This window comes from Oncorhynchus mykiss, chromosome 12, assembly GCF_057628025.1.
Source record: "Oncorhynchus mykiss isolate SJ-2025 chromosome 12, ASM5762802v1, whole genome shotgun sequence".
Classification (NCBI taxonomy): Eukaryota; Metazoa; Chordata; class Actinopteri; order Salmoniformes; family Salmonidae; genus Oncorhynchus; species Oncorhynchus mykiss.
In genome coordinates, this window is record NC_143033.1 from 54,352,413 (window position 1) to 54,640,770 (window position 288,358).

General features: G+C 42.1%; 7 protein-coding genes and 1 pseudogene across 15 annotated transcripts; 3 read left to right on the plus strand and 5 right to left on the minus strand.

Annotated features, from left to right (window-relative positions):
• Positions 1-55,694: 55,694 nt before the first annotated feature.
• On the minus strand, positions 55,695-66,891 carry LOC149979211 (glutaredoxin domain-containing cysteine-rich protein 2-like; annotated as a pseudogene).
• Positions 66,892-95,807: 28,916 nt separating this feature from the next.
• LOC110537772 (cornifelin homolog A) lies at positions 95,808-104,426 on the minus strand. Of its 2 annotated transcripts, none has more exons than XM_021624147.3 (5): positions 104,162-104,426; positions 103,757-103,803; positions 103,314-103,555; positions 102,807-102,943; positions 95,808-96,479 (listed from the first exon to the last, which is right to left on the minus strand). In XM_021624147.3, the coding sequence occupies exons 1-5, from the start codon at positions 104,168-104,170 to the stop codon at positions 96,348-96,350; spliced, it is 567 nt and encodes a 188-aa protein (XP_021479822.2). In that variant the 5' UTR covers positions 104,171-104,426; the 3' UTR covers positions 95,808-96,347. The 2 variants fall into 2 exon arrangements, with proteins under 2 accessions (XP_021479822.2, XP_021479823.2); XM_021624148.3 differs by having other exon boundaries at positions 95,808-97,595; positions 104,162-104,366.
• A 445-nt stretch (positions 104,427-104,871) lies between these two features.
• lars1b (leucyl-tRNA synthetase 1b) lies at positions 104,872-128,732 on the minus strand. Its single transcript, XM_036937784.2, has 32 exons — positions 128,525-128,732; positions 128,120-128,241; positions 127,928-128,015; positions 127,747-127,827; positions 127,521-127,658; positions 127,245-127,406; positions 123,210-123,322; positions 123,054-123,117; positions 122,410-122,477; positions 121,991-122,216; positions 121,738-121,825; positions 118,422-118,498; positions 118,251-118,304; positions 117,995-118,135; positions 117,718-117,795; positions 117,442-117,527; positions 117,173-117,238; positions 116,942-117,024; positions 113,504-113,642; positions 112,987-113,199; positions 111,991-112,048; positions 111,754-111,817; positions 110,902-111,085; positions 110,682-110,772; positions 110,448-110,588; positions 110,012-110,152; positions 108,224-108,334; positions 107,648-107,758; positions 107,119-107,223; positions 106,322-106,417; positions 105,900-106,032; positions 104,872-105,547 (listed from the first exon to the last, which is right to left on the minus strand). Exons 1-32 carry the CDS (start codon positions 128,528-128,530, stop codon positions 105,342-105,344), a joined length of 3,534 nt encoding a protein of 1,177 aa, XP_036793679.2. The 5' UTR covers positions 128,531-128,732; the 3' UTR covers positions 104,872-105,341.
• A 1,289-nt stretch (positions 128,733-130,021) lies between these two features.
• On the plus strand, positions 130,022-148,772 carry LOC110537774 (RNA-binding protein 27). Of its 8 annotated transcripts, none has more exons than XM_021624150.3 (21): positions 130,052-130,429; positions 131,164-131,282; positions 131,437-131,564; positions 131,674-131,756; positions 132,014-132,210; positions 132,979-133,281; positions 134,149-134,379; positions 136,207-136,368; positions 138,045-138,191; positions 138,445-138,589; positions 138,805-138,988; positions 139,218-139,445; positions 139,612-139,743; positions 139,890-140,018; positions 140,133-140,207; positions 143,662-143,823; positions 143,974-144,078; positions 145,206-145,427; positions 145,640-145,723; positions 145,841-145,960; positions 146,217-148,772. In XM_021624150.3, the coding sequence occupies exons 1-21, from the start codon at positions 130,371-130,373 to the stop codon at positions 146,295-146,297; spliced, it is 3,096 nt and encodes a 1,031-aa protein (XP_021479825.2). In that variant the 5' UTR covers positions 130,052-130,370; the 3' UTR covers positions 146,298-148,772. The 8 variants fall into 8 exon arrangements, with proteins under 8 accessions (XP_090048893.1, XP_090048894.1, XP_021479825.2 ...); XM_090192765.1 differs by having other exon boundaries at positions 139,615-139,743; XM_021624152.3 differs by having other exon boundaries at positions 138,448-138,589.
• Positions 148,773-158,077: 9,305 nt separating this feature from the next.
• Positions 158,078-159,975, plus strand: LOC110537776 (POU domain, class 4, transcription factor 3). Its single transcript, XM_021624154.3, has 2 exons — positions 158,078-158,328; positions 158,619-159,975. Exons 1-2 carry the CDS (start codon positions 158,209-158,211, stop codon positions 159,513-159,515), a joined length of 1,017 nt encoding a protein of 338 aa, XP_021479829.1. The 5' UTR covers positions 158,078-158,208; the 3' UTR covers positions 159,516-159,975.
• A 7,219-nt stretch (positions 159,976-167,194) lies between these two features.
• Positions 167,195-168,344, minus strand: il4/13a (interleukin 4/13A). Its single transcript, NM_001246341.1, is given in 4 exon segments — positions 167,195-167,549; positions 167,693-167,794; positions 167,949-168,011; positions 168,169-168,344. Coding segments are annotated over 4 exon segments (438 nt in total). The 5' UTR covers positions 168,328-168,344; the 3' UTR covers positions 167,195-167,435.
• A 126-nt stretch (positions 168,345-168,470) lies between these two features.
• rad50 (RAD50 homolog, double strand break repair protein) lies at positions 168,471-211,481 on the minus strand. The gene is made up of 26 exons (XM_036937789.2): positions 211,381-211,481; positions 208,494-208,645; positions 208,134-208,217; positions 207,750-207,901; positions 201,045-201,230; positions 200,415-200,619; positions 200,054-200,182; positions 199,507-199,672; positions 197,367-197,560; positions 196,995-197,201; positions 196,570-196,752; positions 196,094-196,251; positions 195,814-195,989; positions 195,174-195,411; positions 194,577-194,766; positions 189,794-189,920; positions 186,985-187,178; positions 186,667-186,777; positions 186,018-186,110; positions 185,814-185,927; positions 185,517-185,644; positions 183,178-183,402; positions 172,154-172,239; positions 171,598-171,743; positions 171,326-171,459; positions 168,471-169,102 (listed from the first exon to the last, which is right to left on the minus strand). Exons 2-26 carry the CDS (start codon positions 208,620-208,622, stop codon positions 168,916-168,918), a joined length of 3,942 nt encoding a protein of 1,313 aa, XP_036793684.2. The 5' UTR covers positions 208,623-208,645; positions 211,381-211,481; the 3' UTR covers positions 168,471-168,915.
• A 49,460-nt stretch (positions 211,482-260,941) lies between these two features.
• drd1b (dopamine receptor D1b) lies at positions 260,942-264,624 on the plus strand. The gene has a single exon (XM_021624157.3). The coding sequence runs from the start codon at positions 262,444-262,446 to the stop codon at positions 263,761-263,763; it is 1,320 nt and encodes a 439-aa protein (XP_021479832.3). The 5' UTR covers positions 260,942-262,443; the 3' UTR covers positions 263,764-264,624.
• The last annotated feature ends 23,734 nt before the right edge of the window (positions 264,625-288,358 follow it).

Here is a 288,358-nt window from a genome sequence, read left to right on the forward strand (position 1 = left end):
CAGACTAAGGTTTGCAACTGCAAATGGGGACAAAGATTGTACTTTTTGGAGAAATGTCCTCTGGTCTGATGAAACAAAAATAGAACTGTTTGGTCATAATGATCATCGTTATGTTTGGAGGAAAAAGGGGGAGGCTTGCAAGCCGAAGAACACCATCCCAACCGTGAAGCATGGGGGTGGCAGCATCATGTTGTGGGGGGGCTTTGCTGCAGGAGGGACTGGTGCACTTTACAAAATAGATGGCATCATGAGGCAGGAAAATGATGTGGATATATTGAAGCAACATCTCAAGACATCAGTCAGGAAGCAAAGCTTGGTCGCAAATGGGTCTTCCAAATGGACAAGGACCACAAGAATACTTCCAAAGTTGTGGCAAAATGCCCAAAGGACAACAAAGTCAGGGTATTGGAGTGACCATCACAAAGCCTGACCTCAATCCTATAGAAAATGTGTGGGCAGAACTGAAAAAGTGTGTACGAGGAAGGAGGCCTACAAACCTGACTCAGTTACACCAGCTCTGTCAGGAGGAACTGGCCAAAATTCACCCAACTTTTTGTGGGAAGCTTGTGGAAGGCTACCCGAAACGTTTGACCCAAGTTAAACAATTTAAGGGCAATGCTACCAAATACTAATTGAGTGTATGTAAACTTCTGACCCAGTGGGAATGTGATGAAAGAAATAAAAGCTGAAATAAATCATTTTCTACTATTACTCTGACATTTCACATTCTTAAAACAAAACGGTGATCCTAACTGACCTAAGACAGGGAATGTTTACTAGGATTAAATGTCAGGAATTGTGAAAAACTGAGTTTAAATGTATTTGGCTAAGGTGTAGGTAAACTTCCGACTTCAACTGTCGGTCTATGTAAACTAAATCCAAAGCACAAAAAGCAGACAACTTATGAAAAATGAAATACATATAGTAAATTAGCTATATAAAGTAATGAAAATAATTTACTTACAGATCTAAAAGTGAATCCAATCCTTCTAGAAATCTTTGTCGCCCGAATCGAAATCCTCGTTGACCAAATTGCTCCCCTGATCCGAGTCCGACTCCAGTATTGTTTTCAAAGCTATGTCAGTATATTTATTCATAGCTACCTTCTTTCTAGGATCCTTTTCGATATTCTTAGTTTTTACCTTTTTTCCCCCTTGAGAAGACATCTTTTATGCTAAAGTAATGAAATGAAAGCGATGAAATCTGTTTACAATGTAATCTACAGTAGCGTGCTCGGTGCGTCTTGTCTCTGAACCAGGTAGCAATAGTTCACATTTTGCATAAAAGGTTCTAGGCCTTGCTTTGTGCCACCTAGGTCAACTGCATATCCCTGGAAAGCTTATCTCATTGGCTAGAAGACTCTCAAGGTGCCATAGTAACCAATCTCCTGTATAATGGATGCGTACAGCACGTAAGCAGGCAACATATTTTTGATGCGCAAAGATATAGTCACTCGGTTGACATTCAAAGTTGCCATTAAGTAATACATCATCAGATTACATTGGCAATAGGCTAGTTGTGTTCCTACCAAGCAAATTACTAATTTGATACCCCCATCTAGCAGTAGCTCAAACACAGACCAAGTCGAATCTTACCTTGTAAGATGTTTTCTGTTTGATGAAAACTCTTGGGGCTGGTGATCAATAACAATCGGTCACAGGCAGACAAATAAGATAGCCGCATGATCTGTGGAGTCCCGGCTTTCGATGTGTATCAATGTATTCCGTGTTTATTTTATTTATGCTTCACAACGCAAACCGGTATGTAGGTAGCAGCCATCTTGAAATGAGATTATCGGCTCGGCCTGCCCTTATACATTCGTATGCTCATATATGGTAATAAGTCACACCAAAGATTTGAAGGTACCGATCAATGGCCAAGACACTCAGCTTTCCACAGACACCCTGCTTTTGCAGATGGGGCTACCATTCTCATACCATACTGAATTGAATAAAATAAATAAAAAGTGTCCCAAAATATGGGGACTTTACATTTAAGAGGTTAAAGGTCTTACTCACATCGGTTACGGAGAGCAAGATCATACTGTCATCCGTAACAGCTGGTGCTCTCATGCATGGTTCAGTGTTGCTTGCCTCGAAGTGAGCATAGAAGTACTTTAGCTTGTCTGGTAGGCTCGCATTACTGGGCACCTCGGCTGGGTTTCTCTTTAGAACCAGTGATGGTTTGCAAGCCCAGAGCCGGTGTTGTAGTATTTGATCATCCTGTATTGACTCTTTGCCTTTTTGATGGTTCGTCGGAGGGCGTAGCGGGATTCCTTATAAGCGCCCGGGTTTGTGTCTTGCTCCTTGAAAGAGGCAGCACTAGCATTTAGTTCAGTGCGGATGTTGCCTGTAATCCATGGCTTCTGGTTGGGTTATGCAAGTATGGTCACTGTGGGGATAACGTTGTCAATGCACTTATCAATGAAGCCGGTGACTGATGTGATAAACTCCTCCATGCCATTGGAGGAATCCCGGAACTCAATCTAGTCTGTCGTAGCGAAGGGGTCCTGTAGCCTTGCATCCGCTTCATTGGATCACTTCCGCATTGAATGCGTAACTTGTACTTCTTGTTTGAGTTTTTCCTTTTAAGCAGGAATCAGAATGATAGACTTATGGTCCGATTTGCCAAATTGAGGTCAGGGGAGAGCTTTGTATGTGTCTCTGTGATCTAGAGTTTAATGGCGCCAACGGATAGGGCTGCTGTGCTTCTAGATCTTAGGAAACTGTTATTACTTACATCATTAGCCCAGGAAATGTTTTGTGTTATTACATACAGCCGGGGAAAACTTTTGGATATCTTCAACCTGTCTCTGTCACAGACTGTAGTCCCCACCTGCTTTAACCTTTCTGATCTCCCCATCCCGGATCCGGGATCGTGAATACAGACTCAAGCTCATTACCATAACGCAACGTTAACTATTCATGAAAATCGCAAATGAAATGAAATAAATATGCTAGCTCTCAAGCTTAGCCTTTTGTTAACAACACTGTCATCTCAGATTTTCAAAATATGCTTCTCAACCATTGCAAAACAAGCATTTGTGTAACAGTATTGATGGCTAACGTAGCATTTAGCATTAGCATTCAGCTGGCAACATTTACACAAAAAAACAGAAAAGCATTCAAATAAAATCATTTACCTTTGAAGAATTTCAGATGTTTTCAATGAGAAGACTCTCAGATAGCAAATGTTCAGTTTTTCCTGAAAGATTATTTGTTTAGGACAAATCGCTCCGTTTTCTGCGTCACGTTTAGCTATGAAAAAAACCCTGTATCCAGGATTGTGTAAATCTATCAGCAAGCTCATTAGCATAACACAACGTTAACTATTCATGAAAATCGCAAATGAAATGAAATAAATATGCCATCTCTCAAGCTTAGCCTTTTGTAAACAACACTGTCATCTCAGATTTTCAAAATATGCTTCTCAACCATAGGAAAACAATCATTTGTGTAAAAGTAGCTAGCTAGCGTTAGCATTTAGCGTTAGCATTTAGCGTTAGCATTAGCGTTAGCATCCAGCACGCAACATTTCAACAAAAACATAAAGGCCTTCAAATAAAATCATTTACCTTTGAAGAACTTCTGATGTTTTCAATGAGGATACTCTCAGTTAGATAGCAGATGCTCAGTTTTTCCAAAAAGATTCTTTGTGTATTAGAAATAGCTCCGTTTTATACATCACATTTGGCTACCAAAAAAAATCTGAAAATTCAGTCCTCAAAACGCTAACTTTTTTCCAAATTAACTCCATAATATCGACTGAAAACATGGCAAACGTTGTTTAGAATCAATCATCAAGGTGTTTTTCACATATCTCTTCATTGATACATCGTTCTTGGACACATGGTTTCTCCCCTATATCAAATGGAAAAGTACGAGCAGCTGGCAATTGCGCACCGAATTCCACGCAGGACACCAGGCGGACACTTGGAAAATGTAGTCTCTTATGGTCAATCTTCCAATGATATGCCTACAAATACGTCACAATGCTGCTAAGACCTTGGGCGAACGACAGAAAGTGTAGGCTCATTCCTTGCGCAATCACAGCCATATAAGGAGACAATGGAAAACAGAGCTTCAGAAATTCTGCTAATTCCTGGTTGATGCATCATCTTGGTTTCGCCTGTAGAATGAGTTCTGGGGCACTTACAGACAAAATCTTTGCAGATTCTGAAACTTCAGAGTGTTTTATTTCCAAAACTGTCAAGAATATGCATAGTCAAGCATCTTTTCGTGACAAAATATCGCGCTTAAAACGGGAACGTTTTTTATCCAAAAATGAAATAGCGCCCCTAGAGATCTAACAGGTTAAGGAGACCACCATCATTCCAGTGCCCACAAAAAAACAAGGTGACATGCCCAAATGACTATCGCCCCGTTGCGCTCACCTCAGTCATCATGAAGCGTTTCGAGAGGCAGACCATTTCCCACATCTAGGCCAACATACCAGGCACACTGGACCCACTCCAATTTGACTACCACTCCAACAGAGCCACGGAAGATGCCATTTCCATTGATATTCAAACGGCCGTAACACCAGTGGTGTAAAGTACTTAGGTAAAAACGTATGTAGTTTTTTGAGGTATCTGTACTTTACTTGACTATTTATATTTTTGACAACTTTTACTTTTACTTCACTACATTCCAAAAGAAAACTATGTACTTTGTACTCCATACATTTTCCCTGACACCCAAAAGTAGTAGTTACATTTTGAATGCTTAGCAGGACAGGAAAATTGTCTAATTCACACACTTATCAAGAGAACATCCTTGGTCATTCCTACTGCTTCTGATCTGGCAGACTCACTAAACACATGCTACGTTTGTAAATTATGTTTGTAAACTATGTTTGTAAATTATGTCTGAGTGTTGGAGCATGCCCCTGGCTATCCGTAAATTTAAAAAATAAAGACAATTATGATGCCTTCTGGTTTGCTTTATATAAGGAATTTGAAATTATTTATACTTCCACTTTTGATACTTAAGTATATTTAAAACCAAATACTTTTAAGCTTTTACTCAAGTAATATTTTACTGGGTGACTTTCACTTTTACTTGAGTCATTTTCTATTAAGGTATATTTACTTTTACTCAAGTATGACAACTGAACACTTTTTCCAAGGATCTCTGAATGATCCAATGTTGACCTAAATGACTAATGATGATAAATACAATCCACCTGTGTGTAATCAAGTCTCCGTATAAATGCACCAGCACTGTGATAGTTTCATGGGTCCGTCAAAAGTGCAGAGAGCATCATGAAGAACAAGGAACACACCAGGCAGGTCCGAGATACTGTTGTGAAGAAGTTTAAAGCCAGATTTGGATACAAAAAGATTTCCCAAGCTTTAAACATCCCAAGGAGCACTGTGCAAGCGATAATATTGAAATGGAAGGAGTATCAGACTACTGCAAATCTACCAAGACCTGGCCGTCCCTCTAAACTTTCAGCTCATACAAGGAGAAGACTGATCAGAGATGCAGCCAAGAGGCCCATGATCACTCTGGATGAACTGCAGAGATCTACAGCTGAGGTGGGAGACTCTGTCCATAGGACAACAATCAGTCGTATATTGCACAAATCTGGCCTTTATGTAAGAGTGGCAAGAAGAAAGCCATTTCTTAAAGATATCCATAAAAAGTGTTGGTTAAAGTTTGCCACAAGCCACCTGGGAGACACACCAAACATGTGGAAGAAGGTGCTCTGGTCAGATGAAACCAAAATTGAACTTTTTGGCAACAATGCAAAACATTATGTTTGGCGTAAAAGCAACACAGCTGAACACACCATCCCCACTGTCAAACATGGTGGTGGCAGCATCATGGTTTGGGCCTGCTTTTCTTCAGCAGGGACAGGGAAGATGGTTAAAATTGATGGGAAGATGGATGGAGCCAAATACAGGACCATTCTGGAAGAACCTGATGGAGTCTGCAAAAGACCTGAGACTGGGACGCAGATTTGTCTTCCAACAAGACAATGATCCAAAACATAAAGCAAAATCTACAATGGAATGGTTCAAAAATAAACATATCCAGGTGTTAGAATGGCCAAGTCAAAGTCCAGACCTGAATCCAATCGAGAATCTGTGGAAAGAACTGAAAACTGCTGTTCACAAATGCTCTCCATCCAACCTCACTGAGCTCGAGCTGTTTTGCAAGGAGGAATGGGAAAAAATTTCAGTCTCTCGATGTGCAAAACTGATAGAGACATACCCCAGGCGACTTACAGCTGTAATCGCAGCAAAAGGTGGCGCTACAAAGTATTAACTTAAGGGGGCTGAATAATTTTGCACCCCCAATTTTTCAGTTTTTGATTTGTTAAAAAAGTTTGAAATATCCAATGATTCTTAACTAAAAAATACAGTTTTATATCTTTATGTTTGAAGCCTGAAATGTGGCAAAAGGTCGCAAAGTTCAAGGGGGCCGAATACTTTCGCAAGGCACTGTATATTTTAAAGGCACTACAGGATAGTAGTAGTGGGTCAAGTTTCCACGCGTGTTGTAATGCGGTACTGTCTGTAAAGTGGATATCTTGCTGGACAGGGCTATTGTCTGAGATAACGATTCTGTGATAATGCCTATTAGTTACAAAAGGAAGTATTCCATTGTCCAGCAGGAAAGAGTCAATCCTAAAGTAGCCTGGAGAAACAAAGGAGTACTGTTTAACAAAGGACTGCTCCTCTTCCATGGATCAGCCAAATTATAGGATTCTAGAAATTAGTAGATTACTGCGCCTGACTTTGAAATTAAGTTGTTGGGCATCGGTCTGGATCTGTCTAGACTTGGATGTCCATTCTCCTCCTCACCCCACCCCCTGTGACCAACCCCATCCATATGTGATGACTTAAAAATAGATTTTAAACATACTCACAATATACTGGTAGGGTATCCTATTAAGGCATGGAAATAGAGAGCTCAGTGGTTAGTCGTATGTAGCGACCTGGCTAATTAGTACCGAGCCACCTAGTACCGAAGCAGTCCAGCCGCAGCTGGTTGGTAAAAGATAAGTGTGCCATGTACTGTAAATAAAATACTATTCAAACTATAATATCATTGTTCATAATATTGAGTTACTGGAAGAATAATTGTTATTTTTGGCAGGGTGGAGGCATGTTTCTAATCAAGACATGAGTTCACTAGATAGTTGGTTCTTAGTTGCATTATCATGGGTAGTGTATTAAGGCCAGGGGCTGAGTATGGGCCTACAATGACTAACTTGTCCTCCTGTGGATGGATGTAGGTTGACAACGATGTATTCTTTGTCCTAGGTTGGGTCCACAAATGTCTTGTGCTCGCCAGAGGGAGTAGTGACCTTCAGCACTGCTGGGTAGAGAATGCCGAAATTGGTGTCCCGGCAGTGATGTAGGAGCCCCCTCACTTCTTTGAAGGCTGATCTTGTCTTCATGACTGCCGCTGGTGCAGTCCAGGTAAATGCAAATCTTCTGACTGTCGTGGGTGATGGGAGCCGCTTGTGATGCCTTAAGGAGGACATCCTCCTTCTCATGAAAGTAGTGGAATTTGACTAAGATGGGTCCGGGCGGCTCCCCATTCTTCGGTGCAGACTGTAAGCTTCTGAGTACACGGTCAAGGATGGGAGTGTAATGGAAGCCTAGGATTTCTTCTAGCAGTTTAGTTATGAACAGGTTAGGCCGCAATCTGCCTACTGTCTCGAGAGTGGCTATTTGTGCGCATAGGTCAGTGGATAGTGACTCCACCTTAATGATAGCCACCATTACCTTGGCTAGGTCAGTGGGGTCAGAGTCCGTGTCAGTGTCCTCGAAGCCCGAGGCTTTAGCTTGTGGCCATTGTTGTTTAAACATTTTATGATGAAAAGGCCAAAAATGTCAGGAAAAATGGCCAAATTAGTGAATTGGATTTGATTCCTAATGAAATGTTACAAAATGAATGTGGTAGGAGAGGTGTTGGTGAAGTATTAATAGTAAATTGTTTGCCATAGACAGGAGCAGAGAAAACACATCTTCGCATGTTGATGCTCACCAGCGCCACTGGCAAAAGTGTTTCTAACATGTATTGACTCAGAAGTTAAAAACGTATCGAATACCTTGATTAGATAAGTGTTTGAATTTTCATAAATCCTTCAAAAAATATAAAAAATGTCTTGCAGAGTATTTTGTGTAGATTGTTCACAAAAATTACAATTAAATACATTTTTTATCCGACATTGTAACACAATAAAAGGTGAAGAAATCCAAGTGATGTGAAAACTTATGATAGGCACTGTATAGGCAGGAGTAAAGTGTAGCCAGGTCACCCATGATACAAGTCAGTATTCGACGTCCATCCATGTCTGAGGACATCGGGAGGTGAGTTGGAAACCGGCCATAACCTCTTAGAACTACCCCTCCCGGATCCGGTAGAATTGTCATCAACTGACACTAATTAGCATAACGCAACGGACAAAATATATTACTAGAAAATATTCATATTCATGAAATCACAAGTGAAATATAGTGAAACACAGCTTAGCCTTTTGTTAATCACCCTGTCATCTCAGATTTTGAAATTATGCTTTACAGCCAAAGCAAGACAAGCATTTGTGTAAGTTTATCGATAGCCTTGCATAGCATTATGTCCAGCTAGCAGTAGGCAACTTGGTCACGAAAATCAGAAAAGCAATCAAATTAAATCGTTTACCTTTGATGAGCTTCGGATGTTTTCACTCACAAGACTCCCAGTTAGACAGCAAATGTTCATTTTGTCCCATAAAGATAATTTTTATAGCCGAAATACCTCCGTTTGTACTTCACGTTTGGTTGAGAAATCCACCGGAAACTGCGGTCACGACAACGCCGAAAAATATTCCAAATTAGATCCATAATATCGACAGAAACATGGCAAACGTTTTTTATAATCAATCCTCAAGGTATTTTTCAAATATCTATTCGTTAATATATCAACCGGGACAGTTGGCTTCCCAGTAGGAGCGAGAGGCACAATGGCCGCCTTTGTCTATTACAAATCACTCTGAGAGCCACCAGCTGACCAATGACGCAATGTTGTCCTTCACGCTCATTTTTCAAAATAAAAGCCTGAAACTATGTCTTGTGACACTAGACACATTAGCGAAGCCATAGAAAAAGGAATCTGGTTGATATCCCATTCACTGCTCAATAGGGACGCATAGGAACGCAGAGGTTTCTAAATAAATAAGAGTCCCTTCCTGATTGGATTTTTCTCAGGCTTTCGCCTGCAATATCAGTTCTGTTATACTCACAGACAATATTTTTACAGTTTTGGAAACTTTAGAGTGTTTTCTATCCTAAGCTGTCAATTATATGCATATTCTAGCATCTTGTCCTGACAAAATAGCCCGTTTACTTTGGAAACGTTATTTTTCCAAAAATGAAAATAGTGCCCCCTAGTTTCAAGAGGGACAACAGCAGTGAGCGCTGTTACTTTGAAGTAGGTTTCAGTTTTGCTCGGGCGTTGTGGACGTGGATGGGGATGGTGGATTGGTGTAACCATCTGCGTTTGAATCCAGTGATAGAAAGTTGTTTTTTATATTTTTGTTTTAAGCCTATCCTAAACCTTAACTCTTACCTTAACCATTCAGAGTTAATGCCTCACCTTACAAATTTGGAGTTAATACCTAAACTTAACCACTTTGAAATGTGACATTTGAGAAACATTGTTGAATGTCTAATTCTGTCATGAGGCTGTGAGAGCTGGTAGGTGAAGTGACTACACATCAGGATAGATAAGAATAAAATAAAGCATATGATGTGTGTGTGTGTTGGTGTGCGTGTGTGTGTGCTTTTGTGTGAGAGTGTCAGTGTAGTGTGAGTGAGTGAGTGGGTGAGTGAGTCTTGTGAGTTTTTAAGAATAGGTGCAAGATAGGGAAAATGCAGATACTCTGAGTAACCATTTGATTAACTATTAACTAGCAATCTTCTGTCTTGGAGGTAAAAGCTGTGTTGGTTGGTCTGAGACGATTCTCTGTTATTGTTGTCTGGATGGTAGCTGAGTGAACAGTCTATGGCTTGGGTGGCTGAAGTCTTTAGCAATTCTTTGGGCCTTCCTCTGGCACATCCAGAAGTCCTGGATGGCTGTGAGTTTAGCCCCAGTGAGGTACTAAGCCGTCCGTACTAACCTCTGTAGCGCTTTGCGGTCGAGGACAGTGCAGTTGCCATAGCAAGCTGTGATCAGCCAGTAAAAATGCTCTCAATGGTGCATCTGTAAAGTTTTTGGAGGATCTGAGGGCCCATGCTAAATATTTTCAGCCTCCTGAAGGGGAAGAGGTGCTGTAGTGCCCCCTTCACGACTGTGATTGTGTGTGTATGGATCATGTTAAGTCCTTATTGATATGGATACCATGGAACTTGAAGCTCTCGACCGGCTACGCTATGGCCCCCTCGATGTGGATGGGTGTGTGCTCTCCCCCCTGTTTGCTGGAGTCTTCGATCAGCTCCTTGGTCTTACTGACATATTGAGGGAGAGGTTGTTGTCCTGGCATCACACTGCCATTTCTCTTTAGGCTGTCTCATCGCCTTCAGTGATCAGGCCTGTCGTGATGCCAGCAAACTTGATGATGGTGTTGGGGTCGTGCGTGGCCATGCAGTCATGGGTGAACATGGAGTACAGGAGAGGACTAAGTACACACCCCTGAGGGGTCCCTGTGTTGAGGGTCAGCATGGTGGAGGTGTTCTTGCCTACCCTTAATACCAGAGGCTGGCCCGTCAGGGAATCCATGATCCATTTGCAGAGGGAGGTGTTCAGTCCCACATTCCCGAGCTTGGCGGGACTATGGTGTTGAACGCTGAGCTGTAGTCTATGCATCCTCACAGTGTGAAGTGAAATTGAGATTGCGTCATCTGTTGACCTATTGGGGCGGTATACAAATTGGAGGGGTCCAGGGTATCTGGGATGATAGTGTTGAGGTGTGTCATGACCAGCCTTTCAATGCACTTCATGATTACAGATATGAGCGCTACGGGACAAAAGTCATTCAGGCAGATTACCTTGGAGTTCTTGGGAACAGGGACAATAGTGGTTAGCATGTAACATAATGGGATTACAGACTGGGACAAGGAGAGATTAAACATGTCAGTGATGACACTTGCCAGCTGGTCTGCGCATGCTCTGAGAACACACCCTGGTATTGCGTCTGGCCTGGCAGGCGCATGTTTGATTGCTCGTTGGAGGTCGTAGCGTTATTTCTTAAATGTGTCCATGTCCATGTCCCGTTCCTTGTAAGCGGTAGCTCTAGCCTTTATCCCAGCGCAGATACTGTCTGTAATCCATGGTTTTGGTTTGGACTGTCACTGGGAACTTAAAAGTAAGATGGCGCCGACAGCTAGGGCAGCTCTGCTTCTAGCTCCTATACAAGCATTTTGCTACACCTGCAATTAACATCTGCTAAATATGTGTATGTGAACAAGAAAATGTGATTTGATTTGATATAGGCCGTGACTGATGTGGTAAACTCCTCAATGTTATCGGATGAATCCCAGAACATATCCCAGTCTGTACGAGTAAAACTGTCTTTTAGCCTCATGTCTGCTCCATTGGACCCCTTCCGTACTGAGCCTGTCTCCTACCACAGCAAACATTGCCTCTGGGTGTGCGGTTTTGTGTTTATTTATGGTGCCATACAGTTCGTTGAGAGCCAAAGTGGTGTTGGCTTGTGGTTGGATGTAGACAGCAGTGATAATTATGGATGAGACCTCTCTTGGTACATAAAAAGGTCTGTAGCTTACCATGAGGTATTTAAGTTGTTAGGTGAGCAAATGCTCGAGATTTCATTCACACTGGAAGCAGCGCACCAGTGTCTGGTGAGCAAATGCTTGTGATTTCCTTCACCCTCAAAGCAGTGTATATCCATAGATCCAGTCAGCCAAGTCTCTGTAAAGCATAGAATATAGCACATTTTCAAGTCTCTTTGAAAGGAGACTTTCGAATGAAGCTCATCCATCTGATTCTCAAGTGACTGGACATTTGCCAATAAAACGGAGGGGGATGCCCGTCGATTTTCTCTTCATCTCAGTCTCACCAGGAATCCAGCCCGTCTTCCATGTTAACTCCTATGGCGTTTAGGTATCCCAAACAATGGGGTAGTTGAAGTTAGATTTCATGTGGAAATCAAGGTTAGTAACTGTCGATCTGATGTCCAAAAGTGCTTGAAAAAGTAAAGATAAACTCAAAAGAAGTCCAAATAGCAAAGTCGGGTTGGAGCTTGTAAGATGGTGACCTTTTCCGTCGGCGCCATCTTGTACATTCCATGAGCAGAATGTGGTCCGAGCAGAAACTTCGGGATCTTTAGTCCGGAGAAGAAAATGTCAGAGAAAAGTCAGATCTGCAGCCATTCCAAAGATAGTTTATGGAATTGCTCAGGCTCTGTTTGAGCTCTCTGAGTGAAGCCATAATCGATCAGTCAGCCAACCTCTCTTTTCTTCACCACCCCCTCTCTATTTTTCTCTCTCTCTTTTCCATCTCCTTCCCTCCCTGCCTTCAATAACTGTTTTAATGCATCATTTATTTGTCCTATTAAGGAGCTAAACTATGGAGTGCAGTTGTTGATTGTAGAGAGGTGCTTTGAAAATAGCAAATAATTGGTATGAGTTTAAACAATGTATGCTCCCAATATACAAGATTCTGAGCACAAATACAACCTATTTTTTATGTTTAGCTTTTAGTTTTGCATTTGATTTACAATAAGCGTACACCGAGTGCTGTGATGGGAGATAAACCCAAGCAAATGCAGGTAAAAATATTTTTTGCACTTTTTATTTTAGATTCCTTCTTTTACCATTTTAACAACATATATCACAAAAGCAAAATTCAACGACCAATCTGTCTTTGCATGAATGATATGCAGAAATGCAATTTTAATTATCCAAATGCACTAAATTTAGTACGCTTACTTGGCATTGTGAAAGTAATAATAAACAGGGTGTATTACGCAGTTCATTTCTTCTATATATGTGAGCTTTACAAAAAGGTTGATAAATTAAGATTGGCAAGAGCAGGGACTTAGAGAATTGTATAATATATTGCTTTAGGTGGATCAATCCAACATGGCCAGACAATCTGATTACTTTCTCCCAGGCCAGTAAGATAAGGCTAAGGAATCTATAATACATTTTAAAAGACTGATGTGAATAAATCAATATATATACACAGTTGAAGTCGGAAGTTTACATACACTTAGGTTGGAGTCATTAAAACTTGTTTTTCAACCACTCCACAAATTTCTTGTTAACAAACTATAGTTTTGGCAAGTCGGTTAGGACATCTACTTTGTGCATGACACAAGTAATTTTTCAAATAATGTGTTTACAGACAGATTATTTCACTTTCCAGTGGGGCAGAAGTTCACATACACTAAGTTGACCGTGCCTTTAAACAGCTTGGAAAATTCCAGAAAATGATGTCATGGCTTTAGAAGCTTCTGAAAGGCTAAGCGATATCATTTGAGTCAATTGGAGGTGTACCTGTGGATGTATTTCAAGGCCTATCTTCAAACTCAGTGCCTCTTTGCTTGTCTTCATGGGAAAATCAAAAGACATCAGCCAAGACCTCAGAAAAAAAATTGTAGACCCCCACAAGTCTGGTTCATCCTTGGTAGCAATTTCCAAACACCTGAAGGTACCACAGTCATCTGTACAAAGAATAGTACACAAGTAACACCATGGGACCACGCAGCCGTCATACCGCTCAGGAAGGAGACTTGTTCTATCTCCTAGAGATGAACGTACTTTGGTGCGAAAAGTGCAAATCTATCCCAGAACAACACCAAAAGACCTTGTGAAGATTCTGGAAGAAACCGGTACAAAAGTATCTATATCCACAGTAAAACGAGTCCTATATCGACATAACCTGAAAGGCCGCTCAACACGGAAGAAGCCACAGCTCCAAAACCGCCATAAAAAAGCCAGACTACGGTTTGCCACTGCACACGGGGACAAAGATCGTACTTTTTTGAGAAATATCCTCTGGTCTGATGAAACTTAAATAGAACTGTTTGGCCATAATGACATAATGGCCATAATGATGTTTGGAGGAAAAAGGGGGAGTCTAGCAAGCCAAAGAACACCATCCCAACCATGAAGCCCGGGATGGCCGCATCATGTTGTGGCGGTGCTTTGCTGCAGGAGGGACTGGTGCACTTAACATAATAGATGGCATCATGAGGCAGGAAAATTCTGTGGATATATTGAAGCAACATCTCAAGACATCAGTCAGGAAGTTAAAGCTTGGTTGCAAATAGGTCTTCCAAATGGACAATGACCCCAAGCATTCTTCCAAAGTTGTGGTAAAATGGCGTAAGGACAATAAAGGCAGGGTATTGGAGTGGCCATCACAAATACCCTGACCTCATTCCCATAGAAAATGTGTGGGCAGAACTGATAAAGTGTGTGCGAGCAAGGAGGCCTACAAACCTGTCAAGAGAATTATGTTCTCAGTGTTCATAAACCCAATTGAATTAATTACTCAGCCTGAAATTTGAAATTTGAATTTGTAGGAAACTGGTTGGAATGAATCAGACGGAGAACAAGTTACAATAGTCAGATAATTTATTTCAGAGAGCGCGCTGCCTATCATTTCCTGTACATTGGTCTATATACCTCACATTTCGTCATAAATGTCCCTCCTCCTCTCAGAAACAATAACAATATGGTTCACAAGTATTCTCCTACTCATACATTGTCTGCCACCTGTTACGCAATCTACTACAAGCCCAAGGTCTCTCCCCTCCCTGGGTGGGGACAGAATGTCCTGTAAGGAACACAGTAGTCCAGCTTGTCTGACGATAACTCCCTTTCACACTTGCACCCTGCTTACATACTAAAAAAGGAACAGAAAGTCCTTGTTCTATTTCTTGACTAAAACTACACACATTAGAGGGGGGCTGAGCACGCACCCCTGAGGGGCCCCTGTGTTGAGGATCAGTGCGGCGGATTTGTTATTACCTACCCTTACCACCTGGGGGCGGCCCGTCAGGAAGTCCAGGATCCAGTTGCAGAGGGAGGTGTTTTTTCCTAGCCACCGTGCTTCTTCACCTGCATTGCTTGCTGTTTGGGGTTTTAGGCTGGGTTTCTGTACAGCACTTTGAGATATCAGCTGATGTACGAAGGGCTATATAAAATAAATTTGATTGATTAGATTTAGTTTTATGGTTCTAATAAGTTTCATACAATCATACAGTGACAGGGTAGTATTCTGTTAGTTATAGTTCTACGTTAAATGTATTCATCATTTAGTCATTATTCATACATTTCATAACAAAACCTGACTCGGTTACACCAGCTGGTATCAGTCTGTATCAGTCAAAAGTTTGGACACACCTACTCATTCAAGGGTTTTTCTTTCTTTTTACTATTTTCTACATTGTAGAATAATAGTAAAGACATCAAAACTATGACATAACACATATTGAATCATGTAGTAACCAAAAAATATTATTTTACATTTTAAATTCTTCAAAGTAGCCGCCCTTTGCTGTGATGACCGCTTTGCAGACTCTTGGCATTCTCTCAACCAGCTTGACCTGGAATGCTTTTCCAACAGTATTGAAGGAGTTCACACATATGCTGAGCACATGTTGGCTGCTTTCACTTCACTCTGAGGTCCAACTCATCCCAAACCCTCTCAATTGGGTTGAAGTCGGGTGATTAAGGAGGCCAGGTTGTTGTCTTGGCACCACACGGCCAGGTCTCTGACCTCCTCCCTATAGGCTGTCTCGTTGTTTGCCATTTTATGATGGTGTTGGAGTCGTGCCTGGCCGTGCAGTCATGAGGGAACAGGGAGTACAGGAGGGGGGCTGAGCACGCACCCCTGAGGGGCCCCTGTGTTGAGGATCAGTGCGGCGGATTTGTTATTACCTACCCTTACCACCTGGGGGCGGCCCGTCAGGAAGTCCAGGATCCAGTTGCAGAGGGAGGTGTTTAGTCCCAGGGTCCTTAGCTGATTGATGAGCTTTGAGGGCACTATGGTGTTGAACGCTGAGCTGTAGTCAATGAATAGCATTCTCACATAGGTGTTCCTTTTGTCCATGTGGGAAAGGGCGGTGTGGAGTGCAATAGAGAGTGCATCATCTGTGGATCTGTTGGGGCGGTACGCAAATTGGAGAGGGTCTAGGGTTTCTGGGATGATGGTGTTGATGTGAGCCATGACCAGCCTTTCTAAGCCCTTCATGGCTACAGACGTGAGTGCTACGGGTCGGTAGACATTTAGGCAGGTTACCTTAGTGTTCTTGGGCACAGGCACTATGGTGGTCTGCTTAAAATATGTTGGTATTACAGACTCAGACAGGGAGAGGTTGAAAATGTCAGTGAAGACACTTTCTAGTTGGTCAGCGCGAGCTCGCAGTACACGTCCTGGTAATCCGTATGGCCCTGCGGCCTTGTGAATGTTGACCTGTCTAAAGGTCTTGCTCACATCGGTTGCAGAGAACATGATCACACAGTCTTCCGGTACAGCTGGTGCTCTTATGCATGTCTCAGTGTAATTTGTCCTGTAGTGTAGCATCTGCTTCATCTGACCACTTTTTTATTGATCTAATCGTTGGTGCTTCCTGCTTTATTTTTTGCTTGTAAGCAGGAATCAGGAGGATGAAATTATGGTTCAGATTTGCCAAATGGAGGGCGAGGGGGAGCTTTGTATGCGTCTCTGTGTGTGGAGTATAAGTGGTCCAGGGTTATTTTCCCTCTGGTTGCACTTTTAACATGCTGATAGAAATTTGGTAAAACTGATTTAAGTTTCCCTGCATTAAAGTCCCCGGCTACTAGGAGCGCTGCCTCTGGGTGAGCGTTTTCTCGTTTGCTTATGGCGGAATAAAGATCATTCAATGCTGTTTTAGTGCCAGCCTCTGACTGTGGTGGTATGTAAACAGATACAAAGAATATAGATGAAAACTCTCTCGGTAGGTAGTGTGGTCTAGAAACTCTACCTCAGGTGGGCAATAACTCTAGACTTCCTTAGATATCGTTCACCAGCTGTTGTTTACAAAAATACATAGACCGCCGCCCCTTGACTTACCAGACGCCGCTGTTCTATCCTGCCTGTACATCGCATTACATTGTATGTTGTCGTCGTTCAGCCACGACTCCGTGAATCATAAGATGTTACAGTTTTTAATGTTCTGTTGGTAGTTTAATCTTCCACATACCTCATCCATTTTATTGTCCAAAGATTGCACATTTGCTAGCAGAATTGAAGGAAGTGGGGGTTTATTCGATCGGCCCTTGAATTCTCAGCAGGCAGCTCGTTCTCCGGCCTCTCTTTCTCTGCCTCCTCTTCACACAGATCATGGGCTCAGAGCCTGTTCCCGAGGGAGCCGTATATCCTCCACCTTGGGCTCATCAGAGTCGTGAAAGAAGAAAAAGGATTCTGCTAGTCCGTGGTGAGTAATCGCAGTCCTGATGTCTAAAAGTTATTTTCGGTCATAAGAGACGGTAGCGGCAACATTATGTACAAAATGAGTAAAAAAATAAGTTACAAACAACGCAGATAATCTAACAAAAAAACATAATCCGTTGGGGGCATATGAATAGTCTAGTTTAACGGCCCACTGTGGTTTTTATGTCAAATGCGGCCTGTCAATCTGGAGAAAAAAAATTGCTGTTAAGGCCGTTTTCTCCGTAGTGATGGTGAAAATATAACAGTCACGAATCTGCAGGATTATAAGAGTACATGGCCATTAAGACCAGATCACAGGGTCAAATAATAATCACAGTGGTTATAGAGTGTGCAACAGGTCAACACCTCAGTAGTAAATGTCAGTTGGCTTTTATAGCCAAGCATTCAGAGGTCGAGACAGCAGGTGCGGCGGGGGGAGGGGACAGAGAGAGAGGAGAATTAGAGGGAGCATATATGAGATCACACAGGACACCAGATAGACAGGAGAATTACACCAAATATGACAGACATACCCTAGCCCCGTGGCACATAGACTTTTGCAGCATAGATACTGGAGACTGAGACAGGGGTGGTCGAGGGACACTGTGGCCCTGACCAAGGTTACCCCGGGACAACAGACCACTAACTTAATGCCCTGAGACAAGGCCCAGTATAGCCCACGAAGATCTCTCACATCGCACGATCTCGAGGACAGGAATGATAAGAGAGCGTGAGAAAGCCATTGACTCGGCCCCCGTAATAGAGTCAGAGGCAGAGAATCCCAATTGAGAGAGACTACACTCAATCATAGGACCTACTGAAGAGATGAGCCTTCAGTAAAGACTTTAAGGTTGAGATGGAGTCTCCGTTCCGTCTCTCGCATAGATCGGAAGACTATTCCTTAAAAATGTAGCTCTATAGGATTTAGCCCTGCCGCCCTCTGTTTGCTTAGAAATTCTAGGAACAATAAGAAGGGCTGCATCTTGTGACCGTAGTACGTGTAGGCAGGGTTGGGTAGGTTACTTTCTAAATGTAATACGTTAGTTACAAGTTACCTGTCCAAAATTGTAATCAGTAACGTAACTTTGGGATTACCTGATTACATTCTGTTACTTTTAGATGACTTTCTTCTTAAGAGGCATTAGAAGAAGACAAAAATGTATGTTACCAATTGAACAACTTCTATTGTAGATGTTAAATTTTACTTTATGGTTTGGTTATGTAGGCTTCTTCTAACCAATCACTTTGTACTACAAATAATAATAATACGATTAAATTATATATTTACATTAAAAACCAAAGTCTATCAGAATTCCAGTCATTCCAATAAATGTTATACCCCTTGATCTTCAAGAACAGGATTTGGAAATATGGAAGTATAGATTAGTCTAATTGTTTAACCTGAGCATAATCCCAAAACTAAGGATTTATTAGCCAGCTCTACTCTGTTGTTTATGATTTTTTTGTCATGGAGGACTGATTGGGTTCATTGATTCGAGTTGAAAAATAAATGCTGGCTCATGGAATGGCATGCTTTGAGCACTACTGAAAAGGGCTATTTACATGTGAAAAATGAATGCTGTATGCTGAATTTGCTATAAACCTATTGTTTACCTTTTCGTTGGTGACACTTTGAAATCTTGATAATATGCAGCTGTTTAAATGGTAAATCCGCAGATGAAACAACAACAAAATGGCCACCCCGCCTCTGTTTTGGTAAAAAGCTGAGGAGTAGGCCTTGAGAAATGATTAATGATGATTAATGATTAATAGACAGAGCTATGGCTGCAAGGACAGACCATCCATTTGCAGACCATACAAAATGATTGTTTTAACCATGTTCTGAGGCTAAACCGTGTTCGTTAACATTTCCAATGTTTACCAACATTGGAGAAAAACAAGCTGATATTTTGGGTTCCCATGGAGTGTGACAGTTGAACTAAGCTCATGAGGCATTTATAAGTTATATTATTCAAGAATAAATGGATATACATTACCGGTCAAAAGTTTTAGAACACCTACTCATTCAAAGGTTTTCCTGTATTAATTTTTTTTTTAGCTGCCTGTGTGAGGCTGATACTATTTGAGGAAGCTCTATCACTGGAAGGGTCCAGTACCAAGTTAAAATCCCCTGTCATTATTATCTCTGATGATGGGCACGTTAACTTCAAATAGATGTCTTGGTAAAATGTAGGATCCTCATGGTTAGGTCCATACACATTCACAATGGTAATGGGCTCAGTGTTAATGAAACCTTGAATGATCACAAACCTTCCCCCCTTTGTCTTTAATCTGAGATTATATCTGAAAGGGGCAATGCCTATTAATGAGTATGGCCACTCCTCTTGCCCGAGAGGTGAAAGATGAATAGTACAGTTGATCCACCCACTCTCTCTACAGTTTTTCATGCTCAGAGTCAGTCAGGTGTGTCTCCTGAAGAAGAGCTATATCAACTGGGCAAGACTGGGCATTTAGTACCCCTAATGTTAAATGTCATAAATGTATAGTTATTAGGTGCCGACATCTTTAAAGAAAATAAGAAACAGGGAAAAGGAAAGAAACAAAATTGCGTTGAGTGTATACAACGTGTACAAAATGAAATTATGAAAGTATAAAGTAGTAAACATCTTGTGAGCTAATACCCTGACCCTACCACAAACCCACCCAACCCCCTCCCCAACTGAGGGAGTTAAAGAACACATATCCTTAGGCCCTAGTCTTTAAGCTAGATGTACCTGCTATGCATAGCATCCCTCGAATTAGGTTAATTCTAAATTATATGTATATGGAATTTGAAGAACATTGACTGTTCTTTGTAGCATGAAAATATTATTAGTCAAGTAACAAAATACAATTTGATTACAACAAGAATGACCAGACTATTTAGCCCCACTGGAGCATGTCTCTCGTACATAGTCACCAACAGAGCCTACCCGCACACCCACTTGTCAACCAATCGGCATTCCACAAAGCGCCCTGAAACCTGTGCCGCGCGGAGACAAAAGAGATGACCACAAACGCACCCCAGCAGGTCAGGAAAAAAGACCTCAAGCTATGCTGTATAAATGTAAACCTTTACCAGACGATAACTATCATCTCTCAAATATAAAATAGGGACAAGTAGTTAAATAATCACCATCCTCCTGAGTTCACCCTCCCCGCAAAGATATTATATACACACACACAAGTTTAAAGCTATCAGCTAGCTGGCAATTAGGCGGCCAGCCAGTGAGTAGCTTATCGACTGGACCTCTCTGCGTAAAATAAAAAATATACAGCAAAAATACCAAGCCAGTCTGACGCAGAAGTCTCTTCAGTGGGGAGAAAGCCATCCTCCTCTTGTGTAGTGTGGGAGAAAGATACGGAAAGATCATGATTCTGGCATCTCCGTACTTGAGCTCTCCCTTTGCTCGGGCAGCAGAGAGGATGCAAACAGTGTCCTTGTACCGTAGAATATTTAATGACAAATGCCCTGGGTGCAACCGGCCAGGCAGCCGCCTCCGTCGGTGCACGGGAGTGGGAGATTCAGAATTTTGGGAATCCATTCCTGTAGAAAGGAGATCGCGTCTCTTCCCTCCACGGCCTCCGGGAAACCTTGAAGTCTCAAATTTGAGCGCCTTTGGAAATTTTTATAATAATCAAATTTATTTTCGAGTTTAGAGATGGCATCTTCCAACTCCTTGTATTTTTGGTCCACTTCCTCGCGGACGTCCAGGATGCCAGCCTGGTGGTCAGCATGGTCTTTTTCTAACACTCGTCCCTTTGTGACTTTCTGGTCTTCGTGGAGTTTATCGACCAACACATCAATTTTGCTGATGCGTTCAGAAAGTGTCTCTTGGATTTTTGTTATGCCCTTGTCCATCTCCATTCTGAACCATGCTGGTGCTCCTTCCGAGCTAGCATCAGCCGAGGCCGAAGAAGGGCTGTCAGAGAGGGGCATTTTTCCATGCCTCGTCTGAGGCTTTGACGATACAATAGATGTTTTAACTTCCAACTCACTATTAATGAACAGGTAAACCCTGTCAAAATGCCTTAAAATTGTTAGAAGGTTCGAGGACACTATGCAGACGCGTCTTGTTAGAGCTTTACCATTGCCGGAAGTCCCGTTTTCCTGTATTTTTACTATTTTCTACATTGTAGAATAATAGTGGACATCAAAACTATGAAATAACACATATGGAAACATGTAGTAACCGAAAAGTGTTAAACAAATCTAAATGTATTTTATCTCTGAGATTCTTCAAATAGCCACTGTTTGCCTTGATGACAGCTTTGCACACTCTTGGCATTCTCTCAACCAGCTTCATGAGATAGTCACCTGGAATGTATTTCAATTAACAGGTGTGTCTTTTTAAAAGTTAATTTGTGGAATTTCTTTCCTTCTTAATGCATTTGAGCCAATCAGTTGTGTTGTGACAAGGTAGGGAGGGTATACAGAAGACAGCACTATTTGGTAACAGACCAAGTCCATATCATGGCTTGAACAGCTAAAATAAGCAAAGAGAAATGACAGTCCATCATTAAGTAAGCTGGAGCTGGAGCAGAAGGCAGACATTTTATGTGCCCCCTACCGATTGTGCTTTTTTGTTTGTTTATCTGCATTGTACATAATGTTGTCGCTACCGTCTCTTATGACCGTAAATAACTTCTAGACATCAGGACTGCGATTACTCACCACGGGCTAGCAGAATCCTTTTTCTTCTTTCACGACTCTGACGAGCCCGAGGCAGAGGATATACGGCTACCTCAGGAACAGGCCCTGACCACAGTGATCTGCGTGAAGAGGATGTGGAGAAAAAGAGGAAGAAGAGAGCGGACTGCCTTCTGAGAAGATGGAGGCGATCGAATAAACCCCCACTTCCCTAAATTCTGCTAGCGAACATGCAATCTTTGGACAATAAAATAGACGAGTTACTGGGAAGATTAAACTGCCAACGGGACATTAAAAACTGTAACATCTTATGCTTCACAGAATCGTGGCTGAACGACGACAATATCAACATACAGCTGGCAGGTTATACAATGTACCAGCCTTTTCTGGGTGTAGATTGTGACTTCCCTCACTCTCTCCTACACCCAGGTTATGTTATCTCAGGTTATAAATCCCTGGCGGAGACTCTCTCCCCCTTTTCATGCAGAGAGAGAGACCACAGAGTGAACAAAGGATTTAGCGTGGCCAAACTCCTAAATCCCCAAAATGGGAGAATGAAACTATATGTCTACTTGTGAGAATGTGAGAAGGGTTTGTGGACACTTAAAGGGACAGATATCTCGAGTGTGTTTAATTTGGTGACCTCACGAAGGACAGGAAACACACATACAGTAACTATATCTCTGAATGTGTACATTTCTCAATTATGGTGTTTGCATCTAATTCTTGTATAAAAATAATGAGTAAAGATTAAACTATTTGTGAAATGATGTAAAGTTTAACTAAGTCATTGGCCTGCCCCCGTGAGCACAGACATGATCTGGCGTCATGGAACAGCCCTTTCCTATTGTTACGAATAAAACCCCCTCCTGAGGAAATCCTCTTCAGACCACACATACCTCGGTGTAAGCTGAGATGGCACCGGTTTGAGTACCAAGACTAAGCAAACCCACAGTGTGAGCTGTGATTGCGAATAGTTATTGAATTCCTAACCATACCACGTGGAGCATTGGCTACACGGCTGGAAATGGTTCAACGCTGAGACTATCGATCCATTCAGAAAAAGACGTTCAGATGAGACTGACTTGAGGTAAATAATAATTCATTAATAGAAGACTAATTGATCAGATATTAAAATATCTGAAGAGTTATATTCAGAAAATAATAACTTTGTAATCTGAAGATTTTCTGTGGTGCACCGACTTCCTAGTTAATTAAATTTACATGATTAGTTTAATCACCTAATACTAATTAGAGAGAATTGATTTGATAAAGTAACAGTCTTCACCTTTAAAGATGCCAAAGACACGACAACCGGCAGGATAGAACAGCGGTGTCTGGTAAGACAAGGAGTTGCGGTCTATGTATTTTTGTAAACAACAGCTGGTGCATGATATCTAAATAAGTCTCAAGCTATTGCTTGCCTGAGGTAGAGTTTCTCATAATAAGCTGTAGACCACACTACCTACCTATTCTTTGTAGCTGTTTACATACCACCACAGTCAGAGGCTGGCATTGAATGAGCTGTATTCCGCCATAAGCAAACAAGAATAACTCTGGCCCACCTATACTCCACACACAGAGATGCATACAAAGCTCTCCCTCGCCCTCCATTTGGCAAATCTGACCATAATTCCATCATTCTGATTCCTGCTTACAACCAAAAATTAAAGCAGGAAGCACAAGTGACTAGATCAATAAAAAAGTGGTCAGATGAAGCAGATGCTAAGCTACAGGACTGTTTTTCTCGCACAGACTAGAATCTGGAAATCTTCCAATGGCATTGAGGAGTACACCACATCTGTCATTGGCTTCAGACCCCGTAACAGGTGGAGGAGAGACCCGAGAATGTTCGGCATCTGACTCCGACTCATTGCTCAGTGGGGTAACCAGTTGAAAGTTTACAATTACAGTTAATAACAGTAATTATCAGCATTTTACCCATAAAGCAGCGCAATCTACAGCATTAATGTTGTGAAACAGATTTACGGTATTTTACTGTGCATTCTTGTTTTTAACTGTAGAAATTACAGAAAAGTCTTACAGTGTACCCTCCTTTGAACCCAAAACATGATTCAGCAATACAGTCTCACTTGAGCTAAACATTTGTGTCATGTCGTTTGTGCACTAAACAGGAAATTAATTTGATTGCTTTGATTCAGGAAGCACACTCAAGGTCTATAAATTGGAACGTGGGAGTCGAGTTTGGCAAGAATATTGACAATTATAGATTGATTTTTTTTTCAGGGGCGCAACAGTAGCCTACCTCACAGAGATTCAGACCTAGGGGGGTCATGCAGAAATCTGAGGGGACACAAAGTACGTGAGGATGGCTAGGGGGTGGTCCAGAACGGGGCGAGGTGATAAATTGTAACATTTAGCATTATTCAAACACATGAAACAGCTTTTTCCTGCAGTCTAGAGCCATATTCATTATAATTAATTCTGTGTAAAAGAAAATGCAAATTTTTCTGCATATCTAAGCATACCTCTTGAGCTGTCTGTATCCTCCTGAAAGGTGGTTCTTTTTTAAAAGAAACTGAATTTGATTCTTTGCTAAAAATCTGGATAAATTATTGAAAGGAATGTTAGTTTTATTAATTACATGTTTTCTTTTTTGTATTGGTCGTTGGCACTTCGGGCGGGTAGGTGTTTGGTTGGGTGGTGGCGATGGTGGCTCGGAAGGGGTGGAGATGGTGGGGTTTGGGGAGGGGAAGGTGTTCGGGGGGGGGGGGGGACTGTGGACAGTTGAGCGGTTTTAATGCAGGTGGATGGTGTTTTAAAACATTTAGTTTAAAAAAAACAGTTAGACAAGCTAGCTACTCTAACTTGATGGATAGCCTGAAATGGCTTCTTAGTAGCTAGTTATGAGGTTGGGAACATATCTGGGCTAACTAAAGCCAACTTTGTGTAAATTACTAGGTGGCTAGTAATATTAGAGAATAAGAAGAAGAAGAATGTAAACAGGACTAATCTGAGGGGGCACGTGCCAAGTGCCAAGACACAAGAGGTGAGCCGCATAAGAATAAGCGAAGTGTTGATCTAACTTCTTATAGATCCTTGTATTGTTTACCCAATTAGGGAGCGGTGGTGGTTTAAAGTGACTCTCTCTTTGATTTTGAAAGTCCCATTATGTGAGAAGGGATTGAACTGATTTAGTCTATAAATTATTCATAATAAGATAGACCCTGAATTATTTAGTTTCCTCAACTTTGCAACCATGGTTGAGAATGTAATGATATAATATATCATGATGGCTTGGCTGCTTGGAAGCATTGGACTGAGCATTGTTATGAGGAGAGTAGAACGGAAGGGAAGTTGTTGTGGAAAACTTTTAATTGTATGACATTTATTACCCCAAGGCTGTGATGAATTGCGATAACATGAAAAAGCTGCAAATACTTTATAAATAAGATTCATGAAAAATATTGAAGTATTACCATTTCTAGCTCAAAAATGAGCAACATATCAAATATATACACTACATGACCAAAAGTATGTGGACACCTGCTTGTCTATCATCTCATTCCAAAATCATGGGCATTAAAATGGAGATGGTCCCCCATTTGCTGCTGTAACAGCCTCCACTCTTCTGAGAAGGCTTTCCACCAGATGCTGGAACATTGCTGTGGAGACTTGCTTCCATTCAGCCGCAAGAGCATTAGTGAGGTTGGACACTGATGTGGACCGATTAGGCCTGGCTCGCAGTCGGTGTTCCAATTCATCCCAAAGGTGTTCGATGGTGTTGAGGTCAGGGCTCTGTGCAGGCCAGTCAAGTTCTTACACACTGATCTCGACAAACCATTTCTGTATGAACCACGCTTTGTGCACGGGGCATTGTCATGCTGAAACAGGAAATGGCCTTTCCCAAACTGTTGCCACAAAGTTGGAAGCACAGAATCGTCTAGAATGTCATTGTATGTTGTTGCGTTAAGATTTCCCTTCACTGGAACTAAGGGGTCTAGCCGAACCATTAAAAACAGCCCCAGACCATTATTCTTCCTCCATCAAACTTTACAGTTGGGGCAGGTAGTGTTCTCATGGCATCCGCCAAACCCAGATTTGTCCGTCGGACTGCCAGATGGTGAAGCGTGATTCATCTCTCCAGAGTCCAATGGAGGCTAGCTTTACATCACCAGCCGACGCTTGACATTGAGCAAGGTGATCTTAGGCTTGTGTGCGGCCATAGAAGCCCATTTCATGAAGCTCCCAACAAACAATTATTGTGCTGACGTTGCTTCCAGAGGCAGTTTGGAACTTGGTAGGGTGTTGCGCACTTCAGCCCTCGGCAGTCCTGTTCCGTGAGCTTGTGTGGCATACCACTTCGCGGCTGTGCCGTTGTTGCTCCTAGACATTTACACTTCACAATAATAGCACTTACAGTTGACCGGGGCAGCTCTAGCAGAGCAGACATTTTACAAACTGACATGTTGGAAGATGACATCCTATGACGGTGCCATGTTGAAAGTCACTGAGCTCTTCAGTAAGGCCACTCAACTGCCAATGTTTGTCTATGGAGATTGCATGCCTGTGTGCTCAATTGTATACACCTGTCAGCAACTGGTGTGATTGAAATAGCCAAATCCACTACTTTGAATGTGTGTTCAAATACTTTTGAGTATATATAGTGTATGTCAATATATCAAAACCACAAAGTGTAGAAATACATTCTAAATCAGCTAGTGATCAAAGTAATAGAATATTTTGTACATTACTGTTGTCAGAGAGAGGGAAAGAGACAGAGACAGATGTAGAGGGAGATTGAAGAGATGAGAGAAAGATCTCAACTGAATTCATTTCACTTTTGTAGGGTTTTCATTTCCCACACTAGACAGAAGTACAAATAAAGGGTGAACACGAAGTCAGCATGGAGTGCCCTTGCCTGGTAGGCTTCCCAGCAAACCCTGCCATCAGTCACAAACTACAGGTGATTACTCACATTCTGAAGCTGCCATCTTACATTTTGTAAATAAATAGCAATATCGTCTACTGACACAATGTCCGGTGAGAGAACCATTGAATTCCCATTTAATTACTAAAGCCTGCTCGAAAGTGTGAGACACACAGTGTGGTATTGTCCCCAGTCTGGGGTAATTTAGAGCAGATGTGTCTAGTATCCTCTGTGTCAACATGAAGCTAATCGTTAGTGTTTGTTAGCTTTTTTTCACGGGTATGAATATCCCTCGAATACTGTTGCCTGTGCGAAGCCTCCTCATTATCCTGCCTAATGAGAAAGAAATTAGAGGCCAGATGACTCTATCAGACTGCACTATTGGAGGTAGAACATAGGGGGCAGCATGTGGTGTCACATAGCTGACTCTAATTTTAGCTTATTTTTATTCTTCCCAGAAACCATTATGCTTGGATGAAATTGCAGAATTCATCAACATCAAATGCTCAATCACATGCAGCTACCACGTTTCTCAAAAACTCTGTTAAATATCTGCGCCGAATTAGGATTTAGAAAATGTCTGCAGAAAGAATGAGGTGTCAGCTATAACATGACACTTTGAGTTTGAAAAGTGGTATTTTGGTTATTGAACTACAGTAGGTGAAGCAGATAACGGAATTACAGTAATGGATTTCATCATGGGTCCCTGATCTGTATTATACGGAAATGCATAATTATGGATGTGAATAGATTTTTTTTTTTGCATATTTGGGTATTATTCTACACACTGGTTATTATTGTAATGAGCTCCTTAATAAGACCTAATTTGGTTAGTCCGAACCGCACCAAATCTAAAGCAATCAGAGAAGTCTATGTTCCACAAGTTTGGACATCAGCGCACAGTAGACTACAGTACAGCATATTAGAGTTCAGTACAGTAGTAAAGTAGATATGTTCAGTACAGTACAATACAGTACATTATACTGTACTCTACTATAGTATTCTCTACTGTACTGTACTGATTTACTGCACTGTTCTCTACTGTGCTGTGCTTTGCTGTACTGTACTGTCCAAACTTGTGAAACATAGACGTTTATGATTGGTTCAGATTCTGTCCGGCCAGGGCAGACTGACCCAATTTCAACTACTTTTCAAAGTCCATTGACGTCTAGTGTCAGTCGGTGCTCAGTGGGTGGGGATGTTTGTTACAGTAAATGGAAAGTGGGTAGGTGGTAGGTGTCAGGAAGAGCTGGGAGAGGTGTCATTAACTAAAGAGAGTGAGAAGAGAGAGAGAGACAGTGATAGGGAGGAGTTGTCCAGACCATTTTTTACAGTCTTACTTTGACCACCAAATAACAGAAAGAGGGTGAAAAAAAGAGTTATGAGTTGAACATAACAGTATGCCAGTGGAAGGGAGGACAGTAGCAGGTGACCCAACTATGTTTTGTGACTATGAACTCCAAGTCAATTTCCGTCTTTTAATCCCTTAATAAATCATAAACCTTTATAAATAATTGAAAAATGTATAAATCAATTACCTTTACTTGTTACTTCTGTGAACTGTCATTATCCTCCCTCCTCGTTTTTTGGCAGAAAAGCCTTCTGGTACATGTGAACTTTCATGTGCCTTAATAACAAACTTGTATGTCATCTGTAAATAAGAATAAAATTGTTAAATTATGAGCCTAGTTGGTTTAGCCACAGAATAAGACAGCAATCTTTACACTAACCATGGTTGGCTGAGATAATGAGTGGGCTGGATATGCCGAGAGATGAGTTCGGATTAGTATATAGCACGCTTCTGTCTATTTGAGCTGGTCAGTGTGCGTAGGTAATCCTGTCAAACGCAGCTTTTTTTAAGTGCATTGTGTAGTAGAACTGCATAAGTGTTGCTCTCCACTTTCTGGAGGACCGAGTTTTGAAATCAGTGGAATTAGAGTATGATAGCTAAGGAAATGGAGAAAACACCTGCCTCCGGATTACATCTTCAAACTAAGGGCAACCATGGCATCCGTGACAGGAAGAAGCATCCATCCCTGATGTATATGGGTAAGATAGTCTAGCTAGCTACATTTTCAGATATTACAAGTTTCTAATTTGATTAAAGTGTCCTGTTAGCTAGGCAGCTAACATTAGCTGGCTGGCTTGCTAGCTAACATTACATGTATGACCTTATTATTCGTATCTCAGAGCCGTTTGCTTTGCTTTGCTAGTTATAGCCTAATGTTAGCTAGCTAACATTGAACCTGGTTGGTTAGCTACCTGCAGATTCATGCAGGGTAGTAATGTCATGAGTTGATATTATGGTTCATTGTTTACCTATCTAGCTAGCTAGCTACATCTCGTAACGTCATGCGTTGGGATTATGGTTAATTGTTTACCTAGCTACATCTCCACTAAAGACTCCACTACACAAGTAACCATTTCAATAGAATGTCACTGCGACAACTGTTGCTAGATATGGCTGGTAAATTTGCTCTGGCTGTCTACTCAGAGCACTCTGAGTGTGCCAGACCACATAATAACTGCCGAATTTATGAACGCTCAACACCCATTGAATATGACCGGTGTGCGTAAACGTTGACAAAAAAATGTAAATTGTTGCTAGCAGCACAGTTGCAGTCACCAACGCTCTGGATAACATAAAACAGCCTAACCAGCTCTGTTAGGGTGAGTTAAATGGTCAGTGAGCTGTTCTCTCATTTGTGTCTGGAAGTAGCAAACAAGATAGCCAACGTTAGCCAGTTAGCTTGGGTGCTTGACTATTGTTGTTAGGACAGAACGCTCGGATAAACCCTTAAAGAGATGGGTGGGGCCAAAGCTTAAGAGGGTGTGAATAATACTGAATGGGTGTAGACAAAGAAGAGCTCTCCAGTAGGTACCAAAACATTCAAAGGCGATTACAAGTTTGTGGACTTTCAAATCAGAATTTCTTTCCTGTTGTTCCTCAAATGCAGTGTACGATATACAGTTGAAGTCGGAAGTTTACATACACCTTAGCCAAATACATTTCAAATCAATTCCTGACATTTAATCCTAGTAAAAGTTCCCGGTCTTAGGTCAGTTAGGATCACCACTTTATTTTAAGAATGTGAAATGTCAGAATAATAGTAGAGAGAATGATTTATTTCAGCTTTTATTTATTTCATCACATTCCCAGTGGGTCAGAAGTTTACATACACTCAATTAGTATTTGATAGCATTGCCTTTAAATTGTTTAACTTGGGTCAAATGTTTTGGGTAGCCTTCCACAAGCTTCCCACAATAAGTTGGGTGAATTTTGGCCCATTCCTCCTGACAGAGCTGGTGTAACTGAGTCAGGTTTGTAAGGCCTCCTTGCTCGCACACACTTTTTCAGTTCTGCCCACACATTTTCTATAGGATTGAGGTCAGGGCTTTGTGATGGCCACTTCAATACCTTGACTTTGTTGTCCTTAAGCCATTGTGCCTCAACTTTGGAAGTATGATTGGGGTCATTGTCCATTTGGAAGACCCATTTGCGACCAAGCTTTAACTTCCTGAATAATGTCTTGAGATGTTGCTTCAATATATCCACATAATTTTCCTGCCTCATGATGCCATCTATTTTGTGAATTGCTCCAGTCCCTCGTGCAGCAAAGCACCCCCACAACATGATGCTGCCCTCCCCGTGCTTCACAGTTGGGATGGTGTTCTTCAGCTTGCAAGCTTCCCCCTTTTTCCTCCAAACATAACAATTGTCATTATGGCCAAACAGTAAACATTTTGTTTCATCAGACCAGAGGACATTTCTCCAAAAAGTACAATCTTTGTCCTCATGTGCAGTTGAAAACCGTAGTCTGGCTTTTTTATGGCAGTTTTGGAGCAATGACTTCTTCCTTGCTGAGCGGCTGTTCAGGTTGTGTCGATATAGGACTCGTTTTACTATGGATATAGATACTTTTGTACCTGTTTCCTCCAGCATCTTCACAAGGTTCTTTGCTGTTGTTCTGGGATTGATTTGCACTTTTCGCACCAAAGTACATTCATCTCTAGGAGACTGAACGCGTCTCCTTCCTGAGCGGTATGACGGCTGCGTGGTCCAGTGGTGTTTATACCTTCGTACTATTGTTTGTACAGATGACCGTGGTACCTTCAGCTATTTGGAAATTGCTCCCAAGGATGAACCAGACATGTGGAGGTCTACAATTTTGTTCTGAGGTCTTGGCTGATTTCTTTTGATTTTCCCATGATGTCAAGCAAAGAGGCACTCAGTTTGAAAGTTGGCCTTGAATTACATCCACAGGTACACCTCCAATTGACTCAAATGATGTCAATTAGCATATCAGAAGCTTCTAAAGACATTACATAATTGTCTGGAATTTTCCAAGCTGTTTAAAGGCACAGTCAACTAAGTGTTTGTAAACGTCTGACCCACTGGAATTGTGATACAGTGAATTATAAGTGAAATAATCTGTCTGTAAACAATTGTTGGAAAAATTACTTCTGTCATGCAGAAAGTAGATGTCTCAACCGACTTGTCAAAACTATAGTTTGTTAACAAGAAATTTGTGGAGTGGTTGAAAAACTAGTTTTAATTACTCCAACCTAAGTGCATGTAAACTTCCGACTTCGACTCTACCATTGTGTAGCTCTATGTCTGCTTTTATCCGATATTTAAAAAACAAAATGTTGCTCCATAAGACCGAATCAACATGGTCGGTCACATATGTTTGTCAAATAAACCCTTCTTCCACACCCTGTTGCCTGGTGAATATATCTGGAATGGTGTCTCAGAGCATGGTATTGTAGCCTCTATACATGTCCAAATACATTCATTGCTAGTTCATATCATAACTGACAGGAGAGGTAGAGCTGAGGAAGATGCGCGGCCACTCAGCCTGTCCCCTAGTGATACTTCAGAAAGTTATACATCTCGCTTTATCAATTTGCCAACATGATTACCAGCAGATGTTGTCACGTTCTGACCTTAGTTCCTTTATTTATGTCTTTGTGTTAGTTTGGTCAGGGCGTGAGTTGGGGTGGGTAGTCTATGGTCTTTTTTCTATGTTGTGTTTATGTGTTTGGCCTGGTATGGTTCTCAATCAGAGGCAGGTGTCGTTCGTTGTCTCTGATTGATAATCATACTTAGGTAGCCTGTTTTCCCCATTTTAGTTGTGGGTGATTGTTTCTGTCTCTGTGTAATTACCAGACAGAACTGTTTCGTTTTCGTTCGTTCTACTTGTTATTTTGTTTTTGATGTTCAATGTTAATAAATTATCAACTTGGACACGTACCACGCTGCATATTGGTCCGATCCTTCATACTCCTCGTCAGAGGAAGATGAATTTCGTTACAGATGTGTCCAGTGTGTGGCCTCATACCACATCAGCAAGTCGTGCGTGGATAAGCTTTTTAAACATACAGCAATAAACATATAGTGAGAAAAATAACTTTCTCTAGTCTGGAAGTCATTTACAGTTGAAGTCGGAAGTTTACATACACTTAGGTTGGAGTCATTAAAACTTGTTTTTCAACCACCACAAATTTCTTGTTAACAAACTATAGTTTTGGTAGGTTAGGACATCTACTTTCTGCATGACAGAAGTAATATTTCCAACAATTGTTTATAAATACAAGTTCAATCTGTACTTCAATGCACATATGGTGTGCATTATAAAACAAGGAAGAAAGACAAGGTGGGGAGAGAGGTGTAGAATACAGAAAGGGAAATAGGTAAGAACAGCGGCAGACAGCATATGATTCATTGAATTACAGTGCTACCCTAATAATCTCTCAGTTCATCACAATTGCGGTGTCTCCTAACCAGCCTTGGGCCCCCAGTTGGCCATAAGGTTATCTTAAGAGTGGGTAAGGTGGCAATGACGGGACTGGCTTCCTCTATCACATCAAAACATACCTGCAGACGAGTGACAGATGGAAAGAGAGAGAGAATGATTAAACCTTGTTTTTTTTATTCTAACATGGTCAGGAGGTGAAATGCAAAACTGACCTTGGATCATTAACTCTGGGACTACTACATCTCTGTCTGTATTTCAATGTAAAGCATCTCTTTAATAATACTTCCTGTTGACCCGACCAAGTGACATCTCACCTATGATCATGCTGTGCCCTATGTGTCAGCAAGTTCAGATGCGGGAGGGGTTCACCAAAACAGCTGATATAACCTAGAGGAATTAGGGAGAAGGGGGAGAGGGATGAAGTGAAGAAGTGAGACTGTTATTGTGTGTGTGTGGTCTCACCTAGTGTCTAAAAGTGGCTACAGACTACTTTATGCTGAAAAACAGACACATGAGGACAAACAATAATAGATATGTCAATAGAAGATGTGACGCAGACACCTATCGGAGTGTATCTGAAACATTTTAATATAGAGGGCTGTGTGTCTCACCACTTGGATATTGCAAGGCTAACCCCCAGGGAAATCATGACTTGGCAGCACAGATAGCAACAGATAGTCCAGTGAAAATGGCTGTGTTTATTTGGTGTAGATCTGAAAATTAGCAGCTGACATCTGAAGGGTTTTTAAATGAATGCATGTAAGACAGGTTCCATGTACAACAAGACAAGCATGGATGTTATTATTATGAAGTTATTTTTATAGATATGAAAACAATAACTGAGATATGACCGTTCAATCTAAAGCAGCAGATGTCATTTTTAGGATACGTCAATACAGCCCAGTGCTGCTTATCTGAGATGCCATCTTCGTAGGTGTCAGCTTTGACTTCCTTTGTGTCGAAAAAAAGTTGCTTTCAGAACATTTATTTTTGATTGAAAACAAAAAAGGTTTTGCTCTTGACAAAAAGACACAAATGTACCTGCATAGCATATAATAATTTGCCTGTGAATAACCACACTTTCCTACAAACGTGCTACTGTATGCAGAATTCTTAACGCATAACCGAAGATGCTGCCATATCCTACCACCACTTCCACAAGCCACTCAGGAGCAGAATGATGACGCGTGGAAGAGGGACAGGAATGAGATGGGAACAACAATTTGTTGCAAGTAGGGGAACAATAGACTATTCAACCTATTATTCAACCACTAAAGAATAGTCTAATAGCCGAGCTAGGTGTGGAAAAAAAAATCTCCTATCAGACCAGATTTTCCCGAATGACCAAGGGGTCAAATAAGTTACCTTACACGTTATGTTGGCTGACAATTTGTTAGCTCTGCTGTCATTACGAACCACATAGCATATCATTACAGCAGTATGAACCGGTATGTCAGCTAGCTAACTAACGTTAGTAGTTATACATCAAACTTGCCAGTATATTATTATAGGCTATCTAACTACCCAAGGTTTATTGACTATATTATTCTTGTCATTCTTAGCTCAGCTAAATGGTATAGTCGTTGTGCTTTCTCAATGTACATTCGGGTACATTCGTAAATTCGCTATGGCTATCTATAGGCTTGAATGAGTCAAAATTCACCCAAGGCTGAAAAACGGCTTAAAGAACGTTGGCTAAACTGGAACACTACCGCAAGCCCATAGCAAATTAATGGAACCGAACGTTCACAGAGCCTGTTTTGACTGGAGTGATAACATTAAAACTGTATGTCTTTTAATTTTACCACTACAATCTGTTCATCGGACGAAACTGTAAAAAAACAACTTGTGTAGAAAGTAAACATCCGCACCTCGATGGTGTCAACTGTGCAATGAAAAAATAGGGGAAAAATCAAACGTATATTTCTGGTCTAGCGATCGATGACAAGCGAGCTCGCTGCCCAGACTTACAAAGAGGACTAAAATGGTGTCTGTGTAACAGTTTTGCTTCCGTCCCTCTCCTCGCCCCTACCTGGGCTCAAACCAGGGACCCTCTGCACACATAGACAACAGCCACCTTCAAAGCATAGTTACCCATTGCTCCACAAAAGCCACGGACCTTACAGAGCAAAGGGAACAACTACTTCAAGGTCTCAGACCGAGTGACACGCTATTAGCGCGCACCCCGCTAACTAGCTAGCCAAAAAAATCTAAATATACACATTGCGAGATATTTGGCGAAATAGACAGACATGCCTATATTTCCCCAATAGGACACAATGGGAAGACCGCAGAGTTCCAATATTATTGGAACTGGCCTTCTGTAGACTAGTTGAGTATCTGGAGCATCAGCATTTGTGGGTTCGATTACAGGCTCTAAATGGCCAGAAACAAAGAAATTTATTCTGAAACTCGTCAGTCTATTCTTGTTCTGAGATATGAAGGCTATTCCACGCGAGAAATGGCCAAGAAACTGAAGATCTCGTACAACGCTGTGTACTACTCCCTTAACAGAACAGCGCAAACTGTCTCTAACCGGAATAGAAAGAGGAGTGGGAGGCCCGGTGCACAACTGAGCAAGAGGACAAGTACATTAGAGTGTCTAGTTTAAGAAACAGACGCCTCACAGGTCCTCAACTGGCAGCTTCAGCAAACAGTACCCGCAAAACACCAGGCTCAACGTCAACAGTGAAGATGCAACTCTGGGATGCTGGCCTAGGCAGAGTTCCTCTGTCAAGTGTCTGTGTTCTTTTGCCCATCTTAATCTTTTATTTTTATTGGCCAGACTGAGATATGGCTTTTTCTTTGCAACTCTGCCTAGAAGGCCAGCATCCCGGAGTCGCCTCTTCAATGTTGACGTTGAGACTGGTGTTTTGCTGGTACTATTTAATGAAGCTGCCTACTGTATGTAGATATTGCATAAAAAATCTGCCGTTTCCAGCTACAATAGTCATTTACAACATTAACAATGTCTACACTGTATTTGGGGTGGCAGGTAGCCTACTGGCAATGGGCCAGTAACCAAAAGGTTGCTAGATCTGATCTGACAAGGTAAAAATAGTTATACACCTGAATAAGGCAGTTAACCCACTGTAAAAAAGAATTTGTTCTTAACTGACTTGCCTATTTAAATTCAAATTAAAAAGTCTGATCAATTTGATGTTATTTTAATGGAAGTGCTTATTTTCAAAAACAAGGACATTTCAAAGTGACCCCAAACTTTTGAACGGTAGTGTATATATTATTTTTATTCCGGACTCACAGTGTCACAGTGTGCTCCCTCTCCGGCCTCCAGGTCACCAGGCTGCTCGTTGTGGCGCACACCTGTCACCATCGTTACGTGCACCTACGCGTCATCAGACTCACCTGGACTCCATCACTTCCATGATAACCGTCCCTATATATGTCACTCCCTTTGGTTCCTACCCCAGGCATGATTGTTTCTGTTCCAGGGTCATGTCTGTGTGTTGTTTGTGTTTCTTGTTTTGTGTTATGTTGTGTTTCTTTATTAAAACACTCACTCCTTGAACTCGCTACCTGACTCTCAGAGCACATCTTTACACTCAGGTCCAGAAGCTAATTTCCTGCAGTTCTATCAATTTCGCTATGTGGTTTTGTACCGTGTATTTATATACCGTATTCTCGACATGGCTCATTCTAATATTTCTACTACTGTACATTACATTTTAGTTACACTGTTTATACATACCACATATGAATTTATATATTGGATTCTTGACTCTGTCTCCTGTTCTACATATCATTCATAGTATATCTTGTGTATTTACAGTTACAGTGCTATTTGACATTTCTTGATTTCTTGTTGTTCTTTCAGTTTTTTTGTTTTTTTCATTGAGTGTTTGATATTTTACTGCATTGATAGACGCTAGTAACGTAAGCACTTCGTTGCACCCTCTGTAACATCTGTTAAACTGTGTACGATACCAATAAACTTTGATTCAATTTTTTTATTCAAATTTTCTCAAACCATGGACATAATCCTAATTCAAGATGGCAACTGTGGGTCGGACACGCCTCCGACCACGCCCATACCATGCAGCCTTAAAGAACGACTGAATGCTCATTAAGAAAAATGAGATTGCAGTCTGACCGCAATCACCACAGCTGTGTATCCTGTGTTAGTGGGCAAGTGAGCATTGTCGAAATCAAAACCCAACCCCTAAGGAAGTCATGATGAATTAATTTACAAAACTTAGTTTTGGACGAGACTGACTTTACGAACGAAATTATCCTATTTACACGTGTTCAAATTTGACACTAGAATAAATATTTCTGACTAATATCGATGCAGTTTTCTATCAGATTAGTTTGTTTATTTCCTTTCTGTTGTGCTTTTAAGGTCTACTGCCTAATAGGCTATTATCATCACAATACAGTGTGTTTACATGCCAAGTGCATACATAACACATTATTTTCATGGTTTTTAGGGCAATGTTTCATTTCATTTTCACATTATGCCCCATAGGGCAGCGCACAATTGGCCAAGCGCCATCCAGGTAGGCCGGGGTAGGCCGTCATTGTAAATAAAAATGTGTTCTTAACTGACCTACCTAGTTAAATAAAAGTTAAATAAATAAAACATGCTTTCATAGTACTGCATGTTAAAATGTGACCAGACCAGGAAAAACACTGGGACTTATTAGTACCAGGTCAAGTGGTCAGAAAAAACTCCCCAAACCCATGTGAACAGCGCATGTATAAAGGACGTCATGCTGCTAGCTTAGCGAGTACCACTTCCTCCTCAGCTCATACCTTGATTCAAACCCAGGACATCTGCCTTGCTAGCACATGTGACCACCCTCCTGAAGCATCTTACATGTGCCACACATACCTAGCTAAGATGGACTCTACAGAATTGGTAACCTATTATCTAAGCATTCCGAGTACGTGTGTTGATGTTTACACCACTGCTTGCCTGAGGGAACAAAGTTAATAGCATTGTTGTAATTATCCTCATCTGAAATCCAATCCTCCATCATTTCTGAGCCTATATTAGAGAAACAACTGCCAGTAATAAAATGGAAATTTGATTGACAAAATGTTGCCTTCGCAGACATAGCCATCTCATGGTCGACTGTGCCAGGTGTGTAATGAATGACTCTAATTGCAAAGTTGTTTACCAAACTGCAAATTTGCTCTCCTCTGTCTGGCACCACTGGACATAGTGCTGTAATCTACTGAGTAAATGCAAGCCTTCTGCGTGGTATAAAACACAAATTTTAATTTTATAGATGGCTCTGAGACTGTTTTATTCAACATCACCAGTGTGTTCCTTTACCCATGAAAACGGAGGTAGAGTCCCATGGGAAAATAACTCAAAATAAAATGTGAACCATTCAGAACTCCGAGATTTCCAGTAGTCTGCTAATCTGCTCTAATGAAGAGGTGTAAATTGGGTGTGACTATGACAGTGGAGCAATTGGCTAAAATGAAATAGTGTGCATCTAGAGCTAGGTTCAACAACCCTACATCTCTTACTAATTCAAGAGGAACCGAACAAAGCCTGCACAGGTTTTCATCTTTCAAGAGGCGGGAGGTAGCATGAAATGGCTCAGCTACAGTGTAGCTGTGAAGAGTTCTGGTCGAGTTGCTCTGGAAACTTCATGGTTGACCACACACGGGCGTTGGATGACAGGAGGAGACTACAGTACATATTTAGTCTCAGCTCAGTGAGTCTGCGCCCTCCATGGCAGAACTAGTACTCCTTGGTTGGGACTAATACAGAGACTTTGCCCATTTATCTGCACTCCTGCTGCATGAATATGCTAATGAATGTCCCTGTAAAATGATATGTTGTTATGTCTTTGGAAGACTAAATAACGGAATCACTTTCCCTCTGCTGATTTGTGAGCTGGTGTGTTTGTGAATGTTTATTAGCTATCGGGTCAAATGTATACATTTTTCCTCCTCATAACAGGGCAATGGAGCATTCATTTTAGAATATGAATATTTGAGCTGAGGTGGAAAGAGAGTTGGGCCCTGACAGAGAGAAGCTGAATTGCACTGGATGGTGGAAAGAGAAAATGAGCTGTTAATTTCTCTCATGATTGATATTGGGTCATGGGATAGGTTTAGAACTCTGAAGTAATAATGCAATAAGACGTCTGTTAGACTGACATGTCTTTTAGCAATAAGCGTGTCTACCTCATAACTGAACTTGTTGTTTTTGAGCAATATTGTCATTATCTAGCTAATAACGGGGGCCTCAAGTGAAATAAAAATGGGCAGGTGTTTTAGAAATGCCAGAGACGATTTCTTGTCCAAGTCCGCACCTGACTGAATGCAGTATCTTACCTCCCAAACCCGCAGCCTAACAGTAACAACTCTGTACCACCACCAAACTTGAGATAACAATGCTTGAACCCAAGTAGGCTGGACTCAATGCAGTGGCAATTTTAGCATGTAAATCTTGGTGTGGGGGAAAAAGTAAGTGGAATGCATGTCAGCAAAGCCACTACACTACACAGCACTAAACAATACATCAATTGTACAATAACTGTGACAAACGGTGCCCACAAACTGTTAGGGCCTACAGAAAGCTGCCCCAACAGCAGTCCCAACATCTTACCACTGCTACACCTGGCTATCAGCGGCGCCTTGTCTGGCAGTGAAATGTTTTTTTCAGGCTCATTTATTGCCTTTAAAAAAAACGTAGCTGATATGGCTGACTTGCTTAAACAAATGTGGTTTCTACTGACAATTGAGATGTACAAACTATGGCATAAGGGGACGACAAGTGGAAAAGAGGTCATCCGTAATTTCGATTAAGACAATGAGGACGGCCGTAACGTTAGGACGGCCGTAACGTTAGGACGGCCGTAACGTTAGTCAATATGACTATTTGTTTAGCACTTTTAAAATGTACAGTGTCATGACGTTGGCCTGGAGGTAGGTTTATGACAGTCATAAATACCTCTTCCCCCATTTTTCCTCTCTCTACTCACCCTACTCACCCTACTGATGTTACATTTGCAAACCCCTTTGGTTAAAATAGAGATTCTGGGAAAATCAGAAGGTGGGGGAAATTAACTATATTCTGGTAATCTGACCAATTGAACATATGCGGTGGTACTTAATGAATATGATGTCAGTTCGGTTGTCATCTGAGACATTCTCATCAATGATAAGATGACATAAACTCTACAGTGGAAAGTCTACACATCAGAGTTATCGGATTTATATGGAATTTTTGTTCAATTTAAATGTTTGAATATGAAATTATTCGTGATGGGATGAAATGTGATTTTAGCTTCTAAAATGTGAGATTTGGGTTTTCATAAGGTTAGGGCTATGCCCCTGTGAAGGGACATGGGCTATAAAACTTTTCAAACACGCCCTCCTCTCCCTTCCTATATAAAGCCTTGACGACAATGTAACCTCATGTTCCGAGGATGTGAGGATGACGGTCCGAAGTCAGAATGGTACAGATAATAACTACAGAATGAAGCCAACATCAGCGTGAGCTTTGGTTGCGAGTGGTATGAACTTTTAACTCTTATTCACTACAGAAGTGATACCTCCTAGCCATTGAGTTAGCAACAGCAGCTGCAAATGCAGGTTAGGAAGGAATAGACAGAGTATCCCATCTGCCACACAACGACATTACTACAACATATCCAATTTACCAGCAGAGACATTCTTCAAAGCACAAAGTACTCGGTTGGGCAATACGGCATTCCATCTACCACCAGCCTACCGAAGCGCAGCTCAGAGTAAATATTTAATGGATTTTCCTTTTCCAAATGGGTGGTAATTTAGAATGCATAAGATTCTGTATTTACGATAGCACAGCTTCGCCCTTTGTTCCTCAGTCTTCCCGCTCTTTCACTCAAACCCAGCCCTTTTCTTTTGTGTAACCATCTGTCATATCTGTTCCGCCCACTAGGGACGTTTTCCTTTATGACGTAATTTGTAATCAAGTTATGATTTATGTGTATGTGTAATTCTGTGTGATTAGTTGGGTATTTATTAAATAAATAATTAAACCCAATTTTGTATTGCTGATTCAACTTGTTCGCCAGGGTTCGTGCAGATAACCAAGAATTTACAACTTTCAGATGAGACTGAATTAAGATGACGATTAATATTGACTGCTATTGATGTAAAATATTACTACGTCTTTAAGAGTTTATTCGGAAGATAACAGCTCTATAAATATTCTTTCATGGTGCCCCGACTCTTTAGTTAATTACATTTACATGATTAGCTCAATCAGGTAATATTAATTACGGAGAAATTATTTTATAGAATAGCATGTCATATCACTTAATCCGATATAGCCAAAGACACGACAACAGCGGCAGAATTCAGAACATGGGCCATTCTTACAGTGCTCTCCCTGTAGGGTAAATAAAGGGGGCATATAAGCAGACAATGAAAGCTCTTACAATATTTGATTATTGCATTTCTCTAAAACAGGTTATAGGCTACAGTAGAACAGTCAGAACATTAGGTGAAATTAAGAGGGTTAAATAGACCAAATTATTAGTGAGAGGCAAATGGGCTACTTCAATGATGTTGTTACATAGTGGATTGAAGAGTCATGTGGAACAAGTTTTTGTCAGTATAATGCATAGAGATACAGTTATGGGATGGTGACTGTGCAAAAACAATTTATCGATATGTGAGAACTTGACAATTTGTATATGTCTATGGGTCACATGTCTCAACACTACTGTTATTGATTAGATTAATCAATTGAGTTAATGTGGCCTGAAGAGAATGATAATGAATGTGAATGCCATGCAGTGTGCTCATTTGAGTCCAATAATGGATCGTATAGCCTAATTAGTTTAGGAATAAACACATTTTCATAATTTTCTGCTGTAATTAATCTTATGGGCACGAAGGCCTGAACCACAGAAATAACCTCTCCAGGGCTGGAACATCAGCTACCTCTGCATGCAACACAATGCCTGGAAAATAGACATCGGAATGACTTGCAGTGGATGCAGGCACATTATGTTATGTTAAATGTGTTCCGTGACATCATGGAGAACCCCATAGTTCCCATCCTAAGCTGTGACGGGATCCCTTTTGAGTCACTAAACAGATAAGGGTTTTACAGTGCCACTGGCACTCACAGTGGTTTATCAGGACCATAGGGAAACCGTATCCCCTGGGTCTTACCTATCACACACTATCATAGTGATCTGATCTTACTTATAGGACACGTCAACGTTGACACCTTTTACGCAATGACTTTCACCAGTGAACAGATTAATTAAAAGCTTTTTGCACAGAGACAGCAAAAGAAACAGCCTCTACAATAAACATTTAGACATCTTCATGCTATTCGTAGTGTGAGCAGTCCACCATATCGTTTCCTGTTGCTTGCAAAATCATTACTGATGTCACTTTTATGGATACACTTTTTATGGAGCCATGCACCCTCCAAGTGGTTTAATTGTTACGGATAATTTAATGGACAACAAAAGAAGAACAGAAAGCTGCACATCCATCTGACTATAAGGTGAGGAGACGAGAGCTCCAGAGCTAACAAACTCCTGGAAGACCAGAGAGCCAGCCACCCTGGGGCTCCGGATCGCTCAACAATATCAACACAGCTGATTGGCCAGTGCCTGGCTTTGATCTGCCTCCTGACCATCTTGTTTTATTTCACACAACAGATAAAAGGCAGGCTAAAGTTGGTGTCAGGTCAATGGTTCATTTACCAAAGGGTGTATAGAAATGTTAAGACTTGTCCTACTAGGTTAGAGTTGGAGCAGGGTGTTGACGTGAGGAGGATGTGCATGGTTGATGTGCTTCCAATGATCACCAAAGGTATCCCACAAATCCTGCACTTACAAAATATAGTCTACTGTATTTATTATGTATAACACAGTGAAATACACTCAGTGGCCCGTTCGCGAAAATGGTTAGCTCCTGCAGATAGTGAGTCACTGTACAGTAAAGCAGGGAGACGGGCATCAAGGTCATTCAGTTACTGTTCGATTGAACGTTAGAATGGGCAACTTTGAGTGAGGTATGATTGTCAGTGACAGGAGGGCCAGTTCCAGTATCTCAGAAACGGCAGGCCTCCTGGGCTTTTCACGCACGACAGTGCTTAGCGTTTACAGAGAATGGTGCGACAAAAAAAAAACATCTAGTCAGCAGCAGTCCTGTGGGCGAAAACAGCTCGATGACGAGAGGTCGAAGGAGAATGGAACGCACAACTCGTCGGCCCTTGTCACAGATGGGCTATTGCAGCAGACGACCACAACGGGTTCCACTCCTATCAGCTAAAAACAAGAAGTAGCGACTCCAGTGGGCACTCGATCACCAACACTGGACAATTTAGGAGTGGAAAAACATTGCCTGGTCCGACGAATGCTGGTTCCTGTTGCGTTATGCTGATGGCAGAGTCAGGATTTGGTGTAAGCAGCATGGGTCCATGGCCTCATCCTGCCTGGTGTCAATGTTCCAGGCTGGCGGAGATGGTGTAATGGTGTGGGGAATGTTTTCCTGGCACACGTTAGGTCCCTTGATACCAATTGAGCAACATTCAAGTCCGACCCAGTACTAGATAGGTGTACCTAATAAACTAAGTGCCACTGAGTATATATTTCTTATTTTCTGCAATATTCCCAGTTATGAACACAGCCTTCACTTACCAGTCATCAAAGGCCTTTAACAGTTGACAAACAGCCTCATGAAATAGATTTCATTTATCTAATTGATTTAATTGGATGGTAAATTATATAACGTAGATGTACATGTGGATATTTCTATACACAAAGCAAATCTAAAGCTTTACAACCTTATTTTCTCTAAATCTCATGTGTACGCGGTCTAAGACAGGATTTCAGCAGACCCTTAACATCTACACGAGTTGAAAGATGTAAGAATTACCAGAACCAAGCTGCCGATGTTGTTTTTCAAACTGCTCTGGTGCCTCATTTGTAGAGAAGCTCTAAGCGATTGGTGAACTGAGTCTGTGGGGCGTGGCTCCTTTTTGAAGGCCAGGCATCACTTTGAAGGACACATTTCCCGAGACCGCACGGTCCCTTACCTATAGATAGAGGAGGAAATCAAATCTAGTGACCATAATGGTCTGCAACGTATCACTCAATGGCCCGAGTTCATTGAATGCTGACACAGGACACAGAGGTAACGGGTGGCGGTGGCACCGCTATGATGGCCTCACCTGAGAGAAGCAGCAGGCAGGAGGACTGTATGCTCATGAGGTCCTTGCCAAGGTCCTTCATGGAGGTAACAATGACTGCACTCCACTGTTCTCACTTGTCTATCAACTCTAAGTGAGTTTCCATTATCCTTGACTGTACAGTGGAGTGGTTTCAAAAGCTGATCCAATCAGTACTCTTGGCTGGCTTATCCCCTGTATTTGTTGTGGCGAGTACTCTTACAAAATGTTCGGAGCTGTGCATGGTGCTGATCCTGTCGCAGTACCATTAACAACATATAAATGGTATTTTTTTAAATTATGTTTCTCACGGGAATGTACACTCTCCTCATATGTCATACTGTAATAGAGAAAAGCAATATAGCAGGGGGGAAAAAAACCTGAACATATATTATTGACGAAGCCAACAGTTGTGAGTAAGCACTTCAATCAAGGTTGGACATTTAGCCATATAATTGTTTTAACAGCACAGACGGACTTGCCTGGAGTCATTCCAAAAAAAAATAAAAAAATAAAAGAAGCCTTCAGTAACTTCTACACTGCAGTATCCCCTGAATACCTGTTATAGTCCTTCTGATCCAGGCAGGTATCAAATAAGGCCATTTAAACTGCCACTGCTTGGTGCATATCTTCCCCTGGCAGTCCTAACACACAGATAATATTAATAAAGATTCATCTCAATTCAGTTTCGGTGGAGAGATGATAAGTGGCTGTGAAATGATTGGCTTTGAGGGCTGATGGTCATTTACAATGTATACGTTCTGTCAAAAGGGTTGTCTGTGGCCTTGATCTCAGAAAGAAAGGGGTATTTGGACGGATTGAGGAGAGAAGCAGTAAATGGCAAATCTGATATCAGTTCCTTCAAAGCACAATAATATGGTTTGTTTTATTCATCCCATTCTTTCTATCCAGTATCCCTCAAAACATATAATGTATGTTGTATAAGCTCAGTGTGTACTGTGTACAACAAGGAAACAAAGGACACATCAGTAATGCACAACTGAAGGCTTTCATTTTAACACATTCAAACACACATTGTTATTATGTCCAGACATTTATAGTAAATGCACAATAAGAATAAACATTGTAGATGCTACTTCTGTAATTCTATTTTTCATTAAATATTATTTGCTCAGTAGGATTTCCATTTGCAGTATGATATACAGTCCCCTCAGAAAGTATTCATACCTCTTGACCTATTCCACTTTTTATTGTGTTACAGCCCGAATTAAAAATGTATTCAATTTATGTTTTTCTCTCACCCATCTACACACAATACCACATAATGACAAAGGGAAATATGTTTTTAGACATATTTAATGAAATACAGAAATATATCAATTACAAAAGTATTCACACCGGAGTCAATACTTTGTAGAAACACATTTGGCGGCGATTACAGCTTTGAGTCATCTTGGTATGTCTGTATCAACATTGCACATCTGGATTTGGGAATTTTCTCCCATTATTACATGCAGATTTTCTCTAGCTCTGTTAAATTATATGGGGAGCGGCAGTGTACAGCAATCTTCAAGTCATTCCACAGATCTGGGCTTTGGCTGGGCGACTCAATGACTTTCACATTCTTGTTCTGAAGCCATTCTAGCATTTCTTTGGCCGTATGCCTGGGGTCATTGTCCTGCAGCTGAAAAGTATCCCTATAGCATGATGTTGTCACCACCATTCTTCAGGGTAGGGATGGTGTTAGTCGGGTGATGAGCTGTGCCTAGTTTTCTCCAGACATAGTGCTTTGCATTCAGGCCAAAGAGTACATGTTTTGTCTCATCAGACCACAGAATCATTTGCCTTATGCTCTCAGAGTCTTTCACATGCCTTTTTGGAAACTCCAGGCGTGTTGTCATGTGCCTTTTTCTCAGGAGTGGCTTCTGTCTGGCCGCTCTCCTATAAAGCCCAGATTTGTAAAGCACTATAGAGACTATTGACCTTCTGGCAGGTTCTCCCATCTCAGCCAAGGAACTCTGTACTTCTGTCAGTGGTCATCGGGTTCTTGGTCACCTACCTGACCAAGGTCCTTCTTGCCCGGTCTGGGTAGTTCCACATTTTCAATTTTCCAATGATGAGACCACTGTGCTCTTAGAAACTTTCAACACTCTAGAAATTGTTTTATACCCTTACTCGTATATATGTCTCATCACAATTCTATCTCAGAGATCTACAGACATGGACTTCATTGTATAGTTTCTGCTCTGACATGCACTGTCAACAGTGGGACCTTATGTAGACAGGTGTGTTTCTTTATAAATCATGTCCAAACAAATGAATTAGCAACAGGTGCACTCCAATAAAGTTGTAGGGAAATCTCAAGGAAGGTCAAAGGAAATTGGATGCCTCTGAGCTCAATTTGGAGTGTCACAGCAAATGGTTGTGAATACATACGTAAATGAGATATGTCTGTATTTCATTTCCAATACATTAGCTAAAATATCTAAAAACATGTTTTCACTTTGTCATTATAGGGTATTGTGTGTAGATGGGGGAGGAACAAAAATGTTATACATTTTTAATTCAGGCTGTAACACAACAACAACATGTGGAATAAGTCAAGAGGTATAAATACTTTCTGTAGCCATATGGAATAGACCAGGTATTTGGAATAGGCCTACCTTAAATATCTAGCTACTGATCTGAACAGTAATTTACTCTCAATGATAAATATTACATATTGATGATGGTCCTGACATAATCAGGTGACTTGTTGTCATTTACATATCAAATACTTTGCAATGTCCCAAACCAGTTTAAAGTGGCTTGACCAAACTACTTTACCTGGCCAGGAGTCTTTTTCTCTCAAATTTGCATTCATGGAAATTTGTTTTTCTGCCAATAGAATATTGCATTGCCAGCAGTGAAGAGGTTCAACAATAGAAAAGTAGTCTCTAGAAGTAACCACGTTTCCATCCACAGTTTTTATGTGAGTAAAGTCATATCAAATAAATAAAAATCACGACAGCTATGATGAAAATAAGACGTTTCGGTAAAATTGTATAAATGCCTTTTCCATAACCAAAATATTGTATTTTTAGCTGTTTGAAGCTGGTGCACAAAACTGAAAGTAAAGACACAAAAATGAAACTTAAGAACAGGAAGCATAGAAATAGCGCACATAGAACAGCTTCTTAGACTTGCTTTCAATGAGAATGACAGATCTATAATACGTCAGGTAGCCTAGTGGTTAGAGCATTGGGCCAGTAACCAGAAGGTTGCTGACAATCACTGAGCTGACAAGGTTCAAATCTGTCGTTTTCCCCTGAGCAAGGCCCCGGGTGGCGAAGATGTGGCTGTTGATTATGGCAGCCCCCCACAACTCTCTGATTCAGAGGGATTGGGTTAAATGCAGTAGATGCGTTCAGTTGTACCCATTCAGTTGTACAACTGACTAGGTATCCCCTTATTTCAATGTGAATTTGGTCGGGTAGCCCAAAAAGTTACATATTGCAATCACCAGAATCAGAGGTTATGCTACAGGACTGCTTTGCTAGCGCTGATTGGAATATGTTTTCAGACTCCGCTGATAACATTGATGAGGTAACCACCTCCATCATTGGCTTCATTAGAAAATGCATCGGCCAACATTGTCCCCATGGTGAGGGCACACTGCTTCCCCAATCAAAAGCCATGGATTAACACCAAGGTTGTCACTAAACTAAAGGACAGGGCTACCGCACACAGAGCTATCGTAGAGGACCCTGAGGCTAAGTCTGAGGACAGCAACAAGTACAAGAATTCCCTCTATGACCTCTGCAGGGTCAAAATATCCACATCAACAGGGTTGCAGTAGAGCAGGACAAGAGCTTCAAGATCCTCTGTGTCCAAATCACTAAAGACTTAAAAGGATCCAAATACACAAGCATAGTCTTGAAGAATGCGCGACAGCACCTCTACCCCCTCAGGAGGTTGAAAAGGTTTGGCATGGTCCCTCAAATACTCAAAGTTATACAGCTGTACCACTGAGAGCATCTTGACTGGCTGCATCACTGCATGGTATGGCAATAGCAAAACCCCCGAACGCATGGCGCTACAGAGGGTTGTGTGGACACCCCAGTACTTCACTGGGGCCGAGCTGCCTTCCAGGACATCTGTATCAGGCGGTGTGGAAGGAAGGCCCGGAGAATCGTTAAAGACTCCACCCACCCAAGCCAAAGACTATTCTCTCTGATTATGCATGACAAGCTGTATCGGTGCATCAAGTCTGACAACAACAGACTCTTGAACAGCTTCTATCCCCAAGCAATAAGAATTATAAATAGCTAACAAAATAGATACACAGACTATCTGAGTTAACCTTGTATCCTTGACATTTTATTTTTGCCCTGTCTCTATGCACACTCACAGGGCCCTTCACACTCACACACACACACACACACACACACACACACTCACTCCATTATCTGCTCACAAACACACATGCACATACATTTATACTGACTCTACACACACGCACACCTACTCACATACACACTGCTGCTACTCTGTTTATTATATATCCCCTTGCCTAGTCACCTTAACCCTATACATATCTACCTCCATCACCAGTATCCCTGCACATTGTAAATATGGTATTGAAACTGACCCTGTATATAGTATGCTTGCTTACTTATTGTGTTCTTCATATTTCTTCTTATTTTTTGTGTATTTCAATTAACAGGTGTGCCTTAAAAGTGAATTTGTGAAATGTCTTTCCTTCTTGCGTTTGAACCAATCAGTTGTATTGTTACAAGGTAGGGTGGTATACAGAAGATAGGCATATTTGGTAAAAGACCAAGTCAATATTATGGCAGGGACAGCACAAATAAGAAAGAGAAACGACAGTCCATCATTACTTTAAGACAGTTAATACGGAACATTTCAAGAACTTTGAACATTTCTTCAAGTGCAGTCACAAAAACCATCAAGTGCTATGATGAAACTGGCTCTCATGAGGACCACCACAGGAATGGCAGACCCAGAGTTACCTCTGCTGCAGAGAATAAGTTAATTAGAGTTACCAGCCTCAGAAATTGCAGCCCAAATAAATTCTTCACAGAGTTCAAGTAACATACACATTTCAACATCAACTGTTCAGGGGAGACTATGTGAATCAGACATTCATGGTCGACTTGCTGCAAAGAAACCACTACTAAAGGACACTAATATTAAGAAGATACTTGCTTGGGCCAAGAAACACGAGCAATGGACATTAGACCGGTGGAAATTTGTCTTTGTGAGACGCAGTGTGGGTGATCAGATGATCTCCGTATGTGTATTTCCCACCGTGAAGCATGGAGGTGGAGGTATATATATATAAAAAATATTTTTTTTAAATAATCTAAATCTGGGCGAAAATCTTTTAAAAAATTCAGAATGGCACAAATTCCCCGATATCAGGGTGCTCATGTCAACATGTTTGCTTTCAGAACATATTTGATCCCAAATTATAAGGGGGGGTGCTTTGCCAGTGACACTGTCAGTGATTTATTTCGAATTCAAGGCACACTTAACCAGCATGGCTACCACAGCATTCTGCAGCGATATGCCATCCCATCTGGTTTTCACTTAGTGGGACTACAGTATAATTTGTTTATCATCAGGACAATGTCTTCACTATTATTAAACAATGTGGAAAATAGTACAAATAAATAAAAACCCTTGAATGAGTAGGTGTTCTAAAACTTTTGATCGGTCCTGTACTTGTTGGTTGTTTTGCTCTAGGACGCCCACAGACCTCACAAAACTCATCTGAAGGTCCTCCGCTATCAGCTTAAAAAAAGACTGGAAGTATATATGGAGACTGTTTAATGCCAAAACTATGGTGTTAAATACATGTAAAAAATATATATATATATAATAATAATGGTTCCTGATCTTTCTTATATCTCTCAGATATAGGAGAAACACTTCAGAACAAACGTCCTTTTGATATTTCTTTGGGACTGTCTGTTGTTCCATGTAGTGAACCTGTTATTCAATGGTCTAATAGAAGTAAGGCCAAAAATATATTTTTTAATCAAATACACGTTTTATACGTATACTGTATATTTTTTTTACTTCAAGGTTCAAGGGGTCTTAAAATTCCAAATCAAATAGCTAAATGATCCTTGGTATGATCTTTTTAAAACAATTCCATATAAATGGTATGTGTACAGCAAACAAAAAGCATGGTCTGCTCTGAACATTGTTAGCCTAGGGGCACTACCAATGGCCAGGTTCCAGCACAAAGACAACAATGTCTTCAGTAGGGAAGAGTGGGGTAAATCGAACCAAAGGGGTAAGTTAAGCCATCCTTGTTTCTAGGAAATCATACACAAAATGAATAATTTGACCAAAACTTAGGTCATCATTTCATGGAGTCTATGAAGGAAGAAACCACATGGAAAAAGTTGTAAACAAGTTAGGTCCATAAAACAGATTTTTACCAAGTCAAATTAATTTGGTACATTTCTATAGCAACAAATTCTTCAGATCTAACCTGCTCCGGGGCAGGCTAACTCAAAGATATCTCCACTCACCCTAAATGAAATGACTGAGCTGAGTTGAGGCCCAATGAAATTAAGATCCCCTTGCATCATCCTCTTCATTTGAGGAAGACGACTGATTAAACATTTTATTAATCAATTTTTTTTTTGTGGATTAAAAAACAGTCTTGCATTTTACACTTCACGCACATTAACACTTGTATGACTTAGCTAAATAAATTATTTTATTGATAGGAGCGGGAAATAAGGTGCTTGTGGTTGTGCACACAAAAGCACACTAAAGTCAGCAAAATACTTCATTTTATTTCAGCACAAATGAAAATGTGCCACTGACTCGCCCATGGATTGATGTTTCAGCATTGTCTCAATGAAGAGTTCAGCGTTTGACGAGCCATGTGTGACATGCACATGCAGTTAAAAGCCTGCTAGAGTTAGCGGCAGCCGGACAACCAATATCCACCGTCTCAGGACAGATGAAGCCTGAGCTGGAACGTGATGCTAACTGAAGCTGGTTAGCTTTAGAAAACCCTGAGTAGATCGAGCTTGCTTCGTAGGATACCCCTCTGGTTGGCCCAAGAACACGATAAATAAAACATGCGAATGTTAAACATACCAAATAACTCAACTAGTGATGTTATGTTCGATTCTGGAGCGCCGGGGGATGCGTTCAAGATCAAAGCAGTGTATCACTATCCGATGCACGTCATCAATGATGTCCCAAGCTTATTTTGATCACATGCTTTTTCACACTGTGTGCTGCAAAATGCGAGATCCCACTGTTTTCGCCGTGGTTCCGGTGCTTTCTTAGATTCCAAGCCGCTTTCAAACACCGACTGTACAGTACTTACAAATATAGTTAGGATTTTTTACTGCTAGTTTCTTCTGACTGGTAGCTTAGCAGGTATAGTAGGGAACTGTGGAATATTCAGGGATGTGAGGGTATGGGGTCGGATCCTGGCCAAGGTACACTATTTTGAAAATTGTTTTATGTGAAACCCAACTTTCTGCACATTGTTGTTCAAATAATCATTATTTCATATAGAATGAGCTTATGTCTTAATCATCCTAAATTCTACCATAGATTCAGTTTATGAAAATTAGTAAACATGAAGGCAAAAAATTAAAGCATGATGTAAGATGCAAACCTGGTATTCCAACTCTGTGCCACAGAGTTTTGATGAATACAGTTGAAAAAACATCTTACAATCAAATGCTGCTATTTATTGCGGACCAGCAGATGTCACTAATGTGCATTGTGACCAACCATTTTACGGCACAATTTGGTGAATGCTCCAAGGCCTTCAGAAAGCCTCAGTTTCCTATCACTAAACACAATTACTTCCGGCGCCGACAGAGATGGCCGCCTCGATTTGCGTTCCCAGGAAACTATGCAGTATTTTGTTTTTTTTACGTGTTATTACTTAAATTGGTACCTCAGGTAATCTTAGGTTTCATTACATACAGTCGGGAGGAACTACTGGATATAAGAGCAACGTCAACTCACCATCATTACGACCAGGAATACCGCTTTCCCGAAGCGGATCCTGTGTTTTGCCCACCACCCAGGACAATGGATTGGATCCCAGCCGGCGAACCAAAACAACGGGGGGGGGGGTATGCCTTATGATTGACGAGACGTGGTGAGATCATAACAACATACAGGAACTCAAGTCCTTCTGTTCACCTGACTTAGAATTCCTCACAATCAAATGTCGACCACATTGTCTACCAAAATAATTCTCTTCGATTATAATCACAGCCACATATATAACGCTGGTCCGACCAATCTGATTCCACACTTCAAGATTGCTTCGATCATGTGGATTGGGATATGTTCCGCATTGCGTCAAACAACAACATTGATGAATACGCTGATTCGGTGAGTGAGGTTTTTAGCAAGTGCATCGGCGATGTCGTACCCACAGCAACTATTAAAACATTCCCAAACCAGAAACCGTGGATTGATGGCAGCATTCGCACGAAACTGAAGGAGCGAACCACAGTTTTTAAACAGGGCAAGGTGACCGTAAACATGACCGAATACCAACAATGTAGCTATTCCCTCTGCAAGGCTATCAAACATGCTAAGCATCAGTATAGAGACAAAGTAGAATCACAATTCAACGGCTCAGACACAAGAGGTATGTGGCAGGATCTACAGTCAATCACGGATTACAAAAAGAAAACCAGCCCCGTCGCGGACCAGGATGTCTTGCTCCCAGACAGACAACTTCTTTGCTCGCTTTGAGGACAATACAGTGCCACTGACACGGCCCGCTACCAAAACCTGCAGACTCTCCTTCACTGCAGCCGAAGTGAGTAAAACATTTAACCGTGTTATCCCTCGCAAGGCTGCAGGCCCAGACGGCATCCCCACTAGCGTCCTCAGAGCATGCGCAGACCAGCTGGCTGGTGTATTTACGGACATATTCAATCAATCCTTATCCCATTCTGCTGTTCCCACATGCTTCAAGAGGGCCACCATTGTTCCTGTTCCCAAGAAAGCTAAGGTAACTGAGCTAAACGACTACCGCCCCATAGCACTCACTTCCGTCATCATGAAGTGCTTTGAGAGACTAGTCAGGACCATATCACCTCCACCCTACCTGAAACCCTAGACCAACTCCAATTTGCTTACCGCCACAAAAGGTCAACAGACGACGCAATCACAACCACACTGCACACTGCCCTAACCCATTTGGACAAGAGGAATACCTATGTGAGAATGCTGTTCGTCGACTATAGCTCAGCATTTAACACCATAGTACCCTCCAAACTCGTCATCAAGCTCGAGACCCTGGGTCTCGACCCCGCCCTGTGCAACTGGGTACTGGACTTCCTGACGGGCCGCCCCCAGGTGGTGAGGGTAGGTAACAACATCTCCACCCTGCTGATCCTCAACACTGGGGCCCCACAAGGGTGCGTTCTGAGCCCTCTCCTGTACTCCCTGTTCACCCACGACTGCGTGGCCATGCACACCTCCAACTCAATCATCAAGTTTGCAGACGACACTACAATGGTAGGCTTGATTACCAACAACGACGAGACGGCCTACAGGGAGGAGGTGAGGGCACTCGGAGTGTGGTGTCAGGAAAATAACCTCACACTCAACGTCAACAAAACAAAGGAGATGATCGTGGACTTCAGGAAACAGCAGAGGGAGCACCCCCCTATCCACATCGACAGGACAGTAGTGGAGAGGGTAATAAGTTTTAAGTTCCTCTGCGTACACATCACGGACAAACTGAATTGGTCCACCCACACAGACAGCGTGGTGAAGAAGGCGCAGCAGCGCCTCTTCAACCTCAGGAGGCTGAAGAAATTTGGCTTGTCACCAAAAGCACTCACAAACTTTTACAGATGCACAATCGAGAGCATCCTGTCGGGCTGTATCACCGCCTGGTACGGCAAATGCTCCACCCACAACCATAAGGCTCTCCAGAGGGTAGTGAGGTCTGCACAATGCATCACCGGGAGCAAACTACCTGCCCTCCAGGACACCTACACCACCCGATGTCACAGGAAGGCCATAAAGATCATCAAGGACAACAATCACCCGAGCCACTGCCTGTTCACCCCGCTATCATCCAGAAGGCGAGGTCAGTACAGGTGCATCAAAGCAGGGACCGAGAGACTGAAAAATAGCTTCTATCAGACTGTTAAACAGCCACCACTAACATTGGGTGGCTGCTGCCAACATACTGACTCAACTCCAGCCACTTTAATATTGGAAAAGTTGGTGTAAAAAATGTATCACTAGCCACTTTAAACAATGCCACGTAATATAGTGTTTACATAAACCTACATTACTCATCTAATATGTATATACTGTACTCTATACCATCTACTGCATCTTGCCATCTTTTTGTAATACATGTTTCACTAGCCACTTTAAACAATGCCACTTTTATATGTTTACATACCCTACATTACTCATCTCATATGTATATACTGTACTCGATACCATCTTCTGCATCTTGCCTATGCTGTTCTGTACCATTACTCATTCAGATATCTTTATGTACATATTCTTCATCCCTTTACACTTGTGTATGTATATAAGTTAGTTGTTGTGAAATTGTTAGGTTAGATTACTCGTTGGTTATTACTGCATTGTCGGAACTAGAGGCATAAGCATTTCGCTACACTCGCATTAACATCTGCTAACCATGTGTATGTGACAAATAAAATTTGATTTGATTTGAACAGAAACAAAAGGGGGTAGGAGTCCATCTTCTTTCCCATAACTTCCAACGTTTCAGACTCCATTACCCCCATGCTCCTTGAAACAACCATACCTCTGGCCTGTATTCCCTCCTGTGGGCAGCCGTCCCTCAAACAAAAAGAAACAAGGCTTAAATACAATACAGGTGAACACAATTGATCAATACAATTTCTTGGGGAGCTAACGAGGTAATTAGTCACACCTCTGAGGCTTTGACAGAACCTCACATAATTATTGCAGCTACAGTAGCTCTTCATGCTGCAGGATTCCCTGTAAGAGCAGCAGCTCAATGCTCTGATGCAGCAATTTCCCCACACAGAGGAGAGGCAACGAATAAGACCAGCTCTTTGACTTTTTGGCACTACAGTTATGTGTGTGTTCAGCTGAGATAAAGCCATTAAGAAACCTCCAGCAACAACTGTAATATCAACAAACTTCTTTCATGGATATTTGCTGTACAACCCGTGTATCTCCATTTCTACTAGTAAAGACAGGAGCCTATAAACTTAAATTGATTATTTAATTGACTAATATGAGCCAATTAAAATAAGGCACGAGTCCATTCTATACATTTTCACCCAAGACAACTCTGGAAGCAATTACCTCAGAATTAGGACGACAATAAACAAATTCATTTCTTTCTACCTCCAGAGCTGACCAAAAGCCTCTCCATCACCATTTATTACCTTCAGTTTCTCCAGCTCTCTCTCATTATTAAGCTTAGTGAAAATGAAAGCATCAATTACCTTTGTACAGTATATAACATGGGAGATAAAAGCAGTTTTCTCTCAATGTGGGGACGATAGGACAGCTTGCCTTGTGGATAAAATAAAATGCAATGGTTTTACAATATTTTTCTTAAAATGACATATTGTCATGAAGAAACCAGTTGGAGGTACATGTTATTTTTGTAGGGACTCAGATGCACCAGCTACCACCAAAAGAGTGAATATGTTGTCTTATCATATGCAATATTCACTGCACACACTAATTGTTCTCTATAATTCAGCCGGCTGCATGTATGGTAGGATCCTTCCTTTCCAAAAATTGAATTCTGATTCCTTACAAAAACATACACAGTGCTCCCATACCCATTATAAGCATTTTGTATTACAGTGATATTACCTCAGGCAGCAGTACCATTGGCACACACAGCCAGTGGTTGGTGTCATTTGGTACAGGACTGGCACCTCTCCAGTCCATCAGAGTAGCAGGACTGGCATCACAGCACACTGATAGACTCGTTGAAGCGGTTGGCCAGTATGGACAGCTGCCATGGCACAAAGAGCAGGGGACAGCCCGAACCTCCACAATGCTGGCAGCTGGATGCAGCATCTTGGTGGAGGCACACAAATAAACACACAGTGTCACAAACAACACAGAGGGACACTGCCACCTATGTAAACTCATATAAGATACTGTATCATAACTAATGTACTGAACAAATGGTGTGGCAAAATTGGGGTTGCAAAGGGAAGGTATATTACTGAAAACTTTCTAAGTTTACCAGTAAACTACCAGAATGTTGGCATCTTTCAAGGATTTGATTAAATATATCACAAGACATCTAGTCTTGTACCCTTTGGGTACTTCAGATTATCACAGGCGTCTGTAATTATCTCTAGCCCTCTGTGTGGCCTTATTCTATCTCAAATATATGAAATAATTAAATAAGATGATTTAAAAAAAGAAAAATAGAATGACCAAGCTGTAAAACATTATCCTAAATATAAACCACCAACTTAGTCAATACCATTCACGTTTAATTTGAGGGTTTCAGCAAGAAATATTTTATTTTTACACACTCATTTATTTTATAATGTAAATATGTATTTGTTAATGTTTTGGGGTCAAACGGGTGGAAGTTGTGAAGAAAGTTGATTGTTGGACGGGTTTCAGAGGTCAAAAATGGTCAGCAGGTAGTCTAGCAGTTAAGAGTGTTGGGCCAGTAACCTATAGGTTGCTAGTTCAAATATCTGAGCCAACTCGGTGAAAAATCTGTCGATGTGCCCTTGAGCTAGGCACTTAATCCTAATTTCTCCCCTAAGTCGCTCTAGGGGAGACCCCTTGACATTTTCCACATTCTGTTACGTTACAGCCTTATTCTACAATTGATTAAATAAAAATGTTCTCTAATAAATCTAAACACAATAACCAATAATGACAAAGCAAACTGTTTTTTTGTGTGAAAATGTAAAAAAAAAAAAAAAAAAATGAAATATCACATTTACATAAGTATTCAGACCCTTTACTCAGTACTACGTTGAAGCACCTTTTGCAGCAATTACAGCCTCAAGTCTTCTTGGGTATGACGCAACAAGCTTGGCACACCTGTATTTGGGGAGTTTCTCACTTTCTTCTCTGCAGATCCTCTCAAGCTCTGTCAGGTTGGATGGGGAGTGTCACTGCACAGCTATTTTCAGGGCTCTCCAGAGATGTTCGATCGGGTTCAAGTCTGGGCTCTGGCTGGCCACTCAAGGACATTCAGAGACTTGTCCCGAAGCCACTCCTGCCTTGTCTTGGCTGTGTGCTTAGGGTCGTTGTCCTGTTGGAAGGTGAACCTTCACCTCAGTCTGAGGTCCTGGGTGCCCTGGAGCAGGTTTTCATCTCTTTGTATTTTGCTCCGTTCACCTTTCCCTTGATTCTGACTAGACTCCCAGTGCCTGCCGCTGAAAAACATTCCAACAACATGATGCTGCCACTACCATGCTTCAGGATGGTGCCAGGTTACCTCCAGACATGACGCTTGGCATTCAGGCCAAAGAGTTCAATCTTGGTTTCATCAGACCAGAGAATCTTGTGTCTCATAGTCTGAGAGTCTTTAGGTGCCTTTTGGCAAACTTCAAGTGCTGTCATGTGCCTTTTACTGACGAGTGGCTTTAGTCTGGCCACTCTACCATAAAGGCCTGGTTGGTGGAGTGCTGCAGAGATTGTTGTCCTTCTGGAAGGTTCTCCCATCTCCACAGTGGAGCTCTGGAGCTCGATCAGAGTGAGCATTGGGTTCTTGGTCACCTCCCTGACCAAGGCCCTTCTCCCCCCGATTGCTCAGTTTGGCTGGGCGGCCAGCTGTAGGAAGGGCCTTGGTGGTCCCAAATGTCTTCCATTTATGAATGATGGAGGTCACTGTGTTCTTGGGGACCTTCAATGCTGCAGACAGTTGTTTGGTACCCTTCCCCAGATCTGTGCCTCGACACAATCCTGTCTCTGAGCTCTATTTAATTCATTTTAGAATAAGGCTGTAACGTAACAAAATGTGGAAAAAGTCAAGAGGTCTGAATAGTTTCCAAATGCACTGTATAGGCTATTTTCTTGTGAACCATACAGTCTATCTATTTGAAACTCATGGACAATATGGACACAGACATAACTAATTAAAACTTTAAATTAATACATTTTCTAAAAGATATTCAAGTGCAAATTACCAAAGCTACGATAGATTACCAGAGATTTTCTGTTGATTAACAAAATTACTGAAGATTACGGTAACTTTGGTAAATTACCGGTAGTTTTGTAACCCTAGCCGCAATATTACAAGTAAAATAAACATGACCTGGGTCCAAACAGAGAATACGAAAAAGGCAACAAAAAAACAAGAGAAAAAGAGACAAATTAGAGAAAAACCAGTGAGAGAAAGAGAATTGAGTTAGGAATGGAAAGCAGGAGACAGAGAGGGAGAAAGAGAGAGGAGAGAGCGAGAGAGAAAGAAACCTGCAATCAGTAAAAGTGACCATGGGGAATTACTGAGAGTATCCCAGCTCATAAGGATCTGAGAACCTGAGTAGTCATCACTATCTGTGCACAGTCAGCAGGCAGAGAGATGAGACAATGTGGTTAGAGAGAGGCACAAGATGGTCTGGTCAGGCACCATTACCTTGTCCGGTCGATCGGTGCTCTGCCCCTCCCTGTGAGCACAGAGGGCTTTGGGCCTCCCTGTGAGTACTCGCCCATTCCCCCAGGGAGCTGAGGATGTCTCCATGTCCTTCCTTCTCTCTGATAGGCCCGGATGATCCGCAGATTGCTGGCGTAGATTATTATCTTTCCAAAGTCCAATACTGAAGACTGGAGGACACAAAACAAAAAGCCTGGTCAATGATGTGCATTACTCAGTATAAAGATATTGATAAAGACAGACTCGAATATGAATTGATGTTTTAGTGGTTATGGCCTGTGTCTTTATTTGCTTCAGCAGACACAACTTTCTGAGGGGCTTTGTAAGTGTACTATCATAAATTGTTTATGGGACTGTGTGATACATGCCTTGTGATTTCTTCAAAGGCATTTTTATTAAGTCATTTGGAGAAATTTGAGAGAGTGATGAAAGTAAACATCTTTTTCCTTTCGTATATTGTCTAGTCTGAACACCAGAGGATAGACTACAGTAGAGACATGTCTCCTGACTCGCTCCAGTAAATAAAATACTGAAGATGTGACTCTAATCTGATCAGCTGACTCTTAATTGCTGTATTGATAAAATATTGCAAACACATTGAGGTTGGCAAATGACAGCATAAAACAAAAACTTGCAATTCGTTTGTATCTGCTCTCCTCGGATTTCGGCTGCATATTTCCCGACATTTTCTTCAAATCTGAAAACGTTGTAAAGCCACGCCCGTTTCCTGAAGAATTGGATTATGGGCCCTTAAAGCACGGAAATAGTGTCCACTGCTTGTATACTTCATATTTTGGCTAATGTAGTATGACATCCGGGAACTTTTGGCATACTAACTATGTCCATACTATGACCAATAAGCACACTACATACTCAATGTATGCCACAAATAGTACTGTTGGTGCAGTTAGTATGAGTATTCGAACACAGCTAAATGAAAAGATTGACAAAACTCGTAATGGTTATAAAATAAACCAAAACTCGTTTCTCACAAGTGTAGCAGGTTGAAACAATGTTTCCACTCTGAGAATGAGAATGGTAAATGAATGTACTTAATACATGCAGTAACAGAAATGTATGTAACCAAATTACAGGGATTAACGGTACATGTATTAGGTCTATTGGTTACATATGGAAAACAGAAAGGAAAATGCAGCACACTGCCGCTCATGCTACCATGTGATATTTATTAGCAACTTTTCAACCCTTAGGTCTTCATCAGGCATCCATATCCCAGGTCCTATATATAGGGGCAGTACTCAGTGACATTACTTCCTGAAACAGGAGGTACCCCCACCTGGGAAATGAAACAATGAATGGGCCAGAATTGGTGGGAGACAGCTGAGCGCATTCTGGAGAGCTGAGTGCATGCATTATGGAGAGAGATGTGCCATATCTTCACCACACACCCCTCCCCTTCTTCTTGTTGCAACATTTTAAGTTGTATTCAAGACACATTATCTTCTCACATATTTTAGATGCTTTTCACTGACAGCCACAACTGAGTCAGCTAGAAATTTTGCAACACCTGCTGCCCAGAAGGGCATAGGCCTAACCACAGCAATTTATTTTTTAAAGAAGCTAATGATTCTCTGTGGCTAAGTCATGCTCTCTGGTGAAGTATTTTGAATGTTTTTATTTTGAGAGGAGTAATTAGATAATTTAGGCAAAACATCAATTTACTTCAGGGGAAGCCAGCATCATGATAGTGCACTGTGCACCTGCCAACTCTCCTTTCCAATTCGCATGCTGAAACCAGAGTTCTGTGTATAATGTCTAGATGCTCATGTCTTCGCCCTAACAATGGGAGTGGTTGTCTCAAAGGCAGGAAGGCAGTCGACAAGCTTACAGTAGGTCTGCATATTATGCCCATAGAAATGCTGTGGGCTGATTCTCTCTTGCTTTGCCTCTTCCTCTCTGCTGATACTCTCTCACCGGATGCTCCAAATGAGTGAAACAGCACCCCTCTGTCTCAATATATGTAGCCCATGTATCTGATGCTGTCTAACCAGAAACAGTATGATATGCCATACTCTTTTGGTCCAGACAGCATCAGATACATGCTTTACACATACTGAGACAGAGGGGCGCTGCTTCACTTGCTTGGATGCTTTATCTGAGATTGATGTGTCTTTCTGTCGGTGTGCGTCTCGGTCAAATAAATTATCAACATTTTATTTGGATGGGCAAGAACGTACGGTAGGTCTGGCCAGGCCGCCTAAGGCCCGCTCATAACGCTGGCCCTGTTTTCCTCTGTTAAAGTTCTTCACTTTGTTTAAAGCTGAATGAGTGTAACTCACTTGGTTCATTCACCTCTGAGGCATTTAGAGAATCTCATAGACAAGCATCCATCCGTCAGAAGAGAATGAATTACTAATCGAAAACCATGAAGCATGCACTACAAAAGGTAAAGAAACTAAATAGGAGTGGGGTGAAGGGGAATCTTGAGGTTGTGCATTAAGCTACAAATCAACAGTTTTCATAGCATAGTTTTTCAACAACACCACTACTACTTACTTTGGAGTCTCTCCTTGGCGCATCGCTGCGGTCAGGGGGTCTATCGTTAGCCCTTCTCTGTAGATGTTGATCCTCTGGGTCATCAGTCCGGTAGGTGGGCCCTGGTCCTGCATGTCCTGGAAGCTACAAAGCTGCACCATCTCCAGGTGTCGGGGCATGTTGTGGTTGTGGAAGCTGTGGGGGTACTTCTCCTCTGGGCTGTCAAGTTCCTGGCCATCCTCGTACACATGCTTCAGCATCCTGCCACTGACCGACGAGGCCAGTTTGAACCTCACCTTCCAGGACTTGCTGTGGTGCCTGTGGTTGCTGTCATACTTCTTGTCCAGGTTCCTCTGGAGCTCCTCAATTGTTCTGCTGGTGGGAAATGTGACTGTGACAATCTGTCTGAGACCCTACCTGAACAATGAGCTTGGAAGATATGGAGTCCACGGACTGCTTGAGATCTGCCTACCTCTACCTGCTGTCTGTCTCTATCTACCACAGCTGAATTATTCAATAAATTATTCACTGGGGACACTGAGACCATATCATCAAATAACAATGTTTGTGGGAGTAGTGGCGTGTTGGTCAAAAGAAGATTTGTGGGCGTGATGTTTTACCATTGGCATGAAGGCTTGGAAAGGACACATGAAAATGTAGGTGTACTGATGTTGCACTCCAGTCCAGTACTATGCAATCAGCAGCCATTTAGCTCTGACAACATGTGTTTCATCCCATGGCACATACATGTTCAGACTATATAATATACTATCATGCTCCCATGTAGTGTGTAGGTACAGTTGAAGTCGAAAGTTTACATACACCTTAGCCAAATACATTTAATCTCCGTTTTTAACAATTCCTGACATTTAATCCTCATAAAAATCCACTGTCTTAGGTCAGTTAGGACCACTACTTTATTTTAAGAATGTGAAATGTCAGAATAATAGTAGAGAGAATTATGTATTTAATCTTTTATTTCTTTCATCACATTCCCAGTGGGTAAGAAGTTTACATACACTCAATTAGTATTTGGTATATTGCCTTTAAATTGTTTAACTTGGGTCAAACGTTTTGGGTAGCCTTCCACAAGTTTCCCACAATAAGTTGGGTGAATTTTGGCCCATTCCTCCTGACAGAGATGTTGTGACTGAGTCAGGTTTGTACGCTTTTTCAGTTCTGCCCACACATTTTCTATAGGATTGAGGTCAGGGCTTTGTGATGGCCACTCGAATACCTTAACTTTGTTGTCCTTAAGCCATTTTGTCACAACTTTGGAAGTATGCTTGGGGTCTATGTCCATTTGAAGACCCATTTGCGACCAAGCTTTAACTTCCTGACTGATATCTTGAGATGTTTCTTCAATATATCCACATAATTTTCCATCCTCATGATGCCATCTATTTTGTGAAGTGCACCAGTCCCTCCTGCAGCAAAGCACCCCCACAACATGATGCTGCCACCCCTGTGCTTCACAGTAGGGATGGGGTTCTTCGGCTTGCAAGCCTCCCCCTTTTTCCTCCAAACATAACGATGGTCATTATGGCCAAACAGTTCTATTTTTGTTTCATCAGACCAGAGGACATTTCTCCAAAAAGTGTCCCCATGTGCAGTTGCAAACCATAGTCTTTTGTATGGCGGTATTGGACAGTGGCTTCTTCCTTGCTCAGCGGCCTTTCAGGTTAGGTCGATATAGGACTCATTTTACTGTGGATAAAGATACTTCTGTACCTATTTCCTCCAGCATCTTCTTAAGGTCCTTTGCTGTTGTTCTGGGATTGATTTGCACTTTTCGCACCATAGTACGTTCATCTCTAGGAGACTGAACGTGTCTCCTTCCTGAGTGGTATGACTGCTGCTTGGTCCCATAGTGTTTATACTTGCATACTATTGTTTGTACAGATGAAAGTGGTACCTTCAGGCATTTGGAAATTGCTCCCAAGGATGAACCAGACTTGTGGAGGTCTACAATTTTTTTTCTGAGGTCTTGGCTGATTTATTTTGATTTTCCTATCATGTCAAGCAAAGAGTCACTGAGTTTGAAGGTTGGCCCTGAAATACATCCACAGGTACACCTCCAATTGACTCAAATTATGTCAATTAGCCTATCAGAAGCTTCTAAAGCCATGACATAATTTTCTGGAATTTTCCACGCTGTTTAAAGTCACAGTCAACTTAGTGTATGTAAACTTCTGACCCACTAGAATTGTGATACAGTGAATTATAAGTGAAATAATCTGTCTGTAAATAATTGTTGTCATGCACAAAGTAGATGTCCTAACCGACTTGCCAAAACTATAGTTTGTTAACAAGAAATTTGTGGAGTGGTTGAAAAACGAGTTTCAATGACTCCAACCTAAGTGTATGTAAACTTCCGACTTCAACTGTATCTCTGTTTAGAAATCACAAATATCAGTATTAGCTTTTAGGGTTGGGGCATATGTCTGTGAGCAGCCATGTTAGATAGGCCGACTAATCTAACAAATTCCTGCCATTAACCCCCATGCATGTTTAAATCAATCTGGCAATTATCTCCACAGATAACTGTTGTTATATTGTAAGTCAATGCAAGGCTTAGATGGATCCCCCTTTTGTTTCCTTTTACCCAGTCCAAGTCTGTGTAATCTGGTTGCACTAGAACCATGGGCTCGTTCATGAGATAAATCGTTTCGGTTGCATCTCAGTAAAGGAATCATTTAATGTCCAAGGAATCCTGCTGGTTTGGTTGAAATTATTGCCACTGTGATCTCAATGTAGCTCTGATGTGTTTTATGATTTCTTTTTAACACTGCACTGATGCATTTCAAATGTGTTCAATAGTCATAATAAATCATCGCTTTCAGTGACCTTCCGCAAGGCATCACTCTGCCTGGCCTCAGCATGCGTTTGCAGATACAACAAACACATGCTATGTCTGGGCTAAATAATAATTAGTATATGTCTTAAAACACAAACACTGTTTTTTTTGTTTTGTCATGACTATCTAAAAAGTAATTCAAAACAGTTTTGAAGACAGCTACAAGGTTTTACACTGAATACATGAATTGCACATAATTTGGAAATAGGATGGAACACAATTTCAAGTACACCCATGTGTCAAGTCATAAAATCCTAATAGAACATGTCTCTGAAAATATCTGTAAATATGAATTCACTGACAGTGGCAAAGTTACTGAGAGATCCCTAGCAGAGTTACTGATGAATAACTCCTCTTTGTAAAACTGACTTCGTTGGCTTATGTGGGTCTAGTCCCAGAAAAGACAATATAGCAGCCAATATAGTCTCTGTTCCCTTTCAGAATCTCATCCATAATGCATTGCAAGTGATTTGTTCTAGGCAGACATTACGGGTCTATTACTGTCTTGCACATGGAATTGAAGTTGTACTTTGACTTTGTCATCACACTCCATCCTCTGACAAGATGGGAAGCTACAGATGAGCATGAAATATTCATGTCCGTCTTAAATTATTGCTGAACTGATTCAATACATAATTATTTTGGACTGAGATTGACACCCGGTTTATTTCAGCACAATGGAACAAGTTTATTTTGCAAGTAGACAAAGAGAGGATTCAGGAGTTTCCAATGTGTTGAAGGAGTTTGTTGAGCAGGGGGAAAAAAATCACAAATATTAGATTTTTACAGAGTAGGTGATCTATTAGGCTTTTATTAAAAAATGTTTTAAAAAAAAATGTAGTAAACGTTATATTAATTACAGTATCTATCAAATTACAAAATGTGGTTAGTCCTTCTCATATTAATATTTAATCTTCACACAAAGTTTAGCTATTAATTCGCTATGGTCGTCTATGGTCATGTGTATGCAATTAGAACTCAGGATAAGACCCAGATAAAGACAGTTCGAATCACAGAAGTGATTACAAAACAGTGGGGCAGGCAGACTCAGGGTAAGGGCAGGCAGATGTCAGTAATCCAGGGCAGTATCAAAAGGTACAAAACATAGTGTTCCTTGGGCTGATATCCCAAGGAACACTCAAAGGGTGAGAGACCAGTGGCCGAGCAGGGAAGGGTGTTACGGGCATATTTCACCCACACGAGTTGCTGGCTCCAGATGGTGGGGTTGGCGGGGACGAGGCAACGAAGTTCCGTCTCCAGGTCCCGATTGGCTCTCTGTGACTGCCCATTAGATTAGGGGTGAAAACCAGAAGACTGGCTGTCCGACGACCCAATTCGGGTGCAGAACTTCTTCCAGAACCGGGACGAGATCTGAGCACCACGATTGGAGACCATGTTAACCGGAAGTCAAAGGATCCAGAAGTTGTGCAGCACCATGAGCTGGGCCTTCTCCTTGATGTACATTTCCATAGACTTGTTCTCCGGACCTGACAGTGAATACAGCCATCCCCATGGGGGAGTAGTGCCCGGGAGAACGTCAATCACCCAGTCATAGGGTTGATGCGGATGAAGCGAAGTGGCCGAGGCTTTGCTGAAAACCTCCCGGAGGTCCTGGTACTCCGCAAGAACGGTGGAGAAGTCTGAGGCTTCTTCCGAGCCCACAGGAAGATGTCCCAGGGCAGGCTATGCCGACTTCAGGCAATGAGCATGGCAGAACGGGCTCCAGCCCATAATAACACCAGCAGTCCAGTCGATGAGGGGATTGTGACGCTGGAGCCACGAAAACCCTAATACCACGGGTACCTGAGGAGACTTGATGAGCATGAACTACATAGTCTCATTGTTGTTCCCTGACACTCGCAGGTTGATAGCTCTGCCTATAGAGCGCCCATCCAGCGCTCTAACGTCCATGTGATTGGAGAGGGGCTGAGTGGGGATGCCCAGCTCTGACACCAGGGTAGTGTCCATGAAACTCTCATCTGCCCCAGAGTCAATGAGTACACGGAGAGATTTCGACTGATGGCCCCACCGCAGGATGGCAAGGAGAGGGTTACGAGTAAGGGGAGAAGGACAATAATCTGTATGGCCCACCAGAGTACTCGTACCTACTGATGAGCCTGGTCTTTTAATGGACAGGTAGATACATAATGACCAGTAGTCCCGCAATACAGACAACTTTTGGTGTTACGTCTGCGTAAACATTCGGCTGGAGACAACCTAGCTCTGCCGAGTTGTATCGGCAAACCTCGGAGACTCTTAGGGGAACTCGGGTAACCACGAATTCACTCGGAAACGTAGACTCCGTGGACTTCCGGGATTCCTCGGAGGTGAGGTGGGATCCTTGGGCGATCGAGTGGGACCGGAATCAGACCACCTCTCCATCCTACGTTCCTGTGGTCAACGTGATGAGCGAGTTGAGATCCATAGGCAGTTCCCGGACTGTGAGCCCATCTTTCACCTCCTCCGATAATCCGTGGAGGAATGTGTCAAACAGGGATTCCGGTTCCAGGCACTCTTGGCAGCCAATGTGCGGAAATCACACCGCGGGAGTCTTGACAAAGCTGGAGTAACTTCCGGGCAGCCACTCTCCCAGACAATGGAGAATCAAAAACCTTTTTCACCTCAGCCACGAACTCCTCCAGACTGAAGCACACGGCAGATTGTTGTTCCCACACAGTCATAGCCAGGCGAGGGCCCTCCCGGACATCAGCATTATGAGGTATGCTATCTTCGAGCGGTCAGAGGGAAACAACAAGAGAGCTGCAGCTCGAAGATGAGGGAAAACTGGGAGAAAAACACCCGACAAGTTCCTGACTCTACAGTGAAGCGTTCTGGGGGAGGTAAGTGGAGTTCTGGAGACGCTAGGGTGACCTGGAGATACGTGCTGCTGACTGCGGGGTTACTAAGGGGCTGAGAGGTTACCGTTGTGGCTGGATGCCTAACAGACAATCCGCGGAATTGCTCCAGCAATGTATTCAAGGAACATTCATGGCATTCTGCCAAGGTCTAGAATGGTTCCAAAAGACCTTGAAGTAACTCCTCCTCCTCCTCGTGTCTCCCAATGGTGGCTCCGTGGGAGGAGACGGTGTTGCGGAGCTGGTCCATGTCTGCTGTGTCAGTCATGGCCAGTTCGTACTATCAGAACTCAGGATAAGACCCAGATGCAGACAGTTCGAATCACAGAAGTGTATTTACAAAACGGGGCATGCAAACGACAGGTCAAGGGCAGACAGAGGTCAGTAATCCAGGGCAGAGTCCGTAAGGTACAGAATGGCAGGCCTGATGCCATGGGCAGAGAAGACACCCAGAGGCTGCTGTTTGGACAACCCAGCCAGGCTGCCACTGATAAGACCGCAGCCTATAGGCAGAGGCCTATTGTGTCAGAATTCTGTATTATATGTACTTGCTCAAGCGAGGTGTAGGAAAAAATCAAGGTTATCCAATGGACAACATAATCGAGTCTATAGGGGATATTGGTTCTCACTGTGGTGATTAGAACTTATCCAAATGGAAACCGTGGATATATGGCAGCATTCACACAAAACTGAAAGCACAAACCACCACATTTAAACCACGGCAAGGTGACTGAGAACCTGGACTTGTACAAACAGACCAGCTATGCCCTCCGTAAGGCAATCAAACAGGCAAAACAGCAGTACAGGGACAAAGTAGAGTCGCAATTCAACAGCTCAAACACGAGACGTATGTGGCAGGGACTCCAGACAATCACGGATTACAAAGGGAAAGCCTGCCACGTCGCGGACACTGATGCCTTGCTCCTGGACCAGCTAAACACATTCTTCTCCTGCTTTGAGGAATACACAGTGCCACCGCCGACACGGGCCACCACCGCTCACAAGAACTGTGAGCTCTCGTTGTCTGTGGCAGACATGAGTAAGATATTTAAGCGTTTTAATCCTCACAAGGCTGCCGACCCAGACTGCATTCCAAGCCACGTCCTCAGAGCTTATGCAGACCATCTGGCTAGAGTGTTTACAGACATATTCAATCTCTCCCTATCCCAGTCTGTTGTCCCTACTTGCTTCAAGATGTACACCATTGTTCCTGTACCCAAGAAAGCGAAGGTAACTAAATGACTATTGTCCCGTAGCACTCACTTCTGTCATCATGAAGTGCTTTGAGAGGCTAGCAAAGGATCATCCGACACCCTAGACCCATTACAATTTGTATAATGCCCCAACAGATCCACGGATAATGCAATCACTATCACACTGCACACTGCCCTATCACATCTGGACAAGAGGAATACCTATGTAAGAATATTGCTCATCGACACACAACAGTGCCCTCCAAGCTCATCACTAAGCTCGGGCCCTGGGTCTGAACCTTACCCTATGCAACTGGATCCTGGACTTCCGTACAATGATCGTCAACACGGTGGCCCCACAAGGGTCTGTGCTCAGCCCCTTCCTGTACTCCGTGTTCACCTATGACTGCGTGGCCACACACATTTCCAACTCAATCATCAAGTTTGCAGACTGCACAACAGTTGTAGGCCTGATTACCAACAAGGATGGGACAGCCTATAGGGAGGAGGTGAGGGCCCTGGAAGAGTGATGCCAGGAAGATAACCTCTCCCTCAACGTCAATAAAACAAATATGCTGATAGTGGACTTCATGAGACAGCAGAGAGCGCACACTCCCATCCACATCGATGAGGCCGCAGTGGAGAAGGTGAAAAGCTTCAAGTTCCTGGGCGTGCACATCACTGCCAACCTGAAATGGTCCATCCACACAGACAGTGTGGTGAAGAAGGTGCAACACCTCAGGAGGCTGAAGAAATTCATCTTGGCCCCTAAGACCCTCATGAATGTCTACAGATGCTAAATTAAGAGCATCCTGTTGGGCTGTCTTACTGCCTGGTACGCAATTGCATTGTCCGCAACCGCAAGGCTCTCCAGACGGTGATGAGGTCAGCCATACGCATCACTGGGGGCACACCGCCTGCCCTCCAGGACATCTACAGCACCCAGTGTCACAGAAGATCAAGGACCTCAGCCACCCGTGCCATGGCCTATTCCCCCCGCTACCATCTAGAATGCAGAGACAGTATAGGTGAATCAAAGCTGGGACCTGAGACTGAGAAAAAGCTTCTATCTCCAGGCTATCAGATTGTTAAATAGTCACCACTAGCCAGTCTCCGCCCAGTACGCTGCCGGGCTACCACCCGGTACTCTAACTTGCTCCTTAGCGACTGCTGCCCTATGTTATGTACATAATCATTGGACACTGGTCACTTTAATGTTTACATTATTGTTTTACCTACTTCATATGTACACACTGTATTATAGTCAATGCTCATCTAATATAACTACAGCTGTACACACCTTTTTTTATTCATATACTGTCCATACACACCATCATATGCATATATATTTATATTCCGGAGTCGGACATTGCTCGTTCTGATATTTCTTAACTTCTTAATTTGTATATTTTTAATGTGTGTTTTGCTTTGTATTGTTCAGTATTACTGCACCATAGAAAACATACGATTTTTGCATTACCTACTATAACATCTGCAAAATATGGGTACATATTTATTTAAAAAAATAATGTCACAGCCCAGGTGGAGAAACAGGGAATTATGAATGTTGAATGTGACTCCATGTAATACCCTCATGGAGCTTTCACTGGCTCAACATTTTACACTTTTGCTTGAATGTCATCACAAGGTAACCTGCTAGGACTAAAGACGATAAATTTAGCAGTATGGATTATTACCGCATATTCCCAGAAGTGAGTTAGTCAGTTAGGAATGTGTCTTTGTTTTCTTCCTCATTTTAATTGCTTTAATGATATGGCTGGGAGCCCAATAGTAGCACTCATATAGTGTACTCAGTACAATCGAAGTGCTTTAAACTATCATACATTTTCCATTATTCATCAAGGAGCTCTCAGTGCAATCCCAACAGAGCTTAATTTGAAATACTGAGCAGAGTCACCATTTTACATTTTCTGTTTACATTTTTCATTTCAACGCAAGAGAAAAAAAATGTAAGAAATACTGGGAGCGTTTTATAGTCCAGCTCGGGTAATAACAACGTATTTACTAAGTAATTAGCTAGTAATTACCATTCGTTACCAGTGGTAGTTCTCAATGACGTTTCCTCCCAATCCTTTCCTAACTAGCCATGGTTTGTTACCTGGAAACTGAGATAGTAGTTTCTATGTAATAACATGGAATCAGGGTTGGAAAATGCAACAGTGCATGTTTCTCTTCAGTTATACCATTATATCCCTTTCCCATAACAATGAGAAGTGACATATTTCCTATGTCACAGCAATGTCTTGAAGTGCTCAAGTGACAAACTAAGCCCAGTTCATAATCAGAGGTTTCTTTATTGACAAAAAATATGCAAGAGGCATTCGGTGACATGCTGTAACTAAAAGGGAAAAGACAGCGTAAAAGGAAAAGTTATTGACTTCTGGCGGGAGAATGGGGTAAAATTACCCAGTGAGAGTTCAGTAACCTCTATTTTCTTTATAAAGAAACACAATGAGAGTTAAAGGACCCCCCAGAGTACGTTGCCGCTACTATTTAGACATCATTTCATGTCCTAGAGATGAAATGCACGTTTAGGTTCCACATCTGAAGAATGACTAAGGTTACGTATACTGTACATATTCACAAATTGGGTGTGGGAATTTCCACATGGAGCTGATAAAGATCAACAAATAGGACACTGATAGCTGTCGGTGTAGCTAGCTTGCATGCTAACCTTATCTAGCTATCTTGCTAACCTTATCTAATGTTATTGCTGTTTGTTTTTTTACTACACCAGATTCAAAAGATTAGCCAGCTGGCTCTATGGCTGGTTCTGGAGCTGGATTTGTCATAAGCATAGATCAAGTGAAAACTTCGCCACAGATGAAAACCAATAGCCTATCTTTGGCTTTGCCATCTATTGTTGTCTCCAAAGTTTTGTCATCTTCCATAAATTGCGGCCGTGAATCTGCCATAGAAATAGTTTGAAATGTTAGATTAAGCTATGGATAACTATTGAAAGACAGCTAATATGTTTTTCTACATTGGAATGGACACAGTGCAACCTTTGGTAGGCTGCTGGCAAGCTTCGGCTGCGATACAGAAAAGCCGTGTCAGCCCGTGTTCATGATTCTTACAGGGGAAGTACAATGATAGGTCACAATGACTTTGCTCATAATCATGCACACTGCAAATGACTTGAAACTATATGTTCTTTGAATTTTCTTTTCATTATCTTGATAGACACTTGTGATTTCTAGTTAACTTTAGACCAATAGTGTGAAGCAAAACTTTAGAGGTCAAAACCACTCATCTTGGGGCAACAAGAGGACCGGGTTGGCAAAATGCTATCATATCACGCAATTATATAATTTATAAAATGTTCATACAGTTGAAGTTGGAAGTTTACATACACTTAGGTTGGAGTCATTAAAACCCATTTTTCAAACAATTTTGGCATGTCAGTTAGGACAACTACTTTGTGCATAACACAAGTATGTTTTCCAACAATTGTTTACAGACAGATTATTTCACTTACAATTCACTGTATCACAATTCCAGTGGGTCAGAAGTCTACATACACTAAGTTGACTGTGCCTTTAAACAGCTTGGAAAATTCCATAAAATGATGTCATGGTTTTAGAAGCTTCTGATAGGCTAATTGACATCATTTGAGTCAATTGGAGGTGTATTTCAAGGCCTACCTTCAAACTCAGTGCGTCTTTGCTTGACATGATGGGAAAATCAAAAGAAATCAGCCAAGACCTCAGAAAAGAAATCTGGTTCATCATTGGGAGCAATTTCCAAACGCCTGAAGGTACCACATTCATCTGTATAAACAATAGTACACAAGTATCAACACCATGGGACCACGCAGCCGTCATACCGCTCAGGAAGGAGACGCGTTCTGTCTCTTAGAGATGAACGTACTTTGGTGCGAAAAGTGCAAATCAATCCCAGAACAACAGCAAATGACCTTGTGAAGATGCTGGAGGAAATAGGTATGTATGTAAACTTCTGACTTCAACTGTATACAGTGCATTCGGAAAGTATGCGGTCCCTTGACTTTTTTCACATTTTGTTATGTTACAGCCTTATTCTAAAAAATTTTTTTTTTTAAATAAGTAAATAAATAACAGAAATATCACATTGTTATTTTTTTTTTTTAAGTTACCCCTTTTTTATCCCCAATTTCATGATATCCAATTGGCAGTAACAGGTGTGACCCATCACTGCAACTTCCATACGGACTCGGGAGAGGCAAAGGTCGCTTGACCCTTAAATAAGCCACAACAATGTGTCGGAGGAATCACCGTCCAGCTGGCGAAAGTAGTCAGCTTGCAGGCGCACGGTCCACCATAAGGAGTTGCTAGAGCGTGATGGGAAAAGGAAATTACGGCCAGCCAAACCCTCCCCTAACCCGGACAATGCTGGGCCAATTGTGTACTGCCTCATGGGTCTCCCGGATCATGGTACTACTCAAACGTTTAGACATACTGTACCTACCCATTCCAGGGTTTTTCTTTATTTTGACAAATATTTACATTATAGAATAATCGTGAAGATATCAACATCATGAAACAACACATATGGAATCATGTCATAAGCAAAAAAGTGTTAAACAAATCAAAATATATTTTATATTTGCGATTCTAGCCACCCTTTGCCTTGATGACAGCTTTGCACACTCTTGGCATTCTCTCAAAAAGCTTGGAATCCATTTCAATTAACAGGTGTGCCTTAAAAGTTCATTTGTGGAATGTCTTTCCTTTTTAATGCATTTGAGCCAATCAGTTGTGTTGTGACAAGGTAACGGTGGTATTCAGAAGATAGGCCTATTTGGTAAAAGACCAAGTGCATATTATGGCAAGAACAGCTCAAATAAGCAAAGGGAAACGATAGTCTATCATTACTTTAAGACATGAAGATCCGTCAACACAGAATATTTCAAGAACTTTGAAAGTTTCTTCAAGTGCAGTCGCCAAAACCACCAAGCGCTATGATGGAACTGGCTCTCTCGAGGACCGCCACAGGAATGGAAGACCCAGAGTTGCCTCTACTGCATGGATAAGTTCATTAGAGTTAATTGGACCTCAGATTGCAGCCCAAATAAATGCTTCACAGAGTTCAAGTAACAGACATATCTCACCATCAGCTGTTCAGAGGAGATTGCGTGAATCAGGCCTTCATGGTTGAATAGCTGCAAAGAAACCACTACTAAAGAACACCAATAGGAAGAAGAGACTTGCTTGGGCCAAGAAACACGAGCAATGGACATTAGACCAGTGGAAATATGTCCTTTGGTCTGATGAGTGCAAATCTGAGATTTATGGTTCCAACCTCTGTGTCTTTGTGAGACGCAGAGTATGTGAACGGATGATCTCAGCATTTGTGGTTCCCACCGTGAAGCATGGAGGAGGAGGTTTATTTAGAATTCAAGGCACACTTAACCAGCATGGCTACCACAGCATTCTGCAGCGAAACTCCATCACATCTGGTTTGCGCTTAGTCGGACTATGATTTGTTTTTCAACAGGACCCAACACGCATCCAGGCTGTGTAAAAGCTATTTCACCAAGGAGAGTGAATGAGTGCTGCATCAGATGACCTGGCCTCTGCAATCACCCGACCTCAACCCAAACAATAGGCTTATAGCAAATGCAGCACACGGCATTCATTTTTCACTTGCATATAGCACTTTTCAGTAGTGCTCAAAGCATGCCATTCCATGAGCGCAGCATTTATTTTTCAACTCGGAACCAATGAGCCCAATCAGTCCTCCATGACAAGAAAATATATATAATATATAATATAATATATAATATGTCCTTAGTTTTGGGGTCATGCTTAGGTAAAATAATTTGGCTAATCTATACTTCCATATCTCCAAGTCCTATTCTTGAAGATCAAGGGGTATAACATTTTTTGGGGAATGACTGGAATTCTGATAGACTTTGGTTTTTAATGTAAAGATATAATGTAATCATATTATTTTATTTAGTAGAAAGCGATGGGTTAGAAAAAGCCTGCGTAACCAACCAATAAATTAAATGTTACGTCCATATATGGCCAGCTTTGTAAACTAACATTGATTTATCCTGCAATAGATGTCGTTCAATTGGTAACATATTTTCGTCTTCTTTTAATGGCTCTTAAGGGGAAGTAATCTAAAATTAATGGAATGTAATCACATTGTTAGAGTTTGGGTAATCCAAAAGTTACGTTACTGATTACAATTTTGGACAGGCAACTAGTAACTGTAACGGATTACATTTAGAAAATAACCTACCCAACCCTGCTTGGAGGGCATGGGCCCACCCACTTGGCAGCCAGTCCCAACCAATAGGGAGCCAGGCATGGCAAATCAGAATTGCTTTTTCCTCACTAAATGGCTTTATTACAGACAGAAATACTCCGCCACCTCCCCTCAGACGATCCTGGCGTTTAAGAAGCTGGATGTGGAGGTTACACATGGTCTGCGGTTGTGAGGCCAGTTGGACGCACTGCCAAGTTCTCTAAAACTACGTTGGAAGCAGCTTATGGTAGAGAAATGAACATAAAATTCTCTGGCAACAGCTCTGGTGGACATTCCTGCAGTCAGCATGCCAGTTGTATTCTCCCTCAAAACTTGAGATATCTGTAGCACAAGGTGCACCTGTGTAATGATCATGCTGTTTAATCAGATTCTTGACATGCCACACCTTTCAGATGGATGGGTTATCTTGGCAAATGAGAAATGCTAACTAACATTGATGTAAACAAATGTGTGCACAAAATTTGAGAGAAATACACCTGTGCATATGGAAAATTTCTGGGATTTTTGTTTTCCAGTTCATGAAATATGGGACCAACACTTTACATATTGCATTTATATTTTTGATCAGTGTAGATCACTGAAAATTACTGTCCATAATGTATTGTATTAGTCATTTCTGGGATCCTACTTGAAAATGTCTCAGAGAAACAGTTTCTGTTTTTTATTTAAGTCAATAAACATGAAATCATACAATTACACTAAAAATGTGTAAGACATCACTGAATACTTCATAAAAATAACCCAAATGTTAAAAGTGGCAGAGTTGTCCTTTAAAACTATACATTGACTGTTGGATATTAACTTCAAGGCATTTTGGGGGGATGACACGGTTTAGCCTGTGGGAGGTAAAACCAGACATTCATTTTCTTGGTGCTAAAGCTCCTGTAGACTCTTAAAAGAAGCTATGCCTGGTTGTTTGAATGGTTAATGAATTGAATGCCGGATGCCAATATTAGATATGTCTGGCTCCCAAATGGCACCCTATTACTAAATAGCGCACTACTTTTGACCAGAGCACAATGTGCCCTGGTCTAAAATAGTTCACTATGTAGGGAATAAAGTGCCATTTAGGAAGCATCCTATGTGTGAGTAAATCACATGCTGCTTCTGGTGGTGGTGAGCCTCACTGAGCCTATGACGCTTGACTGGTGCAGACTAACAGAATGTCCATGCACTGAAATGCTGTCTAACACATTACTGGGATGCATGGCAAAGTTGTGTCCATTCTTGTGCTTCCTGCACCTAACCACAACAGTCTCCCTGCTTCCTGCTTGCTGTCAGATAAAGGGATAGAACCCAGGATATCTACATAGAAACAGAGTGAGGAACTGAACCCCTATCTGCCACATGAAGCAACCAAGAAAAAGGGAAGTAGAGCATGAGAATTGTCTTCTAGGCCTCCCGGGTGGCGCAGTGGTTAAGGGCGCTGTACTGCAGCGCCAGCCGTGCCACCAGAGACTGGGTTAGCGCCCAGGCTCTGTCGCAACTGGCCGCGACTGGGAGGTCCGTGGGGCGACGCACAATTGGCCCAGCGTCATCTGGGTTAGGGAGGGCTTGGCCGGTAGGGATGTCCTTGACTCATCGCGCACCAGCGACTCCTGTGGCGGGCCGGGCGCAGTGCACGCTAACCAAGGTTGCCAGGTGCACGGTGTTTCCTCCGACATATTGGTGCGGCTGGCTTCCAGGTTGGATGCGCGCTGTGTTAAGAAGCAGTGCGGCTTGGTTGGGTTGTGTATCGGAGGACGCATGACTTTCAACCTTCGTCTCTCCCGAGCCCGTACGGGAGTTGTAGCGATGAGACAAGATAGTAGCTACTAAACAATTGGATACCACGAAATTGGGGAGAAAATGGGGTAAAATTCAAAAAAAAAAAAAAAAAAATGTCTTCTAGACTCCTGTCTTTCATATCACTTAGCCATACACCTGACTGCGGTCAAGAGTTCAAACTAAAACAAGAACTGAACTACTGAAATAATATATTCCAAGTTTGAGGAAGTTGATGGAAGAACCTGTGCAAGTCTATGTATAGACTTCAGTAAGCATACAACACCTACAGTACCTCTGCAACATCTATCAGAGGTCAGAACATAGAGATTGTAGGGGGATACAAATATCTGGGTGTCCTCTTGGACAATATACTTCAGTAAATGTACAGACCTGATCTACAAAAAGAGTCAACAGAGACTGTACTTTCTCAAAAAGCTGGGATCTTTTAATGTTGACTGTACTATACTGACTCTGTTTCACAAATCTTTCATTGAGAGTATTTAAACTTTTTGCATTGTTTATTTGTTTGGCAATGCCACTGTCAGCCAGAGAAATATGCTGAGAAGGATTATCACCACAGCAAGCAAGGTACTTGGAGTCAAACAGGCAGGCCTGGATGAGATCTTTAAGGTCAGGGCCTTCCGCAAGGCTCACAAAATAATTTTAGACCCAAGCCACCCCCTGTACCCGGACTTTGAACTGCTCCCCTCCGGGTGCAGGTAAACGGCACCCCTCTGCAGGAAAAAACAGAACTAGACATAATTTGTGCCAGATGTGATATCCCTCCTAAATAGCTCGGGCTAATGTTCCTTCCGACCCAGTAAGGCCAGCAGGCTCGTCTCTTTTTATTGGTATGTAACTGTTATGAAAGTTGTACGGTCATTGTAAATGTGTACATGACACTGCAACAACATTTCCCCATGGGGACAGTAAAGTCAATAAAATTAAAGTACTATCTGTCTGTGGAGGTTGAGCTGGGTCAGCAATTTGTAAGCTACTGCGCACACCTGCCTTCAGGACTCACATGAGTTTGTCTCAACTTTCCCCATGCATTACTGTAAATGACTGACTTCCATGGCTGTTTGGTTAAGTAGTACAGGGGACAGGCGCTCCATCATTAATCACACTTACAGTTCACTGATAAACGTTGACAGCATTAAATAGAATCACTGAGTTTCTCATGCATTCCTAACGAGCTCCACCTGTCTTGAGGGATGGCGTCCTGTGGCTCAAAGTGAACCTTCACATAACACCTGGTGGGAGATGGTGAGGTGTGTGTGTGCGCACGTGTGTCAAGTCCACACTGCTGCTGACCTCTCAGATGTTGCTCTCCGGGCTCACGCCAGCCCAGACCACTGTGTCACAATGTGCCAGCCTTATTACAGGAAACAGAGACAGAGTCACGCTGTGAGCTCATTGGGTTTTAACAGTGTTACTGAGACCTCCTGCAGGCGATGGCTTTTGAGAAACAGTAGCGATGCAGGGCGGGATATAGATAAGCCATTTGTGCCCTGCCTAGAACTGATGCCTCAACCTCTGAATAATTCAGCAGTCCCATCCCCACACAGGTTTTCCCCTTCTTGCTCTGGCACACCAACAGGAGAGAGGCTAAAAGTGTTGCTATTTGTTGTTCACAGGCTGATGGATGACACTTTAACACGCAAATGACCCACAGCAGGCCCAGTGGAGTGCGCAGGAGAGAACGTGTAAGGTCTTTAGAATCCATGCTCTCATAGTTCCTTATCTACCTTGATAAATATTCATGTAAATAAAATAGGTATTAAATTGAAGCGGCATCCTCAGAGCATGTGCAGACCAGCTGGCTGGAATGTTTATGGACATACTCAATCGCTCCCTTTCCCAGTCTGTTGTTCCCACTTGCTTCAAAATGTCCACATTTGTTCCGGGAACCTAAAAAAGCGAAGGTAACTGAACTAAATTACTATTGCCACATAGCACTCACTTCTGTCATCATGAAGTGCTTTGAGAGGCTGGTTAAGGATCCTATCACCTCCACCTTACCCGGTAGCCTAGACCCACTACAATTTGCATACAGCACCAACAGAGCCACAGGCGACGCAATCGCCATTGCACTGCACAATCTCACCTGGACGAGGAATTTAACAATGCTGTATATCGACTACAGTTGAGCCTTTAACACCGTAGTGTCCTCCAAGCTCATCACTAAGCTCAGGGCCCTGGGTCTGAAACCTGCGTTGTGCAACCAGGTCCTAGACTTCCTGACGAGAAGGTGAAGGTAGGCAACAACACCTCTGCAACTCAGAGGTGTGTGCTCAGCCCAGCCAGGTCATCGACTACAGCTCAGCCTTCAACACCATAGTAACGCCAGTATTCGACATCCATCCATGTCTGAGGACGTCAGAAGATGATATGGAAACCAGGCACTAGGGGCAACAGTGAACGCTGTTACCTTCAAGTAGTAAGATTCAGTTTTGTGTTTGGGGATGGGTGTAAGTATCTGCCTCTGGTGTCAAAGGTTGCATGTTTGAATCCAGCGAAAGAAAGTTGTTTTTGAGATTTTTGTTTTAAGCCAGCCCAGATCTTGAACCTTACCTTAACCATAAACACTTCGAAATTTGACGTTTGTAAACACATTTTAAACATACGGAAAATACTTATTTTCACCTTTCATTCAGCACCTAAATTAAACCTAAATATGTATTTTATACGTCTTTTCAATTAAGTGATTTGACAATCAGATGAAAACATCACACAACACCCATAATGTGAAACTGCGCCTGCGCAGACTGAAAAAAACAAAAGTAAACGGGATAAGATGTTAAACATGCCACAATATGTGGTAACTCCTTCAAGACTGTTGAAGACTGTATTCTATCAACCAGGTGAAGCTGGTTGAGAGAATACCAAGAGTGAGCAAAGCTGTCATCAAGGCAAAGGGTGGCTACTTTATAAGGTGGCTACTATATATTTTGATTTGTATAACACTTTAGGTTACTACATGATTCCATGTGTTATTTTATAGTTTTGATGTCCAAACTTTTGACTGGTACTGTATGTAGTACGCTAGTATGGGTATTCGGACACGACCAGTGTCTGAAGGTAAAGTATGTTCTAAAGAGGCTGTGAGACATCCTTGGGGTTTCTTCACTTATTTTCTTTATAATGATGACGTCAAAGAAAACGGCGATCAATTGCTACTAACTTTTATTAAAAAAAATATTATATGAATATTCTGTTTTTGGTGGAAGATTTGATTGCGGGTCATTTAAGTTTAAGTTCCAGTCTAGTCCACCCAGGTCATTATTGTCCCCCAATTTAACTTAATGTTTTTTCCAGCTTTTTGTATTTATTTATTTCCTAAGATCTCAAAGTCCTCTACCCACCAATACAACTCTTCCCCAATTCCTCCCCTCCTTCTTTGGGTCGCTGAAAGGATGAATGATGCACACTTTGGCTCACACACAAAAAATGTGTCTGTCCTCTTTTATTTTCCAGCAAGCATGCATCTAGCTCTACCTGAAGTATAGATGAGGCCCACATTACTTTGGTCCAAGTCAAGGTTCTGCCCCCCTTGGACCGACTTGCACGCAAACATGTCTATGTTGAAGTGTCATCAAGTGCAATGTGAGAGCAGTGATGTAAAGTACTTAAGTAAAACTACTTTCAAGTACTACTTAAGTCGTTTTTGGGGTATCTGTACTTTACTATTGACATTTTTGACAACTTTTACTTTTACTTCACCACATTCCTAAAGAAAATAATGTACTTTCTACTCCATACATTTTCCCCGACACCCAAAAGTAATCGTTACATTTCGAATGCTTAGCAGGACAGGAAAATTGTCCAATTCACACACTTCTCAAGAGAACATCCCTGGTCATCCCTACTGCCTCTGATCTGACGGACTCACTAAACACAAATGCTTCAATTGTAAACTATGTTTGGGTGTTGGAGTGTGCCCCTGGCTATCCTTACAAAAAAATAATACAATTATCCTATCTGGTTTGCTTAGTATAGGAATGTGAAGTGATTTAAAATGTTACTTTAGACACTTAAGTATATTTAAAACCAAATGCTTTTAGACTTTTACTCAAGTAGTAATTTACTGGGTGACTTTTTCACTTTTACCACCACTGTGTGAGAGGTCCTCATGTACCCCTCTGCTCTCGCCGCCGACAGGCTGTCGTCTGCTAACGTACGCCAGAGTGGACACCAGCACAAATATGGTATAATTGAATCCCAGATGCCACTCTTTCTCATCACTCTCTACAGTCTCCTTTTCTAGAAGTATTCACGTCAGCTCGCCTGCCTGCGCTCTCTCTGTCTGTGTGTGAGAATAAACAGCCAGACAGGGGTTTGTGTGCTGAGTGAAGCCTGAGCTATTGCAACTCAAACAGTCATGATGCTTCATCACCCTCCATTGTAGTCTGTTCACTTGAGTGACATGTCATCCACAAAAGATGTTTAGATCGCTCACAAGCCTAAATTGGACATGCTTCTAGGATCTTGTTGTCTATTCGAATATAGACAGTGCTAGTGTATTTTTAGCGCTTCATACTTTTGGAGTTCTGTGAAAGTATTACTCTCTGATGGGGGAATGGTATGATCAGTTGACAAGAGCTATGGATCTTTAAATAAGCTACTCTAGTGGAACGATAAGGCTTGTACTCTTGTTGGCACTCATTTCTGGACAAATAAAATTCCCATTTTGATCCAGACAAGACCTGCCCGTAACATTTAATCGCTCTGATTTGCCTATACAGTGCATTCGGAAAGTTTTCAGACCCCTTGACTTTTTACACATTCTGTTACGTTACAGCCTTATTTAAAAAATCATTAAATAAAAAATTCACATCAATCTACACACAATACCCCATAATGACCAAACGAAAACAGGTTTTTTATAAAATTGTGCACATTTATTAAAGCTAAAATACAGAAATACATTATTTACATAAGTATTCAGCTCAAGTGAATCTTGTTTCCATTGATGATCCTTGAAATGTTTATACAACTTGATTGGAGTCCACCTGTGGTAAATTCAATTGATAGGACATGACTTGAAAATGCGTTACACCTGTCTATATAAGGTCCCACTGTTGGCAGTGCATGTCAGAGCAAAAACCAAGCCGTGAGGTCAAATTAATTGTCCGTAGAGCTCCGAGACAGGATTGTGTTAAAGCACAGATCTGAAGAAGGGTACAAAAACAAATTCTGAAGCATTGAAGGTCCCCAAGAACACAGTGGCCTCCTTCATTCTTAAATGGAAGTAGTTTGGAACCTCCAAGATTCTTTCTAGAGCTAGCCGCCCAGCCCAACTGAGCAATCGGGAGAGAAGGGCCTTGGTCAGGGAGGTGACCAAGAATCGGTTGGTCACTCTGACAGAGCTCCAGAGTTCCTCTGTGGAGATGGAAGAACCTTCCAGAAGGACAACCATCTCTGCAGCACTCAACTAAATCAGACATTTATGGTAGAGTGGCCAGATGGAAGCCACTACTCAGTAAAAGGCACATGAAAGCCCTGTTGGAGTTTGTGAACAAGCACCTAAAGGACTCAGACCATGAGAAACAAGATTCTCTTGTCTGATAAAACCAAGCTGGCCTGAATGCCAAGCATCACGCCTGGAGGAACCCTGGCACCATCCCTACGGTGAAGCATGATGGCTGCAGCATCATGCTGTGGGGATGTTTTTCAGCGGCAGGGACTGGGAGACTAGTCAGGATCAAGGGAAAGATGGACGGAGCAAAGTACAGAAAGATCCTTGATGAAAACCTGCTTCAGAGTGCTATGGACCTCAGACTGGGGTGAATGTTTACCTTCCAACATGACAACGACCCTAAGCACACAGCCAAGACAACGCAGGAATGGCTTGGGGATAAGTCTCGGAATGTTCTTGAGTGGCCCAGCCAGAACCCAGACTTAAAGCCGGTCGAACATTGCTTGAAAGACCTTAAAATAGCTGTGCAGCAACGCTCCCCATCCAACCTGATAGAGCTTTAGAGGATCTGCAGACAAGAATGGGAGAAACTCTCCAGATACATGTGTGCCAAGCTTGTGGCGTCATACCCAAGAAAACTCTAGACTGTAGTCGCTCTCAAAGGTACATCAACAAAGCACTGAGTAAAGGGTCTGAATACTTATGTAAAGGTGATATTTCTGTTTTTCCACTGGTGTATTTTGACAGTGGCAGTGGCTGGCATTCCATTGAAGGGAATATGAGAAGGTGTTTCCAGAGTGGAAGCTTGAAGAGGACCCCCAGCCTATGAGGAGAATCCCGCAGTCACGGGATCATACATGCAGCTCAGTGATAAGCTAAGCCATTTACTGCATTAGGTATAAAAATGCACTGAGTATGGAATCCAGCTGTTCTTCTCCTACAACTTAGAGGAGATATCAACCCAGAATATTACTTTACTTCAAGTCTTCATTGTTTGAAAACAGATTTCCCTCCACTCTTTTTTTTCACATGGCTTTAAATCAGCTGCTGATGAAAGTGTCAGTGTGAAATAAATTGACTTGATGAACCATCTAGTTCTGTGTTAGAAAACTACAGAGATTCTTGGATAAAAGGTGATCTGACTTACCTCCCCACAATCCCTAGTCCGCTACAGACAAAGACAGCGATGAAAATACTTGCCTGAGATACAATCTGTCTTAATAATAAAGAGAAAATAATGACGTGATATGGGTAATGGAGTTTGGTGAGAAACGCTGAGAGTAGAGCGACAACAGGTATGGCGCCGGAGGGGATGGCTGCCGCTTTACAGGCTCCTAACCAACTGTGATATTTTGTTTGTTTTTACGCATTGTTTGTAACTCATTTTGTACATAATGTTACTGTTACCATCTCTTATGACCGAAAATATCTTCTGGTCATCAGAACAGCGATTACTCACCTCGAACTGGGTGAAGATTTTTTCTTTAATGAGTCCAACGCAAAGGTGCCTTTTAAGAATTTGCCGACAAGTAGGTGAATCCCCACTTCCCTTCATATTATTGGCCATGTTTTCTTGGGAAAACGATCTACGACTAAGACTATCCTACCCATGGGACATAAAAATGGTAATATCTTATGTTTCACCGAGACTTGGCTGAAAGGATATAAGTTAGTGAGGGAGATGTCTCCAACTTCAGTTATTTTTGCAATTCGTTCCAGTCATTGGCGGCAGATAACTGGAAAGAAAGGCAACCAAAGGAAGTGTTGGCTTTGGGGATGACCAGTGAAATATACCTGCTGGAGCACATGCTACGGGTGGGTGTTGCTATGGTGACCAGTGAGCTGAGATAAGGTGGAGCTTTACCAAGCAAAGACTTATAGATGACCTGTAGCCAGTGGGTTTGGCAACGAATATGTAGCAAGGACCAGCCAATGAGAGCATACAGGTCGCAGTGGTGGGTAGTATGAGAGGCTTTGGTGACAAAACGGATGGTACTGTGATAGACTACATCCAATTTGCTGTTTAGAGTGTTGGAGGCTATTTTGTAAATTACATCGTCGAGGTCAAGGATCAGTATGATAGTCAGTTTTACGAGGGTATGTTTGGCAGCATGGAGGCTTTGTTGCCAAATAGGAAACCGATTCTAGATTTATTTTTGTATTGGAGATGCTTAATGTGAGTCTGGAAGGAGAGTTTACAGTCTAGCCAGATGCCTAGGTATTTACAGTGGAGAGAACAAGTATTTGATACACTGTCGATTTTGCAAGTTTTCCTACTTACAAAGCATGTAGAGGTCTGTCATTTTTATCATAGGTACACTTCAATTGTGAGAGACGGAATCTAAAACAAAAATCCAGAAAATCACATTGTATGATTTTTAAGTAATTAATTTGCATTTTATTGCATGACATAAGTATTTGATACATCAGAAAAGTAGAACTTAATATTTGGTACAGAAACCTTTGTTTGCAATTACAGAGATGATACGTTTCCTGTAGTTCGTGACCAGGTTTGCACACACTGAAGCAGGGATTTTGGCCCACTCCTCCATACAGACCTTCTCCAGATCCTTCAGGTTTCGGGGCTGTCTCTGGGCAATACGGACTTTCAGCTCCCTCCAAAGATTTTCTATTGGGTTCAGGTCTGGAGACTGGCTAGGCCACTCCAGGACCTTGAGATGCTTCTTACAGAGCCACTCCTCAGTTGCCCTGGCTGTGTGTTTCGGGTCATTGTCATGCTGGAAGACCCAGCCACGACCCATCTTCAATGCTCTTACTGAGGAATGGAGGTTGTTGGCCAAGATCTCGCGATACATGGACCCATCCATCATCCCCTCAATACGGTGCAGTCGTCCTGTCCCCTTTGCAGAAAAGCATCCCCAAAGAATTATTTATTTATTTATTTATTTACCTTTATTTAACCAGGTAGGCAAGTTGAGAACAAGTTCTCATTTACAATTGCGACCTGGCCAAGATAAAGCAAAGCAGTTCGACAGATACAATGACACAGAGTTACACATGGAGTAAAACAAACATACAGTCAATAATACAGTATAAACAAGTCTATATACAATGTGAGCAAATGAGGTGAGAAGGGAGGTAAAGGCAAAAAAGGCCATGGTGGCAAGGTAAATACAATATAGCAAGTAAAACACTGGAATGGTAGTTTTGCAATGGAAGAATGTGCAAAGTAGAAATAAAAATAATGGGGTGCAAAGGAGCAAAATAAATAAATAAATGAAATACAGTTGGGAAAGAGGTAGTTGTTTGGGCTAAATTATAGGTGGGCTATGTACAGGTGCAGTAATCTGTGAGCTGCTCTGACAGTTGGTGCTTAAAGCTAGTGAGGGAGATAAGTGTTTCCAGTTTCAGAGATTTTTGTAGCTCGTTCCAGTCATTGGCAGCAGAGAACTGGAAAGAGAGGCGGCCAAAGAAAGAATTGGTTTTGGGGGTGACTAGAGAGATATACCTGCTGGAGCGTGTGCTAGAGGTGGGAGATTCTATGGTGACCAGCGAGCTGAGATAAGGGGGGACTTTACCTAGCAGGGTCTTGTAGATGACATGGAGCCAGTGAGTTTGGCGACGAGTATGAAGTGAGGGCCAGCCAACGAGAGCGTACAGGTCGCAATGGTGGGTAGTGTATGGGGCTTTGGTGACAAAACAGATTGCACTGTGATAGACTGCATCCAATTTGTTGAGTAGGGTATTGGAGGCTATTTTGTAAATGACATCGCCAAAGTCGAGGATTGGTAGGATGGTCAGTTTTACAAGGGTATGTTTGGCAGCATGAGTGAAGGATGCTTTGTTGCGAAATAGGAAGCATGCATTTAGTTTTACTTGCATTTAAGAGCAATTGGAGGCCACGGAAGGAGAGTTGTATGGCATTGAAGCTTGCCTGGAGGGTTTTTAACACAGTGTCCAATGAAGGGCCGGAAGTATACAGAATGGTGTCGTCTGCGTAGAGGTGGATCAGAGACTCACCAGCAGCAAGAGTGACCTCATTGATGTATACAGAGAAGAGAGTCGGTCCAAGAATTGAACCCTGTGGCACCCCCATAGAGACTGCCAGAGGTCCGGACAACAGACCCTCCGATTTGACACACTGAACTCTATCAGAGAAGTAGTTGGTGAACCAGGCGAGGCAATCATTTGAGAAACCAAGGCTGTTGAGTCTGCCGATGAGGATGTGGTGATTGACAGAGTCGAAAGCCTTGGCCAGATCAATGAATACGGCTGCACAGTAATGTTTCTTATCGATGGCGGTTAAGATATCGTTTAGTGTCCTTGAGCGTGGCTGAGGTGCACCCATGACCAGCTCTGAAACCAGATTGCATAGCAGAGAAGGTATGGTGAGATTCGAAATGGTCGGTAATCTGTTTGTTGACTTGGCTTTCGAAGACCTTAGAAAGGCATGGTAGGATAGATATAGGTCTGTAGCAGTTTGGGTCAAGAGTGTCCCCCCCTTTGAAGAGGGGGATGACCGCAGCTGCTTTCCAATCTTTGGGAATCTCAGACGACACGAAAGAGAGGTTGAACAGGCTAGTAATAGGGGTGGCAACAATTTCGGCAGATAATTTTAGAAAGAAAGCAGCTCTTTCAGAACATCAGCTGAATGGATTTGGGAGAAGGAGAAATGGGGAAGGCTTGGGCGAGTTGCTGTTGGGGGTGCAGTGCTGTTGACAGGGGTAGGAGTAGCCAGGTGGAAAGCATGGCCAGCAGTAGAAAAATGCTTATTGAAATTTTCAATTATGGTGGATTTATCAGTGGTGACAGTGTTTCCTATCTTCAGTGCAGTGGGCAGCTGGGAGGAGGTGTTCTTATTCTCCATGGACTTTACAGTGTCCCAGAACTTTTTTGAGTTAGTGTTGCAAGAAGCAAATTTCTGCTTGAAAAAGCTAGCCTTGGCTAGCCTTGGCTAATTTCTTGAATGGGGCATGTTTATTTAAGATGGTTAGGAAGGCATTTTTAAAAAATATCCAGGCATCCTCTACTGACGGGATGAGGTCAATATCCTTCCAGGATACCCCGGCCAGGTCGATTAGAAAGGCCTGCTCGCTGAAGTGTTTCAGGGAGCGTTTTACAGTGATGAGAGGAGGTCGTTTGACCGCTGACCCATTACGGATGCAGGCAATGAGGCAGTGATCGCTGAGATCTTGGTTGAAGACAGCAGAGGTGTATTTAGAGGGGAAGTTGGTTAGGATGATATCTATGAGGGTGCCCGTGTTTAAGGCTTTGGGGAGGTACCTGGTAGGTTCATTGATAATTTGTGTGAGATTGAGGGCATCAAGTTTAGATTGTAGGATGGCTGGGGTGTTAAGCATGTCCAGTTTAGGTCACCTAGCAGCACGAGCTCTGAAGATAGATGGGGGGCAATCAGTTCACATATGGTGTCCAGAGCACAGCTGGGGGCAGAGGGTGGTCTATAGCAGGCGGCAACGGTGAGAGACTTGTTTTTAGAGAGGTGGATTTTTAAAAGTAGAAGTTCAAATTGTTTGGGTACAGACCTGGATAGTAGGACAGAACTCTGCAGGCTATCTTTGCAGTAGATTGCAACACCGCCCCCTTTGGCAGTTCTATCTTGTCTGAAAATGTTGTAGTTTGGAATTAAAATGTCTGAATTTTTGGTGGTCTTCCTAAGCCAGGATTCAGACACAGCTAGAACATCCGGGTTGGCAGAGTGTGCTAAAGCAGTGAATAGAACAAACTTAGGGAGGAGGCTTCTAATGTTAACATGCATGAAACCAAGGCTATTACGGTTACAGAAGTCGTCAAAAGAGAGCGCCTGGGGAATAGGAGTGGAGCTAGGCACTGCAGGGCCTGGATTCACCTCTACATCACCAGAGGAACATAGGAGGAGTAGAATAAGGATGCGGCTAAAAGCAATAAGAATTGGTCGTCTAGAACGTCTGGAACAGAGAGTAAAAGGAGGTTTCTGGGGGCGATAAAATAGCATCAAGGTATAATGTACAGACAAAGGTAAGGTAGGATGTGAATACAGTGGAGGTAAACCTAGGTATTGAGTGATGAAGAGAGAGATATTGTCTCTAGAAACATCATTGAAACCAGGAGATGTCATTGCATGTGTGGGTGGTGGAACTAATAGGTTGGATAAGGTATAGTGAGCAGGACTAGAGGCTCTACAGTGAAATAAGCCAATAAACACTAACCAGAACAGCAATGGACAAGACATATTGACATTAAGGAGAGGCATGCTTAGTCGAGTGATCAAAAGGGTCCAGTGAGTGGAGAGGTTGGTTGAGGGTCACGGCGATTTAGACAGCTAGCCAGGCCATCGGTAGCAAGCTAGCATAGGATGGAGGTCTGTTGTTAGCCACCTCTTGCGTTCGGTCAGTAGATTAGTGGGGTTCCGTGTGGTAGAGGGGATTAATCCAAATCACAAAAAAAAATGTAAAAAATAAAAATAAAAATAAGAACAATAGATATAGTTATAGAGGCCCGAGAAGAAAACATAATAATAATACAAATAAATAAAATGTCCGATTGCCTATTCAGATAGCAGCCGGTAAGACAGCTAACGGTTAGCGGGCCGCAGATAGGCGTTCAGGTAACGTCGCGACGGAGGAGCCAGCCGGATCTCCTTCAGGTAGATAAAGTCGGCAGTCCAGTTGTGAAGGCCCGGTGGGGCTCCGCGTAGGCAGTAAAACGGGTCCGGATAGGTGACTGCAGCCCAGGAGTGAATGATTGAACTCAGGAGTGATTGAAGGAGCTGGCTAGTACCGGAACAATCGATGTTTGCTCCGGAATCGACGAAAGCCGACTGTCACACGGATAGCAGCTAGCTAGCTGTGAGATCCGGGTATGAATGTCCAGAGAGCAGTTGAAATCCAGGGACATGGAGAGAAAAATTGGTCCGGTATGTTCCGTTCCGAGCCGCGCTGCGCCGTACAAAACTGGCGATAGATTTTCGATAGATTTTCGAGCTAAAGGATAGCTGATGACCACAAACCGTGGTTAGCTGAATACTAACGATTTGCCAGTAAAGAAGCTAACTAGCTTCTGATTAGCTTCTGGATTAGCTTCTGGGCTAGCTCCTGGCTAGCTTCTGGCTAGTTTCTGACTAGCTTCTTGGAGTTTCTGGCTAGCTTCTTGGAGGATTACAGATCTGAGGTAAATAATACTTTTTTATAAATATAAATTGGTGAGGCTGGTTGCAGGAGAGTGTTTTGAAGATGAGTTGATGGAAAATAAAAATAAAATGTATGTGAAAAAAGTTGTAAATATATATATATATATATATATATATATATATATACATACATACATATATATATATATACATACATATACAGGACACGACAAGACGAGGACAAAAGACGTCTGAACTGCTATGCGATCTTGGAGTATTGCAGCAAAGTGTTTGTTTCCAAGTTCCTCTGTCTGCCTCTGCTGCTGCCGCTCGAATGATGTTTCCACCTCCATGCTTCATGGTTGGGATGGTGTTCTTGGGGTTGTACTCATCCTTCTTCTTCCTCCAAACACGGCGAGTGGAGTTTAGACCAAAAAGCTCTATTTTTGTCTCATCAGACCAGGGGACCTTGCGTGCGCTGCAGGATTTTAATCCATGACGGCGTAGTGCATAATGGTTCTCTTTGAGACTGTGGTCCCAGCTCTCTTCAGGTCATTGACCAGGTCCTGCCGTGTAGTTCTGGGCTGATCCCTCACCTTCCTCATGATCATTAATGCCCCACGAGGTGAGATCTTGCATGGAGCCCCAGACCGAGGGTGATTGACCGTCATCTTCTTCCATTTTCTAATAATTGCGCCAACAGTTGTTGCCTATTTTCCTGTAGCCCATCCCAGCTTTTGCAGGTCTACAATTTTATCCCTGATGTCCTTACACAACTCTCTGGTCTTGGCCATTGTGGAGAGGTTGGAGTCTGTTTGATTGAGTGTATGGACAGGTGTCTTTTATACAGGTAATGATTTCAAACAGGTGCAGTTAATAGAGGTAATGAGTGGAGAACAGGTGGACTTCTTAAAGAAAAACTAACAGGTCTGTGAGAGCCGTAATTCTTACTGGTTGGTAGGTGATCAAATACTTATGTCATGCAAATTAATTACTTAAAAATCATGATTTTCTGGATTTTGTTTTAGATTCCGTCTCTCACAGTTGAAGTGTACCTATGATAAAAATTACAGACCTCTACATGTTTTGTAAGTAAGAAAACCTTCAAAATCGGCAGTGTATCAAATACTTGTTCTCCCCACTGTATAGTTGTCCACATATTATATCCACATATAAGTCAGAACCGTCCAGAGTAGTGATGCTAGTCGGGCAGGCGGGTGCGGGCAGCGATCGGTTGAAGAGCATGCATTTAGTTGTACTAGCATTTTAGAGCAGTTGGAGGACACGGAAGGAGTGTTGTGTGGCATTGAAGGTGTAAAGCATGGCCAGCCGTAGAGAAATGCTTATTGAAATTCTTGAGTATCATGGATTTATTGGCTCTTATTCTCCAGGAACTTTACCGTGTCCCAAAACTTGTGCAGAGTTCACCCAGAGTTACCTCTGCTGCAGAGGATAAGTTTGTCAGAGTTACCAACCTCAGATCCTAGCCCAAATAAATGCTTCAGAGGTCAATGAACAGACATCTCAACATCAACTGTTCAGAGGAGACTGCATGAAATCAGACCTTCATGATCACATTTCTGTAAAGAAACCACTACCAAAGGACATCAATAAGAAGAAGAGACTTGTTTGGGCCAAGAAACATGAGCAATGGACATTAGACAGGTGGAAATCTGTCCTTTGGTTCCAACCACTGTGTCTTTGTGAGACGCAGGGTAGGTGAACGGATGATCTCCCCATGTGGGGTGCCCACCGTGAAGCATGGAGAAGGAGGTGTGATGGTGTGTGGATGCTTTGCTGGTGACACCGTCAGTGATTTATTTAGAATTCAAGGCGCACTTAACCAGCATGGCTACCACAGAATTCTGCAGCGATACGCCATCCCATCTGGTTTGCGCTTAGTGAGACTATCATTTGTTTTTCCACAGGACAATGACCCAAAACACACCTCCAGGCTGTGTAAGGGATATTTGATCAAGTGAGTGATGGAGTGCTGCGTCAGATTACCTGGCCTCCACAATCACCCGACCTCAAACCAATTGAGATGTTTTTGGATGAGTTGGACATCAGAGCCAAAAGCAGCCAACAAATGCTCAGCATATGTGGGAACTCCTTCAAGACTGTTGGAAAAGCATTCCTCATGAAGCTGGTTGGGAGAATGCCAAGAGTGTGCGAAGCTGTCATCAAGGCAAAAGGTGGCTACTTTGTAGAATATAAAATCTAAAATATATTTAGATTTGTTTAACACTTTTCTGGTTACTACATGATTCCATATGTGTTATTTCATAGTTTTGATGTCTGACTATTTTCTGCGTTGTAGAATAATAGTAAAGAAAAACTCTTGAATGAGTAGGTGTGTCCAAACTTGACTGATACTGTATATACTAAGAAGGAAGGCCCAAGAAAATGTCAAAGACTCCAGACATCCAAGTCATACTGTTCTCTCTGTTACCGCACAGCAGACACTGCCAAGTCTATGACCAAAAGACTCCTCAACAGCTTCTACCCCCAAGCCGTAAGACTGCTGAACAATTAATCAAAATGGCCACCCGGCCTATTTACATTGACCCCCCCCTGTTTTTACACTGTTGCTACTCCCTGTGTATAATCTATGCATAGTAACTTTACAAAGTACCTCCACTAACCTGTACCCCCACACATAGATTTGGTACCGGTACTCCCTGTATATAGCCTCGTTATTGTAATGTAATTGTATTTTTATTTTTTTTACTTTTGTTTATTTAGTCAATATTTTCTTAACTATTTATTTTACTGCATTGTTGGTTAAGGGCTTGTAAGTAGGCATTTCATGGTAAGTGTATTTGATTTGACAACATATGTACGCAGCCAGCTAGGCTTCTGCATGAAATGGCTGTTCAGTGCTGTGACCATTGAGTTAATTCCCTGCTGGAGTTAAAATCTGGATGCCTTCCCTGTCGAGGGAGCAGTTCTACTTTAATTCCTTTGTTGAAAGGATGTCAATGATGCCGAGGTGTGGTAGTCCATCTGTTATAAAAATGTTGATTTAGGGATCCTACTGTGACACAGTAGGACAGTTACACTATCACAATAAGGGTGAGTGTGTGTGCGTTTCATAATTTGATTAATATGGTTTATTTTAGGGATCTGAATGTGTTTTATTGAGCTCCACATAGCTGTTTATTTTGATGTTCTGCATAAATCTGGTGCATCTGCATGTGTGCGTCATTGCAAGCATACCTTATGCTGTGCTGTCGTCAGGTTCTTTACCCTCATGCTATGGCAGTCATTATCTTATCAAACTATGTCACCAACAGAGCAGTACACTGAGTGTGAGGGGTTATGCGGTGTGGCTGTTATGATTAAATGAGAGCTGGGTGATATGCTGATTGTATGAGTCGTTTAGAGAGTGATGGGTTGGACAAGATCCGATCACAATATTCCCTAAGAACACAATGAATAATTCCAGTCAGGGATCTAGAATCGTAAAATTAATTCTACCTGTCTGGTAGTCTGATCACTTTTCTGTAGTTGTCCTCATCTGTTTACAGTCAAGGTAACAAACCTCTTTGGACCATATCCAAAGCCAGGGAGGGGAGGAGCAACCATTAAGAAAGAGAGGAGCAATGAGAGAGGTGTTATGATCTATCCTCTGCATCAGTGCCACACACACACACACACACACACACACACACACAGCATCAATTCCACTCGTCACAAGTCGCCACAGTGAAAGCCTTTAACAACACCCAACATGAGACACCAGTCATGGCAGATGAAAGAGCAACAACATCAATGGAGCCACAACCTTAAGAAGCCTGTATGTAGAGCAAGATAAGACACATTATTCAACAACAGGTCCCAGAACAACAAACCACCCCATCCACAACATGTGATGATGTCACTTTAGCTTAGAGGTGTGAGCCAAGACGAGGAAGAGAGACAGATGGGGTCCTGCTAACCAACTAGGCATGCCTGTTCTTCCATCCCTTCATAAGGCCGGAGGGGGTAAAACAAGATGAAATGGATTCCAGAGGGAAGCAGCAAAGACATGCCCCTAGCCAAGACAGATGCAGTGGACCATGGCACTATCAGGGAAACACAGAGCAGACTCGCCCTCCAAAATCATGACAGTGGTAAATAGGCTGAATAATGACTGTCAACCTCTAACCGCCTTGGGGAACAGTCTGACTGACAATGCATAAAACATGCGTAACACAAAATACACCTCCCGTTTCAACTTGGTTTCCCAGCCGGGAATAAACTGAAATATTTCACAGATTGAAATCCCCCTCCTTTGGCAAAGGCAATCTATACCGTGTAGAGCTGTCTACTTAGCTGCAGAACTTGCTGACTGCCAGGCTCCGAATATCAGAACAGCCCTCCTCCTGCGTGTGCTGCTGCTGCCCGGGAAGTGGATTCTTACGTAAGCCCCAGGTGACTGTTGTTACCCTGGATAGAGTCACCAAGGGGACTCACTGTGCCAACTTCCCAGATCCCCCTGCACCACACCTCCTTTCCTTCCTTTGTCTTACTCATACCATAACGTTGTGCTACTAGAAGCTGATTGACAGACATGCTCTGTAGGAGGGATGGTATGGCAGCTAAGAGGAATGTAAGAAAAACCTTCTTGGATTGCAGAAATGTCAATAAACCCAGTGGCGTATTCCACTTAAAGCAATCCTTTCAACGGAATTTGAATACCAACAAGCAGGAGCAGTTATAACATCACTGCATGGAACGTGAAAGCGTCGAGACAGTGTGTGTAAAATATAAAACATTTAACCTACCACGCTGTGAAATGTATGAGAAGACTACAAAGGGAGGCTGTGCATGCATCTACAGTATCACTGCTGTTGTTGTTTTTCCCCTTCCCCTCCCTCCCATCATCTCATGGGCTCTGCAGTAGTTTGGATCCAGCAGTCCCGCACCCCAGGGGTCTCACCACAGACCAACAGCATCACCTGCACACCTGGTGCACCAAGCGGGACACACACACACACACCCTTCCGTTTCCATGCAAAGCCAAGGGGGCAGCAGAGCAGCAGCAGTAGTTCTGCAGCTCTGAGGCAACATTGCCATCTGCTGGTAGGTATATGTAAAGGGGGTTGGATGCAACTGCTGTTGACACGGGTCACTAAAATGCGCTCACTTGCATGGTCAATCCGACGTCTATATTGGTAGTGCAGCCATTGCTGGTCTAAATGCCTCTGCATTCATACCTTGTTGTCAAGTAAGTGAGTTTGTGTTTAAACAGGACCTCCCGCCCACCAAACATGTCAACGCGGAGCAATACGGAGCTCTCCGCATTGTTACAACATTTGGGAGGTACATGGCGATGCAGTATGGAGCTCATTTTGTCCTCTGCATGCCTATGGAGCCTCGAATCAAGCATGAACACAATCAATCATTGTCTTTACAGGTGCCCGCATGCATAGGTTCGGTTTGTGGATATAGTTTAACTCGGCAAGGCGAGGCAAACATCTGTGCTCGCATACTCCCTAAAGACGAAGAGGCGTAGACTTCGGCTACTGAACTTAGACTTGCCTTCGGAACAAATTTTGTGTGCACGAACACCAAAATGAACAAAAACGTCACATTTTGTCATAACATATGCCTGAACAGTTTCGACCCGGGTGCATGCGTCAAGCATTGGGCGATACATCAGGTTTTCCTGTCCATCTGGCTCAAACCAGATTGTTATTTGACTAAGAAACCTTTTCAATAATGAGGGTATGAATGCTAAATCACCATTGGAGTCTTATGAAATCATGATACTGTAATACCTAGGTTTGCAAATGAAGTATATTACTGGACACTTTGTTTACCAGTAACTACCAGAAGTTTTGTAACTTTAATGTTTTTTGGAGAATTTTACCATAAAAAAAAAAGTTGTCACATTCACTGAATAGGTGCAGTGAAAAGTGTTGTTTTACACGGTCAGCCCTGGTGCATATTAGGGTCAAGTGCCTCGTTCAAGGGCACAGACAGATTGTTCACCTTGTCTGCTGGGGGTATTCGAACCAGGGACCTTTCGGTTACTGCCCCAACGCTTTTGGAGACTTCAGATTAACCCAGGTGTCTTATTATCTATGGCCCTCTGTGTGGCCTTATGTCAAATATATAAAATAATAAGAGAGAAAATAGAATGAGAAATCTAACATTATCCTTAAATATAAACCATTAACTGAGTGAAAACCATTGGTGTGTATATATATTTTGTTTCCTTTTTATATTTGTTTATTTTATCATGTCTTTGTTGTAAATATTTTGACACCAAACTGGTGGCAGTTGTGAAAAAATGCAATAGTTGGAAGAGTTGCAGTGTTAATTGGCGATGCCATTTTTTATTGGATGCTTTTTTCATTAATTAGGCTATTTTCTATTGAAGCATATGATCTCTCCACAAGAAACTCATGGACAACATGGACACATAAAAAGTAATCCTATATATGAACACATAGTTGTTCAAGTATACAGTACCAGTCAAAAGTTCGGACACACCTACCCATTCCAAGGTTTTTCTTATTTTTACTATTTTCTACATTGTACAATAATCGTGAAGACATCAAAATGTGGTATTTTACCAAATATTCTGTATACCACCCCTACCTTGTCACAACACATGATTGGCTGAAATGCATTAAGAAAAGAAATGCCACAAGACATTTTAACAAGGCACACCTGTTCATTGCAATGCATTCCAGGGGACTACCTCAAGAAGCTGGTTGAGAGAATGCCAAGCGTGTGCAAAACTGTCATCAAGGCAAAGGGTGGCTCCATGGAAGAATCTCATATAATTCACTTTTTTGGTTAATACATGATTTCATATGTGTTATTTCATAGTTTTGATGTCTTCATTATTATTCTACATTTTTTTTTTTACCTTGAATGAGTAGGTGTCCCCAAACTTTTGACTGGTATTGTATATTACCAACATTACCATAGATGGTAACTTTGGTAAAATACCAGTAGCTCTGCAACCCTAGCGTTCCCAGCTAGCCATCCTCTTCACAGGCTGTCATATAGACTGCTGTTCTAATCCAAGGAGATTAAATGGCAAGGATTATTTTGATACTTACACTTCCTTTTATGAAATCATTGTAGCAGACTTTTAAAATGAGTTCCGTATTCAACATATAATGCTGTATGAAGCAATAAACAGTCGATGTACATCAGACCAAAGGAACTTGGGTTTGGCTGGTGTAGGTCATCATTGTAAATAAGAATTTGTTTTTAACTGACTTATCTAGTTAAATAAAAGGTCAAATAAAAAAATACATCAATAACCTTTCACAAATTGCATACTCAGCCTTTAGATAAATCCCAGCTTTGTAAATTAATAACATTTTCATATCCTGGTGCTGACTAGCAAGAGGTTTAGAGAGGAACGTACAAAATTAGATTAACGTGATTGTCAGCCGCAGGGTATTGTCATAGATAAAATGAGAAAATAAAACAAATACGCAAATAGGTTTTTATTATTTCATGGCGTGCATGGATTGCTTCATAAACTTGGCTGTGAACTTAATTTACAAACATTTATAACCCTTGTCTGGTAAAGTAGCTCTGATGTTACAGATACTAAATGGGCTAAAACACTAAACCTACTGCAAGTCCCCACTCCCAAATAAAATAAAATTATCCCTAACCAAATGGATCTTGACTCAACCAACTCACCATCCATTTAACATATACAGACTCGTCTTTAACAGGAAAGTCTTCAGAAACCTTGGATAATGAGAGCTCATAAGAAACCAAATGGGCACCTGTAGTATGATGACCCTCAGACATCTGCAATAATCAACATAAACATCTGTGACATAGTAATATGCAGACACATGTGATGTACAAAGGAAGTGACATGAGCCTATGAAGGTTCTATACACAGCCAAGGTTGTTAGATACCAAGGTTAGGTCATGAATATTCTAATATCACATAACATACATGCATGCGATGTTGTCCTAACCTGGATTAATGAACCTAGTGCACAGCCATGTTGTCAGGAGCACTCCAGTGCAGTGGACACCTGGTAGGTCTGGCTCTTCATCCTCCTCTTCATCTCTCGGATCATCTGACAGATGGCCAGGGGGTAGCAGCAGTACACCGTGGTCCAGTCCTCACAGACACTGCCCTACACACACACACACACACAGGGCCTGGTCACATTTGGTCTCTGGTGAAAGGGTGCTTAGCTATCTTAAGCCTGGCTGCAGAACAAATGTGGTGGCATGGTCTTTTTCTGAGTCTTTTCAAAACAAATCATAAACAAATTGCCAACCGCATGCCATACAAAATAAATAAAGTGATCAACTGTTAGTAGAGAGAGCGAAAGTAAATGTGAGTGAAACATTTCATTGTACACAAGCAAAGTCCAACCTAAATATCTTGAGTGAACACTGCTTTTGTGCCCATGACACCACCCACTGGGCACACACTGATTGAATCGTCGTTTCCACATAATTTCAATGATATTACAGTACCAGTCAAATGTTTGAACACACCTACTCATTCAAGGGTTTTTCTTTATTTTTATTATTTTCAACATTGTAAAATAATAGCGAAGACATCAAAACTATGGAATCATGTAGTAACCAAAAAAGTGTTAAACATCTAAAAAAATATATTTTATATTTGAGATTCTTCATACTAGCCACCCTTTGCCTTGTTGACATCTTTGCACACTCTTGGCATTCTTTCAACCAGCTTCATGAGGTTGTCACCTGGAATGCATTTCAATTGGGGCCAAGTGGTTAGAGCGTTGGACTAGTAACCGGAAGGTTGCAAGTTCAAACCCCCGAGCTGACAAGGTACAAATCTGTCGTTCTGCCCCTGAACAGGCAGTTAACCCACTGTTCCTAGGCCGTCATTGAAAATAAGAATTTGTTCTTAACTGACTTGCCTGGTTAAATAAAGGTAAAATAAATAAAATCAACAGGTGTGCCTTGTCAAAAGTTAAGTTGTGGAATTTATTTCCTTCTTAATGTGTTTGAGCCAATCAGTTGTGTTGTGACAAGGTAGGGATGGTATAGAGAAGATAGCCCTATTTGGTAAAAGAACAAGTCCATATTATGGCAAGAACAGCTCAAATAAGCAAAGAGAAACGTTAGTTCATCATTACTTAAAAACATGAAGGTCAGGCAATCCGAAACATTTCAAGAACTTTGAAAGTTTTTTCAAATGCAGTTGCAAAAACCATCAAGCGTTATGATGACTGGCTCTCATAAGGACCGCCACAGGAAAGGACGACCTAGAAAATACGGAAGATACGTTCATTAGAATTAACTGCACATCAGATTGCAGCCCAAATAAATGCTTCAGAGTTTGAGTAGACACATCAACAGATCAGAGGAGACTGTAAATCAAACCTTCATGGTCGAATTGCTGCAAAGAAACCACTACTAAAGGACACCAATAAGAAGAAGAGACTTGCTTGGGCCAAGAAAAACGAACAATGGACATTAAACTGGTGAAAATCTGTCCTTTGGTCTGATTGAGTCCAAATCTGAGATTTTTGGTTCCAACCGCTGTGTCTTTGTGAGACACAGAGTAGGTGAACGGATGATCTCCCCATGTGTGATTCCCACCATGAAGCATGGAGGTGTGATGGCGTGGGTGTGCTTTGCTGGTGACACTGTCTGTGATTTATTTAGAATTCAAGGCACACTTAACCAGCATGGCTACCACAGCATTCTGCAGCAATACGCCATCACATCTGGTTTGCGCTTAGTGGGACTATCATTTGTTTTTCAAAAGGACAATGACCCAACACACCTCCAGGCTGTGTAAGGGCTATTTGACCAAGAAGGAGAGTGCTGTATCAGATGACCTGGCCTCCACAATCACCCAACAGGCTAATTGAGATGTTATGGAATGAGTTGGACCGCAGAGTGAAGGAAAAGCAGCCAACAAGTGCTCAGCATATGTGGGAACTCCTTCAATACTGCTGGAAAACCATTCCAGGTGAAGCTAGTTGAGAGAAAGAGTATGCAAAGCTGTCATCAAGGCAAAGGGTGGCTACTTTGAAGAATCTCAAATATAAATTACATTTTGATTTGTTTAATGCTTTTTTGGTTACTACATGATTCCATATGTGTTATTTCATAGTTTTGATGTCTTCACTATTATTCTACAATATAGAAAATAGTAAAAATACAGAAAAACCCTTGAATGAGTAGGAGTGCCCAGTAAGGTCATCTCTTGGGTCTCTAAGCCTTTAGGGGCAATATCTACTAAGCTAACATTTGCAATTGTTTTAAGACTGTCATACCGTGGATCATTTAGCTATTTGATCTTACATTTTAGGACCTCTGTAGGTATGAAAACAAATATTACAAAATTATTTGATGAAACATTGGATTTGGCCTTACTGTTGTAGCCATAGAAACGCATTGAATAACACATTCATACATGACAAAACTGATAGTAAAAAAACACATCAAAAGGAACTGTTTTTTTCAAGTGTCTGTCCTATATCTGAGAGATAAGAAAGCTCAGGAACATCTATACAAAGTGGCAAGAAAAACTATTTTAACCCTTTGGAATTACCTGGACTTCTGCATAAGTTGGTAATAAAATTTGATCTGATCTTCATCTAAGTCACAACAATAGACAAACACAGTCTGCTTCAACTGATCACACACACAAACAATTACAAGTTTTCATGTCTTTATTGAACACACCGTGTAAACATTCACAGTGCAGGGTGGGAAAAGTATGTGAACCCTTGGATTTAATAACTGGTTGAACCTACTTTGGCAGCAATAACCTCAACCAAGCGTTTTCTGTAGTCGTGGTTCAGACCTGCACAATGGTCGGGAGGAATTTTGGACCATTCCTCTTTACAAAACTGTTTCAGTTCAGCAATATTCTTGGGATGTCTGGTGTGAACAGCTCTCGAGGTCATGCCACGCATCTCAAATCGGGTTGAGGTCAGGACTCTGCCTGGGCCACTCCAGAAGGCATATTTTCTTCTGTTGATTTACTTCTGTTTTGTGTCGTCGTTCTGTTGCGTCACCCAATTTCTGTTGAGCTTCAATTGGCAGACCGATAGCCTTACATTCTCCTGCAAAATGTATTGATGAACTTGAGAATTCATTTTTCCGGCAGTTATTGCAAGCTGTCCAGGCCCTTCGGCAGCAAAGCAGCCCCAAACCATGATGCTCTCTTCACCATACTTTACAGTTGGGATGAGGTTTTGATGTGGTGTGCAGTGCCTTCTTTTCTCCACAGTGTTGTGTGTTCCTTCCATACAACTCAACTGTATTTTCATCTGTCCATAGAATATTTTGCCTAGTAGCGCTGTGGAAGATCCAGATGCTCTTTTGCGAACTTCAGACGTGCAGCAATGTTTTTTTTGGACAGCAGTGGCTTCTTCCGTGGTGTCCTCCCATGAACACCATGCTTGTTTAGTGTTTTACATATCGTAGACTCATCAACAGAGATGTAAGCATGTTCCAGATATTTATTTAAGTCTTTAGCTGACACTCTAGGATTCTTCTTAACCTCATTGAGCATTCTGCGCTGTGCTCTTGTAGTCATCTTTGCAGAATGGCCACTCCTAGGGAGAGTAGCAACAGCGCTGAACTTTCAATTTATAGACAATTCGTCTTACCATGGACTGATTGATGAACATCGAGGCTTTCAGTGATACTTTTGTAACCCTTTCCAGCTTTTTGCAAGTCAACAATTCATATTCTTGGGTCTTCTGAGATATTTTTTGTTCGAGGCATGGTTCACATCAGGCAATGCTTCTTGTGAATAGAAAGCTCAAATTTTGTGAATATTTTTTATGGGGAATGGCACCTCTAAAAAATATCTCCAATCTCATCTCAACGATTGTACTCCAGGTCAGCTGACTCCTGACTCCAATTAGCTTTTCGAGAAGTCATTTGTGTAGGGGTTCATATACTTTGTCAAACATACACTGTGAATGTTTAAATTATGTATTCAACATGGACAAGAAAAATACAATAATTTGTGTGTTATTAGTTTAATTTAAGCAGACTGTGTCTGTTGTTGTGACTTAGATGAGTTGTTATGACTTAGATCAGATCAAATTTTATGACCAATTCATGCAGAAATGTAGATAATTCCAAAGGGTTCACATACTTTTTCTTGCCACTGTACTCAAATTTGACCCCTTTAGTTTTGGCACATTCTACAGTATCTCCTATTCATTTTCACTGTCCGGTACTGGGTTACAGTCAGAAGAGTTTTACGAAACAGCCGCCATATCCGTGTTCCTGAGAGTCTTAGTTTGATGGTGGGGTCCAAATCGTTTCTGGCTCAAACCGTTCGGACTTCAGATGTTTTTGTGAAAAGTAACCTTTCTGCATCCTCTCATGTCTGACAAACACCGATTTTGGGAAAGGCCTGTCTACCGCATAGGCGATTGGCCAACACCAGCGGATTCAGTGGATTGAGACGGAGCCCATGCAAAGAAACAGGAAGTCTCTAGCGTCAACACACTCAAGGTCATACTCAAACTTTTGCTTACACCCAGGGTCCATACTTGCGAACATTACAAAAAGTTTACGTTTAAATAAACATTCTGCCAATTAAAGTAGAATGTGTTAAAACGCTGCATGTTATCTGTTCCCATTAGATTACATGGCACATTTAGACCTATGCTAACCTGACCTCCTGGCAGTGATTATGTACAATTCTGCATCAGCCTATCAAAGACAGACTTTAAATCCACCAACCAATGGTATTTGAGAGTTTGGGACAATAAGGTTCTATCTGCAAAAAGATGATTGAGTTAATTGGCTTTAAAGTTCCGAACCCTTATTGGTTTAAATGCTGCAATTTTTATCTTGTATTATTTTGAACTTAACATGAATTTGGGTATTTAGAGTACTATATAGGTAGAGAACATTGGACAGAACAAGGCTGTCAATAACAACACTTTGACAAAGATGCAGATACAACTATCCAAGCTATCCATTTCTGAAAATAGGTCAACTTGGCCATAAGAGGGATATTTTAAGGTATTCTTTTGTTCCACTTGGCCAATCACAATTGTAGTGTGACAATATCTCATGGTGCATCCTTGACTAGGCTACGAGCTACTAATGTTCAAGAGGCAGGTTTTTGCACATATGACAAAATCCCACGTTTTTACTTATCCGTTTCAAAACACATCCATGTGCTTTTTTGGGAAAAATATAAAATGAGATCTATACAACAGTTAAGTGTATCCTACATTGTAAAAAAGGTGGAAGAGCCTTATGGTCTTGGCAAATAGCTGTCATGTAGCTCCATTACAACCACTGCCAGGTGGCATACAGTACACCACTAAACAGGTAAATTGTTAATCAATTGGATACATTAACTGTGGGTTTGAGGTCCTCAACGCTCGATTCAAATTACGCATATGTGACGAAGTGGATGATTCTAATAATGTATATAAAACATTGTACACGTAAGTGCAGCGTGCACATCTATGTAATATACACAGTGTAAACAATATTAGGTACACCTGCTCTTTCCATGACAGGCTGGCCAGGTGGGATCGAGGTGAACGCTATGATCCCTTATTGAGGTCACTTGGTAAATCCACTTCAATCAGTGTAGATGAAGGGGTGGAGACATGGACAGGATTTTAAACCTTGAGACATGGATTGTGTATGTGTGCCATTCAGTGGGTGAATAGGCAAGACAAAAGATGTAAGTGTCTTTGAACGGGGTATGGTAGTACAGTAGGTGTCAGGCTCACCGGTGTGAGTGTGTCAAGAACGGCAAGGCTGCTGGGTTGTTCACACTCAACAGTTTCCCATGTGTGCATCAAGAATGATCCACCACCCAAAGGACATTCAGCCAACTGAGGGTCAAAAGGGTTGCAACTCAATATTACTAAGGTGTTCCTAATGTTTTGTACACTCAGTGTTTGTAGGCCTAATAAACTTGATTATTAGCAGTGCTTGTCTATAAGGCTATAGAAAGATGCAGTTCCTCATTAAATGTATTCTTAATCTTCATTTTCAATGTGTTGGCTGCACTTCCCTTCACTACACACTAAATGTAATTCTACATTTCAAAGGGAAAAAAACAATACCTCACCTGGGAGTCAAACTTGTAGCAAACTGCAAAAACTACCAGGAGCCAGGCTCACTACACTGTCATTCCTCCAGTTGAAATTTAGTACGTGTTTTAGTACCTTCGATTAGCAGATGGTGTCGTTTGATATCTGTCAAGGACGCTCTCATGGAAATGTTCGATCACATCCAACTACATCAACATTTGTAATTGGCTGATGCTTAACTTTCTACAGGAAATAATGACTGCCGGCTGGTGAAGTTTTTAAATTTTAAACTTAAAACTTTTTCGAAACGCTTGCAAGTTTGGACCCACAGTGTTATATTTAATCAAACGTGACGACGTCGCCAATTTCCACACGGACATCGACCTCAATAACACCCAATAAACCTCCTCTTCACTATTGCGTAACAATCCTCACCCGTATCTTGTATCTCTCCCTGATGCCCACCCGCATGGCAAACGTGGAGCCAGGAAGCAGGGGCAAACACAGACACTCCCCATAGTGGTGGGCCAGACTCAGGTCCAGGCAGCAGGGCACAAAGGCCCCTAAGAGACCTGCATGGGCAGAAAGAGAGAAACACAGGGCTAAGTTTAGTTCTCCGCAATTCTCCACAAGACAGTAGTAGTCGGTTAGACAACTTTAACTTAAAATACATGTTTAGCAACCCTACAGAGTGTTGATAGATTTGATGTGGTATCATACAAGAGAATCGTCATCTCCATGATAAATCCTCCATAAAAAACACGGAATTTCCTTAATTAACAAAAGGTAGAGCATAACAGGGAGTAGGCCCATGTAAGACAGCAGTATAGCCATCCACCATTTGACCCGTTCAGTTACCCAAACTGGTAACTTTGACTTTCACACTTAGCCCGAGTGTGTGTGCAATGCAGTGAGATAAGCCCAGGGCTATGTCTGCCTCACATGTAGTCTTGTCTCCACACACGTTGAACAGGCTGCTGTTCCAGTCCCCTCCAGTCTGAGTGATCGTGGTCACTGTCGTCTTGGTTACCCCCAAGCCAGGCTGCGTGAGAACGGGAAGTTCCATTGCAGCAGCAGCACTCTGTGGGTTCCAACCTGCACTTCCTGTTCCTATGTCCCAGCCCCCGGCTTCCTCCTCATAACCTGGGGCCTGCTGCAATGCTGCTTTGGTGACTGGTGCACAACTGAGATAAACAAAGACAAACAGAAACGGCAGTGGCATTTAAAGTATAGAAAGTAATGTAGGATTAGCAGTACTGCAATGTGGCTCGAATAGGGGTTAAAAATAAATAAACATAACACCTCAAAAAGGGCTTAAGAACATGTTGGAATGACGTATCACACCCAACAATGGTAATCTCTACTGATAAGGGCCAAACACTTACTGGTCTGTGGTGGCTGTGACTATGGCATCCTCCATGCTGACTGCTCCCTGTCAGGGAAGGAGGGGGGGGGGGGAGAGACTGGGTGAGCGTCCCACTAAGATGGGGTATGCTCTTCCAGATAGGGCTGGAGCGCAGCAGCCCTGCCAGTGGCTGCTCTGGGAAGATAACACATTTTGGTCCTCCTTTTTTAGGGGCTCGTAACGCCCTCTTCATACAGTGCAAATGGCACACCACCAGTGTAAGGGCCAAGGCCAGGCCAGAGCTAGCCAGCCAGCTAGAGAGCCTGCGGATGAGAAGGTTCATACCCCCAACAGAGACAGCTCTTCCCAAGATAAAGAATACTCACCCAGGCATTGACAGCAGTGCCAAAAAGAAAATCATTGTAAAAGAAAACACACTACTTACCTTAATCATAGACACCAGCTACGTGCTACCAGAGAGCTGTAGTAACAGCAAATGATTCGCTCACAACCAAAGACACACACTAAGCGAGCGTCTGCATGTACTCTTGTGGTTGCTGCCTTAAAGCATTTCCTCTTAATGAGCGCACATCGACCTGATCACATCTGCTTTTTTTGGTGCCGTCTTTGACAGTAAATAACAGTATGACAGTAATGGGCTAGGGAGGCTCAGTCAAATAAGAAACATCTCACCATGATTCTCTGAACAGTTGAGAACATTTCCTGTTGAAAGCAAAAAAGCATTATGTTTCTATAAACACACACTACAAAGTAGAGACAGAGGTAGACCATTTCAACTACATGACTGATTTCCAAAGGGGATTTAATTAGCTGTGCTCACACTGCCAGTGGACTTCAGTCCATTAGATGTTTTTCCATTTATTCATTGTTGTGTTTTCTAGGTTGGTCATGTGAGCATCCCACCCAACTGGCAACCTAGAGCAGGGTTTCCCAAACTCGTTGCAGTTTTTGGAATTGGATATTTGAATCAGCTGTGTAGTGCTAGGGCAAAAAACAAAAGCGTGCACCTGGGGGAGTGGGGGCAGGACCAAGTTTGGGAAACCCTGACCTAGAGGACCACTGCAGAGGGAATGTGACCATAATACAGGACATATATCCCAACATGGATGAAAATAAAGAAATGCACCACCCAAATACGTTAAAGATGTATTTATTTTAGGAAAATTCACGTCACCTTGTACAATTACTCTTTCGTCCATTCTTTAAAACATCATGACAGACACTGAATTGCTGAAACAACATAATATACGATGGGAGGACAAGACACGAGTACATTCTATTTTTTTTTAACCACTTGAATAGAAACGGTAAAGGCAAGACTACTTCCTGGCTGTACTCCACAGAGCTGTGTATGTCAGAGCACATAGTAACATCTACAGCAGAAAAATGCTGTCTTGTCATTCTGTTACAGCCTCCTGCTGTTCAGTCCCACACCCCTACACAGAGAGCAGGGCCCTGTTCAAATGCTTTTAACATGCATCCTTCCTACCTTCCTTGAGGTAATTACTGATATCTTTGAGACTAGATTAGCCCTTGTAAGACCAGTGGTTTCCTCAAGGATGGAAGCATTGTAAAAGTATTGAAACAGACCCAAGACCTGTGCTCTATTGTACCAGGTACACCAGGGTGTCTCCTATGTCTACGCTGAGGCCATTGTCTGTCATAAGGACCTTCCTGTCAGCCAGGCTGATGCTGAAGGACGACTTGTCAGAGATAGGCAGCTTGCCCTGCTCCTCCCTCCCCAGGATGGGCACCCGGCGAGGCCCCAGGACAGGGTCCTCAAAGCGCATCAGCTTCACTTTGGACAGGTCTGCAAGGGGACAGGAAGACAATGTAAATGCTTCACTTCAGTCAGGTCTACAGGACATAAGGGACGTGTTGAACAGCAACCTAAAATAACAAAATTCTGCTAATTGTATGATCAGGAGTTACTGTACAGAAACCAAGAGCACGGTACTCATCTAATTACTACTAGACTTAAACAATTACAACATCTAAAAGAACAATGTATACTCTGTAAAGTTTACTTTAAAAGTGAACTCAAGGAAACAGCAATAGCCCAGGGCAGGCTATTAACAAACCTTGATAAAATATGGTTCAATTACACGGTATCAATAGGAAAGCAGTGAAGTCGCAAGGTCTTTAGGGGTTTAATAACATGCCTTTAATGAATCTGTTGACTTTGGATAGTCTCCGGATGATGCTGTCTCTGCTGTCGCCCTGTCGGATGTCAATAGTGGTGGTGAAGAGACCGTTGGATGGCTGGGGGTTGAGCAGGGACACTGCCACACCGGGCTAGGGGACACAAACACACAGCTCACTGGTCTGAACTAAATGCATCATTCACGAAGTGTTCAAATCATTATACAGACATACAAATGCATGTTGTCATAAATCACATGTTTTAGTGTCAAGGAATTATTTACCATGGCTGTCAAAAATGTTGAAGTGCACATTGTGGTTTAAGAAAAAATGATGAAAGTTCTAAAAATAAAAAGATGTCTCAACACTATAATGATGCAACTACAATGATGCAAAAATCTGTGTGGAGGGCTAATCAAGCAGAAATAGTGGTAGGATTTACTTCGGATCTGAAGACACTGAACGGTTTCCCTGGGCAACAGTCCTCCTTTATTTTGTCCTCTGCCTCTGATGCGAATACCACATCTATCTGATCAAGCTGGGGATGAAAAGAGGAGAGCGAGAGAGCAAGAGAGAAAATGAGAAAGATTGAGGGAGAAACGATTAGCACAGTAGCCAGTGTGACATGCAGAGTGTGTTTGAGGCATTGTGAATTCATACTGTGGTGAACAGGTGGAGTGCAAATAAAAGAGCGTTGGCATTGGCCTGAAATCCTGATGAGATTGGCGCTGCAGCAAAGTTACCCTGATTGCACATTCAAGGCAACTGTTGTCGTTTCAGTATAATTGAGACTGGCTACAGAGGGGATTACAAACTAGATCTTTGTGTGTCAATAGCCTCTAAATAAAGGGGGCTGGCTGAATCACTCTGGTCAATACAGTACTAATAAAGTACACTTCTCTAGTGGGGAATTAGCTTGGATAATGAATGAGGTGGGAAATAGGTTAGATTGATAAAACACATAGGGCTGTATGGACAGCAGTGCTCGTAAACAGATACAAAATAGCTGCATTCCACCCTCGAGGTGAGGGATAAATGAACAGGCAAACTAAAAAAGAGAAGTCAACAGGAACGAGGGATGTTTAAAAACAACAGCTTGATGGATGTATACACTTGTTTCGGCGATGACCAGGGGGCTAAGAGTTAGAGAACGAACATCAGGTTGTGGAGTCTGTCCTCCACAACATATTCCATGAAACGTGCAGTGCTGGGAGAAAGTGAGGGAAGTGTTTGGTGTACCTCCAAAGAGTTAGTCAGATAAACTAGGTTCTCCAGCAGCACGGCTCGCTCGTCAAACTCTAGTTCCAGGTCCAGAACCCTGGCGCCATTCTTCTCCAGGTTTTCCTGAGGAACACAACACACAGCAGTTAGCCTTAAAGCGCTTGTGTTCACATCCGTTTATTTGACACACAGCACGGTTTTACAGTTAACACAGGCAATCATCTGGCTTGGAAGACTTTGTTTGTTTGATCACTTTGGCACAGCCATACCTCTAGCAATACACCATGCTGAGCTCTGAACCACTGAGTAAGGCTAGCAAATCACTGTTGTGCTGCTCCTGTATGAATACAATTGATTTAATGAAGGGAATCTTGTCCTCAATGTGCTTAACTGTACAGAGAGATGTTAATTTTTATTAGTCTCCTTGTGAGAATGCAGAGCCTGGCAGAGGTCAGCCGAGAACCCTGTTATAGTGATACCCCACCCCACCACAGATCAGGGCCCTGGGGGAGCAGAAAAGGGCCAACCCTCCTGTCCTCAGCCTCACCTTGATCATGGCCACGAATGGCATCATTCTCTTCATGTACTTTTTGAGCTCCGGCAGGGCGCCAAGCTCCATGGCAATGACCTTGTTATCAGGCAGAGCGCCCTTGTTGCTCTGAACACACACACAGGGAAGAACACACACACACGTACAGGGGGGGGAAGAGTGTCAGAGTCTATCATCAAGGGGATTCCAGGTTGTCAGCAGAATGACATTCTCTACCTCTGGGCAGATCACAGCTCACAGTAGGGTCTCTCCATTCTGTTGCAACTCCACCCCAAAACAACAGGAGGGAACAGCTTGAACTCACATTTTATAACTATTTCTAAACAGACTTAGGATGTCTCACAAATGACACCCTATTCCCTATATAGTGCACTAATTTTGACCATAAACCTATAGGACCCAGCCTATGAGCCCTGGTAAAAAGTAGTGCACTACATAGGAAATAGGGTGTCCTTTGGGACTCAGGTTAAAAACCTAGTTGAGTCAGGTTCATAGTGGATTCTTTCCCCCAGAATCTCTCGGTCTGCCTTGTATGATTCCCCATGAGGCAGATTCCTGGGGGTTGGTACTTGCCTTGTAGTGTTTTCCCAGCAGCGAGAGGGCGCTGTGCTGCCAAGAGGGGTACGTCTTGGCAACGTAGATAGTGCAGTGGGAGGGCTTGGCCGTGGGCTTCACGTCACCCTTCTGTTGAGGGGAGGGACACAGAAAACGGAGAGCTCAGTCAATCTGCTAGTACTGTTCTAGTCTTATTAAACAACAGCAGTAGCATTACCGTGGCTGCGATGCGCATCAGAGCAGGCAGTCCTGATCCAGCCTGACATCCATTATCACACCGCCTGGGTTAACATGACATGACTGAGAAAAGTCACTCTAGTTAATGCTGCCAGGCCTACTCTACTCCGTTATACAAGATCACCCTCTGCTGAAACCTATCGGCAGTAGTCATTATCCCGCTCTAAAAGCTACTGTGTGAACTAGTCTCTGTGCCAAGTGGAGCCGGGCATCCGTGAACTCATTTTACATGACAGCTGTCGTCTCTTCCAGTCACCACGCTAGACACTTTGCCTTCACGGTCACCCCCCCCCCTCTCTCTTCTTAGATGAGTAGTGGCGGGTGTGTGTGAGCCACACATTAAATGTGTCTAGTCCCCATGGCAGGATGCTACAGCTACTCTAATGGTCTCTGAAGTAGAGCTGTTCTCACTGATGGTCACGATTCAATCCATGTCGCAGAAGTTCAGCTATATAGTGCGATTGAAACATACATTTTTTAAAGAAAGGACAACATGAATAAAATGTATGAAAGCGAGAGCTTCAAGTTGTTAATAATATTCTCCTTTGCCAAAGAATTAGATATAGCTAGAACTATATATGAATTATAGGATCTGTGCTCCCTGCTGCCTCCAGGCACTTACTAATGGAATGTCAAAATGTAGACAAGGTTGAAAAATAAACATACATGCTAGAAGCTATGAATATATAGCGCTCCGCCATACACGCATGTCACTAAAACGGAAAACTACACAGGATAACCTGATGATGGAACCTGACATTTTAACATCTGTCTAGGACTGTATCCATTTGAGAGTGAGAGCTAATTGGTCTCTGCAGTGCTGTGAGAACATTACTAAAACAATGAGATCTAACATGTCACTATTGGGGAATGGCTGCACAACTTAGTGGGATTTGCCTGTAGCCAAGGCTGGTATTGTCATGGTTTAATTAAGTGACTTGTTTTCTGGCTCAATGTGCTCTGTGAAAGGGAGAAGATTCTGCAGGACTAGTGTGTCTCATTTAACAATTAGGCTATGCATCAAACATGCAAAAGAGTGCATTTCAAAACTTAGTTCAGCTCCATAAAGCACACAATATTCACTCACTGTATTACTGTGGTACTGGTACAAATGTATTGTCATTGCAATAAAATGGCTAGTTCCCTGTTGGCTGTGTGCCCAGATCTCTCTGCACCTTGGCAGAGCGTTAATGTGACCTTGCTCTTAGCGGGGTGCCAGGTAGCTAGCTATAGGTCTTACCTTGATCTTAGTGGGGTGCCAGGTGGCTATAGGTCTTACCTTGCTCTTAGTGGGGTGCCAGGTAGCTAGCTATAGGTCTTACCTTGCTCTTAGTTGGGTGCCAGGTAGCTTAGCTATAGGTCTTACCTTGATCTTAGTGGGGTGCCAGGTGGCTATAGGTCTTACCTTGATCTTAGTGGGGTGCCAGGTAGCTAGCTATAGGTCTTACCTTGCTCTTAGTGGGGTGCCAGGTGGCTATAGGTCTTACCTTGCTCTTAGTGGGGTGCCAGGTAGCTAGCTATAGGTCTTACCTTGATCTTAGTGGGGTGCCAGGTGGCTATAGGTCTTACCTTGCTCTTGGGGGGTGCCAGGTAGGCCTTGAGACGTATTCTTAGGTCATGTGCTGTCTCCATGACGTACTGAGAAGAGCGCATCAGCACCTCGTCTACTGGACCTGCCACTGGCCACAATGCTTTCATCAGAGAGCCAGTCTGGGGAGAGAGGAGGGGGTATTATGGCAATATTTATGACCACAACCTTTTTTGGGGGAGGGGGTTGCGGTTCCAACTTCAGTAGGGAAAGCTCATCCTACATCCTTTTTTTAAAGCCAAACGTAACTGGACTGCGAAAGGGGAAATTGTATAGAAAATAGTTACAGTGCGGACATGCGTAACCTATTAAAAATGTGTTATTCTGAAACAAAGTATAGCCTTTCATCCTGACAAGGTTCTGATATGGATGCATGGCCTTTAGAGGTTGTCATATTGTGAGCCCTGTCCCCCTTACCTTGCCCATGAGACCCCAGGTGTGTTCACAGAGGTGTGGGCAGATGGGGGCCAGCAGCAGGGTCTGCTTCTCAATGAACTGGAACACCAGGTCCCGGTGCATCCCCTCGATGGCCAGCTCCCTGTACTTATCCTTGGCTGCCTGCCAGGACACACACACACAGTTTAGGGTCTCGTCACTGGTGATTGGGAATGCTGCACACAGCCCAAACACTGACAGATGTCAGCTTGTTACCTGGAACTCAAAGAAGCCGCTCTTCAACGCCTCCTTGTACATCATCCTCTGATAGTGCTGCTCGGTCTTCATGATGCCTGCATTCATGTCACTGAACAGGGGGAAATAAGTCAACAAGTCTTAGAACTATGCTAAGGTAAGACATTTATCCTCGCTAAAGATCAATTAGTTGGAGTTTGGATGACGAATGCACACAAATTTGTGTCTCATTGGACTGTACCTGCCGAACACGCGGTCGTTGAAGGTGTCGGCTGGCCCGGTCCTCAGGTTGTTCTGATTGGCTATCATCTCCTTGACCCACTCCACCCAGGTGTAGAGGCGCAGGATGCCAGCGTCGGCCATGGCCTCCACAAAGTTAGCGTCTTCCACTGTGTCTCCCGCGTCCGCCAGGGCCATGCGCATCCCTGGGCAAAGGCGCACACACACACAACATGGTAAGACTGTTTAACACTCAGGGCGCACACACACAACACTCAGGGCGCACACACACACAACACTCAGGGCACACAACAAAGTAAGACTGTGTGCGTTCTCTGAGTGTTAAACACACACTATTACAGCGGCACTGCTAGAAACAAGCACTTTGGCACTAAAAAAAGTCCGATCAATTTGTTAAATGATGCATAATAACAATCAGAGCTTCAAAACAATTCCCCTCCATCCTCTCTTGTCTACTACAAAAGTATGTGAAGAGTGCAGTGTATTTAGGCAGTCCAACTTCTACATAAATAACCAGAACGAAGCACTCCGCCACAGGCATGGCATCATCTCAAAATTATTCATCTCCCATCACCACTCTGGGACAGATGGCATTGATTTCTATTCTCCAAGTAGGAAGAGGAGATCAAAAGGAAGGCAGGAGAAGCTTATCCCACTGCTCTGCTCCCCCTTCCTCTTCTGTTCCTCAAATAAAGCTAGCCACCCTCCCATCAGAGGAGAAACAGAAGGAAACATTGAGAAGTAAAGAATAACTAATTGATTATGCTAACGACTTCCGGAAATAAATGACTACTCCTCTCATCAAGCTTCCTAGCAATTAGGAAGCATTGTGGTAAGAGGCTGGAATGCTTACCGTCAGCAGAGAACTTGGCGATGGCTTCACTCAGAGTGAGGAAATTGCCCGTGGATTTAGACATCTGATGAATACAAACACAGATCGTTAGGAGGATCACACACAAACACACGCTTTTTGTGTAAGACACTGACGTCTTAAGACAAACACACCGCTCCCATCATGCCAGAGCGGGAGACAGAAAAAGGAGAGTTCATTGCAGTTAACAAAATCAATTTGAGAAGGAAATAAACGCACCTTTTCAGAGTTCAATAACAGGTGACCATTGGCTCGGACTGCCTTCGGCCATTTTCCGCTGTGTACACAAAGATAATCTCCTTGAAAATCATGGGGCTCTCTGGAGGGATTGTCTTACATTCCATACAATCGGCAAGGCGTCAAACCCATAACTGATTAGACCCTGCAGTGAATTGCCATTAGGCTTAAAGCTGGGCGATATGGGCAAGAATCCATATCATGATAAATGTACTGAATTATCACGATAACGATAAGTTTATAACAATGTGCAGTTACTTTTTTTTATATTACCCTTAAAACTACTTTTTTGGGCCTCCCGGGCGGCGCAGTGGTTAAGGGCGCTGTACTGCAGCGACAGCTGTGCCATCAGAGACTCTGGGTTCGCGCCCAGGCTCTGTCGTAACCGGCCGCGACCGGGAGATCCGTGGGGCGACGCACAATTGGCCCAGCGTCGTCCGGGTTATGGAGGGCTTGGTCGGTAGGGATATCCTTGTCTCATCGCGCACCAGCGACTCCTGTGGCGGGCCGGGCGCAGTGCGCGCTAACCAAGGTTGCCAGGTGCACGGTGTTTCCTCCGACACATTGGTGCGGTTGGCTTCCGGGTTGGATGCGCGCTGTGTTAAGAAGCAGTGCGGCTTGGTTGGGTTGTGTATCGGAGGACGCATGACTTTCAACCTTCGTCTCTCCCGAGCCCATACGGGAGTTGTAGCGATGAGACAAGATAGTAGCTACTAAACAATTGGATAACACGAAGTTGGGGAGAAAAATGTTTTAAAATAAAAAATAAAAAAACACTTTTTTGAATAGTTGTGGCTACCATTGTCTCGTTTCATTTCAAACTCCTCTACGTAAGGCTACGTTATTCTAGCAAAGCATGTAAACGTTTAAATCTAAACTATTATATTAATTAGGAGGAATAACAGACTTGTACCCCTGCAGCAGCCCTAGAACCAGAGAGAGGCAGGCAGGCAGTGACAGGAAGGTGGTACATCTCACCTGTCATTGGGCCACATGGCCACGTGGTTGTACAGGTAGTAGGATAGGTGGTTGGGCACCAGGTCCTTCCCAGACACACGGGCATCCACGGGGTACCAGTACTCAAACTCCCTTCTCAGCCTCTGCAGGTGCTCCTTGGGGATGTCCGTCTTGGGGAAGGGAGAGCTCTTGAAGAAGATGAAGTCCCACACCTCCCTGGTCATCTGCTCTGGCCTTACAGAGAGAGAGAGTGCAGGCACAGACTCAGATTATGTAGTGGCTCCAATAGTACTGTATCCATAACCAAATAGGGATTTAAAAATCTGGCACAGCGCATTTGTCCTCTTCTTCAAAAAGGAATACATGTGCAAAACAGTACATGATGACCATATACATCTCCAACTACTAAAATACAAACTTTCTCCATTGCAATATGTTTAAAAGGACATCTGAACATGCTGCAATATCTTCCGTCTGCATCTACAGATGCCTATCGCCGCTAAATAAGACAACCGCGTGAGAGTCGAGTGGCGCATACTTGATCCCTAGAGGAGAGGGTCCCTGTCCGTTGAGCACTCCCCCCTGGAGGAAGTGAGCCACGGTGTAGTAGGCCATGTAAATGGTGGAGTCAGATAGGGACTCGATCAGCCACTGCTGGTCCCATGGCAACCTTGTACCTATGGCAACAAGCACACCGTACAAAAAACAACAACAATCAAACACTTAATGTGAACAGTAAGGGATATGATTATCATATGAATACTATGGCTTAGCATGCTGGGTCCACCAATGAAATGGATCACAGATCATTAAGCATGTGAAACGTGTCCTTCCTGCAGTATGGCACATGACCTACTAAAACATGCTTCCTTATTGTGGGTATTTTGTCTCCATCTTAAGTCCTTGCAAATTCCAAAAAGGCTCTGAACGGTTACTGGTGGTCTCAAAAGATCCTCTGGACGTGAGAGGTCCCAGAATGTTTTCTGACAATGTGACTCTATGGGGTCTAGTTATAAACTGTATTTTATAGCTATAGCTAGGCCCAGAGTTGTAAGGTCACATGGTCAGTAAAACCTCCTGGTTCTGCACAGAATCTGCTGTGTTGTGACAAACTGTGACAAACCACCAAGAGAATTCTCTTCGATTATAATCACAGCCGTATATATCCCCCCCCAAGCAGACACATCGATGGCTCTGAACGAACTTTATTTAACTCTCTGCAAACTGGAAACAATTTATCCGGAGGCTGCATTCATTGTAGCTGGGGATTTTAACAAGGCTAATCTGAAAACAAGACTCCCCAAATTTTATCAGCATATCGATTGCGCAACCAGGGGAGGAAAGACCTTGGACCATTGTTACTCTAACTTCCGCGACGCATATAAGGCCCTGCCCCGCCCCCCTTTCGGAAAAGCTGACCACGACTCCATTTTGTTGATCCCTGCCTACAGACAGAAACTAAAACAAGAGGCTCCCACGCTGAGGTCTGTCCAACGCTGGTCCGACCAAGCTGACTCCACACTCCAAGACTGCTTCCATCACGTGGACTGGGAGATGTTTCGTATTGCGTCAGATAACAACATTGACGAATACGCTGATTCGGTGTGCGAGTTCATTAGAACGTGCGTTGAAGATGTCGTTCCCATAGCAACGATTAAAACATTCCCTAACCAGAAACCGTGGATTGATGGCAGCATTCGTGTGAAACTGAAAGCGCGAACCACTGCTTTTAATCAGGGCAAGGTGTCTGGTAACATGACCGAATACAAACAGTGCAGCTATTCCCTCCGCAAGGCTATCAAACAAGCTAAGCGCCAGTACAGAGACAAAGTAGAATCTCAATTCAACGGCTCAGACACAAGAGGCATGTGGCAGGGTCTACAGTCAATCACGGACTACAGGAAGAAACCCAGCCCAGTCACGGACCAGGATGTCTTGCTCCCAGGCAGACTAAATAACTTTTTTGCCCGCTTTGAGGACAATACAGTGCCACTGACACGGCCTGCAACGAAAACATGCGGTCTCTCCTTCACTGCAGCCGAGGTGAGTAAGACATTTAAACGTGTTAACCCTCGCAAGGCTGCAGGCCCAGATGGCATCCCCAGCCGCGTCCTCAGAGCATACGCAGACCAGCTGGCCGGTGTGTTTACGGACATATTCAATCAATCCCTATACCAGTCTGCTGTTCCCACATGCTTCAAGAGGGCCACCATTGTTCCTGTTCCCAAGAAAGCTAAGGTAACTGAGCTAAATGACTACCGCCCCGTAGCACTCACATCCGTCATCATGAAGTGCTTTGAGAGACTAGTCAAGGACCATATCACCTCCACCCTACCTGACACCCTAGACCCACTCCAATTTGCTTACCGCCCAAATAGGTCCACAGACGATGCAATCTCAACCACACTGCACACTGCCCTAACCCATCTGGACAAGAGGAATACCTATGTGAGAATGCTGTTCATCGACTACAGCTCGGCATTCAACACCATAGTACCCTCCAAGCTCGTCATCAAGCTCGAGACCCTGGGTCTCGACCCCGCCCTGTGCAACTGGGTACTGGACTTCCTGACGGGCCGCCCCCAGGTGGTGAGGGTAGGCAACAACATCTCCTCCCCGCTGATCCTCAACACTGGGGCCCCACAAGGTTGCGTTCTGAGCCCTCTCCTGTACTCCCTGTTCACCCACGACTGCGTGGCCACGCACGCCTCCAACTCAATCATCAAGTTTGCGGACGACACAACAGTGGTAGGCTTGATTACCAACAACGATGAGACGGCCTACAGGGAGGAGGTGAGGGCCCTCGGAGTGTGGTGTCAGGAAAACAACCTCACACTCAACGTCAACAAAACTAAGGAGATGATTGTGGACTTCAGGAAACAGCAGAGGGAACACCCCCCTATCCACATCGATGGAACAGTAGTGGAGAGGGTAGCAAGTTTTAAGTTCCTCGGCATACACATCACAGACAAACTGAATTGGTCCACTCACACAGACAGCATCGTGAAGAAGGCGCAGCAGCGCCTCTTCAACCTCAGGAGGCTGAAGAAATTCGGCTTGTCACCAAAAGCACTCACAAACTTCTACAGATGCACAATCGAGAGCATCCTGGCGGGCTGTATCACCGCCTGGTATGGCAACTGCACCGCCCTCAACCGTAAGGCTCTCCAGAGGGTAGTGAGGTCTGCACAACGCATCACCGGGGGCAAACTACCTGCCCTCCAGGACACCTACACCACCCGATGTCACAGGAAGGCCATAAAGATCATCAAGGACATCAACCACCCGAGCCACTGCCTGTTCACCCCGCTATCATCCAGAAGGCGAGGTCAGTACAGGTGCATCAAAGCTGGGACCGAGAGACTGAAAAACAGCTTCTATCTCAAGGCCATCAGACTGTTAAACAGCCACCACTAACACTGAGTGGCTGCTGCCAACACACTGACACTGACTCAACTCCAGCCACTTTAATAATGGGAATTGATGGGAAATGATGTAAATATATCACTAGCCACTTTAAACAATGCTACCTTATATAAATGTTACTTACCCTACATTATTCATCTCATATGCATACGTATATACTGTACTCTATATCATCGACGGTATCCTTATGTAATACATGTATCACTAGCCACTTTATACTATACTATGCCACTTTGTTTACATACTCATCTCATTTGTACATACTGTACCCGATACCATCTACTGTATCTTGCCTATACTGCTCTGTACCATCACTCATTCATATATCCTTATGTACATATTCTTTATCCCCTTACACTGTGTACAAGACAGTAGTTTTGGAATTGTTAGTTAGATTACTTGTTATTACTGCATTGTCGGAACTAGAAGCACAAGCATTTCGCTACACTCGCATTAACATCTGCTAACCATGTGTATGTGACAAATAAAATTTGATTTGATTTGATTTGATTTGATTTGAACTAACTCCAACTCCCGTCACCCTCCTCACCCAGTCCGTAGGTACGAGAGCAGGCGTGCTCCTGGAGCCAGTCCAGAGTGGCCTCAAAGTTCTTCCTTGTCTCGTCACAGAACCTAAAGAGTCAAACATATACAGGAAGCAGTTTGATCAACAAAATCGTCAACACACTGACACATTGCTTTGACAAGGAGCTTGTTAGCAGTGGTATAGTCACTGGAGGGAGCTGGGGCAGTTGAGCGACAGAACAGCGGAATGACTCACGTCTCCAGTGGCTTCAGGCATTCCATGGCCTGCTGTTTCCACTCTTTGTCTCCATAATCCAGATACCTGTCAGACGGACACCACATACTTTAGAAATTCAGCTCAGAAATGTTCAGTTTAGAGTTTCCCTAATAATTACCCTTAGATACTTGTCTATGCTGTCAGGTAGCCTTGGATCCACACTGAACATCACGCCATTGCTATCAGTGAAAAGACACAACAGGAAAAACTACCATAAATCAGGGAGTATTTTCAGGCTCCATACTCACCACTGGTCGCATAGTGCCACCACACACTCGTCTGAAGAGCGTGACATCACCTGCTTCTCTGGCTCCATGTAGATCAAAGCTTGGCCCTGGGAACATTGGTAGAGATCCCAGTTAGAAAACAGAGACACATAATAAAGAACCGTATCAAACACATCATACAGGTCAGAGAAAGAACCAACAGTAGCATACAGCACCACATTGTAAACATAGTTGCAGAAAATAAACAGAAATGCAATAAATAGATTGGTATCAAATAATTGATTTCAACCAGGGTACCTTCTCCACCATCATCTTCTGGATGGGTTTCTTGACATCCTGCACCTTTTGGCCCTTGTAGCCTTCAACCAGCATGATCTGAGAAAAGAAGACCATTCATTAGAAAATCAGAGAACATGTGGATGTTGATTTTTCATATACCATTGTATGTTGTTGAACACCTCTGATGCACATCTATAGCCCCAAGTATCCTGAACTGTTCTATGGGGATAAATAAAGCTGCATTGTATTATACGTATGCATAGTCGAGATGTTCTGTGTAGCCATTAGGACTCACCCCTTCATAGAAGCCCTTGAGGTAAACCTTCTCCTTGGCCTCTGCCAGCTTCTCACGGTCATTCTGGCTCTGGATCTTCAACTCGTCACACACCAGAGGAGCAGACAGGTTCCCATAGCCAGGGATCTCAATGATGGGCACCTGGAGGAGTAGGGCAGCAGTGAATATTAGGCACACACTGCACTGTCTGATCATTTAGGGACCGGATAAAGGACGTGAGAGGCAAGGCGAGGGTGTCAGTGTGACTTAAGCTTACCGGCTCAAAAGGTAGGACCATCTTGTCTTCGATACCATATTTCTCTCTCAGGGCCTATAATCCAAGTGACCTCCAATTACATCAATAACAAAAACACATTTTGCAATGCATAGGTTAACTAAAATAGACCAGTAGCCACAAACGGGCACAGTTTTGTACAGTTAGTGTCACCTGTTTCTTTTTGATATCCCTGAGGGCAGCGATGTCATCAGGTGCATCGGACGGTACGCTGGTGACAATGCCAGTGCCTGGGGGGGGGGGGGGGGGGGGGGGGGGGGGTCACAAAACAAGTGGACCAGGATCACATGACAAACAAAACCAACATCTACAAAACACAAGACATGCCCCTGCTGTGTCCTCTGAGGTAGTCATTGCCTTTTCTATCAAACACAGGATGATGCGCATTAGAGCGAACAAAGCCATAGATATCTGCTTTCTGATATTTCAATTCAACCACACCATTTTGATGCAGATGTAAACGCCTGGAGCACAGCGGACCAAAATTATTAATTGTAATGACCAATAGTGCAGCATCCCATCAGGTGTACATCAGTAAGTCACAACTTGTCTGTCGGCCCTGCATTCAAGACCAAAATTGGTTAAAGAAATGTTTGATAAACAAAAAAGTAGACCAGTTTAAAAATGACAAAAAATGTCACCGCTGTGCCATATAGCGATGAACTGATACACAAAACGACACCGGATTCAAAATTTAGCATTTTTCAATTTACCAAAATATGTAGATTTTCTTTGTTCGCAGGTTCAGTAATGGCTGAAAAATTGCAACATTACGCTGCAAATCGCACTGTTGGTTGACTTTAAAAGTCCTAGTCAATCGATCAATAATATAATACTCTTAGCAAATAAAATCAATGATAACAATGATAATAGAAAGGTTCAGAACTTGTGTGAAACATCACAGCAGAGTAAAAAAATATAATCTAAAAATAAAATGGATGGTGTTCAAAGATTGATGGGAGGGGGTTGAGGGGAGCTGAATAATGGGACTAAAAACAAAAAGATACCTATTGTAAAATATACTGTGTCCGTAAAATGCATATTACTGTGCAGTCGGAAAATATTCAGACCCCTTGACTTCTTCCACATTTGGTTACGTTACAGCCTTATTCCAAAATGGATCAACAACAAAAAAGTCCCCTAAATCTACACACAACACCCATAATTACAACTAGAAAAAAGGTTGAGAATTTTTTTGCAAATGTATTAAAAAAATAAAACATTAACACAAGTATTCAGACTAAATTGAGCTCAGGTGCATGTTGTTTCCATTGATCATCCTTGAGATGTTTCTACAACTAGATTGGAGTCCACCTCTGGTAAATTCAAATGATTGGTCATGATTTGGGAAGGTACACAACTGTCTATACAAGTTCCCACAGTTGACAGTGCATGTCAGAGCAAAAACGAAGCCATGAGGTCGAAGGAATTGTCAGTAGAGCTCCGAGACAGGATTGTGTCGAGGCACAGATCTAGGGAACGGTCCCAAAAAATGTCTGCAGCATTGAAGGTCCCCCAAGAATACAGTGGCTTCCATCATTCTTAAATGGAAGAAGTTTAGAACCTCCAAGACTCTTCCTATAGCTGGCCGCCCGACCAAACGGAGCAATTGGGGGAGAAGGGCCATGGTCAGGGAGGTGACCAAGAACCCAGAGCTCCTCTGTGGTGATGGTAGAACCTTCCAGAAGGACAACCATCACTGCAGCAGTCCATCAATCAGGCATTTATGGTAGAGTGACCAGATGGAAGCCACTCCTCAGTAAAACGCACATGACAGCCTGCTTGGAGTTTGCCAAAAGGAGCCGAAAGTGCTCTCAGGCCATGAGAAACAAGATTCTCTGGTCTGATGAAACCAAGATTGAACTCTTTGGCCTGAAAGTCAAGCGTCACATCTGGAGGACACCTGGCACCATCCCTACGGTGAAGCATGGTGGTGGCAGCATCATGCTATGGGGATGTATTTCAGCGGCAGGGACTGGGAAACTAGTCAGGATCGAAGGAAAAGATGAACGGAGCAAAGTACAGAGAAATCCTTGATGAAAACCTGCTCCAGAGCGCTCAGGACCTCAGACTTGAGCAAAGGTTCAACTTCCAAAGGGGCAACAACCCTAAGCACACAGCCAAGACAACACCAGATTGGCTTCAGGACAAGTCTCTCAATGTCCTTGAGTGGCCTAGCCAGAGTCTGGACTTGAACCTGATCTCCGGAGATCTGAAAATAGCTGTGCAGCGACGCTTCCCGTCCAACTTGACAGAGCTTGAGAAGACCTGCAGAGAAGAATGGGAGAAACTCCCCAAATACAGGTGTGCCAAGCTTGTACCGTCATACCCAAGAAGACTCGCTGCCAAAGGTGCAAACTACCTCCCCTCCAGGACACCTTCAGCACCCGATGTCACAGTTAGGCCAAAAAGATAATCAAGGACAATAATCACCTGAGCCACTGCCTGTTCACACCACCTAGAAGGTGAGGTCAGTACAGGTGCATCAAAGCTGGGACGGAGAGACTGAAAAACAGCTTCTATCTAGCTCAAGACCATAAGACTTAAATAGCCATCACTAGCACATAGACGCTGCTGCCTACATACATAGACTTAATCACTGGCCACTTTAATAAAATGGAACACTAGTCATTTTAATCATGTTTACATATCTTGCATTACTCATCTCATATGTATACTGTATTCTATACTATCTACTGTATCTTAATCTATGCCACTCTGACATTGCTCATCCATATATATTCTAAATTCCATTTACTTAGATTTGTGTGCATGTTGTGAAATGGTTAGATATTACTGCACTGTTGGAGCTAGAAACAAGCATTTAGCTACTCCCGCAATAACATCTGCTATACACGTGTTTTTGACCAATAAAATATGATTTGATTTTAACAAAGTACTGAGTAAAGGGTCTGAATACTTACATGTGATATGATTTATTTGTTATAATTTATCAAAAATGTCTAAACCACTTTTTGCTTTGTCGTTATGAGGTATTGTGTGTAGATTGAGGGGGAGGACAATTTAATCCATTTTAGAATAAGGCTGTAACAAAATGTGGAAAAAGTAATGGGGTCTGAATACTTCCCGAATGCACTCAGAAGCGTAAGTGTTGTTCTCTATTAGTTTACTTCAATTAAGGGAGGGGTGGTAGTGTTGGGGGAATATAATAAAGACACATAAAAAATATTTATCAATAAAATATGGGGGATTGGAAATGATGCAGGCAATTACATTGATGGAAGCCACAATCCATCTGTAATATTAAAGCTGATCTACCCCCTAATAAAAAGTAATCTCTTGTCCATTTCAGCAATGTTCACTGTGCTCTACAATGACTTATGTCTCCTTCACTTTAGCTCTTCAAAAGGAGGACTGCCTCAAGCCGTCTCAATGTGCTCTAGCAGAGACAGGATGGATGCAGTTACAAAGTGGTATTTGGAGCATTCTCAATACTTTATTCCAATACCTTTGTCCTCCTTGATGGTAAGCATGGGCAGGGCATAGATGGTCCGGTAAGACGACAGCGGGGCACTAAGAGCACATCCAAGAATATCCTACAGAGAAGGTAAAAATACATTTACCACTATGTGAGTGTATGTGGTCAAACTCATAAGGTGCGTGCGTGTGTGTCAGAGGGAACTCAGGCTATTTAAAGTACATTATTGCGTAAATGTGTGTGCAGACACTTAAACATAAGGATGTCATTTAAATGTGCACACCTTTCCCAGAACATCCATGACCACTGTAACCTTGCCGTTCTCCTTGGTGAAGCCTTGGTAAGACATGTTCCTAGCTGACCTCCTCGTGCTAATGAACACGTCTCCACAGGCCATCTCAAAGGCTATGTACTTGATGTCAGGATGGACCCAGCAGTTAGTCTGGCCAAACATGGTCTCTGGTCTGAGAGTAGCTGCCACCAAGAAGATGTTCTTCCCTTTAAGGCCACTGAGGGTAACAGTTTTCAGAAGAGTATTTGCAGAAGGTGGATGGTAGTCTTTCCCCAACCAGCAACAAATGTTACCTGCTATCAGGCAAAACTGCTAGGTCTAAAATGTGACAAAGTTGATTGTATATCATATCAATGACAATGTAGGTCATGCTAAAAAAAACACTATGTCTAGTCTGCTACATACAGTACCTTAGTTTTGCAGGGTAGGGCTCTACAACCTTCATCTTGATGAGGGTATACTCCTGTGGTCCAACTCCCTAGAATGTAAAAGCGTGATTATAGAGCTGCAGCTACACAACAGAGGGACAAAACCTCATTGAGATTATGTTCCTGCCATCCATCTATACCATGCAGTGTCAGAGGAAGAACCTAAAAATTGTCAAACTCCAGCGACCCAAGTCATAACCTGTTCCCTCTGCTACAGCAAGTCTAGAACCAACATGACCCTGAAAATCTTCTACCCCCTAGCCATAAGTCTACTAAATAGTTGATTAAATAATTAACCAAATAGCTACCTGGACCATCTGCACTGACACTTTTTCCACTAACTTTGACTCATCAGATACACTGCTGCTACTGTTTATTATATGTCACTTTATTCCAAGTTATATGTACTTATCTAAATCAATTACTTCATACTCCTGCATATCGACTCAGTACAGGTACCCCGTGTATCTAGCCAAGTTATCACTACTCATTGCACATTTATTATTTCTCCATTTTCTTTCTCTCTGCATTGTTGGAAAGGGCCCGTAAGTAAGCATTTCATTGTTACCTGTTTTTTCCAAAGCATTTGATGAATAAAATGTAATGTAGTGGCAAGAAAATCTCACCTCTCCAGTCTGCCTGTCATGGTCCATACATGGCTGTCCATCTTTTGGAGAGTAGATGGTATACCTGCAAAAAGTTAGAATGTAAATCAATGTAATAATGCTACAAGGTTTACACATTGCAAGGTTATAATAAACCTTTCCAAGTCCTAAACATACCTTTTACCAAACTTGATTTTCTTCCTCTCTTTCAGGGTGATGAACTGCCACCTCACGAAGGAGTCGTAGAAAGGGTTGACATCGGTTGTGATGAAGGAGCGTCGCCAGTCCACCTGTGATATAATTATGCTTAAGAACCAGGACAGCACCTGAAATACTTTCAAAGTGAAGTAATGGTTGTTGATCTGTACATTTAGGTCTGAATCTTAACTTGAGAACCACACATTTAACTTTCAAATAGTCATACATGGATGTCATTGCTACAGTACTGTTTTTAATTGGTTAACTTTGCATAGGCTTACATTTAAGTCATGTTTAAAAACCCACTTTCAATGCAACATACCAAAATGAACAATGCAAGAGATTTTGTTGTAGGCAGAAAGCATCGAAGTAGGATTCTATTGCATTGACACGCACGACTCAGCCCGGACTCGACACAGACCGGTGCGGCATAAACAATCAGAGATGCAGTAGGCCTAGATACAAATAGACCATTGTCAGATATGGATCTGTGCCGTTTATTTTGAACTGGACTGTGTTGACAGCATTAGCGGTCGTGAGTAGATGCGCTTGTTGTGATATCAAAGCGAGAGCTGCATGTAGTCGCGTGTGCACATTTTGTACATATTCTATCCAGTTATTGAGGTATTAGCCCAGTTATAGATCATTTGTAGTCAGCAATAGGGGAGTGATTGCGTCCTTCCAGAGCATCAAATGTGTGCATGCATTTTATTCTTGTATCCCCTTTTTCCTCCCCAATTTCGTGGTATCCAATTGTCCCATCATTGCAGCTCCCGCACGGACTCTGGAGAGGCGAAGGTCAAGTGCCATGCGTCCTCTGAAACACGACCCCGCCAAGCCGCACTGCCTCTTGACACAATGCTCACTTAACCTGGAAGCCAGCCACACCAATGTGTTGGAGGAAACACCTGGTGACCGTGTCAAGAGTGCATGCGCTTGGCCCGCCAGTGGAGACGGTAGAGCGCGATGGGACAAGGACATCCCGGCCGGTCAAACCCTTCACTAACCCGGACGACGCTGCGCCAATTTTGCGTCGCCTCATGGATCTCCCGTTCGCAGCCGGCTGCAACACTGCCCGGTATCAAACCAGGATCTGTAAGTGACTTAGACTGCTGCGCCACTCGGGAGGCCAAAATGTGTACATTTCTAAACATCTTTGAAAAGCGAGTCAGGTAAAGAGCTGTTTCTTTTGTCTTAAAGGGGCAGTGTTGTATTTTGAGACTGGCTACTTAGCTTATTGAAGCCTATAGACAGAGTGTAGCATAATTTGAGTTTCTGATAATGATCCATCATATGGAGAATCTACTCTGCGTTAGCTAACTTGAGCTGGCTAACGTTAACCATTAGCCATACAGACCGAGTATTGGTAGTGGTGAGCTACAATTCACCAATCACAATTTGACTTAAACAGCCAGATTCCCCACGTGGGGGACGGACGGATGATCCTGCTCTGATTTTCTAGTCTGGGTTGCTCTGACTTCTCCTGTACCAGCAACAGGCTTGCCTCTGGCAAATCATTCCTGCCTGATTGAACTGTTTAGTACCTTGTCTGGACTTCTTTTTCATCCCCCAATTTGTTTGGCCAATTTTTCAACCCGTTCTTCCTATGTATTATTGCCCCTGGAATCTATCTACTTAGATTTACCACACTATATCGCTATTGGATTAGTTGACTCTCCCTCGACCAGTGAAGCAGTCTCTTGCTCTGAAGCGCCTCGCTCCTAACTCCGCCGTCAATCGGTAAGTCTCTACTTTATATCGGCTGGCTTTTGTGTGTTCTGTGGGATCCTGCCTCTGCTAGACTAGTTGGTGTTGATTTCTGGCTTATTACGTAGCTATATCGACCATGGTGGTTGGCTAGCTAGGCTAGTTAGCTGGCTAGGCTAGCAAACAGGCAAAAATATCTAACTTTAACTGGCTGGCTAAGGCAACTGTATACAAGTTATCACTTGATAACTGGTTAGATGGCGTTATGCATTTCCCAAACTTTGGTTTACTTTATTGAATCTGTAAGCTAGGTGTTGATAGCAACTGACTGGCTCAACTGGCTGGTAGGGCTAACGTTAGCAGGCAAGTTGGCTCGCAACCTTGCAAGCTGATTTGTAACAAATTCATAAAGTATTTGCTTGTAAGTTGCCTGAACATTTTATTGAAACCAGTAGTAATCAGTGCAAACGATTGTTTAATTTGAAGTTACACATTTGAAGTTATTTATGTTAAGAGTTCACAGTATGGGGAATAGGCTGGCTTGCAAGGCAGTCCATATTACTCACTCCACGGAAAAACATTTTCCGGCATGACATCGGCATTCTGATCGGTTTTATGTAATTACTCGAAAAATAAAAAAATTGTTATAACTTGAATTCAGACTTAAATGCATATACTAGAAATCCATATGTTACGTTTTTGCTCCCTACCCTTTAACATCAGGATTCATGGTACTGCATACAAGAATCAAGCTCAGTTTACTGTTTTCTTGTCATTAAATCAAATAGTATTGGTCACATACACATGATTTTCAGAATTTATTGCGGGTGTGGTCGAAATGCTTGTGCTTCTAGCTCTGACAGTGCAGTAATATCTAACAAATGACTCAACATATACCCAAATCTGACTAACATAGTCCACAATACAGTAAATACATATGAGATGAGTAATGCCAGATATGTAAACATTAAAGTGTTCCATTCCTTAGTGGCCAGAGATTTCAAGTCTATGCCTATAGGCAACATCCTGTAATGTGCTAATGATGGCTGTTTAACAGTCTGACAGCCTTGAGATAGAAGCTGTTTTTCAGTCTTTCGGTCCCATCTTTGATGCACCTGTACTGACCTGGCCTTCTGGGTGATAGCGAGATGAACAGGAAGTGGCTCGGGTGGTTGATGTCCTTGATGATCTTTTTGGCCTTCCTGTGACATTGGGTGCTGAAAGTGTCCTGGAGGGCGGGTAGTTTGCCCCCGGTAATATGTTAGGCAGACCACACCACCCTCTGGAGAGCCTTGCGGTTGCCTGTCCGGAAGCAAGACGTCGGTCTGGTTTTCCTTTTGTAGTCCATGATTGTCTGTAGTCCCTGCCACATACGTCTCGTGTCTGAGCCGTTGAATTGCGACTCCACTTTGTCTCTATACTGACGTTTAGCTTGTTTGATTGCCTGGCGGAGTGAATAACTACACTGGTAATATGGCAGAATATAAACAGTCACCTTGCCATGGTTAAATGCGTTAAATCCTGAAGCGTGGATTCCGATTGGTCAGACAAGCGTTGAATAGTTCGAAGCACTGTTTGAGTTTTTGCATATAGGACGGGAGGAGCAAGATGGAGTCGTGGTCAGATTTTCCCAAAAGGAGGATGGTTGAGGGCCGTCTTATCATTCCGGAAGTTTGAAAAGCAATGGTAGAGAGTCTTAGCAGCGCGAGTAGTACAGTCGATATGTTGATAGAACTTCGGCAGCCTAGTCCTTAGATTTGCTTTATTAAAATCCCCAGCTATAATAAATGCAGCCTCAGGATATGTGGTTTCCAGTTTACATAAAGTCAGTCCAGTGAAGTTCCTTAAGGGCCGTCGAGGTATTGGCTTGAGTTGGGATGTAAACGGCCGTGGCAATGACAGAGAACTCTCTTGGGAGATAATAAGGTGGATATTTAATTGATGTATTCTACGTTGAGTGAACAAAAGGACTTGAGATCCTGTATGTTCCTAAAATTACACCATGAGTTGTTAATCATGAAATACACCCCTCCGTATCCCGGAGAGATATTTATTCCTTTCTGCGCGATGTATTGAGAATACTGCTGGCTTCACCGACTCCGACAGAATATCCAGAGACAGCCATGTTTTCATTTAACAAAGTATGTTACAGGCCCGATGTCTTTCTGGAAAGAAATCCTTGCTCTAAGCTCATCAACTTTGTTATCCAATGACTGAACATTAGCAAGTAATATACTCGGAAGCGGTTGGAGGTGTGCGCGCCTCCTAAGTCGAACCAGCAGGCAGCCTCGAGACATTATTACTCACCTTCACACCCATCATCTTCAGGTCTTTCACGGTCATGGGTGGGAAGTACTCCAGCCAGTGCGCCGCGTTTGCAAACGGTACTATCTCCATGTCACTCAACCCCAGAGACTTCATTATGTCCCACTGGAATTTTGACCCTCCAGCCTTTGCCACTGCTTTGCTCTGATGATCACACAAGAGATCACAATGAGATTACATGGTGTATGAATGGGAACAATTTCCCCCAAGAATATGAGTAGCGCAGAGGATCAATTGAAATGTTCATCTAAAGTTCACCTTTTTGCCCTTAGCTTTGTCCTTGATGATGAACTCATCTGCAAACTTGGGCTTCTCCTCTTCTTCCTCCTCCTCTTCAGGAAACTGTGGTGGGTTGCCGTAAACCTCCATCTCTCTCTTCAGCTTGTCTGCACAGGCCTGTGGATTAAAATACATTTTAATGTTTAACTTCCAACCATGACATTGTATAATGTACACAGCAAACAAGGGATTAAATTTAACTCACTTTGATTGGCATTCCTGTACAATGCAACCCAAATGGAAATAGGCATTGCTTCCCTTTCAAGCGTTGGAAACCAACAGCAAACTACAAAGAAAAAGACAGATATGTCAGCAAATTGTAAAATGAATCTTTCACAGAGGATATTTAACATAAGACCTGTAAGTCAAATCTATATAAATCTTACCTCGCACTTCGAAAGGCAGAAAGTATGACCAAGATGCAGCCTTCCATTCATGTAAGGGTAGGGGAAGGTGACAAAGTATTTGTTTTTGCTACAAAGGAGAGGGTGGTGCATTAGAAATTGGTTGGGAAAAGTGGACATGAAAACTAAAATAGAGCGTTGATGATCATAAAATAACAGTCCCAGTAGACTTACTTGGTGCTTTCCCCAATAGTGGTGGGTGCATCACAATCAAACGTTCTTTCCTTCTCCCATTTCTGCTGCATGTCCTCTTCTATCTTTCTGAGGAAGTCCAACTTAGCTGTTCCCTTCCGCTCCTAAAATTAATGTAATGTATAATTTAAAATATATATTTGTTATTATTAAACATCAAATATGCGTCTTAACTAGATAGCCAGACGTAGGTCTCTTCCCGGTGTCTAGTTTTGTCTTTTCTAAGTAACGTGTTAGTTGCTAGCTAGCAAGCTAGTTCAAGTTAGCTAATGCTAATGCAGCTAAGTGCTAGCTAACAAAGTAGTTGGCTAGTTATGCATAACATGACTAGCATTAAACCTGAAAAGCATCATACATGCACAAGTAGAGTAAGTAGCCACGACGTACCGTCATTTTGATATAGAAATATACAGAAAACGGTAAAAACTGATAATCTGTCAAGAAAACCCACGCCAACAGCTTCGGCACTTGGCTGATGACATCTACACTACAGCAAGGGACAGCCTTTGCAGACTTCTGGGAAATGTAGTATAAGCGAGTGGCTCTTTTACAGCATATGGACACAGACTACGTTCTCTGAGTACAAAAACACAATAAGACTATTTCACACATATATCAACGCATATAAATGCATATAAACTATATATATATATATATATATGTGTTTTTTTTAAACAGGGTGAAATGATTTTGATACGATTTTAGGCAAGGTCTTATTTTCCTACCAACTGAGTGAAGAGTCAACCCTGGCCTGGCTCCAGTATTATTGAAACTTTGAAATTGAATTTTTAAATACATTTGCAAAACCTAGAGCGAAATCCTACAAAAGTGTTTTTATTAATATTTTTTTTATTGAGAACAAATCAATACAGAGAAAACATGAGGGAACACAAGTATATATAGATTATATACAATGGACAATTGAGCTAGGGGGTACAATATCACATTACACAAAGACCTTAAGGGACATACATACACTTATAATTCTAACAGCTTTTTTATTAGTAAAGTATTTAATTGTCTTAAAACACAGTTCAATTTCTTTTTGTAGGGTAAGAAAATGTGTTTTTTTGCTAGTAAATGTACATTTGTGAATATGAAATTTGGCCAAAAGAATAATGAAATGAATTACATAAAAATGTTTCAGCTTATTCCTATCGTAGGTAAAGAATCCAAGCAGTACATCTCCCCACAATAGTGTAAGACCTTCATAAAAGTGTTCAATTATACATCTACTTATGTCTTGCCACAGTTTTCTTACATGAATACAATGCCAAAAAAAGATGCAACACTGTTTCTGGGTGGTCATTACAAAAGGAGCAATTTCAGTTGATATTTTCCTTAAACTTCTTCATATAGTGGTTGGCAGGATGATATTTATGAATCATTTTAAAGGAAACTTCTTCAATTTTGTTAACAAGTAAGGATGTGTGTGGCAACATCCAAACTTTTTTCCAACAGATATTATCAATACATCCATTCCAATAAGGCATGACATAAGGTATAGATAGATACAACATCCTGCTGAAACAAGGTTCGTATCGCTCTGTTGTTGAATGGACCAAAAGAGAAACAAATATTTCCTACTACAAAAGTTGAATGATGGTTACCCCTTGGTTTAGTCGTCACTAGTTACCACATCCACAAATAGATAAACCCCGCCTATTTATACAACTTGTCTTCTTAAAATCTGATTTTAAACCTAACCTTGAACCTAACATTGACAAAACTACTAAACGTATGCTTAACCCTAACCTTAAATTAAGACCAAAAAGCTAATTTTAGTTTTCATTAATGTTTACGATTTTCTGTAGACCTTGTGGCTGTGATAACTAGTGACAACCCCTTGGTTTGGCCAGCAGATTGGCTTACGACATGCCCGTTATGTCGCGGTTAGCGCTATCTGGTATCCTTGGGACGTCCGTACCCTTAACCCTAACCCTAACCTGAACCTTAATCACTACCCTAAATCTTACCTTAACCCTTATCAAACCCTAACCGTAACATTTTCAATTTCAATGGGGGTAACGTCAGAGTTGGGACGTCCCAATGATCCAAAATAGCAATGAACCTTATGTTGCCATGCCTGTGTTTGAACGTAAAGCAACTCGTCCGACCTGCAAGTGAAGTGATTAGTAAAGGCCTAAGCTTAATATACATTTATAGACGATGAAAGTAGGAATATCACAACACACCTTGAACTTATAGTCAGTATTATTAAGCCGTTTTCACGATGATCATAGAAAATGTGGAAGCTTTGAAGTCGTGGCTCGCAAAACTCCTGGAGCCAATGTGAGTGGTGAATTGAAATTACACTTAGCTAGCTAGCTTGCACGAGTTAGCACGCTAACTAGCTACGCCACCGCTAGCTTGCTATGTGGCAGTGCAAATACCAATTGAACGTTTGTGTAAATTATACGGCGTTAAACATTCTGCATATCTGGTATGTTGGGCAAATTGTAGACACTAATCACATGAAGGCATTCTAGATAACGTTATGTGTTTTGGTGTCGCTGCCGCAATACATTAACTAACTAGCCAGCTGGAAAGCTACCTAACTAGTTAACTTTGTCTGACTACCAGCTAACTAAAGTTGGCTAGTTAAACTCAATCAACATCGTCCCAATCAACGATAATCATTGATATTACTATTGCACAGCAAGTGTGGCTTGTGACGTATGGGTAACTTAGGATATTAAATGAACTAGACTGGCGTAGTTATAAATGTAGTGACTAAGGTAACTTAGCTACCCCTAGACACTGCTAGTAGTGACGTCTAGCATTTATAGCCAACCAGCTAGCTAGCCAGTTAGAAAGCCTGACATCCCAGTTTATATAAGTGTGTGTTGTCATTGCTAACATATATGTTAGGTAGAACTAGATTAGTGTCTAACCTGCTGCCTCAATTCAAAATCTCAAACTTTCTTGTCATTGCAACTTTCTTAGCTTGGCTACACATGATTATTGACAGATATTGTCTGATACAAACCCTGTTCTGAGCAATATGGGTAATGTTGCTTTTGCAGATGTGATGCTGACCCCTCTGCTTTAGCCAATTATGTTGTGGCTTTGGTAAAGAAGGACAAAACGGAGAAAGAGCTAAAAGCACTTTGTGCAGATCAACTGGATGTCTTCTTACAAAAAGGTAGGACACACAACTCATTAATGTCTGTGTTGTTTTTCATCACATAAACTAGTAGTTCCATTGTGGAAACATTTAGGTGACTGAATGATAGTCTGAAATAATTCAAGATAAATGTTTATAAAAGTCTTATGCCTTGATACTTCACCTATTACAGAAACCACTGGATTTGTTGATAAGCTCTTTGAATGTTTGACCACCAAAAACTACTTGGGTAATCCACTTGCTAAGGAAGTTCCCAAAGAGGACACCAAACTCCCTGTACTAAAACAGGAGGCTGTGGAGGTAAGGGCATTTGTTAAACTGGCTTCATGCAGAATCCTTTCCGTTGTATTATGTTGCAGTCTTTGATGGTTGGGATATAGCTCATTATTGTTATTTTCTTAATCTTAAGGTTGAAAATGTAGAAGAGGATAGGGGGGATAACAGGAGGAGAAGAAGTCCACTGAGAAACCGCTCTGACTTCAACGAGTCAAGGTAAGGCTGATATCTATGTTTGTGTTATTTTCCTGGTTCTCTCCAGTGAGTTCACCTCTTGACAGTGATGATGCTCTCTGGAGGTCAAGATGTTGGTTTGATTAGGCCCTTATGTCTAATGATCTTTGACACAATGTAGGTCTTGTTGTTGAAATGCTAGTCACATCAGTAGTACAAATTACCATGAAAAGTTTGGTACTGTATAAAAAGTGCTGCTAAATAACTAACCAACATGCCTTGATCGCCTGACCACACAGGGGCCGTGATGACCGCAGACGAGACGACCGCAAGCGGCGTGACATGGACCGTCACGGTAAAAGCACAGATTCCCACCGCGATAGACATGACCGGCGCGGAGGCAACTCTCGTGGGCGCAGCTACAGCCGCAGCAGGAGCCGCAGCCGAAGTGGGAGCCGAGACATGAGCAGGGACAAGGAGCACAGCAGAGGAAGAGGTGAGACTCACAGGGGCGCGGACATGGATAAATCTGCTTCACTTCAAATGTTAATCTAAAAGGTTGAAAACAACAAGAGGCAAGATTCAAGAAATTAGCCTATTGATTGGACTTGTACTGGGGAGATCCTCTGTGGTGTGGATGTCTCATAATAAAGATTATGATAAATTCTGGGCAGTGGTGGGAAAAGTACTCAATTGTCATACTTGAGTAAAAGTGAAGATACATTAATAAAAAATGACTCCAGTGAAAGTCACCCAGTAAAATACTACTTGAGTAAATCTAAAAGTATCTGGTTTTAAATGTACTGAAGTACAGTGGTGGAAAGAGTACTAAATTGTCATACTTGAGTAAAAGTAAATGCTACACATCAAATTCTTCATATTAAGCAAAACAGACGACACAATTTTTTTTTTTTTGTACAGACAGGCACACTACAGTTGGGATTACAACAAGTTATATTGATAGGTGTGTGAATTGGACCATATTGCTGTTCTGCATGAACGTTCGAAATGTAACGAGTATTTTTGGGTGTCGGGGGAAATGTTTGGGAGTAAAAAGTAAATATTTTCTTTAGGTATGTGGTGTAGTTAAAAGTTGTAAAAATATATAATTATAGGAGTCAAGTATGGCTAGCCCAAAAAATTACTTAAGTAGTACTTCAACGTTTTTTAAACTAAACCTTGAACCAGTGGTGTAAAGTAATGTTAAGTTCGCATTGTGACTTTTGGGTTAAAGCTTTTCTCTGTGTCTCTGTATGTTCAACAGATTACAGGTCAAAGTTTGAAGTGGAGAGGAAGGAGCCTGAGAGTTTCAACTCCACCTCTGGGTCCCTGGGTACCCAACAACAGCAGCAACACCAGCATCCGCCACCTCTCCTGCCAACCCCCCAGCAGCACCCGTTCCCCTCCTCTGCTGGCCAAGCTGTCCCCAGCTCTGTTACCGTGGTAGCGCCCGCTCACCTGCCCGACAGCACCACAGAGAGCTGGTCTAATTACTACTCCAATCACAGGGAGGGCAAGTTGTTCAACAAGAGCACTTCAGTCAAGCACCGCTGTCGCGACTACGACGGTAAGGGCTCACCTCTGGGTTATTCTGGAGAAAGACTTTTCAACTGAAATAGTCTCATTTCACTCTGATCTTAGACATATTATGAAATTAGATGTTACCTATGTCTCTTAGCCCTACAGTTAATCTAGCAACAATATCTGGCTTTTACTTGTGCCTTGATTTAACCAGGTAAGTCATTGAGAACCCATTCTCTTTTACAATAATGACCTGTTGTTTATGTAGCTGAACATCTCTTATCGGTTTTAGTGACTGAACGACAAGACTAACTCATCCATATCCAACATAGTTTCTAATGTACATGCAAAAACTTGTGAAAGGATGTTCAATATTGAAGCAGGTGGCCTTGGATGGCCTTCTAGTCATTGTATATGCTAGGAGCCTTAGCTGTAGAGTGTTAAGTTCATGTGTCTACAGTAGTCAAATTGTACAAATATTTATTTACAGTCAAATATCAGCCAATTGTTTGTTTATGAATTAAATGCGGTAGGTTGGTTGCATTCTAAACCTCAGTAAGTGTGAGCCTGGTTTAAAGCACCACTAATGACCCAGGTTCAACATCCTTCCCCTGAGAGTGCAGATCAGGCTTAGAGCCGCTTCTCCAATGGGACACTGTTTATATTTATCCAACGGTCTCAACAGCGCAGTGATATTTCTCACTCTGCCCCACCATTGAGGGTTCAGAGAATTGCCTGGATGTTATCAGGAGCTCTAAACAAAACGGTTGCAAAGTAGATGCATCTAATTTATGGCTGATGTCATTTTTTATATGACTGGGGGGAAAGCAATTCTGAGCGCAATTCTGGTAAGAATGTAATTGATCATTTTTAAGCAATTTTCATCGATTTTTTTCCTTTCTGTCTTCCGCAGAGAAAGGTTTCTGTGTGCGTGGTGACCTCTGTCCCTTTGACCACGGCAATGATCCTCTGATTGTGGACGACGTCACGCTGCCCGCTATGATCCCGTTTCCCCCACCTGGAATGCCACCGCCGGCCCGGATGGCCATGCCACCCATGACCGAGCCGCCCCCTGCCATCAGGATGCCCATGCCCCCACACGGCCAGCCGCCCCCACACGGCATCTTCCCTATGCCTCCTCCTGGTGAGTAAGTTTACCATGTCTCTGCTATGATGCCGTCTCCAATTCGACCATCACTCCTGATCCCTGAATGCTTACCAGTCTGTGTTTGACATAGGTTAAGGCCAAGTGTTTTTCCTGGTCAGGTCACATGATTAGGAAAAACCCAGGGCCCTAACTTTAGATCCTAATGTGGTGAGAGTCATTTTAGGATGCATGGATGTTTGTTTACATCAGTGGTCAACAACCGGTCGATCACCAAACATTTCTGTAAAAAACCCAACGATAAAGCCTGGCAATTAAGTTTCTTTCTTTTTTTATTCGCTTCATGCTGTTGGCGGTAGGTGCACTTGATTCAGCAGCCCTAGCGCTGGGAAGTCAAAGTGTGACCATTTTGAACCGTTTCATGTGTCTGAAGGTAGAATTCTGCCTACCCGGCAGGCCCAGAGTGCAAATCAAGTGCACCTACAGGCCAACTGCTGGCCAATCCGATAGCTCAGATCACCGTGTCTGCACAGTTTCTTAGACTGTAAAAATAAGTCTTGAGCGCACAGCAAAGTTGATACTCTGAGATTTTAAAACTTTTAAAACGATGACTAGATAGAGATTCAACGAATACAGCAGAGCACTGCTGTTTTTATTAGTAACTTCACGTTTAACTTGTTATTCAGCACTGTCAACAGCATTTTATGGCTTATAAAAGTGTTGAACGTTCTCCCTAATTCGACTTGAGTTTCGCCATCAGCTGGAAGACTGTCCCCTTTTCTCAGCGGAGGGAGGGACGGTGAATCAGGTGAGAGGCTGATACGCTCTCCCTCCCCTCAGGTTGACCATCAGATGTAGGCCATCAGTCCAGTAAAATAAAAAAATATTATGCTCAGCAAATTATCTATTGCCAGTGTGATCATATACCTAAAATATCATTTCAAAATGGTTTGAGAAGAACATTGGCAGGGCAATTCAAGCATAGCCAATATGCAGAGGGATAATGTATTCTGCATATAGCCTAATACAAACCTCATTGCTACAGAATTGTTTTAATAGGTTGTTGCGTAGGCTTACGTCTTTTTAAGTCATGTTTAAAAAAAAAAAAAAGTATATATTTTTTTTAATCGACCTGCATTTTGACTCAAGGTGATCTAGACTCAGAAAAGGTTGGTAACCACTGGTTTACGTCATTGAGTAGGAAGCCGTTAGCATTTGTTTAAGGTAGAGGGCTTCATTCCCGCCGGAAGCTGATTTAGCAGCATGATCATTACACAAGTGCACCTTTTGCTGGGGACAATATAAGGCCGTTTTAAAATGTACAGTTGTCACACAACACAATGCCACAGATGTCTCAAGTTTTAAGGGAGCATGCAATTGGCATGCTGACTGCAGGAATGTCCACCGGAGCTGTTGTAAGAGAATGTAATATTTATTTCTCCACCATAAGCTACCTACAATGTCATTGCTGAGGACTATTTCTGTCTGTAATAGGGCACTTTAGTGGAGAAAAACTTATTCTGATTGGCTGGGCCTGGCTGCCAAGTGGGTAAGCCTATGCCCTCAAAGTCCCACCCATGGCTACACCACTGCCCAGCCATGTGAAATCCATAGATTAGGGCCTAATGAATTTAATTAAATTGACTGATTTCTTATATGAACTGTAACTCAGTAAAATCTTTGAAATTGTTCAGTGCAGATACGCACCTCAGAGAAACAGCTGTCTTTGTTGTTGTCTTACCCTCACTAGTGCTCACCCTATACTGCATGTCTGTGCTTTACCTAGCCTTTTCTGTTCAGGAGTTTTAAGTAAATGGCTTTTGTCTAGTATTAACTGGGTTCAGCTTGGATTTGTATCTCCCATAGGGCCCCCATTAATACCAGCAAGTGGGATAGATACTCCCAACAACTCAGGAGCGAGTTCTGCCTCCTCTCTGGGACCGCCTGGAGTGGGACCTCCACCTCCTCTTCCTCCACCACCTCCATCTTCTTCAGTCTCTCTACACCCCCAATATTCTCAGTCAGAATGTAAGCAGCTATGATTATCTAAATTGGCATGGAAAAGTGGTACTTTTAAGCATAGCTCCCATATTATTTTACTTTTTGTCCGTTTGTTTTCTTTGAAATACAGCATCTTTCAAATCAATGTGAACCAAATGGCATTGTTCAGTTTGACTGTAGTAAGTGAGGAAAGACAGAGAAATTATATTGGTTTAAAATGTTTATGGTTCATTCACGTTTTGCAAATTATTTCCTTTTTGGGTGGTGGTGTTAGTTTTGTTTTTGTGTCCTACTGCCTTGCCTGCATGATCAAGTCATTTATTTAGGGTGCAATAACATATGTTGACCAGAGGGTCACACTGTTTCTGAACTGGAAATCTACTGTTGGTGCTGTAAGGTGCACATTAGATAGGTGCAAACTTTATTTTACTAATCCTGCCCACATACGTGAGAAAATGAATTCATTGAAATGCAGTCCATCTCTCTACTCTTAATACAAAACTATAATTCTATATATATATAACACAGACACACACACACTACCGTTCAAAAGTATGGGGTCACTTAGAAATGTCCTTGTTTTTGAAAGAAAAGCACATTTTTGTCCATTAAAAATAACATAAAATTGTTCGTAAATGACTGTTGTAGCTGGAAACAGCAGATTTAAAAAAAAAAAAAAAAATATATATATATATATATATATATATATATATATATATATATATATATATATATATATATATATATATATATGTTTAAAAAATGGAATATCTACATAGGCGTACAGAGGCCAATTATCAGCAACCATCACTCCTGTGTTCCAATGGCACATTGTGTTAGCTAATCCAAGTTTATCATTTTAAAAGGCTAATTGATCATTAGAAAACCCTTTTGCAATTATGTTAGCTTAGCTGAAAACTGTTGTGGTGATTTAAAGAAGCAATAAAACTGGCTTTCTTTAGACTAGTTGAGTATCTGGAGCATCAGCATTTGTGGGTTCGATTACAGGCTCAAAATGGCCAGAAACTCGTCGGTCTATTCTTGTTCTGAGAAATTAAGGCTATTCCATGTGAGAAATGGCCAAGAAACTGGAGATCTCGTACAACGCAGTGTACTACTCCCTTCACAGAACAGCGCGAACTGGCTCTAACCCGAATAGAAAGAGTGGGAGGCCCCGGTGCACAACTGAGCAAGAGGACAAGTACATTAGTGTCTAGTTTGAGAAACAGACGCCTCACAAGTTCTCAACTGGCAGCTTCATTAAATAGTACCCGCAAAACACCAGTCTCAACGTCAACAGTGAAGAGGCGACTCCGGGATGCTGGCCTTCTAGGCAAAGAAAAAGCCATATCTCAGACTGGCCAATGAAAAGATTAAGATGGGCAAAAGAACACAGACACTTGACAGAGTAACTCTGCGTGTGTGTGTGTGTATTTATTTTACTTGCTCTGGGTGTCTCCATGTTTTAGTTTAGTGCATGCATTCTTGACAGTCCCAAGCCATAGCCTATTATATAGAAAAATCTGGCTTTATAATATTGAGCTCAATAGTATGGTTATACTTAGGTTTTCCTTGTAAGCATGCATGCATACAGTTAAAGTAGGTGTTATTACAGATATGCCTGTTTGGGAATTGTCACTCTCCACAGTGTAAAATGCTGTTTTAGTTCTTCTAATGATGTGTCCCATCCCTTGTGTTGCCAGATAATTATGACCCAGAGGCCTACAACCCAGAGTCTCCAGGCATCACTGCAGCCAGCCGACCCCAGTACAGGCAGTTCATCCCCCGCATCCAGACCCAGAGACCCAACCTGATTGGCCTCACTTCTGGAGATGGCCAGGGATCCAGAGGTATCACATGTGGGTCTATCCTGTCCCACTTTAATTAATCGATCCCTTTTACTTAACACAGTCACTTTAGTTATTTAGATTGGGCCTTTCCTCTGCTCCTAACCAATACGAAACACGAGACGAGTTCCATATGTTAATTTATTTGGAGAACATGATCAAACAACTCGAACAGCTAGAATCACTTTACGTATCCTTATTGTCGTCCAGATTCTAGCTGTGTCATTACGACCGACTGCTTTTCTCCTTTTCCCAGCAGCTAACATAGTGATCCAGACAGAGCCGGCAGTGGCCAGTGTTCCCAGCAGTGTGTCCCGCTACAGCAGCACCGAGCAGGAGAGCAGGAAGAGGCCCCTGGGGCCCACAGAGGGCCAGCTGCCCAAAAAGCCCTGGATGGACAAGTAAGAACACACACACACAAGGGCCACCCTGAACACTCACAGTACCCACCCTCCACCACTGCAGCGTTGTGAGCGATTCCAGTTCAATGGCAGTTTTAATTGAGCTCTGTAAGAGCCTGGATTTAGATGACTCGTTACTTGACCCGAACTCTGCTTCACAGATCACTGTCATTGGCTCCTCTGCCCTGTCACTCACTTCTGTCATTCTCTTCCAGGTCAAACTACCAGGCCAACAACCAACTCAACTTCCCCAACAACAAGCCCCAACACGGGGGCTTCCCCAAGAAGAATCACTATGTCAACACTAAGCTGGAAGTTCGCAAAATCCCCCGAGATCTCAACAACATCACCAAATTGAATGAACACTTCAGCAAGTTTGGTACCATTGTGAATATTCAGGTAAGAGTAACATGACTGTAGTTGACTGTTTCATTCGCTTTTTTTTAATTATTTTTTATCTCGACAGCACTTTACTCACAATTTCTTGATATCATTTGTACCACTAAACACAGGAACTTTTTAGATCATTATTGGGGCATCTACATACTTTCGATGGTAATCAAGGACACACCTGCTTGCCTATATCACTACTTCCTGTATCTTCTTTGACCTGTCCCGTCTCCAATAGGTGGTGTTTGGTGGTGACCCAGAGGCAGCTCTGATCCAGTACACAGCCAACGAAGAGGCACGGCGGGCCATCTCCAGCATTGAGGCGGTGCTCAACAACCGCTTCATCCGTGTGTACTGGCACCGAGAGGCCAACACCCAGCAGCAGGGACAGAGCATGGGTCAGGGTCAGGGGGACGGACCGAGCCAGAGCTCTGCCATGGGGCAACAGCAACCCAACGTCCACAAGGTGAACAGCGCACTTGTGACTACTGCAAAAAAAAAAAAAAATCTTAGCTGGTCAAACCATTCATTCATTCAACCAGCAGTTTTGGTTTTGAACAGAGAAGTTCTAAATTCCAGGTCAGCAGTGATCATCATCTATGCATTACTTTCTATCTTTCTGTATAAACCAGCAGGTGATAAAGCAGCACAGTCCCGGGGCCTATGTGCTGAATAATAAGACGGTGCCCAAACATTGCCACGGTGTTGGGGCTGTGGCCGTGGGCAAACTGGACTCCCTGCACCCCAGCACGGACACTGCAGCAGTAAGCAGTAATTCCCTATGCTCTGTGGGTCTGAGTGTGACCCTGTACATGTCTGCAGCACAGTGTTGTAATTATGGCAAAGAGAGTGGATTGACACAGGGCGTAAGGTGGTAATCAAAGGGTCTGTTTGTCTCTTTCTATCCTAGGCACCCCTCGCCTCCTCTGGGGCCCTTCAGAAGGGACCCTACATGTCCACAGTCCTCAAGGCAACATCCAAGTCACTTGGTAAAACTGCCAAAGCACTTGAAGAACTGGAGGTCTTGAAAAAGAAGCAGGCAAGTCAGTTTTGCTGTTAGCATTTTGAATAAGCTTCAGTGTATCATCACCTTTCATGCAAAAATCTAAATTCCACTCTAATCAATTGTTTGGTTTGTTCTTTGTTCATTCAGGAGACATTGAAGTTGCAACAGGACATGAGGAGAAAAAAACAGGAGATGCTTGAGAAACAGATTGAATGCCAGAAGGTATGGTTGCTTATATTACATATATACTGAACAAAAATATAAACGCAACATGTGAAGTGTTGGTCCCATGTTTCATGAGCTGAAATAAAATATTTCATTAATGTTCCATATGAACAAAAAGCATATTTTACATCCCTGTTATTGAGCATTTCTCATTTACCAAGATAATCCATCCACCTCACAGGTGTGGCATATCAATAATCTGATTAAACGGCATGCTCATTACACAGGTGCACCTTGTGCTGGGGACAAAAGGTCACTCTAAAATGTGCAGTTTTGTCACACAACACAATGCCACGTGTCTCAAGTTGAGGGAGTGTGCAATTGGCATGCTGACTGCAGGAATGTCCACCAGAGCTGTTGCCAGAGAATTTAATTTAATTTCTCTACCATAAGCCGCCTTCAATGTCGTTTTAGAGAGTTTGACAGTACTTCCAACACGCCTCACAACCGCAGACCACGTGTAACCACGCCAGCCTAGGACCTCCACATCTGAATTCACCTGCGGGATCATCTGAGACCAGCCACCCGGACAGCTGATGAAACTGGGGTTTCCACAACCAAAGAATTTCCAAAGAACTGTCAGAAACCGTCTCAGGGAAGCTCATCTTTGTGCTTCACCGGGGTCTTGACCTGATTGAAGTTCAGCGTTGTAGCCGACTTCAGTGGGCAAATGCTCACCTTCAATGGCCACTGGCAGAAGTGTGCTCTCACACAGATGAATTCCGACTTCAACTGTACCACGCAGATGGCAGACAATGTGTATGGCATCGTGTGGTCGTGCTATTTGTTAATGCCAACGTTGTGAACAGAGTGCCCCATGGTGGGGTTATGGTATGGGCAGGCATAAGCTACGGACAACGAACACAATTGCATTCTATGGATGGCAATTTCAATGCACAGAGACCGTAATCAAATCCTGAGGCCCATTGTGCCATTCATCCTACGCCATCACCTCATGTTTCAGCATGATATTGCACAGCCCCATGTCGCAAGGACCTGTACACCCATTCAGCATGTTTGGGATGCTCTGGATCGACATGTACGACAGCGTGTTCCAGTTCCTGACAATATCCAGCAACTTCGCACAGCCATTGAAGACGAATGGGACAACATTCCACAGGCCACAGTCAACATTCTGATTCAACTCTATGCAAAGGAGATGTATCGCGCTGCATGAGGGAAACTGACTGGTTTTCTGGTCCACACCCCTACTTTTTTTTTCAAGGTATCTCTGACCAGCAGATGCATAGAGTGCATTTTTCCACATTTTGTTACGTTACAGCCGTATTCTAAAATTGATTAAATAGTTCCCCCCCCCTCAATCTACACACAATACCCCATAATGACAAAGCAAAAACAGGTTTTTAGAATTTATTGCTAATGTATAACATTTTGGGGGAAATATCACTTATCACTTTTAAGTATTCAGACCCTTTACTCAGTACCTTTGGCAGCAATTACAGCCTTGAGTCTTCTTCGATATGACGCTACAAGCGTGGCACACCTGTATTTGGGGACTTTCTCCCCTTCTTCTCTGCAGATCCTCTCAAGCTCTGTCAGGTTGGATAGGGAGCGTCGCTGCACAGCTATTTTCAAGCCTATCCAGAGATGTTTGATTGGGTTCAAGTCCGGGCTCTGACTGGGCTCCCCTCAAGGACATTCACAGCCACTCCTGCATTGTCTTGGCTGTGTGCTTAGGGTCGTTGTCCTTTTTAAAGGTGAACTATCTAGAGCAGGTTTTCATCAAGGATCTCTCTGTACTTTGCTCCGTTCATCTTTCCCTCGATCCTGACCCGTCTCCCAGTCAATACAGCTGAAAAACATCCTCCACAAAATGCTGCCACAACCATGCTTCACCGTAGGGGTGTTGTCAGGTTTCCTCCATGCTTGACATTCAGGCCAAAGAGTTCGATCTTGGTTTCATAAGACCAGAGAATTGTATTTATCATGGTCCGAGAGTAATTTAGGTGCCTTTTGGCAAACTCCAAGCGGGCTGTCATGTGCCTTTTACTGAGGAGTGGCTTTAGTCTGGCCACTACCATAAAGGCCTGATCGGTGGAGAGGCTGCAGAGATTCTGGAAGGTTCTCCCATCTCCACAGAGGACCTCTGGTGCTCTGTCAGAGTGACCATTGGGCCCTTCTCACCCGATTGCTCAGTTTGGCTGAGCGGCCAGCTCTAGGAAGAGTCTTGGTAGAGTCTTGGTGGTTCCAAACTTCTTCCATTTAAGAATGATGGAGGCCACTGTTTTTGGGGTCCTTCAATTCTGCATAAATGTTTTGGTACCCTTCCCCAGATCTGTGCCTCAACACAATCCTGTCTCTGACCTTGGTGTTTGCTCTGACATGCACTGTCAACAGTGGAACCTTTTATATAGACAGGTATTTTATTTTATTTTTTTATTTCACCTTTATTTAACCAGGTAGGCTAGTTGAGAACAAGTTCTCATTTGCAACTGCGACCTGGCCAAGATAAAGCATAGCAGTGTGAACAGACAACAGAGTTCACATGGAGTAAACAATTAACAAGTCAATAACACAGTAGGAAAAAAAGAGTCTATATACATTGTGTGCAAAAGGCATGAGGAGGTAGGCGAATAATTACAATTTTGCAGATTAACACTGGAGTGATAAATGATCAGATGGTCATGTACAAGTAGAGATATTGGTGTGCAAAAGAGCAGAAAAGTAAATAAATATAAACAGTATGGGGATGAGGTAGGTAAAATTGGGTAGGCTATTTACCGATAGACTATGTACAGCTGCAGCGATCGGTTAGCTGCTCAGATGTATGTGCCTTTCCAAATCATGTCCAATCAATTGAATTGACCACAGGTGGACTCCAAGTTGTAGAAGCATCTCAAGGATGATCAATGGAAGCCGGATACACCTGAGCTTGATTTTGAGTCTCATAGCAAAGGGTCTGAATATTTATCTAAATAAGGTATTTCTGTTTATTTTTAATAAATTTGCTACAATTTCAAATCGCCTGTTTTCACTTTGACATTGTGGGGTATTGTGTGTAGATTGATGAGGGGCAAAACATGATTTAATTAATTTTAGAATAAGGCTGTCACGTAACAAAATGTGGAAAAGGGAAAGGGGTCTGAATACTTTCCAAATGGATTGTATCTGTATTCCCAGTCATGTGAATCTATAGATTAGGGCCTAATTCATTTATTTCAATTGACTGATTCCCTTATAAACGGTTCAGATCTTTGAAATTGTTGCATGTTGCGTTGATATTTCTGTTCAGTGTAGTTAATAATTTAAAGGATACCGCCATCACCACCTTCCATTTTACAGTTGCACATAAGCCACATGCAGTGATCATCATCACATTGTCCATTCACTATCAAAACCAAGGACACCAGTAAGACCAAAAGAGCCTGTGTGTTGTCCTGGAAAACTCTGCTAGCACTGATTAGTCAATCTCATGTCCTTCCTCCTATAGGCTCTAATAAACAGACTTGAAAAGAACCGGGCCACATTGAAGCCAGAGGAGAGGGCCAACCTTATGAAGACTCTGAAGGATCTGACCGACAAGATCTCCCAGCTCCAGAATGAGATGAACCCAGCCTCCCACTCCACGGCCCAGTCCAAGACCAAGATAGATGTGAGTCTACCTACCATATCATATAGGGCTGTAATTACTTAATTGCGCCATCACCGCCATTTACAGTATTTGCTTATACTATGTAGTTCATGCATTGGGGAAATCCAAATGTAATATCAATGGCTCTGTTTGATTTGTGCTTTCCCTCAGAAACAAAAGGAGCTTCTGGATGCAGAGCTTGATTTCCACAAGAAGATGAGTTCTGGAGAGGACACGACAGACCTGAAGCAGAAACTGGGTCAGCTACAGGTTGAGGTGGGTAGACGGAGTATCCATACTTTCGGAAGTCCTCTCTCTAGAACTAATGACCATGTCTGGAATGTGGCAGTGTTCTGGCATACTGAAAGAGTAGTGGCAGACAAGACAACTCCAACAAATGTGCAACCTTTTAGAAGAATGGTCTGAAGCTAGCAGCAGGACATCACCTTGGATGTGAACGTAGGCCTTGCCACACAGCTTCTCTCGTCTGCTGCTAGTCACATATGTTGCCCAGTGTTTCCTCTGCAGTCATTTAGCTGGGGTGCTGCACCAGGGCAAAATCATTGCCGGCACACCCCAAAAATCAAAATTCTACAATCAATTCCAGAGGAAAAACACGTCCTCGGTGTCAGAGGATCAGGTTCTAAACAACAAACTCGTTGTTTTTCTTCTTCTCATGGCAACACCTCTGCATGGCTTTCCCAGCCTGGTGTGCTTAAATTAGCTTCCATGAAATATGCATTGCTTTATCCCTCTTCTGCACATTAAACTGCAGGCACTTACCAAGCCCAGAGGACACCCACTAACGAAACACATATCCTACATTGATGCATCTGATTTCATTAAAGTTTGAGCTCGTGTTCCTTGTAAGAAAATAGAGGGATGACATTTAGTAGGAGGGGTGGGGAAGGACGAGTGTTGGCGTTCACCATTTTGACATTTGAGTTATTTAGCAGACTCTCTTATCCAGAGCGACTTACAGGAGCATTTAGGGTTAAGTACCTTGCTCAAGGATACAGACAGATTTTTCACCAAGTCAGCTTGGGGATTCGAACCAGCCATCTTTTGTTTTCTGGCCCTACGCCCTTAACCAGTAGGCTACCTGCCGCTCCAAGACATCAGGCCCATCACAATCAGCCTGCTGGTCCATATTCCCTTGGACTCATTAAAGATGGATACCAGACCTGTGGGGACACTTGTTCTGAGTGGCATTACATTTTCTTCCTAGATACTGACGCTGCATGGCACTGTTTGCTGAGGACATGCCAGGTGGCACAACTGTCTTTCTTGCTTCCACATCTGTCTCTGTGGTACTCTCCTAATAGTGCCAGGTGGCACCTCATTTTGTGTGATGTTGAGGAGTAGCTGTGGATCTGATGACTTTGTTGGCTGTGTTCCCCTAGGCCACGTGGTTGGGCTTGATACCGACCGGGCGGGGAAAGGTGGACGATCCAATAGGCGTCAGGGGCAGGGGCCGAGGCCGAGGAAGGGGCAGGGGACGGGGACACAGAGGAGGAGGAGGAAGAGGAGGGGGCAATCACATGGTGGTGGACCACAGGCCCCGGGCCATCGCCATCATGGGAGTCACACAGGAAGAGAAGGAGGAGCTGCTGCCTCACTTTGTGGTAAGGAAATACAACAATCACATCTTATCCTATCCAGCTAGTTGTATGGTTCCCCCAAAATGGCTTATTTTAACATTGGAAAGTCAGAGCTAGAACTCATCCTGTGGCACAAAGCATGAATATTTATAGTAGTAAAAACAATGCCTGAGAATATGTGTAAAGGAGTTTCCACTGGCACTTACGGCTGTTTGGTATTCTTGTCTTTGTCACAGAAATTTGGTGAGATACAGGAGCTTCATGATCAGGATGCCACCAGCGTTGTCATAACGTTCAAGACCCGGAGTGAAGCAGAGAATGTATGTCCTGCAGATGTGACACACAGTAGCTCGTAACATTTGGATGCCTTTATAACAGACAGTTAACACAAGTTTGAATTGAATTTCACCCTTCATGATAATTTTCACATTTTATAGGCTGCAAACCAAGGAGCAAAGTTCAAAGGTCGCGTTCTACAGATTTCATGGCACAAGCCGAAGACTCCATCCATGTCCACAGAGCCTGAAGAGGAGTCGTTGAAGGATGAGGCCAATAAGGTACATTACTATACCTCTCTCCCCATACATTTCCTGTTTTTTTACCATTTAGGCATTTTGGAAAAGCGTGTCATGTTAATAAATCAGAATTAAATTATATAAATAAGAGTGCAGCATAGCTGTGTCCTAATACGAATTATCGATTGCAAAATGGTTGATTTAGTGAGTTTTGTATTTATTTTGCGGAATTATAGATCGTTTTTAGTCAATGTTTTAATGACATCAAAATGCATGTTCTTTGATTTCATTCCTCCAGGAGGAAGTCAGCCCCTACCTGCTTATGGAGGAAGACGACGATGAGGATGATGAGTACGAGAGTCGTTCGTGGAGGCGATGAATGCAATATGAACGTATCACTTTTTAGTGGGAATTACTTTATTTTTTAAAAACAAATTCAAGCCGATTTGACGAAATCACTTGTTTTTTTGTTGTTGCAATTTCCAGTATTTTGAGACTGAAGAATGAAACACATGAGAGAAAGCAGTTCCTTTAATGATACGTTTGAAGCTTGAAAAGGCAGACTGTTTTGTCTCTTCAAACATCTGAATAATTATTCAAATCTCACTTTTTCTGAGAAAAAAATCTAAACCATTATAAATAGATGTATGTTTCGATGTGGTTACTAGATAATCGGTAACACACAACATTTGTGACTACTGTGAATAGCTAGTTATTTTTATATATATTTAAGCTATGGTTTCCTTCGCTCCCTTGTTTGGCTAATGTTGTCTATAATTTCGAGGCTCAAAGGTCCTCAGTCCAGGGACGGCCACACCCTCACAGATCTCACCGTCTCGGTCTACAGCAGAGGTCACTAAGTTTACAGTCCCCTGTTGAAATGCCCTTGCAAATTAGATACAACCTCCGTCTTGAATTTCGAGATACAATTGATATTCCCCTGAGTATTTTGTTGTCGACTAAATGTGTGGTGCCACTTTATGTACATATGAACACCAAGACTGTTACGCACTTTTGAGATGGTGTGTAACAACTGTTTTCCCAAGTCATCTTCCCTTAGTCATCTGAAAGCCAAAGACATATTTGGATGAGGAGCTAGTCATTTATTGTCAAACGTGTTGGATTTCTGTAGACAATGTTGTTTGAATGTATACTGAACGTTTGATTTGTATCTCTAATTTTGCCTTACGTAATCAGCAGAAGGCTGACTTTTTATGAGATGAGTGATTTTCTTCTGTAAATGTTGTAAATGTTTGCAATAGGATTTACTTTGATACTTTTTCCCCCCATTTTTAGTCATTTGAATGAATGTGGAAATGGTCAGGAAAAGAGGTCCCACTTTACTCTGCTTATTTAACCTAGGTTTGTGTTTAAACCAACCCTTGTGGCGTCACTTCACATAACATCAAAGACACATTCATACCAACTCATCTCGGCCAGTATTCATCTTCAAGGGAAAATGTATGGTTTTGACAGAGTTGTCAAATAACCAGTCATTTGTTACAGATTGGTAATGTTTCCATGCACAGTTTCGGATCTTAATTGACATACATCAGCAGTAAATCCATTTCCACATAAGCGAGGCACCTAATGTTAATGAGTGAGGACCCCCCCCCCCCCCCCATACCGCCCTGCAAGTGGAGAAATGTTGGTGGCTCTGAATGTGTTAACTAACATCAACTCTTGTATAATTGATGAAAAACAAAAGCTATATTTCCATACTGTATTTACATTTATTCAAGAGAGGGAGAGCTGAAATTCTTTAGAGATGCCCCTGAAGTATAGATATTGAACCCTGTAGCGTGTTATGCTTTCATATTTGGCCAGGACCAACCACCCTGTTGTAACTCAAGACTAAACCATTGGATTCAATGTAAGCGCTGAAAACGGTTATGTTGCCGTAGCCCCTATAAGATTTTGACCCTTGTTCATTTTGCAGTCTTCTTGGGAAAGTTAGGAGATTAGAGTAACAGGAAAGGAAGACTCCTCTCTAGACTTTGACTTGTCCTATCAGTGTGAGGCTTGGCGATAACTTTATCAGCATGACAATTTTATATCAGTTAGGTCACAACATGTTTCTTTTTGGAGATCAATAAAAAGCCCATTGGAATGTGAGAAAGGGATGCCAGTCAGACTCCAGAACAGGGCTCTCCAACCCTGTTCGTGAAGAGTGACCCTCCTGTAGGATTTCACTCCAATCCCAGCTGTAACACCTGATTCCGCTTATCAACCAGCTGATTATTAGATTTGGGTTTGATTAAGGTAGGAGTGAGAACCTACAGGACGGTAGCTCTCCAGGAAAAGGGTTGGAGAACCCTGCTCTAGAAGGACAATGCAGAGAATAAGAAATTGTAGTTTTTCACTGCACAGTACCCTTCTTGTTTGCTATGTGCTTTTCCTGTTTGGATTGCATATTTCACAGCAACATATGAACAGCCTTTGCTTGATAACTTCAGTAGGAGAAATCTAATGGCAGGACTATTACTTCAGTGAGATTTCAGAATTTGCTTTGAGGATTTTCTCCCAATGTTTGTACTACCTTGTGGACGCTACTATGACATGGTAGTGTAAAATGTAAAACACTTATTGGAAGAATATTTTTTGGGATTTGTTATTGTTTATATTTTCAGGAAGTGTATGTATTTTTGATTTATTCTGTTTGTAAAATGGATTTCTAACTCACTAGCATGTTTGCTTTTACCAATAAACATGGAGGAATGGTGTTAGGAACAAAATACATTTAAATAAACAACTTGAATTAGACAAGTTAAAAAAATATATATATACCGTTAAAATTTCGACATTGCGAAGATGCGAGAGAAACCATTCCCAAAAAATATTACCTTTAAAACCTGTGTTGTGTCCTTTCTTTAGTATAGATCTGAATGATATATAGTTGAAGTCGGGAGTTTACATACACTTAGGTTGGAGTCATTAAAACTCGTTTTTCAACCACTCCACAAATTTCTTGTTAACAAATTATAGTTTTGGCAAGTCGGTTAGGACATCTACTTTGTGTATGACACAAGTCATTTTTCCAACAATTGATAACAGACAGATTATTTCACTTATAATTCACTGTATCACAATTCCAGTGGGTCAGAAGTTTAGAAACACTAAGTTGACTGTGCCTTGATACAGATTGGAAAATTACAGAAAATTATGTCATGGCTTTAGAAGCTTCTGATGTGCTAATTGACATCATTTGAGTCAATTGGAGGTGTACCTGTGGATGTATTTCAGGGCCAACCTTCAAACTCAGTGACTGCTTGACATGATGGGAAAATCAAAAGAAATCAGCTGAAACCTCCAAAATGTAGACCTCCACAAGTCTGGTTCATCCTTGGGAGCAATTTCCAAATTGAAGGTATCACATTCATCTGTATAAACAATAGTATGCAAGTATAAACACCATGGGACCTGTCATACCGCTCAGGAAGGAGACGCGTTCAGTCTCCTAGAGATGAACATACTTTGGTGCGAAAAGTATCAATTAATCCCAGAACAACAGCAAAGGACCTTGAGAAGATGCTGGAGGAAATACGTACAGAAGTATCTATATCCACAGTAAAACGAGTCCTATATCGACATAACCTGAAAGACCGCTCAGCAAGGATGAAGCCACTGTCCAATACCGCCCTAAGAAAGACTATGGTTTGCACTTGCACATGGGGACACTTTTTGGAGAAATGTCCTCTGGTCTGATGAAAGAAAAATAGAACTGTTTGGCTATAATGACCATCGTTATGTTTGGAGGGAAAAAGGGGGAGGATGAAGGCGAAGAACACCACCCCAACCATGAAGAACGGGGGTGGCAGCATCATGTTGTGGGGGTGCTTTTCTGCAGGAGGGACTGGTGCACTTCACAAAATAGATGGCATCATGAGGCAGGGAAATTATGTTGATATATTGAAGCAACATCTCAAGACATCAGTCAGGAAGTTAAAGCTTGGTCGCAAATGGGTCTTCCAAATGGATAATGACCCCAAGCATACTTCCAAAGTTGTGGCAAAATGGCTTAAGGACAACAAAGTCAAGGTATTGGAGTGGCCATCACAAAGGCCTGATCTCAATCCTATAGATAATTTGTGGGCAGAACTGAAAAATTGTGTGCGAGCAAGGCCTACAAACCTGACTCAGTTACACCAGCTTTGTCAGGAGGAATGGGCCAAAATTTATCCAACTTATTGTGGGAAGCTTGTGGAAGGGTACCCGAAACGTTTGACCCAAGTTAAACAATTTAAAGGCAATGCTACCAAATACTAATTGAGTGTATGTAAACTTCTGACCCACTGGGAATATGATGAACGAAACAAAAGCTTAAATAAATCCCTCTCTCTACTATTATTCTGACAGTTCACATTCATAAAATACAAGTGCTGATCCTAACTGACCTAAAACAGGGAATTTCTACTAGGATTAAATGTCAGGAATTGTGAAAAATGGAGTTAAAATGTATTTGGCTAAGACGCATGTAAACTTCCGACTTCAACCGTGTCACTGATAATCAGTGGTTCTACATGTCACTAAACTACTACAATAATTTCCATACTGGTACAGCAATTATGTCTGTTTAGACTGGCATCTAACACTGTCAGGTCCCTAATGCCTTAGTCCTACTTGTCTTACACTGGCACAATATTACTTATTTACTTACTCTTAACACCTCTAAGCAACAAGGAGGGACTTCTTTTGTCAGAAAAAACTGGCACCTAGTGACAGCTAGATTTGACACATTTGTGTTATCACATGGATTTCATGCTATTTTCTGTTGAGCAATGTTGCACATCTTTCTGTATATGACAGCCTACTGACTCCTGATTGTTATAGCTCTGTTATAGTCATGTTTTGGTACTGAATAAGCAGGTTTGAGATTACTGGGCACCATATCCACACTAAGTATACAAAATAAACACTTTCCATGACAGACTGACCAGGTGAAAACTATTGATTTCACCTGTTAAATCCCTTTTCAATCAGTGTAGATGAAGGGGATTTCTAAGCCTTGAGTCAATTGAGATTGAATGGCACGCATACACAATCCGAGGGTGAATGGGCAAGACAAATGTTTAAGTGCCTTTGAACGGGGTATGGTAGTAGGTGCCAGGCGCACTGGTTTGAGTGTGTCAAGAACTGAAACGCTGCTGGGTTTCTCACACTCAACAGTTTCCCGTGTGTATCAAGAATGGTCCACCACCAAAAGGACATCCAGCCAACTTGACACTCCTGTGGGAAGCAATGGAGTCAACATGGGCCAGCATTCCTGTGGAACACTTTCGACACCTTGTACACGGTGTATATAACCACATTATAAACTGGGTGGTTCGAGCCCTGAATGCTGATTGGCTGACAGCCATGATATATCAGACCGTATCCCACTGGTATGACAAAACATTACTTTTTACTGTTCTAATTACATTGGTAACCAGTTTATAATAGCAATAAGGCACCTCGGGTATGTTATATGGCCAAATTACTATGGATAAGGGCTGTATCCAGGCACTCCGCGTTGCGTCATGCATAAGGACTGCCCATAGCCATGGTATATTGACAATATACCACACCCCCTCGGGCCTTATTGCTTAATTATAGATGTATTTGTATGAAAATGGGAGAACAGGTTATTCCATGACACCCACCCAAACAGAAGTCCAACACAGGGAAAACTTAACTTTGCTTCAATGACTTTGACATATTCAAATGTTAATGAATAATGAATGAACATTCCTTACTTTAGGAAGTCAAGTGAAAACACTCAGAGTCTATTTGATTTAATGCAAGCACTGTTGGGTTCCCCGTGGGACGGAACGTCAACCACCAACCTCAGCCACTCGTCATCCTCACATCCCCTGTCGCCCGGGCGATGAGCACTCTACACGCACGTGCCAAAGAGTCCAAAGTGGAGACAGACTAGGAGAGCGGAGAGGCAGACAACAATTGGAGGGTCATTTGGAGGAGGAAATCTTTAGAGCTTTACAGGGAGAGGAATGCTGCTTTCACATCTCACCACAAACAAATCCATAAAACATGTCAGATACAATTTTCAGAATGGGAATGCACACAGATGACAAGCCAACAATACACCACAATGACTACTGAATTATGCATACTGTTATTAAGAAGTCAAAGAATAAGAGTTCATGTGATGTGAGAGAAGGACATTATACTTAATTCAGGGTAACATCTTGAATAATACGGCATGCACAAGACGTCGGCTGGGAAAGCCTCAAGATAACATCAAGTGGGCCAGAATGAAGATAAAAACCATGCAAGTCAATAAGCATCTCCGTCACCAAAGGTAAACTACCTGACAAAAGATTATTCATCGATGATGAACCAATACCAACAGTGTCTGAGCAGCCCATCAAAATCTTTGGAAGATGGTATGATGCAAGCCTCAAGGACACAGACCAAGCCCAGGTGCTAAGGCAGGAGACCATCAGAGGCCTCGAGAGCATTGATGGATCCATGCTTCCTGGTAAGCTGAAGCTTCGGTGCCTGCAGTTTGGACTGTTACCCCGTCTGATGTGGCTGCTAACTGTGTACGACATTGCCCTCACAAAGGTTGAGAAGATGGGGAGGATGAATTGCTCCTACACGAGGAAATAGTTAGGAGCTCCACAATGCCTCAGCAACAGTGGCCTCTATGGAAAAGGAGTCCTTGAGCTGCTTCTCTCTGGTCTGGCAGAGTTCAAATGCGCTAAAGTAAGACTAGAGATGACACTGACCATCTCGGGAAACAGCATCGAGAGATACTTCACCAACCTTGTCAACGGGACAGAAGTAGATTCCAAGGGAAGCAGTTCAACAAGCAAAAGCAGCCCTCTGACACGGGGACATCGTAGGGCAAGTGCAACAGAGAAGTGGAGGCTTCGGTCTCAGAGAAAGTCGGCCCTAATGGCACAAGGCAACACCTCCAGAGAGGCGGAAGCTAGTTAAGGATCAAGTGCGCCGTCAGGAATAAGCAGCAAGGTGTGCCAATGCTTTCTCACAAGCAGGGGCAGTGGATGAGGTGGGAGAACATGGAGGGCATAATCCTTGTCAGATCCACATAATGTGCTTCCGTCACCCCAAAATCCCAACCAGTGATTGCGTGAAGATCCATCATGCCTGTGTTCAACACCAGCAACCCTCAGACACATCCTGACTGGAAGCAAAGTGAGCCTCTCCCAAGAAAGGTACACCTGGAGGCACAAATCACTGAAGTGCCTGGCAGCATTTTTTTATTTGACCTTTATTTAACTAGGCAAGTCAGTTAAGAACCAATTCTTATTTTACAATGGCGGCCTACCTCAGCCAAACCCTCCCCTAACCTGGATGACGCTGGGCCAATTGTGCTCCCCATATGACCCTGTACATTGAAAAGCATTAGTCCATAGAGGGCAAAAACAAAGGAAGCTCTCTCCAAAGACAAAGGCTGGACAGCTGAATACGGCCCGAGACTGGAAAATCTGTCAGATTCATCAGGCATACAGTGGCAAGAAAAAGTATGTGAAACCTTCGGAATTACCTGGATTTCTGCATAAATTGGTTATAAATTGTGATTTTCTCTTCATCTAAGTCACAACAATAGACACCATTTAAACATTCACAGTGTAGGTTGGAAAAAAGTATGTGAACCCCTAGGCGAATGACTTCTCCAAAAGCTAATTGGAGTCAGGAGTCAGCTAACGTGGAGTCCGATCAATGAGACGAGATTGGAGATGTTGGTTAGAGCTGCCCTGCGTATAAAAAAACACTCACAAAATTTGAGTTTGCTATTCACAAGAAGCATTTTCTGATGTGAACCATGCCTCGAACAAAAGAGATCTCAGAAGACCTAATATGAAGAATTGTAGACTTGTATAAAGCTGGAAAGGGTTACAAAATGATCTCTAAAAGTCCGTGCACATGAAGACAAATTGTCTATAAATGGAGAAAGTTCAGCACTGTTGCTATTCTCCCTAGGAGTGGCTGTCCTGCAAAGATGAGTGCAAGAGCACAGTGTAGAAGGCTCAATGAGGTTTAGAAGAATCCTGGAGTGTCAGCTAAAGACTTACAGAAATCTCTGGAACATGCTAGCATCTCTGTTGACAAGTCTACGATATGTAAAACACTAAACAAGAATTGCGTTCATGGGAGGACACCACGGAAGAAGCAACTGCTGTCCAAAATAAGATATTGATGCACGTCTGAAGTTCACAAAAGAGCACCCGGATGTTTCACAGCGCTACTGGTAAAATATTCTATGGACAGATGAAACTAAAGTTGAATGGTTTGGAAGGAACACACAACACTATGTGTGGAGAAAAAAAGACACTGCACAACAACATCAAAACCTCATCCCAACTGTAAAGTATGATGGAGGGAGCATCATGGTTTGGGGCTGCTTTGCTGCCTCAGGGCCTGGACAGCTTAGTTTCATCGACAGAAAAATGAATTCTCAAGTTCATCAAGACATTTTGCAGGAGAATGTTGGGCTATCTGTCCACCTATTGAAGCTCAACAGAAGTTGGGTGATGCAACAGGACAATGACCCAAAACACATAAGTCAAATCAACAACAGAATGGCTTCAACAGAGGAAAATATGCCTTCTGGAGGGGCCCAGTCAGAGTCCTGACCTCAACCTGATTGAGATGCTGTGACATGATCTCAAGAGAGCGGTTCACACCAGACATCCCAAAAATATTGAAACAGTGTTGTAATGAGGAATCCTTCAAAATTCCTCCTGACTGTTGTGCAGGTCTGTTCCACAACTACAGAAAATGTTTGGTTGAGGTTATTGCTGCCAAAGGTCAACCAGTTATTAAATCCAAGGGTTTGCATACTTTTTCCACCCTGCACTGTGATTGTTTACACGGTGTTAAATAAAGACATGAAAATGTATAATTGTTTGTGTGTTATTAGTTTAAGCACATTGTGTTTGTCTATTGTAGTGACTTGGATGAAGATCAGATCAAATTTTAAGACAAATTTATGCAGAAATCCAGGTAATTCCAAAGGGTTCACATACTTTTTCCTGCCACTGTAACTGCTACCCACATAAGACCAGACCTGATACTATGGTCCAACTCTCTGCATGCTGTCTACTTAGTGGAGTTAACAGTGCCTTGGGAGGATAATATGGACGAGGTATACGAGAGGAAGAGGCTGCAGTATGCTAAGCTTGCAGCAGATGCAGAACAGGGAGACTAGACGGGAAAGTAAGGCTTTGCCCAGTGGAGGTTGTCTGTTGTGGATTTGTGGCAACATCTACCACCAGGTTGCTGAAGGACCTTGGTTTCCACGGCCAAGCCTTATGCCAAGCCATCAAGTCAACGTCAGAGGCTGCTGAAAGGGATAGCTAGTGGCTCTGGCTGAAGAGAAAATACCCCAGCTGGGTCCCAAAGTAAGCGGGAAGGAGACTGGGTGGGTAAGCACACTGTTGAACCCCAATGAAATATCTTCCCTATCCCCATCCCCGTCTCTACAACATCAAGCAAGTTTTAGGATAGTGCTCTTTTGACACAATGGATTTATAACACAATGTCCTGTGTATTCAGAACTAATCTCTGAACATCTTTGCACCTCAGCTTGACAATGATACAATGATGATTTGATTTGACAATGATACAAGTATAAAGTGGAGTTCGAGGAGTCTGACTTCCCTTAAAGTAGGCCTACTGTATACAAAAAGACTATGTACCCTGCCAAGGTGCTCTCTCTCTCTCTCTCTCGCAACAGGTCCTTGTGAGAAAAGACCTTGCCTGTTTTAATCTCTATAATGAATAAGAACATGCCAATGTGGTAATGGATGCCTGCCACTGTGCTGCTGAATTATTCACTGTCTGGGGAACCGGAGGAAAGGTGGCTCGGATCAGATGGAAGCACTGTGTCACTGGCCTGCCTGGCTCTTCTTTCTACTGCTGGGAGAGACAGTCAGCCTGCCACATGAGATATAATGCACTAAGAACATGTGTTCACCTGGATGGGGGATAGAGAGCAGAGCAAGGTACTGCCCAGCCAACATTGCTGTTGTGTGTAGGAGCCTTATGTATCTACAAGATCCAGTAATCAGATTTAGCCAATCTAGATAATCATGAACTGACACTATCCCAATGCAATGAAGAGGATTAAGACCAGACATATCTGTAAATAACAAGTGTGTGTCCTATTGGATGATCAGCATAAAAGTTATCACTATTTGGGTCAGTCCTGATTAAACTACAATACTTTTGGCTTTAGCCTGTTGGCTATCTGGGAAATAAAGGTAGCTGCCAAAATAAAGGCAACATCAGTAAATTAGGTATACAAGTATACTGAAAGCAGGTGCTTCCACACAGGTGTGGTTCCTGAGTTAATTAAAGGGATACTTCAGGATTTTGGCAATGTCCTTATCTACATCCCAGAGTCAGATGAACTTGTGGATATCAATTGTATGTCTCTATGTCGAGTATGAATGAAGTTAGGTGTAGTTTCGCAATCCAAAGCTAAGTAGCTTTAGCACAATGACTGGAAGTCCATGGGTATCTGCTTGCATGCAGATAACCATAGACTTCCACTCATTGCGCTAACGCTAGTTAGCACTGCACTAGCACTAGTTAGCAACTTCCTTCAAACCCCACACAGAGACATACAAATGGTATCCACGAGTTCATCTGACTGCAGGGAAGTACATAAAGAGCCTCTTTGCCAAAATCCAAAAGTATCCCTTTAATTAACTCAGGAACCACACCTGTGTGGAAGCACCTGCTTTCAGTATACTTGTATACCTAATTTACTGGTGTTGCCTTTATTTTGGCAGCTACCTGTATTTCCCAGATAGCCAACAGGCTAAAGCCAAAATTATTGTAGTAGCAATTAACATTAACAATTAACAGCCTAATTCTGATATTTTTTTCACTCATTGGTTTTTTGACCAATCAGATCAGCTCTGAAAAAGCGCTGAGGTAAAAAGATCTAACGTGTCAAAAGATCAATTAGTGGAAAAAAATATTAGAATTGGCCCTTTGCCTTTGGAAACTCAGCCAAATGAGCATAAGGGGTTTAAAGTGTGTGTGTGTCTCACCAGATCTCAACCTAATTGAAGACATATGGGAGATTATTTTTCACCAACAAACACCAAAATGATGGTATTTCTCATGGAAGAATGATGTTACATCCCTCTAATAGAGTTCCAGACACTTGTAAAAGCTTCGCAAAGGCACACTGAAGCTGTTCTGGTGGGTCGTGGTGGCCCAACGCTCTATTAACACACTTTATGTTCGTGTTTCTTTTACTTTTGGCAGTTACCTGTATGAGCAAATAGGAGAGGGCTGTAGTTTCAGAATAATTGTTAAAGTAACTGGCCAGTGAAAATCAAACTTTAAACTTTATATTCTGTTAACTCATATCCAAATAATGTCGTTAACATCAATTTACCAGCTGTTGCTTGAGAGATAGCCATGGGATTTATACATAAACCAAATCATATTTCCAAGCGAAATAGATTGCTCTTTCGTTTTTGAAAAAGTATGTAGTGTGAAGTACAATTGTTCTTCATCTATAATTAGAAAGTTTGATCAACGAAGAAAAGTTTGACAATGTTTTGATGTATTTCTGTTTCTTTTAATGTTTTGAAAAAGGTTTAGTACATAAATTGCATTTTGCACAGTTTCAGATTCTCAGCATAAATTGATTGGGTAAGGGAATTGTTAGTATATTTGTGTTGGTTATTGTGTCAACAATTGTTGAGCCCTGTCCATGACCTCACTCTCAATGGAAGGGGGATATGCAACAACAACAAAAACGAATTTACAATGTAAGCGTGTGGAATATGTGAACGCCCATGTTCCCTCATTTAACTGTGGGAATCACGAGACGCCAAGACTGGTGCTGAAGCTAACCACTCTCCTGTTTTATCCTTGATGCAAAGAGAGAAGAAACATGACAAAATTAAGAAAAATAGACTGCCTACATTCTCTGTGTTCATTACATTAAGCCTGGAACCACAAGTTAATGTAGACATACAGAGGCCTAGATACAGTAAGGTATTGAGATTATTGAAATTACGTCTGCGCCCAGTGGGACATTCCTAATAGGCCCAAACGTTTTGTTTCATGGGCCATTTAATTGCGTTCACTTCCAAGCGCGCATCACGCTTGCGCACAGTACCTAGGCCATTCCCATGATTTGTAACTTGTAAGTTGAGTAAAGGGGCAGGTGGGGGGAGAGAGAGAGAGAGACAAACCGGGAGGTTCTGCCAATTGAAATAGCTCAGTAACAGCAGCGAGCCAGAGAACCGAGCCTGCCTCTATGTCAGGGCCACTTACCTGCAAGGTGCGCAACGAAGATGATGACCATGAACGGCAAGCAGCATTTCTCTATGCACCCGGTGCTGCAGGAGCCCAAATACTCTGGCCTGCACGCGAGTTCGGAAGGCATGCGCAGGGTGTGTCTGCCTGCCCCGCAGGTATGTTAGTCATTTATTTGAGGCACAAATGTATAATAAAAAATAGACATTTAAAAGGTTTTAAGTGGATCAGAAGGACTTTATTATCCACTACCGTCCTTGTTCTTTCTCTCTCCCTCACAACCCCTCCCTCTCTCTCATCCACATGTCTATTTAAGCAAAGCTGCTACTTCCATATTAATTTTTATGACCTGTGCTTTGAAGAGGGTTCTCCCTGTTCCTGAAATGTTTTTTAATCCTGAGTTGACAGAATTCCCCACTGACTTCAATATGCGCACTCTTGCTTGCAGCTTCAGGGCAATATATTCGGTTGCTTTGATGAGAGTCCACTGGCACGCGCGGAAGCTCTGGCGGCTGCTGACATTGTCTCTCACGGCAAGAGTCACCCTTTCAAGCCTGACGTGACTTACCATACCATGAGTAGTGTCCCCTGCACCCCCAACTCCTCTACGGTGCCCATCACCCACTCCACCACCCTGACCCCTCACCACCACCACCACCACCTCAACCAGAGTTTGGAGGGGGATCTCCTGGATCACATCTCGTCCAGTCTCTCTGTGAGCGGGATGGGGGCTCCGGATTCCTCTATGATGGCCACTCAAGCCCACCAGCACCACCTCCAGACCATGGGTCACCTTCACCAAGCTATGGGCATTGGTCATCCGCACTCATTGTCTGTGCACAACGGAATGTCGTGTGTCAACGACGTGGAGTCGGATCCTAGAGAGCTGGAAGCCTTCGCTGAGCGGTTCAAACAACGGAGGATAAAGCTCGGGGTGACCCAGGCGGACGTTGGCTCAGCTCTCGCCAACCTGAAGATACCTGGGGTGGGCTCTCTCAGCCAGAGCACTATCTGCAGGTTCGAGTCCCTCACCCTCTCTCACAATAATATGATTGCGCTAAAACCTGTCCTCCAAGCCTGGCTCGAGGAGGCTGAGGCTGCTTACCGGGAGAAAAACAGCAAGCCAGACCTTTTCAATGGCAACGAACGCAAACGAAAACGCACGTCGATAGCCGCACCTGAGAAACGATCTTTGGAGGCATATTTTGCTATCCAGCCCCGTCCCTCTTCGGAAAAAATTGCTGCAATTGCTGAAAAACTGGACCTTAAAAAGAACGTAGTTCGTGTGTGGTTTTGCAACCAACGGCAAAAACAGAAAAGGATGAAATATTCTGCTGTGCATTAGTTCAAATAATGCCTAAAATACGACATTTTGAAGAGATAACGGGGATCTATCAACATCTCATGCCTGACTGGAATTTACTACTGAGACTCTATAGGATTTATTTAAATTTCAATTATTTCGTTCACTTTTTTTGTCCTGTTGTTTAGTTTGGAATTAAACGTATCGTGCTAAAGGTCTCTTGGAGGAAATTTTCGTTGTTGATTTTATGACTGCCTATGACACCTCTTCAATCACAGAGCTAAACTATAGGGCCTAACAAATAGAGGGAGAAAATGACTTCTCTCTCGTGTGATATGTCCTGTTGAATGCTCACCTGTTAGTTGTTTGGACAATTTAATCAATTACACTAACCATTTTGACGTTTAGGATTCATATTTAAGATGGAATGAATGTGTGTTCACTGCATAGGGGTAACACAACCACCCAAAAATGCTAATAAATGTGCTCTCTTTGTGACCTAGCTGAACTTTATTTACCGTTGTGTGTAAACGAGGCAAATACTATTCACATTATTTATGACGCAACACGAGTTGATTTTTTTTAATAGGCTAATTTTAAATAAGGCATGTCAAACCGGCATATTTTGTCATGGACTATTTTGATGTGAAAAATGTAAAACAGTTTGGAGTATCACTGAAATACTATGAGTATTTTTCTTCACTCTTGGATTTCACTTGACAAAATGAGTGAAGTTCAAACTTCATTAATAAATCATTGAATATTTTCTCAAATTCCATTGAATCAGCAATTTATTATTTCGATAAAATGTTGCATGATTATTTTGTGTTTTAGTCAACTGTAGAGAATTAGACATTTGCAGGCTATTACCACTATTACAACAGGCTATTACCAATTTAAAAACATTTAGGTTGAGCTTAAAGTAATTTTGCCATTTGTGTGAGGTTATGATAGTATTGTATTTAACTATCTATTTTGTTTCTCGGGTTGGACTAAGGGAGTATTAACTCAGGGTTTGTTCCTGGTCTGAATAAATCCTGCCTCAAGATACAGGCGATACAATCATTGTAAAACCATGAGTTTCACAGAGAACATGACTTGTTTCATTTATGAATTCCCAATTCTCTGCTGCGATTAAAAACGAATCATATAGCACATAAATATGATTGAAAAAAGTACATATTTCATTGCTGAATGATAAACCAAAGTCAAACACAATGCAACAATTATTTGCACATATAATTTATGTTTTCCTTTCATTGACGCACTGTTACCAGGACATTGGTCCTAATTAGATTGGTTAATAATTAATGCCCTTGTGTCACTGGGTTATATCGTGGGGTTTGAAATTATTAAGTAATGATGATGCAATATTAATTATATATTGGTATAAAACGACGCTTGGAGCTGTGTGGAGGGCTGACAGTGTATGGGAGCTCGTGACTCGAGGGATAGAGGGGACTCTCACAATGCCAGGTAAGGATTTGAAGATTTCAATGTATCTTTTAAACCATTACGAAAGTCAAGAGAATTTTCCACGGTTTTTACCTGTGTGTCGTTCCCCCAACCCCTTTATATTCTGAGTTTTTGTACTCAAGTTAAATATATTATTATACTAATAACAATACAATAGGAGTTTGAAATAGTATGTGAAACTACTATTATTGTTTGAACTTGTAATAATACCAACTCACTTCATTATATTTGTCTTTATTCTCTTCCTGATGAATAAGTGCAGTTGTATGAGTCATTTAGTATTGGATACTTTTTTCTGTAAAAGTGGAACAGCAGGTCGAGACTTTAAATAAAATCATTAATTGATTACATTTGTGTAAATTCGATGTATATATTAATTTGAAGTAAAAACAAAAATAACATATTGTTAAATATACTGTAAGTTATTCACTATAACCTGAAGTTATAGGCCACACACGGTATTCTCCCAAGTGTAATAGGCTCTCTGGGTATTTTAGCCAGAGGATCAATATTTTGCATTTGAAAATAAAATCAGTGGATTTGTAATGTTCTCTTTGATCTTAAAATGTGATTAATTGCTTAGGCAATGCGTCATTTATTTTAATAAAGGATCATTTGAAGGAGGGGCAAAAGCAACATCATAGATCGTCTACTTGATCATGAGGATAACCTAATGGACATTTTCTCTCTTGTTCTGTGTCTTGGGAACATGTGATATGTGGCTGCAGCTTATTTATTTATCCTGGTTTTAAATTAGGATAAATAAGCTTCACCAAAAAGTGAAATGCTTATATTGTTCAATCTAACTGTTTTGTTATAATTGTTTTCATGTGTTTCTGTTTTTTTTTTTTTTACAAACTTTAAAGAATTTCAGAATATATTTCATCTTCCAATGTCTGAAGATTTGCCATATTAATGTTAAAGAAATGACTTGGAGAGGAAGGTTAAATATTTTTTGGGCTAGGAAGCGTGTGTAAATTATTGATCGCTGTAATACCCCTATTGATATCATAAACCTCTTGCTATGAGGTAAGTTGAGCTGAAGGTTTGCAAAGACAGGGAGCATGTGGCGAGTGAGGCCCGTTCTATTATTCATTCCCAGTTGGAAAGTATTGCAATTTCTCATGCAATAATTGAGCTGCATTACCCCCGCATATTTATTTATTAAACATTCCTATGTGCATTTTCACTTCAGTTCAATTGCAAATTTGCTGCGAAATATAACTTAAATAAGACTCTGAAATCTTAAGAGTATTTTTACAAAGTCAAGGAACAATATTTTTTTATGAAAAATGTAAGGTATTGCATAATTAACTTAGATAACTTTAGAACTTCATAAGTTGACTTATAAATATATATTTGGACCACATCAATTGAATCATCAAATATTACATGTTGATGTGGTGGGTGGTGGGCTTGTTATGTCTGCATTTGTGGGTGTGAGTGAGTGAGTGTTTGAGAGAAAGAGAGACGGGGGAGAGAGAGAGTTAAGGTTGCTTGGGATGTTTTCATGGACTGGTCAGAGAGACGGTGCTCGACAGAATGGGGATGAGAGCACTGTTTAATTGCGGCAGACTGACTCCCGGACGGTGTTCTGCACTGCGCACCCCTCCTCTCCCTCTTAGCCTATCCTGGTTGGTTAAGTCTTCGGCAGTCCCTGTGAGGAGAGCGAGTGGGGTAGGTAGGGGCGATGGCAGAACCAAGACACCGCCATCTCAATTATTCATAAAGTGCCAGTAGCAACAAATGAGAATGTGACTAATTTGCAGGCAGACAGCTACCTCTGTGCATTTTATTAGCCTTCTCCTACTTTTATCACATGCCAAGCCATTCCAGGAATCAGCCCACAGCTCTTCCCAAGCATGTCATCGAGTCATCCAGAGGGATTCTGTTACTAGGAAACACGAGGCTGCCCTTCAAATGTGAACTTCGTGCGTCCTCTATTCCTTCCATGTCCTCCCTCTCTCTACCCCCCACTTTTCTTTGACTTTCCTTTTCCCTCAGCCTGGGTTTTTCATGAACCTTTCTCTCTGGTGAATGCATTTAATTGAGATGTTTCAACAAAGGTGACAAAGGTGTGTATGTATGACCGTGGATGCTTGCCATAGCCACTGTATAAATTACCGACATTATCAAAAACAATCTTTCCCACCTTGGCTACCATCATATCCGTGTACATTCCTACATATTGTACAGTACTAACCAGTTGCATAGAGTACATATGACACCCAGGTGGGGATTGTTTTTGTCACTTTTAGACTCTCTACATGTGAGGAACCTTGTTACATAACTATTTCAAAGGTTGTTCTACTGGGAAAGAAATTGTAAAAAATTCCATTCAATCTATATTTGGGTATTTGTTTCATTAGTCCACTGTTGATACAGTCCCAAACTGTTTTGCATGCCAGCAATCAAGTTTTCAAGATATAGAACTTTCAAAACACAGAAAGTGTCACAGTATGATGCATTTTGCATCATATGATATCTTTTTTTTTTTTAAGCACACTGAAATATTAACTGGGCTACATGGAACCTCTTCCTCTCTCTTAATACTAAACAATACAGCTAGCTGCCCAGAATTGTCTCTCTCCATAGGCTCTTGAATGGCCTCTACATTATGCATGGTGCAGTGGTTATATCAGGCAATTTGTCCCCTGACCTCCCACACGGATACTCTGTTCTTCATTTCAGCACCAGCACAGCAGAGACTCACAACAGTCCAGACTAAAATCTATGGTTACCCTTGGACCGAACACCTAAATGCTACAATTTGACCGTATGCAAATGTGTGCTGCTGCATGTGTGCAGTTCGCTATCTGTAGTTACCATCACCGTTTGGATACAATTTGTTACTAGGGAAAACACAGTACTGAAGATACACATTTAAATCTGTTCTTATAGCTCACATGAAACGATACATATGTGCAAAGCCAAGAGCATAAGTATATTTTCTTTCTCTATTTTGTAGTTTTGTTTTACAGTCAAGCGTATGAAACAATGCTCGAATGTCTTCTTTCACCGTGCCACCCAATTTAAACAGTCAGAGGAGAGGGGGCTTCTGGGAGGACATATAGCCTGGGATGCCACCTGCTTAATTCACCGCCCCCAATAACAGTATTATACACCGCATGCATAATTTAACAGCGCTCCATTATAAAAGTGCCCTGAGAAATGAGATTAACCCACTCAGAAATAACTCACACTGGCGTGATTTCCTCAGAAAAGCACTTGAAAGAGCTCATGAAAGCAGAAACCAGATGAACACATCTCTTCACAGTCTTTAGAAATCTTATCCAAAAAGTGAACCGAGAGAGGGAGAAAGGTAAGAAGCTTTCAAAATAGCACGGCCATCTTGTCACGCCTCTACTTCTCCAAGTCGATCACATCAGATGGGTTCACTTTGTGACCTGTGGAGTTTGACAGTAAGGTCTTGTGACAACAGGAGCCCATAGAAAGCGTCCAAACCAAAGCACTAGAGTGGGCTGCAGGCACATTATTGTCACGAGTTCATGCTGTCACTCTCCATGGACTGACTTTTGAAGAGACATGAAAACAGTGCGAGTCCATAGAGGGGCCCCGGGTTATCCTACAGCAGATGCAGTCATTGGTCCCCTGCTCCCCAGGCCTGAAGGCTGCCCTGGGGCTAAACTCCCCAAAGCACAAGATGAAAAACCCTGCCAATGAATCAGGGTGAGGCGTACAAATAGCTAGTATTCCTGAGCTCAATTATGTGGGGCTTTTATATGTGGTTCTACCTGCACAGATCAGATTCGATCTGGGAAGCCTGTGTGATCAAATTGAACCGAAGGGCAGATTCCATAGCCTCTGGGCACCAGCTCATTACTGTTTTATTAGGGATTCCCTGTGGGATTGTGATCCTAACTGTACTATAGAAAGATAGATAGGGAGAGGGAAACCTTCCTTCATATTCGGTTAACACCTTATTTGGATAGTTCATCTGTAGTTGTTGTAAAGCTACAACTACATTCAGCTGCGGGCCAATTCTTTCTTGAGCGGATGGTCAGGGGGCCGGAACACAATTACAGATCATTTCTAGACTGCAAATTGACCGCAAGAAGCCCAAACAGATAACATTGGACTAAAACATAATTTTAAACCTTGCTTAAATTTGTATTAGATCACATCTCTATTATGTGTGGGAATACTTTGTAACAGATTTCCAAAATTAAAATGTATTGGAGTGGATTTTCTGGTCTTTTATGTCCAAAAATAAATATATTTTAAAATAATCTTTGTTTTCTTGCTCAATTTTTTTTTGGGGGCCAAATAAAATCACCTGCGGGTAAATTGGCCGGCAGTTGGGGAACACTGCTCTACAGACTATCAGTAACATTTCAACTATCTACTAACCATAACCTTAACGCTTACCCTTATTCTAAACCTAACCCTAGCAAGCAGTTGCTTGTCAACACAGTTTGTTGATAGTGTGACCATCTGTAGAGCATTTACAGACAGACTATCCAGACTATCCAAATAAAGTGTGAGCTCTGTAGCTAAGCCAAAGAGGTTTCCTTGAGACATACAAATAAGGGCAGCAAGGATGCGCAACACTCCAGAATATATCAAACTAAATGTAGCTCACCCATGTTTACCTTTAACAAATTATGAAATATTAAGCAAAGCTGAATAATTCAGTATCGCCATGAATAGTCATATTCTCTCCGCCTCAATGAGTTCATAGGTCAGTGAGAAGCACCACCAGCAGGCCGCAGTGTTGCACTGTAAAAAGTGGCAGTGACAACATATAACAATTTCAAAGATTTCACTGAGTTACAGCTCATATGAGGAAATCAGTCAATTTAAATTCATTAGGCCCTAATCTATGGATTTCACATGACTGGGAATACAGATATGCATCTGTTGGTCACAAATACCTTCAAAAAATGTAGGAGCGGAGCAGAAAACCAGTTAGTATCTAGTGTGACCACCATTTGCCTCATGCAGCACGACACATAAGTTGATCAGGCTGTTGATTGTGGTCTGTGGAATGTTGTCCCACTCCTCTTCAATGGCCGTGCGAAGTTGCTGGATATAGGCGGAAACTGGAACACGCTGTCATACATGACGATCCAGAGCATCCCACACATGCTCAACGGGTGACATGTCTGGTGAGTATGTAGGCCATGGACGAACTGGGACATTTTCAGCTTCCAATAATTGTGTACAGATCATGCTGAAACATGAGGTGATGGCAGAGGATGAAAGGCACGACAATGGGTCTCAGGATCTGTCACTGTATCTCTGTGCTTTCAAAGTGCCATTGATAAAGTGCAATTGTGTTCGTTGTCTGTAGCTTATGCCTGCCCATACCATAACCCCACCGCCACTATTGGGCATGCTGTTCACAACGTTGACATCAGCAATCCGTTCGCACACGCAGTCCACGGTTGTGAGGCCGGTTGGATGCACTGCCAAATTCTCTAAAACGAGGTTGGAGGCAGCTTACGGTAGAGAAATGAACATTAAATTCCCTGGCAACAACTTTGGTGGACATTTCTGCCAATTGCATGCGCCCTCAAAACTTGAGACATCTGTGGCATTTTGTTTGTGTGACAAAACAGCACATTTGAGTGGCATTTTATTGTACACAGCACAAGGTGCACCTGTGTAATGAGGTGTAATCAGTTTCTTGATCGTCCATCCACCTGACAGGTGTGGCATATCTTGGCAAAGGAGAAATGCTCACTAACAGGGAAGAAAACAAATTTGTTCACATTTGCGAGAACTTTTGAGCGTATGGAACATTTCTGGGATATTTTATTTCAGCTCATGAAACCAACACTTTTACATGTGGCATTTATATTTTTTGTTCAGTGTAGTAATGAGATAACACATGAATGATTGCATGCCAGTAGTGAAGCTCCTGCTGTCTCTACTGTATGGCCTCCCTTCAGAGCTCACTTTGCATCAATTCAGTGATCATTGTCCAGGGAAGGAAGGGAGTGGCAAAGTGCATTCACTTCAAAAGCTCTTCATTCCCAGCATTTACATTATGTCCCACCAGATAGATGTAGAGCATCTCACATCAAATCATGGCTAGCAAACACAAAGTAATGGCGATTTCAAGGGCCATGAGAATACAGTTGAGTAAAATGTTAGTAAATTTAGCTACTGTTTCACACCAGCCCTGCCATTTCAGTGGAAATTAATGACCAGTCTAACCTGACCATTGACAATTCATGGAAATCCTGGAAAATGTGTAAGTTAAAAACAAGACTTTGAACTTTAGTCATGAAAAACCTTTATTTCAGTACAAATATTGTAATATAAAATTATGCATATTATTTAACAGGTGTGCATTAGATTATCAATATGCTACTCAGGTAAAAGAAAAATAAAAAAGATTAACATTATATAATTAAAATACTTCCCTTGGTAAAGTCATTTAACGCCACTTTAACTTAAATAAAACGGTCAACAAACAATAAATAAGCAGATTAGCATTGTGTTGAGATGTTGTAGATCTCATGGTTTGGAGTTGATTTTTTGGCCACATTCTTTTAGGTCGAGGAGAAGTCTCCTCAGCTCTACCTGGTTGCCCTCCACCTGGTCTTGGCTCTTCACAACGGTGCACTTCTGCTGTAATAAGAGAGCATCAGACATCAACACCAAAGACTCACTCACCCAGCGCATGTGCCTTCATTTGGTCACGTCTTCTTAAGAGGGAGAAACCACTGCAGGTCAATGAGCTGCTTTATTAATAGAACACTTTAGTAACTTACAAGTTTGTTGTAAACCCTCAGATGTCGGACAATCTTTCCCTCCTCACCAAACGCGTCATTTTTCACGGAGGCCAAGATTGTCTCAGCTTCGCAGAAGAACTCCTGTAAAATAACATTGGTTTCGTTAACGAAAGTTTCCACATATTCAAGCGCCATACATAATATTTTTTTTTTTACATCAACTGTAAATATTTGTCAATTATACATCTTATTAACACCAAAATGTCGAAGGGGGCAGAACATTTAATCACATCACCTTGCACTTTGTGGTGGTCGCAGTCAAATGTGTTACATCTATGAGTAATGTTTCCAGAAGTTCCTGGAGTAAAAGACAACTGTGAGAGGTTTGTTGCACACTTTTAAAATGTCAAAACAATAAGGCAGAGGAATCTTATAGAATATAAGAACAGCGTGGCTCTTTGCCATTGTCAACAAGCTAACCCAAAGTTTGTTGCAGCTGTTTGATCAGCTCTTACCTCTGACAGAGTGTGTGTGTATTGTCCTGCCATGCTAATAATTGCCTCTAAATTGGAATTGTGACTTCTATGCTGCCGGTGCGCTGCAGCGTTGGCAGGCAGAGTTCCAGAGTCAAATAGCACCATCGCAACAGAGAGGAGAAGGATCGCCGTCTTCATCTTTGGTTGGGTTGATTTGCCAAAGCTAAGTAGTACTAAAGAAGTCCTTGTACTTCAGAGAAGTTGAGGTGCAGCAGGTAATAATTTAATGCCAAATGTGAGGACTACTCAGTGAACAGATTATTTATACACAGGACCCAGGATATTTTCCCCCCACACATTTTATTGCAGTGTCAGCTGATAGACTCAAATATACAGTTTGAGACACATTATGAATATCTTGATTGAGATGTGGTTGATTAGCAAGCGTCACCAAGACCAGAGGCGTTTCGCCGAATACCGGATAAAAGTGGTAATCAACGACGGGGCCTCAAGGTCTTATCTACCAATTAACTTCATCCTGCCAAAGAACAGAAATCCCTCCTAAATCAAAGGACGTGAACAGAAACTACTATGGTCTTCTTTAGGCACAGATCCCAACGCCAACTGGAATACAGTACTGTAGTGCAGCTTTTTATTCGCTCTCGAGTCAACTAAGGCATTTTATATATATTTTTTAAAATAACATTTGTAGTGCCATGTGCCTATTATAACAATCATGGCCTTGATAGACTAGTATCAATCAAGTCTTTGGATGGTGTCTGACACTCAGTGCAGGTAGGAGGTGAGGGAGGAGACACTGCATTTGGTGATCTCAGAGCACTGGTCCATGTTCTTCCTGATACGGTAGAAGTGTTCCACGTAGCTGGAGCGTCCCATGAGCTCCACAAAGTCCTCGTCATGGGTGATGATGAGCAGCTGGAAGTTGCGCTGGCGTGAGCGGCTCTTGATGATTCTGAGCAGAGAAAAGTAGTGTCAAAATATTTGTACAATAGTATTCCTATACTATTAATGTACTTTTCTTCAATGACAACACCCACTGCACGAATCAACACCCACTGTACAAGGGGGATGAGCGCTAGAATGAAACTACTCTGGTCTTTAGGAGGGCCAAGTCATTGAGAGGTGTAGAAGAGTCATTATATAAGGGCTGGTAGAGCCCCAAAGACTAGACTGGATTTGAAATGATGAAAAGACAGTAAGCTAACTGCAGAGAGGGGGAGGGAATAGATATTAGATACATCAATAGATATGACTTTTGTGGTCAGAGAGCCCAATGTCTGAACCAGTCAGGTTGTCTATGGTAATACCGATGGGCTATACCAGGTCTAGCGTGTGACCACGATTATGTGTGCAAAGTCAATAAGCTGGGTCAAGCCAAAGGAGTCAAACAGGACAAGGAATTCAGTGCAAAACTGTCATTGCCAGAGTCAACATGTATGTTGAAGTCTCCCAACAGCACCAAGGAGGAGCACAGAGTGGTGATGAGTTCAGTTAGAAACCATGGGTTAGGTTTGAATCAGACAGCTCAGTCAAACCCTGGATTAAGTTTGGGACAGACAGTTCAGTTAGAAACTCTGGGTTAGGTTTGAATCCGACAGTTCAGTCAAACTCTGGGTTAGGTTTGGGACAGCGGTAGATGAGATAATAAAAAAATTGCTGGGGTGATACGTTTCCAGATTGCAAAGGACTTGGCCCAGCAAAATTAGATGACAACTAGAATTAATGTGCGTGTCCTATGCTGAACTATACAGCTGAAATCTGGAATTGTGAAAGAATCCCATAATGTTTCTACATGAAGATACAGTGAGCTCCAAAAGTATTGGGACAGTGACAAATATTTTGTTTTGAAATTATATAATGACTGAGGTTAAAGTACAGACTGTCAGCTTTAATTTGAGGTTTTTTTTCATCCTTATCGGGTGAACCATTTAGAAATGACAGCACTTTTTGTACATAGTCCTGCCATTTTAGGGGACCAAAAGTATTGGGCCACATTTACTTACATGTGTATTAAAGTAGTCAAAAGTTAAGCATTTGGTCCCATATTCATAGCGCGCAATGACTACATAATGCTTGGATGCATTTTCTGCTCGTTTTGGTTGTGTTTGAGACTATTTCGTGCCCAATAGAAATGAATGGTAAATAATGTGTCATTTGAGTCAACTTTAATTGTAAATAAGAGAATATGTTTCTAAATGCTTCTACATTCAAGTGGATGCTACTACCATGATTACAGACAATCCTGAATGAACAGTGAATAATGAGGAGTGAGAAAGTTGGAGGCATAAATATCATACCCCCCCCCCCAAAAAAAATGCAAACCTCCCCCTTATTGTAATGGTAAGAGGTCAGCATGTCCTGGGCATATGATTTTTGTGAATCTAACTTTCTCATTCATCACTCATTCTGGACTATCAATAATCATGGTAGCATCCACATTAAAAGTTTTTAGTAACATATTCTATTCTTATTCACAATAAGGCTACCTGGGGCGGCAGGTAGCCTAGTGTTTAGAGCGTTAGACTAGTAACTGAAAGGTTGCAAGTTCGAATCCCCGAGCTGATAAGGTGAAAATCTGTCGTTCTGCCCCTGAACAAGGCAGTTAACCCACTTAACTGCCTAGGTTTAAAAATATTTAAAAAAGTGACTCCAAAACAACTTTTTTTTTACCATTCATTTCTATTGGGTGCAAAATAATCTGAAACACAAACAGCAAATGCATCCAACAAGTTTGTAGAGTCACATTGTGTGCTTGGAATATGGAAGTGAATTTGTCCTAATACCTTCATTCCCTAAAATGGGGGAGAGGACTATGTACAAAAAGTTGCTGTAATTTCTAATCCGTTCACCCGATATGAATGAAAGTACCCTCAAACTAAAGCTGAAAGTACCCTCAAACTAAAGCTGAAAGTACCCTCAAACTAAAGCTGAAGGTACCCTCAAACTAAAGCTGAAGGTACCCTCAAACTAAAGCTGACAGTCCGCACTGTAACCTCAGTCATTATATAATTTCAAATCCAAAGTGCTGGAGTACAGAGCCAAATCAAAAAAAGTGTCACTGTCCCAATACTTTGAGCTCACTGTAGTTGAGCTTTCCTTGGCGTGCATACGTTTGCTCAAAGCAAGGGAAATGTTGCCATTCAGATGTAGCAGGCTATTGGACAAATGGACTCACTCCACAAGGGCGTGTGCGAGGGACTCGATGTTCTCCCTGTCTAGGTTGGTTGTGGGCTCGTCCAGGGCCAGGATGCCACAGTTCAGACAGAAGGTCTCAGCCAGAGCCAGACGGATGATGAGGGAGGCCAGGACCTAAACATACATGCACACGGACACGTCATCATCAAATTTACCAACACACTGCCACCCCTATATCCATAAGGGGATAATGCCCTCTCTTATAGCTATCTGATGAGCAACAGGAAGTAGGTAAAGCATCCAGCACTGCACCTTCTGGCCGGCACTGCAGCGACCCCTCATGTCCAGCGCCGTGTCTCCCTTCACCATCACCACACGGTAGTTATAGGTCCTCCTCTTCACTCCCGCCCCGGAAGAATTCTCATCCACATCAGAGCGGATCTCCACATACTCAATGTCTGGAGAAGAGCAAGGGAGCAAGAACATTTAGACTTAAAAATCGATAATCACATGACAAATTGATACAGTATGGGGTGACAACACAGCCGCAAAGCGTGGTCATTATGCAGCAGGGCTGCCCAACCCTGTTCCCGGAGAGCTACCGCTCTTTAGGTTCTCACTCCTAATCTAGCACACCTGATTATAAAAACGAGTTGGTTGACAAACTGAATCAGGTTAGTTACAATTTCTATTGGGCAGTCCTGTTAAACAGCATACTGCTACACCCTGCTAAAGTGATACAAGATGGATGGGGGTTGGAGATAAATTGGATACTTTTATTGAAGTTATAACATTATGAAATATATATTCCACGCAGGCACATGATTTCAGTTGAGCACTTAAACTAAAACCACACTCGCTCAGAGACCTTGTCCTCGGTATGTGCTGCGCCAGAGGTCCCGGATGATTTTGTTGATCTCCTCCATCTTCATACTGTGAAACTTCATTATGGTTCTGTAGAAGAGGACAGTGGGTACAACTGAAAATGGGCAAAAACTCTGGATAAGATGACATTGGCATTGATGCCTTTCAACAGGATTAGGATTAGAAATTTCAAAGTGGTAGTAGTAGATTTAAGGGTATTATAAAATAGTAACTGTTGTGGATATTAATGTTAAACGTATCGTTTCATTTCTAGTTTGTGACAGTTCAGTCAATTTATCAAGATATGGATTATTGTCCGTATCACCCAGTTCTAGGTGGGTGCAAATAAAAAAAGATTACCAGGCGTTACGGTTTCTCTTGAAATCCCGGCGACATTTGGTATGGCCAGAAAGACACCATTATTCTGCTTACTAAATTAAATCTACAGGATGTGACCATATCTGTACGTTTCTTAGAAAGCTGTGATTACCATCACCATGAGAAGCTCATTGGGCTTGGTTTAGGTAACACAATGGGACAAGAGCTCCTTCGTATCAATCTATTACTTTTCATGTTCAATTGGCCAAACAAGAAAATGGCTCATTAAGGTTAGTCAATTGGAACACAGAGTGATAGTTGCTGATAATGGGCCTCTGTAGATATTCCATAAAAATATAGTCATTTGTATTTCTGATCAATTTGATGTTATTTTTAAATGGACAAAAATTAGATTTCTTTCAAAAACAATGAAATATCAAAGTGACCCCAAACCTTTGAACGGTAGCGTATATATATATATTTAAATAGTATCATGGACAAAAGACAATGGCATGCATTCACTTCCAACTAAATGCAAACTCACAGGGTTGACTCACACTGATTTCATGGGCTCTACTGTATGCTCTGCATGGGATATATGATAAGAACCAGAGAGCTGATCCTCCCTACCACCGCTGTGCTGCTGGCTTGCCTGCTGATGGCACTAAACCAACGAAGATGATATCTCAGTGAGAGAGTTGAGCTGTCACTTCCTCTCAAGACCTGCATTTATGCAGGCTACTCATTCAGTCTACCATCGATAGGGCAATAGAATGTTGATATATGCACTGTACTTGCACTGTGTATTCGGAAAGTATTCAGTTGCCATCCCCTTTTCCAAATGTTGTTACGTTACAACCTTATTCGAAAATGTATTAAATACACCCCCCCCTCATCCACACACACACAATACCCCACAATGACAAAGCAAAAACAGGTTTTTGCAAATTTACAAAAAAACAAAACAGAAATACCTTATTTACATAAGTATTCAGACCTTTTGTTATGAGACTCGAAATTGAGCTCAGGTGCATCCTGTTTCCACTGACCATCCTTGAAATGATTGAACAAGGTAACCAAGAAGCCGATGGTCACTGTGACAGAGCTCCAGAGTTCCTCTGCAGAGATGTGAAAACCTTCCAAAAGGACAACCATCTCTGCAGCACTCTACCAATCAGGCCTTTATGGTAGCATGGTGGTGGCAGCATCATGCTTTGGGGATGTTTTTCAGTGGCAGGGACTGGGAGACTAGTCAGGATCGAGGGAAAGATGAACGAAGCAAAGTAGAGAGCGATCCTTGATGAAAACCTGCTCCAGAGCACTCAGCACCTCAGACTGGGGCGAAGGTTCACCTCCAATAGGACCCTAAGCACACAGCCAAGACAACACAGTGGTGGCTTCGGGACAAGTCTCTGAATGTTCTTGAGTGACCCAGCCAGAGCTTGGACTTAAACCCGATCGAACATCTCCAGAGACCTGAAAATAGCTGTGCAGCGACTCTCCCCATCCAACCTGACAGAGCTTGAGCGGATCTGCAGAGAATGGTAGAAACTCCCCAAATACAGATTTGCCAAGCTTGTAGCGTCATACCCCCCCAAAAAACTTGAGCACCAAATGGTGCTTCAACAAAGTACTGAGTAAAGGGTCTGAACACTTGTGTAAATGCGATATCCTTTTTATTTAAATGTGCAACAATTCCTAAAAAACTATTTTTGCTATGTCAGTCTGGGGTATTGTGTGTAGATTGATTATGGGGGGAAAAAACACAACTAAATCGATTTTAGTAGGCTGTAACGTAACAAAATGTGGATAAAGTCAAGGGGTCTGAATACTTTCCAAATGCACTGTATTACTGTCATTGTGCAGATATGTATTTGGTATTTTATTAAGATCCCCATTAGCTGTTGCAAAAGCAGCAGCTACTCTCCCTGGGGTCACAAAACATAATGACATAATACAGAACATCATTAGACAAGAACAGCTCAAGGACAAAACTACATACATTTTTAAAAAGGCACACAGCCTACAAATCAATGCATTTACGAACTATCTAGGTCAAATAGGGGAGAGGCGTTGCTTTATCCGTTTTCTGAAACCAGGTTTGCTGTTTATTTGAGCAATGAGATGGAAGTTCCATGCATTCCCCTCGGGGAACGCCTTGCCATAACAGGTTTTAACTGTGGTTGCTGATGCGTATTTGGTTGAATCATCAGCATACATGGACACACATGCTTTGTTTAATGCCAGTGGCAGGTCATTGGTAAAAATAGAAAAGAGTATAGGGCCTAGAGCGCTGCCCTGCAGTACACCACACTTTACATGTTTGACATTAGAGCCACTTCTATTAAAGAAAACCCTTTGAGTTCTATTAGATAGATTGCCATATTGTGGATTCAGAGCTGAGGTTGAAAAGCCATAGCACTTAAGTTCTCAACAACAGGTTATGGTCAAAAACATCAAAGGCCGCACTGAAATCTAACAGTACAGCTCCCACAATCTTATTAACAATTTCTTTCAACCAATCATCAGTCACTTGTGTCAGTGCAGTCAGTACATGTTGAGTGCCCTTGTCTGTAAGCATGCTGAAAATCTGTTAATTTGTTTACAGAGAAATATCATTGTATTTGGTGAAACTATTTTTTCAAACAGCTTGCTAAGAGCTGGCGGCAAGCTCATAGGTCTGATGTTAGAACCAGTAAAGACCTCTTTACCACCATTGGGTAGCGGAATTACTTTGGCTTCCCTCCAGGCCTGAGGACAAAGACTTTGATCTAGGCTAATTACCCGTTGCACAATCCCCGTTGCACAATCCAAGAGTGAAAACTTGTAAACTCAATTCTTATCTTGAAGGGCAGAGAAACAGTTTCATGTAATGACTCACTTAATGTCAAAAGATCTTCTGTACATTTTGTGGTAGGATAATTCACCCACATAAGCATGACTAGTGAGTCCTGATTAGTGTCACATATCCTGGCATCAACACCTAAACTATTGAAAACAGGAGCATTACGCACAGCAGTTCACCTTTTCCTTTATCAGATTTTAAGAGTGGTTACCAAGGGGGGACAAAATGGCGCCGTAGAGAGAACACTGTTTCAGCGAGCTCCCGTGGCATTCGTAAATTTATATTTTTACATTAATCTCCTAGCTTGAAAAAGTGGTAGAATTGGCTAAATAAATTATCCTATAATGAGTCTTGACGGCTATTTCGCAAAAATCTCAAAACTCGAGAACTCGAGCAAAACCACCACCCCTGTAGATGTGCATGAGGAGCTAGCTAACGTTAGTGAAGCTAAAACCATTGCGGATCCAGGCACAATGGACCTGGTGATTCAAAAGATGACTGATAACTAAAGTGATGAATGTTAAGATAAGAACGGTCTTGGAATCAATAGCAGGCCATTAAGCTGAACTACAGAGGGTTGTGAAAAATGTTGAGGCGGAAGGAAGAATTGCTGCAGTGGAAACTTAAACTACATTTATGGACGCTAAGATAAAAGCACTTGAGAAACAGGTGTGCGAAATGGCGGAGCACATTGACGACTTGGATAATCGAGGACGCAGATGCAATATTCGTGTTATGGGACTCCCGGAAAATTCTGAAGGGACACGTTCAGTAAAATTCTTTGAGGAATGGATCCCTGGCTACCTACAAATGGACACCAAGGCTGGTCGTGTGAAGCTGGACAGAGCCCATCGCTTCTCAAGCACCGATACCCGGTCCCAACCAGCGCCCACGGCCGGTGTTATAAAGTTCCACAACTTCACCGACAAGCAGCGTGTCATGGACGCGGCTAGAAACATCGGCTCTGATGGTAGTCAACGTAAAAGTTCAAAGGTCTCATTCTTCAAGGATTATTCCACTGCGGTTGTACGAAGACGCAAAGCGTTTGATGAGGCGAAGGCTCGACTCAGGAGAATGAAGATGGACTACGCACTGTTGTACCCGGCCACATTGAAGATTATGGTCAACGGATCGCCTAAAAAGCTCTACACACCTGAAGAGGCTGCTGCATTTACTGACTCTCTCGGGTAAATAACTTTAAACTGCACCTCCGCAGCATTGGATAACTTTGTTTATTTTTGGTTGAATCTGATCATGAAACAGTGGTGAGTCCTCATGTACTCCGTGAGTCCTCACGTACTCTTTCCATATATATAAAGGATGAGGCTATTGAGAGGCAATGCAGACTTAAGAGTCTACATTGGAGAGTTGAAATCCCCTGCATGTTAGCTAGTGGGAAAACCCCCTTTTGGATCTTTACATGTTTAATTTTTGGGTTTAGTATAGTTCGAGTTCAGGGTTCATATCGTTTGTTTATGCTCAGTGAGATAGAGGAGAGTTCAACACATGGAAAAAGGTACCACCCCACTTTTACAGTAGGATCCAGTCTGGATACTGAATGGTCAAGACACAATGGCAGGTAACAGACTGCTTGTATGTACATGGAACATTAGAGGAAGCCATAACCCCATTAAAAGGAAGAAGGTACTGTCTTTTTTGAAAAAAGAAAATATTGATATTGCCCTGTTGCAAGAAACTCATTTGGAGGATAAGGAGCACCTGAAATTACAACAAGTGGTCAAGTGTTTCTCATCATTTACATCCAGAAGTAGAGGTGTAGCAATTCTGGTGAAAAATAACTTACCACTTAAGGTCTTGAATTGTGTGAAAGATTAATTATAACAAAGCGATCAAATGTATGGTAATTTACAAGGGCAGAACATCCTCATAATTAATATTTACTTCCCCCCCTGCTCACCCCCCTGATTTCCTCAATAAGGTATTTCGAGACTTTTCAGAATTAAACTCAGACACTGAAGTGGTTGGAAGAGATTTGAACTGCTTGTTGAACCCCCTTATTGATAAGTTTCCCAGCGGTATAGCTTCACTCTCTCCTCAAGCTAAGTCACTTAAAGCTATCTGTGATGATCTGGGGTATGCGGATGTCTGGAGAGCTTTTCATCCCTCCAACAGAGAGTTCACTTTTTTCTCTGCACCTCATGGATGTCAGACTAGAATAGATTACTTTTTATGCCCAGGACGTCTTTGCAGTCTGTTATATCCGCTAGGATAGGAAGCATAGTCATATCTGATCATGCTGAGGTGATCCTGGACACAAAAATCAACGGGGCATTCAATCGGTCAAGACATTGGAGGTTGAATACAACCATTCTTAAAGACCATACATTCACATCATATTTTATTACAGAGTTTAAAGCATTTTTCTCTATTAACTCTCAATCAACAGATAACCACTCGCTCCTTTGGGAGACCTGTAAAGCGTATGCCAGGGGTCTGATTATGTCATACACAGCTACTAAGAGACGGAAAAAGCGTGAAAAGCAAAACATGTTAGAGGGTGAATTAGGAACTAAAGAGAAGGACTACATTAAAACTCCCAGTCCTGCCCTATTAAAGCAAATATCAGTCATTAGATCAACGTTAGACTCTCTCCTAACACAGGACACTGAAAAGAAAATGAGATTTGTCAGGCAAAAGCTATATGAATATGGCGATAAGCCAATTGCTACTATTACTGATTCTAATGGTATTCATTTATATGAAAATAAATTGATAAGTGACTCATTTAAGAAATGTTATACAAACATTTCTGCCTCAGAACTGCCAAAGGATGCACCCAAATTAATGGAGAACTTATTTTGTAAGATTGAGCTCCCTACTATCTGCGAAGAACAGAGGTCTCTCCTTAATGCCCCTATTACCGAGGAAGAGATAATGTTCGCAATTAAGAATCTGCAAAATGGTAAGGCCCTAGGACCAGACGGGTTTTGTAGTGAGTTCTATAAAGAGTTCCATGGCCTGATCCTTGAGCCATTGCGTGATATGTTTAACCACTCATTTTCAAATGACCAGCTCCGTCAAACGCTGAGAGAAGCCAACATTTCACTTATTCTCAAAAAGGGAAAATGTCCAGAGTCTTGTTCCTCGTACAGACCAATTTCCCTTCTGAATGTGGATAGAAAATTGCTTTCTAAAATTCTAGCCACAAGATTAGAGGACTCACTGCCACTAATTGTGAAAGGAGACCAAACTGGCTTCATTAAGGGTCGTAAGTCATGCAACAATGTCAGGCGGCTTCTTAATGTAATTCAAGCCTACTAACAAAGTGCTATGGATGGTCTTGTGCTCTCCCTAGATGCTGAGAAAGCTTTTGATCGTGTGGAGTGGTCTTACCTATTATTTGCTCTAAATAAATTTGGTCTAGGGGACAACTTTATAAAATGGGTGAAAGTTTTATATGATGATCCTCAGGCTGCTGTCCTTACTAATGGGCTACGGTCAAATAGCTTCTCTATACACAGAGGTACCAGACAGGGCTGTCCTTTATCCCCCCTCCTCTTTGCACTCATTATGGAACCACTGGCCGAGGCCATCAGGGTAACGCCGGCTATACAGGGGCTGCTCATTGGTGATGTTCACCATAAAATAAGCTTGTATGCTGATGATGTCCTGATATTCATCTCTAGTCCCGAGACTTTAATTACATCTCTTATTAATATTATTCAGCGAATTCTCAGGCTACAATAACCTAACTAAGTCAGAGGCTATGCCACTTGGTAGCCTACAATCTGTACCTAATACTTCTCCCCCCTTCCCTTTTAAATGGTCTCCCTCAGGTTTCACGTATCTGGGTATATTTCTAACTCCTAAATTCCAGCAAATGTACAAAGCCAATTTTGTTTCCTTGTTTGATACGATAAGACAGGATCTGGAGCGCTGGAACTCTCTCCCGATTTCTTGGTTGGGTAGAATATCCCTCTTGAAAATGAACATTTTACCTAGACTACTTTACCCAATCCAAATTATCCCAGTATTACTCTCCAATAAGGTAATAAAGGATGTAAATGGATGGCTAAGTTCCTTTATATGGAGTAAACGCAAGCCAAGACTTAAGATGGCAATATTGCAGCTGCCAAGTTCTATGGGCGGCTTGGACCTGCCCAATATCAGGTTCTATCAATGGTGTGCCCACCTTTGTTATATTTCTGACTGGATCACAAATGATGACTCCTCTATTTGGTTAGACATTGTGACTTCTCTTTCAAAATACCCCTTACAGCATATTTTATTTTTCAGAAGTTTCAAGTCTGTAGAAGATCACTGCAATAATCCCGTTACACTTAACACACTCAAAGGAGGTCAGTTCCATGCTTCCTGGGAAGGTCCAAACTAACCTCTGCTCTTACCCCAATTCTTAACAACCCAGATTTCAGTCCAGGATTGCTGGATGCTGGCTTTAATTTTTGGCTTAATAAGGGCATACGCAGGCTAAATTACTTATTTGCTGATAAGATTTTATTGTCATTTGAGCAGATGGTCGAGAAATATCGACTCCCAAAGCAGGACTTTTTCCGCTTCCTACAAGTAAGACATTATATTCTGAAGAGCACCACCTTAATTGGTAACCCTGATGTGTCTGTCATTGAAAGAATGCTTTTTTTCCCACAAAGGAAAATGTCTGTAAGTCTGTTTTATGATACTTTAAGGTCCTTTTCTGCTGTCAACACACAGTGGGTGAAACAAGTGTGGGAGAAAGAATTGTCTGTTACTATTGACGAAGAGATGTGGGAGGACATTTGGATATGCAAAAACAATATCTATATGTAATCGTACTAGAGCAATCCAATTAAGAATAATACACAGATTGCATATATCCCCAAATCGCAGACATGCTTTTAGCCCCACTTCCTCCTCCCCTCAGTGTCTTAAATGCAAAACTGATACAGGCACCCTAACACATTGTTTATGGTCATGTACCAAAATACAAAGATACTGGTCTGGTGTTCTGTAAGAAATTGAAAAGATCCTAGGGGTTGATCTAGAATTGGACCTAGTTTCTTTACTGTTAGGTCTCCCTAGTAGGCATGTTACTTCTGTGGGTTAAAGGAGGCTTTACAACATCCTTACCTTCGCAGCGAGGAAAAACATCCTTTTACAGTGGATTAGTGATGAGGTTCCTTCTATTAAAGATTGGCATAAGATACTATTTGAATGGGTGCCTCTGGAATATCTGACATGTACATTGCATTCTAAAACAGACCATTCTACAAAGTATGGGAACCTTATCTAAATGACCTAGAACCTGAGGTATCAGCTATTATGCTGCAAGGATTCTCTTAGAATGGCGGGGATCTATGTATTTCAGAACTACACTGTACGTTTTGTGTGGAACCTAACCTCTTGGTTTAAACTGAGCTTTTTTGTTTAATTTCTGTTTGTAAGTTTGTTTAAAATGTATGTATTGAGAGACGCAATGATGGGGATGGGGTGAGAGAAGCACCGAGCGGGAAGAGGAAAATGGTGTACGTATGTATGTGTGTGTGGTATGTGTGTATGTATGCGTGTGTGTATATATATATATATATATATATATATATATATATATATATATATATATATATATATATATATATATATATGCGTAAGTGAGTGCTGTTTTTGTGTGCTTTGTCTCTGTTGTTGTATCTCTTAATATGGGTGAAAATTGTGAAATTCCAATAAAAATACTGTTACAAAAAAAAAAAAAAAAAAAAAAAAGTGGTTACCAAGTGTTGGACACACCTACTCATTCCAGGATTTAATTTAATTATATATATATATATATATATATATATATATATATATATATATATATATATATATATATATATATAACTATTTTCTACATTGTACACATGGAATCATGTAGTAACCTAAAAAAGTGTTAAACAAATCAAATAATATTTTATATTTGTGATTCTTCAAAGTAGCCACCCTTGTCTACAGTTTTGCACACTCTTGGCATTCTCTAAACCAGCTTCATGAGGTAGTCACCTGGAATGCATTTCAATTAACAAGTGTGCCTTGTTAATTTGTGGAATTTCTTTCCTTCTTAATACGTTTGAGCCAATCAGTTGTGTTGTGACAAGGTAGGGGTGGTGGTATTCAGAAGATAGCCCAATTTGGTAACTGACCAAGCCCATATTAGTGCAAGAACAGCTCAAACAAGCAAAGAGAAACAATAGTCCATTACTTCAAGACATTAAGGTTAGTCAATCTGAAAAATGTCAAGAACTTTGAAAGTCTCAAACAAAAAGCCCTATGATAAAACTGGCTCTTATGAGGACCGCCACAGGAAAGAATGACCCCGAGTTACCTCTGCTGCAGCCAATATGTTAGAGTTAACTGCACATCAGATTGCAGCCCAAATAAATAGTCAAAGTTCAAGTAACAGACATCTCAACATCAACTGTTCAGAGGAGACCGAGTGAATGACCAAATTGTTGCAAAGAAACCACTACTAAAGGACACCAATAATAAGAAGAGACTTCCTTGGGCCAAGAAACACAAGCAATTGACATTAGACTGATGGAAATCTGTCTTTTGGTCTGATGAGTCCAAATTGGAGATGTTTGGTTCCAACCACCATGTCTTCATGAGACGCAGAGTAAGTGAATAGATGATCTCCGCATGTGTGGTTCCCACTGTGAAAAATGGAGGAGATGTGATGTGTGGAGGTGCTTTGATTGTGACAGTCTGATTTATTTCGAATTCAAGACACACTTAACCTGCATGGCTACCACATCATTCTGCAGGTATACGCCATACCATCTGGTTTGCGCTTAGTGGGACTATCATTTGTTTTTCAACAGGACAATAACCCAAGCTGTGTCGGCCGACACACCTCCAGGCTGTGTAAGGGCTATTTGACTAAGGAGAGTGATGGAGTGCTGAATCAGATGACCTGGCATCCACAAGTACCCTACCTCAACCCAATTGCGAAGGATTGGGATGAGTTGGAGTGAAGGAAAAGCAGCCAACAAGTGCTGAGCATATGTAGGAACTCCAATATTGTTGGAAAAGTATTCCAGGTGAAGTTGGTTGAGAGAATGCCAAGAGTGTGCAAAGCTGTTATCAAGACAAAGGGTGGCTACTTTGAAGAACCTAAAATATATATTTAGATTTGTTTAAGACTTTTTTGGTTACAACAAGATTCCATATATGTTATTTTATAGTTTTGTGGTCTTCACTATTATTCTACAATGTAGTAGGTGTGTCCAATATGTTTTTGTTTGTTTGAATTTTACCCCATTTTCGTGGTATCCAATTGTTTAGTAGCTACTATCTTGTCTCATCGCTACAACTCCCATACGGGCTCGGGAGAGATGAAGGTTGAAAGTCATGCGTCCTCCGATACACAACCCAACCAAGCCGCACTTCTTAACACAGCGCGCATCCAACCCGGAAGCCAGCCGCATCAATGTGTCGGAGGAAACACTGTGCACCTGGCAACCTTCGTTAGCGCGCACTGCGCCCGGCCCGCCACAGGAGTTGCTGGTACGCGATGAGACAAGGATATCCCTACCGGCCAACCCCTCCCTAACCCGGATGACGCTAGGCTAATTGTGCGTCGCCCCACGGACCTCCTGGTCGCGGCCGGTTACGACAGAGCCTGGGCGCGAAACCAGAGTCTCTGGTGGCACAGCTGGCGCTGCAGTACAGCGCCCTTAACCACTGCGCCACCCGGGAGGCCCCATGTCCAAACTTTTAACTGGAACTGTATATGATCAGAGGAACTGGTATGGTTACACACCCTGTAAGTCAAACACACATGACCGCCTCTACAACCATGAGTCTTAAAGGAAATGGACCTATCACCACCACCGAACCACCCTCCTCCCTACCCATCCCCGTCAACAACTCACTGGTCTAGGGCCTTGTAGTAGATGTCCAGGTCCTTGTTGGCCAGCTCTGTGGTCCTCATGACGATCATCCTGTCCCGAAAGCGTTCGTCAGCCTTGCCGTACTGGTCCTCGCGGAGCTCCTTGCGGAAGCGGATGATCTCCTCCTCGAAGCCCTTCTGTCGGCCCAATGATACACTGCGGTTCTTCTTCAGGTCGTCCACGCGCTGCTCAGACTCCCTGCGCTCACTGAGAACCAGGGGAGAGGGACAGAGTACTCAGAGATATTTCTCACACATTTCATGTTACAGTGATAAAAGGGACTAGAGGTCGACCAATGATGATTTTTCAACGTCGTTACGATACCGATTATTGGAGGACCCCCAAAAAAAGCCGATACCGATTAAATCGGCAGATTTTTTATATATTTGTAATAATGACAATTACAACAATACTGAATTAACACTTATTTTAACTTAATGTAATACACCAATAAAATCAATTTAGTCTCAAATAATTGGCTTAAATAATGCAAAAACAGTGTTGGACAAGAAAGTAAAAGTGCAATATTTGCCATGTAAAAAAGCAAACTTTTAAGTTCCATGCACAGAACATATGAAAGCTGGTGGTTCCTTTTAACATGAGTCTTCAATATTCCCAGGTAAGAAGTTTTAGGTTGTAATTATTCTAGGAATTATAGGACTCTCTCTATACCATTTGTATTTCATATACCTTTGACTTGGATGTTCCTATAGGCACTCTAGTATTGCCAGCCTAATCTCGGGGGTTGATAGGTTTGAAGTCATAAACAGCGCAATGCTTGAAGCACAGCGAAGAGCTGTTGGCAAATGCAGGAAAGTGCTGTTTGAATGAATGCTTATGAGCCTGCTGCTGCTTACCACTGCTCAGTCGGACCGCTCTATCAAATCAAGACTTAATTATAATCTAATAAAACACAGAAATACGAGCCGTAGGTCATTAATATGGTCAAATCCGGAAACTATAATTTCGAAAAAACAAAACATTTATTATTTCAGTGCAATACGGAACCGTATTTTCTCTAACGGGTGGCATCCCTAAGTCTAAATAGTGCTGTTACATTGCACAACCTTCAATGTTATGTCATAATTATGTACAATTCTGGCAAATAAATTATGGTCTTTGTTAGAAAGAAATGGTCTTCATACAGTTCGCAACGAGCCAGGCGGCTCAAACTGCTGCATATACCCTGACTCTGCTTGAACAGAACGCAAGAGAAGTGACAATTTCCCTAGTTAAAATAAATTCATGTTAGCAGGCAATATTAACTAAATATACAGGTTTAAAAATATATACTTGTGTATTGATTTTAAGAAAGGCATTGATGTTTATGGTTAGGTACACATTGGTGCAGCGACAGTGCTTTTTTCGTGAATGCGCTTGTTAAATCACCCGTTTGGTGAAGTAGGCTGTGATTCGATGATAAATTAACAGGAACCGCAACAATATGCAACGCAGGGCAAGCTAGATAAACTAGTAATGTCATAAACCATGTGTAGTTAACTAGTGATTATGTTAAGATTAAACTTATAAAAAATCAATCAATGCTAGCTAGCAACTTACCTTGGCTCAAATCAAATAAAAGTTTGTCATGTGCGCAGAATACAACAGGTATAGCAGACCTTACAGTGAAATGCTTACTTACAGGCTCTAACCAATAATGCGGAGGGAAAAAAAAGTGTGTGTAGGTAAGTAAAGAGATAAAACAACAGTAAAAGGTTCCTTGCTGCCCTCGCATAACAGGTAGCCAGCCTGCCACGCAGTCTCCTCGTGGAGTGCAATGTAATCGGCCATTATCTGTGTCCAAAAATGCTGATTACCGATTGTTTTAAAACTTCGGCCTTAATTAAATCGGCCATTCCCGATTAATCGGTCGACCTCTAAAAGGGACTGGTGTCTCCAAAGAGATACTGTGTAAAAAAGTTTGTATGAGCTGACACCACCACCTCTCTGACTCCCTATGCTCACTAGTAACCAGGGAAAAAGGCACACTTACAGCCTTATGTGTTGGCCTAGGGTATATTCTGGAGGTATTTCAGATGGGTCACTTTGTAACAGGAGTCCTACAAGGGTTGCATCTCCACCCAGAACGACTAGGTCATATGAACCGACACCACCAACATGAATTTTTTAAGACGTAATTCCAAATTCCAGCATCTGATTATTAGTTCAAAATTCAGGCAGGTATAATACAATCAATTCCATATTATCTTATGGAACCTGGGAGGCACGGATTAGCATCAGAAGCATACGTGGGTTTGAACATGTTGCGTTTTGGGACCACTCCCGGGTGCAGGGGAGCATGGTCAAGGAGGCGTTCTTACTTGCGTAGCTGCAGGACCTGCATGTTCCCCATATCCTTCGCCACAGCCTCTCGTTTTTTGGTCACGTCCTTCAGCTCCTCGATGCGCTTCCTCAACGTCAGGTTGTCCTGCAGCCAACGCTCTTGGACCTTCAATGATATCACACGGTCACCCAGATCTCAAGTTCACAGATTTCACCCAACACTACCACCTGTTTTCTTTGCTCCTTCATAAAAGCACACTGGTAACTTACTGAATGGGGGAGAAAAAGGAGAGACAGACATAATTAGGGAAAAGATATATGCCATCTGAGCTCACCTTCTGAGTGTCTATGTCTTGCCTGATGTTTCCACTGTCTTTGTTAATCTTCTCCCGTTGCTTCTCTGCCTCATGGACCTGAGTGTTGGTCTCTCGGAGCTCCCCCTCTTTTTGCTTCAAAAGAAACGCATGACAAAATGTGTCAAAAGAAATTGAGACAATGCTTATTGACAGGATAAGGAACAAAACCAAACCAATTATTACCTCTTTGTAATCATCCTTGCCCTCTTCTGTGTATCCGGTAATCTCTCTTTCAAAGGCGGCCATGCTTTTAACTTTGTCTTTGATGCTATTTATCTGGGATGGAGGGAATGAACAGGTGGTTAGAAGTGCTACTTTGAAATAAATAATAACCATCTCGGCATGATTGAGACATGGTATGCAATTAAACCTGTTCCCAGACACTTCCGTGAAGAGTGTGAAGAGTCTGGTGGACCAACACGTCAAACTTGGCCTTTGTTAGCCAATAGAGAAATACCGGGAAAAATTCCTGCCGCATAGGCATTAGTTTAATCTACCAACCAATCATCTCCCACAACACCTCCCCCCTAACCCTCCCCATACGCGAGCACACCACAAGTACAGCGGCATGCCTCGCAGTTGTGCGATGTCACTCAAATTAAATAACATACTTTGTTCACTATGGTCACACTCACTATGGCCAACTTTGAATCGTTGATGTACCGGGCTTATATGCGCAATAGCCTGGGGACGAGGTTAGTAGGCGAGAGACATGAAGTGACTGGAGAAACACTTATCAGACTTAATATGCAGTCCTCCATTAGCACTTTGAAAGTATTAGCAAGAAATGTTGGACAGTTAAATAATTCAAACGAGAAAGAGGTGGTGGTACCTTCTCTTGTCCCTCCTCCTGCCTCTGCTTCCTGCGCTCCATCAAATCCAGCCTCTCCTGCTGCAGCTTCTCCAGGGTGGTGGCCAGAGGGGACACCTGCTCCTTAGCTTCCTGAACACAGGGAGGAGATATCGCTTTATCAGTGTATCAAGGTTACACCATGACCTTCTCTTATTACTAAGACTACAAAACATCACAGCCAATACAGAAGAAAACATGTTATAACCGTCAAACCACCTGCTGCTAGACAGTTCTACCAATTAAGTATGATTCCAGATAGTTCCCTCAGACAGGTCACTGCTCTGAGTGGAGTTTTACCTTGATCTCTCTGTGCAGAGCCTGAATCTCAGTGGTGAACTCCACACACTGCTCCTCCAGCTGCTGCTGCTTCTGCATGTTACTGGAGATCTGCAGCTTCTCCGCCCGGGTCTCGTTCATGCTGCTCTTCAGGCTCTGGATCTGCTCCTGCTGGTCCTGGATCAGTTTACGCTTCAGCTCCATCTTGCTGGAAGCTGCAATGAATCAAATAACATTGGAATACATAGTAATACAGTGTAAGGGTGGAATAGATAGGTACAGTGAGGGAAAAAAGTATTTGATCCCCTGCTGATTTTGTACGTTTGCACACTGACAAAGAAATTATCAGTCTATAATTTTAATGGTAGGTTTATTTGAACAGTGAGAGACAGAATAACAACAAAATCCAGAAAAACGCATGTCAAAAATGTTATATATTGATTTGCATTTTAATGGGGAAAATAAGTATTTGTACCCCTCTCAATCAGAAAGATTTCTGGCTCCCAGGTGTCTTTTATACAGGTAACGAGATGAGATTAGGAGCACACTCTTAAAGGGAGTGCTCCTAATCTCAGTTTGTTACCTGTATAAAAGACACCTGTCCACAGAAGCAATCAATCAGATTCCAAACTCTCCACCCTGGCCAAGACCAAAGAGTTCTCCAAGGATGTCAGGGACAAGTTTGTAGACCTACACAAGGCTGGAAATGGACCAAGACCATCGCCAAGCAGCTGGGTGAGAAGGTGACAACAGTTGGTGCAATTATTCGCAAATGGAAGAAACACAAAATAACTCTCAATCTCCCTCGGCCTGGGGCTCCATGCAAGATCTCAATTGGTAACACACTATGCCATGAAGGACTGAAATCCTGCAGCGCCCGCAAGGTCCCCCTGCTCAAGAAAGCACATATACATGCCCATCTGAAGTCTGCCAATGAACATCTGAATGATTCAGAGGACAACTGGGTGAAAAGTGGAGCTCTTTGGCATCAACTTAACTCACCGTGTTTGGAGGAGGAATGATGCCTATGACCACCAAGAACACCATCAAACATGGAGGTGGAAACATTATGCTTTGGGGGTGTTTTTCTGCTAAGGGGACAGGACAACTTCACCGCATCAAAGAGATGATGGACGGGGCCTTGTACCGTTAAATATTGGGTGAGAACCGCCTTCCCTCAGCCAGGGCATTGAAAATGGGTCATGGATGGGTATTCCATAATGACAATGACCCAAAACACACAGCCAAGGCAACAAAGGAGTGGCTCAAGAAGAAGCACATTAAGGTCCTGGAGTGGCCTAGCCAGTCTCCAGACCTTAATCCCATAGAAAATCTGTAGAGGGAGCTGAAGGTTCGAGTTGCCAAACGTCAACCTCGAAACCTTAATGACTTGGAGAAGATCTGCAAAGAAGAGTGGGACAAAATCCCTCCTGAGATGTGCGCAAACCTGGTGGCCAACTACAAGAAACGTCTGACCTGGTGATTGCCAACAAGGGGTTTGCCACCAAGTACTAAGTCATGTTTTGCAGAGAGGTCAAATACTTATTTCCCCCATTAAAATGCAAATCTTTATTTATTAAGATTTTTGACATGTGTTGTTCTGGATTTTTTTGTTGTTATTCTGTCTCTCACTGTTCAAATAAACCTACCATTAAAATTATAGTCTGATCATTTATTTGTCAGTGGGCAAATGTACAAAATCAGCAGAGGATCAAATACTTTTTCCCCCTCACTGTATATCATAATATGTAACACACAGGATATGAACCCGGGTCTCCCACGTGAGCAACCAACGTCTTAGACCAAGAGCTTTTGAAGTTAACAGGCAACTCACGACAGCTACATTCACCCCCATTTGAACTCCTCCCCCACGAGAGACCACCCCACATTGGGCGCCAATGTAACACGCGGGATATGAACCCGGGTCTCCTGCAGGAACAACCAAATTTCAGTGGTGTAAAATACTTGAAAGTACGACTTAAGTAGTTTTTTGGGTGTATCTGTACTTTACTATTTATATATGTTTTTTACAACTTATACTTCACTACATTCCTAAAGAAAATCATGTACTTTTTAATCAATACATTTTCCCTGACACCCAAAAGCAGTCCTTACATTTTGAATGCTTAGCCGGACAGGAAAATGGTTAAATTCACACACTTCAAGAGAACATCCCTGGTCATCCCTACTGCCACTGATCTGGTGGACTCACTAAACACACATGCTTAATTTTAAAATTATGTCTGAGTGTTGGAGTGTGCCCTTGGCTATCAGTAAATTTAAAAAATGAAGGAAATGGTGACGTCTGGTTTGCTTAATATAAGACATTTGAAATGATTTATACTTTTACTTTTGAAATTAAGTATATTTTAGCAATTATATTTACTTTTGATATTTAAAACCAAATACTTTTATAACTCAAATAGTATTTTACTGGGCGACTTTCACTTGAGTCATTTCCTATTAAGGTATCTTTACGTTTACTCAAGTATGACAATTTGGTACTTGTTCCACAATTGCTGAAGTCTTAGACTAAGAAGTAATTCCCTCTTGGGCCGAAGGCAAACACTGGTTTTGAAGATTGCACGGGGGGCTACTTCATCACGTGACCATGACCGACTGATGTCCGCTTCACCTACACCGAATTGACCTATAGGCTACTGTATGTCATCATAGATGTAATATGTACATGAAGGAACAACAATTCCCTTCACTAACAGCTACAGTAGATTTACTATAAGGAAATCCAACTTCGTCTGGCATTTTACAGTTGCTCAACAGGTCTTGCGGAGGAGGCCCCAGTGTAACATTATCCCCAGGCAGGTCGTACTTGTGTCCAGGCGATGCTGGGTCTCCTGTTTCTCCTGGTTGACCTGCTGAATGGTGCGGCTCAGGTCCACTCCCTGCAGCTTGGCAGCTTGCTGGGCTATCTTCCTCTCCACATCCTTCAGGTCCAGCTAGAGACCAAGGACACACACACAGACAGAGGAGGTTACCACAACAGTCAAGGATGGAATGAACGAGGGTAAAGAGAGATGCATAGAAAGAAACTAGGGATGGCCATTTGAAATGATTTCGCTATTTGAATAGTCCCCCCCCAGTAGTCGAGATGTATTAACTTTTTTAAAAAACTAAAAATGGGGACTTGCTTGCGTGACCCGGGAGAGCCGGTGCGCTGCTTGTTGCAGCAGAAGGGTGGGGGAGCGGCGGGAGAGGAGCAGGTGTGTGTGTTGCATGGACGTAGACAGAGGGAGATGAAGTAGTCAAACCGAATTGCGCTATTTAGAACAAGTTGTTGCTGCCATAGGTTATGTATCATACCATCTGGTAGTGCCTTGTCTTGACCACATCAGATTGATGTAAAGAAGCTAGCTAGCTACAGTAGCCAGCTAAGTTAGCAGTACGTCTTTCATTTTTAAATGGGACGCACTCATAAAAATGGTCATAAAACTGTTATTTTATTAAAATGTCAAATGGGTCTATCCTTGTAGGCTATATAGCAATGTCACATATGTATTATTTTATACAAAGCCTTTTCATTGTTAAAGGTGCAATATGCAGTAGTGCTGAGCAATTAGTGCAATACATGGTTTTCGATTGAAGTTATATTTTTTGCTTTACATGAAATGTATTATGAAATAATGACAATTATCTTAGAGCTTTTTAAATGGAAATTCCAAAGCCAAAAATAGTGAACATCCAATAAGGACTGGGCAGTATACAGTATTTTACAGGTTTGGGTTTTTGCTTTACCTTCTATAATGATATTCGAATGTTTGGTTTGTTTAATGTGATACGCTGTGTAACGTCTATTTTTATAGCTTACTCCGCTACTTGAGTCATCTCTCTCCACTCTCCATACTGTTTTCCACACAGACCAAGCCCCACCCCCTGGCACTCAAGGAGCGCATTTGTTGTTACTCGACCACGAGACGCTTGCTTTCAGTCTGCGTGGTCAATGCACCACATGCAACAATGTTGATGACTACAATGCGGTTTCCACTTTGCTTCTTAATATAAATCCACAAGTGTAGCTAGCAAGCTGGCTAGCAAGCTAATAAATAGACTGAGACAGACTAAACATAGCTAGCTATACAGCGTGATGATTGATTGTGTAGGCCTAAATCAGCATGTTTGTGCAACAATATCAATATCAAAAAGGAATTATAAAAAATATTTAACTAGGCAAGCCAGTTAAGAACAAATTCTTATTTACAACATGACAAAACTGGGTCAATTGTGTGCCGCCCTATGGGCCTCCCAATCAAGGACTGTAGTGATAACTCTTGCACTGAGATGCAGTGCCTTAGACCACTGTGCCACTCAGGAGCCCTGGAAGCCTGAATATGTTAGCTACATGAAGTAGCTAAGATTTTTTTATTTTTTATTTTTTTTTTTTTTTTACATAGCCAAAGATTATAGGGTCCCCTAGGAAACCCTGACCAACACTTTGGTTCCTACCCTGTCACAACAACTCCTCCCTGGCATTTTCATTCGTTGTAATGTCAAACACTGTATTCAAAGTGCCCACTGCTATATAGATTTTTTTACACCTTTTTCTCCTCAATTTCATGGTATCCAATTGGTAGTTAAAGTCTTGTCCTATCACTGCAACTCCTGTACAGATTCGGGAGAGGCGACGGTCGAGAGCCATGCGTCCTCTGAAACACAACCCTGCCAAGCCGTACTGCTTCTTGACACACTGCTCGCTTAACCCGGAAGCCGGCCGCACCAATATATCGGAGGAAACACCGTACACCTGCCGACCAAAGTCAGCGTGCATGCGCCTGGCCCGCCACAAGGAGTCGCTAGAGTGCGACAAGGACATCCTGGCCGGGCAAACCCTACCCTAACCCAGACGACGCTGGTCCAATTGTGCGCTGTCTAATAGGTCTCCCGGTCTTGGCAGGCTGCGACACCGCCTGGGATCAAATCTGGGTCTGTAGTGACGGCCTTAGTCCGCTGCGATGCAGTGCCTTAGTCCGCTGTGCCACTTGAGGCCGGACCACTTATCTTCTAAATATAGAATTAGAAATCATAATTTTTTCCATAATTCCAACAGTTCACCCAAGTGTTTAGATCTAAATGGCAATTGCAACAAATCGGTTAAAAATAAGTTCTAGATTCTTTCCCCATATTGTTCAGCCCTATGAGGCAGTTTGGAAATTATCTCAAATGAGTGCAGGAAATGCAGAAATTGATGAAGGCAGAATTTTGTTGTATACCATTCAATTAAATGTCAACCAATCAGAATGGAGAAAGACCCCTTGAAATACTGTGATATTATATTAAGGGCCATATCACCCAGCCCTACATTCAATTGCCAAAACATTGAAAATATTCCATCGTCTCTGTCAGGCCCACATAGGTAGACATCAATAGAAAAATAGGAAATTACCATGAATTTCTCTTTTCTTCAATTTTGTATATTACTTATCCTTTTTAATTCCTTAAAGTCATCATGTCATCTATGCTCAAGCAGTAGCAGCCAGATAACGTCTCTGTACTTCCCACACGGTTCTGTCTTTAGTCATCCTATTTCACTAGACTAGCTGCAGAGCCGTCTAACGAAATCATTTTACTAGTTCATCAAATAGAAAGCATACTTTCATGAACTATCTAGGCCTGAGCCGGAAAAAACAGGCGTAACAGATTCCAGTCATTGGAGTCAATTACCACATTTCTGCTCTGAACTAGGTTGAATATTTGCTTAATGAAAACAACTCCTTTCAGCCCAAAAAAATCAGAGCATAAATGGAATTCCAAGTAATTTAACCAACTTTGGTCAATTAGTGGATTTTATAAGCACAAGAAAATATATAGAAATTGCTGCCATTTACTAAAATTCTTATATTTGCTTTGTCAAACTGAAATGAGGCAATGTATACACTAAGTGTACAAAAATAATATATCCTAATATTGAGTTGCACCCCCTATGAACCTCTGAACAGCCTCAATTTGTCAGGGCATAGATTATGTGTCGAAAGCCTTCCACAGTGTTGGCTGCCCACAGTTGTGTCAAGATGACTGGATGTCCTTTGGGTGGTGGACCATTATTGATACACACGGGACAATTGTGTGGAAAAACCCAGCAGCGTTGCAGTTCTTGACACACTCAAACTGGTACACATGACACCAGACCCTCAGTACTTTACTCAGTACTTTGTTGACGCACCTTTGACAGCAATTACAGCCTCAAGTCTTCTTTGGTGTGATGCTACAATCTTGGCACACCTGTATTTGGGGAGTTGTTCCCATTCTTCTCTGCAGATCCTCTCAAGCTCAGTCAGGATGGATGGGGAGCCTCGCTGCACAGCTATTTTCAGGTCTCTCCAGAGATGTTCAATCGGGTTCAAGTCCAGACTCTGGCTGGGCCACTCAAGGACATTCAGAGAATTGTCCCAAAGCCACTCTCCTTTGTTGTCTTGGCTGTGTGCTTAGAGTCGTTGTCCTGTTGGAAGGTGAACCGTCGCCCCAGTCTGAGGTCCTGACCAGGTTTTCATCAATAGCTCTCTGTACTTTGCTCCGTTCATCTTTCCCTCGATCCATCCACAAAGCATGATGCTGCCACCACGCTTCACTGTAGGGATGGTGCCAGGTTTCTTACAGACATTACACTTGGCTTTCAGGCCAAAGAGTTCAATCTTGGTTTCATCTGACGAGAGAATCTTGTTTCTCATGGTCAGAGTCCTTTAGGTGCCTTTTCGCAAACTTCAAGCGGCCTGTCATGCGTATTTTACTGAGGAGTGGCTTCTGTCTGGCCATTCTACCATAAAGGCCTGATCGGTGGAGTGCGGCAGAGATGGTTTTCCTTCTGGAAGGTTCTCCCATCTCCACAGAGGAACTCTGATCAGAGTGACCATCAGGTTCTTGGTCACCTCCCTGACCAAGGCCCTTCTCCCGATTGCTCAGTTTGGCCAGGCGGACAGCTCTAGGAAGAGTCTTGGTGGTTCCAAACCTCTTCCATTTAAGAAAGATGGAGGCCACTGTGTTCTTGGGGACTTTCAATGCTGCAGAAATGTTTTGGTACCCTTCCCCAGGATCTGTGCCTCAACACAATCCTGTCGTCTCGGAGCTCTTCGGACAATTCCTTCAACCTCATGGCTTGGTTTTTTGCTCTGACATGCACTGTGAACTGTGTGACCTTATATAGACGTGTGTGCCTTTCCAAATCAATTGAATTTACCACCAGTGGACTCCAATCAAGTTGTAGAAACATCTCAAGATGATCAATAGAAACAGGATGCACCTGAGCTCAATTTCGAGTCTCATAGCAAAGGGTCTAAAAAACAAAAATAAGGTCTCTGTATTTTTTCGCTTTGACAGAACTTTTTTGTACTTAATCCATTATAGAATAAGGATGTAACGTAACAAAATGTGGAAAAGTAAAGGCTTCTGAATACTTTCCGAATGCACTGCATATCATAAAAATAAATGTAAAAAAATAATAATACTCTCGCAAGAAATCGAATACTACGACCGTTTGGATATTCGAATAACCTAGCCCATCCCTGAAAGAAACACAGAAATCATTGACATCTCTATATGGTGACTTTCACATTAAGAATGAAGACCACACAGGCTGTGTTATGTTAATCGTTATGTGATCTGACCTGGTATCTGTCCATGAGGGAGATGTCCTGCAGGCAGGCCTTGGCTGTGTCCTCCTCTGACATCAGAGTGGACAGCAGGGTCTCCTGCTCCTCCACATCCCCCTTCAGCCTCTCAATGTCCCGGTTCACGTTCTGCAGCCGGTTCCTCAGCTCAGGAAGCTCCTTCTCCTGCAGCTCAGCAATAGACTGCCTGGTGGTTACCACAGCACAGAACAGGGCCTGGGTCAGCAACTCATGTGGATCAACTGAGACGAGAGTAGCATATGGCTTAGGTGGAGAAAGGGTTAAGATAATGGGACATGAGCAGTGGAGCAGGACATCTACAACAGTTTTGAGTAATAATTTCTCTGCCCCAGTCAAACAGCAGCAAGCCATACAAAATGACATATGTTTTTTCTTTCACATCCATCTATTATGAAGTACCAGAACATGATCCTCTCTCACAGGTTATGTGCAGCGGCTGCCTGATCAAGATGTGTGCCTCTGCATTGTACAGGCATCCACTACCATCTAGTGGAAGAAATGCAACCTAATCCAAAAGCCTATTGTCTACAATGAAAATACACAAGCAGTAAGTACTCCCCGATCCGTTCTAACCTGACAGGTTTGAGAGCCATCATGTCGTCCTTCCTCCTCTCCTTCCTCTTCAGGTCCTGCTCTGTGTTCTTCAGCTTGTCAGGGACCAGGCGCAGCTTGGACTGCATGTCGTTGATGACGTCCTGGAGCTCAGCCTCCGAGGGGAAGATGCGCTGGCACACGGGGCAACAGGGCTCGCCCTCCTCTGTCAGCTGACTGATGAACTGAGTGTACACGGCTGTGGCTCCCGCCAGCATGGCTGAGCGCGCACACACACACAGGGTTAATAAGAACTGACATTATTTAAAACAGATCAGAAAATATACAGTACCAGGCAAAAGTTTGGACACACGTACTCATTCCAGGTTTTTTCTTAATTTAACTATTTTTTACATTGTACAATAATAGCGAAGACATCAAAACTAGGAAATAACAAATGGAACCATGTAGTAACAAAAAAAAAATATGTTAAATCAAAATATATTTTATATTTGAGATTCTTCAAAGTAGCCACTCTTTGCCTTGATTACAGCTTTGCACACTCTTGGCATTCTCTCTACCAGCTTCATGAGGTAGCCACCTGTAATGCATTTCAATTAACGGTATAAATTAAACCGGTATAAATTGAACCTCATATCCAACTCGTGGACCTGTTAGTTACCTCTCTGCTTGGAGGTCTTCTCCAGGTCGTCCTGCAGCTTGCCCAGGTCCTGCTGGAAGTCCTGACTGCCACACACGTTGAACATCTTTTCCTCATAGCTGGCCAGCTGCTGCTCCTTCCTCCTGATCTCTGCTGTGATGTGGCTCTTATTCTGCTCCCCCGACGCCAGCTCCTTACTGCAAGCACAGAAACACATAGACCTCAGCAACTTCTTACTGTAACAACACAAAGACAGAGCAGATACTGTATTCATTTGGCCATGTTTGACAGAAGCACTGACTTGAGCTTGGCTAGTTTCTCCCTGGTGGAGTTGATCTCTTTGGACTTGGAGTGGATCCAGTCCTCCAGCTCCCTCTTCTTAGGGAAGTGACCCAGCAGGGACACCAGATCCTCACTGTGCCTTGACTTGATTTTCCTCACCTGATCTTCTTTATCTGTCTGAGGGAAGAAGAGAGGCCCACAGGCTCATGTTACCACTGGCCAGGTTGAGAGTGACCTCTTGTTCCATGTCATTGGTCAGGTTTGGGCCACAAACTAAACAACGAAGAGTACATCTTGTATACTCAGGTATACACACATATATATATATATATATATGTGTATATGTTTTTTTTTAAAACAACAATGCAGACCTGCACAGGGCTCACTACATTTCACACATCTCATTGTCAATCTGTAGATTGACAATATTTTAAGCTGTATAATGTCATTTAGCATATGCTGGTATCTTTAATTCTTGTTCTGAGCTGACACTACCTTATCCTTCTTGAGCATGTCCATCTGTGTGCGTGTGGTGGTGTGTGTGTTAAGGGTCTCCATTTCACGGTCCAGCCGACGCTGTGTGCGGTCCAGCTCAGCTTTGTCCTTCTGGAGCTCCAGCACCTCGGCCTTCAGCCCATCCACATTGGAGCTCTGCACCGCGCTCTCCAGCTCACGCTCCTGCAGAGAGACACCACAGATACACAGGAATATCATGCACTTCAGTTTCCCCAACTACTACTTAGAGGCAGGACTACTATTCAACATGTAGTCGTTTGCAGCTCTGGATGTTCCTTCGGTTGTCTAAGAAAATCTACGGGGACACTAATTTAAACCCAGGCGTAAACCACATCTCCGGAACTTTATCTAAGGGATAAACACATTCACAGATAAAAATCGCAGACAATGTGTTGTGCGCCTACCGCTTTGGTGAGCTCCGTCTCCAGTTCCTGCAGCCGGGAGGAGGAGCCCTCCAGTCTCTGTAGGTCAGACTTGACGTTCCTCAGCTCCTGCTGCTTCTTAACCTGCAGGTCTTTCTTCAGCTCCATGGTCCTCTCCAGACCAGTCTTTTTGTCTCGTATCTCATCGATGCTCTGCTGCTTCATGGCCTCCTTCTCTTGTATATCCCTCTGGAACACAGTTTGGAATACAGATGAATGGCTTGGAAGAACAAAGTTATACAACATGAATAGGGCCAGGAGTCAGTTTAGGTTCCGTTTCCTGACCATTAAAACTAGATCAATGGAACAAAGCTGCATCTATCCAAACTTCGTGTGGACGGGACTTTCTCTTACCATGATCTGGTTGGCGGCCTCAGTCTCCTGGTCGAGTCTTTCTTTGACCTGGCGGTTGAAGCTCTGCAGCTGTCTGTCATTGAAGGGGGACCGGTCGTAGCCCTCCATCTCCAGATAGGCTGCCAGGGTTCTCACCTGGGAGTCACGAGCCTTAATGTTCTGGGCATGGCGATCAGCCTCCAGCTGGAGACGACCTTAACGGAGGAGAGAAACACAACATGATCAATATCAGAGTAGCACCACTAATGATATTCAACATGATCTATTAGGTTTATTGGTTGCGTGTGTAGACCAACCAATACACATCCGTCTCGTGCAGGGTTTTCCCAAACTCGGTCTTGGGGGCCCCCCCATGGCTGCACCTTTTATTTTTTGCCCTAGCACTGCACAGCTGATTCAAATAACCAAAGTTTGAGGAGTCGGTTATTCAAAACAGCTGTGTAGTGCTAGGGCAAAAACCAAAACATGCACCCAGTAGAGGCCCCAGGTCAGAGTTTGGGAAAACCTGGTTTAGTGCAGGTGTCTCCAACAGGTAGATCATAGCCCACCTATGAGTTGCTTGCCAATTCATTCATGCATTTTTTCACATGTTGCATGCAAACTGTGATAAACCTTCTGGCAAGTGTAGTCCCGTGTGGCTCACTTGGTAGAGCATGGCGCTTGCAACACCAGGGTTGTGGGTTCGATTCCCAAGGGGGCCCAGTATGAAAATGTATGCTCTCACTACTGTAAGGTGCTCTGGATAAGAGCGTCTGCTATATTACTAAATGTAATATAAAATGTACTATCCAATCAAAGCCACATTGACGTTTTTCTACCCCTGGTTAGCCACCATGTATCAATATCTCCCAATTAATTTCCAGCAATATTGCCTGTTTGGTGCTCGTGCCTCACACACACAAACTATGAAATAACACATGTAGTAACCAAATGTTATCTTCCATCTTCATGAGGAATGCTTTTCAACAGTTCCCACATATGCTGGCTGCTTTTCCTTCACTCTGCTGTCCAACTCATCCTAAACCATCTCAAATGGGTTGAGGTCGGGTGATCGTGGAGGTCAGGTCATCTGATGCAGCACTCCATCACTCTCCTTGGTCAAATAGCCCTTACACAGCCTGGAGGTGTGTTTTGGGTCACAGTCCTGTTGAATAATAAATGATAGTCCCACTAAGCACACACCAGATGGGATGCCGCATCGCTGCAGAATGCTGCGATAGCCATGCTGATTAAGTATCCTTTGAATTCTAAATAAATCATTGCTAGTGTCACCATCCCCACACCATAACACTTCATCCTCCATGATTCAGTGGGAACTACACATGCGGATATCATCTGTTCACCTACACTGCATCTCACAAAGACACGGCGGTTGGAACCAAAAATCTCCAATTTGGACCCCAGACCAAAGGATAGATTTCCACTGGTCTAATGTCCATTGCTCCCGTTTCTTGGCTCAAGCAAGTCTCTTCTTATTGGTGTCCTTTAGTAGTGGTTTCTTTGCAGCGATTCAACCATGCAGACCTGATTCACACAGTCTCCTCTGAACAGTTGATGTTGAGATGTATCGGTTTCTTGAACTCTGTGAAGCATTTATTTGGGCTGCAATCTGAGGTGAAGTTAACTCACAAACTTATCCTCTGCAGCAGAGGTAACTCTGGGTCTTCCTTTCCATCTTGTGGGTGGTACAGACTTTCCCCAAAAACCGTGTCATATTAAAAATGTTTTGCATGTCAGAAATCAAGTCCTCAAGATGAATAACTTTCAAAATACAGCTGGTATGATGCATTTTAAGGTGGAATTTCTCTTTAAGCAATGAAATGGACTCTTCCACCTTTGTTGTTTCTCTATGAATAATTGTAATATTGAGAATACAACAGGAAAAAAATCCATGTCTTATACACCAAGGACCGGGAAAGAGCTGCAGGGTAAAGAAAATAAGAATGTGCCGATTTGAAAGCTCGCAATAAGTATTTTTACATTTTTTAAAGTAGCTCACATACTAGAAAAGGTTGGAGACCCCTGGTCTAGCGCATCAATAAAGAAAATAAACACTGACAAACTGAAATATAACATGACTTATATGCACCCAACATAGAACTCTTCATGGTTATATAGTATAGTCACTCCAATGTCACACCTTGTTCAACTAGAAGGTCGGACTTGAGGCGGTTGAGTCTCTGGCACTCTCTCCCGGCTCGTTCCATCTCCCTCTGGCACTCTGTAAACCTCTTCTCCTTCTCCTTCACTGTCCTCTGGTGATTTTGGTACATCTCCTGCAGCTGCTCATCTGAGCCCTGGAACACCTGAGTTCGGCCACGCAGCCACACAACAGGGCTTTAGTTACACAGGCCACACAGATGGATTGGAACAGGTCTTGGACATGACAGACACAACCATTAAGGATGAAGGAAAGATGCATGAAAGGGAGAGAGTTCCAAAATGTTACAAGATATTGTCTGAATAAAGATCTGTACTGACTTGTCATCTGTAAATTTAAAGCTGCAGAGTCCAATTCGTTATCTAATAGCATTGAGATTATAGTGCTTTTCCTATACGCTAATTAAGCTCTTCTCAAAATGGACAATTGGTTCTTTGTTAGCAGGTGTTGGGCTCACAAACACACTTATAAAGGTGTTCCCCATTGATGAGAATGGAATAGTGTTCTGGTGAAATGCGTGTCACACCTGCTCCATTTTCTCCTCCAGTTCCTGGTTGTCTTCCTCCATCTGCTTCTTCCTGCTGTCTAAAGCCTTGATGTCGTTGTCGAGTTTCATCACTTTTCCCAGATTCTCATCAATGTCAACCAGTCGGTTCTGAAATAAAACAGGTAGAAATACTTAAAAAGCGGTATAAATCTAGACTTTTTCCATTGCATGCCTACATTTAAAATGGAGTTACTCAAAGTAGGCTACTATTAGACAGGACAAAAACAATTTGTTTAGCATCTAAATTGGCTTCTAAATAACGCTCCATAAAACACGAACATAAGCAGATGTAAACCATTCATCTTGTCTAGAACTAATTATCTATGGAATGAGGTCACACCTCCAGGGGTTCGATCTGGCCCTCTATCTTCTGTACGGCATCTTTGGAGGAGGCCAGCTGGGTCTCCTTGCTGGCAAGCAGCTCCCTGATCTCGAGGGCTTTCTCCTTGTTCAGCTTCAGGAACTTCAGCTCCACCTGGCACTCTTTCACCTCGTTAGACTGCTTGAGCCTCAGCTGCCTCAGCGTCTCCAGCACCTTGATGTACCTGACAAGGGGAGGGAGGGAAAATTGTTGGTTCACAGCTAAATCCTTTATATCCATCAGGGTTGGAGTTAATTCCACAAATTCTAATCTAATTAAATTACCTCTCGCTATAAATTCCATTTAATTCAAATTCCTCTCAATTCCATAAAGTACATTCCCAATTACAGGCTATATAGCGAGGCTATAAAAGTAGCGAGGCTATAAAATGTAGTGAGGCTACATACAGACACCGGATAGTCAGGTTGATTTGAGGTAGTATGTACATGTAGATATGGTTAAAGTGACTATGCATATATGATGAACAGAGAGCAGCAGTAGTTAACAACATGCTGTTGTGAGTTAAGCAATACTAACCACAGAAAAGACAGCTAAGTTCCAATAAAATGGGCAGAAGTGTGACTCTGAACAACACTACTCTAAGACTACCTTGTGGCTGAGAAGATAGCATCAAATTTGTTCTTGAGGGGCTTCCCTTCTCCCAGTGGCCAGTTGGACTCCTCTTGGTGACAAAAGATGACATGGTCGAGGACAGCTTTGGACACACCCAGGGCTGAGATCATCTCTCTGTCCAGCTCTGCACATTTGGAGCTCAGGCTCACCTTCTCTCCATGCCTGGGAAAGCATCAACGTTTAAAAAAGGTCCAGTGCATTCAAAAACACACATGCATTCAAAAGTTTGGGGTAACTTAGAAATATCCTGTTTTTTAAAAGAAAGGCACATTTTTTGTCCATTAAAATAACAAAATGATCAGAAATACAGTTTAGACATTGTTTATGTTCTATATTACTATTGTAGCTAGAAATGGCTGATTTTAACGGGATATCTACATATGCGTACAGAGGCCCATTATCAGCAACCATCACTCCTGTGTTCCAATGGCACGTTGTGTTAGCTAATCCAAGTTTATAATTTTAAAAGGCTAATTGGTCATTAGAAAACCCTTTTGCAATTATGTTAGCTTAGCTGAAAACCGTTGTGGCGATTTAAAGAAGCAATAAAACTGAACTTTCTTCTGAAACTCCGTCAGTCTATTGTTGTTCTGAGAAATGAAGGCTATTCAATGCGAGAAATTGCCAAGAAACTGAAGATCTCATACAACACTGGACTACTTCCTTCACAGAACAGCGCAAACGGTCTCTAACCAGAATAGAAAGAGTGGGAGGCCCCGGTGCACAACTGAGTAAAAGACAAGTACATCAGTGTGCTTTTCTTTTTTTTAAAAAATGGACATTTCTAAGTGACCCCAAACTTTTGAACGGTAGCGTATATAGAGTACTATGGATGCACGATATATCGGTGAACATATCGGAATCGGCCGATATTAGATAAAAATGCCAATGTCTAGTATGACGCCCCGATGTGCAAAACTGATTTCAAAGCTGACGTGCATACCTATATAACGTTTGATGTAATGACGCCATGTAAAATTTCGCACAATATATGTGCAACACAGCATTCCTAAACTAGCTCACAATGTCTGCTGTGTGGATCGAGCAGTCATTTGAAAGAGTAATCATTTCAGCGAGACAACTCAAAGGCGAAATCCATTAAAGCCAAGATAATGGAATTCATTGCCCTTGACAATCAACTGTTCTCTATCGTGGGTGATGTTGGCTTTCGCTGACTGGTCGAGCACCAGTACACACTACCAAGTGTGCCATTTTTTCACAGTAATAGCGTCACTACTATTAGCGCCACAACATACATACTATGGAACACCATTTGGGTCTTTGCATGTCAAAAAAAGACAGTAGCACTGTCAAAGCTGTACAGAAAAGTCTGCAAACAAGCAAACACCGGCCATGAACGATGCGTTTACAATAGAGCGTTGGCAATAAAGCATAATTTGTTCAACCACAACTTCTGGGGTAGCTTGCTTTAGCTTGGTATCTAGCTAGCACCAATACAAACAGCCTGAAAACATTGGCCAGTAGAAACTGCAGTCATTTTCATTATTCTTAGCAATGATTCAGGAATCCTTGTGATGAAGTATTAGCTAGTTTGCCACTTGTTGTTCGCCTATTGAAATTGAACTTCTGTTCATGAAAATAAATAGCTAGTCAGCAACTTAACCCTGTTGCCCAAAGCTAACTTTATAAGCAGCCAGCTAGTTTAATCTGGCTAGTGAGGCTCGACCGCACCAGGTTGAGTTGTGAAGCTAGCCACAATAAGGATTAGGCACAATAGTGGAATTTGCAGTTTGCCTTCAAAATAAGTGTGTAATTTACAGTAATGCAAATGAATACAAATAGTACAATTATGTCATACTTCTATTTTGAAGGCTAACCACAAAGTCTACTATTGTGGCTAGTTCTTATTGTTGCTAGCTTTACATAGATGGTCCGACCACCATTAATCACAAAACTGTCTTATAAATTAGGGTTATTTTAGATGATACCTAGCGATAGTTAGCTAGCTACTGAAACAAGTGTCATGTATCTTTTCTCACACACAACGACCCAAACGGCATTCCATAGAAATCCTGGTTGAGAATGAAACGACTGAACAAATGAACAACGTAACAAACAGCACAGGAAATAAGTGAAATAAATAGGTTTTGATTATGTTTCTGTTAATGGGGACATACGTCAATGCCAACAAAATTACTTTTTGGCCAGGGTGTGTGTAACCTTTATTTAACTAGGCATGTCAGTTAAGAACAAATTCATACTTACAATGACGGCCCGGACAACACTGGGCCAATTGTGTGCCGCACTATGGGACTCCCAAACCCGGCCAGCTGTGATACAGCCTGGATTCGAACCAGTGACTGTAGTGACGCCTCTTGCACAGACGCAGTGCCTTAGACCGCTGCGTCCATGTGTGTGTTTTAACTATTTAACTGTTCTAGAATGCTTAAAAAGGCAACTAACATTGTAAATATCGGTATTGGCTTTATTTTATTTATTTATAATCGGAATCGACCAAAAATGTCATATTGGTGCATCACTATACAGTACCAGTCAAAAGTTGACACACCTACTCATTCAAGGGTTTATCTTTATTTTTCACATTGTAGAATAATAGTGAAGACATCAAAAATATGAAATAACACATATGGAATCATGTACAGTCGTGGCCAAAAGTTAAGGACAAATATTAATTTCGAAAGTTTGCTGCTTCAGTGTCTTTAGATATTTTTGTCAGATGTTACTATGGAATACTGAAGTATAATTACAAGCATTTCATAAGTGTCAAATACTTTTGACAATTACATGAAGTTGATGCAAAGAGTTAATATTTGCAGTGTTGACCCTTCTTTTTCAAGACCTCTGCAATCCGCCCTGGCATGCTGTCAATTAACTTTTGGGCCACAACCTGACTGATGGCAGCCCTTTCTTGCATAATCAATGCTTGGAGTTTGTCAGATTTTGTGGGGTTTTGTTTGTCCTCCCGCCTCTTGACCACAAATTCTCAATGAGATTAAGGTCTGGGGAGTTTCCTGGCCATGGACCCAAAATATCGATGTTTGTTCCCCGAGCCACTTAGTTATCACTTTTGCCTTATGGCAAGGTGCTCCACCATGCTGGAAAAGGCATTCGTCACCAAACTGTTCCTGGATGGTTGGGAGAAGTTGCTCTCGGAGGATGTGTTGGTACCATTCTTTATTCATGGCTGTGTTCTTAGGCAAAATTGTGAGTGAGCCCACTCCCTTGGCTGAGAAGAAACCCCACACATGAATGGTCTCAGGATGCTTTACTGTTGGCATGACACAGGACTGATGGTAGCACTCACCTTGTCTTCTCCGGACAAGCTTTTTTCCAGATGCCCCAAACAATCGGAAAGGGGATTCATCAGAGAAAATGACTACCTCAGGCCTCAGCAGTCCAATCCCTGTAACTTCTGCAGAATATCAGTACTGATGTGTCCTGATGTTTTTCCTGGAGAGAAGTGGCTTCTTTTGCTGCCCTTCTTGACACCAGGCCATCTTCCAAAAAGTATTTGTCTCACTGTGCGTGCAGATTAGAGGTTTAGAGGAATGGCCGATTAATTAGGGCCGATTTCAAGTTTTCATAATAATCGGAAATCTGTATTTTTGGGCACTGATTTGCCGGTTAAAAAAAACCCACCTTTATTTAACTAGGCAAGTCAGTTAAGAACAGGCCTAGGCCGTTTCAATGACGGCCTAGGAACGGTGGGTTAACTGCCTCGTTCAGGGGTAGAAAGACAGATTTTCACCTTCTCAGTTCGGGGGATCCAATCTTGCAACCTTACAGTTAACTAGTCCAAAGCAATAACGACCTGCTTCTCTTTCGTTGCACTCCACAAGGAGACTGACTGCCTGTTACGCAAATGCAGTAAGCCAAGGTAAGTTGCTAGCTAGCATTAAACTTCTTATAAAAAACAATCATAATCACTAGTTAACTACACATGGTTGATATTACCTAGCGTGTCCTGTGTTGCATATAATCTGACTGAGCATACAAGCATCTAAGTATCTGACTGAGCGGTGATAGGCAGAAGCAGGCGCTTAAACATTCATTAAAACAGCAATTTCGTGCGTTATGCCAGCAGCTCTTTGTTGTGCGTCAAGCATTGCGCTGTTTATGACTTCAAACCTATCGACTCCTGAGATGAGGCTGGTGTGACCGAAGTGAAATGGCTGGCTAGTTAGCGCGCTCTAATAGCGTTTCAAACTTCACTCGCTCTGAGCCTTGGGGTGGTTGTTTCCCTTGCTCTGCATGGGTAATGCTGCTTCGATGTGGTGGCTGTTGTCGTTATGTTGCTGGTTCGAGCCCAGGGAGGAGCGAGGAGAGGGACGAAGCTATACTGTTACACTGTTACAATTCCAGTGAACGGAAATCTTAACACTACAGCATACAACGACATTCTAGATGATTATGTGCTTCCTACTCTGTGACAACAGTTTGGGAAAGGCCCTTTCCTGTTTCAGCATGACAATGCCCCCGTGCACAAAGTGAGGTTCATACAGAAATGGTTTTCGAGATCGGTGTGGAAGAACTTGACTGGACAGAGTCCTGACATCAACATGTAGGGCTGCATGATATGAGCAAAAAAAAACTAAATATTGTGATTTGACTTGCGAAATTGATCAAAACACTTGGGGGAAATTGTTGGAATCATGGAAATAATTATTGGGCACTTAAAAAAAAAACTTCAATTTTACCATCTTTGTCTGTCTCATAACATTGTCATAAATATGCTCTCCAGTCTGTCTATAGGCTACAGAAAAACCACATAATAAAGAGTAGTAGCCTGTAGGCTACATTACTTTAGATATAGAGTCCCGTGTGGCTCAGCTGGTAACGCATGGCTCTTGCAATGTCAGGGTTGTGGGCTCGATTCCTATGGGGGACCAGTACGAAAAAAGTAAGAAAATGTATGAACTCACTAGTGTATGTCGCTCTGGATAAGAACGTCTGCTAAATGACAAAAATGTCAATGTAAAAATAGAGAACAAGCATAGTTTAGGTGTGGCAGGTACCCTAGCGGTTATTAAGAGTGTTGGGCCAATAATCTAAGGGTTGCCGATTCGAATACCTGAGCCGACTAGGTGAAATATATGTTGATGTGCCCTTGAGAAAGGCACTTAACCCTAATGTCTCCTCTAAGTCGCTGTGGATAAGAGCATCTACTAAATGCCTAAAATGAATTATTATTTTTTTTAAATAAAGATTTATGTTAGAGGACTCGACAACAGCACACTGGAGAGGCGCTCTGGGCATGGACACTAAAATATTTTGCGACTCTGACTTCAGCGGGCACAGCTTATCATGGGACAGCAAAGGAGCTCACCTAAATAGCCCATAATAGGGATGTCAATACCGAAAATAAATTTGACCGGTCATGCTGATCGGGCTATAGATTAATTGGCATAATTGAGTGGCATTTATTTGAGGCGTGTGTATTTGTTGTCATGCATGTTATTTATCACACAGCATACAGAGCCTAGTTTGAGGAGCGGAATATCCTATCACCTGTCAGACAGTGTGAAAGTAGCTCCTCAAAAAGCATGTACTGGAATGAAACCTGATTTTGAAAGCCCAGTTATTGCGCAACAAATAATTCTAAATGCAATCACGTGTTAAAAACTTTGCTGGCCACGATTAAAAAGGAGCTATTTCTATACCTCAACTCGTAATTAGTGTGTGCCACCCACTTGGGTGCATAGGCAATAGCCTGTCTACCTCTGACAATCAGCACGTCCCCCACCACTTTGCAATGGGAGCTTGAGGCAGTAAAATTGTTTGAAACCTCAACGTTTTACTTCAAATACTGAGGAGTGTCTTGCATTGCCAAATCCATCCATAGAAACGAGGAAATTATGTTATAGACTTCCTCATGCCATTAACCAGCAATTCTCTCCTGTTCTATTGGTTTCAAATCAACTTTATTCCATTGTCCAGAAGCCAAAAGCACAATCCTAGTCATATTAGAAATCCATCATTGTTGTTGCTATTGGATTACCCCACTAAGTTTCTAACAGATGTTCATCTCGGTCACATATGGAACTGCTTATATTAGGTACGCTGTTTAGAACTGTGTTTTCCACTAATTGCATTTTATTAGTTGCTTCATTACAGTAGTTGCATGTTCAATAATAGGCTATATCCTTTTGACTAAGACGATAGGCTTGCTATTGTTTCTATTAAGCTCTTAACAAAAAATGTCCGGTCCTTGTATGCATGCATAGTATCAGAGGCGAAGCAAGAGTCCGAAATAAGCCCAATGCGTTTCTATGGGCTTATTTTGGGCCTAAGCTTGTCACCTGCCTTCCCGCCTTGGGAAGACTTACATTGCTAGGGCGGAAATATAAGCATCTCGTCATTATATACAGATCTCTGATAGTATGTTGTTGGTCACGTCATTTTACTGTAAAGACTTCTTTTTTTACCGTTTGACGGGTTAATGGGGGTCAATTAGTCGGCGGCAAAATTGACAAAAATGTATATCCCTAGTCCATATAATGTGTATATGTTTTCGGAGAGAATTATGTGTTGCGTTGTGTTGGAGGTGTGTCAATCAACTTAGCTCGGAAAATGTCCCCCTCGTCAACTTTCGACCCTAGGCACCTGCCAAATGGGTGGGCCGGTCCTGTGTACAATATAGTGCCTACCACTTCTCTTGAACATATTCTGTGGTTAAGGTAGAATAACACTTAAACTCACTTGATCCTGGTGATGACCCCCTCCAGACTTCTGAACTCAGTCTTCTTGCCCTTCTGTGTTGCCTGCATGGACCTTTGAACTGCCACCTTCTCTCCATTTAGATCGGTGAACTGCAGTCGGATCTGAGCTCGCACGTCAGTCTCATGAGCATCCTAACACACCAAAGGCAATATTAGGTACATCTTATGCATGACAACCAGGGCCTAGGAACTGTGTATGCCACGGAGGATGCTATAAAAACAAGTCCTGGGTTTTCGCTGACGAGAAAAAACCTCCAGGCCTTTGTTATGAATAATGTTGACAAACATTCATATTTCTCTGTTTTGCATTGATGTATAAACAAACTCACTTGCAATGCCAACCAAGACAGACAGAGGTCCTCACCTTTGGATCATGAACAAATGTATTCCCTTTGCTTCCTGGGGGAAATTCACCAGCTGTTACATACTTCAGACACTCAATGATAGTCTGTGGCCAGAGGAGGAAAAAAAAGAAGATTAAAATAAGTCCTTGAATCTACCAGCATAGCTAACTGTCTGTAATGCACACCAACCAATGGAAGCAGGCTAGGTCAAAATCATGCAATACTGTTGCATCTCGCACCCACTATCCCATCAAGAAGTGTGATAAGGTTTTGCATTTATCGGCTAATGATCCCTTTCTATGGTAATGTCAATGAATGTAATACTAACTTTTTTTTGTTGCAGGGCAGCATACAAGTTGTATAAATCTCATGCAACCTACCGTTTTACCAGCACCATTGGGTCCCACTAACACAGTCAAGGGATTAAAGAATGATATGACTTGTTTGTCTTTGTCTTCCACTCCAAAGCTCCTCACACCGAGGATGCTCATCTTCTCAATTCTGGACATCTTTGCACCTTTATTGGGTTCAGCTGGGGAACAAGAGCTTAAATGAGCATTCTCAGCAGATGCCAACTTCTAATTGCAAAAGTAATTTAATTACCGAATGAGCAAACAAGCATGTAATTGGCTCGTGAAAACACCCCCTAGTCTCCTGTGACCCCACTTACAGTTTGGGTCAAATCTTTGTTGAACGTTCGCTATCTAACCTATCCTGCGGTGTTTAGCTCCACCCAGTGTACAAAACATTAAGAACACCTGCCCTTTCCTTTCCATGACAGACTGACCAGGAGAAAGCTATGACCCCTTATTGATGTCCACTTCAATCAGTGTAGATGATGGAGAGGAGACAGTTGAAAGCTGCACTATGCAGAAATCGCTCCGCCATTTCCTAAAATTCTAGTGTCTAATTTCAATGTGACAAAACAAGCATGTACAGTGCCTTCAGAAAGTATTCAGACCCCTTGCCCTTTTCCACTTTATTTTGTTACAGCCTTCCTCTAAAATGGATGAAAGAATAACGTACAAAAAAATTATGAAATTAACAAAAAAAAAGCTCAGGAATCTACACACAATACCCCATAATGACAAAGTAAAAACAGGTTCAAACATTGTCGAAAATGTATTTTTTAAAAAACAGAAATACCTTATTTACAGAAGTATTCAGACCCTTTGCTATGAGACAGAATTGAGCTCAGGTGCATGTTGTTTCCATTGATCATCCTTCAAAATGTTTGTACCCTTTCATTGGGGTCCAATTATGGTAAAGCCAAAAGATTGGACATGATTTGGAAAGGCACACACGTCTATATAATGTCCCACAGTTTACAGTGCATGTCAGAGCAAAAACCAGGCCATGAGGTTGAAGTACTTGTCCGTAGTGCTCGAGACAGGATTGTGTTGAGGCACAGATCTGGGGAAGGGTTCCTCTGTGGAGATGAGAACCTTCCAGAAGGACAACCATCTCTACAGCGCTCTACCAATCAAGCCTTTATAGTAGAGTGGCCCAAAGGATGACACTCTTCAGTAAAAGGGACATGACAGCCCACTTGGAGTTTGCCAAAAGGCACCTAAAGACACTCAGACCATGAGAAACGTGATCATCTTTGGCCTGAATGCCAACCGTCATGTATGGAGGAAACCAAGCACCATCCCTATGGTGACACATGGTGGTGGCAGCATCATGCTGTGGGATGTTTTTCAAGGCAGTGACTGGAAGACTAGTCAGTAGCGAGGCAAAGATGAACAGAGCAAAGTACAGAGAGATCCTTGATGAAAACCTGCTCATGACCTCAGACTGGAGCGAAGGTTCACCTTCCAACGGCCCTAAGCACACAGCCAATACACAACAGGACTGGCTTCAGGACAAGTCTCTGAATGTCCTTGAGTGACCCAGCCAGAGCCCGGACTTGAACCTGATCGAGCATCTCTTTGGAGAGACCTGAAAATAGCTGTGCAGCCACGTTCTCCATCCAACCTGACAGAGCTTGAGAGGATCTGCAGAGAAGAATGCAAGAAACTCCCCAAATGCAAGTGTGCCAAGCTTGTAGTGTCCTACCCAAGAACACTTAAGGCTGTAATCACTGCCAAAGGTGCTTCAACAAATTACTGAGTAAAGGGCCTGAATAATTTGAATACATTTGTAAAAACCTGTTTTTGCTTTGTCATTACAGGGTATTTGTGTGTAGATTGTTTTTTTCATCAATTTAATAAATTTTAAAATAAGGCTGTAACCTAGCAATGTGGAAAAAGTCAAGGGGTCAGAATACTTTCCAAAGGCATTATTTTTCACTTAAGAAAAATAAGTGTTAACTGCAATGTCTTGTAAGTAAGCGTTTCACTGTAAGGTTGTATTCGGCGCATGTGACAAATACAACTTGTTTTGCATAGTGTAGATTATCATTGTACAATCCAAACAGCTGTGAAATATATTTTCCATAACCTAAAATATTGTATTTTCTGCTGTTTAAGGTTGGTGTAAAAAAAGAGAGAAAAAAAGAACGCAAATAGCGAACACACCTACCGTTTCGTAGACTTACCTTCAATTAAAAATAAATAAAAAAACACATAGAACTCACCTTCCTATGTGAATTTGGTCGGGTTGGCCAAAAAGTTAAAACTTCATACAATTGAGACATGGATTGCGTATGTGTTTCATTCAGACGTTGAACGGGCAAGACAACATATATTCTTAGTACCTTAGAATGGATTATGTTAGTAGCTGCCATGCACTCCGGCTTGTGTCAAGAAATGCAACGCTGCTGGGTTTCTCACGCTCAACAGTTTTCCGTGTGTATTAAGAATGGCCTACCACCCAAAGGACATATTGACACAACCGTGGGAAGCATTGGAGTCAACCTGGGCCAGCATCCCTGTAGAACTCTTTCGACACCTTGTAGAGTCAACAAATTGAGGCTTTTCGGTGAGGGCAAACTCAATACTAGGGAGGTGTTCTTAAAATGTTTTGTACACTGTATATTGTAACCTAGAAGCTAGCTATTCATTTGGAAACATTGCAAAAGCACAGTATCGATTTGGAATACACGGGCATGTGTGATTTATCAACAGCAATGACCAGATAATGTCTAACAAGCTAACGTTACTGGTAGCTAGCTAGCAAGCAAACTTCGAAAGCTAACGTTAGCTTAGAGACCAACAGCGAATTACTTTTCACTATTTAAAATTTGTGAACAGAAAGACCAACACTTGCAATAAGAAGAATGTACGGAGGCATCTTGAGACAATAAAGCATGTCGAAAAAAATTACCTTATTTTTTTTAGCAGCGAAAGTTCTTACTAGACTTGCCGCGCTGACCAAAACCGTGACGTCGCAGCATCCGCTCATCAGACGCAACTACCGGTGTTATTACTTTTTTTGTCCAGTAGAGGGCAGGCAAAAACTGTGGGTCAGATGTGTTGTGGCCTAGGAAGAAAAAAATACTTGATATCTTCGTCTTTGAGATTTGATTGGCGGATCGCATCCAATTTTTAGGTGCGTACTGTACTAGTGTGTGAGGCCATTCAGAGACTACCTACGTTATATTCTTTGATACAATAATAACTAATAAATCAAATGAAAATTGCCCTCTCTCTAAAAAACACACCACCCATTCCAATATTTAACTATGACTAGTCCTACTCCAGACCAACGGTCTGAGAGGGCATATCACTCACTACCTCTCAACACCCCTTACAACTGTTCTGCAGTAAATCCTTCCAATCCCAAGTAATTCCTGTTTGTCCTATATTTTATTTATTTTTATTTTTAATCCCAGCCCCCATCCCCACAGGAGGCCTTTTGCCTTTTGGTAGGCCATCATTGTAAATAAGAATTTGTTCTAAACTGACTTGCCTCGTTAAATAAAGGTTTAATAAAAAATAATTATCGGCCGCTGCCACCACAACCTCTATTTTCTGTGACTTTCGAGCCATCCATTTCTGCAGTACAATTCACAACCATGTCTATGAATGTTAAAAAGCCCACTTTACTGAAGCACATAATGTATACTTCCCATCAGTCTCTCTTCATCTCTGCTTACTCACAGGAATTCTATACTACTCTAACACTGGCAACCTCAATCTGCCTCTCTCACCAGACACCTCCAATCTCCAGCCCCATGATCACCCCCAAAACGAACACACACAACTTTCTCCACCGATACCACACATTCCGTAGTCTCATGCCCTCCTGCACACTTCTCACATCTAGGCATCTCCCTTCTACATACTGCTGCAATATTTTTCGGAACATAAGCTCTCAGGGTATAACTGACTACCTTGACCTTATCTGGTGACGACTCAGCATGACAGATAATGTCTTCTCCATTTCCCCACCGGATCGACATCTCACCAAACAGCAGGTGTTACAAACACCGTGAATCTTCAATTTCAACTGCTCCTCCTCAACACTTAATGCCACCCCCGTTATCACCCTGCACCGGAGAGAATTCACATCACAATTCTTGTACCTAATCTCACAATACGGAGTGCCCGCTCCCTCTGGGAGGAAACACAATAAATCATCACAAGTCCACTCTGAGTTACTTCACCAACTCAACAGTCCCCAACCTCTCCTCCACCTAACCTTACACCACATATGGATCAATCAAAAGGCAAGGAATCATTCTCTCTACAAATCTCACTCCCACTGGGACAAAATCATCCTTATCATCCTTGGCCTCGCCGTAGGTACTTCACCCTGACTCTCAACAAGTTCCATCACTGAACTACTGGAGATCGTATCCCTGTTTTTGCACTTGATGCCCACCTTCCTCACCTCACTGCTTCCCTCTACACTCAACTTCTTTTCAGCAGTCATCACTGCACCTGCCACCACATTTAATTCATCCTCACTCTCGTCATGTTCCATTTCCTCCTCAAACTTTTCCAAAAGTTCTGTGCGATCCTCCATTCCATATTCACTCAAACATATTCATTGTTTCTCCTTTTTTTCTTATCCATCATCTTTTCCTTCACCAGATCTTACAGAAGGCCCCACTCCATGTTTATTCATGATATGCTGCACTTTCTTGGTATCTTCAACCTAGGGTGGCAGGTAGCCTAGTGGTTAGAGTGTTGGACTTATAACGAAAAGGTTTTGAGATCAAATCCCTGAGCTGAACAAAGTGAAAATCTGTTGTTCTTCTCCTGAACAAGACAGTTAACCCACTGTTTGTAGAATAAGAATTTGTTCTCAACTGACTTGCCTAGTAAAATAAATAAAAGGTCAGAGATCATCAAATAGATTCAGCTGCTGGCTAATTATTTGTTGTTGTTGAGGGACCAGAACACAATTACAGTAAAATAAATAAAAGGTCAGGGGTCATCAAATAGATTCAGCCACCGGCTGATTTTTTTTGTTGAGGGACCAGAACACAATTACAAATAATTTGTAGACTTCAAATTCACCACAAGAAGCCCAAACAGATACAATATTTGACTAAAACATCATAATTTCAAATCTTGCTTACATTTGTATACGATCACGTGTATCTCTCTATTATGTGTGGGAATACTTGGGAACAGATTTCTTAAATAAAAATAACTTGGAGCTCATTTCCTGGTGTTTTTATAGTCTTATGTCCGACAATTATACTTTTTTTGCTCAGAAAACTTAGGGGGACAAATAAAACCACCCACAGGCCGTAAATTGGGGAACCCTGACCTCGGTTGTGGCCACTGGCCAGAGAGAGGGGTATACTACAAAGTAGGTTCAATGTGTTTTTGGTTGCTGAGTCAATTCGACCATGCCCATTTCAAGCTTATCTTAAAAAAATAATTTGCTAGATAACCACCGACTGTAGCTGTTTACAACACACGTTACCTTCCTTACATGTAAAAAGAACACCAGCATAGACTAGCATAATGACTGTTGTGAACTTTTTTTATTGACGTCTTTAAGCTAGCCAGCTAGTTAACGTTAGCTCTTGGTTTGTGTAGTCATACTTTTTCATGTGATGACATGCTAGCTAGCATTAGCCCATCAGGGAAGGGATATTTAGTTAACGTTAGCTAGTTAACATTAACTCACCGTTTGTGCAGTCAGACTTGCTAGCTCACATTAGGCCGGCACCATAGCAAGGATAGTTGGTTAAGTAACATGTCACCAAAAAAAAAGTCTGACTACACGAAAGGTGAGCTACTGTTAACTATCTAGCTATCTAAATTTTGCCTGGTGGGCTAGCTAGTTAGCCACCTTGGTTGGCTAGTTAACTACATTAGCTAAAGTTGACTAGCTAGCCCACAAAGGACTTATGGGCTCAATGTTATCCCCATACAAAACACAGAAATGGTTTTGTTCCATGAGTGCATCTGTTGTACATGACTAATCAAATTACCTGTGAAGTCAGTTAGAAATGTCAGCAGGGATGGAAATTAAGCTAGCCTGAGGCAAGTACTTTTCAAAATGGGCTAGTAGACAAGGTGCCAAACTAGCCTGAAACAAGCACACCATCTACTGCATCTTGCCTATGCCGTTTGGCCATCGCTCATCATTTATATGTACATATTCTTATTTATTCCTTTACACTTGTGTGTAAAAGGTAGTTGTTGTGAAATTGTCAGATTACTTGTTAGATATTACTGCATGGTCGGAACTAGAAGCACAAACATTTCGCTACACTCGCACTAACATCTGCTAACCACGTGCATGTGATCAATAAAGTTTGATTTGAAATGACTAGTAGAAAATATGCCCAACTAGCCTGACACAGCAGTGACATGGCTAGTAGAAAATATGCCAAACTAGCCTGACACAGCAGTGACATGGCTAGTAGAAAATATGCCAAACTAGCCTCTGATAGCAGTGACATTTTACATTTGCAAACATCGCATGCCACAGATTTAGGACCTGAATGTTACCTGGGCTGGTAGAATTTGTGGTCTGCTGGCTAGTGCCCAAAATCGTTTTGTTCCATCCCTACATGTCACTCCTTTTCTTTGACCTCACAGCTGAGGGTTTTAACTTTCCTCTTGAGAATTAGAATCACAAGTACAGCCTTATAGCTCATCACAATACTTCACCTCTTCGGGCAAATAGTACCCTAGACTGTCCTGATCATCTAGTTGAGCATTCCAGATAATTCCTCCATTCCAGCAGAAATGTCTCATCCACATAGTAGGATTTTAGATTTGCAGATAGACCAAAGCACAGTCTATTGTATCGTTACTATAGTCAAGTCTGTGGGTTATGGTATTTAAATATCGATGTTAACATTTTAGTAATCAACCTAGCTAGCTAGTAAAAGTAACGTTTTTTTGTCTTTCAGCCGGCCATACCGGAAACCCAGTGACAAAACAAGGGCCTTCAGCTGCCAAATTCCGTTAGAAAAAGGTAGCTCATCCACCATGTCAGAACAGGAAGATCCAAACACATCCACTATGGCAGAAGAGAAAGATCCAGACTCATCTACCATGGCAGACGATGAAGTTCCAGGCCCCCCGGCCACTAAAGAACGTAATAGTGGGAAAGAGAGATGCATAGTGGGAAAGAGAGACGGCCCTGTATTTACCAGAAAAGGAAGCTCATCCACCATGGCAGAAGAGGAAGATCTAGACTCATCCACCATTGTAGAAGAGGAAGATCCAGACATTGTTCTCATGATGTTGCTTGCAAGCAAGATGAAACATCACAGAGGACCACTGTATGAGTCATAAACTCAGCAAAAAAAGGAAAGTCCTCTCACTGTCAACTGTGTTTATTTTCAGCAAACTTAACATGTGTAAATATTTGTATGAACATAACAAGATTCAACAACTGAGACATAAACTGAACAAGTTCCACAGATGTGACTAACAGAAATTGAATAATGTGTCCCTGAACAAAAGTGGGGTCAAAATCAAAAGTAACAGTCAGTATCTGGTGTGGCCACGAGCTGCATTAAGTACTGCAGTGCATCTCCTCCTCATAGACTGCACCAGATTTGCCAGTTCTTGCCGTGATGTGTCATGCTGGAGGGTCATGTCAGGATGAGCCTGCAGGAAGGGTACCACATGAGGGAGGAGGATATCTTCCCTGTAACGCACAGCGTTGGGATTGCCTGCAATGACAACAAGCTCAGCCTGATGATGCTGTAGCACACCTCCCCAGACCATGATGGACCCTCCACCTCCAAATCAATCTCGCTCCAGAGTACAGGCCTCGGTGTAACGGTCATTCCTTCGACAATAAACGCTCACCCCTGGTGAGACAAAACCACGACTTGTCAGTGAAGAGCACTTTTTGCCAGTCCTGTCTGATCCAGCAACGGTGGGTTTGTGCCCATAGGGGACGATGTTGCCGGTGATGTCTGGTGAGAACCTGCCTTACAACAGGCCTACAAGCCCTCAATCCAGCCTCTTTCAGCCTATTGCGGACAGTCTGAGCACTGATGGAGGGATTGTGCGTTGCTGGTGTAACTCGGGCAGTTGTTGTTGCCATCCTGTACCTGTCCCGCAGGTGTGATCTTCAGATGTACCGATCCTGTGCAGGTGTTGTTACACGTGGTCTACCACTGCGAGGACGATCAGCTGTCCACCCTGTCTCCCTGTAGCGCTATCTTAGGCGTCTCACAGTACGGACAGTGCAATTTATTGCCATGGCAACATCTGCAGTCCTCATGCCTCCTTGCGGCATGCCTACGGCACATTCACGCAAATGAGCAGGGACCCTGGGCATCTATCTTTCTTTTGGTGTTTTTTAGAGTCAGTAGAAAGGCCTCTTTAGTGTCCTAAGTATTTGTAACCGTGCCTACCGTCTCTAAGCTGTTAGTGTCTTAACGACCGTTCCACAGGTGCATGTTCGTTAATTGTTTATGGTTCATTGAACAAGCACGGAAAACAGTGTTTAAACCCTTTATAATGAAGATCTGTGAAGTTATTTAGATTTTTCGTCCTGAAAAGGGACGTTTATTTTTTTTGCTGAGTTTAGTACCCATTAATCTAGTGGTCAAGCAGGGAAATGGTTCAAATCATTTTTCCACCATTCATTTATCCCAGGGGAGATTTTAGAAACACTTAAAAGAAGGGCTGTGTTTCGAGTACGCTTACACTGGCATGATGTTTTGATAACCGTGTAAAACTCTCTAGGACAAGGGAACTTTTATCAATATACAGTGCCTTGCGAAAGTATTCGGCCCCCTTGAACTTTGCGACCTTTTGCCACATTTCAGGTTTCAAACATAAAGATATAAAACTGTATTTTTTTTGTGAAGAATCAACAACAAGTGGGACACAATCATGAAGTGGAATGACATTTATTGGATATTTCAAACCTTTTTAACAAATTTAAAACTGAAAAATTGGGCGTGCAAAATATATCTTTATGTTTGAAGCCTGAAATGTGGCAAAAGGTCACAAAGTTCAAGGGGGCCGAATACTTTCGCAAGGCACTGTATTCACCTGTATTTACCCCCCAAAATGAAATGCTAATTAGCTGCTAAAATGTTCAAAAGGAGGCCTTCACAGAGTTCCTACTACTGTATCTGTCTAGATGGGAGGGTGAAGTATGAGAGAGTGGAAGTGTGTATGTGTTTGTATTTATCTTTTGATATACTGGTCAGTATCATAATCCATATTTCATCAATTTACATTTATGATATTTTCATTATTATTCTTAATCTTAACTAGTTGTGTGAATGAGAGTATGTGATGTCATTTTGTTGTATTATCATTGTGTTCTCTTTATGTTCCCTCTATCTCTGATCACAGATTTGCACCTGTGACAGAGGGGAAGTGTATTTTATTTGGGCGCTATGGGGTGGGGCTACAAGTCTACTCAGTTCAGAAGGGAGAGCCCTTCTGTATTGCCATCTGTACTATGATTTGTTTGTTATTTTCAGCCTGAGGGATGTAAGAATATACATTAAATCTCCCTTTACTTTTCGCAAGATACAACATGATCCTGAGTTTCATTCAATACATTCCATTCTGTGACAATGTAGCTATCATAAAGAACTACAAATGCCATGATGATCTGGACAAGACTGCCGAATAGAGGAAAAGTTAAGAAATCCTCTGGATTAACTATCTAATGTTAGCTAAATGTAGTAATGAATAAATTGGCAACATTTCTTTAAATAAACAATTCTGGGAACTGTCTTGTGCAAGTTTTAAATTGACACAATACCTGTTAGCAAATGTGTCAGCTAGAGATGATGTGCAGGAGCCTGCAGGGATTTGTAGTCTCGCATGTTTTTTTTTATTACTTTGATGCTAATTAACATTTTCGAGTTTGAGAGTAAATAGAGGCAAATATATTTATAAAATTCGAGTGAGAGAGATTTGCATGGTTATCAAAACGTCACACCTGGGTAAGCCTACAGTACATAAAACACCCTTATTTTAAGTGTTTCTAAAATCCCCTATGTGAAAAATATATGGTGGGGAAATGATTGGAACCATTTCCCTGCTTGACCTAGGTTTTGTGGGTATTATGACACCTCCAATGTGGGGCTCTATTGCATGAGCAAACCGTGAGTAGAGACAGAAGTAATGTGGTCGAGCGAGCATTGGGCGGGTCCTGTGAGCGCACAGGCCAGTCGAGAGTGAAAATTGTACTTGAGAGCTTGCAAGAATAATTTTGAGTGAGAAGAACATAATTGTCACAAATTTTAAAAAAAAGTCTTAAACAGTACACATAGAACTGTAAGCAAAGAAACGTGTAAAACACTTATTTGAACACATTCAATTGTCCACCAGCAAGTCACTTGTCAATGTCAAGTTTTCGCTCTCAATTTGTTCTCTCTGAAGTCTTGGAACCTTGTGGTTAGGATTTCAGGTGGATGGGGGGCTTAAAGGCGGATGCTTGTATAAAAACCTTAGATTGGTCACTTTCACTGGAGTGATGGACCAACTAAACACATTCATGCCATTGCCCAGTCCAGTGTTGTGATTGGCTATTACGAGCCTTCTGTTTGTGATGCATTGCAGAGTTACTGTTTAGCAAGCTAGCCGGCTTGAGTAAGATAGCGCCAAACGACTTGGGAAACCCAGCAGCTTAATAACCAAATCATTTGGGAAATTTGAATAGGTATACTATACCTTGAGTTGAGAGGAATCTACTTGCTAAAGTTAGCTAGGTCATTAGTTGTTAGCCAGGAACGTTTCTCTGTAAAACGAAAAGCAGACAGTCAGCTTTAGCAAACACCAAAAAGAGTCCAATAACTGCAGGCAGGAACCAATATTTAGGGTATTAAGCACAAGGACGGACGCACGCACACACACACAGGGAATTTTTATTATGTGACGACATGAAAGAAAGAACCTGCTACAGTTCATACAGTACATATCCAGTGCAAAAATAATATAATGTAAACTGACATGATAAACCAGCTAAACTCAGGTTAATATGTCAAAATCAGCTTTCTTCACCAAATACATTTGCATGTACAGGAATTTGACTCTGTAAAATGGTGCTGTCACAAACAGAATTTACAGACAATTAGCACAAACAAAAAACGTATGCAGAATTTCCACAGATCCACATACACTGTACACTAAGCTACATTATAAATCACAAAGGAAGTCTCATCAGATCAGATATTATCAGCAAGCCAGAGCAAAGATAAATTGAATGATACATTTATCACTTAATTTAAGCTTCCACCGAAAAACAATGACATGAGCTCTGTCCCAATTAATCTCTGTTCAGCTCCTCGCTTCCGCTCTACTTGCATCCTTCTCAAAACCCATTGGACTAGGTCTGAGGCAAGGAACCTTGGGTTGTCTCATCCTATGGAGTTTTAGTAGGTGCTATGGTCAGTCCTGCATCCTTAGCTCTGTCTATGAATTTGAGTGGTTCAATTTCTCCAGCCCCATCCCTCAGGTTTTTACCGAAACAGGGGCGGGGAGTGTACTTTGTTGTTTCAACTCCTGATTGCCACTTTAAGAAACACATAAATGAGCATGCACGTATGTTTAATCATACATGACTTAAGAGTTCAGTGCCATACCTTTAGCTCCCATGTGTGCCAGAGCTGACACACTAAAGATGAAGTTGCATCAGATGTCTTGACCACCCTCAGGTGTCCCAGGAACTGTTTGTGGCCACGTCACCTCCCTCAGAAGAGAAGATCTTCTTAAAAAAAGAGTCAAAGTCTCAACTTAAAATTGTTGTACAATCCATATACATTGGTAAAAAGGTAAACAAAAGTAGGGCACTAGAGTTTGTGGAAGGTGGAGGAATACATACTGTATGTGCTAAGTTGTGTAAGTCATAAAATGAGTTGGTGACTCACTGGTCCAAATTTGGCTTCCTCTGTCTCATTGGTGTAGTGGTCCATGGCGTTGGAGTAGAAGCCTGACTCCACCTAGTCAAACATGTTCTCTCTACACACACTGACCAGTCTCCTGAGAACAACTGCAGTGCGAGAAATGTCAGAGTTCACTTGGAGTTTAAATGTTTTAATATCTTAATGTTGCATTCAAAGTAACAGTCCATTTAAAGATTGCTGTGGTTGTATCAAAAGAGGCAACTAAGGACAATTTAGCCAAATGAGTGATAACACAAGATGTGGGACTGAGCCGAACTGTAGGGCAATTCCACATTAACAGAGTGATGCTGACAGATTTTTCACTTTAAAAAGTGTATGTCAAACACAAACCAATGATTTTAAAGTGAAACAAACCCGCAAAACACCAGTCTCAATGTCAACAGTGAAGAGGCGACTACGGGATGCTGGCATTCTAGGCAGAATTCCTCTGTCCAGTGTCTGTGTTCTTCTATTGGCCAGTCTGAGATTTGGCTTTTCTTTGCAACTCTGCCTAGAAGGCCAGCATACCGGAGTCGCCTCTTCACTGTTGACGTTGAGACTGGTGTTTTGCGGGTACTATTTAATGAAGCTGCCAGTTGAGGACTTGTGAGGCATCTGTTTCTCAAACTAGACACTAATGCACTTGTCCTCTTGCTCAGTTGTGCACTGGGGCCTCCCACTCCTCTTTCTATCCTGGTTGGAGACAGTTTGCGCTGTTCTGTGAAGGGGTAGTACACAGCGTTGTATGAGATCTTCAGTTTCTTGGCAATTTATCACATGGAAGAGCCTTAATTTCACAGAACAAGAATAGACTGTCAAGTTTCAGAAGAAAGTTATTTGTTTCTGGCCATTTTGAGCCTGTAATCAAACCAACAAATGCTGATGCTCCAGATACTCAACTAGTCTAAAGAAGGCCAGTTTTATTGCTTCTTTAATCAGAACATCAGATTTCAACTGTGCTAACATAATTGCAAAAGGGTTTTCTAATGATCAATTAGCATTTAAAATGATAAACTTGGATGAGCTAGCACAATGTGCCATTGGAACACAGGAGTGATGGTTGCTGGTAATGGGCCTCTGTAAGTCTATGTAATTTTTTTAATGTTTTTTTTTAAATCAGCCGTTTCCAGCTACAATAGTCATTTACAACATTAACAATGTCTACACTGTATTTCTGACCAGTTTTATGTTATTTTAATGGACAACATTTTTTGCTTTTCTATCAAAAACAAGGACATTTCTAAGTGACCCCAAACTTTTGAATGGTAGTGTGTGCACATTATATACACTGCTCAAAAAAATAAAGGGAACACTAAAATAACACATCCTAGATCTGAATTAATGAAATATTCTTATTAAATACTTTTTTCTTTATATAGTTGAATGTGCTGACAACAAAATCACACAAAAATTATCAATGGAAATCAAATTTATCAACCCATGGAGGTCTGGATTTGGAGTCACACTCAAAATTAAAGTGGAAAGCCACACTACATGCTGATCCAACTCTGATGTAATATCCTTAAAACAAGTCAAAATTAGGCTCAGTAGTGTGTGGCCTCCACGTGTCTGTATGACCTCCCTACAACGCCTGGGCATGCTCCTGATGAGGTGGCGGATGGTCTCCTGAGGGATCTCCTCCCAGACCTGGACTAAAGCATCCGCCAACTCCTGGACAGTCTGTGGACGTTGGTTGGCGTTGGTCGATGGAGCGAGACATGATGTCCCAGATGTGCTCAATTGGATTCAAGTCTGGAGAATGGGCATAGTCCATAGCATCAATGCCTTCCTCTTGCAGGAACTGCTGACACACTCCAGCCACATGAGGTCTAGCATTGTCTTGCATTAGGAGGAACCCAGGGCCAACCGCACCAGCATATGGTCTCACAAGGGGTCTGAGGATCTCATCTCGGTACCTAATGGCAGTCAGGCTACCTCTGGCGAGCATATGGAGTGCTGTGCGGCCCCCCCAAAGAAATGCCACCCCACACCAAGACTGACCCACCGCCAAACCGGTCATGTTGGAGGATGTTGCAGGCAGCAGAACATTCTCCACGGCGTCTCCAGACTCTTTCATGTCTGTCACATGTGCTCAGTGTGAACCTGCTTTCATCTGTGAAGAGCACAGGGCGCCAGTGGCGAATTTGCAAATCTTGGTGTTCTCTGGCAAATGCCAAACGTCCTGCACGGTGTTGGGCTGTAAGCACAACCCCCACCTGTGGACGTCGGGCCCTCATTACCACCCTCATGGAGTCTGTTTCTGACCGTTTGAGCAGACACATGCACATTTGTGGCCTGCTGGAGGTCATTTTGCAGGGCTCTGGCAGTGCTCCTCCTTCCACAAAGGCGGAGGTAGCGGTCCTGCTGCTGGGTTGTTGCCCTCCTACGGCCTCCTCCACGTCTCTCGCATTGATGTCCCATCCTGGATGAGCTGCACTACCTGAGCCACTTGTGTGGGTTGTAGACTCCGTCTCATGCTACCACTAGAGTGAAAGCACTGCCAGCATTCAAAAGTGACCAAAACATCAGCCAGGAAGCATAGGAACTGAGAAGTGGTCTGTGGTCACCACCTGCAGAACCACTCCTTTATTGGGGGTGTCTTGCTAATTGCCTATAATTTCCACCTGTTGTCTATTCCATTTGCACAACAGCATGTGAAATTTATTGTCAATCAGTGTTGATTCCTAAGTGGACAGTTTGATTTCACAGAAGTGTGATTGACTTGGAGTTACATTGTGTTGTTTAAGTGTTCCCTTTATTTTTTTGAGCAGTGTATATATATAAAAAATACTTCACTCATATGAGGAGTGGATAAGCCTGTCTACTTCTTGAGTAACTCCTTGTCAATGAGACTCAGAGGGTTTGGAAGGAGGCCCTGGACCAATGGGAGGTCAAGGGTGAGAGCTTAGTGAGAGTGAAGTCGCAGACATTAATTGGTTGAAGGATAGTCTTTGCAGCTTTGAAAGCCATTGAGTTTTACGCCTCCATTTGTGTGTGAATGGAAGGCACCAGTATAGTCCTCAATAATCAACAATGTAAATGTTAACTCTCTTGCTCTCTCTTTCAATTGCATTCAGTACCTCTATCATCTCTCTACAGGTGCTATGGAGAGAATATTCCAAGGACCTTTCGGAGCAGAGAAGTACAGTAAGCTCCACTGGTGGTAATATACTTTATGCACTATGTAACCTCTTTCACTATGGCAGTCTGTGTGATGACATATAGCATATTATACAGAGCTACTGGTTGGATTTGATTTACTGTACTCACTTAAACTAATTTCCTCCCTCTAAAAGTCTCCCAGACAAACTAATATGTGTCCATTCCCCTATCCCTAAGTGAGTCTGCTGGACCATGGAACTCTAGAGCAGCACAAAAAAATAAAGTTTGTATAAACTACTCATCTTCATTTTTTTTATGTTACAAAAACAATACATTTTTTCATAGCCTGTTATTCACATTTTTACTACCTACTATGGTAACTTAAACATCAAACAACATGCAGACTTTCTCCATCAAGATAACACTTGATGCTTTTGCAGTGGCTAACGGGGATCCTAATAAATACCAAAGCATTAGCTACTCTTCCTGGGGTCCACATGAAACATGACATAATACAGAACGTTATTAGTCAAGGACTGAAATACATACATTTTAAAATGTCACACATAGCATACATACACACAATATCTAGGTCTAATACATAGTACAGTGCAAATTACAATACAAGATATATAAAATGGCAGTGTATCTTCAGTCCCCTTTGTGCAGTAAGGTGTTCTTTTATCAGTTTTTTAAAACTGGATTTATTATTAGCTTGGGTTACCTGGGGTGGCAGAGAGAACCATGTAGTCATGGCTCTATTTAATACTGTGCGTTTCCCAGCCTCTGTTCTGGACCTGGGGACTGTGAATAGACCTCTGGTTGTCTTGTGTTGTACCGATGAGTGTCCAAACTGTGTGCCAACTGCTTGAAGGTACCGAACTGTCTGTTCAACACATCAATCCCTCGCACAAAGACCAATAGTAATGCAGACATTTGTGAAAACAATAATGGCCCTAGCCGGCTGCCCTGCGGAACACCACACTCAGCTGAATTTGCATGAGAGGCGCGTCCATTAACAAAATCCCCTCTGTTCTATTACATAGGTAACTCTCAATCCATAATAAGGCAGAGGACGCAACATAAAACCTAAATCTTTTCAGCAATAGGTTATGATTAATGACATCAAACGCTGCACTGAAGTCTAACAAAACAGCTCCCACAATCTTCTTACTCAATTTCTTTGCTCTCAGCTTATGACTCCAAAAGGTCAATAGAAGTCTCATGTCCAGGTTGAATACATTTTTATCAACGTATATGTCCCGGACAAGACTGAAGCATGACAAATACGCTGTGTTTACTTTGGCAGTTTGAAGTGACTCAAATCCTATTTATTTGTATAACCGATTTGAATCTGTTTTTCCTGCAGTCTGAACAGCCAAAAAGCACATGGAATCTGATATTTCAAGACACATTTCAAACCACCTTAGTAGGTGACTTGTCTGAACAGTCAAATCTGATTTATTTGCCCTCAAGTGGTTTTTAGACTATTATTTGGCATATCGTGTTGCTTGCAAGCTAAACTCTGTTGACAGTTTGACAAGAACATGTGGTAGCTAACTAGCTTGTTAATTGTTTACAAACAAATTAGTGAATGTGTTAGAAAGCTAAACAGCTACCTAGCTAGCTAGATTACTATTTTGGCTAGACAAATTATCACCAAAGCCGTGTTAGCATTTACTGCACATGTTGCTGAACAATCCAACCATTTTGTTAGTGTCATTGATAGAAATGGGCATTTCACAAAGAATATCCAGTTCATAAGCATTGACTAATACCTCATTGTCTGGCAGTATTCTGCTTTCTGGTGATCTTACTCCCTCTCCACCTGAAATGCAATAACAACAAAAACATGAATAACAATAAGCCTAGTCAGTCAGTAATTTGGCTAACTAGGCTAATTAAACACACAAGCCTAGTCAGTCAAATTACACCAAAACAATACAGCCTATTTGCAGGAGGGACACATTTCTTGCCAACTTTCAGTTACCAATTAATCAATAAACAGGCAGTAGAACGAAGTAGTTTGACAAAATGTGTTCAAAAGTCATTAACAAGTCTTTATAATATAGCTTGCAAACATATTGTTTTATTTTCTAGAAACCTAACATTATTAGCTACAGTGATGGTGGGAGATTTTACCCTAGGAGTTTCAATTTAGCTAACTACATGTTGACAGTTAGCTAATGGCATGTATATCAACTTTATCAATCAGATGGGTAACTAGCAAATATATTTGTTTTCCCCTCAAATCTGAAGCTGTCTGATAAAGCGAACGTCAAGCTAGGATGTATGTCGGAAGCCAGCTAGCTAAAGTTAACTTAGCTGCTGTCAATGGAGTTTGTCTGAAATGTACCATTTTATATTTCACATGATTAACAAACTACTGTCATGCATTTCACAAGAAAATTAAATAATCAGTGTACACCCATCTAGTACTGGGTTGGACCCCCCTTCACCTACAGAACAGCCTAAATTCTTTGGGCATCGAAATGTTGCTCAATTGGTATCAAGGGACTTAACATGTGCCAGGAAAACATTCCCCACACCATTACACCACCAGACTGTACTGTTGACACCAGGCAGGATTGGGCCATGGACTCATGCTGCTTACTCCAAATCCTGACTACCATCAGCAGGACGCAAAATGAACCGGGATTCACTGGACCAGGCCATGTTTTTCCACTCCTCAATTGTCCAGTATTGGTGATCGCGCGCCCACTGGAGCAGCTTCTTCTTGTTTTTAGCATACAGGAGTGATTGTATGCTGCAATAGCCCATCCGTGACAAAGACCGACGAGTTGTGTGTTCCGAGTTGCTGTTCTGCACACCACTGTTGTACTGTGCTGTTATTTGCCTGCTGGTGGCCCGTCTGTTAGCTTGCATGATTCTTGCCCTTCTCGCTCGACTTCTCTCATCGATGAGCTGTTTTCGCCCCCTGGACTGCCGCGATCACACCATTATCGGTAAACCCTAGACACTGTTGTGCGTTTCTAATATACTGCAACCGCCTGGCACCTGACGATCATACCACACTCAGTCACTTAAGTCACTCGGTTTTCCCATTCTAATGTTCAATCGAACAGTAACTGAATGCCTAGATGCCCGTCTGCCTGCTTTATATAGCAAGCCCTGGCCTCATGACTCACTGTCTGTAGGAGCCAACCATTTTTGTGAACGGGGTGGTGTGCTTAATAAACTGACCACTGAGTGTATATTGTACTTATGAAAATCTACAATATGCACTTTAAGGGCTAGAACACACTCAGGTTGTAGAACTGTATTGCCACCACCCAGTATACTGGGGGGGGGGTGGGGGGGGGGATCTGGTATAGTTTGAAAGCCTTTTTTCCCCTTTTATATTGTCTCTACTTTTTTTTGCCTCAGAGTGCATGCACAAATTTCATGCAGAGCTGCTGGAAAATGTGTGGCGAGACCGCGTTTGTCTGGGTACCTTTCCACACCACTTTTAAAGCAGCGGTACCAAACACGTTTAACAGACATATTCATTAGCTACCCACTGGGCACAGAAATGTATTCCAACATCTATTCCACGTTGGTTCAACAATTTCACAGTTTAATGTTAGTTAAATGTCTGTGATTGGAGAAACGTGAGGATGGTTCAACAATAATAGTTACTCCACAATACTAACCTAAATAGAATTAAACAAAGAAAGTCTGTACAGAATAAAAAATATTCCAAAACATGCATCCTTTTTGCAACAAGACACTTAAGTAATACCGCAAAAAAATGTGGCAAAGAAATCACCTTGATGTCCTGAATAAAAAGAGTTACGTTTGGGGCAAATCCAACACCTCACTGAGTACCATTCATATTTTCAAGCATGGTGGTGGTTGCATCATGTTATGGGTATGCTTGTCACCAGCAAGGACTAGGGAGTTTTTTGGAATAAAAAGGGAACCAACTTCTGGTGGGCCAGATGGTGACCAGGACAGCACCAATGTTAGTGGTTTTATGACTCACACATAAAAAAAAACAAAGGTACCAAGTATACTGTGTTTTTTTAATTTCACCTTTATTTAACCAGGTAGGCAAGTTGAGAACAAGTTCATTTACAATTGCGACCTGGCCAAGATATAGCAAAATAGTTTGACATACACAGAGTTACACATGGAGTAAAACAGTCAATAATACAGTAGAAAAATAAGTCTATATACAATTTGAGCAAGTGAGGTGAGGTAAATGCAAAAAAGGCCATGGTGGCGAAGTAAATACAATATAGCAAGTAAAACACTGGAATGGTTGATTTGCAGTGGAAGAATGTGCAAAGTAGAGATATAAATAATGGGGTGCAAAGGAGCAAAATAAATACAGTAGGGAAAGAGGTAGTTGTTTGGGCTAAATTATAGATGGGCTATGTACAAGTGCAGTAATCTGTGAGCTGCTCTGACAGCTACTCCTTAAAGCTAGTGAGGGAGATAAGTGTTTCCAGTTTGAGATTTTTGTAGTTCATTCCAGTCATTGGCAGCAGAGAACTGGAAGGAGAGGCGGCCAAAGGAAGAATTGGTTTTGGGGGTGACCAGAGAGATATACCTGCTGGAGCGCGTGCTACAGGTGCGTGCCGCTATGGTGACCAGTGAGCGGAGATAAGGGAGGACTTTACCTAGCAGGGTCTTGTAGATGACCTGGAGCAAGTGGGTTTGGCAATGAGTATGAAGCGAGGGCCAGCCAACGAGAGCGTACAGGTCGCAGTGGTGGGTAGTATATGGGGATTTGGTGACAAAACGGATGGCACTGTGATAAACTGCATCCAATTTGTTGAGTAGGGTATTCGTCTGCGTAGAGGTGGATCAGAGACTCACCAGCAGCAAGAGCAACATCATTGATGTATACAGAGAAGAGTCGGTCCAAGAATAGAACCCTGTGGCACTCCCATAGAGACTGCCAGAGGCCAGGACAACAGACCCTCCGATTTGACACACTGAACTACACACTGAAGTAGTTGGTGTTGGTGAACCAGGCGAGGCAATCATGAGAGAAACCAAGGCTGTCGAGTCATGCTGATAAGGATGTGGTAATTGACAGAGTCAAAAGCCTTGGCCAGGTCAATGAATACAGCTGCACAGTATTGTTTCTTATCGATGGCGGTTAAGATATTATTTAGCACCTTGAGCGTGGTTGAGGTGCACCCATGACCAGCTCTGAAACCAGATTGCATAGCGGAGAAGGTATGGTGGGATTCAAAATGGTCGGTAATCTGTTGACTTGGCTTTCAAAGAACTTAGAAAGGCAGGGTAGACATAGGTCTGCAGCAGTTTGGGTCAAGAGTGTGTGTCCCCCCCCCCCCCTTTGAAGAGGGGGATGTGTTAGGCACGCCTCTATGAAGAGGGAACGCAACACCCTGCTACAACTCAACTCTCCGTGAAGTGAAAGAGGTATGGACTGTAGGTGTGAGTAAGGATTACAAAAGGAATTTACCGTTTACTAGGAATTTATTCCTTCACACGGTAATATGGGGAAAAGGGGCTGGACAGAACCAAAGCAAATATTCAAAGCCCCCTCTCCTACCTTACCTGCCTACCCACCCACTACTTACCTAATTTAGCACCACCTGGTGCACTAACCAAAAATACAGGGGGTGGTCCTCCCAGGTCTTACCTAGTGTGCCTAGACAGTGAATATACTACGGGTATATGTATGCCCGTTGGCATCTTGTCTAAGAACTCCCTAGGTGCCTTCCCCTTTCCCCCCTGGGAACAACTGAAACAATCCACTTCACAAGAAAACTGAGCAAAAACGAACTCAGGCCATTAAAGAAGCTCTGACAAAGCAACAAACTCAGAACATACCAAAGCTGCTACCAACAACAACATAGTACATACCATCGACCAACATGCTATACCCCTCAGCCATCAACCTCTCTCAGCAATGATCTATATCACAATCAATCTCTCCCCTGAACAACAGAACACTGGCTTTTATAGCTTCAGAAGGCATTGGAAATTGGAAACAACTGCATCCTGACGAGGTGGAGGGGTCAGCTCTCCAATTAATCATGGAGTCGACCAATCAGCTGCTGGGGGATTTCAGGAAGCCATCTCCTGAAACACACTCAAATACACAATCTACAACACAGAAACTGGGGAACGTAACAGATGACCGCAGCTGCTTTCCAATCTTTGGGAATCTCAGATGACACGAAATAAAGGTTGAACAGGCTAGTAATAGGGGTGGCAACAATTTCGGCAGATCATTTTTTAGAAAGAAAGGGTCCAGATTGTCTAGCCCGGCTGATTTGTAGGGGTCCAGATTTTGCAGCTCTTTTAGAACATCAGATGACAGGATTTGGGAGAAGGAGAAATGGGAAAGGCTTGGGCGAGTTGCTGTGGGGGGTACAGTGCTGTTGACCGGGGTAGGGGTAGCCAGGTGGAAAGCATGACCAGCCGTAGAAAAATGCTTACTGAAATTCTCAGTTATAGTGAATTTATCGGTGGTGACAGTGTTTCCTATCTTCAGTGCAGTGGGCAGCTGGGAGGAGGTGTTATTATTCTCCATGGACTTTACAGTGTCCCATAACTTTTTTGAGTTTGTGTTGCAGGAAGCACATTTCTGCTTGAAAAATCTAGCCTTGGCTTTTCTAACTGCCTGTGCATATTGGTTTCTAGTTCCCTGAGAAGTTGCATATCACGGGGGCTGTTCGATGCTAATGCAGAACGCCATAGGCTGTTTTTGTGTTGGTTAAGGGCAGTCAAGTCTGGAGAGAACCAAATATCTGTTCCTGGTTCTAAATTTATTGAATGGGGCATGCTTATTTAAGATGGTGAGGAAGGCATTTAAAAAAAACAACTTTGAAGGAAGAAACGTTATTTTATTACATGCCCACATGTAAGAAAAAGTATTTTGACTGCAGTTTATCTCACATTTCCATATACAGTGCCTTGCGAAAGTATTCGGCCCCCTTGAACTTTGCGACCTTTTGCCACATTTCAGGCTTCAAACATAAAGATATAAAACTGTATTTTTTTGTGAAGAATCAACAACAAGTGGGACACAATCATGAAGTGGAACGACATTTATTGGATATTTCAAACTTGCTGATGATGCTCTCTGCGCTTTTAACAGACCTCTGAGACTATCACAGTGCAGGTGCATTTATGCGGAGACTTGATTACACACAGGTGGATTGTATTTATCATCATTAGTCATTTAGGTCAACATTGGATCATTCAGAGATCCTCACTGAACTTCTGGAGAGAGTTTGCTGCACTGAAAGTAAAGGGGCTGAATAATTTTGCACGCCCAATTTTTCCGTTTTTGATTTGTTAAAAAAGTTTGAAATATCCAATAAATGTCGTTCCACTTCATGATTGTGTCCCACTTGTTGTTGATTCTTCACAAAAAAATACAGTTTTATATCTTTATGTTTGAAGCCTGAAATGTGACAAAAGGTCGCAAAGTTCAAGGGGGCCGAATACTTTCGCAAGGCACTGTATGTGCTTTGGAATGCATGATGGACAAGGGCTGCATATTTTGATGGTCCTGCAGCTTTGGATACCTTTGGCCTACCTTCTGGACATAGGAGAAATACTTGCATGACACAACTGAACACAGGAATGTGATGTTCTCATCAAATATGGCGACAAGATTTTGTTGGAGGAAAAGTGGGTGAGCGTAGATCTCCCTCCTGTTCAATGGACCCCCCCCCCTTTCCAGATGCCTATAAAGATCCCCCAGACCCCCCAAGCAACCCCAACCAATTAACCCTAACCAGCACTCTGGCATTTCCATAGGGCCCCCCTCTTCCACGCCCCTCAGACTACCCTACACACCCAAACTCCTCAGAACCCTGTCAGCCCACACCCCACCTTGCCGCCTCCAAGCGACCCCAACCATCATTCCAATTCCAATTTTATTTGAAATTCCAATTCAATTCTTGAATTCAACAATCTTCAAGTTATGGAATTGGATCTGAATTGGAATTAGACGGTTTGGACTTTGGAATTGGAATGTAATCATTTCATCTTTAGAATAAAATATACATTTTGTATTTTTACATTTCCCAGTTAAAGAAATTAATGCACATAGTATCTAACATTGACTGCAGGATATGTTAAAAAATAACATTCAATATATCCTGTATAGCTAGGCTTTCTGAACAGTAACACGATCAGCCTGAGGGAATTTACTTTGAATTTGGGAATTGATGGGGATAATGTTGTTTTGGGAATTGATTTCTTGGAATTTACCTAACATTGGACATGAGAGGAATTGAAGTATATGAATTCAAAGACTGACCTGAAATTTGAATTGAATTAAATGGAATTTACAGGGCAGTGGAACCAGAACGATATGTGACCACTTAGTTACAGCAACACTGTTCTACCAAGGACACCCAAACCAGAGTGGCCATTGCAAAGCCCAATGAACTTGATCCTTGCTGTAGCCCTGCTTGGGATATTTAGCCTATATTGGCTATTGGTATGTCAGGGTTGGCAGTTGGAAATGTGAATTGGGCCAAGTTGGAAGTAATTATGTATTTAGGCTACAGTTTATAGAGATACAGTACACCTCTCTGTTTTCTTTTATTCTGTAATATGGTATATTGTAACCATGTGGTTAAGCTAATCAAATCAAAGTTTATTTATGATAAACAGATAGAGTTCAGTGAGTCAAATCGGAGGGCCTGTTGTCCGGACATCTGGCAGTCTCTATGGGGGTGCCACAGGGTTCAATTCTCGGGTTGACTCTTTTCTCTGTATATATCAATGATGTCGCTTTTGCTGCGGGTGATTCTTTGATCCACCTCTATGCAGATGACACCATTCTGTATACATCTGGCCCTTCTTTGGACACTGTGTAACAAACCTCCAAACAAGCTTCAATGCCATACAACACTCCTTCCGTGGCCTCCAACTGCTCTTAAACGCTAGTAAAATGAAATGCATGCTCTTCAACCGATCGCTGCCTGCACCCACCCGCACGACTAGCATCACTACTCTGGACGGTTCCGACTTAGAATATGTGGACAACTATAAATACCTAGGTGTCGGCTAGACTGTAAACTCTCCTTCCAGACTGACATTAAGCATCTCCAATCCAAAGTTAAATCTAGAATTGGCTTCCTATTTCGCAACAAAGCATCCTTCACTCATGCTGCCAAACTTACCCTCGTAAAACTGAATACCCTACCTATCCTTGACTTCGGTGATGTCATTTACAAATTAGCTTCCAACACTCAACAAATTGGATGCAGTCTATCACAGTGCCATCTGTTTTGTCACCAAAGCCCCATATACTACCCACCACTGCGACCTGTATGCTCTCATTGGCTGGTCCTCGCTACATATTCGTCGCCAAGCCCACTGGCTCCAGGTCATTAATAAGTCTTATAGCTCCGGACCATCATTCTATCTCCACTCCACAGCATCTCCACCCCCACTTGTCTCCAATTCCACATCCCAACCCTCAGCTTCCCTCAGCCCATCCCATCGATCTCTGCTGGCCACCCTCTTCGGGTTTCTACGCAACACATATCTTTCAACTATGCTGTGATGTTTAACATACAATTTCATTCTAATCGGATAGAATCCACAGATTGCGAGTTGAAGATAAATACTTTTACTACGAGTATTAGTATATTAGTAATTGACTGACCTGGTCTCTCCAGATCTCCTAACAGTACTATTATCTAAGCATTTTTAGCCATTCCTGAACCTGAGACCAGAAACAGGCTACCTGAGGGCAATACCAAAATAAATGGTCTATTGATTCTGTATCCTCACAACAAAATCTGCAGAGCTTCGATGATTTTATGCCCCAAATATTCAACATTTTGTTGGTGGCAAGAATTCTATATAATAATTTTAGCTGAAAAGCAAGAAGTCTTGAATCTTGCATTATATAATCTTGTTTTATATATCAACTCATACACCCCCCTGTACCATGGAATCGGTACATCAAAAATCTCTTCCCAACTATTTTGCAATCTGTATGGCACAGTTGTCATCATCCTGGTCCTCAAAGGAAACTGGTATACTTTCCTATTTATGCTATTTTTTATTCTTCCACCAGTTTTGATCCTTTATATTGCGCAGACAGACCAGTTCCCTACCTCCTCCCACTGCCTCCTCCATTTTTGGGGTAATGCTGTAATCAATTGGTTGTGCTCTTGGATTGAGCAGACCTTCCTGTACAATTCTGATACCTCCACGAAGGACATCATTTTACCATTCCAATTTACAATATAATTTAAGAACAAAATACCCTTTTCAAACATCTTTCCCATACATACAGGTACTGTATTTCATCAACCAGCACATTTGAGTTCAGCCGTAATATTTGTTCTATCTTTCAGGGGGATGAAATTGAAATTGTAGACAGCTCTGCAATGCTTGTTTTAAAAAGAGAGATACTTTGAAAAAAATATAATTATCAATTAATCGAAAATGAGACATGGCAATCTGCACAAAGGCAAAAAGGCAGTGGTGTTTGTTTACCTGCACTCTGTGGTTTGAGATTTAATGAGCTAGTGTAGTTTAGTGGTCTCCTGTCACATGAATCGCAATGCCAATATTTCATTTCAAACTAATGGTATGGTGGATGACACATGAGTGCTGCAACACTGAAGAGCCTCCGTTAGAGAATGTAGTATTGACTTCTGCACCAGAAATAGTTATTTTCGGTCTCCAAGAGTGCTGCCTGTCGAGGGTTCACTGCTTCCAAGTTAGGGTGAAATGATACATCTGATAGCACTTAGAAGAAATCATCCCCAACAACCGTGGCAGTTCTCACAAATACCATAAAAAATATGCAACAGAGTGCTTTCAGCTTTCATACAATGTTCTCTCTCTCTCTCTCTCTCTCTCTCTCTCTCTCTCTCAATAAATCACACAAAGTGGTTTACTTCATATAGAGCACTGAGTGGTATTAGTTTTGTTCTGTGGCCTTTGATGAATTTTGGGAGCCAGATACAGAAAAGGAAATAGATTCTGACACTTGCAGTATGGGTGAAAGCCAGCTCATTACTTCTGCTTTTGTGATGAACAATGGGCTGTCATTCCCTCATCAGTACCAATCCTAATGTCATGCTCTCTTCAGACAGTCAGCCTATACGTTTGCCAGTGGCAGAGCTGTATCTGCATCAATAATGGCATTTTGCAATACAATAATTGTTGATTGTTAAAGACCCACTGCAGCAATTAAAATTTAAAAAATCCTGTTGAAAAACAATATCCCACGTACAAATACAATAATATACACACAATTAAGGGTAAAAAAAGTGTGTTTTTTAAACACAAATGCAAACTTCAAGGAGTAGGTCATTCAAGGAGTTGGTCTGATGGTGCCCTCTGATGTCATCGGCCTCCTCCATTGCTTGCGGGATCAATAGAGGAGCAATAGATTTGGGCATGAGGTAGATGGGGCGTGCCCACAAACTTGGATGAGGGTGTTGTTTACTTCAATCAAACAACACAGAGTCATCTCATAACTTCTGTAGGCAAGATTTTTTTGTTTGTTATTCACTAACATTTGACATCATGTGCCTGGCTTTGTTAATTACAAACAAGCACAAAAAGGAGTTATCTTTTTCCATCCTACCTACCAGAGATGTACCCCTATGCTGTCATTGGCTTGTCGCTATCAAGAATGATGCTTACGGTGACCAAAGATTATCAGAGGGATTATCGGGTTGAACTGTTGGGGAATCCATTAATGTTTTCCTTCACAACAAAATGGAAGATTCCCAATAATAATGGTGCCGGGATGGCTTCCATTTTATGGGCTCCTAACCAACTGTGCTATTTTGTGTGGTTTTTTTTCTCATTGTTTGTAACTTATATACTGTTGCTGCTAACGTCTCTTATAACCGAAAAGAGCTTCTGGATATCAGAACATCGATTACTCACCTCGAACTGGATGAAGATATACTGCTTCTCCGAGACCAGGCCCAAATCACAGTCATTCGCATGAAGAAAAGACTGAAATATAGGGGACGGAGATTGGGGTGCCTTGTGAGAATTAGTTGGCGAATGGGTAACCCGCCTCTACCATCCGTTCTATTGGCCAACGTGCAATCACTGAAGAATAAACTTGATGATCTCAGTTCGAGACTATCCCACCAACGAGACATTAAAATCTGTAATATCTTATGGCTGTGCCAGTGTGGCTGAACGACTACACAGATAATATAGGGTTGCCTGGGTTTTGGTGCATCGGCAGGACAGAACAGTTACATCTGGTATGACGAGGGGTAGGGGTGTGTGTTTATTTGTCAATAACAGCTGGTGCGCAACGTTTAATATTAAGGAAGTCTCGAGGTATTGCTCGCCTAAGGTAGAGTACCTGATGATGAGCTGTAGACCACCCTATCTACCAAGAGAGTTTTCTTCTGTATGTATCTTAGCCGTCTACTTGCTGGCACTAAGACCACACTCAACGAGCTGTATAAAGCAATAAGCAAACAAGAAAATGCTCATCCAGAATCAGAGCAAACTTAAATCTGTTTAACCAAAATTCTACCAGCATGTGATATGTGCATCCAGAGGGGGAAAAAAAACTCTAGACCACCTTTACTCCACGCACAGAGACACATACAAATCTCTCCCCCGCCCTCCATTTGGCAAATCTGACCATAATTATATCCTCCAGATTCCTGCTTACAAGCTAAAACTAAAGCAGGAAGTATCAGTGACTCGCTCAACACAGAAGTGGACAGATGATGCGGATGCTACGCTACAGGACTGTTTTGCTAGCACAGAGTGGAATATGTTATGGGATTCTTCCAAGGGCATTGAGGAGTATACCACATCAGTCACCGGCTTCATCAATAAGTGCATCGAAATGTCCCCCCCACAGCGACCGTACGTACGTTTCCCAACCAGAAGCCATGGATTATAGGCAACATTCTCACTGAGCTAAAGGCTAGAGCTAGCGCTTTCAAGGAGCGGGACAATAATCGGGACGCTTATAAGAAATTGAGCTATGCCCTCAGACAAACCATTAAACAGGCAAAGCGTCAATACAGAGTCAATACAGATCTAAGATTGAATCCTACTACACTGGCTCTGACGCTAGTCGGATGTGGCTGGGCATGCAAAGGGAAACCCAGCTGTGAGCTGCCCAGTGACCCGAGCTTACCAGGCGAGCTAAATGTCTTTTATGCTCGCCTTGAGGCAAACAACTCTGAAGCGTGCATGCGAGCAACAGCTGTTCCGTACGACTGTGTGATCATGCTCTCCTTAACCAATGTGAGCAAGACCTTTAAACAGGTCAACATTCACAAGGCCTCAGGGCTAGACGGATTACCAGGATGTGTACTCAGAGCATGCACAGACCAACTGGCAAATGTCTTCACAGACATTTTTAATCTCACCTTGACCGAGTCTGTAATACATACAGTGGGGCAAAAAAGTATTTAGTCAGTCACGAATTGTGCAAGTTCTCCCACTTAAAAAGATGAAAGAGGCCTGTAATTTTCATCATAGGTACACTTCAACTATGACAGACAAAATGAGAAAAAGAATCCAGAAAATCACATTGTAGGATTTTTTATTAATTTATTTGCAAATTTTGGTGGAAAATAAGTATTTGGTCAATAATAATTGTTTTTCTAATTTTGTCTGTCATAGTTAAAGTGTACCTATGATGAAAATTACAGGCCTCTCATCTTTTTAAGTGGGAGAACTTGCACAATTGGTGGGTTACTAAATATTGTTTTGCCCCACTGTATATGTTTCAAGCAGTCCACCATAGTCCCTGTTCCCATGAAAGTGAAGGTAACCTGCCTAAATAACTACCGCCCTGTTGCACTCATGTCGGTAGCCATGAAGTGCTTTGAAAGGCTGGTCATGGCTCACATCAACACCATCATCCCGGAAACCCTAGACCAACTCCAATTCGCATACTGCCCCAACAGATCCACAGATGATGCAATCTGAGTCGCACTCCACACTGCCCTTTCCCACCTGGACAAAAAAAACACCTTTATGAGAATCCTGTTCATTGACTCTAGCTCAGCGTTCAACACCATAGTGCCCACAAAGCTCATCACTAAGCTGACCCTGGGACTAAACACCTCCCTCTGCAACTGGATCCTGCACTTCCTGACGGGCCTTCCCTAGGTGGTAAGGGTAGGCATCACCTGCCCCGCTGATCCTCAACACGGGGGGCCCTCAGGTATGCGTGCTTATTCCCCTCCTGTACTCCCTGTTCACCCACAACTGCATGACCAAGCATGACTCAAACACCACCATTAAGTTTGCTGACAACTTAACAGTGGTAGGCTTGATCACCGACAATGATGAGATAGCCTATAGGGAGGAAGTCAGAGACCTAGCAGCCAGGACAACAACCTCTCCCTCTAAGTGAGGAAGACAAAGGAGCTGATCATGGACTACAGGAAAAGAAGGGCCAAAAATTCCCCCATTCACATCTATGTGGTTGTAGTGGAGTGGGTAGAGAGTTTCAAGGTCCTTGGTGTCCACATCACCAACAATCTATCATGGCCCAAACACAACAAGACAGTCGTGAAGAGGGCACACCTTTTCCCCATCAAGAGACTTAAAACATTTGGCATGGGTCCTCAGATCCTCAAAAAGTTATACAGTTGCACCATCGAGAGCAGGTTGCATCCTGACCGCCTGGTATGGCAACTGCTCAGCATCCGACCGTGAGGCGCTCCAGAAGGTAGTGCGTACGGCCCAGTACATCACTGGGGCCAAGCTTCCAGCCATCCAGGACCTTTATACTAGGTGGTGTCAAAGGAAGGCCCGAAAAATTGTCAAAGACTCCAGTCACCCAAGTCATAGACGGTTCTCTCTGCTACCGCATGGCAAGCGGTATCGGAGCGCCAAATTTAGGCCCAAAAGGCTCCTTAACAGCTTCTACTCCCAAGCCATAATAGTACTGAACAATCAATTAATTGGCTACCTGGACTATTTCCATTTTAAGTAGACATTGTTCACCAATATAGAATTTTTAAAACGTGTTATATGAAGTGCCCTTTAATATAGACCATATGGAAAAATCGATTAATGCACCCTCTGTCATTTGAACCCACTTAACCCCAACATTTCTTCAAGTCTTCAACATCATTGTAAAGCCCTAGTTATTATGTAACGTTTACAAAGTCATTTTTGGGGATTATAATTTATTTAATGTGATTAGTGATGCAATTTAAGGAAAAAACATGTCCCTCATTTTAAGGTAAACCCTGTTACGTGAAACTATTTTCTTCCTTTTTTTTCTTTGGAAAGTATTCAGACCCCTTGACTTTTTCCACATTTTGTTATGTTACAGCTTTATTCTAAAATGGTTTTATTTTTTTAATTCCTCTCATCAATAAACACACAATACATCATCATGACAGAGCAAAAACAGGTAATTGAAAATTTTTGCTCATAAAAATATGGAAATGGAAATATCACATAAGTATTAAGACCCTCCCCTAAGTTGGACGACGCTGGGCCAATTGTGCGCCGCCTCATGGTTCTCCCAGTCACGGCCGGCTGTGTCACAGCCTGGAATCGAACCAGGATCTGTAGTGACAAAGCGATGCAGTGCCTTAGACCGCTGCACTACTCGGGAGGCACAATATGTAACTTTTTGGGCTACCCTACAAAATTAACAGAAATGTAAGTTATAGATCTGTCATTCTCTTTGAAAGCAAGTCTAAGAAGAGGTAAATATGCTCTATGTGCGCTATTTCTGTGATTCCCGTTCTTATGTTTAGTTTTAGCATCTTTTAATGTAGGTTTTGTACACCAGCTTCAAACAGCTAAAAATACATGTTTTTGGTTAAGGAAAATATATTTCACAGCAGTTTAGATGGTATAATGATTCTCTGTATGATACTTGCTTTTTTTGTCACATAAACTGAAATTAGGCAAACTATTCGAATTTTAGCAACCAGGAAATGGCGGAATTTCTTCCTGCTTAGTGCACCTTTAAAAACTGGAAATCAACCATTCTTCCATATTTCACATTGATTACTTGATTCCCGATACTGTCTCATTTAGGAATGGAGCAATGGTTTAAATCAGCAATACCATGGCCTTTGCACTTTGGGTGCATGTGAGAGATATCTGAAAGCCTATAGTGTTACCATCAAATGACGTTTCCGCCATATTAGTTGAAATGTAAGTCATACAGCATACAGTGCATTCAGAAAGTATAGTGTTTTTTTACATTGGATAAAAGCAGAGACACAGAGCTACAAAATGGTATATCATACACTGCATTTGAGAAACAATGGAAAGGTAATTTTGCTTTGAAAGTTGATAAACTTGTAACCTCCCTTTTGAGAAAATGGCCTTTTAATATTTTGGTACCTACTGGAGAGCTCCTCTTTGTCTACACCTATTCGGCATCATTCACACCCTCTTAAGCTTTACTCCCCACCCAAACTCTGACCATTTTACTCGCTCTAGCAGAGCTGGTTAGGCTGTTTTCATGTTATCCAGAGCGTTGGTGACTGTAACTGTGCTGTTGGCAACAATTTAATTACACATTTTTTGGCGACTTTTACTGACACCGGCCATAATCAACAGGTCTTGAGCGTTCGTAAATTCATCAGTTATTCTACGCTCTGGCCCACTCAGATGAGAGTGCTCTGAAATCTGAGTAGTTGGCCAGCCTGAATTTACGAATGAATCCTAAATGGTTACTTGTGTAGTGGAGTCTTTTGTTAAGACAAGTAGCTAACTAGCTAGCTAAACAATGAACCATAATCCCAACTCATGACATTACTACCCTGCATGAATCTGCAGGTAGCTAACCAACTAGGTTCAATGTTAGCTAGCTAGCATTAGGCTATAACTAGCCAAACAAATGGCTCTGAGATACCAATAATAAGATCATGCACATAACGTTTTCTAGCAAGCCAGCCAGCTAACATTATCTAGCTAGCTAACTATAAGGGCACAAGGCGAGACCCATATGCAGACACAGGAGACAGATGGTTGAGCTCCAATATTTATTATAACACAAGGGGTAGGCAAAATTCAGGTCGGGTACAGGTGAGAGTTCATAAACCAGGTCCAAGTCCAAACAGTACAAAGCGTTAGGCAGGCTCGAGGTCAGGGCAGGAAGAATGGTCAGGCAGGCGGGTTCGGTGTCAGGACAGGCAAGGGTCAAAACCAGGAGGACTAGGAATAAACAGAGACTGGGAAAAATAGGAGCTAGGAGAAAAACGCTGGTTGACTTGGCAAACAAGACGAATTGGCACAGAGAGACAGAAAACACAGGTATAACTACACCAGGGATAATGAGTGGCACCTGGAGGGGGTGGAGACAAGCACAAGGACAGGTGAAACAGATCACGGCGTGACACTAACAGTATACATTCATTTGAAATGAAAGGACTTTATGTCAAAATTAGAAATGTTTAATATCTGAAAATTTAGCCATCTTGACCATCTTACCGGTCGGTATACATCATAGATGGACGCGTCTCCTGTCACGGATGCCATGGTTGCCGTTAGTTTGAAGATGTAAATCCTGAGACAGATGTTTTCTCCATCTCCTTAACTATCATACTCGAATTCCACTGATTTAAAAACTTGGTCACCCAGAAAGTGGAGAGCAACACTTATGCAGTTTTACTACGCAATATATTTTTCACAAATACGTGTTAGAAAGGATTACCTACACATACCGAATAGCTCAAATAGACAGAAACATGTTATATGGCAGACCAATCCAAACTCATCTCTCGGCATGTCCAGCCCAATCATTATCTCAGCAAATCATGGCTAGTGGGAAGGTTGCTGACTTTTTCTGTGGCTAAATCAACCCGCCTTGTAATTAAATTTTTTTTTATTCGTATTTACATATGGTATACAAGTTTGTTATTAAGGCACATGAAAGTTCACATGTTCAAGAAGGCATTTCTGCCCCCCAAAAAGCATTTTGATTGAAAAAAAAACAACATTTTTTACATTCAAATGGCTCTTCTGTGAAGTAGTGACCTGCGACGTATACCTAGTTTGCAAAAGCGGGCCACATATAAGGTCCCACAGTTGACAGTGCATGTCAGAGCAAAAACCAAGCCATGAGGTAAAAAAAATTGTCCATAGAGCTCCGAGGCTGGATTGTGTTGTGGCACAGATCAAAAAATTCTACAGCATTGAAGGTCCTCAAGAACACAGTGGCCTCCATCATTCTTAAATGGAAGAAGTTTGGAACCACCAAGACTCTTCCTAGAGCTGGCCGCCCAGACAAACTGAGCAATCGGGGGCGAAGGGCTTTGGTTAGGGAGGTGATCAAGAACCCAATGCTCACTCTGACAGAACTCCAGAGTTCTTCTGTGGAGATGGGAGAACCTTCCAGAAGGACAACCATCTCTGCAGCACTCCACCAATCAGGCCTTTATGGTAGAGTTGCCAGACGGAAGGCATTCCTCAGTAAATGTCACATGACAGCCCACTTGGAGTTCGCCAACAGGCACCTAAAGGACACTCAGACCATAATAAACAAGATTGAACTCTTTTGCCTGAATGCCAAAGCGCCACGTCTGGAGGAAACCTGGCACCATCCCTACGGGGAAGCATGGTGGTGGCAGTATCATGTTGTTGGAATGTTTTTTTAGCAGCAGGGACAGGGAGACATGTCAGGATTCAGAGAAAGATGAACGGAGCAAAGTACAGAGAGATCCATAAAGAAATCTGCTCCAGAGCGCTCAGGACCTCAGACTGGGTCAAAGGTTAATCTTCCAACAGGACAACAACCCTAAGCATACCGCCAAGACAACGCAGGAGTGGCTTCGGGACAAGTCTCTGGCCCAGCCAAAGCTCGGACTTGAACCTGATATAACATATCTGGAGAGACCTGAAAATAGCTGTGTAGTGATGTTCCCCATCCAACCTGACAGAGCTTGAGAGAATCTGCAGAGAACAGTGAAAGAAACTCCCTACATACAGTTGTGCCAAGCTTGAAGTGTCATACGCAAGAAGACTCGAGGCTGTAATCGCAGCCAAATGTGCTTTAACAAAGTAAATGTCTGAATACTTACAGTACCCGTCAAAAGTTTGGACACACCTACTCATTCAATGGTTTTCCTATATTTTTTTACGATTTTCTACATTGTAGAATAATAGTGAATACATCAATACTATGAAATAACATATATGTAGTCAAGTAGTAACCAAAAAAAGTGTTAAACAAATTAAAATATACCGGTCTAATGTCCATTGCTCGTGTTTCTTGCACCAAGCAAGTCTCTACTTATTATTGGTGTCCTTTAGCAGTGGTTTCTTTTCAGCAATTCGACCATGAAGGCCTGGTTCACGCAGTCTCCTCTGAATAGTTGATATTGAGATGTGTCTGTTACTTGAACTCTGTGAAGCATTTATTTTCGCTGCAATCTGAGGTGCAGTTAATTGCCGATTTCTGAAGCTGGTAACTCTAATGAACTTATCCTCTGCAGCAGAGTTAACTCTGGGTCTTCTTTTCCTGTGGCGGTCCCCATGAGAGCCAGTTTCATCATAGAGCTTGATGGTTTTTGCAACTGCACTTGAAGAAACTTTCAAAGTTCTTGAAATTTCCCCGAATTGACTGACCCTCATGTCTTAATGATGGACTGTTGTTTCTCTTTACTTAATTGAGCTGTTCTTGACATAATATTGACTTTGTGTTTTACCAAATAGGGATATATTCCGTATATCAACCCTACCTGGTCACAACACGACTGATTGGCTTACACGCTACACGCTTCGGCACTAGACGTTCCAGTTCTGTGAGCTTGTGTGGCCTACCACTTTGCAGCTGAGCTGTTGTTGCTTCTAGTCGTTTCCACTTCACAATAACAGCACTTACAGTTGACCCGGGCAGCTCTAGCAGGGAAGAAATATGATGAACTGACTTGGTGGAAAAGTGGCATGCTATGACGCTGCCACGTTGAAAGTCACGGAGAGCTCTTCAATGAGGGCATTCTACTGCCAATGTCTGTCTATGAAGATTGCATGGCTGTGTACTCGATTATATACACCTGTCAGCAACGGGTGTGGCTGAATTAGCCAAATCCACAATTTGAAGGGGTGTCCATATACTTGTGTGTATATTGAAAAAACAATTCCAAAACAGTCACATTGTTGTAATAGTGTGATGTGCAACTTCAGACACACTCTATGCTCAGTAATGTTTTTCTTCCGAAAATGCTAACCTCAGCGTTTCTTGGCAGTGACTTTTCTATGGAAACCAAAGTGTGGATTGCAGTCACTCCTTAGAGCAGTCCATAGACTGCTTACGAGGTAAGGGAACTTTATGTAGCTGAGCTATCCAAGAGTTACTACCTTTAAATAATGATCAAAGGTGCAATAAAAGTGACACTAAACAAAGCAAAGTGTGAAAATAGTCTGAAGCACTGGAAGCATGTACATTTATATATCTGTCTTTCGGATGGGACGCTTAATGGGTGGTCTCTCTGTGGTCACTAAAGATCCAATGGCACTTATCGTAAGAGTAGGGGTTTTAACCCCATTGTCCTGGCTAAATTCCCAATCTGGCCCTCATACCATCACGGTCACCTAATCATCCCCAGTTTACAATTGGCTGATTCATCCCCTCTCCCCTGTAACTATTCCCCAGGTCGTTGCTGTAAATGAGAATGTGTTCTCAGTCAACTTACCTGGTAAAATAAGGGTAAAATAAAAAAAATACATGTAATATTTCTACATGCAAACATGCATGTAACATTTCTACCTCAATCACATATCAATAGTAAAGAAATAATAAAAATCCACTACAGAAAAACTGTCTGGTGTGGCCAGCTGTTCTGTGTGAAGGTATACAGTACATTTCCCCGTTTTATGATTGGTTTGCGAGGTTGACATTCTAACATTCCAAAAACATTTGTATTACAACTCTTCCCTACATCCACGCAGCAGTTGTTTTACAGCAGTTTTGTGAATAATTTTTTCAATATATTTTTTCCGTAAACATCCTCTGTTTTGTGCTTAGTCTTTTACCATGTTGAGATCTTTTTAAGGAACATCAGGTACTGCTGGAATGTCTACCATTGACATGTCCATATTTTTGTGAGAAATTACACTGGTCACTTTAAATATTTAGAAAGTATTTATAAAGTATAAATAGGTCATACTTTAGATTAGGCCACACAAAAAGTCTGGAGGACACACTCATTTCTTACTCTGAAATGGATACATAATTCCTCTGGCTGTTACAGACTGAACCAGAGGAACATTTACAAAAACACTTGTAAATGGTTTACAAAGACCTACATTAAACATCTTATGAAGGATCGCATGAATCATTATTACTTTATACTTTAAAAGTGGTTTAAAAATCTGTGAACAACTAGCTTACTAACATGAACAAATGTGGGAGTAAGGATTAATACATTGTGAATAAACAATTTACTAATCATTATAAATCCTTTATTACGTGGAGTTATTATGAAGTGCTACCAGTATTGGTATATCTTTATATTATGTTAGCACAGTAAAATTCTGGATATGACTCATAAGTGAGATCAATTATAGCTATTAGAAGCATCATCTCCAGACAATGATTATTGTAGCAGAGATTTGAATCAGACAGAAGGAATAGCGGAGAGAAAATTTGGTCACTAAGCTCTTCACAAGGTCATTGTGCACACCTGGGTCGTGTTCATTGGACGAAAACGGGCCAAACCATTTCCAACAGGAAGACGGAAATGGGCATACTTACTGGACAAGTCCTAGTGTGATATTCTCTCATTATTTCCCTTTACTACCTGTACTGAGCATGCTCTGTTCATTTTCTATTTGAGAAGGAAAAAAATACTAGGCTTTCCAGTAAATGTTATACAGTGTATGTTGAAATGGCATATGATTGTCATTCTGAATGCCATTCCATTATTTTATGCAAACTGCAATGAGTCTGCATTGGTAAGAGAAACCATAGGGCGTGAAGTACCATCTTTTGTCAGTCTTAGTCCATTCTTCCTATCTGAGACAACAAGGCTTGACTCTGTTCCCTGAGACATTTCCTGTCATCTCATCAATAATTTCTCATCAAAGATCCAACAATATGAATATCATTACTCATGGCTCAATTTGCTTTTTCATCCCTGAGGGCCTCTTCCATATAATTCCAGAAGATTGGATGTTTTATAGAAATATTTGAATACTGTATCTGATTTTTCTTTTGGATGCAATGCAGACATCAGAGCCGCTGGAAAACGTGCGGCGAGACAGTATTTGCCCCAGTACTTTTCAATCTGGTGTGGCACCACCACAGCACTTTCAAAGCAGCACCAAACTCATTTACCAGACATATTCATTGATTAGTTCACATCATATAACTAATAGATTCTAGCACCACCATAACTTTCACAAATACAGAGACAGGCAGCCATCATGGCGTCATTTGTTTTGACTAGCTAGCTAGTGCATAGTAACACCAAGGGACATGAACTGGCAATGCAAAATGGTAAGAGGTGTTTTAATTTTAATTCCGGTGTCACTCTGCACACACAAGCTTGTTAGCTTGCTAGCTAGCTAGCTCTGGTCTAACATTAAGCCAACTCCTGGAATTTCAAAGACACTCAAAGTTCAAGAAGAAGCATATTTTTAAAATCTGAGATGACAGTGTTGTTAACAAAAGGCTAAGCTTGAGAGCTAGCATATTTATTTCATTTCATTTGCGATTTTCATGAATAGTTGACGTTGCGTTATGGTAATGAGCTTGAGTCTGTATTCACGATCCCGGATCCGGGATGGGGAGACCAGAAAGGTTAATCTGCCCCAGGGGTGCAAAGGTGAACGGCAAGGCACTGGAATGACGACCCCCCTTACTGTCTCTGCCTGGCCGGCTCCCCTCTCTCCACTGGGTTTCTTTATCTCTGACCCTATTACGGGGGCTGAATCCCTGGCTTACTAGTGCTCTTCCATGCCGTTCCTAGGAGGGGTGCATTATACGTTGTGCTAGGCTTTTTTGCGCTATACTCGACTTGAGTGGGTTGAGTCACTGACGTGATCTTTCTGTCCGGCTTTGCGCCCCCTCGGGCTTGTGCAGTGTAGATCTTCATGGGCTATACTCAGCCTTGTCTCAGGGAAGTAAGTTGGTGGTCTGTTGATATCCCTCTAGTGGTGTGGGGCTTTGCTTTGGCAAAGTGGTTGGTGTTATATCCTGCCTGGTTGGTATCGTCGAACGGGGACACAGTATCCACCAACCCCCGTCTCAGACTCCAGTATCTATTCTGCAATAGCCTATGTGCCGGGGGGCTAGTGTCAGTCTGTTATATGTGGAGTAATTATCCTGTCTTATCTGGTGTCCTGTGCGAATTTAAGAATGCTCCCTCTAACTTTCTTTCTCCATCCCCTCCCGGAGGACCTGAGCTCCAGGACTATGCCTCAGGACTACCTAGCCTGATGACTCCTGGCTGTCTCCAGTCCACCTGGTGTTGCTGCTGCTCCAGTTTCAACTGTTCTGCCTACGGCTATGGAACCCTGACCTGTTCACTGGATGTGCTACCTTGTCCGGGTCCTGCTGTTTATTCGACTCTCCCTCTCTCTACCGCACCTGCTGTCTCGAGCAAACTGACATTTACTCCTGAGGTGCTGATCTGTTGCACCCTCTACAACCACTGATTATTATTTGACCCTGCTGGTCATCTATGAACAGTTGAACATCTTGAAGAATAATCTAGCCTTAATGGCCATGTACTCTTAAATTCTCCATCCGGCAAAGCCAGAAGAGGACTGGCCACTCCATCAGAGCCTGGTTCCTCTCTAGGTTTCTTTCTAGGGAGTTTTTCCTTGCCACGTGCTTCTACATATGCATTGCTTGCTGTTAGGGGTTTTAGGCTGGGTTTCTGTATAAGGACTTTGTGACATCTGCTGATGTAAAAAGGGCTTTATAAACATATTTGATTGATACAGTGGGTGGGGTCACAGTAACTAAAATAATAGTGATAAAGGATATGTAAAATGCTAGGCAGAGCATGCCCAGTACCAAAGTGAAATTGGAGCGGGAGAGAAGTCCAACAACATTTTTAAATCTGCTCGAATTGCTGTAACGGCTTTCTTCTGTGGACGAAGGAGAGGACCAAAGCGCAGCGTGGTTAGTGTTCATCATGTTTAATATAGACGATAAACGTGACCACTACAAAATAACAAATGTGGAAAAACCGAAACAGTTCTGTCTGGTGCAGACACACGAAGAAAGAAGACAATCACCCACAAAACAGGCTACCTAAATATGGTTCCCAATCAGAGACAACGATAGACAGCTGCCTCTAATTGAGAACCAATCTAGGCAACCATACAATATACCTAGAAAGGAAACAGCCCCATAAACATACAAAACCCCTAGACAAGGTAAAAACACATACATCACCCATGTCACACCCTGACCTAACCAAAATAACAAGGAAAACAAAGAAGACTAAGGTCAGGGTGTAACCATTGCACTCTGCTCCTCGCTCCCCACTTGCCCACTTACATGCTCTGCAATTCAAAAGCAGCCCTGCTTTAGACTATCAAAGAACTGTCAATGAACAATCATATCAATGGATGGAATGAGTGAATAAATGGCTGTAGCAGCAATTACCCAGTAATCTGTAAACTGCATAACAAAGGCCTAAATAGACAAAATAACAATTAAGTAATTGAAACAAGATAATAAATAATTCAAACAATAAACTAAACTGTTCAAACAAGATACTAAGTGGTTCAAATGAGATAATTCCAAGAGTCTACATATTATTGTTTGCCTTGGGCTTCAGGGCTTCCGTATGTCCAAATGATTGACATCACTAAAGATTCTTATAAATAAAGTAGTCAAAAGTTTAGTATTTGGTACCATATTCCTAGCACGCAATGAATTCATCAAGCTTGCGACTCTACAAACTTATTGAATGCATTTGCAGTTAGTTTTGGTTATGTTTCAGATTTAATATTGCTCACTTTTATTGTAAATAAGAATATAATATGTTTTTAAACACTTCTACATTAATGGGGATGCTACCATGATTACAGATAATCCTGAATGAATCGTGAATAATGATGAGTGAGAAAGTTTCAGAGGATCAAAGATCATACCTCCAAGATATGGTAACCTCTCGCCATTACCAATAGCAGGGGAGGTTAGCATATTTTGGGGGCATGATCTTTGATGCTCTGAAACATTTTCACTCATGGATTCCCCTGCCCATGGTGTTGGAAGAGGCTGTATTGGGAGGAGAATGCATGGAAATATGCATTTTGTGTGTGAATCGTCTTCACGATTGATAAGGTAAGTAAATGCATGTGTTCTTGTGAATGTAGCCCATACAGCCATTCTTTGTATCAATTAGATATTTAATTGCTTTAAACTAGTAGCTAGCTCCTCTTGACCATGTGTTTTTCCTACTCTCTTTCTAGAAGCAATCAGTTACATGGTAAAAATACAGATTGAGGCCTTGAGTCAAATGGAGGACAAAGAAATGTGTGCACCAGACAGGTCAATGATGTAAATTACAAAAAAGGAAACTGGTTGTTTGGATGACCCGATTGCTAGGATGCAGGCATTGGGTCAATAGTTGGTTGTTTTTTTGTAAAAACAGCCATATTGGGTTGTTGGTGGTGGGTTATTAAGGTTGGGTTATCGATATTTGACCTAGCCAGTGGGTTAATTCTCCCGTGTGAAGTCCACCAGAATGTGAGCAAGTGTCGAGACATGCGACTGGATGACTGACTGAGTGGAATACAGCTAATGTTATTTCGACAGACTAAGGATGTTTTGGCTGACTGTAAACCATGAAAACAAAGGTTATGTATGTAACCACAGTTATGTGAGCTATATGATTCACTCCAATATATTGGTAACACTCCGTAGCAGAGGGATACATCCAAGGTGAGGATTTACAGATTTACTCCTGTGTACACCTATGTCACGGCTGGGGTCTGCCCTTATATATAGACCCCATGGCCGCGACACATGTTCTCTACAACAGTTTTGAGGCGCCTCTAGCACCGTAGAGAATTGAAATGATCCATATAGCTCACATAACCGTGGTTACATAAGTAACCTTCGTTATGTTTCACTATATTGGATTACTCCAATATATTGGTATACCCGTATCAGATTGCTAGATGGACCTGTCCAGCCAGCGGCGAAGTCCTAGCGCGGGATCGAGACGAAGGGGGGTCGCGGCACAGTCCCCGGAAGGGGAGGCGACGCCCAGGACCGCTGAAACAACCGCAGAGGGAGGTGCCACATTTACCCGGTAGTACCTAGCAAAGGTGCAAGAGGAAGCCCAGCTGGCCGCAGCACAGATATCAGTGAGGGGCACTCCTCCCTGTAGAGCCAAGGATGCAGCCACACCTCGTGTCGAATGTGCCACCACAGATCCCAGCACTGGCCTGCCAGCCAGGCGGTATGCTGTCGTAATCGTTTCCACGATCCAGTGAGAGCCTCTGCTTTGATAGTCCAGCCCCCAGGACTCTCTCACCATAGCAGACAAAGAGCTGGTCTGTTGTTCTCACTGACCATGTCCACTCCACATAGGCAGCCAATGCCCTCACAGGGCACAACTGCCGAGGGGTTGTAAGCAGACAGGATAAAAGGGATGTTCACATGCCTGTCTAACAGAACCTTCGGGAGGAATGAGGGGTTGGGGCGGAGAGATATACTCCTCCCCCCGGGGTCCATCCGATAGCACTCAGAATTTACTGAAAAAGCATGGAGCTCAACCACCCTTAAACATGAAAGTAATCGCTACAAGGAAACTTCCTTCATAGAGAGGTGCTTCGGGGAGGCAGACTCCAACGGTTCGAAAGGCGGCTTTGCCAAAGCTGCTAAGACCACATCCAGATGCCAGCTTGCCATTGAGCGGGTCCTAGCTGGACACAGGTGACAAACCCGCGTCATAAACCTGGAGACCAAGGGATGGCGCCCCACTGGCCTGTCCATCTACCCCACATGGCAGGCAGATATTGCTGCCAAATATGCTCTCAGTGTAGAGGCTGCCAAGTCCTCATCCAAGCGAGACTGCAGGTATTGGATGACATATTGCACCCTGCATGACTCGGGAACAACCCCAATACCAGTGCACCAAGAGCAGAACAACCGCCAGCGCAACTGATATGCCACGGTTGTAGCCGGCACACTTGCGCTCTGCATGGTGTTCATTACACCCTCCTGTAGTCCTGACATGGACCATTGGTGCCGTTCAGTGGCCAAGCCCACAGACTGAGGTGGTGTGGCCTCAGATGCCACAGAGTTCCCCCAGCCTGAGACAGCAAGTCCGGTCTCAGGGGAATTTGCCAAGGTGTCTCACACAACAGGGACAGAAGAAGACTGAACCAGGGTCTCCTGGGCCAGTATGGGGCCACCAGAAGCAGACAATGCTCTGCCACCCTGGTCCTGTCCAGCACAGCCTGGATTAGGGGAAAAGGGGGGAAATGCGTAAAGCTCCAGCCCTGGCCAATCGTGAGCCAGAGCATCATAGCACAGAAGCCCTGGTGGCTCAAACATGGAGTACCACAGGGGGCAGTGTGGATTGTCCAGGGAGGCTAACAGGTCCACCTGCGCCCTCCCGGACTTGTCCCCAGGTGCTGCACCACCTGGGGATGTAGGCTCCAGTCCCAAGGTAGCGGGCCCTCCCTCGAGAGCATATCCACTGCCACACTCAGGATGTCAGGTACGTGCGCTGCATGTAGAGATGCTAGACGTCCCTGAGCCACATCCCTAGACGTCCCTAGACGTCCCCGAGAAGAAAATCCTGTGCTATGAGACTGAGGCGGTGTTGCTGTCCGTTCTCACCAGGATATGTCTTCCTTTCAGATGTGAAAGGAAAGACTGCAGGGCCAGCAGTACAGCTCAGAGCTCTAGTGTATTGATGTGCCTGCTGCAGCAAGGGAGTAGCCAACAGCCGCTAGCCGACCTGCCTTTGGTTACACCCCACCAGCCGATGGGAGGCGTCTGTGCTGACCAGCTCCAGGCGGCACCTCCTCAGAATCCCGAGCCTGGCCGACCCACCCAAGCCTGGCCGACCCACCAACCCAATCGTGCCAGGTGCAGGCGTTCTGAGAAAACCACACAAAATAGGCATCCAGTAGGGCGCTTCACCGCCCTCTCCGTGTGGCTCAAACCCAGTCAGTGCATACACAAGGTAATTGGATCCCCAGGGGGGATGCCACCATCACGCCTGTCACAAAGGGAAGCCATAAACTCAGCCAAGCCAACAAGACCTCGGAGCAGGTGTCTGACGCCCTGGGAGAGCTATGTCATGACCCGTTTGGAGGATAGGAACCCGATGAGGGATAAATTACCCAGTACCTCTGCAAACACAGGGGTAGACCCCTGTGGGAAAAAAGGCAGACAAAAAAACAGCAACCAGGTAATGGATATTGATTTATTTTTTAATTTTTTTTTTACGCCAACTGCAATATTACCTACCGGTTTAATGTCCAAGCAGTAAAACAGCACTGTACGGAGTAACGCCCATTAATAACCTCTTGTGCCTAGGGGGAAGTATTTTAATTTTTGGAAAAATAACGTTCCCAAAGTTTGCCATGTTTCTGTCGATATTATGGAGCTAATTTGGAATATTTTTAGGCGTTGTCGGGACCGCAATTTCCGGTCGATTTCTCAGCCAAAAGTGAAGAACAAACGGAGCTATTTCGCCTACAACAATAATATTTTTGGCTATCTAACTGGAAGACTCGTGAGTGAAAACATCCGAAGCTCATCAAAGGTAAACGATTTAATTTGATTGCTTTTCTGATTTTCGTGACCAAGTTACCTGCTGCTAGCTGGACATAATGCTATGCTAGGCTATTGATACACTTACACAAATGCTTGTCTTGCTTTGGCTGTAAAGCATATTTTGAAAATCTGAGATGACAGGGTGAATAACAAAAGGCTAAGCTGTGTCTCAATATATTTCACTTGTGATTTTCATGAATAGGAATATTTTCTAGTAATATTTATGTCCGTTGCGTTATGCTAATTAGTGTCAGTCGATGATTACGCTCCCAGATCCGGGATGTTGTGTCACTAGAGCTTTTAAGGAACTCCAAAGTTAATGTCTCAATGTAGTGGAAAGCCCACCATGATATTCACACCCTGCAGGATAGTTATCAGAGGACTGAAGCATGTTAAAACTTCATATGGCTTAGATCCCGCTAACGGGATCGATATGACAACAGCCAGTGAAAGTGCAGTGCACCAAATTCAAAACAACCGAAATCTCATAATTCAGATTCCTCAAACATAGAAGTATTTTACACCATTTTAAAGATAAACTTGTTGTTAATCCCACCACAGTGTCCGATTTCAAAAAGGCTTTAGGACGAAAGCACACCAAACGATTATGTTAGGTCTGCACCTAGTCACAGAAAAACACAGCCATTTTTCCAGCCAAAGAGAGGAGTCACAAAAAGCAGAAATAGAGATAAAATTAATCACTAACCTTTGATGATCTTCATCAGATGACACTCATAGGACTTCATGTTACACAATATATGCATGTTTTGTTCGATAAAGTTCATATTTATATATACAAATCTGAGTTTACATTGGCGCATAATGTTCAGTAGTTCCAAAACATCAGTGATTTTGCAGAGAGCCACATCAATTTACAGAAATACTCATAAATGTTGATGAAAATACAAGTGTTATGCATGGAACTTTAGATAAACTTCTTCTTAATTCAACCACTGTGTCAAATTTCAAAAAAGCTTTACCGAAAAACCACACCATGCAATAATCTGAGTACAGCGCTCAGACAACCAAACAAGCCATACAGATATCCGCCATGTTGTGGAGTCAACAGAAGTCAGAAATAGCATCATAAATATTCACTTACCTTTGATGATCTTCATCAGAATGCACTCCCAGGAATCCCAGTTCCACAACAAATGTTTGATTTGTTCGATAAAGTCCATCATTTATGTCCAAATACCTACTTTTTGTTCTCACGTTTAGTACACAATCCAAACTCACGACAGGCGGGCAGGTCCAGGCGAAAGTTCAGAAGAAAAGTCATATTACAGTTCGTAGAAACATGTCAAACGAAGTATAGAATCAATCTTTAGGATGTTCTTATCATAAATCTTCAATAATGTTCCAACCGGAGAATTCCTTTGTCTGTAGAAATGCAATGGAATGCATGAGCGCGCGTGATCAGCTCATGCCACTCTGGCAGACCTCTGACTCATTCAGCTCCCATTCCCCCCTTCTTCACAGTAAAAGCATCAAACAAGGTTCAAAGACTGTTGACATCTAGTGGAAGTCTTAGGAAGTGCAATATGACCCCATAGACACTGTATATTCGATAGGCAATGACTTGAAAAACTACAAACCTCACATTTCCCACTTCCTGGTTGGATTTCTTCTCAGATTTTTGCCTGCCATATGAGTTATGTTATACTCACAGACATCATTCAAACAATTTTAGAAACTTCAGAGTGTTTTCTATCCAAATCCATATATATATATATATATATATATATATATATATATATTAGCAACTGGGCCTGAGTAGCAGGCAGTTTACTCTGGGCACCTTATTCATCCAAACTACTCAATACTGCCCCCAGCCATAACAAGTTATAGCAATTCACAACACACATAGAACAAGCCAGTCGGCAAGTTCTGTAAGGTGTAAGGTAAATTACAGTTTGTACAGATCAACTGAACGCAGTGAGTGGAGCACTCAAGAGGAGGGGCCATGTGGCCAGCTGCTCCAGGCTGCAAACAGCAGTGAGTATACTTCCACACAAGATATTACACTTACCAGTGACTTAACAAACAAAGTTCAGAAACTTTGTGCGTACAACCATACGGATGTCCGCTGAGAAAATGAAAGAGAATGTGATTCGCAACCATGGGGTCTATATATCGGGGTGGACCCCAGTAGTGACACAGTTGTGCACGGGAGAAAAATCTGTAAATCCTCACCTCGGATGTATCCCTCCGCCGCGGAGTGATACCAATACAGTTGTTGTCGGAAGTTTACATACACCTTAGCCAAATACATTTAAACTCAGTTTTTCACAATTCCTGACATTTAATCCTAGTATCTTGTCTTAGGCCAGTTAGGATCACCACTTTATTTTAAGAATGTGAAATGTCAGAATAATAGTAGAGAGAAGGATTTATTTCCGCTTTCATTTCTGTCATCACATTCCCAGTGGGTCAGAAATGTACATACACTCAATTAGTATTTGGTAGCATTGCCTTTAAATTGTTTAACTTGGGTCAAATGTTTTGGGTAGCCTTCCACAAGCTTCCCACAATAAGTTGGGTGAATTTTAGCCCATTCCTCCTGACAGAGCTGGTGTAACTGAACCAGGTTTGTAGGCCTCCTTGCTTGCACACACTTTTTCAATTCTGCCCACAAATGTTCTATGGGATTGAGGTCAGGGCTTTGGGATGGCCACTCCAATACCTTCACTTTGTTGTCCTTAAGCCATTTTGCCACAACTTTGGAAGTATGCTTGGGGTCATTGTCCATTTGGAAGACCCATTTGCGACCAAGCTTTAACTTCCTGACTGATGTCTTGAGATGTTGCGTCAATATATCCACATAATTTTCTTTCTTCATAATGCCATCTATTTTGTGAAGTGCACCAGTCCCTCCTGCAGCAAAGCACCCCCACAACATGATGCTGCCACCCCAGTGCTTCACGGTTGGGATGGTGTTCTTCGGCTTGTAAGCCTCCCCCTTTTTCCTCCAAACATAACAATGGTCATTATAGCCAAACAGTTATATTTTTGTTTCATCAGACCATAGGGCATTTCTCCAAAAATTACAATCTTTGTCCCCATGTGCAGTGGTAAACCGTAGTCTGGCTTTTTCATGGCGGTTTTGGAGCAGTGGCTTCTTCCCTGCTGAGCGCCCTTTCAGGTTATGTCGATATATGACTTGTTTTCCTGTGGATATAGGTACGTTCATCTCTAGGAGACAGAACAAATCTCCTTCCTGAGCTGTACGACGGCTGCGTGGTCCCATGGTGTTTATACTTGCATACTATTGTTTGTACAGATGAACGTGGTACCTTCAGGCGTTTGGAAATTGCTCCCAAGGATGAACCAGACTAGTGGAGGTCTACATTTATTTTCTGAGGTCTTGACTGATTTCTTTTGATTTTCCCATGATGTCAAGCAAAGAAGCACTGGGTTTGAAGGTAGGCCTTGAAATACATCCACAGGTACACATCCAATTGACTCAAATGATGTCAATTAGCCTTTCAGCAGCTTCTAAAGCCTTGACCTCATTTTTGGGAATTTTCCAAGTTGTTTAAAGGCACAGTCAACTTAGTGTATGTGAACTTCTGACCCACTGGAATTGTGATACGGTGAATTATAAATGAAATAATCTGCCTGTAAACAATTGTTGGAATAATTACTTGTGTCATGCACAAAGTAGATGTCCTAACCGACTTGCCAAAACTATAGTTTGTTAAAAATAAATTTGTGGAGTGGTTGAAAAACAAGTTTTAATGATTCCAACCTAAGTGTATGTAAACTTCCGACTTCAACTGTAAGCATTGAGACCATTTGCTATGAGACTCGAAATTGAGCTCAGGTGCATCCTGCTTCCATTTATCACCCTTGATATTTTTATACAACTGGATTGTAGTCCATATGTGGTAAATTAAATTGATTGGGCATGATTTGGAAAGGCACACATCTGTCTATGTAAGGTCCCACAGTTGACAGTGCATGTCAAAGCAATGACCAAGCCACGAGGTCAAAGGAATTTTCTGTAGAGCTCCGAGACAGGATTGTGTGGAGGGACAGATCTGAGGAAGGGTACCAAAATATTTCTGCAGCATTGAAGGTCCCTAAGAACACAGTTTCCTCCATCATTCTTAAATGGAAGAAGTTGGAACCACCAGCTCTTGTAGGCGAGGGCCTTGGTCAGGGAGGTGACCAAGAACCCAATGTTCACTCTGAAAGAACTTCAGATTTCCCTTGTGGAGATTGGAGAACCTTCCAGATGGTAGGGCTGGGCGATATGATGATATGTATTGTGTGACTGTATAAGAATGTCTATTGTTTCATATTATGCTCGTTTATTTTGTTGAGTTGCAAATCACACTCTTTATGGCAATATTTGCAACACAAACAAACATGGAGGAGAGTGAACGTGACACAGAGCACGGAGACACGGAGCTCATACCTAAAAGAGGGGCTACTTCGGTCGCATGGACGTGGTTTAGGTATGAAAAGTCTGACACAGACCAGAAAACCGTCCTCTGCAAAATATGCCGCAGGCCTGTCCCGACAACAGGCTCAAACACCACTAACCTCTTTTACCTGACTTAGATGTTGCAAGAGGCATCTGCCCGCGGCACACCATGTGGCAAAGAATCACGAAGATGGAAGGAGATAACAGCTGCCGTTACAACTTACATCTGCAAAGACATGGCCCCAATTTACACGGTTGAGACAGGGGGTTTTGTGAGTTGGTGCTAACACTCGACCCAAGGTACCAAATGCAAATTTATGTGACACGTATTAATGCCAAAATAACATGCAAAACTGGTGTAGGGGATGGGTCCCAGGTACCCTGCGAGGCCATTATGGATTAAGAGGACCTTAAGATTCATATGTTTTACTGCAGGCCTTATAATAGATACTGTTGCTATGTGCCTAAAAACTCTCCCACTATACGTTGCGCAAGCCATCTATATTAGTATTTCTGGTTAAGCCCTAGCTGTTGCAAGAGTGTGCTTGCAGGCTAGATCTGAGTCAAACCGAAACTAGATAAAGAGAAACTAGATAAAGAGAAGTTACCACTGTCTGGTTTTGACATTTTGATCTAGTGTGACAGTAGTGGACAATGCTAATAAATTCAGAGAAGCTACTGTACTAGCTTGCCTTATTATAAGGTAACCTCAGGTTGGTGATACACACATGCATTGACGTAGGTGATCATACCACTAGGGATTGATCATATGTATAAAATCAGCTGTGCATGTTTCCATTGTCATTTTCTGTCTGCAATTGCATTAATAAAGATTAAATTGGTTTACTTAAAGAAGATATTGTCTGATTGCTCATTTCCCCAATAAGCCAATGATTGACAAGTAACAAGGAACCTACCCCGACACAGACAAGCCCCCCAAAATATATATGTATATTTTAGGCCTATATTTACAGTGCCTTGCGAAAGTATTCGGCACCCTTGAACTTTGCGACCTTTTGCCACATTTCAGGCTTCAAACATAAAGATATAAAACTGTATTTTTTTTGTGAAGAATCAACAACAAGTGGGACACAATCATGAAGTGGAACGACATTTATTGGATATTTCAAACTTTTTTAACAAATCAAAAACTGAAAAATTGGGCGTGCAAAATTATTCAGCCCCTTTACTTTCAGTGCAGCAAACTCTCTCCAGAAGTTCAGTGAGGATCTCTGAATGATCCAATGTTGACCTAAATGACTAATGATGATAAATACAATCCACCTGTGTGTAATCAAGTCTCCGTATAAATGCACCTGCACTGTGATAGTCTCAGAGCTCCGTTAAAAGCGCAGATAGCATCATGAAGAACAAGGAACACACCAGGCAGGTCCGAGATACTGTTGTGAAGAAGTTTAAAGCCGGATTTGGATACAAAAAGATTTCCCAAGCTTTAAACATCCCAAGGAGCACTGTGCAAGCGATAATATTGAAATGGAAGGAGTATCAGACCACTGCAAATCTACCAAGACCTGGCCGTCCCTCTAAACTTTCAGCTCATACAAGGAGAAGACTGATCAGAGATGCAGCCAAGAGGCCCATGATCACTCTGGATGAACTGCAGAGATCTACAGCTGAGGTGGGAGACTCTGTCCATAGGACAACAATCAGTCGTATATTGCACAAATCTGGCCTTTATGGAAGAGTGGCAAGAAGAAAGCCATTTCTTAAAGATATCCATAAAAAGTGTTGTTTAAAGTTTGACACAAGCCACCTGGGAGACACACCAAACATGTGGAAGAAGGTGCTCTGGTCAGATGAAACCAAAATTGAACTTTTTGGCAACAATGCAAAACGTTATGTTTGGCGTAAAAGCAACACAGCTGAACACACCATCCCCACTGTCAAACATGGTGGTGGCAGCATCATGGTTTGGGCCTGCTTTTCTTCAGCAGGGACAGGGAAGATGGTTAAAATTGATGGGAAGATGGATGGAGCCAAATACAGGACCATTCTGGAAGAAAACCTGATGGAGTCTGCAAAAGACCTGAGACTGGGACGGAGATTTGTCTTCCAACAAGACAATGATCCAAAACATAAAGCAAAATCTACAATGGAATGGTTCAAAAATAAACATATCCAGGTGTTAGAATGGCCAAGTCAATGTCCAGACCTGAATACAATCGAGAATCTGTGGAAAGAACTGAAAACTGCTGTTCACAAATGCTCTCCATCCAACCTCACTGAGCTCGAGCTGTTTTGCAAGGAGGAATGGGAAAACATTTCAGTCTCTCGATGTGCAAATCTGATAGAGACATACCCCAAGCGACTTACAGCTGTAATCGCAGCAAAAGGTGGCGCTACAAAGTATTAACTTAAGGGGGCTGAATAATTTTGCACGCCCAATTTTTCAGTTTTTGATTTGTTAAAAAAGTTTGAAATATCCAATAAATGCCGTTCCACTTCATGATTGTGTCCCACTTGTTGTTGATTCTTCACAAAAAAATACAGTTTTATATCTTTATGTTTGAAGCCTGAAATGTGGCAAAAGGTCGCAAAGTTCAAGGGGGCCGAATACTTTCGCAAGGCACTGTATTTTGTTTGCAACTATAGTTGAAGTGTTCTCTTTTTACCTTTTTAGATTTTATACATTAATATTTTATATTTTGTTACATGCTTAACTGAAAATTTGCACAAAGGTTCTAAATTAAAGGAGAAATAATCAAATATGAGTAAGTACCTTTTATTTGTTGAGTATAATTCAAAATGTAATAAGAAATAGGCCTTTACAATGTGGTAATTTTATATAAACTATTTATTAATTGACTTTATAGAAAATGTGCTATATCGTGAAATGTATCGTTATCGGGATATGAAATTACCTATATCGGGATTTTGGCCATATCGCCCAGCCCTACCCGAAGGACAGCCATATCTGCAGCACACCAAAAAATAGGCCTTTATGGTAGAGTGGCCAGACGAAAGTCACTCCTTAGTAAAAGGCACAACAGCCCGCTTGGAGTTGGCCAAAAGGTACCTAAAGGACTCAGACCATGAGAAACAAGATTCTCTGGTCTGATGAAAGTAAAATTTAACTCTTTGGCCTGAATGCCAAGTGCCACGTCTGGGGGAAACATGGCACCATCTCTACAGTGAAGCGTGGTGGTGGCAGCATCATGCTGTGGGAATGTTTTTCACGGCAGTGACTGGGAGAAAGTACAGAGAGATCCTTGATGAAAACTTGCTCCAGAGCGCTTAGGACCTCAGACTGGTGTGAAGGTTCACCTTCCAACAGGACAAAGACCCTAAGCACACAGTCAAGACAATGCAGGAGTGGCTTCGGGACAAGTCTCAATGTCCTTGAGTGGCCCAGCCAGAGCCTGGACTTGAACTTGATCGAACATCTCTGGAGAGACCTGAAAATAGCTGGGCAGCAACGCTCCCCATCCAACCTGACAGAGCTTGAGAGGATCTGCAGAGAAGAATGGGAGAAACTCCCCAAATACAGGTAGGCCAAGCATGTAGCTTCATACCCAAGAAGACTCAAGGCTGTAATCGCTGCCAAAGGTGCTTCAACAAAGTACTGAGTAAAAGGTCTGAATACTTATGTAAATGTGATATTTCTGTTTTTTTATTCTTAATACATATGCACACGTTTCTAAAAACCTGTTTTTGCTTTGTCATTATGGGGTATTGTGTGCATAATGATGAGGAAAAACAATAATTGAGTACATTTTGGAATAAGGCTGTAACGTAACAAAATGTGGAAAAAGTCAAGGGGCCTGAATACTTTCAGAATGCACTGTACATGCAGAAAGATTTGATGTCTGCATTGACTCTGAAATTCACAGCAAATATGAAGAAAACAGAGCACTGGTCAGGGGTTTTATTGATCTATCCATTTCTCATAGTTTCTCTATATATTGTGTTGGTGTATTAATAATGTAATTACTAAAACATCTTTAGAATTGCATATTTCTTGTTCTGTCATGTCAATGATGATAGCAATTTAAGCTTGCAGCATATCATATTTTCATGATTACTTAATATGGGCTCCAGTAGATGGCCTCATTGTGCCTCACTGTGCAAAAATATTCTCTTCACGTTCAACTTCAAGACAATTTCACCATAAGATATTTTAATAATTCCATGGTTCGTTTTATTTTAAATTTAATCAAATCGCTTGTATGACATACTGTGGTCAATGCGTTTGATAGTAGGCCTAGCTGTAATATTAGCCTACTGTATAATGAATTATATAATTATACATCTAATATCAATATCGAATATATTAGGCTACTGTATAAATAACTATGTAATTATACATCTAATATCAATATAGAAGAGTGAGTGGGATTTAATAGGATCAAATAAGCACATTTCACCATGCTGAAGTATGAGCTGATTTTCTTAATGAGCTGGAGAAAAGCAGATGGGGACGTTTCCGACACCCTCTCATCTTCCCTCAATCTACAAGTGAGAGACTTCACTTCAGACACGTCATTGCTGGATGAGGAGACTAAAACGGAATCGGGATCTCTTCACAATAACTTCAAAATAAGAATAAAGTAACAAAACAAAAGAGGCACGACATCCAGTGCGTAACGTTTAGGAAAACTCGTAAACTACTCTTATTGTTGTTGATTTAGAGCTTGTGAGAAGATAAACGAGTTGAATTGATTCTATCGGACGGTATTTGCACCTTCTCTGGATGTGGTCGCACGGTTTTTCACGTGAAAGTAGAGTGAATTTCGAAAGGACTTCATTTAATGTTAATTACACAATGCTGGCGGTACTGGGGCTGCATCCGGAACACACGCGAAGAGAGGAGGAGAGCAGAGAGGCGTGCGCTTCTGGTGTATAGATGGGGGGAAGGAGAATAAGTAGAGCCTACTATTTCCATGTAAATAATGGCTTACCATTGAGCTTTCTTTGAGGATTTAACGGCATCTGCAAAAAAAAAAACGTTTGTTTGAAAAAAGTTGACAGATCATCATCCATGGAGGTTCATTGCAATTTTGGAGACTTGATGTGTGACAAAAACGGACCGCACAAACGGATTGAGCTCCGGGATTACGGTTATGTGTTGCTCCACAGTAAAATGTAGCCTGACATGTTTTATTGGTGCTTATGGAAACTTGAATGCACATTTTTCATAAAACAAAGGCAGAAGCCACGTTTCATGTGTAAAGACACAGACAATGTATTTATTTTGTTGTTATGATGCGAATGCATTTCTATTCAACAATGTTTTGGGAGGAGTCGTGATTATGTCTACATTTCTATCACAGTCCAAATCGTCATGCGGTAGGTCCAGTGCATGTGCATTGCAGTTACAAAGTCTAATGCTTGTCCTGGATGGAGTGTCAATAGGAGCACGAATATAATCAGATGGACACGCCTTGTCAGTCATTAAACAAATCAGATAAATGCAGTGCAAATATGATCAATAGATTGTATTGATGAGCCCATATATAAGGCAAATGATTGGCCCAGCCTCTGTTTACATAACATGCCTGCGAGAATATGGTGTGAACGTTTCAGATGACTGCTGACAGCTCATTGAAATAGACATAACATCAAATAAAAAATCAAGTTTAGATTGGTAGCATACATCATATTCAACTCTTCAATAACGGCTGGAATACCTTTTGTTGAAAACTGCTGCTCTAACATTAGAATGTCTTCGAGAATTCATGAACAGGATGATTTTTTTGGCTAATTTCTAACGATTGCTTTTTGAAATATTTATAGACACTATTCTGCAAGATGATCGTTGTGATGAGCATGGTGACCCAACCTCCAAATGAGCTTGTCCCCAGGCAAGAGGCCAAGGCTACATTTTCCATCTAATTGTCCTGACTTCAGGTGATTGGAATTATGGGGTGATTTCCATCTCTACAAGCTGACAGAAACATGGATTTGAACTTCTCCATGGTCCGTGATAGCGATAATTTGCCAGAGAGAAACTCATCCAAGCGTGTTCTGACAGGCTGTTTTCTCTTTGCGCTCATCCTGACCACACTGCTAGGGAACACACTGGTATGTGTTGCCGTCACCAAGTTCCGCCACCTGCGCTCAAAGGTCACCAACTTCTTTGTGATCTCTTTGGCCATCTCAGACCTGCTGGTGGCCATCTTGGTGATGCCATGGAAGGCAGCGACGGAGATCGTGGGCTTCTGGCCCTTCGGAGCCTTCTGCAACATCTGGGTGGCATTCGACATCATGTGCTCCACAGCGTCCATTTTGAACTTATGTGTCATCAGCGTGGACAGATATTGGGCAATCTCAAGCCCGTTCCGCTATGAGAGGAAGATGACACCCAAGGTGGCATTTATTATGATCAGTGTGGCATGGACTCTGTCCGTGCTTATCTCCTTCATCCCTGTGCAGTTGAACTGGCACAAGGCTGCAGTGTTGGAGCTCAACAGCACTTACGGGGAGCTGCCTCCGGACAATTGCGACTCCAGCCTTAACAGGACTTATGCCATCTCCTCCTCCCTCATCAGCTTCTACATCCCTGTGGCAATCATGATCGTGACTTACACCCGGATTTACAGAATTGCCCAGATACAAATCAGGAGAATCTCAGCCCTGGAGAGGGCTGCGGAGAGTGCCAAGAACCGCCACAGCAGTATGGGGAACAACTCCAACATGGAGACGGAGAGCTCCTTCAAGATGTCTTTCAAAAGAGAAACCAAAGTCCTAAAGACCCTCTCTGTCATAATGGGGGTGTTTGTATGCTGCTGGCTGCCCTTCTTTATCCTCAACTGCATGGTGCCCTTCTGTGAGGCCAACAGCCCCTCTGATTTCTTCTGCATTAGCCCTGCTACATTTGACGTGTTCGTCTGGTTCGGCTGGGCCAACTCCTCACTCAACCCCATCATATATGCCTTCAACGCGGACTTCCGCAAAGCATTCTCCATCCTGCTGGGCTGCCACAGACTCTGCCCGGGCAGCAATGCCATAGAGATAGTGAGCATCAACAACAATGGAGCTCAGCCACCTGCGTCCCAGTATCAGCCTAAAGGGCACATTCCCAAGGAGAGAAACAATGCCACCTATGTGATTCCCCACAGCATCCTGTGTCAGGAGGAGGAGCTGCAGAAGAAGAATGAGGTTGGGATTAAGACCTTGGAGAAACTGTCCCCGCCTCTTTCTGAAAACTTGGACAGCGATGCAGATGTGATTAATCCTATAACTCAGAACGGCCAACACAAAACTGTGAGATGTTGATTGGTGTATGTATTGGTATACAAAAATAGAAGGAACCCACAGAGGGAGAGACCAGGCAGAATGCCTAGCAAAAGTGTGGGGTATACAAACTGAGCTTCACTGCAAACCTTAAATCTCTAATCACTATAGAAATCTACAGAATGTTTCAAAATGAAGGCACTTTATCCTGGTTAACTATCTGCAAAACACCTTCAGCATTTATTAATGAAGTATAGACAGATTTGTTGATAAATGTTCCATAACTTGAATAAAGAAAAAATAAATACACACATGTATACGTGTGTTGTATTTACAAATACGTATACATTTGCATATATGTACAGTAGTGATGTTACAAATATCCTGGATGCCATTATAACATGGAGAAAGAAGTAGAAATATTAGCTAAATGTCTTGTAAGTGCTTTACATTTATGTATACAGTGTGTTTCATATTCTCCGTTGAACTATAAAGATAATTGGTTTTGCTAAAAAACATTATGTCAACTGCAGTGTGTAATTAATTGGTTTTTATTTATATTATTTATCCTAATATATCGGCGAGTTGAAGACACTTCGGTGGTAATGATAATTGAGTCAAATAATATGACCATAGGATGGTGTAAATAATTCAAAACAACCCTCATCAACTCTTGCATTTACATTCTTGTGACAAAGTGGTAAGCCTCAGAGTGGTAGGGTGGTAGTAAGGTATGATGTATACACATGTATGCATTTGACATTTAGAGCACTGTGTCAATAACTGAGGCATGCTTTAAATGTCTTTTAATTTTCACAGTTACAACATCTTATGCCAAGTATGCCATATTTCTAAAAATGTCAGTTGTATTCCCCTTTTGTAGTAAATGCATTTTCCAACTGGTGTAGATGGAGCTCATTCTGATTGTCCCTATTACTCAACTCCTACAAGACACTCTCCTCTTGAAAAGTGTTACCTCTTCACACTTAGGGCATCAGTGATCCTGTTGGCAAGTCAGGCCTCATGAGACACTCCTTCAGGTGTGCATCTCCTATTCCTTATATAGTGCACTACTTTTGACCAGATCCTAAAAGGCTTCTGTCAAAAGTAGAGCACTAAATATGAAATAGAATTCCATTTTGGACACATCCTTTTACTGTACTAATGCAGAGAGCTGATTCTGATTCTATTAACGTTCTGTTGGCATGAAGAGAAAAAAAAAACAGCTTAGTGTGCAGCAGTAAATGCCATCAATGCATAAAAGAAAAATGTCAATCCTGTACCTTATGCAAGTCACTGGTCACCCAACCGGAACACAATTGACACTTTGTGACCTTTGGTAAACCGCTGAAATCACATATTGTGAATTGCTTAAGCTAGTGCTGTGATGTTTTAGGTAACAGTGGGACTATTGTTGTGCTTATAGCTGCCAGATTGAAGCCACCCCACTGTATGCTTTGGTCCTTTGACTCTTCTGATCAATTCTCTAATTTGTACCTCTGACTGTTAAGTTGTTCTCTCTGCCGTATTGAAATTTAAATTGCATTTGACAGATGGCGAACAATTATATAGAGCTTGTGTGGTTAAGGCCTTCAACTAGTTCATAAAGTTTCCTAATTTCAGAAGGCATTGCATGAATCTACATTGGATGTAATTTCACAGTGTGAATTGGGTGCAGAACATATTTTCACACTCTTTACAGAAGTGTGGCAACACCAATTTATCATAGTTCCATGATGGGAAGTCCCATGGCCAGGGGTTTGATGTAAACATTAACTAGAGTTAATGCATTGTGGTTTAGTTGTTTCCAGACGTCAACCTTGTTCTCGTATCTCCAGCTGTAAAAGCATAGAGTTGTCATACATTGAATAGGGTAAGTCATTTAGTGGTATTGGTCTCAAATTCATTATTATATTTTGTTGTTCTGGGAAATCAAATTTGACATAAATTCAAAAGGAAGAACATTTGTGGATCAACATGTTACTTATGAGTTGCCTAGCTCCATCCACTCCTGTATTGCTCTCCTATTGAGTTTTTATGGCCTAATTGTATTAGCCTGACCCTGGATTCTTAATTAGAGTGTATGTCCATCTATGACAAGTCTTGTTTGACAAGTGTCAAAATATGAACTTCCTCTGAGAAGACCTTTGTCTATGTCATTTTGTAGATAATGGTGGAATGTGCTCACAGTTCAGCTCCACTCTAATTGTCACAGGGTGCTATCTAGAACCTAAACAGCTTATTCGGCTGTCCCCATAGGTGAACTCTTTGAAAAACAATTTTTGTTTTCCAGGTAGAATCCTTTTGGCTTCCATGTAGAACCCTTTCCACAGAGGGTTCTACATGGAACCCAAAAGAGTTGTACCTGCAACCAAAAAGGGTTCTACCTTGAACAAAAAAAGGGTTATTCTATGGGGACAGCCGAAGAACCCCTTTGGAACCCTTTTTTAAAAAGAGTGTAGAAGGGACCATGTTTAAATTCATGGCTCTGGAAGCCACCAATCCCATAATATTGAAGTAAAAACAGTGCTGACTTGATATTGTAGCATCTGATATTTTGTAAATGTTTTTTCAAAGGTATTATGTCATTGACGAAGGCAAAACTGCAGCAACTACATGCAACTATGTCCAGTGAAGGTTGGCCTTTTTTCATTTTCTACCATAACAGCAGGGGTGGAAAAAGTACCCAATTGTCATATTTGAGTAAAAGTAAAGGTACCTTAATAGAAAATGACTCAAGTAAAAGTGAAAGTCACCCAGTAAAATACTACTTGAGTAAAAATCTAAAAGTATTTGGTTTTAAATATACTTAAGTATCAAAAGTAAATGTAATTGCTAAAATATACTTAAGTATCAAGAGTAATAGTAAAAGTATAAATAATTTCAAATGTCTTATATTAAGCAAACCAGACGGCACAATCTTTTTTATTTAATTTTACGGATAGCCAGGAGCGTACTCCAACACTCAGACCTCATTTACAAATGAAGCATGTGTGTTAAATGAGTCCACCAGATCAGAGGGAGTAGGGATGACCAGGGATGTTCTCTTGATAAGTGCGTGAATTGGACCATTTTCCTGTCCTGCTAAGCTATCAAAATGTAATGAGTGCTTTTGGGTGTCAGGGAAAATGTGTGGAGTAAAAAGTACATTATTTTCTTTAGGATAAAAAGTACATTATTTTCTTTAGTAATGTACAGATACACATAGAAACTAGTTTAGTACTTTAAAGTATTTTTCTTAATACTTTACACCACTGCATAGCCTGCATCACAACCAGCCGTGATTGGGAGTACCATAGGGTGGCACACAATTGGCCCAGCGTTGTCCGGGTTTGGCCGGTGTAGGCCGTCATTGTAAATATTAAACAACTGTCTTGCCTAGTTAAATAAAGGTTAAATAAAAAATAAAAATAACAGTTGTTGACCAATATTGACCTGTCTCTCCATTATAAACTATATTCTTTGCTGATAATTTATTTTCTAGCTATCTTCAAACATGAGTCCACTCAAATACACAATTAAAAAAGAACTCCACATATGCTGAGTTGCTTTGGGAAATATTCCAGAAGACTGTCTTTGTCTGCTCAGCGCTCAGCCCGTCAGGCCCTGTCTACTCAGTGGAGAAGCTGTTATTCAGTTTCATTAGTAAACAATCCTCCCCTGCTGTTTCCCCCTGTGGTTCTATCACAACGACACAACATGCACACCTGGTCCTACGACTAGGTAATTCGGCCTGCATAAAGATGCCCAAAATAAACAAATGTGTGTGACGTCCAATGCTGTGAGAAGACAATGTTTTATAAAGTTGTTTCATTTCCTTAGCCATATGAACAAGTGTGCCACTGGCATGGCTCTTTGAAGTATCTGAGGCTTGTCCAGATGTTTTTGGTTTTATACACTTATACAGATCAATATTTATTTTCTGTTCAGATGGCTTAACTATCTTGCTTGTTGCTGTATCTGTATCATTCCTGAGATCTTAGCCTGCCAAGTGTACCAGTCATGTTCAACTCTACTCACCACAGTAAACTGCCACGTTATGATTTGGGGGCATTGCATTGCTAAATGACAAAAGGAGAATGCCTTGCTTGCTCAAATGTCTTTCCTAGGGGTGCCCCACAGGTTATGAGAAAGAACTTGTGACAGCTTCATGTTCTGTCTAGATGTTTGTTGTGACATCACATGTAACAGTGCTTTTGTTAACCTATCTGACAGCAAAGCGTTCCTTTGCATCAAATGACAAACAGGGCAAGATAACCGTCACTGTCCTCCTATGACATTAAACACTATCCTTTTTGGATGGGTCCAATTACAGGGGTGTTGTTGTCAAGCTCATTTTATGAAGATGCTTTATTAACGATGGCATCCCTACCTCGACATTCAACAACACTTCATGGACATAAAATGAAAAACATTATTGTACAATGTTCAAATGTAGATGTAAACACAAGTGCTTTTTTAAAAATTATTTTGGAATCCTTAATTGTGAGTAATTGCATGTGCTGTTTTTCAGTGTGGGTTTATTGAAAGGTCAAGGCACTCATCAGTCAGATGTTCTGCAGTTGTCAAGGTTTTGAAAAATAATAATCCCCAAGTTTATTAGAGTGCCTAGTTTACGGTTCTAACAAAATGTGCCCTATACTACTTGCAAAATAAAAGTACATGTACATTTAAAAAAATATATTATTTGAATTTTTTTAGAGGAGGTTTGGCTGGTGTGGTACTGTAGTTTGGGTCCAACTGTTTATTGGAAGATCATGTCTTTGTGGAGGATCGATATGAATTGATTTCTGTCTAACAATGACGCACATTTTCAGCTTTGATGGCCTCACTCTGTTCATATCCCACATCATTTACATAACTAGATGAGGAGGAACGAGTTGAAATAGCCTTTCGAAAGCAAAACAAACAGCGAAGCAGTCAGTGTCTGGTATGTCAAAGTCAATGTTACTCTGTTCTGATGGTATTACAAGTACAACTGCTCTTTTCATAGTTTGTTTGATGCTGATGTAACAGTCGGCCTTACCATTGAGCGAGATGCTCTACTGTGGCATATGTCATTTATTATTTAATGTTTCTATTTAAGAAGAAGATTGTTACAGTTACAGGCTAAAAAAAAAGGTATCTGGTCCACATTGTGTATTGGTGTGGGTGCCATGAAGGCCCTGGGTGACCACTCTGTGTACAGCTGTTCACATTCAATTAGTAGCTCTTTTAAAAAGCATGTAAACATCCTCATCTCAGTCAACCAGGTAATGTGACTCAACACACAGCCATTCAGTGGCGCTCAGCTGTGAAATCAGTGGCTGTTGTGGAGAAGGAGATACTGTACCACAGCCCCATTTAGCTCTGTGTTTGTAAGTGACTCGCTGGGCTGCAGCCACAAACGCAGCGCTCTCATTCTGACCGACTTAGATCCGAACAAGACAGCAGTTGTCTAGAAATCCAACAATGTGAGGGGGTTCAAAAACATTAGGACCAGAAAGACTGCATGGTTTGGATACAGTAAAATACATGAATATTGGAGATGTTATGACCATTAGTGTAAACTCAATGCCTGGCGGGTTGACACATCCCGTAAGCGATGCATAAATCACATGGATGGTTGATCTGCACTTTCCCCGTAGATCAACACAGGCAGGAATTGAAGGGGGCCACAGTGGAAACACAGTCAAGGTTAATGACAGGCCCGCGGGCAGCGCTTGCCTTGGTGAGAGGAGGTGGCCATGAACGACTGCTGTAATGTGCTTATGTAACCAACATGCAGCTTCTTATTTCTCCACCAAGCACAGCATCAGCACCACTGCTTGCAGTTCGAACTGAAAAAAAATGGAGATTTAATATTACAGTACAAGTCTGAACAGGCACTAGGAGCTAGGCTGTGTTTTCATGAGGATATTATGTCTAAGCTACTGAAACCCATGGGGTGAGGATTTGTTTGCAGGGGGAACCAATAATCATGAGGTCAGTCTGCATTAGTGGACAGAAAGGAAAAGCCTGTATAGTGCCAGATGAGGGGTTTAAATACTTTACTTGAACTAAATACAGTCTTTACCCAAATCCCCTCTTTGCCTCCTTCTTCTGTATAGCCAGGATATCTATAGAGAGAGTAAATCTTTAACATTTCCTGGTAGAGATACATGAAATGGTTTTTGGTTGAAAGGGCAAAAAAGCAGTTGAAAGGGTCAAATTCCTTTAGTCCCCAGAATTTGTCGATATATCAAACAGAAAAATTTAAAGTGTGTTCTCTTGATCAAAGTCAATGTAGCGACAGTATTTTCCAAAGACGATGATTCAAAACCTTCCAATATGCATGGCTGTTATAGATTGTAGGGGGTGACAATGACACTATGTCTTAGTTAAGATGTTCACAGTTCTGCTGCGAATGCAACAGCTTGACATTGCTTTGATTTGGACTTCTGACGTACAGCAGCACAAATTAAGTTCACAAACTGGGAGCTACAAGGGAGGAAAGTTTCCTTCATTCACCTCTTTGTACCTCCTTCATGTCACATGCTATTACTCTTATCAAACAGGCAGGCTAGTGAAGGCAGACTTCCCTACTGCTTTCTAATTCTGTCCCTGACTCATGGCATCTGTTCAGCACTTATGCAGTGACGTGATTTGTTCTCTTGCTCCTCTGATACTAAAAGGCTTCGAAGTTGGATAAATCGTATTCATTACAACATGCCCATGGCTGTTCACCTGATGGATAACTAACTGTCAACCCTTCTCTGTCTCCACCTGGCTTTGATCTAGCAATCATGTCAAGAGTTTTCCATAAATGTAGCATTCTGCTGCCTGTCTGCGGAGAAAACGTTCATCTGGTCTGGTCGGATTCCTGCGAGTAGTTCAATTCAGCTCATTTACAGGTTTCTCTGCCCATCGAGCAACTGCCTGGTCCACATAATCAAAAAATGTGGTGCTTCAACAGTCTGATCAGATACAATTTCTGACCAATGACCAACTCCCAAGAGAAATAAGTCAATTGCATCATCCCTACCATCACCGTCAAATCGTGCTCTTCAAAATGAGGGGGAAATTTGAATTATTTAACATTCTGTTAACCAACATTATGGCTGAACAGTCTAGTATTTATTTGTATTTGTATTTATTAAGGATCCCCTCTTCCTGGGGTCCAGCAACATCAAGGCAGTTATATATAATTAAAAATATTAGATGACATTACATTTCATTACACTTTTCACAACACATTAAGTGTGTGCCCTCGGGCCACTAGTCTACTACCACATAGCTACAACACAAAATCCATGTGTATGTGTGTGTAGAGTGTGTGTTAGCATGTGTATGTGTGTGTAGAGTGCGTGTGTTAGCATGTGTATGTGCGTGTAGAGTGCGTGTGTTAGCATGTGTATGTGCGTGTAGAGTGCATGTGTTAGCATGTGTATGTGCGTGTCTGTGCCTTTATGTGTCTTCTCACAGTCCCCGCTGTTACATGTATCTGTTTTTAAAATCTGATTCTACTGCTTGCATCATTTAACTGATGTGGAATAGAGTTCCTTGTAGCATGGCTCTACAGTATGTAGTACTGTGTGCCTCCCATAGTCTGTTTTGGACTTGGGGATTGTGAAGAGACCTCTGGTGACATGTCTTGTGGGGTATGCATGGGTGTCCGAGCTGTGTGCGAGTAGTTTAAACAGACAGCTTGGTGCATTCAATATGTCAATACTTACAAAAACAAGTCAATCTCTCCTCTACATCGAGCCATGAGAGATGCATATGCATATGATTAATGTTAGTGCTCCGTGTACATTTAAGGTTTTCACCAGGCTGCCCTGTTCTGAGCCAATTGTAATTTTCCTAAGACCCATTTTGTGGCACCTGACCACACGACTAGACAGTAGTCCAGGTGCGACAAAACTAGGGCCTGTAATACCTGACTTGTTGGTTGGGTTTTTAAATGTATTTAACTAGTCAAGTCAGTTAAGAGCAAATTCTTATTGACACTGATGGCCTAGGAACAGTGGGTTAACTGCCTTGTTCAGGGGCAGAACGACATATTTTTACCTTGTCAGCATAGCGATTCAATCTAGCAACCTTTCGGTTATTGGCCCAACGCTCTAACCACTAGGCTACCTGCCGCCCCATCTTAGCTACTGTTGCATCAACATGTTTTGTCCATGACCTCAACTTGCTCAATTTCCACATTATTCATTACAATATTTGGTTGAGGTTTAGGGTTTAGTGGATGATTTGTCCCAAATACAATGCTTTTAGTTTTATAAATATTTAAATATACCCATTCTTTTAACTGACTGCACCTCTGTTGTGGTGTTTTCACTCACTGTAGTAGCTGATTAGTGTTAAAGTCACCCGCATACGTAGACACACTGGCTATGTATAAATATTTCAACTCCTCGTCAATCCACAGGGATTTAACAGTTTTTACAGTCACTTTCTTAATGGGTGCGTGCTCATTAGTAACGAAAAGCAATTTCATAAATGTGTCAAGTGCACAGACCAGCAAATATTCTTTACATCAGCAACAGGAATAACTACAAAACTTATTGCATGACCTCTTATACACTACATTAGACCCAGCCTTTGGAACTTTGGTTTTCCTAGATATGGCTGCTATACAGTATTGTGATCACTACATCCGATGGATTTGGATACTGCTTTAAAGCAGATATACCTCTCTGTTGATATCACCTACACTATCAAGCATTTCACAAATATTATCCAGATGCTGACTGTTAGCACCTGGTGGTCTATAGCAGCATCCCACCAGAATGGGCTTTAGGTGAGGCAGGTGAACCTGTAGCCATATTACTTCAACAGTATTTAACATGAGATCCTCTCTAAGCTTTACAGGAATGTGGCTCTGAATATAGAATACAACATCGCAGCTATTGGCATTTCTGTTTTTTTCTGTAGATGTTATAACCCTGTATTGTTACCACTATATCATCAAAGGTATTATCTAAGTGATTTTTAGAGTCCGAATATTAATGTAATCTGTTACTAGCAAGTTATCTATTTTATGAACCTTGTTTCTTAGGCTACATATGTTAATGTGGGCTATTTTTACAACTTTTCTGGGATGGTTGATTTTTTTTATTGCTTTACTGGGAAGCTTATCAGAAGTAGACATGGCAATGTTATTTATGTTTGAGCTGATAGTGCAGGGTGAAGTGCACTCAGTGGACCTCGTACTAGGGCCCACCGCCTTAGTACTAACAGTATAACTCTGGTTCAGAGTGTCCAGGAGCCAACATGATTGACTTCGTCATTCATGTAGAGCATCTTCTGTTTCCAGTGCAAAGTTATCTATAAAAGTTATTCCAACAGAGCTACAGTTCTATTTTAGCCAGGTGTGTAATGCCAGTAGCCTGCTGAATATTTCACAACCGCGGCCCAACGATGGTACCGGACCTGAAATAATTGGCCGCTTTTTGGAATCTTTCAGAACTAGAATCAGTTCTTTAAAATCAATGTTCAGCAGTTCCCAGCTAGCTCTCCTATTGTCGTTTGACCTCACATGGACTACGACAGCGTCGGCTCCCGGCAGCTGTCGTAGAACGGTCGGAAGCAGCCTTTTAAGTCCTGTACTCATGCTTCAGGATAGCACAGGGTTTTTAACCAAGATGTTTCTCACCATAGAACTGCCGATGTTGACCGATGGTGTAATGGATGAGGAGGTGCGGCCATTCTTTCACCTCGAGTGGTTTCGCAAAGCCCTCAAGGACTGAAGGGTCCGATGGACCGAGGATTGGTAGGTTTAGAGACATTATTTTCTACAGTCGGAATTAGAGAACTCACTACACCCTTACATATCCCCATCATTTAGAGGGCAGTAGCAACCTCCCAGAACTGACTTACTGTCAGAGGGCTTTACAACAGGAAGGTTTCTCTATTCCTTGCTGTCTGCAATTTGTGCCAATCTAAACATCAGAAATTGCGTTCTAGTGTTGGACCATAAATGATGGACTACTGGTGTACATGGTCTGTTTCACCTCAATCCTTTTCCCAGAACCAATAACTTTGAACAAAAAACCTATTCTGGGACTGGCCGCCAAAAGTGTCAATCCTGCAGATCAGAAATCTGAAGGTCCAGGTGTAGTCCATGACTGCCACACACACACCTTCTCATATTTTAATGTGACGTTAAATGCAGTCAGGTTACAAATAGCCTATAGTTAGCCTGTTTATCCTATACATTAGCAAGTAGTAGTTGGGGAAGGGGTAGCGTAGGCAGTTTGTTATTAGGTCATTTTTATGAAAACAGTACAGTATTAAATAGAAAAATATTAACACAAAGTAACCATGTTAACTTAGGCAACAACTCAATAAAACTAACACTGGTTGCATCATCAGTTAGGTTTCATCAGTGTGCTGATAATCTTCAGAGGCATGTCACCGAATGATCATTTTTAAAAGCATGTCCCTGAATGAATACTGGAGAGTAAATCAAACATCTTAAAGAGTCCCGTGTCTGACAGGAAATATACTATTTTGACTCTTCAGTCCTCACTATGCTTTGGGTCTTATTTCTTTAAAAGCATCTGAAGACATAGAGATAAGGATAAACGCCTTATGTATCCCCTCAAGACTCCCCTACTCCACATCCAGGCATGTATTTACCAAATCCACAAGGTAGATTATAATACGGCACAATTACTGTAACATCCATTCATACTTATGTGCCAAGGTGCGAGAGATAGGATCAAACTCTTCCACCCAAGAATAACTGCCTTTAACACAAGGCCTATTTATAATCATGCACACAAAGAGACAAAACAAAGCCTAGTGCAGGCACATTATTTCCACATTCTTCCTTAATGGAGGGTTTGTCTGTGACGTGCGCTAGTAAAGAGTGCACTATTTCCTTGGGTCATTCTAATGGCTCTGGGAGAGAGCTGGAGGAAATGTTTACACTGAAGGATGAATCGAGGAAATTCAGTCTAGATGAGATGGTGGTATATGAAAGTTTTACATGTACGCACAACGTGGCCGGCGGCCTAAATGGACCTGCAATTTCACTCAATGAGGCTTGAGCCCTAATGTCTTGTCATACTTGCTTTGGGGAGCTCCGCGATCTGGACTTCCCCCCTGGAATACCATGTTCTGTCTTTTTGCCAATGGCTTATCAACTTAATGAATGTGACAAACTTCCGACTTCAACTGTATATGTTCAGATGTTTTATTTAATTTGTTATTGTATGGAGCCATCCCTTGTATCATTTTCTAGGCCTCCCAGGTATTTGCATTTAAGGTAATGTATATGATTACTGCCGCTAGGGGGAGCTGTGACGTCAGTGGGGAGCGTTAGTGGGGTTGTGAGGTCTTGGAGGTTTCTTATTCAATCTTGAGAATGCCTACTACTAAACACTACTAACGTTTCTCTGTCTCATAATTTCACCCTGTCAATTCAGGTATGTAATTTGTAAAAGTGCAATATGACTCACAAAATATTGAGATAACATGGTTAACTACATATTCCACGAGTTTGGTGATATTTGAATGCAATTAAAGGGAGTTTTAACAGAGTGAAAAACTTGTTGGTATTTTCTCCATTGTAAGTAATGGAGGTTGGCTAGGTTGCAGTGGTAAACGATTAAATACTTTATTTATATTGTACGGAATGCTTGTCAAATAGATCAATTGCCCTTAGCCTGTTAAAAAAATTAAATTGTTCCAATTACAATACCAACTACAGGTTTAACATATCTTGAAAGACTTTGGTTGCAAGCAGGACTTAGAGTAACACCGACAACATCTTTAAGGGAGCGGTAATGAGGTGACCAATAATGGATGCAATTCAGATCAGCGGATGAATTTAGCCCATATTGAATGTTTAACGAGACATCAACTGCCAATAATCTAGTGCCATCGATTGTTCAAATCAAATCAAACTTTATTTGTCACATGTGTAGACCTTAAGGTGAAATGCTTACTTACAAGCCCTAACCAACAGTGTAGTTCAAGAAAGAGTTCTGAAAATATTTACCAAATAAACTAAAGTAAACAATTATTTTAAAAGTAGCACTGTTCAGAACTAGGGTAACTTGTAGTGTATTGTTAGACAGAGGCGCGTGACCAGAAAGCTAGCTACAGTTTGTTTTCCTCCTGCATTGAACACAGATCATCCCGTCTTCAATTTGATCGATTATTTAAATTAAAAAATACCTAAAATTGTACTACAAAAGTAGTTTGAAATGTTTTGGCAAAGTTTAAGGGTAACTTTTGAGATTTTTTTTAGTCACGTTGCGCAAGTTGCATCCGGTTTTTCTGGATCAAACTTGCCAAATAAATTGACATTTTGGATATATATTGACGGAATTAATCGAACAAAAGGATAATTTGTGATGTTTATGGGACATATTGGAGTGCCAACAAAAGAAGCTTGTCAAAGGTAAGGCATGAATTACATGTGTAAAGGTTGAGTCATCCTACCATTAGCTTTTACCCCATAGCTTTTGGTTTTCTGGCCCTAGCCTGACCACCTCAAAATCAGTACATTCGATGGTAAAGCGAATTAATAATTTGTTAATATCTGCGTTTCACAGATGAAGAGTTGCACCAGGTTCGTTTAATTAAATATTTGCATGTGGATGGACAGGCAGATGCAATCAAATTATTTGTCCATGATAGTCAAATGATCAGCAAAAATAGCTTTCCCTCTGCTTGCCAGTTGTTCGTCTTATTACTAGAGGTCAGAGAAGTGTCAGCATAGCTTCGTTTTATTAATTAATTAGCTGGTTAATATTTTAAATTGGAATCAGGTTTTCAGTGGTGTGCTGTTTCTGTGTTTATGCATTACTGGGCTCTACAGATATGTGGATTCATTTCTTGTGACAGAAAGCACAAATATTGTGGGCTACATGATACAAAACAGCTTCGTCATCCAGATTTCAATCCAGATTACAACCCAGATTTCAACCCCAAATCAAAGATAGGGTTTCAAGGTATAGTTTATTTCAAGTTGAATTCACATTTTTTGACACCTCACTGTCAGCTATGACTATTGGATGTGAATTTGACTGGTGCTTTGTTCTGTGTTGAATTTGAGTGAAATAAAGTTTAGTTATGCCACCCACTTTTTTTACTTATTTGTTTTGGTCAATAACTGATTAAAGAGATTCTCTGGTACTTTGGGTGTACTTTTTAGCCAGTAGATCTGAAATACAGCTCAGGTGCCAAAAGTGGTCCCCAAAAATTGCCCACTGTCATATATGTGCACCACGTCATGTGTGTGCATGCTAGCTGTCACTCATATGGTGACGGACTTAAGGTCATTGGTTTAACTCGAATTGGGGGAAAATGTTGGGAAAATGGCACAGCAGAGCTTCAAGAAAAAACAGTCACTTTCAAACTAGGGATTTAGTGGCTAATTGAGGTAAAACAGTAATTATGCATGTATGAACTACACATTGACACATCCAGGCCAAAGAGGGAAGTTTAAAAAATACTGAGTAGTCGCCAAAGTTCTGGAGCATGTCTTTAAATATATTTATTTATGCTAATGAAAACCCCTGAGGTTTGTTTGGTAAGCCACATACCCTCCACATGTGGAAATATGTCACTGATAGCTACACAAAAATGAATTTCAAAGTTATTGGTGTTTTTGCAAAGGGATGGTGAAACCTCCAAAGGATGCCTAATGAGATTAATTAATCATTGTAAGAGAAAAGACTCTCTCATGCAAATCTATGTTTTTCAATATTCATCAACAGTTGTGCCACAGGATTGAGCTTTCTGCATTTGACATCCCCTTCCAACACACATGCGCCAAAGCTACAGTAATATCTTAACGACCAATGAGTATAGTGTGACTCAGGAGGAGAATGAAATTTGCGCCGCTCCACAGCGTAGTCATTTGTGCATATGAGTTTGCCCAAGAGTATGGCTGATGTCAGAAAGAGGGATTATCAGATTGATTATCATCCGCCCAGACAGATTGTCATCCTCCCAGACAAAACATATTTTTTGTTGTTGTTGAATCACAGACAGTGACTTTATTTACTGTGTGGAGAGGAGAGAGCGCCACTCCACCCCCTGGGCCCTACACTTCATTTGACATAATTAAGAAATCTCATTACATCACCACCCCAGAGGACTTTGTTATTATGTGTCCAATATCATTCCGATGGTCATTATGTTCTAAAGATGATGCCAACATGATCTGAAACTCTCGTTAAGTCAACAGTTTGTCGATGTCTCTGTGACTGCATGTCTTAAAAACACATTTAAAGAATAATGTCAGATAGGAAATGTTCCAGTCCTGTGTGAACCCTTGGTCAGGCTGACGTGGCACCTTGAGCATGCCTGTCGTGCATCACTCACATTGACTAAACTCAACTCAGGACTCCAGGCCCCAGACCTTTACACAAGCCTAGATGACCTTGTCAGCAAGTTCAAGTATGTTCGCTCCGCTCCTCCTGAGTGCTGTAAGTAGTCCCTCATCAGTGGATACCTGATTCGTTCATGTGAATTTGAGATGAATAATTGAGCATTGAAAGTGCATTCTCAGTATAACAACTATTTGACTCAGGGTGGGATGTTTGCTGTGTGACTGCACTCAAAACACTGCTGTTGTTTGAAATTAAATAGACATGATGACAAGATAATTGAATCATGCATAACTTTTTACAGCTTAATGGAATGTGAGCTGGAAAAAAGAGAAAGACCTGAAAGGATTTTGTGAACCTATTGTCTGGCCATGCATGGTAAAGAGACACTTTGAGGCTAAACTTCTAATTATATGAAATTATATTAAAACAACAGAAAATCATAAAACATGAAATATATTACACAAAATAACTGCTACACTGAGTGTACAAAACATTAGGAACACCTGCTATTTCCATGACATAGACTGACTAGGTGAATCCAGATGAAAGCTATGATCCCTGGTCTTGTAGTTTGGATGAAGGGTAGAAAACTGGTTAAAGATGGATTTTTAAGCCTTGAGACAATTGAGGCATGGATTGTGCATGACATGTATTGTGCTTGCCCATTCAGAGGGTGAATGGGTAAGACAAATGATTTGTAGTGACTTTGAATGGGGTATGGTAGGTGCCAGACGCACCGGTTTGAGTGTGCCAAGAACTGCAACACTGATGGGTTTTTCACACTCAACAGTTTCCCTTGTGTATCAAGAATGCTCCACCCCCAATGGACAATCAGCAAACTTGACACAACTATGGGAAGCATTCGATTCAGCATCCCTGTGGAACGCTTTCAACATTTATTTTCATTGTTAGAGTGGCCTCTTGAGTATTTGAGTAATAACTCAAATGTGTTAGTCACGCGATAATTAATGTCTTTACCAATTTGAATAAATACATGCATTACATGTACAAATGTATTGTTTTTCTTACATTTAGATTTTTAGGAAGAATGTCACTCTATACTGTATGTACACCAGAGTTGCCAGCTTAATACTGTGATTTTGCTTTACAGCAGAAATACTGTAATATATTTCAAGGTACTATATTTTCTTAAATGTAGAGCAGGGATATATTTGACAGAAAATAGTACTGTAAAAATATATTGCAGCAACTCTGCTGTAAAGCAACATTACAGTATTAAGCTTGCAACTATGGTGCCAGTAGAAAGCTGTGCATTTGCAGGGAAAAGTATTACAGTGGGCTACTTTTTTAGATACTTACTATTCGACACTTACCCATGCTTACCTACCCTTATCATAATCCATGTCTGATCTCCATCCATATAGCTGTACCATGATATACAGTATGCAATGATATACATACTGCAGCTGTAACTGACTCTACATAGACTTCAGTTGTCACTGACTAGTTATTCATTTCATTTCCCACTGAGCAAACCATTTTCGTACTTACAACATTCTTATAAATTCGTTTTTATCCGGTTTTTGCCTGGCGGAGCTTATTTCTTTATTGACATTTGCCAATTAACTGTTTATGTCCATTTGTTTTGTGTTCAGCCCTGGTTGTCTTGAAAAGAAAATGGTAAAATGGTAAAACACTTAATTATGAACCTAAATATAAGGGCTGGACATGTAAATGATTGAAAGTAGTGAAGAATTTTTTTTTTTTATGGAGTCTAGCCAGATGTGATTAACATATTTTGAGGTGTGCCTTGTAATCAAATCAAAGTCAGGTCGCATGCACAGTCTAGCAGGTGTTTTAGTGGGTGATTATGTTACTAGCTCCTAACAATGCAGTAAAATGTCAAACAATTAAAATGTTAGAAAGTATATATATACAAAAAAATACATGAAATCAAGACCGGTGGGACGATTCTGATTAAGAACCAAAATAGCAATGTAGCAGTAATCAAATGCAATCTAAACGCATGAACACCGGGAGAATTTTACACAGATCAGCTAAGAATAATATTTACAGCAATAGATAAGCTATGTCAAGAATCCATAAATAATAATGAGTCGGGGATACAGTATCACAGTTTGAAACGGAAGTGACCAGTAGTTCAATGCCTCTATAGCAAAGGGAAGCAGTGTTGGATGTGTGTACGTGCGTGTGTGTTTGTGAGTATGAGGTGTGTGATAGTTTGTGTGTGTGTTTTGTATGAGTGTGCATCAATTGGTAGATGGCTGTTCAACCTTGTAGTAGAAGCAGTTTTTTAATCTCTCAGTCTTAGCTCCAATGCACCTGTACTGTCTCTGTATGTCGGACGGTAGCCGGGTGAACAGTCCGTGGCTCAGGTGGTTGAGGTCCTTGATGATCTTCTTGGCCATCCTTTGACACCGGGTGATGTAGATGTCCTGGAAGGCAGGTAGTGTGCCTCCAATGATGTGTTGGGCTGCTCGCACCACCCTCTGGAGAGCCATGCGATTGAAGGAGGCGCAGCTGCCGTACCAGGAGACACTGTCTCAGGTTGGCGTACCAGAGGGGTTGATTTGTCAAAATCAAACGTAAGAGTCAGTATCTGGTGTGGCCACCAGCTGCATTATGTACTGCAGTGCATCTCCTCCTCATGGACTGCACCAGATTGACAGCTCTTGCTCTGTGATGTTACCCCACTCTTCCACCAAGGCACCTGCAAGTTCCCAGACATTTCTGGGGGGAATGGCCCTAGCCCTCACCCTCCGATCCAACAGGTCCCAGACGTGCTCAATGAGATTGAGATCCGGGCTCTTTGCTGGCCATGGCAGAACACTGACATTCCTGTCTTGCAGGAAATCACGCACAGAACGAGCAGTATGCTGGTGGCATTGTCATGCTGGAGGGTCATGTCAGGATGAGCCTGCAGGAAGGGTACCACATGAGGGAGGAGGATGTTTTCCCTGTAATGCACAGCGTTGAGATTACCTGCAATGACAACAAGCTCAGTCCGGTGATGCTGTGACACACCGCTCCAGACCATGACAGACCCTCCACCTCCAAATCGATCCCGCTCCAGAGTACAGGCCTCAGTGTAATGCTCATTCCTTTGACAATAAACGCAAATCCGAACATCACCGCTGGTGAGACAAAACCACGACTCGTCAGTGAAGAGCACTTTTTGTCAGTCCTGTCTGGTCCAGTAATGGTGGGTTTGTGCCCATAGGCGATGTTGCCGTTGAGTTCTGGTGAGGACCTGCCTTAAAACAAGCCTACAAGCCCTCGGTCAAGCCTCTCTCAGCTTATTGCAGACAGTGCATTCCTGGTGCATTCCTGGTGTAACTCGGGCAGTTGTTGTTGCCATCCTGTACCTGTCTCGCAGGTGTGATGTCCGGATGTACTGATCCTGTGCAGGTGTTGTTACACGTGGTCTGCCACTGCGAGGATGATCAGGCTGTCCATCCTGTCTACCTGTAGCGCTGTATTAGGCATCTCACAGTACAGACACTGTAATTGATCTGCAGTCCTCATTTATCTGCAGTCCTCATGCCTCCTTGCAGATGAGCAGGGACCCTGGGCATCTTTCTTTTGGTGTTTTTCAGAGTCAGTAGAAAGGCCTCTTTAGTGTCCTAGGTTTTCATAACTGTGACTTTATTTGCCTACCATCTGTAAGCTGTTCGTGTCCACAGGTGCATGTTCATTCATTGTTTATGGTTCATTGAACAAGCTTGGGAAACAGTGTTTAAACCCTTTACAATGAAGATCTGTGAAGTTATTTTAATTTTTAAGAATTATCTTTGAAAGACAGGGTCCTGAAAAAGGGCCATTTCTTTTTTTGCTGAGTATAGCATCATCATTTGGATATGACTATAGTAAGTGCAGGTACACCGCATATACTTTGCTCATTATATCCTGTGGTTGTGATGACAACTCAAACACCGGCTTATTTCTCCTCTTGGTTTTACCACAAATTGGGTCTATTGGCTTCAGTTTATGCAACAACAACAAAAAGGCATTGCACTTCCTTACAGGCGGTTAAGTATTCATAGATTTATATATTCATCGAGTCTCACAAGCCTTCACAAGGCTCACTCATGTTTTAAAAACAGTATATTAAGAGAGCATAATGCCTTTACAAACGTCCCTTCAACCTATCAAATAATGGTTCACAGCACCATACATACATTATACTGTATGCACATTTAACACATGCAAAGACATTTCTAAAGCGTTTCACAACTCATCTCTCCCCATTGTGGTTCTGTCATACTGCAGAGAATGAGGCATCAAGTACCATTAACAGAGTTATACATACATGGCTGTATTGATCAATTACCTACTAGATACAAAGCCTCACTATCTCCATAGTAACCAGTGACTAAAACTCACATTCAGAACTCCATCAAACCTGAGGACGACATCAGTAGCTTTCGTGGTGCACAGACTATGCAATGACGCATTTTACTTCTGCTATAAAGTGCTTCACCCGTTGCTTAAAATCAATTACCAGTTTATCTCAAATGGGACCAGTCAGTTTGATTTGGCTTTAATGCACTGCATTTATAAACAATTCAGTGTGCTTGTTGACTAAACAAGGTTGAACAGTCCGTAAACAGATAGTGACCACCCTTGAGGCCAGTGGACATGAAATGACAAAGCACATCACTCTCAGGATGGAACAGTAAAGCAACAGACGTGACAGAAGAAGAATCGGTGACACATAATGAAAAAACCTAGTTAAAAACGTCTGTCCAAGGCTAGAGAATGGGATGTAGCGCCACTGTCCACAGGCTCCAGACCTTTCCTTTGGCTGAGCTCCTAAACACCATGCTAGTAGATCCACTGCCATAGTGCAGTGGAAAGGGCTCACATAAATGGAGGTGTGGATTGTTTTTCCCTGTCCAGCCAACTGATCAAAAGGGAAACTGGAGGAGGGGAGGGAAGCGAGAAGGTGGAGGGAGAGAAGGAGGAGAGGGGGAGGGAGGAACTCGGGCCAGATGCACCAGTTGAAGAGGCAGCGGCTGGGAGTCAGGAGGAAAGGAGAATGGAGCCGGACGGTGAGTGTCATTCTCCTGCAGTGAGTCAGCGCCCACACATCGCCATCGCAGGGAGTCAGTGACGCACAATGACCTGAGGGCTGCTTTTTGGGGTTTTGTATTTTTAAAACCAAATAGAAGAAAGGAGGAACAAGAATATGCTAGCACTGTAGAACAAAGACATCAGCCACCCTCTGGTTCTCCTAGCTAGCTCCTAGTGGTGTGAGGACTATGCTATTCTTGCAACCCCAAAAACAGATCACTGCTTTGCCTTTGCTGATGCAGCTGCTGTTGCTTCTTGGTGTTAGGGATAGAACGGATGAGCACAGTTGGCCGGGAGACACTAGGCCTGGCCGAGGTGACTTAACGCTGGCTTCACAGCTGAGCTGTGCGACAGGCCCCTCACTGGCAGGTGCGTGGCACGCTTTCACACACCCTCCTGTAACCACAGAAGTCTGATGGGAAGTGGCAAGGATGGAGGTGTGAAGAGAAGGGAGGAGGTGGTGGGGAGGTGGGGGGGGGGGGAATGGTTAGGGGGCAAGGGTCTGATAGTAAGGGGAAGGGGTGATGATGGCACAGAAGCGTGAATATGTGATCGGAAGATGGAGTTGCAGCTAGTGGAAAGTAAGGGATGGGAAAGGGAAGGGAGGTGAGGGAAGGGGGACAGTACCACAGCTCCACAAGTTTGCCTGTAACTTGTATATTTGCAGCGTATCTGTCCAGACACAGATCAGGCAGGCCGTTATGTAAGATTCAGCACCAGCTCTGAAGTGACTAAGGCAGCCCAAGGGGATGACAAACTAGGGAATAAAATCAAAATCAAACATGCAGAAACTGAAATGCCCACGGTGTGTAAATAAAATTGCGTCAGGATGCTATTTTAGAGAGGCCCTCAAATTCCGCGGTCACCTTTCATTTTACCCCCAACCTGTTGGTTATGCTGCCATCTGCATATATTCAGCAAGTGAGCAGGATACTTTGGCTGTTATTTTAATGTGGTGCTTCACAGAAAATCAACCAGAAAGAGTATTCAGCACAGAAATATGCATTTATGAATTTCTTAGCACAATGATGAGCTGTAGTCAAATCTGTGCCACTACATTATTCCAGTAAACTGAATAATTCCAATGATGTGGAATTTCCCTTTAACTCAATTTCAGTTCAATGAAATTCTGTTTGGTAAATCGACAGAGGCAATGCAACAGGATGAGTTGTCAACCAGCGGGGTAACCACGTAGCAGGTTTGAGGAGTTAATCAGGTAACTTTGGTCAACTCGGAGTTCAACTCGGGATAACCAGTCATACGAAAGTGGCTCACCTTTTAGCCAGGTACATTTCTATGACAACAAATCGTTCAGAACTAACCTGATAAGTCCACTTACCCCGTGTCACAGGTTCCCCCGGTACTGCTGCCCTTCCATGCACCAGTTCCGGAGGACTATGTCACCGGCCTCTAGGCATCACTGAACTGTCTCATTACGCACACCTGATTCAAATCCCCCTGGTTAGTAATTGTATATATGTGCCCTCTGTTCACCATTGTCTGGTTGGTTATTGGTCCCATGTCCGTTGGTCTGTGAGTACCTGTGCTTTGTTATTTCAGCTTTCGTGCTGTGTGTATTGTGCACTTGTTATTAAACCCTCTATTAGGAATTCCTGCACCTGTCTCCAATCCTTTTTTACGACGTGACACCCTGAATGAAATGACGGAGCTGTGGGGTTGAGAATCTGTGAAATCAGATTCCCGCTCTGTAGCAAAGATTGCATCATCATCATCACTTTAATTTGAGGAAGATGACTGATTAATAAAATATTTAATCAAATGTTTTCTGTGTGTTAAAAAAATTGTAATGTTAAAATAGATCACATTACACATTTAGTCATGGCAGGAAGCATTTTGAACGTCACAGTTTCACTTGTACGTCTTAACACAATTATTATATCGATAGGAGTGGGGAAAATGGTGGATTGATAAACACACCAAAGTTGGCATTGCAGTTTATGCCGGCATAAACTGCAATGCCAAGTATTCGGCCCCCTTGAACTTTGCAACCTTTTGCCACATTTCAGGCTTCAAACATAAAGATATAAAACTGTATTTTTTTGTGAAGAATCAACAACAAGTGGGACACAATCATGAAGTGGAACGACATTTATTGGATATTTCAAACTTTTTTAACAAATCAAAAACTGAAAAATTGGGCGTGCAAAATTATTCAGCCCCTTTACTTTCAGTGCAGCAAACTCTCTCCAGAAGTTCAGTGAGGATCTCGGAATGATCCAATGTTGACCTAAATGACTAATGATGATAAATACAATCCACCTGTGTGTAATCAAGTCTCCGTATAAATGCACCTGCACTGTGATAGTCTCAGAGGTCCGTTAAAAGCGCAGAGATCATCATGAAGAACAAGGAACACACCAGGCAGGTCCGAGATACTGTTGTGAAGAAGTTTAAAGCCGGATTTGGATACAAAAAGATTTCCCAAGCTTTAAACATCCCAAGGAGCACTGTGCAAGCGATAATATTGAAATGGAAGGAGTATCAGACCACTGCAAATCTACCAAGACCTGGCCGTCCCTCTAAACTTTCAGCTCATACAAGGAGAAGACTGATCAGAGATGCAGCCAAGAGGCCCATGATCACTCTGGATGAACTGCAGAGATCTACAGCTGAGGTGGGAGACTCTGTCCATAGGACAACAATCAGTCGTATATTGCACAAATCTGGCCTTTATGGAAGAGTGGCAAGAAGAAAGCCATTTCTTAAAGATATCCATAAAAAGTGTCGTTTAAAGTTTGCCACAAGCCACCTGGGACACACCAAACATGTGGAAGAAGGTGCTCTGGTCAGATGAAACCAAAATGTAACTTTTTGGCAACAATGCAAAACGTTATGTTTGGCGTAAAAGCAACACAGCTCATCACCCTGAACACACCATCCCCACTGTCAAACATGGTGGTGGCAGCATCATGGTTTGGGCCTGCTTTTCTTCAGCAGGGACAGGGAAGATGGTTAAAATTGATGGGAAGATGGATGGAGCCAAATACAGGACCATTCTGGAAGAAAACCTGATGGAGTCTGCAAAAGACCTGAGACTGGGACGGAGATTTGTCTTCCAACAAGACAATGATCCAAAACATAAAGCAACATCTACAATGGAATGGTTCAAAAATAAACATATCCAGGTGTTAGAATGGCCAAGTCAAAGTCCAGACCTGAATCCAATCGAGAATCTGTGGAAAGAACTGAAAACTGCTGTTCACAAATGCTCTCCATCCAACCTCACTGAGCTCGAGCTGTTTTGCAAGGAGGAATGGGAAAAAATTTCAGTCTCTCGATGTGCAAAACTGATAGAGACATACCCCAAGCGACTTACAGCTGTAATCGCAGCAAAAGGTGGCGCTACAAAGTATTAACTTAAGGGGGCTGAATAATTTTGCACGCCCAATTTTTCAGTTTTTGATTTGTTAAAAAAGTTTGAAATATCCAATAAATGTCGTTCCACTTCATGATTGTGTCCCACTTGTTGTTGATTCTTCACAAAAAAAGACAGTTTTATATCTTTATGTTTGAAGCCTGAAATGTGGCAAAAGGTCGCAAAGTTCAAGGGGGCCGAATACTTTCGCAAGGCACTGTATTTCTAATAGACTCTAGTGTTGGCAGTTGCATTTCTTCCCTCAGCTGGGGCTCAGTCATTTGGGTCCCAGAGAGGGGAGATGTCAGGCTTGTCTTTTGCATGTCTCTGGTGCTATGCAGAATATCAGAAAGGGAAGAGGACAGGATGGAACATTGTCTTCATATGTGAATGTATCTGTTAAACCGTGTGAAGGGATGGCGTGATTAATAACCTCTTACAGCTACCCCCCTACTTTTTTCAATTTCCACCTGAAGACATACCCAAATCTAACTGCCTGTAGCTCAGGCCCAGGACCAAGGATATGTATATTAATGGTTTCATTTGAAAGAAAACACTCTGAAGTTTGTGTAAATGTGAATTGAATGTAGGAGAATATAACACAAAATATCTGGTTTAGATTATACAATGAAAAAAACATATGTTTTTTTATTTTTATATCATCTTTAAAATGAACAAGACAAAACAAACATTCAGATAGGATGATGGGAACAATTCCAAAATGAGTGTGCTACATGACATTTATCATGAAGTCACCCAGGTGTCCCACACAAGTAGCCCAAATGTACCCAAGTGGCAAAATTGGTGAAGTTATACATTTTTTAATTTAATAACTATATACAAAATACCAAAATAGTATTCTAACACACCCCCCCAAAAAATGGAGAAAAATCATGAAAAAAAAAAGATATATACATTTACAAAATAACACTTTCAATATTAGGAAGACCCTCAGTCCTCTACACAATATTGTGCTGATGCCATGTGCCATAGCAGTCTCTTTCTGCTGTAAAGCAGAGGGTCACCAAGCATGTGGTGCAGGTGATGGGGGACTTCATTTTGAAAAGAACACAGCGACGCCTCCATGCTATGCCCTTTTTGCTCTGAGGCACATCCATGCCTGCAGAAATAAATTAGGGCAGATGAACACCACTTGTGGCAGGAGTTGGATGAACCAGCTTCAGTGGGGGATGGACACCTTGGCACTGGGGGCTCCCATTCGGAGTCAGTGTCACTGTGAAATAAAATGTTCAGTTAGAACAGTTTCACATATGAGCCCTGTATCAACAGGTATAATAAACATATATAAATAGAGTACAGGGAACATAAGCTTGAATATATTGTTATAGACCTGCTAGATCTACTGTCTCATTTATATTATGATAGACCAGCTAGATCTACTGTCTATTTTATATTATGACATTTCAGCTAGATCTACTGTCTCTATTATATTATGACAGACCAGCTAGCTCTACTGTCTTTCTTATATTACAACAGACCAGCTGTATCTACTGTCTCCATTTCACTTTGGCCATTGTTGTGGACCTGCCCTCCCTTCAACAGCCTAAAATAGGCTATTTCATTCCACAAATAATATTTTATATTATTAATTTCAAACAACGGCATTGGCATGAGAAAAACTTACCATCCCAAAATGATGTCCTCTCCGTTCAAAAAATATTCCTCCATTTGGGAATCGCTAAATGAATTGTCCTCCAACAATCTCTGTCTTACTTTCCCTATAAATTTCTTCTAAAATTGTGTGTACATCTCTGTATCTAGACTTAGATTTAGCTTTCCCTGACTTAGTCGCCATACTGATTGATATATAAACAGCTGAAGATGCGCTTTACCAAAACAACGCTGTGCGTAACATGCGTGGCTCCTTCCA

Coding starts and splice junctions, on each gene's coding strand:
- LOC110537772 (XM_021624147.3), bottom strand. Junction 103,556..103,756: donor GTCACAGCCACCACAGACCA/GTAAGTGTTTGG, acceptor TGTTTATCTCAG/TTGTGCACCAGTCACCAAAG. Junction 96,480..102,806: donor GGGAGAGATACAAGATACGG/GTGAGGATTGTT, acceptor GTGTGTGTGTAG/GGCAGTGTCTGTGAGGACTG.
- lars1b (XM_036937784.2), bottom strand. Junction 117,796..117,994: donor TCAAGGGCTTCTATGAAGGG/GTGAGTCCTAAT, acceptor TTCTTTTCTCAG/ATCATGCTGGTTGAAGGCTA. Junction 110,773..110,901: donor AACGACCGCGTGTTCGGCAG/GTACAGTCCAAT, acceptor CCCCCTGTTCAG/TGACATGAATGCAGGCATCA.
- LOC110537774 (XM_021624150.3), top strand. CDS start 130,371: ATGATCATAGAAAATGTGGAAGCTTTGAAGTCGTGGCTCGCAAAACTC. Junction 138,192..138,444: donor AGATGGCCAGGGATCCAGAG/GTATCACATGTG, acceptor TCCTTTTCCCAG/CAGCTAACATAGTGATCCAG. Junction 138,590..138,804: donor AAAAAGCCCTGGATGGACAA/GTAAGAACACAC, acceptor ATTCTCTTCCAG/GTCAAACTACCAGGCCAACA.
- LOC110537776 (XM_021624154.3), top strand. CDS start 158,209: ATGATGACCATGAACGGCAAGCAGCATTTCTCTATGCACCCGGTGCTG. Junction 158,329..158,618: donor TGTGTCTGCCTGCCCCGCAG/GTATGTTAGTCA, acceptor TCTTGCTTGCAG/CTTCAGGGCAATATATTCGG.
- rad50 (XM_036937789.2), bottom strand. CDS start 208,622: ATGTCCAGAATTGAGAAGATGAGCATCCTCGGTGTGAGGAGCTTTGGA. Junction 208,218..208,493: donor CCAATGGTGCTGGTAAAACG/GTAGGTTGCATG, acceptor CTCTGGCCACAG/ACTATCATTGAGTGTCTGAA. Junction 186,111..186,666: donor AGGAGGAGGGACAAGAGAAG/GTACCACCACCT, acceptor CCTCCATCCCAG/ATAAATAGCATCAAAGACAA.
- drd1b (XM_021624157.3), top strand. CDS start 262,444: ATGGATTTGAACTTCTCCATGGTCCGTGATAGCGATAATTTGCCAGAG.